Here is a 287,615-nt window from a genome sequence, read left to right as displayed (position 1 = left end):
CCGGGTCTGTGCCCTGATGACTGAATTGGGGGACCGGTGGTCCGCAAAGAGGGCGTGGTGGATCAGTGAGGGGAGTGCAAAGAGCTCGTGGAACAGGGAATCCCACTAACATGCCTTGGAATGCCTGTTGGAGATGTGGAGCAGAGGGACACTGGAGTAGAGAGTGTCCAGAATTTATTCAACGCTATCCAAGGCGAGGCTACCGACCCCAGGCACGTGGAGCTCCGAGAGGGAGAAATGGGTACAGGGGAGCACACCAAGCCCCAAACCCAAGTGCAGCGCCAGTCGCTCAGTACCCAGTGGCCGACTGGGGCTGGGAGCAGGAGCAGTACTGAGGGAGCCCGGAGAGACCAAACAGCATGGGGATGGCAGACCCTATGCTGTCAATGACCGTGGAAGGGACAGAATTGCCCTTTCTAGTGGACACTGGAGCAACATATTCCACATTGAGAGCAACACCAGACTGTGCTACACTTTCCTATCACACAGTTAATGTGGTGGGTTTTTCCGGGGTCCCAATGACTCTGCCATTGACCGATCCAGCCGTGACAAAGCTGGGAAAGCAGCCTGTGAAACACCAATATGTGGTGTCACCTCAAGTGCCAGTGAATCTCATGGGCAGGGACCTGCTCGTGAAGCTGGGAGCTACTATTATGTGCTCTGCAGATGGACTGTCTGTTACTCTGCCAGGAGGACAGCATTTCCCGTGCCTGGGAACACATTCAAAGACTCAGTATCTGCTTCAGAACTGTGAACAACCCAAAGCCGACATTTACTGGGGAAGGCTGCTGGAGGAAGGCATTCTAAGTCAATTCCAACTGTGGAGACCCTGGATAATGAGCTTGGCAGTCTACTCCCCACCACGAGATCCATACCACGTCACTCTTTTTTATGACAGGGAAAATGATGACACCTACCGTGAATTATTCCAGTCTGATCTTGAGGGTCAGATCTGGAATGTGCAAACAAATAACATTTACATTGGGCCAGAAGGTGTAGCCGCGGCTGTAAAATTAACTGATGAACAACTGCCTTGGTATAATGTGGGAGAAAATTCGGCCCCTCACATTACATTGGCGGTCCACGAAGGTCATGGAGCATGTGATCTGGGACCAATGGTCAGGCGGGCGCTGGACGACGCATGGTGGTAGCACCCAAATTCCAAATCTATGTTATGCACCAAAGTGCAAGACCTATCGGATAACTTGTATGTCTAATGATGCAGTGAGCCTTGAACATCAAGAAATCTCAGAAACACACGGAAGAGAGAGAGCAGACCATCCTGATGCAGTTGCTGAACTGTCAAAACTGCCTGACAGTTTGTGGTCCAAAGGGCCCACAGACGTTGGCCTGGCCACCTGTTCGCCTGTCCTGTTCCAGCTGAAATCACATACACCAGTTAACAGACCGCAGTATAAACATAAACGTGATGCAGAAGAGGGAATCGCAGAAACAATTGAAGGTCTGTTAAATGTCGGAGTGTTAGAGCCATCTCACTCACATTGGAACACACCAATTCTACCGGTGGAGAAACCTGGGACAGGAAAGTATCGTATGGCACATGATTTGCGCGCCATTAATGCCATACTGCACACTAGCACTGTACCTGTTCCAAACCCCTACACCACACTATCAGTTATCACGTGTGACCAAAAGTGGTTCACTTGTATTGATCTTGCAAATGCATTCTTTTGTCTTCCACTGCATGAGTCACTCAGAGACATTTTCTCATTCACATATAGAGGCAAAAAATTCAGATACACACGTTTACCACAAGGTTTTGCACTTTCTCCTGGCATTTTCAATCAGGTGCTCAAAGAGGCCCTGTCAACATGTAATTTGCCTGATGGATGTACATTGATTCAATATGTCGATGATCTTCTCATTGCAGCCCCATCAGCAGCGGATTTTGCGGCGGCCTCGCTCGTCATGTTGAATAGATTGGCAGAGTGTGGCTTCAAAGTGAGTAAAGAAAAGTTGCAATTGGTTCGACCTGAGGTAACATTTTTGGGCCGGGTAATCGCACACAAATCAGTGGGTTTAATGAACACACACAGAGACCAAATTCTGACACACCCAAAACCGCTAACAGTGAGAGAAATGCTTTCTTTCCTTGGTTTGACAGGTTACAGCAGAAAGTTCATTCCGGACTATGTAGGTAAAACTGCCTCTTTAAGGGGTCTAATGAAGCAAGTTGGCGTTCGAAATCTTAAGGCTGAATTGCCTTGTACATCTGACACTGAAACTGCATTTATTGCATTAAAACAGGATTTGTCAAGAGCCTCTGATTTGGTTACACCTAATTATGATGAGCCATTCTATTTGGATATTTCTGAAACAAACTCCGTCGTAAACGGGGTGTTGTTTCAGAAAAAAGGGGGGAGTAGGGATGTTCTCATGTATGTCAGTATAAAACTACATCCAACAGAAGCAAGACATCCCACATGCACACAACACGCACCAGGGGTTGCCAAAGTCATTCAGAAAACAGCACATGTAGTGAGAGGACATCCACTAAAAATACTCACTACATACAGCATAGTGGCGTACGTGAACTCACAAGCATTTAGTATGACACCACGGGCGCAACAGAAATTGAGTAAAGTTTTGGAGGCTCCAAATTTGACATTCACACATTAAGGAACTAACATGGCAGATTTAATGGGAGCAGGGGAACCACACGACTGCGTCAAAAGAGCACAGGTTGAAGAAAAAATTAGAGAGGACCTGAAGGCGGAACCTATACCTGGAGCTGAGGATTGGTTTACAGATGGATGTTGCCACAGAGATGAAGAAGAAATAAAAACAGGGTATGCGGTGGTCTGTAGAGTAGGAAATGAGTATCAGGTCAAAGAAGCAGGAAGGATTGAGGGACAGCAGTCGGCCCAGAGAGCTGAAGTGATAGCCCTAGCTCGAGCTTTGAGGTTAGCTAAGGATATGAGAGTGAACATCTACACTGACTCAGCGTATGCATTTGGAGCAGCTCGTGTGGAGCTGCCTCAGTGGAAAAGAGCAGGATTCAGAACAGCAACCAACGCACCTATTTGCCACAAAAAGGAAATGGAGGAACTGGAGGAGGCCTTGGGCGATCCAAGAGAGGTGAGTATCATAAAATGCAAAGGGCACTCACAAGGAACCAGCATGATGGCAAAAGGAAACCAGAAAGCGGATGAAGCCGCAAAGGAGGCAGCAGGCTACAAAGGACGGAGACAAATGATACAGGTAATTGCAGAAGAGGAAGGGCCAATTAACCTAGTGGAGGAGGTCAAACAGACCCAGGAGGAGGCATCCCCAGAGGAAAAGGGGGTGTGGAAAAACAAGGGAGCCTGGCAGGACGGAAGTTTGTGGAGGGGGCCAGACGGGCGTCCCGTGCTAACAGCCAAAATGGCGAAACAGAAGGTGAGCGAGGCCCACGGGCTTGGACACCTGGGGATAGCACAGATGGAGAGAAATCTGTGTCATTGGTGGCACCCTAACCTCAGAGAAATGATAAGGGAGAAGGCCAGAATGTGTTTAATCTGCGGAGCACACAATCCCAAGCCAGTGATCAAACCAGAATTGGGTAAGTTCCGGATGCCTGAGAGGCCGGGAGAGGAGATTGTCATTGATTTCACTGATATGATTGATTCAGGCCCTGGTGGTCTTCGCTATTTGTTGGTGTGTGTAGATGTACTGACCGGCTGGCCAGAGGCATGGGCGACTAAAAAGGAAGATGCGAGGACCGTGATCAAATGTTTAATCAATCATTACATTCCTCGACATGGGTTCCCCAAAAGAATTAGATCAGATAATGGAACCCATTTTAAAAATCAAGATTTGGCAAAGGTGGAAAAAATGTTGGGAGTTCAGCACAAATTTGGAACAGTGTATCATCCTCAATCCCAAGGGAAAGTAGAAAGGATGAATTTAAATTTGAAAAATAAATTAGCTAAAATCTGCGCGCAAACAGGGCTCAATTGGGTTGCGGCCCTGCCGATTGCTTTGATGACCATAAGATGTTCTGTTAATCAGTCCACAGGTTTTACGCCCTACGAGCTGCTAACTGGGAGACAGTTTCCGGCACCTTGGACGGTGGGCCCGGTGGAACAGGACACGAGAGGGAACAGGTCTCATGCGGACTATTGGAACGAGTTAAAGGTGCTTGTGTCCAGCTTCACAAAACAGGTGGCTTGTGAAAGACCCCCAGAAGAAGGAGAGGTCCCAGACGCGAGAGTGGTGTGGCTGAAGGTCATCAAACGCAAGTGGAAGGAACCTCGTTGGACTGGCCCGTATGAGGTGTCTGCCCGGACGGCTAAAGCGGTTCAACTGAAAGGGAAAGGAGACAACTGGTATCACTGGTCGCAGTGTGCACCGGCTCACAACAGGTGGAAAAAATTGCATCTCCACCCATCACAGGTGAAAAACAGAGGCAGAATAAACCCTCACACCTGTGCAACGGGCCGACCGGTAGTCTACCTGGGAGGCCGAAGAAGAAAGAAGAGCAGCTTAGGAGGAAGTTGCCGCGTCAGCAGAAAGGAGCGGTATCAAATTGAATATTTGCCACAAAGTTTTTTTGGAAAAAAGAGAGAGAGCTTTGAACTTGTAAAAAAAAAAAAAAAAAAAAAAGAAAGAAAAAAACACAATTCACACATAACACAATGCCATCACAACAATCAGAAACCCGCATTGAGAGAGAAGTTTCAAAAACTATCAAAATGTTACTTCGTTTGATGTTGACAATGTTATTAATCACTGCTATATGTTTTTTGGTTTATTTGTTGTAGACCGGCCCGCGCAGACTGTCTGAGCACGGAGGCCATCCCAGCCCAGCGCCACTCGATATACCACTCAGTGAAATCAAGCCGCGGGTGAGAATGAAGCGCGAAATCTCTGGTAAAACGGATGAGTGTCTCAGCACTTATGGTGGATTAGAATTAGATTATGTTAATGGCTCCACAACCTCTTTTACGTTTGATCTGTGTGATGTTTTTAACTGTAAGGGCGCAAGCAGTACTTGGAGGGGATATAATGTGTGGATCTGCTGGGACTACTCAGTGAGTACACACTGCGAGAGGGGAAGTCGGCCTTATGACGGTGGTGTAGGAATTGGAATCAGGTAAAGGGTTACACTGGGGAAAATTGGGAACCATCAGAACTAGGACCAGGAAATGAGCTTAAACTTCAAAGGGATTAAAGTCCATCTAAAAATCTGTTGACTTTGTCATTGGGGAATTGGCAGCGGGAAAAACCTGTATATTTAGTCGTGGGTGTGGAAACTGCAGGAGTTGATCCAAAAAGGTTAATTAAAGTTAATTTCTTAGAAAAACATAACCCCGTACAGTCAGTTAGAAAAGAAACGGCAACACACGTGACTTCCAATCCAATGAACTCTGTTACTTCTTTTACAGGCCAGAAGGGAAGCGGGTCGTCGGAGGCGGTACCAGAGGAACAGGAACCAAACGATAGACGGGTCCTGTCAGTGGACTACAGCACATTAAAACCTCGAGACTTGATTGAACGCGCCACCGGGTTCAGTGACAGCAACATCTGGCTGGACTGGATGGCTCAAAATGCTAGAGAACAAAAATTGTCTAATTGTGTAGCTTGTGCTTCCGCTAGGCCGTGTTTGTTTACAGAGCCTGCGCCACTGCATCCAGAGGATCAGTGGGGCTATAATTGCATGTTGCGAATGACGAGAGACGTAGTGAATAGCGGGAACTGCACTGTTTTGTCCAGTTTATTTCCCCCTATTGACAAATACACCCAAGTAGGACCGTTTATGCCCAGAAAAGATAATTATACGTGTTTTAATTTTTCCACGGATAAAGTAAAGTATAATTTGGGAGAAATCGATTCAAGTTGGTGTTCTGTTACACACGTGGGGAGGACCACAAACAATGTTAGTGATGCATCTACTTTAATTGGAACCTGGGCCAGGAGCGGGCTGTATTATTATTGTGGCCACAAGACTCTTTTGGTTCGTGTTCCTCTGGGAAGCGTGGGGACGTGTGCGATGGTGAGACTAGGAGCGCCACTTATGCTAATTGGAAATCAGGTAAAAGCAATCCCACAGCACAACACACGCACATTGGCAGCCAGACGCAAGAGACACATTTTGCTAAAAAGACAGATTGATGGAACACATGTTTATGACCCTAGAATGAATTCACCAACCTGGATCGACTCCATTGGAGTGCCCAGGGGGGGTTCCGAATGAATATAAACTTGCTGATCAAATAGCAGCCGGCTTTGAAAATCTTCCAATAATCTCTGCTTTCTTTCCAGTGACCCCAAACAAGAACATAGATAGGATTAATTACGTTCATTATAATGTGCTGAGACTCTCTAACCTGACCAGAGACGGGATGGAGGGGTTAGCGGAGCAGGTGGGTCCGACCTCATTAATGGGTGTGCAAAATAGGATGGCCCTTGATATGTTATTAGCAGAAAAAGGAGGCGTCTGTGCCATGTTTGGAGATCAGTGCTGCACCTTCATTCCAAATAACACCGCTCCGGATGGCTCAGTGACTCGGGCTCTCGAGGGCCTAAAGAGCCTGTCTGAAACTATGCATGATCACTCAGGAGTTGACAATCCGCTGGAGGGCTGGATGACCTCGGTGTTCGGACGGTGGAAAGGGCTTGTGCTTTCGGTCATGCTTACTTTATCTGCTTTGGTGGGTATTTTTGTCACCTGTGGGTGTTGTCTCATTCCTTGTGCCAGAGCATTGTTAGAAAAGGTGATTACAAGGGCAGTGGACCCTAGAGTTGTGACTCCGATGTCCTTGATGCCACTGATGCACGTAGAACTGGCTGTCTAGGTCAAGGAGTGACATAACATTTGGTGTGGTGACCTCTGGATTCTCCTAGAGGTCAACAGAGGGAATTGTCGGGGGGAAATTACTTTTATTTTAACATCAGCATCATTATTATATCAGAATCATTTAACAAGCATTGCATTAAACATTGATTGAAGCTATTGACATTATCTTAACCTTTGTATTACAGTGATTGCTATAACCTGGTGTTAATCTTCTACTTACAGGTGTCAGAATAATCATATGATCTCTCATTGCAGGTGTAAACATGATCATCTTTTATACATTGCAGTTTGTTGCTCATTATATAGTTGTGCCCGAGTTAATAAAGGTCAAAAACTTCAGTCAGCGTTATGACTGGCTGATCCATGGTGGGAGATGACTTTGGGCCCAGGAGGTAGCACGCGCTTACATAACACTGATATTATGTGATTCTTTGTGATTTTCATTTAGTAATATCCTTTTAGTTTTTAAGTAGTGGTAGTTAATTAAACCAATATTCATTTAATATAGCATGCCTGATTCAGAGTTTTATATACAGGTCAACTTGATAATTTGCAAAACCTTGCAGCTGTACTGTTGTGTCTCCATAAGGGACCTTTGGCTCTGAGGAGATAAGTGGGAGCCAGTGTCTGTCCTCGAGAAGAAGAGAATGTTCCTTTGCTGTGTCAAAAGTTGTCAATATTGGCTGTATTGTACCACCTGTACGCATGAGGGGGTGTTCTAAGACCCTGATTTTCATAAAACAATAGTTGTGTGGTGTCTGAGGCGAGATTTGATGCTGTCTGCTATATGGTGTCCATCTCCCACGCGTGTGTTCATTAAATCATCATTTGACTTGACCCGGCTGGACCAGTGTGGTTATTTTTGGTTTTCCTCTTGTATCCATCCCCAATATTTGAATCCGTAACACCATCCACATTTCACAAGGGCCTGTGTTGCTGGCTGAGGCCTTATTCACCACACCAGGGCCAGTGCTTCCTGTGAGGATATCTTTGCCACATCAGGGCCTGTGCTGCTGACTAAGATCATCCACATTTCACCAGGGCCTGTGTTGCTGGCTGAGGCCTTATTCACCACACCAGGGCAAGTGCTTCCTGTAAGGCAATCTTTGCCACATCAGGACCTGTGCTGCTGACTAAGACCATGCACATTTCACCAGAGCCAGTGTTGTTAGATGAGGCCATCCACATTATAACAAGGCCAGTGCCACTGGCTGAGACCAATTATATTTCACCAGAGGCTGTGGTGCTGCTGGCTGAGGCCTTATTCACCACACCAGGGCCAGTGCTTCCTGTGATGCAATCTTTGCCACAATCTTTGCCTGTGCTTCTGACTAAGATAATCCACATTTCACCAGGGCCAGTGTTGCTGGTTTAGGCCTTATTCACAACACCAGGGCCAGTGCTTCCTGTGAGGTTATCTTTGCCACAATCTTTGCCTGTGCTGCTGACTAAGACCATGCACATTTCACCATGGCCAGTGTTTCTGGCTGAGTCCTTATTCACCACATATGGGCCAGTGCTTCCTGTTAGGCAATCTTTGCCACAATCTTTGCCTGTGCTGCTGACTAAGACCATGCACATTTCACCAGGGCCAGTGCTGCTGGCTGAGGCCTTATTCTCCACACCAGGGCCAGTGCTTCCTGTGAGGCAATCTTCATCACACCAGAGGCTCTTGTGCTGCTGGCTGAGGCATTATTCACCACACCAGGGCCAGTTCTTCATGTGAGGCAATCTTTGCCACATCAGGGCCTGTGCTTCTGACTAAGACAATCCACATTTCACCAGGGCCTGTGTTTTAGAAAGATTGCCACAATCTTTGCCTGTGCTGCTGACTAAGACCATCCACATTTCACCAGGGCCATTGTAGCTGGCTGAGGCCTTATTCACCACACCAGGGCCAGTGATTGCTGTGAGGCAATCTTTGCCACAATCTTTGCCTGTTCGGCTGACCAAAACCATCCACATTTCACAAGGACCTTTCGTGCTTGCTGAGGCCTTATTCACCGCACCAGGGCCAGTGCTTCCTGTGAGTCAATCTTTGCCACATCAGTGCCTGTGCTTCTGACTAAGACCATCCACATTTCACCAGAGGCTCTGGTGCTTCTGGCTGAGGCCTTATTCACCAAACCAGGGCCAGTGCTTCCTTTGAGGCAATCTTTGCCACAATCATTTTCTGTGCTGCTGACCAAGACCATCCACATTTCACCAGGGCCTGTGTTTGTGGCTGAGGCCTTATTTACCACACCAGGGCCAGTGCTTCCTGTGAGGCAATCTTTGCCACAATCTTTCCCTGCGCTGCTGACTAAAACCATGCATGTGTCACAAGGGCCAGTGTTGCTACCTGAGGCCTTATTCACCAGACCAGGGCCAGTGCTTCCTGTCAGGCAATCTTTGCCTGTTCTTCTGACTAAGACCATCCACATTTCACCATGCCAGTTGTGTTGCTGGCTGAGGCCTTATTCACCAAACCAGGGAGAGTGCTTCCTTTGAGGCAATCTTTGCCTGTGCTGCTGACTTAGACCATCCACATTTCACCAGGTTCAGTGTTGCTGGCTAAGGCCTTATTCACCACACCAGGGCCAGTGCTTCCTGTGAGGCAATCTTTTCCACAATCTTTACCTACGCTGCTGACTAAGACCATGCACATGTCACCAGGGCCAGTGTTGCTGGCTGAGGCCTTATTCACCACACCAGGGCCAGTGCTTCCTGTGAGGCAATCTAATGCCACACCAGACCCTGTTGTGCTGATGGTTGAGGCCTTATTCACCACACCAGGGTAAGTGCTTCCTTTGAGGCACTCTTTGCCTGTGCTTGTGACTAAGACCATCCACATTTCACCAGAGCCTGTGTTGCTGGCTGAGGCCTTATTCACCACACCAGGGCGAGTTCTTCCTGTGAGGCAATCTAATGCCACACCAGACCCTGTTGTGCTGATGGTTGAGGCCTTATTCACCACACCAGGGTAAGTGCTTCCTTTGAGGCACTCTTTGCCTGTGCTTGTGACTAAGACCATCCACATTTCACCAGTGCCTGTGGTGCTGCTGTCTGAGGCCTTATTCACCACACCAGGGCCAGTGCTTCCTGTGAGGCAATCTTTGCCACAATCTTTTCCTGTGCTGCTGACTAAAACCATCCACATTTCACCAGGTCCTGTGTTTCTGGCTCAGACCTTATTCACCACACCAGGGCCAGTGCTTCCTGTGAAGCAATCTTTTGCACATCAGTGCCTGTGCTGCTGACTAAGACCCTGCACATTTCACCAGGGCCAGTGTTGCTGTCTGAGGCCTTATTCACCACATCAGGGCCAGTGCTTCCTGTGAGGCAATCTTTGCCTGTGCTTCTGACTAAGACCATCCACATATCACCAGAGCCTGTGGTGCTGCTGTCTGAGGTCTTATTCACCACACCAGGGCCAGTGCTTCCTGTGAGGCAATCTTTGCCACAATCTTTTCCTGTGCTGCTCACTAAGACCATCCACATTTCACCATGCCAGTTTTGCTTCTGGCTGAAGCCTTATTCACCACACCAGGGCCAGTGCTTCCTGTGAGGCAATCTTTGCCACATCAGTGCCTGTTCTGCTGACTAAAACCATCCACATTTCACCAGGTCCTGTGTTTCTGGCTCAGACCTTATTCACCACACCAGGGCCAGTGCTTCCTGTGAGGCAATCTTTGCCACAATCTTTGCCTGTGCTGCTGACTAAGACAATGCACATTTCTCAATGCCAGTTGTGCTGCTGGCTGAAGCCTTATTAACCACACCAGGGCCAGTGCTTCCTGTGAGGCAATCTTTTCCACATCAGTGCCTGTGCTTCTGACAAAGACCATCCAAATTTCACCATAGCCTCTGGTGCTTCTGGCTGACGCTTTATTTACCACACCAGGGCCAGTGCTTCCTGTGAGGCAATCTTTTCCACAATCTTTACCTGTGCTGCTGACTAAAACCATCCACATTTCACCAGGTCCTGTGTTTCTGGCTCAGACCTTATTCACCACACCAGGGCCAGTGCTTCCTGTTAGGCAATCTTTGCCACAATCTTTGCCTGTGCTGCTGACTAAGACAATGCACATTTCACCATGCCAGTTGTGCTGCTGGCTGAAGCCTTATTAACCACACCAGGGCCAGTGCTTCCTGTGAGGCAATCTTTGCCACATCAGTGCCTATGCTGTTGACCAAAACCATCCACATTTCACAAGGGCCTGTTTTGATGGCTGAGGCCTTATTCACCACACCATGGCCAGTGCTTCCTGTGAGGCAATCTTTTCCACAATCTTAGCCTGTGCTTCTGACTTAGACCATCCACATTTCACCAGGGCCTGTGTTGCTGTCTTAGGCCTTATTCACCACACCAGGGCCAGTGCTTCCTGTGAGGCAATCTTTGCCACATCAGGGCTTGTGCTGTTGGCGAAGACCATGCACATTTCACCAGGGCCTGTGTTGCTGTCTTAGGCCTTATTCACCACACCAGGGCCAGTGCTTCCTGTGAGGCAATCTAATGCCACACCAGATCCTTTTGTGCTTCTGGCTTAGGCCTTATTCACCACACCAGGGCCAGTGCTTCCTGTGAGGCTATCTTTGCCTGTGCTGCTGATTAAGACCATCCACATTTCACCAGGGCCAGTGTTACTGGCTGAGGTCTTAATCACCACACCAGGGCCAGTGCTTCCTGTGAGGCAATCTTTTCCACATCAGTGCCTGTGCTGCTGACTAAGACCATGCACATTTCACCATGGCCAGTGTTGCTGGCTGAGGCCTTATTCACCACACCAGGGCCAGTGCTTCCTGTGAAGCAATCTTTGCCACAATCTTTGCCTTTGCTGCTGACTAAGACCATGCACATTTAACCATCCCAGTTGTGCTGCTGGCTGAGGCCTGTCGGGTGAAAAGGGGTGTTTTACTTCATATTTAGCTGTAGCGTCATCATTATATCAGAATCATTTAATAAGCATTGCATTAAACATTGATTGAAGCTATTGACATTACATTTAACCTTTGTATTACAGTGATTGTTATAACCTGGTGTTAATCTTTTATTTACAGGTGTCAGAATAATTATATGATCTCTCTTTGCAGGTGTAAACATGATCACCTTATACATATGGCAGTTTGTTGCTCATTATAGAGTTGTGCCCGAGTTAATAAAGGTCAAAAACTTCAGTCAGCGTTATGACTGGCTGATCCATGGTGTGGGATGACTTTGGGCCCAGGAGGTTGCACGCGCTTACATAACACTGATATCATGTGATTCTTTGTGATTCTTTATTCAGTTATATTTTTTCATTAAGTTTTTAAGTAGTGGTAGTTCATTAAACCAACCTTCATTTAATATTGTATCCCTGACTCAGCGTATTATATACAGGTCAACTTGATAATTTGGAAAACCTTGCAGCTGTACTGTTGTGTCTCCGTAGGGGACAGCTCGCTCCAAGGAGAGGCGCTGGAGCCAGTGTCTGTCCTCGAGACGAAGAGAATGTTTTTCTTGATGTGTCTAAAGTTGTCAATATTGACTGTATTGTACTATCTGTACGCATGAGGGGGCGTTCTAATACCCTGATTTTCATAAAACAATGAGTGTGTGGAGTTTGTATTGAGATCTGATGCTGTCTGTTGTATGGTGTCCATCTCCCACGCATGTGTTCATTAAATCATCGTTTGACTTGACCCGGCCGGACCAGTGTGGTTATTGTGGGTTTTCCTCCTGTATCCCTCCTCAATATTTGAATCCGCAACAGTTTTGGGGCCTCGTCCTGTGGTATTGAGGAGGAAGGTTTGGAGGTTTGGACGGTCCGAGGTGGTCGAACGGGCAGGCACGAGCCAGTGGTCTGACGTGAGTGGGCAGGCCAGCACATCTAAAGGTAAGGCACAACCTGTTGAATGTAAATCCAAACTGTGCCAAATTGGATTGTATAAATTAAAAGTCTACTCACTGAAATTACTGGTGAAGGCCTGTTTTGATTTTGATGAAATCAAGTGTTGAAATTTGAAGTAAGGTTACAAGAAATAATTCTGAGTTAGAGGCTCAAGGTAAAGGAAAATAATACTGAGTTAGAGGCTCAAGGTAAAAGAAAATAATACTGAGTTAGAGGCTCAGGTAGTTTGATAGGGAATTGGTCAGTTTGTGAGTTAGAGGCTCCATTGGTTTAAAGGATTGCATCTGTGTTGGCCATGTTGAGAGTTAGAGGCTCCATTGTCCATAACGTTGCATCTGCGTCAGTCATACTCTTGTTTTAGAGGGTTGACGGAGGTTTAAAAGTATTATAAATTTTTGAGAACGGTGGTTAGAGGCCACTAAGAGGCGCATAGCCCGGAGGTTACGCTCCCTCCTGGCCGCGGACGCGCGACCTTGACCTGTCGGCGAACAGGGTTAGTTCAGTTGGCTTGACTGTGGGGTACAGGGCATCCTGGAACAAGCTAGGAGTTAGAGGCTCCTTATCTGCACTTTTTTGGACACTTTAAATTGAGTTAGGGACTTTAGAGATGAGGCCAGATACAGTTAGAGGCTGATACTGGTTAATTGATTATAAAAAAGTTTGACTTTCTTTGGTGTGACCCGTTATCTTAAATTTGTCAAAATTGTGTAGGCGCTAAAACTTTCAGGCCTGAGAGTGAGTGTAAATATAAGACATCTTTGTAAAATAAGATAGAGAGTTGAGTGTGAAACGAGGCTGTGTGTGCGCTGCAGCGCTGCGAGCTATGTTTGGATTGTGTGTGAACATGCAAATGAGGTGGCTGCTGTGAGGTACACAGAGGACGTTCATTTTTGTTTAGAGTTTGATTGACTGTTATAATTATGCTTTGCAAGTATTGTTAAAGCCCTGTAAATAACATGCTGGTTTTGTGTATTATGATAATATAAATGAGTTTTGAATTATTGCTGTGAATATATGATTAATGACTGTGGTTGGCATATTTCTCTTGTGTTGCATGGCTGAAAATTGGAAAGTTTAAAATGCTTTTGATTCAAGCAAGATATATATGAAGTTATAAGACTGTGAGCGTCTTTTTCTTTCAGTGTGAGACTATAGACAAGTATGCTTGATTAACCCAGTTGCTTTTTTGTGATAATATAAGATATAATACATTTAACTCTGAGTTATTGTGGTGTATGCGGAGGTGAGTGTTTACAATTTGAATCAAATTGTAGTGAATTAATTTGAGACAAAATTAAGTGTAATCAGAAAACCACACATTTATTCCCCTAGAAGAATCTTAATCAATAATACCTTTAGATAAAATTGTTAAAAGGTTATGAGCTGTCTTGATACAGAGAAAGTGGAGTTTGTCACCCTAAAAAGGATGGAATGATGCTCTACCTCTGTGTTCAAGTCTAGACATAAGTTTAAGTACATATGAGCCACTAATAAGCGTGACATAATCCATAAGGAATAAATAAATAAAAATATATTTGTTGAATAACTTTAACAGAAGTAAATCTATGAGCACGCAATAAAGTGGACTTGTGAAAAGTAAGAAATTGATTTACATTCACACACATATTTGAAAAAAAAAAAAACCCACTCAATATTGATAAATTCCTGTTCATATAAAGTTATATAAAAACCTAATAATGTTGCGATCAGCGTCCTGTCACATTGAAGTTACAGGGGTACAGGGGCTTCTGGAGGTGAACTGTGACTGTTCTGCACAGACAGAAGAGGGAGATGCCCCTTATGAGGTGTCAGTAAGTTCAGAAATAGATCTGGACGACTTAGATCAATATATTAGTCGGTGTTTACTTTTATTTAAAGGGGTGATTGAACTAGCCATACAGGCGGATGACCCCGAGTATGAAGTCACAGAGGCGGCTATGTTTGTTTTCTCCATGGTAGAAGCGGTAATAACCGGTACTGATTTTAATATGCTTTCTTAAAATTTGTGGAGTTAGTGGTGGAGAAGTCCCGAAGTAAGAAATTATTTAAAAGGAGATAATTGGCTTTTTGAAATTGTGTGGCTGACATGAATGGTTAGTGACTGTGTGTTTGAAATGGTTAATGGGGTCTGGAGTAAATGAGACTAAGTGGAGTTTGATTGTTCAGTGTTGAAGTAAAATAAGTAAAATGGTGAACTCTTGAGGAGTTTGGGTTTGACTGGTTCATCACTCTCCCACCGGTTAAAATAGAATAGTGTTTATTTATCATTATGTGAGGTTGATAGCGCCTTGACGCAGGTTTTGTGGCGACTTGGTGTGGTGAGAAGGTGTTAAACTGTGTGGCTGTAGCGTGCATAAAGTACAGCACACAATGTATTTGGTTTTACTAAATTAAATGGGAGAGTGAAACATTGTAATTGAGTGTGAACATTAATAAAACCACGGTCAAATCTCTGACGCACTGGGTTAATTGTGTGTCACCGAGCAGGTCTGGAGGAGACTGTGACCGTTGGAGTGGTGTGATAGGTTTGTAGCTTGAACCTATTCGCTGGAACGTTGAAGACAATATAATTACACAGCAAAGCAAGACACGAAGTAGGCAAAGTTCTTCATGTTTCTCGTGCATGGGAGAGAACCGGACAAACGTCGTTCCTTCGCTTGACCCCAGTTGCTCTCGTCCGCTCCCCCGTAACACTGCTCTTTTATTGAGGTTACATGAATATGCATAGGTTCATTAACATACGCCGCCTATATACAAACAAAGAGTACCTTGCCTGTGTGTGTGTGTGTGTGTGTGTGTGAGACCCCATAAATGACTTCCCTAAACCTACTGGTCTGGAAAGTCTAGCACTTAGCCTAAAACAGATATAGCCACGTTTATCCTACCATAAAACAATAAAACAAGGTACGACCTCTTCCCATGCTCCCAGGATGTAGGTGTGGATTCCAGAACACTCTGGAATGCACACCAAGCCTTTGCAGACTATTAAGGATCACACATCCTATCACTACACAATTATTTAAACACCTCTACCAATCTAAGACTAATTATAAAACTCTAAGCATATATAAGTAGATATTTCTAAGCATAAATGACAATCAACATTACAAAACCTAACATTCCCCCCTTTTTGACCTTTATGCTAGAAAAGTTCCCAGTTATGATCACCTCATGTCTGACAGTGTAAATGCAAACATTTTTATACACAGCATATGTCAATCACCATAAATTACTGTAAAAGTACACAGTTTAACAAATGTATTAGCAGTTATCCCATTCCTCATTGATCTCATCCAATGGCAAACTGCATCCTACGAGCAAACAAATGAATTGTTAATAGTCAAAAGAGAAATTAACATTTTCAAAAACATCCCAGCTCTGCGGTGATCACCCATCTTCTGTGCAGAGTGGTTTTAGTTCGGCAGGGCGTCATGAATGTCTCTTCCAGTTGTTTCCATCACTGTCCATAGGACCAGAGTCCAAAAGTATGTAGAATAAACAATCAAACATACCAGTTGGGTTTGTTGTTTGTCAACATGGGTCTCAGCTATCTCCAAAGCTGCAGACCTCTTCAGCACTCTAGTTTTATGGCCTCTATCAACCCCCATCACCTCACTTCAGGCCTTCGTCCTGCGAGGGGGATACTTATGACTCCTCCATTGTCCATGCTCTGCAGAAAAACCCCTCTGTGGAAATTCAATTCAATTTTATTTATATAGCGCCAAATCACAACAAATGTCGCCTCAAGGCGCTTCATAGATACAGAGAAAAGCCCAACAATCATATGACCCCCTATGAGCAAGCACTTTGGCGACAGTGGGAAGGAAAAACTCCCTTTTAACAGGAAGAAACCTCCGGCAGAACCAGGCTCAGGGAGGGGCGGCCATCTGCTGCGACCGGTTGGGGTGAGAGAAGGAAGACAGGATAAAGACATGCTGTGGAAGAGAGACAGAGATTAATAACAGATACGATTCAATACAGAGAGGTCTGTTAATACATAGTGAGTGAGAAAGGTGACTGGAAAGGAAAAACTCAATGCATCATGGGAATCCCCCGGCAGCCTACATCTATTGCAGCATAACTAAGGGAGGATTCAGGGTCACCTGGTCCAGCCCTAACTATATGCTTTAGCAAAAAGGAAGGTTTTAAGCCTAATCTTAAAAGTAGAGATAGTGTCTGTCTCCTGAATCCAAACTGGAAGCTGGTTCCACAGAAGAGGGGCCTGAAAACTGAAGGCTCTCCCTCCCATTCTACTTTTAAATACTCTAGGAACAACAAGTAGGCCTGCAGAGCGGGAGCGAAGTGCTCTAATAGGGTGATATGGTACTACAAGGTCATTAAGATAAGATGGGGCCTGATTATTTAAGACCTTGTATGTGAGGAGCAGGATTTTGAATTCAATTCTGGATTTAACAGGAAGCCAATGAAGGGAAGCCAAAACAGGAGAAATATGCTCTCTCCTTCTAGTCCCTGTCAGTACTCTTGCTGCAGCATTTTGGATTAACTGAAGGCTTTTCAGTGAGTTTTTTGGACATCCTGATAATAATGAATTGCAGTAGTCTAGCCTGGAAGTAATAAATGCATGAACTAGTTTTTCAGCGTCACTCTGAGACAGGATATTTCTAATTTTAGAGATGTTGCGCAAATGGAAGAACGCAGTCTTACATATTTGTTTAATATGTGCGTTGAAGGACATATCCTGGTCAAAAATGACTCCAAGGTTCCTCACAGTGTTACTGGAGGCCAAGGTAATGCCATCCAGAGTAAGAATCTGGTTAGATACCATATTTCTAAGCTTTTCAGCGCCGAGTACAATGACCTCAGTTTTATCTGAGTTAAGAAGCAGAAAGTTAGTGGCCATCCAAGTCTTTATGTCTTTAAGACATTCCTGCAGTTTAACTAATTGGTGTGTGTTATCTGGCTTCATGGACAGATAGAGCTGGGTGTCATCTGCATAGCAGTGAAAATGTATGCTATGTCTTCTAATGATGCTGCCTAGGGGAAGCATGTATAATGTAAACAGAATTGGTCCTAGCACCGAACCCTGTGGAACTCCATAATTAACCTCAGTGTGTGAAGAGGACTCTCCATTTACATGCACAAATTGGAGTCTATTAGATAGATATGATACAAACCACTGCAGTGCAATACCTGTAATACCTACAGCATGTTCTAATCGCTCTAATAGAATATTATGGTCAACAGTATCGAATGCTGCACTAAGGTCAAGAAGGACAAGCACAGAGATGAGTCCACTGTCAGAGGCCATAAGAAGATCATTTGTAACCTTCAATAAAGCTGTTTCTGTGCTGTGATGAACTCTGAAACCTGACTGGACCCAGCACCTGGAAAGGGTGCTGGGTCCAGTTATCTTACTGCTGTTATGATCCCAGCAGTCTTCAGAGTGTCATCATATGCACAATACAGTGACACAGCATTAGGTGATGTTCATAGGAAACTGCTGTCATCACCACCATAGCTTCTGGTTCATGTGCTTTTCACAGAATCATGATGCCATCCTTAGACTCCCTCTGCGCTGTCGATGGAGCTTGGCACGCTCCCCTCATCCTTCAGGTGCCCGTCTGTTGTCCACAATCTCCTCTGTTGGCCTCTGGAAAGCCCCCTTGGCACAGCTCTCATTCCAACGCAGTTTCAGTTCCTTGCTGTGGATCTGATCTCATGATGGGCCCAAACAGCTCGACCTTTGACCTCAACCACTGCCTGGGCTGTCAGCTATGCCTGGAATGGTTCTTGCTTCTCACTGGGCCTCTGAAGATTTCTCAGGAGATTCCTTCCAGCAATAATTTGACTGCTGCACCTGTATTTCCTTGCTAGGAGGAAAAACTTCTATTTGGAGAGCATGTCAACAATCATCAAACCACATTCTTTAGTTCAGTGAACTTCACTTATAGGCCATCAAAGCCTCATCTGAACATGGATGCACCACTTGCATAGGTTTAATACCCATAAATGAACGGTTAATCACACAAATCACTGCAACAATAATAGAAAACATTGTTTCATGGACCCCTCCTCTTGACGCATGGACACTCCCATGAGTCAACTCATCAAACCTAGATTCCTGTCTTAAAGAAAAAGGTTAGCTAGATCACGTCCCAGGCAACATCAGGGCATCTCCTCCAGAGTAGCTCCGTAACCCTGCAATAAAAGATGTTAGTGGGTTTTGCATATTAGGTTTGCTTAACACCTGGCTCTGCCAGGAGCCTGCATACACACCATCATGGCCTGGAAAACAAATCTGGAAGTGAAATCAAACTTCACACCTATAAATAATTGTGTCATAAGAGTAATAAAGCATTCAACATCAGCAAGACAAGTGTCATGTGCAGGTTTTCTCAAATCAGTAAACTACAATTATTTCCATAATTTGCCTCAGACATGGATCATCCCATGTGCTCAGTTAACGTTAATGTAATCGGTGACTTCCCTTAAGCAAAGTCACTCCACTCATGTATAACTAGGAGCTCAAAAAGCTTATTTGTTTTTCTCATGTCACTTGTCCGCTTCTGCTGAATTCTCTACATGTACTCTTAGAAAAACAAACATTAGCAACACACATTGACCATCCCGGTGGTCAGACGCAGGTCGACAGGTTCCAGAGGTGCTATAAAAGGACCATAAAGTTAACCATCCATAGCTGTGGAAAGAAGTGACACTAGTTTTCAACACAGGAAATTTCTCACATGTTATTCACATTGTCAAAGTAACCTTCACATTTTCCCAAAAACACAGTGTAACAGCATCACCACTCACAACCTATAAACACAGTTTTCTTCACACATAAACCCAGAAATCCTGTAGTAGGAAAAAACATCAACCAGCTGTCCTGGTATAAATCACATGATCAATTCACATGAAGAACTGTAATGCTGTAGAAAAGAAAATGCAATGTTAGCGCTGCGCAGATGTATACACTCTTTCTCACAGTTTCCTCCGTGAGCAACACAAGGTAGTGAATAACACCCCTGGTAGATGCACAGACACAGAAAGTGGCATTTAAAAGGTTAAATCGTCACGCAACCTCGAATGTTGATGTCATCTTTCTGCTCCTGTAAAAGGAAACACACACATAGATTCATCCACCCTTTTGTCCTGTCTAGGTGGAGGTTAACCTTGAGTAGTGGTCAAGCCTTGTCAGCTTTTGTCAGCTTTTACCAATCAGTTTTTTTTCTCTTTCACTCATTCATTCATACATTCATTCTTTCTTTCTTTGCTAATAGTGGAATCGATCGTCGCATTACGTTTCCACTCTCAGCAAAATGACGTCATTTCAAAAAGAAAAAGGAGAACTTTAGATCGGATTACCTCGCTGAATCCTTTTTGGACAGGAACTTACTCTCTAATTGTCCCCAGATAGGTGGCTTTCTCCGGAGCCCATTTTAATGTGGAGAAACTCACTTGTAACAATTTTCTTGACGACGTGTCGTATAGAGCTTTCTGTTCTAATCGTGCAGATCTGCTCAAACAGAGATTATCGAACAAAACTTTCAGTGCACAGTGAAAGTAACAAAATAAAAAGGCCTTGTTAAGTCATGCCACATGCTCCTCATCTCAGGAGGGTAAATCATACCATTAGCATGGTTTATCATACCATCATACTGATTGGCAGGCTCAACTTCACAACAAAAGAAATATCATCAGATAGATTCACTCCAAACCAACCATCAGCTGCACAACACACAACATAAGCCTAATATGTTATTAGCTAGGAGTTTAATCCCCAGGTCTGTGCTTTTCACTCATTTAGGCCACACACACCCATTTTATTCAGTTTTCCTTTTTCCCTTCATCATAAAACATGTGACATGTTGTCATGCACTTCACAAAAGAAGTTTGTTCTGACGTATTCAGAGTTGTGTATCTAGGTACAGGATTCACTCGCACATCAAAACAGGAAACTCAGTGTTTTAGAGTCTCCACTCAACACACAACAAACTCCAACACATCTCATTCACTCGTGCTAGAATTCAGTCACCCTTCATTAATCTAAGAACGATCAACTAATTTGCATATCAGCTATTAACCCACTAAGATGACAGGACAACAGAAATTCATGTTCAAAATGCTATCACAAAAATAGAATTCCCCTCATACAGTAAATTACTTGTGCTGCATCAATCAAGCAGAATGCATCTCCCAATTTACTATATTAACAATTAAATTTATTGTCTGATCAGTGGGTGGTCAAACCAGAATCTTTTTTTCCCCCACAAAAGTTAAACTGTTGTCCTGCAACCTAGAGAGTCAATTGTCAGCATTGGATAAATTCAGCATTTGATAACAAGTGTCTGTTATATTGACACTATTTTAACACTGATGAGAGACAACACGCTGATCTTCATTGCATGTGTGTTTGTGTTATTAGGCAGGTTTAATCAATGTCTGTGGAGCTGCATATCCAGCAGGGCATGTTCTTAAAGCTGCCTTTCCTACACATTTCTCTTCTATTATTTAATCATTTTGTAACTGATGTGCTATGAGTCCACTGATCTTTGCATCACTTCTCATCACACTAAGTGACTGGGACAAGATGGTAAACAGACTCACATGCTTAAGATGTTGTCTAATCTTCATGAGCTCTCTTGTGTTTGTGTTAGTAGGGTTAATGCATGTTCTGCTTGTGTGTGTGATTTTGTATGTTTCTTTTTGCAGTGTTTCAGACTCCTTCACACTTCACTTAAGCAGTCAGTTTTCTTTTCCCCAGGTTTGCTAACCCAAATTTTGATTTCCCATATTAAAAACAAAATTCCTATGTGTTCTCACCACTCCTCTCATTCTGTTGTCCTCTCCCACTTCAACAGTCCAATAGCCGGCAGTTGTCCTTCAGCTTTGTCCTGTGTTTCACTGTCTCTTCTTGCCATTTTACTCCAAAAGTGGCAAATGTCAAACTCCAACAGTCTCCTCAGTTCTCCTCAAATGTTCTTGTCACATGCACAGTGAATTTGAAGCTTGTTGGAAACACAGTGCCATTCATCCAATCAGGCAGGATGATGGATTTGCTCTTCTTCTCTGATGCTGTTTGTCCACACTGCTGCTGCTTGCTGGGACTCTTTGCTCAGGACTTTGCTGCTGTCTCTTTATCTGCCATGTTATTGCTCTTTGGAGCTGCATTCCTTGTCTTCAGGGAGGAGTGAGAGCTCGCTTGTGAGGTTGAGGGACACATGGAGCTTTAAATAAGTTAGCCAGAAACTTGGCCTGAATGTTTCTAATGATGTTAAACTATAACTTTCTTCCGACCGCTGCATGTGGAAAATTGATTCAGGTCTGCTTGTCACCTGAAAGTGACAAACTAAAACATTTTCATTATTATTATCACTGCTTAATCAACACACACAACTCTCTCTCTCTCTCTGTTTTTGTGAACAGTCCTTTAAACAGAAAATGAGATTGTAGTTGTTCTTGGCTGATCAACACAAAACCTTTTTCCTAAGATTATTTTTCATCTACAATATAAATTTTGCCTCTTTTTTACTCCTTTCCCCCCCCCCCCCCTTTACAATAGCTGGTGACCTGCAGAATCACCACTCTCACAATCAGAGGCAATTACTTTTACACAGCGCACAAAAACACTGTGACGTCAGACACATTCACACTCACTTTTTTCATCTGCATAAATAAATCATTTGGCCAATGGCATGTGTCATGGTGATCCATAAATATGATCACAAGTTTATTTAATTATTTTTTAACCCAACCAAAAAAAATAAACAAAAACATGATGCTGATGCTATGAACACTCTACACACATGAGTCAAGATGTAGGAAAACTGCTCACGGAAACTCTGCACACTCCAGTTATCACAGTTATCATAGTTCTGTTTCCCTCTCTTTGTGGAGTTCTCAGCCAGCTCTCGATCTGATAATGTGTAGCTTGCTCATCAGCTCAGAAGAGACCACAACGCAACCTCACACAGTGGTTGCGTGCTTTGCCCCACAGTGGCAAAGACTTGCACTTTCATATTCAATTTAGCTTCTCCATCATGTACTTTTAGATGTTTCATACAGGGTTCAGCATATTAGTTGTTTTCATAGGTGTGCTCTATATCTCAACAATGGCTCATAATAAGACGACAGTCTTTCACACAGGTCAAGTGCCTCTATACACGTAATTAGTTTAAATATTTGCCTATTTTACTTTATCAAATATATCATTGTACTGAATTTGAGCAATCCTAAGCTTAATGCAGATTCTTTTAACACTTATCCACCTCAATTAAATCTATGGTCTGGAGCACAGGCTGTTGTCGATCAGGGCAAGCTAAAGAATAAACATTTTGTGTCAGCAAAGGGTGGGGGAAAGCCATTCACCAGAGCATATCTTAAGTGCTGCTGATGTGGGCTGGCCTTCTCCACACGCTCTTCAAGGCTGGTGTGTTTTCTGAAAACTTCTAACATTTGAATCTCTTCCATTTATAAGCCTGCGATTAACCGCACGGCTCAGGTCCGCGTGAAACCCGCGCGACTGTCGCTCTCTTTTAAAAAAGAATACTACTAATACTAAATACTTTGCGCTGCCAGGAGCAAAGTCCAACATAAACGTCTGTCACCCTCTGACACACTCTTGGTTGCTTAGGAACCCATGATAACAACAACAGCTGGCGTCTCAGACCACGTGTTCTACTCCACACTCACTCACACAAACACAACGAACAATAGGTTGCCCTATTATTGTAGTAGTTGTGGGAGTCTCCTAGTGGGTGTGTGTTGTTAGCGGCAGCCATTCCATGCTGCTCGTGTTCATTCAGAGGGACGTGTTGTTTTGTGTGAAGCATCGAAGCATCAGAGTGTGCACGGACGCTCTCTGTCTGACGGATATTAACGCTTAGGTACTGTGTGTGAACGCTCTTTCACTTTGCCATAACTTTTGTGGGAGAGAGTGGTTTCGGCCATACTTTTGAAATGGCGTCCCACCCAGACACAGGGAGCGAGGGAGACGGCTGCGACTCGGATGCTGAAGCTCCCAGCCTGACAAAGTACATCATCCCTCCCGCTACTCCTCATGACCTCAATCTTAAGGTGGAAAGCTTGCAGGAAGAGGTGGAGAAACTGCGAGTCTGCTTGCACGATTCGCTGGAGCTACAAAAGAGCCTTCTGAAACACTTGGATGGTGGCGCGAGAGGGGAAGCAGGGGAGCAAACATCTCCTCAGAGAACCCCCAACCCAGTGGCTTTCTCCACACCATTCACACAGAAAGGGATTAATGCAGAGCCCCCTCCGCTTCTCCAGCGTCAGTCGGCAGAACTCTGCAATACATCGAGGATGATCGCCGCAGCGCTGCACCAGGCCAAGCTGGAGCCCCCAGTGTTCGCTGGTGACGGTGGAGTGTCACCGGAGGAATGGCTCCAATCAGTGGACAGCTACAGATCGTCGCTGCGCCTAACCGACACGCAGGTTCTGAGTGAGCTCCCTCACTTCCTCAAGGGAGAACCCAGTAAATGGTTTAGGGCCCTCAGCTCTCACATTACTACATGGGCACATTTTTACCAACTTTTTGAATCAGTGTTTGTGTCAGCTGATAACCAAGAGCACGTTTGGCGGGGCATCCTTGATCGCGTCCAATCATCGGAGGAGCCCCTCCCAACGTTTGTAGCTCACATGCTCGGTGAGTTTAATAAGCTAAGATGCCCGCCGCCGGAGCATGAACAGATCGAGCTCATATGTAAACATTCATTGGAGAAGTATCGGGTTGCGTTGTACGGTACGCCGGTCCCATCGGTTATGGACCTACTGCTTCGCGCGCACGATCTCCACACAGCCTTAGGGCCAGTTGGCCGCTCAACCCCTACTTCATCCCCTAGTGTTGCAAGCGCGAGAGAACCACATTGTTTTAAATGCTCCCGCCCAGGGTTTACCACACGCACGTGCCCAAGTTGCACCTGGGTTGCCCCAAAAGAACGAGGTGCTACCAGACCCAGGGCAACCTCCCACCGACCTCTCCCAGGCCCACCGCCGGGCCTGGAACTGGTCGATGCTGAGGGGCTGGATTCACTGCCGGCAGCTCGTTTGTCGGACCTGCGGGAGGTCCTTGAGAGACTTAGGTCTGCGGGCCTCTCGTTGAAGCTCAAGAAATGCCAGTTCTGCCTGAAGGAGCTCACATTCCTAGGCTACCGGGTTACCCCGGATGGCATTAAACCGGACAGTGACAAAATCAAGGCTGTGATGCAGTTCAGAACTCCGTCCTCAATGAAACAGGTGCGGCAGTTTCTCGGTCTGGCGGGGTACTACCGCAGATTCGTAAAGGAATATGCTCGCCATGCAGAACCTCTGCACGCCCTGACAAGGAAGGATGTTACCTTCCAGTGGGATGACAGGTGTCAGGAGTCCATGGACTTCCTGAAACAGAGCATTGCAACAGCGCCTGTCCTGTCACTCCCCGACTTTTCCCGGCCTTTCTTCATCCATACGGATGCATGTGACCTGGGCTTGGGGGCGGCTTTAATGCAGAAGGATGCAGAGGGTAGGGAAGTAGCGGTCGCTTACGCGAGTCGAGCTCTTCACAAGGCAGAGAAACCATACTCTACGCCAGAAAAGGAGTGTCTGGCTGTGATTTGGGCTTTAGAACACTTTCGTCCCTATGTGGAAGGGCTTCACGTGACGGTCTTGACTGACCACAACAGCCTTAAGTGGCTGATGTCACGCCCAAACCCCACCGGCCGGTTGGCGCGGTGGTCCCTGCGCTTGCAGGACTTTGACTTTACCATCGTACATAAGGCTGGGGTGCACAACAGGGTGCCAGACGCTCTGTCTCGCAACCCACTACCTGCACCAGAGGGTCCTCCTATTGAAATCTTGCCAGAGCATGCTGTCATCTGGGGCATGGATCTTCGTGCCCAGCCTCCCCTTTTGTTAGAGGACCGAACACAACTAAGGCAGCTGCAGTTGGATGACCCAGGTGCAGGTCCAAAGCTCCGAGACCTGGAGTGTTCCCCCGATCTGGGTTCGGACGCCAGTCCTTCACCGTCCTTGGTGGTCAATGACAGCCTACTCTATTACCGAGGCCCAAAACATAAGCGCAATCTTCGGCCCCAGGAGGAGCTGAAGCTGTATGCTCCTACGGCTCTCCGGGGTACCCTGTGCGGCTATTATCATGACCACCCTACAGCAGGTCACCTGGGGATTGCTAAGACACTAGCGAGAATGCAGTCTAGGTTTTATTGGCCCAAGATGGCATCTGAAGTTAAACGCTACGTCTTGTCGTGCCCAGTGTGTCAACTCACAAAACCCAGTCAAAGAAAGCCAGCGGGCTTCATGGTCCCCATTACGCCCCAGCGACCCTGGGAATACGCAGGGGTCGATTTTGTCGGACCACTACCTCGCACCGCTTCGGGTGAACTCGTACATACTGGTCTTCGTGGACTACTTCTCCAAGTGGATCGAAGTGTGTGCGGTTCGGGATGCGACGGCTCGAGTGGCGGCCAGTAAGTTCATTAACGAGGTGTTTGCTAGGCATGGGGCCCCTAGATACCTTATTTCGGACAGGGGCTCACCTTTTGTCAGTGAGCTGTTTGATTCTGTTCTCTCCACTCTTGGGTCCACCTACCGCCTCACGACGGCGTATCATCCGCAAACTAATGCGACCGATAGAGTGAACAGAACTCTCAAAACAGCCATCCGTGCCTACGTGGGCGATAAGCACGCGTTGTGGGATAAGTTCATGTCCCAAATCTGTTTCGCACTGCGCTCAGCCCCCCATGAGAGTACAGGACTCAGCCCTGCTATGATGTTGTATGGTAGGGAGCTGGAGACACCCCTTGACTTGCTTACTAAGCCGTCTGGAGAGAGCGAGGAGTCATCCATGCCCTATCCGGAGACCCTTAAAGCGTCGCTTCAGGAGGCCCACGATCGTGCCAGGGAGACACTGGCTCGCAGCCACGCTAGGCAGAAACGCTACTACGACCTGAGACGCCGGCCGATGACCTATGCAGTCGGAGACTTGGTGAAAGTCAAAGCTCATCATCGATCGGACGCTCAATCTTCCTTCACAGCCAAGCTGGCACCCTTGTTTACAGGCCCCCTCCAGGTTACTCAGAAGCTTGGGGAGGTCAACTACAGATTAGCCAAGATTGACACTGGTGAAGACGCAGGAGTCTTCCATGTCGTGAACGTTCAGCCATTTTACTCCTGGGACTCCACATCTCCTTCAGGGCACCGGACTTCGGCTCAGGAGAGCCTGGATGAGACTGAAACGTGGGAACAGCCCTCATTCCCGAGTTCAGGGGATATCGAAGCAGGCGGGCACCCCGCTGAGGGCGCCTCTGAGTCGCCACCGGCTGAGGGGGAACACTATCGTTTGAGACCCCGCCGGTGCCCCAGAATCACTGAGGGTTGGACTGCTACCAGGTGGACTAACCGTCATCATACGGACAGACTCAATGTTGGCTGAGGGTTGGTTTCATACATGTACATGCTGTAATTGTTCTGTTCATAAGGGGTGATTACTTGTTCTGTTCCACTGAGCCCTCGTCATCGTGGCCCGTGAGAGCCTTTGTTTGGTTTTCTGTTGTACCAATTTGAGTGACCAGTTGTGTTGTATGTCTGACTGTTTCCCTTGTCTATGACCATCTCTGGAAGATGGATTGGCAGTAATACTGCATGTTCTGTATTGTTTGCTTCAAGCACTAAGTTTGTTTATTGACTGTACCAATGCTGTAAGGTAAGGGTGTCTAACAATTCCTCCACAACCTGCTTACTGCCTAATGTAACTATGTATAGTAAAAAAGGGTAGCGGGAGGGGGGTCACCTGGGTCCGGCTTAGGACAGCCTGCTAATTGCCAGGGGGGTGATGTAACAACCCTTTTGGGTTATAGCACCACTAGGGGGGGTTGCCCTATTATTGTAGTAGTTGTGGGAGTCTCCTAGTGGGTGTGTGTTGTTAGCGGCAGCCATTCCATGCTGCTCGTGTTCCATTCTCCAAGAAACACTTTTCTGTTGTAGCAAGCTGGCGCTGGCGATACCAATCCCCGCGCAAGTATGCGCGGACGAGTACAGCCGAGGAGACCTGGTATTATAAAGTGTAATGTTGCTGACGGCGAATAAAGGTCTGTTATTGGATTTAACCGACTGGCTTCGGGTTATTCAGCTAACCCCCACACCACACGCTCGCTGGACCTGCTAGCCGCTCCTTCCTCGCCAGACCGCTGTTACAACAGCAAAGCAAGACACGAAGTAGGCAAAGTTCTTCATGTTTCTCGTGCACGGGAGAGAACCGGACAAACGCCGTTCCTTCGCTTGACCCCAGTTGCTCTCGTCCGCTCCCCCGTAACACTGCTCTTTTATTGAGGTTACATGAATATGCATAGGTTCATTAACATACGCCGCCTATATACAAACAAAGAGTACCTTGCCTGTGTGTGTGTGTGTGTGTGTGTGTGACCCCATAAATGACTTCCCTAAACCTACTGGTCTGGAAAGTCTAGCACTTAGCCTAAAACAGATATAGCCACGTTTATCCTACCATAAAACAATAAAACAAGGTACGACCTCTTCCCATGCTCCCAGGATGTAGGTGTGGATTCCAGAACACTCTGGAACGCACACCAAGCCTTTGCAGACTATTAAGGATCACACATCCTATCACTACACAATTATTTAAACACCTCTACCAATCTAAGACTAATTATAAAACTCTAAGCATATATAAGTAGATATTTCTAAGCATAAATGACAATCAACATTACAAAACCTAACATGGTGAGATTAATTCTGAGAACTCTCAAGGAGACGTAGTGGGGTGACCCAGGAGGAGGAGTCGAGTAACGTCATTGAGAGGGAGGTAAGCCTGTGTTTCAGGAAAATGGCAAACAGCTCCAGCGCGACATCTAGTGGGTCTAGGGCATTTAGGCCTCTGGAGGAGCAACTGCAACAGCTAAAAAAAAAGCCATTCGCTTGGCTTTCCCTGGATCATTAAAAATAGCGGAGAAAGAATGCGAAATGATGGATGTGGAGGTAAGGAAAATTATTGCCTCCCAACAGAGAGGGCTGGAGGAGAAGATAGCCCTAAACATTGTGTTTAAAACGGAAGGAGAGAGATGCGAGCAGAAACTGGAACAACTGGAAAAGGAAACAGAGGGACGTTCAGTTAACCGGAAAGCCAAAAAAGAAATCAAGAATTTAAAGGAGACTCATGCAAAGTGCTGTAAATGGCTGTTCCTGTGGAATGGAGCATCATCTTGGATGATGGAGGATGTCATGGAGGAAACAGGAGACATGGAAAATGTCATGGAATCATTGAAACAGCTGAAGGAGGAAAATAAAAAGATAAAGAGCCAAATGAAGGATTTAATGTCAAACCCAGAAGATGCTAACAGACATCACACACCAAAATTATATCCTTGGGCCGCAGTAACACCTAGTGCCCCACCACAATCATACATCATGCCTGTGATGACTCTTGGTGGGGGACAAGTTCATGGTCCACATGGACAAACTGGAGTGGTTCTTGGAGGAATAGCGGACGTTGAATATACCAGCCCACCTACAGTTCGTCCCAAAGAAAGGTCAATGACAGTTAAATGTCAGCCCCAAAGTGGGGGAGGGAGAATGATAGCCTCAGCTGCAGATGAAGGCTTAACCTCGCCTCCCCGCCCACTAAGTAAAGAAAAAATGTAAGACTCAGAAGTAATAATGGAGGAACAGCCAAGTTACAGTGGACTGACTGAACAGACCCTTAAAATGGAGGATACAATGTCAACGGAGGATGGAAGTGAACGGTCAACCTTTCAGGAGTTGCCAACACCAGCAAGAGAAGGGCAGACCCAAACCAGTAGGTCGGAGAAACCTGACACAACGGCTAAGGACGGAAACTGGAGAAGAGAAGTCTATGGCCGGATGCATGAAAACCCAAATGCACTAAGGGAAGTAATAAAAACACTAAAAGACGTCAAGAAAAAACTGAGCGAAGCTAAGCCAGAGAAGGAGAGTGAAGATGGTGCGACTTCATCAGAAGAGGAGAGTGGTGAGGAAAAAGACAGAGTAGTTGAGTCAGAGTCAGATGCAGGCAGAAATTTGAGACCGAGACGTGGAGGAATAGAAGTGAGAAGGCCCATGTTTCAAAGTTCAAGAGGAAAGGAACAGGTGGTTCACTATAAAAAAGTGTCCTTAGAGCCAGGAGCTGCTGGCCCTAGTTATAATCTCCCTTTAATAGCAGGTTCAAAAAATGAACCACTGTATCGCCCATATAAAATAAGAGATTTGGAAGCATTGGTTAAACAACTTCCACCTATAACAGAGGGAGGAGCGAGTTGGTTAAGAACATTAAGTAGATTGACCGAAGGCCAGGAACTTGCCATTGGCGATTTCCGTGCTATTGCTGGCCACTGTATGCTCGGTGGTGGGCTAGCTGATGTAGAGGCTATAGCCCATACAACTCGGTATGCAAATGATCTGCCATACCATGAAGTGCAATGTGCCTTATCTGACGCAGTCCGTGAGAAGTACCCAACCCCTAATATTGGAGCTATACCTAAAATAAATTGGGACCCCCAACATACACCTAGGGAGTTTTTAGCAAAAGCCAAAGAGCAGTGGTTGTCAGAAACAGGTATCCATCCAGGTAATGAAGGTGAGCATCGGGCGTGGTTCCGTTCTGCGGGGCTGGCAGGACTGCCCAATCAAGTAAAAGCTGACTTAGAGAAAAATCCAGATTTTGCTGTAGCAGGCTCTGTGCAGTGGGAAAGACATGTAACTCATCGCTTGCAGCAGGAACAGGATACCGTGAACAGACAAAAAAAAGAGTTGGAGGAGGCACAGGCGTCCTTGGTTAAGTTACAGCTGACAGAGGCCAGAAATAAAGTTGGAGAGAAAAAGGAGGAAAAGGAGAACGCAAAGAAAATAATGATAGCTGGGCCCCAGCCTGGTCTCGTGCCTGAATGGCCAGAGGGAGACCCGGGTCCGTGCCCTGATGGCAGGTGGCCCGTCAATGCACCAAGGCAGCGTCAACCCATAGGGAATTGGGGGACCGGTGGTCCGCAAAGAGGGCGTGGTGGATCAGTGAGGGGAGTGCAAAGAGCTCGTGGAACAGGGAATCCCAGCAACGTGCCTTGGAATGTCTGTTGGAGATGTGGAGCAGAAGGACACTGGACTAGAGATTGTCCAGGAAATATCCAAAGCTATCAAAGGCGAGGCTATCGACCCCAGGCACGTGGACCTCAAAGAGGAGGAAATGGGTATAGGGGAGCACATCAAGCCCCAAACCCAAGTGCAGCACCAGTCGCTCAGTACCCAGTGGCTGACTGGGGCTGGGAACAGGAGCAGTACTGAAGGAGCCCGGAGAGACCAAACAGCATGGGGATGGCAGACCCCATGCTGTCAATGACCGTGGAAGGGACAGAATTGCCCTTTCTAGTGGACACTGGAGCAACATATTCCACATTGAGAGCAACACCAGACTGTGCCACACTTTCCTATCACACAGTTAATGTGGTGGTTTTTTCCGGGGTCCCAATGACTCTGCCATTGACCGATCCAGCCGTGACAAAGCTGGGAAAGCAGACTGTGAAACACCAATATGTGGTGTCACCTCAAGTGCCAGTGAATCTCATGGGCAGGGACCTGCTCGTGAAGCTGGGAGCTACTATCATGTGCTCTGCAGATGGACTGTCTGTTACTCTGCCAGGAGGACAGCATTTCCCGTGCCTGGGAACAAACTCAAAGACTCAGTATCTGCTTCAGAACTGTGAACAACCCAAAGCCGATATTTACTGGGGAAGGCTGCTGGAGGAAGGCATTCTAGGTCAATTCCAACTGTGGAGACCCTGGATAATGAGCTTGGCAGTTTACTCCCCACCACGAGATCCATACCACGTCACTCTTTTTTATGACAGGGAGAATGATGACACCTATCGTGAACTATTCCAGTCTGATCTTGAGGGTCAGATCTGGAATGTGCAAACAAATAACATTTACATTGGGCCAGAAGGTGTAGCCGCGGCTGTAAAATTAACTGATGAACAACTGCCTTGGTATAATGTGGGAGAAAATTCAGCCCCTCACATTACATTGGCGGTCCACGAAGGTCATGGAGCATGTGATCTGGGACCAATGGTCAGGCGGGCGCTGGACGACGCAGGGTGGCAAAGCACCCAAATTCCAAATTTATGTTTTGCACCAAATTCTAAAATCTATCGTATAACTTGTATGTCTAATGATGTAGTGACCCTCGAACATCAAGAAATTTCAGAAACACATGGAAGAGAGAGAGCAGATCATCCTGATGCAGTTGCTGAACTGTCAAAACTGCCTGACAGTTTGTGGTCCAAAGGGCCCGCAGATGTTGGCCTGGCCACCTGTTCGCCTATCCTGTTCCACCTGAAATCAAACACACCAATCAACAGACCGCAGTATAAACATAAACCTGAAGCAGAAGAGGGAATTGCAGAAACAATTGAAGGGCTGTTAAATGTCGGAGTGTTAGAGCCATCTTACTCACATTGGAACACACCAATTCTACTGGTGGAGAAATCTGGAACAGGAAAGTATTGTATGGCACATGATTTGCGTGCCATTAATGCCATATTGCACACTAACACTGTACCTGTTCCAAACCCCTATCTGCATCAGATATTAAGTGTGACCAAAAGTGGTTCACTTGTATTGACCTAGCAAATGCATTCTTTTGTCTTCCACTGCATGAGTCACTCAGAGACATTTTCTCATTCACATACAGAGGCAAAAAATTCAGATACACACGTCTACCACAAGGTTTTGCACTTTCTCCTGGCATTTTCAATCAGGTGCTCAAAGAGGCCCTGTCAACATGTAATTTGCCAGATGGATGTACATTGATTCAATATGTCGATGATCTTCTCATTGCAGCCCCGTCAGCAGCGGATTGTGCTTCAAAGTGAGTAAAGAAAAGTTGCAATTGGTTCGACCTGAGGTAACATTTTTGGGTCGGGTAATCGCACACAAATCAGTGGGTTTAATGAACACACACAGAGACCAAATTCTGACACACCCAAAACCGCGAACAGTGAGAGAAATGCTTTCTTTCCTTGGTTTGACAGGTTACAGCAGAAAGTTCATTCCTGACTATGTAGGTAAAACTGCCCCTTTAAGGGGCCTAATGAAGCAAGTTGGCGTTCGAAATCTTAAGGCTGAATTGCCTTGGACGTCTGACACTGAAATCGCGTTTATTGCATTAAAACAGGATCTGTCAAGAGCATCTGATTTGGTTACACCTAATTATGATGAGCCATTCTATTTGGATATTTCCGAAACAAACTCCGTCGTAAACGGGGTGTTGTTTCAGAAAAAAGGGGGGAGTAGGGATGTTCTCATGTATGTTAGTATAAAACTACATCCAACAGAAGCAAGACATCCCACATGCACACAACATGCAGCAGGGGTTGCCAAAGTCATTCAGAAAACAGCACATGTAGTGAGAGGACATCCACTAAAAATACTCACTACACATAGTATAGTGGCGTACGTGAACTCACAAGCATTTAGTATGACACCACGGGCGCAACAGAAATTGAGTAAAGTTTTGGAGGCTCCAAATTTGACATTCACACATGAAGGAACTAACATGGCAGATTTAATGGGAGCAGGGGAACCACATGACTGCGTCAAAAGAGCACAGGTTGAAGAAAAAATTAGAGAGGACCTGAAGGCGGAACCTATACCTGGAGCTGAGGATTGGTTCACAGATGGATGTTGCCACAGAGATGAAGAAGGAATAAAAACCGGGTATGCGGTGGTCTGTAGAGTAGGAAATGAGTATCAGGTCAAAGAAGCAGGAAGGATTGAGGGACAGCAGTCGGCCCAGAGAGCTGAAGTGATAGCCCTAGCTCGAGCTTTGAGGTTAGGTAAGGATATGAGAGTGAACATCTACACTGACTCAGCGTATGCATTCGGAGCAGCGCATGTGGAGCTGCCTCAATGGAAAAGAGCAGGATTCAGAACAGCAACCAACGCACCTATTTGCCACAAGAAGGAGATGGAGGAACTGGAGGAGGCCTTGGGCGATCCAAGAGAGGTGAGTATCATAAAATGCAAAGGGGAACTCACAAGGAACCAGCATGGTGGCAAAAGGAAACCAGAAAGCGGACGAAGCCGCAAAGGAGGCAGCAGGTTACAAAGGACGGAGACAAATGATACAGGTAATTGCAGAAGAGGAAGGGCCAATTAACCAAACGGAGGAGGTCAAACAGGCCCAGGAGGAGGCATCCCCAGAGGAAAAGGGGGTGTGGAAAAACAAGAGAGCCTGGCAGGATGGAGGCTTGTGGAGGGGGCCAGACGGGCATCCCGTGCTAACAGCCAAAATGGCGAAACAGAAGGTGAGTGAGGCCCACGGGCTTGGACACGTCGGAATAGCACAGATGGAGAGAAATCTGTGTCACTGGTGGCACCCTAACCTCAGAGAAATGATAAGGGAGAAGGTCAGAATGTGTCTAATCTGTGGAGCACACAATCCCAAGCCAGTGATCAAACCAGAATTGGGTAAGTTCCGGATGCCTGAGAGGCCGGGAGAGGAGATTGTCATTGATTTCACTGATATGATTGATTCAGGCCCTGGTGGTCTTCGTTATTTGTTGGTGTGTGTAGATGTACTGACCGGCTGGCCAGAGGCATGGGCGACTAAAAAGGAAGATGCGAGGACCGTGATCAAATGTTTAATCAATCATATTCCTCGACATGGGTTCCCTAAAAGAATTAGATCAGATAATGGAACCCACTTTAAAAATCAAGATTTGGCAAAGGTGGAAAAAATGTTGGGAGTTCAGCACAAATTTGGAACAGTGTATCATCCTCAATCCCAAGGGAAAGTAGAAAGGATGAATTTAAATTTGAAAAATAAATTAGCTAAAATCTGCGCGCAAACAGGGCTCAATTGGGTCGCAGCCCTGCCGATTGCGTTGATGACCATAAGATGTTCTGTTAATCAGTCCACAGGTTTCACGCCATACGAGCTGCTAACTGGGAGACAGTTTCCGGCACCTTGGACGGTGGGCCCGGTGGAACAGGGCACGAGAGGGAACAGGTCTCATGCACACTATTGGAACGAGTTAAAGGCGCTTGTGTCCAGCTTCACAAAGCAGGTGGCTTGTGAAAGACCCCCAGGAGAAGGAGAGGTCCCAGACGCGAGAGTGGTGTGGCTGAAGGTCATCAAACGCAAGTGGAAGGAACCTCGTTGGACTGGCCCATACGAGGTGTTTGCCCAGACGGCGAAAGCGGTTCAACTGAAAGGGAAAGGCGACAACTGGTACCACTGGTCGCAGTGTGCACCGGCACACGACAGCTGGGTGGAAAAAATTGCAACTCCACCCAACACAGGTGAAAAACAGAGGCAGAATAAACCCTCACACCTGTGCAACGGGCCGACCGGTAGTCTACCTGGGAGGCCGAAGAACGAAGACCAGCTTAGGAGGAAGTCACCGCGACAGCAAAAAGGAGCGGTATCAAATTGAAGATTTCACATAAAGGCTTTGATAAGAAGAGTTTTGAACTTGTAAGTAAAAAAAAAAAAAAAAAAAGAGAAAAAAAAACAAAAAAACAATTCACACATAATACAATGCCATCACAACAATCAGAAACCTGTGATGAGAGAGAAGTTACAAAAATTAACAAAATGTTACTTCGTTTGATGTTGACTATGTTATTAATCACCGCTATATATTTTTTGGTTTATTTGTTGCAGACCGGCCCACGCAGACTGTCTGAGCACGGAGGTCATTCCAGCCCAGCGCCACTCGATATACCACTCAGTGAACTCAAGCCGCGGGTGAGAATGAAGCGCGAAATCACTGGTAAAACGGATGAGTGTCTCAGCACTTATGGTGGTTTAGAATTAGATTATGTTAACGGCTCCACAACCTCTTTTACGTTTGATTTGTGTGATGTTTTTAACTGTAAGGGCGCGAGCAGTAATTGGAGGGGATACAATGTGTGGATCTGCTGGGACTACTCAGTGAGTACACATTGCGAAAGGGGAAATCGGCCTTATGACGGGTGGTGTAGGAATTGGAACCAGGTAAAGGGTTATACTGGGGAAAATTGGGAACCGTCAGAATTAGGACCAGGAAATGAGCTTAAACTTCAAAGGGATTACAGTCCATCTAAAAATCTGTTGACTTTGTCATTGGGGAATTGGCAGCGGGAAAAACCTGTATATTTAGTTGTGGGCGTGGAAACTGCAGGAGTTGATCCAAAAAGATTAATTAAAGTTAATTTCTTAGAAAAACATAACCTAGTACAGTCAGTTAGAAAAGAAACGGCAACACACGTGACTTCCAATCCAATGAACTCTGTTACTTCTTTTACAGGCCAGAAGGGAAGCGGGTCGTCGGAGGCGGTACCAGAGGAACAGGAACCAAACGATAGACGGGTCCTGTCAGTGGACTATAGCACACTAAAACCTCGAGATTTGATTGAACGCGCCACCGGGTTCAGTGACAGCAACATCTGGCTGGACTGGATGGCTCAAAATGCTAGAGAACAAAAATTGTCTAATTGTGTAGCTTGTGCTTCCGCTAGACCGCGTTTGTTCACAGAGCCTGCGCCACTGCATCCAGAGGATCAGTGGGGCTATAATTGCATGTTGCGAATGACGAGAGAAGTAGTGAATAGTGGGAATTGCACTGTTTTGTCCAGTTTATTTCCCCCTATTGACAAATACACCCAAGTAGGACCGTTTATGCCTAGAAAGGATAATTATACGTGTTTTAAGTTCTCCATGGATAAAGTAAAGTATAATTTGGGAGAAATTGATCCCAGTTGGTGTTCTGTTACACACCTGGGGAGGACCACAAATAATGTAAGTGATGCATCTACATTAATTGGAACCTGGGCCAGGAGCGGGCTGTATTATTATTGCGGCCACAAGACTCTTTTGGTTCGTGTTCCTCTGGGAAGCGTGGGGACGTGCGCGATGGTGAGACTAGGAGCGCCACTTATGCTAATTGGAAATCAGGTAAAAGCGACCCCACAGCGCAACACACGCACATTGGCAGCCAGACGCAAGAGACACATTTTGCTAAAAAGACAAATTGATGGAACACATGTTTATGACCCTCGAATGAATTCACCAACCTGGATCGACTCCATTGGAGTGCCCAGGGGGGTTCCAAATGAATATAAACTTGCTGACCAAATAGCAGCCGGTCTTGAAAATCTTCCAATAATCTCTGCTTTCTTTCCAGTGACCCCAAACAAGAACGTAGACAGGATTAATTATGTTCATTATAATGTGCTGAGACTCTCTAACCTGACCAGAGACGGGATGGAGGGGTTAGCGGAGCAGGTGGGTCCCACCTCATTAATGGGTGTGCAAAATAGGATGGCCCTTGATATGTTATTAGCAGAAAAAGGGGGCGTTTGTGCCATGTTTGGAGATCAGTGCTGCACCTTCATTCCAAACAACACCGCTCCGGACGGCTCAGTGACTCGGGCTCTTGAGGGCTTAAAGAGCCTGTCTGAAACGATGCATGATCACTCAGGAGTTGACAATCCGCTGGAGGGCTGGATGAACTCGGTGTTCGGACGGTGGAAAGGGCTTGTGCTTTCGGTCATGCTTACTTTGTCTGTTTTGGTGGGTATTTTTGTTATTTGTGGGTGTTGTCTCATTCCCTGTGCCAGAGCATTGTTAGAGAAAGTGATCACAAGGGCAGTGGACCCTGGAGTTGTGACTCCGATGTCCTTGATGCCACTGATGCACGTAGAACGGGCTGTATAGGTCAAGGAGTGACATAACATTTGGTGTTGTGACCTCTGGATTCTCCTAGAGGTCAACAGAGGGAATTGTCGGGTGAAAAGGGGTGTTTTACTTCATTTTTAGCAGTAGCATCATCATTATATCAGAATCATTAAATAAGCATTGCATTAAACATTGATTGACGCTATTGACATTACATTTAACCTTTGTATTACAGTGATTGTTATAACCTGGTGTTAATCTTTTATTTACAGGTGTCAGAATAATTATATGATCTCTCTTTGCAGGTGTAAACATGATCACCTTATACATATGGCAGTTTGTTGCTCATTATAGAGTTGTGCCCGAGTTAATAAAGGTCAAAAACTTCAGTCAGCGTTATGACTGGCTGATCCATGGTGTGGGATGACTTTGGGCCCAGGAGGTTGCACGCGCTTACATAACACTGATATCATGTGATTCTTTGTGATTCTTTAGTCAGTTATATCTTTTCATTAAGTTTTTAAGTAGTGGTAGTTCATTAAACCAACCTTCATTTAATATTGTATCCCTGACTCAGCGTATTATATACAGGTCAACTTGATAATTTGGAAAACCTTGCAGCTGTAATGTTGTGTCTCCGTAGGGGACAGCTCGCTCCAAGGAGAGGCGCTGGAGCCAGTGTCTGTCCTCGAGACGAAGAGAATGTTTTTCTTGATGTGTCTAAAATTGTCAATATTGACTGTATTGTACTATCTGTACGCATGAGGGGGCGTTCTAATACCCTGATTTTCATAAAACAATGAGTGTGTGGAGTTTGTATTGAGATCTGATGCTGTCTGTTATATGGTGTCCATCTCCCACGCGTGTGTTCATTAAATCATCGTTTGACTTGACGCGGCCGGACCAGTGTGGTTATTGTGGGTTTTCCTCCTGTATCCCTCCTCGATATTTGAATCCGCAACAGGCCTTATTCACCACACCAGGGCCAGTGCTTCCTGTGAGGCAATCTTTGCCACATCAGGGCCTGTGCTTCTGACTAAGACCATCCACATTTCACCATGCCAGTTGTACTGCTTGCTGAAAACTTGTTCACCACACCAGGGCCAGTGCTTCCTGTGAGGCAATCTTTGCCACAATCTTTGCCTGTGCTGTTGATTAAGACCATGCACATTTCACCAGGGCCAATGTTGCTTGCTGAGGCCTTATTCACCACACCAGGGCCAGTGCTTCCTGTGAGGCAATCTTTGCCACAATCTTTGCCTGTGCTGCTGACTAAGGCCATGCACATTTCACGAGACCCTGTTTTCCTGGCTGAGGCCTTATTCACCACACCAGGGCCAGTGCTTCCTGTGAGGCAATCTTTGCAACATCAGTGTCTTTGCTGCTGAATAGGGCCATGCACATTTCACCAGGGCCTGTTTTCCTGGCTGAGGCCTTATTCACCACACCAGGGCCAGTGCTTCCTGTGAGTCAATCTGTGCCACATCAGGGCCTGTGTTGCTGACTAAGACCATGTACATTTCACCATAGCCTTTGGTGCTGCTGGCTGAGGCCTTATTCACCACACCAGGGCCAGTGCTTCCTGTGAGGATATCTTTGCCACATCAGTGCCTTTGCTGCTGAATAAGAACATCCACATTTCACCAGGGCCTGTGTTGCTTGCTGAGGCCTTATTAACCACACAAGGGGCAGGTGCTTCATGTGAGGCAATCTAATGCCACACCAGTGCCTCTGGTGCTGCTGGCTGAGGCCTTATTCACCACACCAGGGCCAGTGCTTCCTATGAGGCAATCTTTGCCACAATCTTTGCCTGTGCTGCTGACTGAGACCATGCACATTTCACTAGGGCCAGTGTTGCTGGCTGAGGCCTTATTCACCACACCAGGGCCATTGCTTCCTGTGAGGCAATCTTTGCAACATCAGTGTCTTTGCTGCTGAATAAGACCATACACATTTCACCAGGTTCAGTGTTGCTGGCTGAGGCCTTATTCACCACACCAGGGCCTGTGCTTCCTGTGAGGCAATCTTTGCCACAATCTTTGCCTGTGCTGCTGGCTAAGGCCATGCACATTTCACAAGAGCCTGTGGTGCTGCTGGCTGAGGCCTTATTCACCACACCAGGGCCAGTGGTTCCTGTGAGGCAATCTCTGCCACATCAGGAAATGTGCTGCTGACTAAGACCATCCACATTTCACCATGCCAGTTGTGCTGCTGGCTGAAGCCCTATTCACCACACCAGGGCCAGTGCTTCCTGTGAGGCAATCTTTGCAACATCAGTGTCTTTGCTGCTGAATAAGACCATGCACATTTCACCAGGTTCAGTTTTCCTGGCTGAGGCCTTATTCACCACACCTGGGCCAGTGCTTCCTGTAAGGAAATCATTGCCACATCAGGGCCTGTGCTTCTGACTAAGACCACGCACATTTCACCAGGGCCTGTTTTTCTGGCTGAGGCCTTATTCACCACACCAGGGCCTGTGCTTCCTGTGAGGCAATCTTTGCAACAATCTTTGCCTGTGCTGCTGGCTAAGGCCATGCACATTTCACAAGAGCCTGTGGTGCTGCTGGCTGAGGCCTTATTCACCACACCAGGGCCAGTGGTTCCTGTGAGGCAATCTCTGCCACATCAGGAAATGTGCTGCTGACTAAGACCATCCACATTTCACCATGCCAGTTATGCTGCTGGCTGAAGCCCTATTCACCACACCAGGGCCAGTGCTTCCTGTGAGGCAATCTTTGCAACATCAGTGTCTTTGCTGCTGAATAAGACCATGCACATTTCACCAGGTTCAGTTTTCCTGGCTGAGGCCTTATTCACCACACCTGGGCCAGTGCTTCCTGTGAGGCAATCTTTGCCACATCAGGAAATGTGCTGCTGACTAAGACCATCCACATTTCACCATGCCAGTTGTGCTGCTGGCTGAAGCCCTATTCACCACACCAGGGCCAGTGCTTCCTGTGAGGCAATCTTTGCAACATCAGTGTCTTTGCTGCTGAATAAGACCATGCACATTTCACCAGGTTCAGTTTTCCTGGCTGAGGCCTTATTCACCACACCTGGGCCAGTGCTTCCTGTAAGGAAATCATTGCCACATCAGGGCCTGTGCTTCTGACTAAGACCACGCACATTTCACCAGGGCCTGTTTTTCTGGCTGAGGCCTTATTCACCACACCAGGGCCTGTGCTTCCTGTGAGGCAATCTTTGCAACAATCTTTGCCTGTGCTGCTGGCTAAGGCCATGCACATTTCACAAGAGCCTGTGGTGCTGCTGGCTGAGGCCTTATTCACCACACCAGGGCCAGTGGTTCCTGTGAGGCAATCTCTGCCACATCAGGAAATGTGCTGCTGACTAAGACCATCCACATTTCACCATGCCAGTTATGCTGCTGGCTGAAGCCCTATTCACCACACCAGGGCCAGTGCTTCCTGTGAGGCAATCTTTGCAACATCAGTGTCTTTGCTGCTGAATAAGACCATGCACATTTCACCAGGTTCAGTTTTCCTGGCTGAGGCCTTATTCACCACACCTGGGCCAGTGCTTCCTGTGAGGCAATCTTTGCCACATCAGGAAATGTGCTGCTGACTAAGACCATCCACATTTCACCATGCCAGTTGTGCTGCTGGCTGAAGCCCTATTTCACCATAGCCTTTGGTGCTGCTGGCTGAGGCCTTATTCACCACACCAGGGCCAGTGCCTCCTGTGAGGAAATCTTTGACACAATCTTTGCCTGTGCTGCTGACTAAGATCATCCACATTTCACCATGCCTTTTGTCCTACTGTCTGAGGCCTTATTCACCACACCAGGGCCAGTGCTTCCTGTGAGGAAATCTTTGACACAATCTTTGCCTGTGCTGCTGACTAAGATCATCCACATTTCACCATGCCTTTTGTCCTACTGTCTGAGGCCTTATTCACCACACCAGGGCCAGTGCTTCCTGTGAGGCAATCTTTGCCACAATCTTTGCCTGTGCTGCTGACTAAGAACATCCACATTTCACCAGGTCCAGTCTTGCTGGCTGAGGCCTTATTCACCACACCAGGGCCAGTGCTTCCTGTGAGGCAATCTTTGCCACATCAGTGCCTGTACTGTTGACTAAGACCATGCACATTTCACCAGGGCCAGTGTTGCTGGCTTAGGCCGTATTCACCACACCAGGGCCAGTGCTTCCTGTGAGGATATCTTTGCCACATCAGGGCCTGTGCTGCTGACTAAGACCATCCACATTTCACCATGCCAGTTGTGCTGCTGGCTGAGGCCTTATTCACCACACCAGGGCCAGTGCTTCCTGTGAGGCAATCTTTACCACAATCTTTGCCTGTGCTGCTGACTAAGGCCATGCACATTTCACCAGAGCCTGTTTTCCTGGCTGAGGCCTTATTCACCACACCAAGGCCAGTGCTTCCTGTGAGGCAATCTTTGCAACATCAGTGTCTTTGCTGCTGAATAAGACCATGTACATTTCACCATAGCCTTTGGTGCTGCTGGCTGAGGACTTATTCACCACACCAGGGCCAGTGCTTCCTGTGAGGAAATCTTTGCAATATTAGTGTCTTTGCTGCTGAATAAGACCATGTACATTTCACCATAGCCTTTGGTGCTGCTTGCTGAGGCCTTATAAACCACACCAGGTCCAGTGATTCCTGTGAGGCAATCTAATTCCACATCAGTGCCTCTGGTGCTGCTGGCTGAGGCCTTATTCACCACACCAGGGCCAGTGGTTCGTGTGAGGCAATCTTTGCCACAATCTTTGACTGTGCTGCTGACTGAGACCATGCACATTTCACCAGGTCCAGTGTTGCTGGCTGAGGCCTTATTCACCACACCAGGGCCAGTGCTTCCTGTGAGGCAATCTTTGCCACATCAGGGCCTGTGCTGCTGACTAAGACCATGTAAATTTCACCACTGCCAGTGCTTCCTGTGAGGCAATCTAATGCCACACCAGAGCCTCTGGTGCTGCTGGCTGAGGCCTTATTCACCACACCAGGGCCAGTGCTTCCTCTGAGGCAATCTAATGCCACACCAGAGCCTCTGTTGCTGCTGGCTGAGGCCTTATTCACCACACCAGGGCCAGTGCTTCCTGTGAGGCAATCTTTGCCAAAATCTTGTCCTGTGCTGCTGACTTAGACCATGCACATTTCACCATGCCATTTGTGCTGCTGGCTGAGGCCTTATTCACCACACCAGGGCCAGTGCTTCCTGTGAGGATATCTTTGCCACATCATTGCCTGTGCTGCTGACTAAGAACATCCACATTTCACCATGGCCAGTGCTTCCCGTGAGGCAATCTAATGCCACACCAGAGCCTTTTGTCCTACTGTCTGAGGCCTTATTCACCACACCAGGGCCAGTGCTTCCTGTGAGGCAATCTTTGCCACTTCAGGGCCTGTGCTGCTGACTAAGACCATCCACATTTCACCATGCCAGTTGTGCTGCTGGCTGAGGCCTTATTCACCACACCAGGGCCAGTGCTTCCTGTGAGGATATCTTTGCCACATCAGTGCCTGTGCTGCTTACTAAGAACATCCACATTTCACCAGAGCCTCTGTTGCTGCTGGCCGAGACCTTATTCACCACACCAGGGCCAGTGCTTCCTGTGAGGAAATCTTTGCCACATCCTGGCCTGTGCTGCTGACTAAGACCATGTACATTTCACCAGAGCCTTTGGTGCTGCTGGCTGAGGCCTTATTCACCACACCAGGGCCAGTGCTTCCTGTGAGGCAATCTTTGCCACATCAGTGCCTGTACTGTTGACTAAGACCATGCACATTTCACCAGGGCCAGTGTTGCTGGCTTAGGCCGTATTCACCACACCAGGGCCAGTGCTTCCTGTGAGGATATCTTTGCCACATAAGGGCCTGTGCTGCTGACTAAGACCATCCACATTTCACCATGCCAGTTGTGCTGCTGGCTGAGGCCTTATTCACCACACCAGGGCCAGTGCTTCCTGTGAGGCAATCTTTACCACAATCTTTGCCTGTGCTGCTGACTAAGGCCATGCACATTTCACCAGAGCCTGTTTTCCTGGCTGAGGCCTTATTCACCACACCAAGGCCAGTGCTTCCTGTGAGGCAATCTTTGCAACATCAGTGTCTTTGCTGCTGAATAAGACCATGTACATTTCACCATAGCCTTTGGTGCTGCTGGCTGAGGACTTATTCACCACACCAGGGCCAGTGCTTCCTGTGAGGAAATCTTTGCAATATTAGTGTCTTTGCTGCTGAATAAGACCATGTACATTTCACCATAGCCTTTGGTGCTGCTTGCTGAGGCCTTATAAACCACACCAGGTCCAGTGATTCCTGTGAGGCAATCTAATTCCACATCAGTGCCTCTGGTGCTGCTGGCTGAGGCCTTATTCACCACACCAGGGCCAGTGGTTCGTGTGAGGCAATCTTTGCCACAATCTTTGACTGTGCTGCTGACTGAGACCATGCACATTTCACCAGGTCCAGTGTTGCTGGCTGAGGCCTTATTCACCACACCAGGGCCAGTGCTTCCTGTGAGGCAATCTTTGCCACATCAGGGCCTGTGCTGCTGACTAAGACCATGTAAATTTCACCACTGCCAGTGCTTCCTGTGAGGCAATCTAATGCCACACCAGAGCCTCTGGTGCTGCTGGCTGAGGCCTTATTCACCACACCAGGGCCAGTGCTTCCTCTGAGGCAATCTAATGCCACACCAGAGCCTCTGTTGCTGCTGGCTGAGGCCTTATTCACCACACCAGGGCCAGTGCTTCCTGTGAGGCAATCTTTGCCAAAATCTTGTCCTGTGCTGCTGACTTAGACCATGCACATTTCACCATGCCATTTGTGCTGCTGGCTGAGGCCTTATTCACCACACCAGGGCCAGTGCTTCCTGTGAGGATATCTTTGCCACATCATTGCCTGTGCTGCTGACTAAGAAAATCCACATTTCACCATGGCCAGTGCTTCCCGTGAGGCAATCTAATGCCACACCAGAGCCTTTTGTCCTACTGTCTGAGGCCTTATTCACCACACCAGGGCCAGTGCTTCCTGTGAGGCAATCTTTGCCACTTCAGGGCCTGTGCTGCTGACTAAGACCATCCACATTTCACCATGCCAGTTGTGCTGCTGGCTGAGGCCTTATTCACCACACCAGGGCCAGTGCTTCCTGTGAGGATATCTTTGCCACATCAGTGCCTGTGCTGCTTACTAAGAACATCCACATTTCACCAGAGCCTCTGTTGCTGCTGGCCGAGACCTTATTCACCACACCAGGGCCAGTGCTTCCTGTGAGGAAATCTTTGCCACATCCTGGCCTGTGCTGCTGACTAAGACCATGTACATTTCACCAGAGCCTTTGGTGCTGCTGGCTGAGGCCTTATTCACCACACCAGGGCCAGTGCTTCCCGTGAGGCAATCTAATGCCACACCAGAGCCTCTGGTGCTGATGGCTGAGGCCTTATTCACCACACTAGGGCCAGTGCTTCCTGTGAGGCAATCTTTGTCACATCAGTGACTGTGATGCTCACTGAGACCATCCACATTTCACCAGGTCCAGTGTTGCTGGCTGAGGCCTTATTCACCACACCAGGGCCAGTGCTTCCTGTGAAGATATCTTTGTCACATCAGTGCCTGTGCTGCTTACTAAGAACATCCACATTTCACCAGGGCCTGTGTTGCTCTCTGAGGCCTTATTCACGACACCAGGGCCAGTGCTTCCTGTGAGGCAATCTAATGCCACACCAGAGCCTCTGGTGCTGCTCGCTGAGGCCTTATTCACCACACTAGGGCCAGTGCTTCCTGTGAGGCAATCTTTGCGACATCAGGGCCTGTGCTGCTGACTAAGACCATGCACATTTCACCATGCCATTTGTGCTACTGTCTGAGGCCTTATTCACCACAACAGGGCCAGTGCTTCCTGTGAGGATATCTTTGCCACATCAGGGCCTGTGCTGCTGACTAAGACCATCCACATTTCACAAGGGCCAGTGTTGCTGGCTGAGGCCTTATACACCACACCAGGGCCAGTGATTCCTGTGAGGCAATCTTTGCCACAATCTTTGCCTGTGCTGCTGACTAAGACCATGCAAATTTCACCAGGGCCAGTGTTGGTGGCTGAGGCCTTATTAACCACACCAGGGCCAGTGCTTCCTGTTAGGAAATCTTTGCCACAATCTTTGCCTGTGCTGCTGACTAAGAACATCCACATTTCACCAGGGCGAGTGCTTCCTGTGAGGCAATCTAATGCCACACCAGAGCCTCTGGTGCTGCTGGCTGATGCCTTATTCACCACACTAGGGCCAGTGCTTCCTGTGAGGCAATCTTTGCCACATCAGGGCCTGTGCTGCTGACTAAGACCATACACATTTCACCATGCCAGTTGTGCTGCTGGCTGAGGCCTTATACACCACACCAGGGCCAGTGCTTCCTGTGAGGCAATCTTTGCCACAATCTTTGCCTGTTCTGCTGACTACGACCTTGCACATTTCACCAGGGCCTGTTTTCCTGGCTGAGGCCTTATTCACCACACCAGGGCCAGTGCTTCCTGTGAGGCAATCTTTGCCAAAATCTTGTCCTGTGCTGCTGACTAAGAACATCCACATTGCACCATGGCCAGTGCTTCCCGTGAGGCAATCTAATGCCACACCAGAGCCTTTTGTCCTACTGTCTGAGGCCTTATTCACCACACCAGGGCCAGTGCTTCCTGTGAGGCAATCTTTGCCACTTCAGGGCCAGTGCTGCTGACTAAGACCATCCACATTTCACCATGCCAGTTGTGCTGCTGGCTGAGGCCTTATTCACCACACCAGGGCCAGTGCTTCCTGTGAGGATATCTTTGCCACATCAGTGCCTGTGCTGCTTACTAAGAACTTCCACATATCACCAGTGCCAGTGTTTCCTGTGATTCAATCTAATGCCACACCAGAGCCTCTGTTGCTGCTGGCTGAGGCCTTATTCACCACACCAGGGGCAGTGCTTCCTGTGAGGCAATCTTTGCCACATCCTGGCCTTTGCTGCTGACTAAGACCATGTACATTTCACCAGAGCCTTTGGTGCTGCTGGCTGAGGCCTTATTCACCACACCAGGGCCAGTGCTTCCCGTGAGGCAATCTAATGCCACACCAGAGCCTCTGGTGCTGATGGCTGAGGCCTTATTCACCACACTAGGGCCAGTGCCTCCTGTGAGGCAATCTTTGCCACAATCTTTGCCTGTGCTGCTGACTAAGACCATGCACATTTCACCAGGGCCTGTTTTCCTGGCTGAGGCCTTATTCACCACACCAGGGCCAGTGCTTCCTGTGAGGCAATCTTTGCAAAAATCTTGTCCTGTGCTGCTGACTAAGACCATGCACATTTCACCATGCCATTTGTGCTGCTGGCTGAGGCCTTATTCACCACACTAGGGCCAGTGCTTCCTGTTAGGAAATCTTTGCCACAATCTTTGCCTGTGCTGCTGACTAAGAACATCCACATTTAACCAGGGCCTGTTTTCCTGGCTGAGGCCTTATTAACCACACCAGGGCCAGTGCTTCCTGTGAGGCAATCTAATGCCACACCAGTGCCTCTGGTGCTGCTGGCTGAGGCCTTATTCACCACACCAGAGCCAGTGCTTCCTGTAAGGCAATCTTTGCAAAAATCTTGTCCTGTGCTGCTGACTAAGACCATGCACATTTCACCATGCCATTTGTGCTGCTGGCTGAGGCCTTATTCACCACACCAGGGCCAGTGCTTCCTTTGAGGCAATCTTTGCCACAATCTTTGCCTGTGCTGCTGACTAAGACCATCCACATTTCACCATGCCAGTTGTGCTGCTGGCTGAGTCCTTATTCACCACACCAGGGCAAGTGCTTCCTGTGAGGCAATCTTTGCCACATCAGTGTCTTTGCTGCTGACTAAGACCATGCACATTTCACCAGGTCCAGTGTTGCTGGCTGAGGCCTTATTCACCACACCAGGGCCAGTGCTTCCTGTGAGGCAATCTTTGCCACATCAGTGTCTTTGCTGCTGACTAAGACCATGCACGTTTCACCAGGGCCAGTGTTGCTGGCTGAGGCCTTATTCACCACACCAGGTCCAGTGCTTCCTTTGATGCAATCTTTGCCACAATCTTTGCCTGTGCTGCTGGCTAAGACCATGCAAATTTCACCAGGGCCTGTGTTGCTTGCTGAGGCCGTATTCACCACACCAGGGCCAGTGCTTCCTGTGAGGATATCTTTGCCACATCAGTGCCTGTGCTACTTACTAAGAACATCCACATTTCACCAGGGCCTGTGTTGCTTGCTGAGGCCTTATTCACCACACCAGGGCCAGTGCTTCCTGTGAGGCAATCTTTCCCACATCAGTGCCTGTGCTGCTGACTAAGACCATGCACATTTCACCATGGCCAGTGTTGCTGACTTAGGCCTTATTCACCACACCAGGGCCAGTGCTTCCTGTGAGGCAATCTTTGCCACATCAGTGACTGTGCTGCTGACTAAGACCATGTACATTTCACTAGGTCCAGTGTTACTGGCTGAGGCCTTATTCACCACACCAGGGCCAGTGCTTCATGTAACGCAATCTTTGCCACATCAGGGCCTGTGCTGCTGACTAAGACCATGCACATTTCACCAGGGCCAGTGCTTCCTGTGCGGCAATCTAATGCCACACCAGTGCTTCTGGTGCTGCTGGCTGAGGCCTTATTCACCACACCAGAGCCAGTGCTTCCTGTGAGGCAATCTTTGCCAAAATCTTGTCCTGTGCTGCTGACTAAGGCCATGCACATTTCACCATGCCATTTGTGCTGCTGGCTGAGGCCTTATTCACCACACCAGGGCCAGTGCTTCCTGTGAGGCAATCTTTGCCACATCAGGGCCTGTGCTGCTGACTAAGACCATCCACATTTCACCATGCCAGTTGTGCTGCTGGCTGAGGCCTTATTCACCACACCAGGGCCAGTGCTTCCTGTGAGGCAATCTTTGCCACATCAGGGCCTGTGCTGCTGACTAAGGCCATGCACATTTCACCAGAGCCTGTGGTGCTGCTGGCTGAGGCCTTATTCACCACACCAGGGCCAGTGCTTCCTGTAAGGCAATCTTTGCCACATCAGGGCCTGTGCTGCTGACTAAGGCCATGCACATTTCACCATGCCATTTGTACTGCTGGCTGAGGCCTTATTCACCACACCAGGGCCAGTGCTTCCTGTGAGGCAATCTTTGCCACAATCTTTGCCTGTTCTGCTGACTAAGACCATGCACATTTCACCAGAGCCTGTGGTGCTGCTGGCTGAGGCCTTATTCACCACACCAGGGCCAGTGTTTCCTGTGAGGCAATCTTTGCCACATCAGGCCCTGTGCTGCTGGCTAAGACCATGCACATTTCACCAGGGCCTGTGTTGATGGCTGAGGCCTTATTCACCACACCAGGGCCAGTGCTTCCTGTGAGGATATCTTTGCCAAAACATGGCCTGTACTGCTGACTAAGACCATCCACAATTCACCAGGCCAGTTGTGCTGCTGGCTGAGGCCTTATTCACCACACCAGGGCCACTGCTTCCTGCGAGGCAATCTTTGCCACATCAGGGCCTGTGCTGCTGACTAAGACCATCGAAATTTCACCAGGGCCTGTGTTGCTGTCTGAGGCCTTATTCACCACACCAGGGCCAGTGCTTCCTTTGAGGCAATCTTTGCCACATCAGGGCCTGTGCTGCTGACTAAGACCATGCACATTTCACCATGCCAGTTGTGCTGCTGGCCTAGAACTTATTCACCACACCAGATCCAGTGCTTCTTGTGAGGCAATCTTTGCCACATCAGGGCCTGTGCTGCTGACTAAGACCATGCAAATTTCAACATGCCAGTTGTGCTGCTGGCCTAGAACTTATTCACCACACCAGGGCCAGTGCTTCTTGTGAGACAATCTTTGCCACAAACTTTGCCTGTGCTGCTGACTAAGACCATGCACATTTCACCATGCCAGTTGTGCTGCTTGCTGAAGCCTTATTCACCACACCAGGGCCAGTGCTTCCTGTGAGGCAATCTTTGCCACATCAATTACTGTGCTTCTGACTAAGACCATGCACATTTCACCAAGGGCCAGTGTTGCTGGCTGAGGCCTTATTCACCACACCAGGGCCAGTGCTTCCTGTGAGGCAATCTTTGCCACATCAGGCCCTGTGCTGCTGGCTAAGACCATGCACATTTCACCAGGGCCTGTGTTGATGGCTGAGGCCTTATTCACCACACTAGGGCCAGTGCTTCCTGTGAGGCAATCTTTGCGACATCAGGGCCTGTGCTGCTGACTAAGACCATGCACATTTCACCATGCCATTTGTGCTACTGTCTGAGGCCTTATTCACCACAACAGGGCCAGTGCTTCCTGTGAGGATATCTTTGCCACATCAGGGCCTGTGCTGCTGACTAAGACCATCCACATTTCACAAGGGCCAGTGTTGCTGGCTGAGGCCTTATACACCACACCAGGGCCAGTGATTCCTGTGAGGCAATCTTTGCCACAATCTTTGCCTGTGCTGCTGACTAAGACCATGCAAATTTCACCAGGGCCAGTGTTGGTGGCTGAGGCCTTATTAACCACACCAGGGCCAGTGCTTCCTGTTAGGAAATCTTTGCCACAATCTTTGCCTGTGCTGCTGACTAAGAACATCCACATTTCACCAGGGCGAGTGCTTCCTGTGAGGCAATCTAATGCCACACCAGAGCCTCTGGTGCTGCTGGCTGATGCCTTATTCACCACACTAGGGCCAGTGCTTCCTGTGAGGCAATCTTTGCCACATCAGGGCCTGTGCTGCTGACTAAGACCATACACATTTCACCATGCCAGTTGTGCTGCTGGCTGAGGCCTTATACACCACACCAGGGCCAGTGCTTCCTGTGAGGCAATCTTTGCCACAATCTTTGCCTGTGCTGCTGACTACGACCATGCACATTTCACCAGGGCCTGTTTTCCTGGCTGAGGCCTTATTCACCACACCAGGGCCAGTGCTTCCTGTGAGGCAATCTTTGCCAAAATCTTGTCCTGTGCTGCTGACTAAGAACATCCACATTGCACCATGGCCAGTGCTTCCCGTGAGGCAATCTAATGCCACACCAGAGCCTTTTGTCCTACTGTCTGAGGCCTTATTCACCACACCAGGGCCAGTGCTTCCTGTGAGGCAATCTTTGCCACTTCAGGGCCAGTGCTGCTGACTAAGACCATCCACATTTCACCATGCCAGTTGTGCTGCTGGCTGAGGCCTTATTCACCACACCAGGGCCAGTGCTTCCTGTGAGGATATCTTTGCCACATCAGTGCCTGTGCTGCTTACTAAGAACTTCCACATATCACCAGTGCCAGTGTTTCCTGTGATTCAATCTAATGCCACACCAGAGCCTCTGTTGCTGCTGGCTGAGGCCTTATTCACCACACCAGGGGCAGTGCTTCCTGTGAGGCAATCTTTGCCACATCCTGGCCTTTGCTGCTGACTAAGACCATGTACATTTCACCAGAGCCTTTGGTGCTGCTGGCTGAGGCCTTATTCACCACACCAGGGCCAGTGCTTCCCGTGAGGCAATCTAATGCCACACCAGAGCCTCTGGTGCTGATGGCTGAGGCCTTATTCACCACACTAGGGCCAGTGCCTCCTGTGAGGCAATCTTTGCCACAATCTTTGCCTGTGCTGCTGACTAAGACCATGCACATTTCACCAGGGCCTGTTTTCCTGGCTGAGGCCTTATTCACCACACCAGGGCCAGTGCTTCCTGTGAGGCAATCTTTGCAAAAATCTTGTCCTGTGCTGCTGACTAAGACCATGCACATTTCACCATGCCATTTGTGCTGCTGGCTGAGGCCTTATTCACCACACTAGGGCCAGTGCTTCCTGTTAGGAAATCTTTGCCACAATCTTTGCCTGTGCTGCTGACTAAGAACATCCACATTTAACCAGGGCCTGTTTTCCTGGCTGAGGCCTTATTAACCACACCAGGGCCAGTGCTTCCTGTGAGGCAATCTAATGCAACACCAGTGCCTCTGGTGCTGCTGGCTGAGGCCTTATTCACCACACCAGAGCCAGTGCTTCCTGTAAGGCAATCTTTGCAAAAATCTTGTCCTGTGCTGCTGACTAAGACCATGCACATTTCACCATGCCATTTGTGCTGCTGGCTGAGGCCTTATTCACCACACCAGGGCCAGTGCTTCCTTTGAGGCAATCTTTGCCACAATCTTTGCCTGTGCTGCTGACTAAGACCATCCACATTTCACCATGCCAGTTGTGCTGCTGGCTGAGTCCTTATTCACCACACCAGGGCAAGTGCTTCCTGTGAGGCAATCTTTGCCACATCAGTGTCTTTGCTGCTGACTAAGACCATGCACATTTCACCAGGTCCAGTGTTGCTGGCTGAGGCCTTATTCACCACACCAGGGCCAGTGCTTCCTGTGAGGCAATCTTTGCCACATCAGTGTCTTTGCTGCTGACTAAGACCATGCACGTTTCACCAGGGCCAGTGTTGCTGGCTGAGGCCTTATTCACCACACCAGGTCCAGTGCTTCCTTTGATGCAATCTTTGCCACAATCTTTGCCTGTGCTGCTGGCTAAGACCATGCAAATTTCACCAGGGCCTGTGTTGCTTGCTGAGGCCGTATTCACCACACCAGGGCCAGTGCTTCCTGTGAGGATATCTTTGCCACATCAGTGCCTGTGCTACTTACTAAGAACATCCACATTTCACCAGGGCCTGTGTTGCTTGCTGAGGCCTTATTCACCACACCAGGGCCAGTGCTTCCTGTGAGGCAATCTTTCCCACATCAGTGCCTGTGCTGCTGACTAAGACCATGCACATTTCACCATGGCCAGTGTTGCTGACTTAGGCCTTATTCACCACACCAGGGCCAGTGCTTCCTGTGAGGCAATCTTTGCCACATCAGTGACTGTGCTGCTGACTAAGACCATGTACATTTCACTAGGTCCAGTGTTACTGGCTGAGGCCTTATTCACCACACCAGGGCCAGTGCTTCATGTAACGCAATCTTTGCCACATCAGGGCCTGTGCTGCTGACTAAGACCATGCACATTTCACCAGGGCCAGTGCTTCCTGTGCGGCAATCTAATGCCACACCAGTGCTTCTGGTGCTGCTGGCTGAGGCCTTATTCACCACACCAGAGCCAGTGCTTCCTGTGAGGCAATCTTTGCCAAAATCTTGTCCTGTGCTGCTGACTAAGGCCATGCACATTTCACCATGCCATTTGTGCTGCTGGCTGAGGCCTTATTCACCACACCAGGGCCAGTGCTTCCTGTGAGGCAATCTTTGCCACATCAGGGCCTGTGCTGCTGACTAAGACCATCCACATTTCACCATGCCAGTTGTGCTGCTGGCTGAGGCCTTATTCACCACACCAGGGCCAGTGCTTCCTGTGAGGCAATCTTTGCCACATCAGGGCCTGTGCTGCTGACTAAGGCCATGCACATTTCACCAGAGCCTGTGGTGCTGCTGGCTGAGGCCTTATTCACCACACCAGGGCCAGTGCTTCCTGTAAGGCAATCTTTGCCACATCAGGGCCTGTGCTGCTGACTAAGGCCATGCACATTTCACCATGCCATTTGTACTGCTGGCTGAGGCCTTATTCACCACACCAGGGCCAGTGCTTCCTGTGAGGCAATCTTTGCCACAATCTTTGCCTGTTCTGCTGACTAAGACCATGCACATTTCACCAGAGCCTGTGGTGCTGCTGGCTGAGGCCTTATTCACCACACCAGGGCCAGTGTTTCCTGTGAGGCAATCTTTGCCACATCAGGCCCTGTGCTGCTGGCTAAGACCATGCACATTTCACCAGGGCCTGTGTTGATGGCTGAGGCCTTATTCACCATGCCAGGACCAGTGCTTCCTGTGAGGCAATCTTTGCCACAATCTTTGACTGTGCTTCTGACTAAGACCATCCACATTTCACCAGAGCCTGTGGTGCTGCTGGCTGAGGCCTTATTGACCACACCAGGGCCAGTGCTTCCTGTGAGGCAATCTTTGCCACAATCTTTGCCTGTGGTGCTGACTAAGACCATCCACATTTCACCAGGGCCTGTGGTGCTGCTGGCTGAGGCCTTATTCACCACACCAGGGCCAGTGCTTCCTGTGAGGATATCTTTGCCAAAACATGGCCTGTACTGCTGACTAAGACCATCCACAATTCACCAGGCCAGTTGTGCTGCTGGCTGAGGCCTTATTCACCACACCAGGGCCACTGCTTCCTGCGAGGCAATCTTTGCCACATCAGGGCCTGTGCTGCTGACTAAGACCATCGAAATTTCACCAGGGCCTGTGTTGCTGTCTGAGGCCTTATTCACCACACCAGGGCCAGTGCTTCCTTTGAGGCAATCTTTGCCACATCAGGGCCTGTGCTGCTGACTAAGACCATGCACATTTCACCATGCCAGTTGTGCTGCTGGCCTAGAACTTATTCACCACACCAGATCCAGTGCTTCTTGTGAGGCAATCTTTGCCACATCAGGGCCTGTGCTGCTGACTAAGACCATGCAAATTTCAACATGCCAGTTGTGCTGCTGGCCTAGAACTTATTCACCACACCAGGGCCAGTGCTTCTTGTGAGACAATCTTTGCCACAAACTTTGCCTGTGCTGCTGACTAAGACCATGCACATTTCACCATGCCAGTTGTGCTGCTTGCTGAAGCCTTATTCACCACACCAGGGCCAGTGCTTCCTGTGAGGCAATCTTTGCCACATCAATTACTGTGCTTCTGACTAAGACCATGCACATTTCACCAAGGGCCAGTGTTGCTGGCTGAGGCCTTATTCACCACACCAGGGCCAGTGCTTCCTGTGAGGCAATCTTTGCCACATCAGGCCCTGTGCTGCTGGCTAAGACCATGCACATTTCACCAGGGCCTGTGTTGATGGCTGAGGCCTTATTCACCATGCCAGGACCAGTGATTCCTGTGAGGCAATCTTTGCCACATCAGGGCTTGTGCTGCTGGCTAAGACCATCAACATTTCACCAGAGCCTTTGGTGCTGCTGGGTGAGGCCTTATTCGCCACACCAGGTCCAGTGCTTCCTGTGAGGCAATCTTTACGACATCAGGGCCTGTGCTGCTGACTAAGACCATGCACATTTCACCAGGTCCAGTGCTTCCTGTGAGGCAATCTTTACCACATCAGGGCCTGTGCTGCTGACTAAGACCATATACATTTCACCAGAGCCTTTGGTGTTTCTGGGTGAGGCCTTATTCACCACACCAGGGCCAGTGCTTCCTGTGAGGCAATCTTTACCACATCAGGGCCTGTGCTGCTGACTAAGACCATGCACATTTCACCAGGGCCAGTGTTGCTGGCTGAGGCCTTATTCACCACACCAGGGTGGTGCTTCCTTTGAGGAAATCTTTTCCACATCAGGGCTTGTGCTGCTGACTGAGACCATGCACATTTCACCAGAGACAGTGGTGCTACTGCCTGAGGTCTTATTCACCACACCAGGGCGAGTGCTTCCTGTGAGGCAATCTTTGCCACAATCTTTGCCTGTGTTGCTGACTAAGAACATTCACATTTCACCAGAGACTGTGGTGCTACTGGCTGAGGCCTTATTCACCACACCAGGGCCAGTGCTTCATGTGAGGCAATCTTTGCCACAATCTTTGCCTGTGCTGCTGACTAAAAACATCCACATTTCACCAGACACTGTGGTGCTACTGGCTGAGGCCTTATTCGCCACAACAGGTCCAGTGCTTCCTGTGAGGCAATCTTTACCACATCAGGGCCTGTTCTGCTGACTAAGACCATGTACATTTCACCAGAGCCTTTGGTGCTGCTGGGTGAGGCCTTATTCACGACACCATGGCCAGTGGTTCCTGTGAGGCAATCTTTGCCACAATCTTTGCCTGTGCTGCTGACTAAGACCATGCACATTTCACCAGGGCCAGTGTTGCTGGCTGAGGCCTTATTCACCACACCAGCGCAAGTGCTTCCTTTGAGGCAATCTTTGCCACAGTCTTTTCCTGTGCTGCTGACTAAGACCATCCAAATTTCACCAGGGCCTGTGTTGCTGACTGAGGCCTTATTCACCACACCAGGGCCAGTGCTTCCTGTGAGGATATCTTTGCCACATCAGTGACTGTGCTGCTGAATAAGACCATCCACATTTTACCAGGGCCAGTGTTTCTGGCTGAGGCCTTATTGACCACATCAGGGCCAGTGCTTCCTGTGAGGCAATCTTTGCCACAATCTTTGCCTGTGCTGCTGACTAAGACCATGTACATTTCACCAGAGTCTTTGGTGTTGCTTGCTGAGGCCTTATTCACCACACCAGGGCCAGTGCTTCCTGTGAGGCAATCTTTGCCACATCAGGGCCTGTGCTGCTGATTAAGACCATGCACATTTCACCAGGGCCAATGTTGCTGGCTGAGGCCTTATTCAACACACCATGGCCAGTGCTTCCTGTGAGGATATCTTTGCCACAATCTTGTCCACTGCTGCTGACTAAAACCATGCACATTTCACCACAGCCTTTGGTGCTGCTGGCTGAGGCCTTATTCACCACACCAGGGCCAGTGCTTCCTGTGAGGCAATCGTTGCCACAATCTTTGCCTGTGCTGCTGACTAAGACCATCCACACTTCACCAGGGCCAGTGTTGCTGTCTTAGGCCTTATTCATCACACCAGGGCCAGTGCTTCCTGTGATGCAATCTTTGCCACATCAGGGTGTGTGCTGCTGACTAAGACCATGCACATTTCACCAGAGACTGTCATGGTCCTGGGTCGGTGACCCAGCGCTTTGAGTTTTGTTATTAGTATTTTCTAGTTTATTTCTGATCTTGTATTGGTTTTTGGTGTTTGGTTGTGTTTATCTTCCCTACCTGCGTCTCCCTCGGTGCTCTGTTCATGTCCTCGTGTTATGTAAAACAGTCTGTGTGTTTCCTGTTTTACTTTGTAGGGTTGTGTCTCGTTATGTCCATTAGTTCCAGCTGTGTCCCCTCCTGTGTGCCATTTCCTGATTACCTGGTGTGTGTATTTATAGTGGGTGTCGGTCTGTGTTCGTTGTCGGCTCGTCTGTGTTTCATGGTGTCTGTTCCTCGTCTGTGTCTCTCTGCCTCCCACCCCATTTGTATGATCCGGTTTGTTATTTAGCTCACCCAGTTTAGGTTATGTTCTGTCCTGCTTTCAGTTCTGTTATTTGTATACTGTAAATAAACCCTCACTCTCATCATCTTATCGGCTGTCTGCATTTTGGGTCCTCCGTTTCCTCCACACCACACGGCTCACCCCGCCAGCCGTGACAGTACGAGCCGACCAAACATGGACCCAGCAGCATCCGCACCCTCCCAGGAGTTTCGGGAGGGGGTGATTGACTCCGTTTCGAGGTTAGTTAACCTATGGCTTGAGCATGAGGGGGAGGAATTTCACCGCGCTGTGGAAGCCAGGCTACAGCAGCTTATTTCTGCTCACCCCTGGCTACTGGACTCACTTCACCCGCTCGCACAGGACTTCATTCTGCACGAACTTCACCTTCACCCTCCAGCTGCTATCGCTTCCCGACCCAGCCCGGCGGTGAATGTCTTGCACTGCCCGCCGGGGAATCTGCGGCCCGGCCCGCCGGATGTGGAATTACCCGGCCGATCGGAGCCATCTCCAAGAAGGAAGCGACGTTTACGCCGCCGACGCCCATCACCACAGCCGGGCCCCGAGAGTTCTGAGTTGCCGGCTGTGGTGAGTGGAAAAGACACTCGGTCTGTTTCGCCAGACCGTGTGACTGTTTATACCGGGGCTGTGTTTTTTGAGCCTGCTGCACAGCCGCAAGCTCGTTTAGCCGCACAGCCGCAAGCTCGTTTAGCCGCACAGCCGCAAGCTCGTTTAGCCGCACAGCAGCATTCAGCTCGGCCCCCGGTATCCCCACTAGCCCAGTCATCTATGCCATCTTCACCGACTCCCTCTGTACAGCAGGCTGCGTCTCTGCCTCCCGTTTTGGACTCTTTTTCTATTACGCATTTTTTGCAGAGAGACACACCAAACAATCCTGAAAACACTCCTCAAGAGCTGGCCAGTTCTGAGATGCACTCCAGGGCCTCCCCAGAGGCTGGGTTTCAGCCCCCAGCAGACTCTGGACCCCTGGAGGTAAAGAAGCCAGCTGAGGACTGCACCCGGCTGTCGCTGCCTGAGCTGAGTCAATGCTCGGTGCAGCTGCAGTCAGCCTTGTGTTTGCCAGAGGCCCGTGCGCCTGCTGGTTCTGATCTGTTCCTGCCAGAGGCCCGTGCGCCTGCTGGTTCTGGTTTGTCCCTGCCAGAGGCCCGTGCGCCTGCTGGTTCTGATCTGTTCCTGCCAGAGGCCCGTGCGCCTGCTGGTTCTGATTTGTTCCTGCCAGAGGCCCGTGCGCCTGCTGGTTCTGATCCGTTCCTGCCAGAGGCCCGTGTGCCTGCTGGTTCTGATTTGTTCCTGCCAGAGGCCCGTGTGCCTGCTGGTTCTGATCCGTTCCTGCCAGAGGCCCGTGCGCCTGCTGGTTCTGATCCGTTCCTGCCAGAGGCCCGTGCGCCTGCTGGTTCTGTTCTGCGCCCGCCAGGGGCCCCTGTGCCCGCTGGTCCTGTGACTATTCTCGCTGGAGGGCCCGAGGAGCCCGTCCAGCCCCCTGTCCCGTCAGCTGGAGGGCCCGAGGAGCCCGTCCAGCCTCCTGTCCCGTCAGCTGGAGGGCCCGAGGAGCCCGTCCAGCCTCCTGTCCCGTCAGCTGGAGGGCCCGAGGAGCCCGTCCAGCCTCCTGTCTCGTCCGCTGGAGGGCCCGAGGAGCCCGTCCAGCCGCCTGTCCCGTCCGCTGGAGGGCCCGAGGAGCCCGTCCAGCCGCCTGTCCCGTCCGCTGGAGGGCCCGAGGAGCCCGTCCAGCCTCAAGTCTCGTCAGCTGGAGGGCCCGAGGAGCCCGTCCAGCCTCAAGTCTCGTCCGCTGGAGGGCCCGAGGAGCCCGTCCAGCCCCAAGACTCGTCCGCTGGAGGGCCCGAGGAGCCCGTCCAGCCCCAAGACTCGTCCGCTGGAGGGCCCGAGGAGCCCGTCCAGCCCCAAGACTCGTCAGCTGGAGGTTCAGGAGAACCCAGCCAGCTTCCTGCCTCGTCAGCTGGAGGGCCCGAGGAGCCCGTCCAGTCTTCTGCCTCGTCAGCTGGAGGGCCCGAGGAGCCCGTCCAGCCGCCAGCTGCAGCCTCATCATCCTCGCCGGCTGCCGCTTCATCCACACCGCCGGCAGCATCAGCGGCTTCATCCTCGCCAGCTGCAGCCTCCGTGTCTTCGTCCTCGCCAGCTGCAGCCTCCTCCGTGTCTTCGTCCTCGCCAGCTGCAGCCTCCTCCGTGTCTTCGTCCTCGCCAGCTGCATCTTCGTCCTCGCCAGCTGCAGCCTCCTCCGTGTCTTCGTCCTCGCCAGCTGCAGCCTCCTCCGTGTCTTCGTCCTCGCCGTCGCCTGGTCCAGCTCCGGCTTCATCGTCGCCTGGTCCAGCTCCGGCGTCATCGTCGCCTGGTCCTGGTCCGGCTTCACCCACGCCGTCGCCTGGTCCAGCTTCACCCACGCCGTCGCCTGGTCCGGCTCCGGCTTCGCCTGGTCCAGCCTCTGCATCCGCCTCGTCTGGTCCAGCTCCGGCTTCATCCGCCTCGTCTGGTCCAGCCTCTGCATCAGCCTCGTCTGGTCCAGCCTCAGCATCCGCCTCGCCTGGTCCAGCGCCTGCATCCGCCTCGCCTGGTCCAGCGCCTGCATCCGCCTCGCCTGGTCCAGCGCCTGCATCCGCCTCGCCTGGTCCAGCCTCTGCTTCCGCCTCGTCTGGTCCAGCCTCTGCTTCCGCCTCGTCTGGTTCTGGTTCAGCTTCCGTCTCGTCTGGTTCTGGTTCAGCTTCCGTCTCGTCTGGTGCTGCGAAGGCCACGCAGCCTTCAGGTCCCAAACTGCCGCCTCGACATCGGCGGTCGTCTGCCAGGCCGCTTGTTGGGTGTCGTCGTCGATATGGACGACCTCCCAAAGGCCGCCGCTACCTTCCATGCGGCCGGCCTCCGGACTTGTGTCGCCGCCGCCGTTGCTGTCCGCACGGTCGGCCGCCTGATCTGTTTCCCCGTCGCCGCCGTTGCTGTCCGCACGGTCGGCCGCCTGACCTGTTTCCCCGTCGCCGCCGCTGCCGCGTGCACGGTCGGCCTCCTGAACTGTTTTCTCGCCGCCGCCGCCGTCCGCACGGTCGGCCGCCTGAACTGTTTCCCCGTCATCGCCGCTGCCGTGTGCATGGCCGGCCTCCTGAACTGTTTCCCCGTCGTCGCCGCTGCCGTGTGCATGGCCGGCCTCCTGAACTGTTTCCCCGTTGTCGCCGCTGCCGTGTGCATGGCCGGCCTCCTGAACTATGTTTTGGGACCCTGTTCAGGAACTCCAGTATGTGTTGTGTTTTGGACAATTCGTTTGGCCCACTGGAGCTTGTTTTTTGTTTGGTTGTGGTCCCTCCGTCCTGGTCCCCCGCCACCCGCCCTGGTCGGGTCGTTTTTGGGTTTTGGGGGGGGGTTTTGTGTTTCTGTTGGGCTGTCTGGAGCCAGCCCTTGAGGGGGGGGTACTGTCATGGTCCTGGGTCGGTGACCCAGCGCTTTGAGTTTTGTTATTAGTATTTTCTAGTTTATTTCTGATCTTGTATTGGTTGTTGGTGTTTGGTTGTGTTTATCTTCCCTACCTGCGTCTCCCTCGGTGCTCTGTTCATGTCCTCGTGTTATGTAAAACAGTCTGTGTGTTTCCTGTTTTACTTTGTAGGGTTGTGTCTCGTTATGTCCATTAGTTCCAGCTGTGTCCCCTCCTGTGTGCCATTTCCTGATTACCTGGTGTGTGTATTTATAGTGGGTGTCGGTCTGTGTTCGTTGTCGGCTCGTCTGTGTTTCATGGTGTCTGTTCCTCGTCTGTGTCTCTCTGCCTCCCACCCCATTTGTATGATCCGGTTTGTTATTTAGCTCACCCAGTTTAGGTTATGTTCTGTCCTGCTTTCAGTTCTGTTATTTGTATACTGTAAATAAACCCTCACTCTCATCATCTTATCGGCTGTCTGCATTTTGGGTCCTCCGTTTCCTCCACACCACACGGCTCACCCCGCCAGCCGTGACAGAGACGGTGGTGCTACTGGCTGAGGCCTTCTTCACCACACCAGGGTCAGTGCTTCCTGTGAGGCAATCTTTGCCACAATCTTTCCCTGTGCTGCTGACTAAGACCATGTACATTTCACAAGGGCCAGTGTTTCTGGCTGAGGCCTTATTCACCACACCAGGGCCAGTGCTTCCTCTGACGCAATCTTTGCCACATCTGTGCCTGTGCTGCTGACTAAGACCATGCACATTTCACCAGGGCCAGTGTTGCCTGCTGAGGTTTTATTCACCACACCAGGGCCAGTGCTTCCTGTGAGGCAATCTTTGCCAAAATTTTTGCCTGTGCTGTTGACTAAGACAATGCACATTTCACCAGGGCCAGTGTTGCTGAGTGAGGCCTTATTCACCACACCAGGGCCAGTGCTTCCTGTGAGACAATCTTTGCCACAATCTTTGCCTGTGTTGCTGACTAAGACAATGTACATTTCACGAGAGCCTTTGGTGCTGCTGGCTGAGGCCTTATTCACCACACCAGGGCCAGTGCTTCCTGTGAGGAAATCTTTACCACATCAGGGCGTGTGCTGCTGGCAAAGACCATCCACATTTCACCAGGGCCTGTTTTGCTGTCTTAGGCCTTCTTCATCACACCAGGGCCAGTGCTTCCTGTGAGGAAATCTTTGCCACAATCTTTGCCTTTGCTGCTTACTAACACCATGCACATTTCACCAGAGACTTTGGTGCTACTGGCTGAGGCCTTATTCACCACACCAGGGCCAGTGCTTCCTGTGAGGCAATCTTTGCCACAATCTTTGCCTGTGCTGCTGACTAAGACCATGCACATTTCACCAGGGCCAGTGTTGCTTGCTGAGGTTTTATTCACCACACCAGGGCCAGTGCTTCCTGTGAGGATATCTTTGCCACATCAGTGCCTGTGCTGCTGACTAAGAACATCCACATTTCACCAGGGCAGTGCTTCCTGGGAGGCAATCTAATGCCACATCAGGGCCTGTGCTGTTTACTAAGAACATCCACATTTCACCAGGGCTTGTGTTGCTTGCTGAGGCCGTATTCACAACACCCGGGCCAGTGCTTCCTGTGAGGCAAACTTTACCACACCAGATCCTTTTGTGCTGATGGCTGAGGACTTATTCACCACACCAGGGCCAGTGCTTCCTGTGAGGCAATCTTTGCCACATCAGGACCTGTGCTGCTGGCTGAGACCATGCACATTTCACCAGGTCCTGTGTTGATGGCTGAGGCCTTATTCACCACACCAGGGCCAGTGCTTCCTGTGAGGAAATCTTTGCCACATCAGGGCCTGTGCTGCTGACTAAGACCATGCACATTTCCCCAGGAACTGTGTTGATGGCTGAGACCTTATTCACCACACCAGGGCCAGTTATTATTGGGAGGATATCTTTGGAAAATCAGTGCCTGTGCTGCTTACTAAGAAAATCCACATTTAACCAGGGCTTGTATTGCTTGCTGAGGCCTTATTCACCACACCAGGGCCAGTACTTTCTTTGAGGCATCTTTGCCACATCAGTGACTGAGCTGCTGACTAAGACCATCCAACTTTCACCAGGGCCTGTGTTACTGGCTGAGGCCTTATTCACCACACCAGGGCCAGTGCTTCCTTTGAGACAATCTTTGCCACAATCTTTGCCTTTGCTGCTGGCTAAGACCATCCACATTTCACCATGCCAGTTGTGCTGCTGGCTGAAGCCTTATTCACCACACCAGGGCCAGTGCTTCCTCTGAGGCAATCTTTGCCACATCAGTGACTGTGCTGCTGACTAAGACCATACACATTTCACCAGAGACTGTGGTGCTACTGGCTTAGGATTATTCACCACACCAGAGCTAGTGCTTCCTGTGAGGCAATCTTTACCACAATCTTTGCCTGTGGTGCTGACTAAGGCCATACACATTTCACCAAGCCAGTTGTGCTGCTGCCTGAGGCCTTATTCACCACAAAAGGGCCAGTGCTTCCTGTGAGGCAATCTGTGCGACAATCTTTGCCTGTGCTGCTGACTAAGACCATTCAGATTTCACAAGGGGCTGTGTTGCTGGCTGAGGCCTTATTCACCACACCACGGCCAGTGCTTCCTGTGAGGATATCTTTTCCACATCAGTGCCTGTGTTGCTTACTAAGAACATCCACATTTCACCAGGGACTGTGTTGCTTGCTGAGGCCTTATTCACCACACCAGGGCCAGTGCTTCCTCTGAGGCAATCTTTGTCACATCAGTGACTGTGCTGCTGACTAAGACCATACACATTTCACCAGAGACTGTGGTGCTACTGGCTGAGGCCTTATTGACCACACCAGAGCTAGTGCTTCCTGTGAGGCAATCTTTACCACAATCTTTGCCTGTGCTGCTGACTAAGACCATGCAAATTGGACCATGCCAATTTGTGCTGCTGCCTGAGGCCTTGTTCACCACACCAGGGCCAGTGCTTCCTGTGAGGCAATCTTTGCCACAATCGTTGCCTTTGCTGCTGGCTATGACCATCCACATTTCACCATGCCAGTTTTGCTGCTGGCTAAAGCCTTATTCACCACACCAGGGCCAGTGCTTCCTTGAGGCAATCTTTGCCACAATCTTTGCCTGTGCTGCTGACTAAGACCATGTACATTTCACCAGGTCCTGTGTTGATGGCTGAGGCCTTATTCACCACACCAGGGCCAGTGCTTCCTGTGAGGCAATCTTTGTCACATCAGTGACTGTGCTGCTGACTAAGACCATACACATTTCACCAGAGACTGTGGTGCTACTGGCTGAGGCCTTATTCACCACACCAGAGCTAGTGCTTTCTGTGAGGCAATCTTTTCCTAACCAGAGCCTTTTGTGCTTCTATCTGAGGCCTTATTCACCACACCAGGGCCAGTGCTTCCTGTGAGGCAATCTTTGCCACAATCTTTGCCTTTGCTGCTGGCTATGACCATTCACATTTCAACATGCCAGTTGTGCTGCTTGCTGAAGCCTTATTCACCACACCAGGGCCAGTGCTTCCTGTGCGGCAATCTTTGCCACATCAGTTACTGTGCTTCTGACTAAGACCATGCACATTTCACCAGGAACTGTGTTGATGGCTGAGGCCTTATTCACCACACCAGGGCCAGTGCTTCCTGTGAGGCAATCTTTGCCACAATCTTTGCCTTTGCTGCTGGCTTAGACCATCCACATTTCACCATTTCAGTTGTGCTGCTGCCTGAGGCCTTATTCACCACACAAGGGCAAGTGGTTCCTGTGAGGCAATCTGTGCGACAATCTTTGCCTTTGCTGCTGACTAAGACCATACACATTTCACCATGCCAGTTGTGCTGCTGGCTGAGGCCTTATTCACCACACCAGGGCCAGTGCTTCCTCTGAGGCAATCTTTGCCACAATCTTTGCCTGTGCTTCTGACTGAGACCATCCACATTTCACCAGAGCCTGTGGTGCTGCTGGCTGAGGCATTATTCACTACACCAGGGCCAGTGCTTCTTGTGAGGCAATCTTTGCCACATCAGGGCCTGTGCTGCTGACTAAGACCATGCACATTTCACCAGAGCCTGTGGTGCTACTGGCTGAGGACTTATTCACCACACCAGGGCCAGTGCTTCTTGTGAGGCAATCTTTGCCACATCAGGGCCTGTGCTGCTGACTAAGACCATGCACATTTCACCAGGAACTGTGTTGATGGCTGAGGCCTTATTCAAGACACCAGGGCCAGTGCTTATTGGGAGGATATCTTTGGAAAATCAGTGCCTGTGCTGCTTACTAAGAAAATCCACATTTAACCAGGGCTTGTGTTGCTTGCTGAGGCCTTATTCACCACACCAGAGCCAGTGATTCCTGTGAGGCAATCTTTGCCACATCAGTGCCTGTGCTTCTGACTAAGATCATCCACATTTCACCAGAGCCTGTGGTGCTGCTGGCTAAGGCCTTATTCACGACACCAGGGCCAGTGCTTCCTATGAGGCAAACTTTGCCACACCAGATCCTGTTGTGCTAAAGGCTGAGGACTTATTCACCACACAAGGGCCAGTGCTTCCTGTTAGGCAATCTTTGCCACATCAGTGCCTCTGCTGCTGGCTAAGACCATGCACATTTCACCAGGAACTGTGTTGATGGCTAAGGCCTTATTCACCACAACAGGGCCAGTGCTTCCTGTGAGGGAATCTTTGCCACATCAGGGCCTGTGCTGCTGGCTAAGACCATGCACATTTGACCATGCCAATTTGTGCTGCTGGCTGAGGCCTTATTCACCACACCAGGGCCAGTTCTTCCTGTGAGGCAATCTTTGCCACATCAGGGCCTGTGCTTCTGACTAAGACCATCCACATTTCACCAGAGCCTGTGGTGCTGCTGGCTGAGGCCTTATTCACCACACCAGGGCCAGTGCTTCCTGTGAGGCAATCTTTGCCACATCAGGGCCTGTGCTTCTGACTGAGACCATCCACATTTCACCAGAGCCTGTGGTGCTGCTGGCTGAGGCATTATTCACTACACCAGGGCCAGTGCTTCTTGTGAGGCAATCTTTGCCACATCAGGGCCTGTGCTGCTGACTAAGACCATGCACATTTCACCAGAGCCTGTGGTGCTACTGGCTGAGGACTTATTCACCACACCAGGGCCAGTGCTTCTTGTGAGGCAATCTTTGCCACATCAGGGCCTGTGCTGCTGACTAAGACCATGCACATTTCACCAGGAACTGTGTTGATGGCTGAGGCCTTATTCAAGACACCAGGGCCAGTGCTTATTGGGAGGATATCTTTGGAAAATCAGTGCCTGTGCTGCTTACTAAGAAAATCCACATTTAACCAGGGCTTGTGTTGCTTGCTGAGGCCTTATTCACCACACCAGAGCCAGTGCTTCCTGTGAGGAAATCTTTGCCACATCAGTGCCTGTGCTTCTGACTAAGATCATCCACATTTCACCAGAGCCGGTGGTGCTGCTGGCTAAGGCCTTATTCACGACACCAGGGCCAGTGCTTCCTGTGAGGCAATCTTTGCCACACCAGATCCTGTTGTGCTGCTGGCGGAGGACTTATTCACCACACCAGGGCCAGTTCTTCCTGTGAGGCAATCTTTGCAACAATCTTTGCCTGTGCTTCTGACTAAGACCATCCACATTTCACCAGAGCCAGTGTTGCTGGCTGAGGCCTTATTCACCACACCAGGGCCAGTGCTTCCTGTGAGGCAATCTTTACCACAATCTTTGCCTGTGCTGCTGACTAAGACCATACACATTTCACCATACCAGTTGTGCTGCTGCCTGAGGCCTTATTCACCACACAAGGGCCAGTGCTTCCTGTGAGGCAATCTGTGCGACAATCTTTGCCTGTGCTGCTGACTAAGACCATCCAAATTTCACAAGGGGCTGTGTTGCTTGCTGAGGCCTTATTCACCACACCAGGGCCAGTGCTTCCTATGAGGCAAACTTTTCCACACCAGATCCTGTTGTGCTGCAGGCTGAGGACTTATTCACCACACAAGGGCCAGTGCTTCCTGTTAGGCAATCTTTGCCACATCAGTGCCTCTGCTGCTGGCTAAGACCATGCACATTTCACCAGGAACTGTGTTGATGGCTATGGCCTTATTCACCACACCAGGGCCAGTGCTTCTTGTGAGGCAATCTTTGCCACATCAGGGCCTGTTCTGCTGACTAAGACCATGCACATTTCACCAGGAACTGTGTTGATGGCTGAGGCCTTATTCACCACACCAGGGCCAGTGCTTCCTGTGAGGCAATCTTTGCCACATCAGGGCCTGTGCTGCTGGCTAAGACCATGCACATTTGACCATGCCAATTTGTGCTTGTGGCTGAGGCCTTATTCACCACACCAGGGCCAGTTCTTCCTGTGAGGCAATCTTTGCCACATCAGGGCCTGTGCTTCTGACTAAGACCATCCACATTTCACCAGAGCCTGTGGTGCTGCTGGCTGAGGCCTTATTCACCACACCAGGGCCAGTGCTTCTTGTGAGGCAATCCTTGCCACATCAAGGCCTGTGCTGCTGACTAAGACCATGCACATTTCACCAGAGCCTGTGGTGCTGGCTAAGGCCTTATTCACCACACCAGGACCAGTGCTTCCTGGGAGGATATCTTTGGAAAATCAGTGCCTATGCTGCTTACTAAGAACATCCACATTTCACCAGGGCTTGTGTTGCTTGCTGAGGCCTTATTCACCACACCAGGGCCAGTGCTTCTTATGAGGCAAACTTTGCCACACCAGATCCTGTTGTGCTGTTGGCTGAGGACTTATTCACCACACAAGGGCCAGTGCTTCCTGTGAGGCAATCTTTGCCACATCAGTGCCTCTGCTGCTGGCTAAGACCATGCACATTTCACCAGGAACTGTGTTGATGGCTGAGGCCTTATTCACCACACCACGGCCAGTGCTTCCTGTGAGGATATCTTTGCCACATCAGTGCCTGTGTTGCTTACTAAGAACATCCACATTTCACCAGATCCTGTTGTGCTGCTGGCTGAGGACTTATTCACCACACCAGGGCCAGTGCTTCCTGTGAGGCATTTTTAACCCCTATAGACATGGTTACTAGTATTTTCTTGTTTTTTTCCTGGTATTATTATTTCCGACACCCCTTGAACACATTTTGATTTTCTGAGAATGCAACAAAAGCACGTTGCTGCATTAAGCTAGTCAAAACGGAGCAAGACACCCGAGAGCAATTAACAAGCTACACAGTGAGTCTTTCAGTATAAAATAAGTGTTATAAAGTATTTTTAACTGTCTCTAACTTAATGTTATGTACTTTTCAGAGGCCTTTATGTGTTTTACTCTCGACCAAAACCAGGCAGAGCGTGTGTTTGTTTCTTGGGAACTCCGGTGAGTTACTAGAGACTATAAGTTAGCAGGAAAACCTGTGCTAATTTTACATGTGGTAAACACTGCAACAGTGCGAAGTCTGTATTGTCTAAAAAAAAGCTAAAACCAGTCGGAGTACTCTAATTGTTTGTGAAATGGAGTGTCGTATTTTATTTTATTGTCTATTTGATTGGGCATCTTCACAAATGCGCAAAACTAATGCAGGATGCACTTTTCTTTTAGCCATAAATGGTGTCCAGTGCTTTTTCTGCACTTTGTCATTTCAGTTATAGGTTAATTCATGTAAATAAGTTATTTAAAACTAGTTACGTTACAAACATTTCATGATGTGATTACATATGCCTTAAAAAGGGGTATATAAATACAATTTATTGTAATGCTGTAAAGCAATACAAATGGAATTCATGGAAACAGAACAATGTTAAAACAACAGTGTACTTGATTTTGAAAACTTTATGAGATCTCATTTTATTTAGAAAAACTGTTAAGAACTATTTTGTTTATTGCTCTGTACTGTATGTGCAGACTGTTTTTTTGTGATCCTGGATCTGAAGTGGTTCTGGATATGGATGGTGAGCCAGACCCTGTGAAAACCCTTGGCGAATCCAAAAAGTGTGGCCAGCTGTTCTGGATGCAGGAGTAGAGATACAGTCTGAATTACTTCGAATCGCAGGATTTCAGATAAGCAAGAACAAAAACTGCTTACTTCATACGGATTGTTTCTCTGGGAAATTATTGAACTCCCAATATCCTGCTCATCAGGAGTCAGGTCTAAAGAGACTACTCATTTTATTTTATTTTGTTGTTATTTTCTTTCTTTTTTTTTTTCTTTTTTTCTTTTTTTTTTTTTTTGCCTGTCCCGTTTGGCTCTTTTGCCATCAGAATTATTGTCTAAAGGCGAAGAAAGATGCCCAACGGATTTTCTTTACCAAATTGACCATCCCAGCTTTGCCGTAATGGTCCATTTGATTCACCTTTTATTCTTTATTTTATTTTCACTTGCTGAATACGGGACAGACTTGACTGGGGGAAAGAAAAGGGAGAAAGAAAGAGGGAAAGAAAAACAGTTGAGAAGAGGGACAGGGGAGAAGGGCAAAAAACAAAAAACAGAATAAGCAAAAAAAAAAAAAAAAATACATGTATCGATCACCTGGATCACCTGTTGAGAAAGAAAAAAGAAAACAAGCAGAAGAAAACGAGAGTAATACAATAAACAACATCACAATGATATATGGGAATATGACAGTAAATACTAAATATTAAACATTATTGTGCAGCACGTAAGATCGACAGCACAGTGTGCATTGAGGTAGGAGCCAAAAAGGGTGTAGTTTGTGTGTGTGATCACCCGTGTGTACACCTGTGAGCATGGACGCACTTGTTTTCTTAAAAGGTTCCCTCATGTAATGATCTGCTAGAGGGTGTGGGGGGCCACTGCCCCGTCCTCCAGGGCATGAAGCAGGCATGGAGGAGATCAAAACTCCAGACATCCAGAGGCCCCCCAGAACACAAGAGACCAAGGAAGACCAACAGAGGGGCAGCCGTGCCACTGTCCCAGAAAGAGCTGAGGAGAGTCCCAGATGAGGGGTCACCCAGCAGCCACGGAGCAGAAGCCAGGGGGGGTTGCAGCGACGTGCCCGTGAGCTCCGCCGGCAGCCAGCTGTGCCTGAGTGACCGAGCCCCAGGCCGAGAGGCCGGGGGCACCCCACCTCCGAAGTGGCCCAAGCGAGCCCCAGGCTCCAGGCCCCGATAAGCAGCCGCCAAGGAGTGAGCCGGTGTGTACCCGGACGCCCACCCCCGGACACAAAGAACCACCAACGCACCGATATCTGAGGGAGTCCGCCCCCGGCAGGGGAAGTGGTGGGGGGAGATAGGCCTCCAAACCTTGGAGGGCCTGAGCTGTCCTCAGAGAGGTGGCGTCTGATACTCAACCTGACATATGGACACAGACATACAGGCACACACAGATACAAACATCCATTCCCACCCTCATGCTCTCATATGCACTTACTCCACTTACTTAACCAACGTGGAGACAGACATAAAGAGACGCTGTACACACAATCACACTCCCCAAGCGTACTCTACAAACCGGGTCTAGGTACCCTTGCCCCTGGAGGGGGGAACTGCACCCAGACCCAGGTTGTGTTACCCTTTTTCCCTGCGGTGGGGAGAAGCAGACCGCCCCGACTCCGCAGCAGCAGGGAGGCCCCACATTCCGGACCCCAGTCGGACGGCCAACTCCTCCTCCTAGCCCCCCTGCTCCAGCAGACTGCAGAGAACGAGGGTGAGAGAAGACTCCTAACCTCCCTCCACCCGCTCATTGTAGTGTTGATGTATGTGTGTTCTAAGGTGCATTTAAAACCCAGGAGGGCATGGAGCCACCTGCCAGAGAGCAGCAGGTAAGTGCATAGTCCCTCCTGCTAGCCCTCAATGTCTACGTGTATTTAAAATTGAGAGGTGGGCAACGACGCCAGGGGTGAGGTGTACACCCTGATGGTAATTGAGATTCCGTGTAGCGTGCCCACTCCCAAGATCCTATATGTATGTGTAATGAGAGTGTGAGTAATGTGAATGTCTAAGTTGCGGGATAAAATTGAGGCAGAGGCAGCCAGAAGGGGACAGAGGGGGGGGGGGGGGGGGTTACCTCCTCTGCACCCTGGTGACACACCCCTAATCCAAGGCCCTGCATGTGTGGGTGGTTGTGGTGGAGCGGGAAGAGGGAGGCAGCTGGAGATGGGGAGGGAAGGAAGGGAGGGGCAAGTGACCCCTCCCTGGGGCCAGCTCCCCCGCTGACCCCAGTAGGCACCCCCATACTCCGCGACCCGCCAGGGAAGGGGGGCCCAGGCCCATCCGAACCGGGGCCCAGTGCAGCGCCCGGCCCCACAGAGCCCGGGGCAGTCCACCCAACCCCACCACAGAGAAAACTGCACCCACCCCATCATCCACTCATCTTCCAGACTACATAAGACAATAGACGCCCAGGCTGAGATCTTCCTCCACCTCTCCTGTATCTCCCCCTCTTGCAGAGAGAGTTCCTGAGAGAGGAAAGCTCCTGCAAGATGTTACAACCCCCCCCCCCCCCCACCACCACCAGTTGAAGAGCCCCCCAGGTGGCTCGGCGCACCGGCGGCACCCCGCGCCAGTGGTGGGTCCCCATACACCCACCGGCCCACAACCCCGGCAACACACCAACCAGGACCCAGGCCCCCGAGGCCCGGCCAGGGCCCCAGGCCAGAGCCGGAGCGCCCCCAGAACCTCACGCCCGTCACGGGCAGCCAGGCTACCAGGTCAGTAACCCCCGTCCGTCAGCACAGACCCTCCCCTAGCCCCGCTGCACGTAGCCACGAGGAAACCGTCACCTAAGAGCCAACAGAGCCCCTAATTGGCCATGACCGCTACCCCGGGTTGAGCCCCCCAAGGAAGATGCTCCCGGGGAACCCCCCGACGCCCTAAGCCTGACCCTACCCCCACACCAATCACAACAGTGAAGGCGAGACCAAAATATGACCCCCCACCCCCACTAGGTGATGGAGCTGATCAGAGGAGCCCAGAGCGATTGATCTGATGTGGTGGCAGAGGCTGTATGAAGACTAATGTAATCTAATAGATAATTTCTATATTGGTTAGAATTAAGATTGTTTTTATTTTTCCAGTTCATGAGGACTGTTTTCTTGGCTATGCATAGGGCAGTGAAAACCATATGGGCTATATTCTTTTCTGAAGTGACATTATCTAAGCTGCCCAACAAACACACTAAGGGGGAAGTTGGAATGTTACATTTCAGACACTTTGATAAGTCTTCACATATCTCGCGCCAAAACTTCTGAACTGGTGGACAGAACCAAAGAGCATGGATATAATTGTCCGGTGAATTGGTTTGGCAGTGTGAGCAGTTGTTGGTAGATGCAAAGCCCATCTTGAACATCCGATGACCTGTATAGTGCACTCTATGTAGTATTTTGTATTGAATTAATTGAAGACTGGGATTTTTGATTAGATGAAAGGTTTTTAAGCAAATCTGAGACCAGAAGTTTTGGTCTAAGTTAACTGATAAATCCGCTTCCCATTTTGCAATAGGTAGTGATATTGATTCATCTATTTTAGAAAGCATTCTGTATATTTTGGATAGTAATTTGGGGGTTTTAAGAGTAAAAAATTGAACCACACTTGGTGGTGTTTGTAGTTCAACTTGACCCGGTTTAAATTTCTTTTTTATTATGGATTTAATTTGTTGATATTCTAAAAATCTTTTCTTGTTGATCCCATATTGTGTAACTAGTCTGTCAAATGAAATAAATTCTGTTCCTTCTAGTATATGTTCTACATATTTGATTCCTTTACCATTCCAATCTGAAAAGTTTATCATATTATTGTTTTGTAATATGTCAGGGTTGTTCCAGATAGGTGTACGTTTGCATGGGATTAATGAAGACTCTGTCAACTTCAGAAACTCCCACCATGCTGTCAGAGAAGAGCTGATGTTGATGCTTTTGAAGCATTCATGTCGTTGGATGTTTGAGCTGATAAATGGTAGATCTGAAATCTCTAGATTATTGCAAAGTGCTTGTTCTACATCTAGCCAAGGTTCATCTAAAAGGGTATGTTTTAGCCATCCTGAGATAAACTGAAGCCTGTTGGCTAAGAAGTAGTGCTCAAAGTTAGGTAGTTCTAATCCTCCTTTATCCTTGGTCTTTTGTAGTGTTTTTAAGCTTATACGTGGGGGCTTATTTTTCCAAAGGAATTTGGACATATATGAATCTAGAGATCTGAACCAATCTTGTGGCGGTTTAGTTGGGATCATTGAGAATAAATAATTTATTTTTGGTAATACCATCATTTTTATAGCAGCAACCCTTCCCATGAGTGATATGGGTAGACATTTCCATCTAGCCAGATCACCTTCTACTTTCTTTAAAAGTGGGGTATGGTTTAATTTAGTTAGATCTGCAAGCTTGGGAGAAATATTAATACCTAAATATTTTATATTTCCCGATTGCAGTGGAGTAGAAGAGGAATTATGGAAGCAGCAATTAATAGGAAGGACTGTAGATTTTGACCAGTTAATTGAGTAATCTGATATTCTTGCAAAAGAGTTTATCAATTCAATCACCCCAGAGATATTGGTTTGTGAATTTTGGAGAAAGAGTAACACATCATCCGCATAAAGGCTGATTTTATGTTCCACGTTCTTGCATTTTATGCCCTTAATTGCTGAATTCTGTCTAATTGCTGCTGCTAGTGGTTCGATAAAAATTGCAAACAGTGAAGGGGAGAGTGGGCATCCCTGCCTGGTGCCCCTCAGGAGACATAAGCTGGAGGATGTCTGGTCATTTGTTCTGACACAAGCTGTTGGGGAATTATATAATATTTTTAACCAGTTGATGAAAGAAGATCCAAAACCAAATTTGTGTAAAGTTGCAAATAGAAATTTCCAGTTAACTCTGTCAAACGCTTTTTCTGCATCTAAGGAAAATATTGTAGTTTCAAGGTTTTTACTGTATGAGTAGTCTATCAAATTAAGTAATCTACGTGTATTTGTTGATGAGTGCCTACCTTTTATGAAACCAGTTTGGTCAGGATGAATTAAGAGGGGGGTTATTTTCTCTAGTCTCTTCGAGAGAGCTTTGCAGATTATTTTGAGGTCTACATTAATAAGGGATATTGGACGATAGCTTGAGGGATATACAGGGTCTTTGCCTGGTTTTAGCAGGAGATTAATGTTTGCAGAATTCATATTTGATGGAAGTCTGCCCTTTTCTTTGATTTCTAACAACGTTCTGTAAAAAACTGGTGCTAGAATCGTCCAGAATTCTTTGTAGAATTCTGCAGGAAAGCCGTCTGGACCTGGAGCCTTATTATTGGACATACTTATCAGGGCTTCCTGGAGATCACCTGATGTCAGTGGCGAATCCAGTGCCATTGCTTGAGCTTCTAATAATTTTGGGAGAGTTATGTTGTCTAAAAATTGATCAATTTCCTTTTTAGATGGGTTTATTTGTGGTGAATACAACGTTTTATAGAAATCCCTGAAAATGTTGTTTATTTGTTTCGGTTCATATATTGTGTTCCCAGATGAATCTTGAACAGCACATATAGTTGTTTTTTCTTTATTTATTTTTAGCTGGTTTGCTAGAAATTGACCGGATTTATTACTATGTTCATAATTTTGTAAGCGTAGTCTTTGTACTAAGAATTTTGTTTTTCTATCAATTATCTCATTTAATTCTAGTTTTGTTTTGCGTATTTTGTTCAATGTTTCCTGATTTTGGTGGGACGCGTAGGCTTCTTCTAGTGATTTGATGTTTTTTTCCAATTCCTGAATATTTTTGTTTTCTTTTTTCTTTTTATGTGATGAGAAAGAAATTATTTTACCTCTCATCACAGCTTTCCCTGCTTCCCATAAAACAGAAGCTGATGTTCCGGGAGTGTCATTAAAGTCTAAATATGAAGTCCACTCTTTTTTAAAATATTTAATAAAGTCTTCATCTTTAAGCAGTGATGTATTAAATCTCCAGTTTTTGCTTGGCATAGTATTATTCTTGTGCATTAGTGTTAAAGATACAGGAGCATGATCGCTGACAGCTATAGGGTGAATCTCAGTGTCTGAAATGTCACTCAGCAGTGAGCTGCTGACCAAAAAATAATCTAGACGAGAGTAGGAGTGATGAACATGTGAAAAAAAAGTATATTCCTTACTGGTGGGGTGAAGGGAGCGCCATGCATCGCAAAGACCAAAGTCGCTCATATACTGTTTGATTATATTTGTGGACTGCCAATTACGCTGAGTTCCTGCTGTATTGAGCCTATCCATTTCTTCATTCAGTCCAAGGCTGAGGTCGCCTCCAAGCACAAGTGTGCCATCTAAGTGTTCAGAGAGTGCACTGAAAAAACCGTGAAAGAATGAGGGATCATCAACATTTGGACCATATACACTTACAATACATAGCTTTTTATCAAGTATAGATAGTTTAATGATTAAGAATCTGCCCTCTGGATCTATAACTGTATCGAGTACTGTGAAATTAATTTTTTTATGGATTAAAATTGCTACTCCCCTTTGTCTAGAATTATAACAAGCTGAGAACACATTAGGAAACTCAGGTGTTTTAAGTTCATTCGAACCTCTAAGAGGTCTGTGAGTCTCTTGTAAAAGGACAACATCTGCCTGTAGTTTTTTGAGTTGGTTAAATATTTTTAACCTCTTTTCTCTGGAGCCAGCTCCGTTTACATTCCATGTAACGAATCTTAGTGCACCCATAGATGTCTGTACATAACTAGGGGTGTACTCTGTGTGTGTCGCTTAGACAGGTGGAGAGAATACATCACTTGTTCATAAATAAGGAGAGGGAGAGAGAGAAAAAATGTGTGGCGAGATGCTCCCTGAGTCTGACTATGTGTTTGCATATTTACTAATATGAGTATGCTTGGCTTAAGTGTGTGTATCCTGTAGGTCTGTGTGCGCTGTCTGACTGATGTAAATGTGCTGCCGTTGAGCGCATGACTGTGCGTGATCGTGCAGTGAGTAAGTGTCGAAATAAATGATGTTGTTTGTGGATGAGTGTGGAAGTAGGTGATCGAAGCAGTGAAAGAAATAAAGAAAGAAACCAAGGACGAGGGTGAGCAGCATAAAAACAAGAGGGGGAAAAGAGAGAAGAGAAAAAAAAAACAACAAAAAAAAAAAAAACGAGAAGAGTGAAAAGAAAACGTAAACATTCCAATTAAATCACTGACGGAGAGTGACGGTGTTAATACTGCTATGAAATCACACTTAAGATGCGATTTGATACCGGTAAGTTAAACAGATGTTAATGCAAGTTAGTGTGAGTGGATAGGGAAAGGGTGTAGCGGATTCTTATCTGGTCTGAAGTTAATACAGCCACGGAGTGATGTTGGGGTCGCGGTGGAGCTGTCCGTCCACGTACAGCCGGTCCACAGCGATGACAGCGCGGGAGCCTTTCTGGATGAAGCCGCATCGAATTGGGAAGAGGACCCTGCGTCGTTCCAGGATCTCTTTGGGGAACTGATCGTTCACGCTGAAGTCCGTTCCTTTTAATTCCCTGCCGCGGCTTTTCACATGTTGCTTTTGTTTGAAGTGGCCAAATTTGGCCACGATAGGACGTGGTCTCCCGGCCGTAGCCCGAATGGGGCCGAGGCGATGCACCCTATCGAAAACGATGTTCTTCACCGTGTCCTCCGGCAGCTTCAGATGGGTTTGGATGAAGCTTTTTACCGTGGTCTCCGCGTCCTCTCCAGCGGCTTCTGGAATACCAGAAAATACTAGATTATCACGCATGCTACAGGCTTGTAGATCAATAACCGTTTCTTTTATTTTTTTATTTTCTCTATTGAGCTGAGTAACATTTTCTGTGAGAGATTTCACCGACTCCCTTAGCGTGGCATTTTCAGCAGCGAGCGTTTCCACTTGCTGCTGGCTGAACTCCAGGGATTCTCGCAAGCATTTAAATTCCCGGTGAAGAATCTCCACCAGGGACAGCCTTGCGTCGAAACTGGACAATCGCTTGTCGATTGACTCCAGTATGTCGGCAATATCTTTGCCAGCTGGCGATGTTGTGCCGGGGGAATCTGCCGGGCGTTGTCTTTTCGACGATGGCGTCTCAGATTTGGCCGGGGAAGCTGCACTCTGGGCCTTCTTCATCACGAGATCCTGAAAGCACTGATCAATATAATCTTGGAGAGCCTCTAAACTCTCCCTGTTGTTCTCCAGGGTGTTGGAGATTATTTAGACAAATATTGTTAGTTATGAGACAATTGATAAGTGTATTTGGTAATACTGAAGCTTAAAGAAATTTGTTCAAATCTAAACTACCATTTGCTTTAATTTTCCGCCAAAATCTCCGGCGTCTGACGTCAGTTGCAACATGAATCGCTTACCTTGACCGTCACTTCCGCTTACCTTCGCTCCTTCCCCCCTCTAACAGCCTATTTTGTTGTTATTTTCAAAAGAGCGCTCTTCTCTGTTGACCTTCTGTTAATTTTCTATGCTGTTTACATTGGGTTATTGCACCACTGTAAAATTGTAATGAATCTGCCGGCTGTTCAACACTCAATTCTCTAAAATTTATTTTACTCCTCTCGAATCTAGTCTATAAGCTTCACCCTACTATACTAAGCAGGTGTTACACATTCTTTGCCACAATCTTTGCCTGTGCTGCTGACCAAGACCATCCACATTTCACCAGGGCCTGTGTTGCTTGGCTGACGCCTTATTCACCACACCAGGGCCAGTGCTTCCTGTGAGGCAATCTTTGCCACACCAGAGCCTTTTGTGCTTCTATCTGAGGCCTTATTCACCACACCAGGGCCAGTGCTTCCTGTGAGGCAATCTTTGCAACAATCTTTGCCTGTGCTTCTGACTACTACCATCCACATTTAACCAGGGCCTGTGTTGCTGGCTGAGGCCTTATTCACCACACCAAGGCCAGTGTTTCCTGTGAGGCAATCTTTGCCACAATCTTTGCCTGTGCTGCTGACTAAGACCATCCACATTTCACCAGGGCCTGTATTGCTTGGCTGAGGCCTTATTCACCACACCAGGGCCATTGCTTCCTGTGAGGCAATCTAATGCCACACCAGATCCTTTTGTGCTGCTGGCTGAGGCCTTATTAACCACACCAGGGCCAGTGCTTCCTGTGAGGCAATCTTAGCCACAATCTTTGCCTGTCCTTCTGACTAAAACCATCCACATTTCACCAGGGCCAGTGTTGCTGGCTGAGGCCTTATACACCACACCAGGGCCAGTGCTTCCTGTGAGGCAATCTTTGCCACAATCTTTGCCTGTCCTTCTGACTAAGACCATCCACATTTCACCAGAGCCTGTGGTGCTGCTGGCTGAGGACTTATTCACCACAACAGGGCCAGTGCTTCCTGTGAGGCAATCTTTGCCACATCAGGGCCTGTGCTGCTGGCAAACACCATGCACATTTCACCAGGTCCTATGTTGATGGCTGAGGCCTTATTCACCACACCAGGGCCAGTGCTTCTTGTGAGGCAATCTTTGCCACATCAGGGCCTGTGCTGCTGACTAAGACCATGCACATTTCAACAGGAACTGTGTTGATGGCTGAGGCCTTATTCACTACACAGGGGCCAGTGCTTCCTGGGAGGATATCTTTGGAAAATCAGTGCCTGTGCTGCTTACTAAGAACATCCACATTTCACCAGGGCTTGTGTTGCTTGCTGAGGCCTTATTCACCACACCAGGGCCAGTGCTTCCTATGAGGCAAACTTTGCCACATCAGTGCCTCTGCTGCTGGCTAAGACCATGCACATTTCACCAGGAACTGTGTTGATGGCTGAGGCCTTATTCACCACACCAGGGCCAGTGCTTCCTGTGAGGCAATCTTTGCCACAATCTTTGCCTGTGCTTCTGACTAAGACCATCCACATTTCACAAGGGCATGTGGTGCTGCTGGTTGAGGCCTTATTCACCACACCAGGGCCAGTGCTTCCTGTGAGGCAATCTTTGCCACACCAGAGCCTTTTGTGCTTCTATCTGAGGCCTTGTTCACCACACCGGGGCCAGTGCTTCCTGTGAGGCAATCTTTGCAACAATCTTTGCCTGTGCTGCTGACTAAGACCATCCACATTTCACCAGACCCTCTGGTGCTGCTGGTTGAGGCCTTATTCACCACAGCAGGGCCAGTGCTTCCTGTGAGGCAATCTTTGCCACACCAGAGCCTGTGCTGCTGACCAAGACCATCCACATTGCACCAGGGCCAGTGTTTCTGGCTGAGGCCTTATTCACCACACCAGGGCCAGTGCTTCCTGTGAGGCAATCTTTACCACAATCTTTGCCTGTGCTGCTGACAAAGACCATACACATTACACCAGGGCCTGTATTGCTTGGCTGAGGCCTTATTCACCACACCAGGGCCATTGCGTCCTGTGAGGCAATCTAATGCCACACCAGATCCTTTAGTGCTGCTGGCTGAGGCCTTATTAACCACACCAGGGCCAGTGCTTCCTGTGAGGCAATCTTTGCCACAATCTTTGCCTGTGCTTCTGACTAAAACCATCCACATTTCACCAGGGCCAGTGTTGCTGGCTGAAGCCTTATTCACCACACCAGGGCCAGTGCTTCCTGTGAGGCAATCTTTGCCACAATCTTTGCCTTTGCTTCTGACTAAGACCATCCACATTTCACCAGAACCTGTGTTGCTGCTGGCTGAGGACTTATTCACCACACCAGGGCCAGTGCTTCTTGTGAGGAAATCTTTGCCACATCAGGGCCTGTGCTGCTGACTAAGACCATGCACATTTCACCAGGAACTGTGTTGATGGCTGAGGCCTTCTTCACCACACCAGGGCCAGTGCTTCTTGTGAGGAAATCTTTGCCACATCAGGGCCTGTGCTGCTGACTAAGACCATGCACATTTCACCAGGAACTGTGTTTATGGCTGAGGCCTTATTCACCACACCAGGGCCAGTGCTTCCTGGGAGGATATCTTTGGAAAATCAGTGCCTGTGCTGCTTACTAAGAACATCCACATTTCACCAGGGCTTGTGTTGCTTGCTGAGGCCTTATTCACCACACCAGGGCCAGTGCTTCCTGTGAGGCAATCTTTGCCACATCAGTGCCTCTGCTGCTGGCTAAGACCATGCACATTTCACCAGGAACTGTGTTGATGGCTGAGGCCTTATTCACCACACCAGGTCCAGTGCTTCCTGTGAAGCAATCTTTGCCACAATCTTTGCCTGTGCTGCTGACTAAGACCATCCACATTTCACCAGGGCCTGTTGAGCTGTTGGCTGAGACCAATTACATTTCACCAGAGCCGATTGTGCTGCTGGCTGAGGCCTTATTCACCACACCAGGGCCAATGCTTTCTGTGAGGCAATCTTCTCCACACCAGAGCTTGTGGTGCTGCTGGCTGAGGCCATCTTCACCACACCAGGGCTTGTTGTGCTGGCAGATGCCATCCACATTTCACCAGGACCTTTCCCTCAGGCTTAGACCATCCGATATTAAGCCAGGGACAGTGCATCCTTTAAGGCCATATTCACCATACCAGGGCCTGTGTTCTCCCAGAGACCATCCACATTGTGACATCCACATCCACTGTGATTCTCGCTGATGCCATGCACATTACACCACTGCGTGCCGAGGCCATCTTCACCACACCAGGGCCATTTCTTTGTTTTGAGGCCATCTGCACCACACCAGGGCCTCAGCTTCTAGCTCAGGCCATCTTCACCACGCCAGGGCCAGTTTTTCCAGTTAGACCATCTTCACCAAAATCAGGGCCTCTGCTTCTGGCTGAGGCCATCTTCACTAGGCCAGGGCTGTGCTGCTGGCTGATCTATTCACATTTCACACTGACATGTGTTGCTTGCTGAGGCCAACTACAGCACACCACAACCTATGATTTGGCCATTCTGCCAGAGGCCATCTGCATTTCACCAAGGCCTGTGCTCCTGGCTTAGGCCATTTTCTGTTTGTGATTAATATTTTATTGTACTTTTAGAACACTACAGTCCACTGCAGAGACAGAGTACATCACATAAAAAGAGCATCAGCTTAGCAGCAGAACAGTAGAGAATACAAAACCAAAATGAGGGGGACAAACAAAGCAAGAGATAAAAAAGCAGAAAGAAAAAGAAACAACAAGAAACAGCCAGCGGGGTGGGTCTTACGGCATGCCACACTCTGACATCCCTAAGAGTGCTTCGTCAGAATTCCAATGTCTGTCCCACTCTAAGTTCTAGTCTGTTCGTTTTATTCTGGACAGATATGGATCCCACTTCAGATGGAAACTCTCCACTTTATTCAGAAGCCTGTATGAGAGTTGTTCTAGTGCAGCGAGTCTCCCTAGTTGAATATGCCATACAGAGACAGGTGGGGTGGAAGGGGCCTTCCACTGGGAGATAATGAGTTTACGCCCCAGAATCAATGTAGTCTGTACCCACTCAGCAACCTTGGGCGGAGCATATTTAAGGAGTGATGGGTCCCCCAAAACAAATAGTTTTGGTGAAAAAGGAATATCCCATCGTATGGTTGATTTTTAGGACAGCTCCAAATCATATGGGTCAATGTTCCCACCCCAGTCTGACATCTCCAGCATTCAGGCGACAGGTTCGCCCTAAACAGTCTGTGTGGCGACCAGAATATTCAGTGTAGTAATTTGAATTGGATTAGTCTCGTTTTAAGTTCCCTGGACACCTTTTTAATATTCTGCAAAATTGTAGTCTATTCCTGATCTGTAAAAACCACATCAAGGTCAGATTCCCAAGCTAACCAGAGGGCGGGTAGCCCTTTACTTGTGTCTTAACAAGCATTGAGTAATATTTAGAGACTTCACAACCTCCCCCAAATATTTTTTTGATGTAGCTGAGATAGTTGGAGGTGGTGTGGAGGAGGAACCAAAAGTTTTGAGCAATAAGTGCCGGAGCTGCAAGTGCCTCCAAAACTGACTCTGTGGCAACTGAATCTGTGCTTTAAGGTCGTTGAAGGACTTGAGAATTCTCCCCTGATACAGGTCCCCGAGAACAACTATCCCTCTCTGGACCCACAGTCTCCAGAAAAATGGAAATTTATTAATGCAGAGTTTGGGATTGAGCCATATGGAGGCCTCAGTATGAAGGTGGGAGTTAAAATTTAATAGCAAGGCCACCTTCTTCCAGACCGTCTGCAGAAACGGAAGAATGGGGTGGGTTTGTATATCTGGTGGGAGCTTGGTGGTTAAAATGTGCATCGGAGGGAGTGGACAAAGTACTCTCCAGACTAAACCATGGGGGGGGGGGGGGGGGGGGGGGTTCGTTCTGGAGGGAGAGCCCAGTGAACCATATGTCTCAGACTGAAAGCATAATGGTAAAACAGTAAATTTGGGACCCCCAAGCCACCCGACTCCACTGGCTGCTGTAGCTTTTTAAGCTTTATTCTAGGGCGTCTGTTATTCCATATGAATGGTTGCATAATCTGTCAAATTGATGAAAATATTTTGATGGGATTTCTAGCGGGAGTGTTTTTAGTAGGTAATTAAATTTTGGAGCACAATTCATTTTGATGATGTTAACTTATCCAATTATTTGAATTAATTATTATTATATTCAATCACCATTCTTATACTGCATGCATGCTGAATGTGATTTATGTTACATGTTAAAGATGGCACCAATAACAGCAGCAGAAAGGCAAAGGAAGTATCGGGAACGCCTTAAAGCTGATCCTGAAAGAAGGGAGAGAAACCTGCAGAGTGAGCGTGAGAGATGGAGGCAACTGTCAAGGTGACAGTCAAGAAATCTTTGGAGGGCACACAAGAGAACCTCATTGAGCTCTTCAGCAGCTTTGTAAAGAAATTTAAAATGCATCACCTTTAATATCAAGCAGCAGTATGCCTTCTGCCGTGAGTAGAGAAAGAACAACATGGAGGATACTTTGATACATGTTGACTTCTCAGAAAACTACAGCTGTAAATACAGTTCTCAAGTTCAGGTGGTCCACTTTGGGGCTTGACATCAGCAGGCCACCCTTCATACTGGTGTGTTGTATATTGGTGGACTCTCAGAGCCTGTGTGCTCTGGTGTGTGCACCATCTCCCCCAGTAGACATAAAGGCCCTCCAGCAATATGGCAGCACCTAAATCCTGGGCTAGGACTTCAAGGCCAACATCCACAAGTATCTGTGCTGCACTTTTTAAGCCTGTACGCGACACAAACAACGAAGAAACTTCTACCTTTTCACTACAGAACTGGACAGAAGAGGATTCAAGGCTGGTTCTTGGAATTTTTTCGAGGCCAGTCATGGAAAAGGAGCACCAGATGGTGTCGGGGGAGCCTTAAAAAGAGCAGCTGACATGATGGTAGCAATGTCATGACATCCCAGATGCAGAAGAGTTATTCAGGGCCTTGTCTGAAACAAACACAAGTGTGAAACTGTTCTTTGTGAAAAGTGAAGATGTTGAGGAAGCTATGAAGAAAATGCCAAAGCAGATACCAGCTGTTCCTGGAACCATGAGAATTCACCAGGTCGTTACTGTAGCTCCAGAGAACTGATGGTTTGTGATGTAAGCTGCATGTGCACAACACGGAAGCAGTTTAACTGCAAGTGCTTCAACACCAAGTGTTTCACTTTTGGCCAGAAGATAGAAACAGCTGTATCACAGACAGGCAGTGGGGGGGGGGGGGGGGGGGGGATCCAGGAAAAGAAATCCAGTGGGAAAGTCCAGAGCTGATTGGTAAATGGTGTATTCTCAGATATGACGATGATTTGTATCCAGGCATCATTCTAAAAATACAAACAACACAAAGTCCAGGTCAAATGCATGCATCGTGTTGGGTCAAACCGATTGTTCTGGCCGCATCAGGATGATATCCTCTGGTACTTGTTTGATGATGTCCTTGAACTCATTCCACCCCCACGGGCTGTGACAAAGTGTGGAAGTCTTGAAAGAGGTCTGGAACCGACTCAAAAGATGAATTCATGAAACAAAAGGCACATTCATGCATATATACAGACACACACACTATGCAGGCACACACATGCAAAAACACTCTGACACAGACACAGACTCATTGAAATCGTTAACTGAACCAGTTCATCAAGTTTAATTGTATGTTATTGGAGCAAGGATGAGGTGACTTTTAGCACAACTCATGAGGCTCTCTTATGCCTAGACACACACACACACACACGCCCACCCACCCGCCCTCACACACACACACACACACACACACACGCACACACGCATTATGTTACATTTGAGCAATTCACTGTACAATGTTTGTTAGTTGTTAATATGCTGTTGTGGTTGTTTTAACTTTAGATTAATAAAACTTAATTCTACTGCAATTTGTATCTGGTGTCCTTCCTATGGTTACAAAGTGAGATATAATGCTAATGGAAAGCCCTGTACATTGAACTTAAGAGTAAACAACTATTTATATGTAAAGCTGTATTTGTCTCTTCAACCCTGTTATGCTAGTCTCAACCCCGTCACACCTACATTTTCATATATTATTTTCTTAAAATGCTGAAATTTTTTTTTATTGTTTGGGGATTTTTGTCTAAAATATTGAGAGTTATCATCTGATCATTGATTTTGATTACAATTCTTAGTTAAACTAAATGTTTGATGAAAAATGACAAGATTGCTTTCACTCATTAGTTACATTTCAGGATTTAAGAGAGTAAAAATGTGTGATTTTATGTCATTTTTCTATGTAAAATTATTGAATTAGTATGGGGGACATCTAATTAATGTAAACATATTGATTTCTTTAGAAATACATTTTAAGATAATATTCAGAGAGCCTCCAAAGTGTCCATAACGGGTTGAAGAATTACAGTCACTACATCTTGAAAATAAGATCAATAATAAAAGAAAACTAATGCCTGAGATGGGAAAATGCATTTTTCTGATAGTTAAATATATCCTTAATGATGTGGGATATACATATAAATAATACATTTTGGTAAAAAATGTGAAACATCCAAGTCCAATTTTAACCATTCTCGTGGAATGACTCAGTTACTGTTGATATCAAAAATGTAATGCTGTCCTTTGAGATTTTAACATAAGACCGTGAGTGTAATGGATCTAAAACTGTTTAAATCTTCAGGGCCTTCTACAGCCTGGTAACATGGAGACTTTAAAAACATCAGCAGAACGTTTAAGTAGTGTAGTCTAATTTGTTCTTTTAATTTAATAATAGAGTCCATATTATATCAACAGCTACATTCACTCTGGAGAGAAACTAGTGAGGGAGACCATCAGGACCAAGCTGGGTTTCCTGGGTCCAGAGGTTTGGAGAAACTTCTTTCATCACAGCTGTCCTGTGCCATAAGTTCTGTTGACCTGCTGTAAGAGGCATCCTTCACCGGCAGCTCCCTCACAGGGAAATCTTCAGCACTCCTCCGTAGGCCCGCCCCAGGAGATGAATAAACCCAGCATTTCATCAACACTGTGATGAGACCTTTGGTTTGTGTAATAAACCTTTGGTTTGTTAGACCTTTGGTTTGTTATAAATACTCAGATACTCCCCAGAGGCTCCGGACTTTTACATAAAGATATTATATTCAGTAATATCATATTTAAAAATATATGATCCTCTCTGGTTACTCTGGTATGAATAACTCTGAATCACTTTATGGTAAATAACACACTATGTGTAAAAAAAAAACTGTGAAAAAATTCCAGATGACAACTTTATAGTTCAACATACAAGTGACGACCTTTGACCTTCATCAGGTTTTATTTAATTGTGTTAGAGAAAATCTCATATGCTCTTCATGCAGCTGAGTACATCAAGTGTTTAAAACGGAAGCTGTGCAAGTCTGAGATCAGCAGCTTTGTGAAACACCAAACTGAGGTCCTGTTAATGCTGATATATAGTGACACAGTTACATGAGTGATTAATCCTTTTGTTTTTTTGTCTTTAACTTTATCAATAAAACAGCTGCAGCTTTCACTACAGCACGTGTGATACTTTAACCTTTGTACTGTTTCCATCAGTTCATTTTGCAGTTATGTGAACATGTTGGATGATCTGTCTGCTGTCACTCGATGGGGCTGAGGTCTGAATCTGAGGGCAGCTCCTGTAATCACAAAGACAACAGAACCATCAAACTCAGATATAAATTTTATCCCTCAATATTGAAATAAAGCTGATTCTTCTGTCCTCACACACTCAGGATCTGAAGTTCTTCTCTTACATTTTTTTCAGTATTACAGTACACTACAGTACTTTAATCCATAGTTCCTGATTAATGAGGAGTTACTGAAGTACAAGCTTTTAAAAAAATTGTTACTGTCTTTACAGATGTGGCAAGAGACTGAAAACATGCTGTTGTTTGCACATATTTAATATTCAGCTCTGCGCAGGAGCTGCAGCAGGGTGCAGCCTGTTGCTTTTACAGTATAATACTTGTAATAAAAGTACAGTAACAGTAATTAGTGTCAGTAAATTCATTCACCTGCACAGCTAAACGAACCCTGACAGCCGAGTGCTCATCTTAGCTAGCTAGGTCTCAGGAGCTAGCTAAGGACGGTAGTTACGGAGTAACTTACAAACACGTTTAACTTACCGAAAAAGTGCAGCGGGGCCTCGGGTCCTTCTGTCGGGTAGTCCAGTTTACTGAAGAACACCTCAGACTGTCAGGTTAAAACACTCGGTCGTGTTTTCGTAGCGTAAACGCAGGCCCTCCTCTCAGAGCCTACGCTCTATCTGCTATTCGCGAACAGAGATACGCAAGTTTCTCCGTGACTGCAGCTGTCAGTCAAAGCTCTTATGATGACGTTTAACCCCAATTTAACATCACCGCGGTAGGAATTAGGGGACTTATGGGAGAGGAGACCCCTTGAACATCAATCAGCGTGATGAGAACTATTGAAAACAAAAGGAAGAATCTTTGGAAAAAAATTATCTAAGGAGAATTAATTAATTTTAGTCTGGCTTCATTTTTGGGGAGCTGTCGCGTCCTCCATGTTTTCTACTGTCAATGGTAGTGACAGCTACAATAGGTTTTTTTTTTTTTTTTGTATACGTTTTATTGACAAAACACAAAATACAGATATACAAATACAAAATAGCAAACACAATGTCAGGGGGTTCATATAAAAAAACAAAATAGACACAGTCTATTAAAGAATCACATGATATTGAACAGGGAACATAAGTTTATGGTTTTGACAGCTTTTTGATTTTGAGAATGTTGTATGGTTTTAACATATTGTTTGGTTTCATTTAAAAAGCACCGAAAAGATGGTTTTGCATTAGAAAATTTCGACTTATGTATATGAAATTTAGCCAATAACATTAATAAATTAATCAAATAAAATTCGTTTGCCCTGTGCATGGGGTACTTAAAGAAACCAAACAATATTTTCTCGTAACAAAGAGAGAACTCAGAAAAGATAAAGGAAACAACAAAAACACAAAATTCTTGCCAGAAAAGATTTGTGTATAAGCGTGACCAAAATAAATGAGAAATATCTTCCTTCACACAATTACAAAATGTACAGTTAATATCAATGTCCTTTTTATAATGTACAAGAAAAGATCTGGTTGGGTAAAAACAATGAATAACTTTAAAAGATATTTCCTTTACTTTGCTATTTAATAGAAATTTTGACGGTAAGGTCCAAATCTTCTCCCATTCCAGGTCCTGGTATAAGTTATTCCAGTAGGCGACAGCCGTTGGGACACAAGTTCTGTCTTTTTGAAATAGAGTTTGTATTTCACGGTTGTTTATCCTCTTTACAGAGGGGAAACACACCTGACCGACATAAGTAACAGCATGATCCAGTGGTAAAGGGGTCAAATCACTAACAACAAGATTTCTAAACAACTTTAAGACCCCAGCAGGGATAGCATCAAACACTATGGTATATTCATTTGGTGGAACAGGAAGACCATATGTATTCAAAAATTCTGAGTAAGAGAATAAACCTCCAACTGGATTTATAAGTTGTGCAACACGATGAATCCCATTATCAAACCAACTACTTAAAAACACAGACTTATGTTTGTATAAAATGTCTCTATTGTTCCAAATATAGTATCTATGTGGAGAAAAGTTGTGTTTATAAATCAATGACCAGGAAAGAAGCATTTGTTTATGAAAGTTGGATAGTTTAAAGGGATTTTATCGATATTGTAATTACAAAGCAAAAGAAAGTTAAGACCACCAATTTTTGAGAAAATATAATTGGGAATAAAGTTCCAAATTGAGGTTGGGTTCCTGAAAAATTGTTTAATCCAGTTTATTTTAAACACATTGTTTAATGAGGAGAAGTCAAGAAAGTTTACTCCACCATGTTGGAATGAGTTGGATAAAACTGATCTTTTAATATAATGAATTCTATTTTTCCATATGAAATTATAAATAAGTCTGTCAATATCTGCCAGGGTTTCTTTATTTACATCAAGAGACAAAGCAGCATAAGTTAGACGAGATAAACCCTCTGCTTTCGTGAGTAAAACTCTCCCTTTAATGGATAAATCCCGCTGCAGCCAAGCATTTAGCTTTTTTTGTGTTTTGTCCAAAATTGGAGTGAAATTAAGGGAGCACCTGGTGGATTGATTTTTATTAATGACTATACCAAGGTAAGTGACAGACTCTTTCACTGGGATACCAGCAATAGATAGACTGGTACAATTTCTAAGGGCAAGCAGTTCACATTTGCCAATGTTTAGGTAGAGTCCTGAAGCTAAAGAAAAGGCATTAATTGTGTTAATAGCCATCTGCACCTGTGAAGCATTTTTTAAAAAGAGAGTGGTATCATCAGCAAGTTGACTAATGAATATTTCTTCATCTGCAATTGTTATACCTTTCAGAGGACTGCGTTTAATATAATCAGAGAGGAGTTGAGCACAAATGAGAAATAAGTATGGGGAGATGGGGCAGCCTTGCCTGATACCGCAGTTCAAGTTAAACCTAGGTGATGTACCTGCTTGTAGTTTGATGGAGCAATTCACATTTTTGTACATTGTTTTAATTGCATTCTGAAAATAAGGACCAAAGCCAAATTTGTCCAAAGCCTGAAAAATAAAACCATGTTCAATCGTGGCAAACGCTTTGCAGAAATCTACAAATAAGATAAAGCTATCATCCCTACACAAATCTGCATAATCAATTAGGTCAAAAACAAGTCTGATGTTGTTGGATATGTGTCTGTTAGCCATAAAGCCAGACTGAGTTTCATCAATAATATCATTCAAAACAGCTTTCAGTCTTTTGGCAAAGATCTGAGCTAGGATCTTATAATCATTATTAAGGAGGCAAATTGGCCTCCAATTGTCAATATAAGTGGGATCTTTCTTTGGCTTTGGGATTAGGGTTAACAGACCTTGTGATAAAGTGGGGGAGAAGAGACTGATTTGTAAGACTTTCAATGTATACATTAAGAAGAAATGGAGCCAGTTGATCTGCAAAAGTAATGTAAAATTCAGAGGTTAAGCCATCGGTTCCTGGGGATTTATTAAGTTTAAGACGTCGAATGGCAGGTAGCACTTCACTAATAGATATCGGCCTATCACAGAAACTCATCTGATCTTCTTTAACTGTTCGCACATCAGGGATTTGTTCCATAAAGTTCAGAGCAGCACTCTCATCAAACTCTGACTTGTATAAATTTTTATAAAAATTGGAGCAATAGGTGGAGACGGGGATCATCAGTTATAATACCGTCAATATTAAGTCTCCGAACAGAACTAAGTTTAGAACAAGATTTCTCTAATTTAAAAAAATAGGATGAGTGTTGTTCACCTTCTTCTAACCATCTTCTCCTTGATCTCACAAAGGCTCCCTCTGCTTTCAGTTTATAGATATCATTTAACTTACTCTGTTGCAAAGCTAAGTCAGTTTTATCTTCTTCAGATAGGTTCTCTGGTGGGATCTGAGTGAGAGCAGATATCCTAGTAATTACATTAATTTCTTCATTTTTCCTCTGTTTTGCTGCAGATGAGCCATACTCTCTTAAATATTTAGCGGCTTCAAATTTAAAGAGTTCCCAATTTTGACAGTAGAGATGACTGGTTAGGGCTTTATCCCAGAAACGTTTGATTAATGACAAAATATCTTCATTCACTTTTTCATGTTTTAGAAGGGAGTTATTAAGTTTCCAGTAGCAGCTCCTACAAGTTTGGGCAGCATTAGTATTGAAAAAGACCTGAAGTGATACCACTTTGTGGTCCATGAGTGGAGTTGGCATTATATTGGCTATAACATTATCCCTATTTAAGCAATCAGAGATTAACCAGAAGTCAATACGGGATTTAAAAGAGTTGGATTTGTTACTCCATGTAAATAGTCTGGCTTTAGGGTTTTTAAATCTCCAAATGTCTATTAAATGAAACTTTTGCATAAATGTATTTAAACAACAGGACAGAGAGTTATTTGAGCTAGGTGGCCATCTGTCTAGTGAAGGATCTGGAGCAATGTTAAAATCGCCTCCAACTAATAACAGGAGATTCGGGTATTTGGATAACCAGAACAAAAGGCGTGTTTCAAGGGGATCCAATAAGAAGTCATTATCAGACTTAGAATTAAAACCATACACGTTGGCAAGAAGAAGAAGTGTACCATCAATGTTGACAATCATTAACACATAGTATCCTTCTGAGTGCATTTCAGAGTGCATAACGTTCCCATTAAATTTGTTCTTCAGAGTAATAACTTCTGCCGATCTTTCTGATCCATGTGAGAACCATAGGTCCTTGCCCCACTGTGTTTTCCAAAAAGCAGGATCCTTAATAACAGAGTGTGATTCTTGAAAAAAAACAAAGTCAGTATTCTGTTGATTTGCAAACAAAAACAAAGCTTTTCGCTTAACAGTGTCTCTTAAACCCCTGACATTGAGAGAACAAAGTGATATAGAGAGTGCGGCTTTAACACAAAATAATGAACAGTTTACTTCCCTTAGTTAACATGGAACTGGTATTAACTTTTATCCTGAACCTCAAAATTGTAAATAACTCCTTTGACATCGGTAACTTTATACCTCAAGGAGGGCATGAAACCTCCATCAACGCAGGTGCAGCATGATCCTCAGGCGAAGTGTGCGTTGGGTGCACCTCTTTCCCTTCAATGATCACACGGACCCCGGCAAAGTGAGCTCTTTTTCCTTCTTTCCTTGCAGCATCAATAAGAGGCCAAAGCTTCTCTCAAATTGCTCTGTCGGCAGAGGACAGATCTTCAGTGAACCTCATGTAGTTTTCTTTCAGAAAGGAGCAGTTTTTAGCTTTTCTCCAGATCAAGTCACGAGCTGATCTTGTCACAAATCGAATGATAACCAGCCTTGGTTTCTTCTGAGTTTCGCTGTAGCGGCCCAGGCGATGAACTACATCAATGCTGTTTTTGAATCCTGCACTTGTTTCCCCGGCAACAGTGCAGCAGATGTCAAGTACTTTTCTGGTGATGTCTTCTTGCTTTTGCTCAGGGACACCTGAGAGCCTGAGATTCCATCTCCGATGGTATCTTTCAACTTCTTTGACCTTCAGTTCTACTTGAGACATTCTGCTGCTGTTTTTTTCACAAGTAGCTTTAACAGTTTTGGTGACATTCTTCAAAGATTCTACTTCCAAGAACATGAAGTCAATAGACTTCTTCATGGCCTCGATGTTAACAGTATTCTTGCTGATCATAGCCTCCAGATTATCTGAGCGCTCATTAATTAAAGTAGCAATGTTGTTTTGCACATCAGCAAGAGTTATATCACCTTTGTGTTTTTTACCATCTGGTCTGGCTGGAGTATCGGGGTCCGAGTCCGGCAGTGGCATCAGTTCAGGACTTTTGCTGCGGTTGTTCGGCAGTCACGGCATTCTTGGGGCTGGTTTTTGAGCCAGCTACACCTGTGTTTCTCTCCATTTCCTTGGTTGCTCCTTTGGTTAGACTTTTAAACTTCATGGGTGTTTCTTTTTCCTTCCTTTTGCTACCCTGAGCTGTTGGAAACATCGCTGAGGTAACAGAGCTTTCCTGCTGTTAGCTGAGCTATCGCTTTGCAAAGAGGCTAGGGTCGCGAAAAAGTCCTTTGAAGTATGGTTCAGGAAATGCCTTAGAAATGCCGCATACGTGTACTGAATAAACAGTCAGTAGAATAACTCATTTGTGATTCAGAGAAAAAACGACGGCTGAAAAGGAAGTAAAACTGCAAAATCCTGCTTAGCCACGGAGAAGAGCGTCTACCTCGGTCGCCATCTTGGCTGCTCTCGACAGCTACAATAGGTGACACGGGGGAGCCCATGGCGCAGCCACGTTTTTGTCTGTAGAAACCCTCGACCCGAGCTTAGCAAATGTAACCCTATAATACGGTAGCAACACTGTGTCAACTCAGACCTTAGAAGCTTTTTCGGTATTTAAGCCAGAAAAGGACTGATTTTGATCAATTAAGAGACAAAATGTCACAGCTTGACAATAAAAGACCCTCGTCTAGCTCCAAGACGAAGCTACTGCTAAAGGCTAATGCTAGCCAAACCAACGGGTCGGTAAACCCACTGCCATGACTATACGGCTCTTTCACTACCTCTCCCAATAACTGAGGACGTAATGGACGAGTTTCCACCTCTACCCGTCTCACCCAGCCAGTCTCCGGCGCCAAAGAAAGCGATGCATTCAAAGGTAGATAGCGTGGATATTGTTGAAACTCTATCAAAGCTAATAAACGAAAGAATGGATAACCTTGCACTACAGATTGCCGGTGTTGTGCCAAAGTAGTTACCCCCGTCAAAAATTGTTTCCCCATTCACGGGAGCGCGCAAAGTAGGAGAAGCCACTTGCCCAGCTCCGTTCTGTACGCTACTTGTCACTGATCTGCAGTCGACGCGATAAAGAGTAAAAGCTGGAAAACAGCAGACTCGATTAATTTAATATTAGTTTCGTGACATTGTAATGTGCCGTGTGGAAGACAATTTACCTTAAACTGTACACTGAAATAACCTGCTGGGAATACTTTGTCTAGAAAAAGACTTTGATACTATAATACTGTAAAACCAGACGCGATCATGGAAACACGTCGCTCTCCAGGGAATTTACACTCGCTTTACACTTTGTAGCGAAGCTATCACGAATGAGTTTATTTGCAAAATCAATCACAGTATAACCAATAAGTACAGTAACTTTGGAGACGATTTCTTCGTCACAGCAAAAGTTATGGAGGGATACAGATTTTATCAGGCTGTGTGGCATCGGCTGCCAAAATGTGTGCCCCCCCATCTGTAATCCATATTGGCTTTGCTATCACAAAGGGTATATTTGCCAAATAAGTCACAGTATAACCAATAAGTACAGTAACTTTGGAGAGGATTTCTTCTTCACAGCAAAAGTTATGGAGGGATACAGATTTTATAAGGCTGTGTGGCATCGGCTGCCAAAATGTGTGTCCCCCCCAATCAATAATGTACCTTGGCGTTGCTATCACGAAAGAGTTTATTTGCAAAATAAATCACAGTATAACTAATAACTACAGTAACTTTGGAGACCATTTGCTTTTTTTAGACTTCTTAATTTAACATCTACATCTATATATGTAGATATGTGTTGTCAACAATGTGTGCCATAAAAACACTAGCTGTGGACCTTTAGTGTCAACTATGTACAAGCGAAACAAATAAACACATCTTCTGGTGGTGGGCTTTTCACGCAGAGCTGGTGGAACCACCGCAAACACATCTCACACTGAATCTGTAAAAAAATAAATAATTACAAATCCCAATGTTAAAATTTCATTTATGGGAATTGATCATAACATTTAGCAGTCTTTCTTAATGTCATTACCCATTTGTTGTCAGTTTCATGCTCTTCTTCCCCGCAGAAATTACAGATCAAGTCAAGTCAAGTCATCTGTTTTAAAAAGTGAAAAAATAGCACATATACTACCTACTGCACTTATTACTTCATTCAAACAACTATATGGTTTGTTTCTACAGCCATCATGATGAAAATATTAATGATGTGAGAACATTGAATGGTGGAAAATGAGTTACCTGTCTCTAGGAGGAGAGTGGTGGCAATTTGCAGCCTGTGTGTGTTTATGGCCTTTTTTGTAGACGGAAAGTCTATTGACTCTTTTCGCAAGATCTTTTCAGCAAACTGAAACAGAGATTCTAAGATGACTAAATAGGCTAATATCATAAATGTTATTTTATAGTAATTTGTTTTCTGTGAATCAATTTCTTTCTTTTATTGTGTAATTATCTTATATTCCTTTTCCTGTCATTAACATTTATTACAACACAACATTTCCAATATTCTCATATATATGTATGCAGTAGCGGTTTTAGATACGGGCGACACGGGCGGTTGCCCGGGGCGGCATCGTGGTAGGGGGCGGCATCACAGGCATCGGTTAAAAAAAATTGCTTGTACTCATGCTGCCCCGACATCATGCGAGCCTATATTGGGAATGGCATAGGCACCGATCGATTTTCTATCGCCCATGGGAGTAAGGGCGCCCTCCGTTTGTGAGGTGCGCCTGCTACTTGCTGCACAGGGAGGAGAGGGCGGGGCGACGGGGGATTCTCTGGCTGGCTGGAGCAGAAAAATTACCAACTCTCAAAATAAAACAAAAATAAAAACAAACAACAAACATGAAAACACCAGACATCATGATACAGACTTATAATTTGCACCGATGTTTTTTCAAAATTCTATACACGAAAAGTGAGCGTAAGAGCCCTCGGTGTGCATGCTCGCTGCTGAAGTCAAAGTAAACTTTATTGTCATCTCCGCTACATACAGTCCAGTATATAGAGAGACGAGACGACGAGGCTCCAGTTACAGCAGTGCAAGAAAACAAACAATAAATATTTAAGAGTAAAAAAAATAAATATACACTTTAGGACTCGGGGTAAAGGGATCAATAACAATTTAAAATGTATATTTTATATTTTGTTTATTTAAAGTCTCACACACAACCCGTTTTTAAAGTTTAAAAAAAGAGAAAAGAAGAGGAGTGTAGCGACTTCCACAGTTGCTAGAGGTCGGGGACTGAGCCTGCCTATTTGCCTGACGCGCTGTCAACTTTACGCAGTAATGCGAGAGGTGGAATTGCTTGCTTGTTTATTAAAGTGCTTGAAAAGTTTACAGAGCAATGTGATCGGCTCGCGATTCAAACTCTTAAAACATCACAGGCTCTAATTCAACAAGGGGAAACTCGTTGTGCTGCGGTCAACAAAAACTACGGCTACCCAGCCCTCCTCTCTGTCAAAATCAAACCAGTGATAGACAGACTGACAACGCCCTCTTAATGTCAGCGCTAGCACCCACGTGACTCCCGTTACACATCACCATAGCAACCAAACAAATAAAAACCCAGTGATCCTTAAAATTCAATACATTTAATTATGGCTCCTACAAGGAGGAACGAGCAAAAGACACAGGTAAGCAGATGTGTCATTGGATAATGGCAGGTCATGTATCCTAAAACATTAAGAATCAGAATACTTTATTAATCCCTAAGGAAATGATGTGCGTTACAGTTCCTCCAAGAAGAAATGGTAAAAATAGTAACAGTAACAGACTAAACTCCAAACAATATATACAATAATATAATATTAATTAGTCAGTGTCAGTTGTTGATTTGTCCTGTTCTCATTGTATGACAAAGTATGATGTCTGTTTAGTAGCCGTTTGCATACTATGCATACTCTCTCCCTCTTCATATGTATGTATGTATGTGTGTGTGTGGGGGGGGGGGGGGGGCCGCCAGAGGGGGTGTTCGCCCAGGGCGCCTAACAGGCTAGGACCGCCACTGTATGTATGTATTACGGTTAAGACTCCACTCCAATGCAAAGACTCCTCATGACGTAGCGTCCACTTGTTTTGGGTGTTTGACTGTGTCACAAGTCCATCTTGAGACGTTGCATCCTTTTTTTCGCATGAATGCCCTGAAAGACAAGTACAATAAAAACAACATGTTTTAAAATTTTGGTGACACAAAAAGGTGAACAGTATGGAGAGCTTAAGTGTCTGTTGAACATCAAGTTAAGAACACTGACCACACTGTTTTGTTAAAATCATTACTTTTTAAAAGTCTACAACGCATTTCCGTGGACAATTACTTGTGCTTTTTTTCCCGTTTCCGCCCATGATATAGAAATCAATCACTTACACAGTACACTTTGAAGAGATGTGGAGGAGGAGCAAAGATGAAATTCACACATGTATAACCTATGTGAAATTATTTTAGACATTTGTCTGATGTTTTAGTGCTAAACCTCAGCAACACTTTATGCAACTACTAAACATTATTCTCCCCGTGCTATATTTTCTAATGTAAAACATCATCTCATACAGACATCAGGTCCTCAAATAAACATTGAAACATGGGGAGACTTCTCTTTAAAGGCAAAATTAACCCATAACACCACAATATCAGAAGGCCAACACAAAAATTTAAACCTGTTGCTGCTACTTTTTTAATTGTGAGTACCAATTTTTTCTAAAAAAATTTTTGATTGACATCATACTTATAATTGTCATAATAAACACAAAAATAACAACAGCAACAAAGAGTTTAATAAAGGGTCAAAATAAATTTCAACATTTATCCTTACCTTGTTGATTCCAAACAATTTTGGATACCTTGTTTAGTTTCTCCGAGTGGATCAAGATACAGTGACTTCTTTTCTTGTGGGTAAATGACTGTGACAAAGTGGCTAGGACAGAAGTCATTTGCCATTTGTCACTTGTGTATATTGTTATTCTGTGTTCTGTTATCCTATAGTCTATCATAATGCTTTAATGTAAACACAGCACATGTAACCTTGGCTCTACATACTATCCCGGGTCTGTTTGTGGTAGCATTGGTTATATTCATTTCATCTGTGCAAATGTACTTAAAGCTAAATGTCACTTCATCATTAATTGATTTGAATCTTTCATTTGTTTATGTAGTTTGGTTATACTTATCATTGTGTGTTCCTCTGAACAGGTCCTATGTGTAAAACAGGTATGTGGGAATGGCCGGCCCAGTACTTCCTGATTTTATAGGATATGATGTCAATGATCATGTCAATTGGGTGTAACCAAATGAAGGGGTGTTTCTTTTGTGTAAAATTGTTTATTTCATTTAAAATAACCCCATGAGTCAGAGTAAGTGAAGAGATTGACTTTTCAAACTGTTTAGTTGGGTGAATGAGTTTGTTAAGTGGAAAAATGATTTTATTCCTGTTTCTTTGTCTAGACTGTGTTATTTAGTCTACTAGTGATGGGTCGTTAGCGAACGAAATGGCTCTTAGAGCCGGATCTTTGACGTGAACGACGCGAGCCGGCTCCTTATCGCGAGCCGTCTCCTTATCGCGAGCCGTCACGTGGGGGTTTTTTTTTCTTTCTCTCAGCCTCTCGCACTTTTTTTTTTTGAATGTGTTTCGGAGTTTGTACGTGTTTTGTCTCTAGGGGCCACCGCATATATTTATATATAAACATATATAAATAAAACCACTTTTTTTTTACGTTAGTAATTCCTTTTGTGCATAATTTTATATTATTGTTAATAATAAATTAATTAAAGCAACAAAACAACCTGAAGAGCTGGTTCGGAGCCGAAAGAGCCGGCTCTTTTTAGTGAGCCGAACCGAAAGAGCCGGATCTCTAAAAAGAGCTGGAAATCCCATCACTATAGTCTACCCTGTTTTCCCAATGGTAGAGGTTAATGAGATCCAGGTGTGAGTAGAATTCTATATAAAGCAGGTGAGATTTTGACTGAGAGGTTCTTATGTTTTTGTGAAATAATTGTTGAAAGGCGACGCCAGAAAATAAAGAACACTTAAAAGAAACTTGAACAGTCTGCAGATGCTGTCTTCCTATCACCTTCCATGCTGCTTATGTCACGCTACCTCACAATGACCTACAGTAAAATTATGTGGAGAATTACATGTAATAATTCAAGACTTAGATTATCTGCATGCCATGCATTTGTCTTATAAAACTGATTTGATGAATATTGTAAATGCAATTATTTTTTTACCACTAATGTCCAGTGATGATGTTCATTTACAATTCCCAGAATGACTTCATGCTCCATGGGTTTGATCTTAAATTGAAACAAAAGAATAAAAATATTAACTTCAGACATAAAAAAAAAGAAATGCAATAACATGTTGTTTAGAGTCCTTTTTTATTAAAGCAATTTATGATATATTATATATCATCCACTTATAAAGTACTCTGCGACAGCCATGATTCACCCCTCATTTCTTTAACCTGTGCAAGAAGCTGAACTATCTTATATTTTTTATAAGTGGTTTTGCACATTACTTCCTCCAAGACTAATAAAGGTCTTTCTAAGGATTTTTTTTGGACATGGAGTTCATTTTCAATCATTTTCAATGTGATCCTTGTACCATCTGCAGAATAATGTTTAATGCTTTCTTAAGCCTCTTTAACAGTGACGTATGAATCACTTGAGAATAAAAAGGTACCTATTAAAGAGATGAAGCAGTGTTGATGATTTCAAAAGAGATATTAGCCCAAATGTTTGCAAATCTCAAATCAAGCATTGATTGGAGTGTGTACAAAAAAAGGAGGAAACCAGACAAGCAGAGAACAAAAGAGAACTGTCAAGTCTAATAAACTATCCACATCTACTAACCCCAGTCTCAATTCATTCTTTCTGCATAAGCTGTTATCCAATCTAAATCTGGATGTGGATATGATCCAAGGTACTTAAACAATACACACAAGACTCTTTCTAGAGATACCTACCTTGAGTCTTGGAGCTTTTCTCTTCCAAATGGAAGTCATTGAAAATGCTGCTTTTGCTGAATTATGACGATTGCATTGTCTCACCATGATCGCAAGATATGCATTAATAGACTGCAAATACAAAATGTAAACATTTTTTAACTGTTGTCAAGGAATAAAACACTGATAGTTGCATTGTTGTCAGTAAAGATCACTGTACCTCACTTTCCAACTCCATGTCCGGACTAATTTGTTGGATATCCCAGTAGAATAATTTGTAAGCACCAATTTTGGAGAGTAGAACGTGAGGACTCTTTCCAGCCCAGGCATCCATTATATCTACAAAAAGTAATGAGAAAAAGAGATAAGTCAGCAGGACTAAATGTAAATCAAAATTTAAAATGCAGAATTTCTTATGTAGTTGTCTGACAAAAGACGTGTTTCAGGGTAAATACTTTTAAGACGCTGATAAAATGGGCACATGGTTTAACATTGTATTTTGTAGAAAAAAAAGAGCACTTAAATTTGCTTTTATTTGGGGGTAAAGTTACACTTACAATGTTCTATAAAGAAATTTAAATAAATTCATATTAATAAAAGAAAATAAATTTAAATACATAGCAATAGAAATGCTCTTGCCCCCTATCAAATCTTTTTTCCAGCAGAAACACCTATTACAACAATTTTTTTAAATTATGTTTAGTTGAAGCTACATGAATATATTTTTAAAATACTCAGGCTCAAGGCTTGCACCTGTGGCCTTTACTATTACATAACCGTTTCTGGAAAAATGTTATTTTTCTCCTCCAAAACTAGTTTTATTATCTTGAAAATAGAGTGTCAATTTCTGGGCTGTTAAAAGCAGCGTCTTAAAGAGTATTTGATCTTTCGAACTGTTGCTGGCAGGCAGTCATCATCACAACATTAATATACTTCTTGTAGTGGGCATTCTATGTCACTAGCAGCATATATAACAGCAATTTTAGAAAAGAAGAAAATGAAGACTACTAGTCAAAATTAGGGACACACCTTCCCATTCAGTGTTTTTCTGTGTGTTCATGCTTTTCATGCAGTGACAATCATCTTAGGTGACTACCCCATGAAGCTCACTGACAGAAGGCCTAGAGTGTGCAAAGCAGTGATCAAAGCAAAGGGTGGCTAATTTGAAGAATCTAAGATATAAAAATATTTTTGGTTCTTTCATACTTTTTGGTTTACTACATCATTTGTGTTAGGGTTAGTGCTCCATATGTGTCCATTCATAGTTTTGATGCCTCGAGTTCTACTCAACAATAAATCTACAAAAGAGAGTACTGAAACAAACACTGTCATATGAACAAAAGTCCTTTTTTAAAAAATAAAAAAATATTATATTTATTTACATTTCTCTGCAACTGTTAGTTCTGTGGTTTGTGCTGTAGATTGCTGGGCTGTAATCTGTGGAGCTGAGGCTTGTGTGGTTGTAGCATTTGGAGCTGTGGTCTTTGAGGCTGGGTCTGCTGTTGTGGTTGGGTCTGCTGTTGTGGTCTTTGAGGCTGGGTCTGCTGTTATGGTCTTTGAGGCTGGGTCTGCTGTTGTGGTTGGGTCTGCTGTTGTGGTCTTTGAGGCTGGGTCTGCTGTTGTGGTCGGGTCTGCTGTTGTGGTCTTTGAGGCTGGGTCTGCTGTTATGGTCTTTGAGGCTGGGTCTGCTGTTGTGGTCGGGTATGCTGTTATGGTCTTTGAGGCTGGGTCTGCTGTTGTGGTCGGGTCTGCTGTTGTGGTTTGTGAGGCTGGGTCCGCTGCCGTTGTGGTCTGTGAGGCTGGGTCTGCTGTTGTGGTCTGTGAGGCTGGGTCTGCTGCCGTTTTGGTCTGTGATGCTGGGTCTGCTGGCGTTGTGGTTTGTGAGGCCTGGTCTGCTGTTATGGTCTTTGAGGCTGGGTCTGCTGCTCTTTTGGATTCGGTTTGTAGAGCTGTAGCGTGTTCTGGTGCTGTAGCACTTGTGGCTGGTTCTGGTGGTTTGTTCTCTTTCTGTGCTGTTGCTCCTGACTCTGGTTCTGATACCGTTATTGCTATACCTTGTGGAACTGGAGATGGATGTTGTGTTTGAACTGGTAGTGATGTAAGTGATGCCATTGGTGCTGTAGCCTGTGTAGCTCTAGGAGGAGGTGGTGGTGCTACCGCCACTGGTGCTGCTGTAGCCTGTGAAGCTAGAGCAGATGCTGGTGCTGCTGCAGCTTGTGGTGCTGCTGGACCTGGTTGTGCTGTTAGTAATGTGGCTGCTGTTTTCTTTAAACCCCGGTGTGGCACTCTTGGCATACTGTCTTTGCTCAACTTTAGTTGGTCAATATTTACTTTTGGAATGATTGTCCCATTGGAATCCTGAAGATCTGCACTTTTACCTTGGATTGCTGTAATAATGTAAGGGCCTAAAAAGTTTGCTTCAAGTTTCCCCCCTTTCCTCTGCTGGCTTCTTATGTTAGCTCTTAAAACTTTGTCACCAACTTTGAAGACAACATCTCTTCTTCATCATTTTTATTTTGCCCTTTGTTTTTTCCTGAGCTTTGACCACATTGTCCTTCACCAGTTCCAACAGCTTTTGATGCTTTTGAATGTCTTCCGACAGCTCCTCCTGCCCCACAATGTCTTCCACACTCTCATCAACCTTTGAATCAAAAGACATGTCTATCATTACTATAATTTGTGTAAGATACACAGATAATACATAAAGGAACTGAGAAATACAGTGAAAATTTACATTTAGTGTCTTTGGTAAGTTTTTAAGACACAATGTATTTCTGGCAAAGCTTAGGTGTATCTTGGGATTGATTGGACATGAAGAAAACTATTATTGAGGGGTGGAACAATCCATAAAAATATTCAGTGGTGTAGTGCTTTTATAGCGGTGACATAGCATCCATTGAAACTGATCTGCCTGCGCCTCAAAAACTAAAAAAGTTTTGTTGTGTGGGATTTCCGTGTAGTTTGTCACAGACAAAAAGACATACCATGAACTCTTCTGGGATTTCGGAAGGATAGCGAGCCTCTCTGCCAAACATTAGGTAATAAGGTGGATGGTCACTTGTTTTTTAGTTCTGAGTCCAAACATTACAGCATCCAGATACTCATCCCACATTTCTGGTTGGTCGCCAACAACTTTACACAGGGCTCTGACAATGAAAGCACATAGAAGACATTCATATGAAAGATCATTTACATTTTTTAATAGTTTAATGTCATGCATTAATATTTTGTTTGAAGGGAACCCCCATAAATGTATAACATGTACTCCAAGAATTTACCTCTGGATGGTGCCATTCATTTTCTCCACCAGCCCATTTGTTTGTGGGTGATAGGGGGAGCAGAAGCTTCTTTTAATTTTTAACAATCCGCAAACCCTTTTGTTGAGCTGCAAAAGAAAGTTATATACACTGGACCAATGTCCATTGTTGGTTTCAGTAAGTTTTCCAATAAGGTCCATCCCAACCAGTTCAAATGGCTGAGAGACCTTAAAAAGAAAATCATAGTTAAGTTAATAATACTGAAATTACACAGAATGCTAGTCTACTGTTATAATTTTTTCAAGTATATACTCAGTAGGTTTCTAAGCAATGAAAACATTGTGTGATTAAATGTGATTATTTGCTATGGTCGATGACTAACCTTTATCGGAATGTATTCTGCTGGTTTTTTAATTGTTGCAGCACTTGCCTGGCAAAGTGCACACTGGGAAACCTAATCAAAAATAAAAGCAATTCAATAAGAAACACAAGAGTTGAGGATCAAGGTTTACATAACTTATTTTGAGAGATACAGAAACATTGCTGTGTTCCTCTTAAAATAAGTTAGCTGTAGTCGAATTACATAGAGTTTGTTTTGGAGTACCCACCCAATTATTGATGTCCACTGACATCCCTGGCCAGTAGAACTGCTTTGAAATGGCTTCTCTTGTTTTTGTTTGCCCGCAATGGGCCCCAGTAGGACTGGCATGAAAATCTGAAAAAATTGTGTTTGCACTCATCAGCCCCACAGACTACCGTTGTCTTTATGGTTTTGTCTGTGCCTTTGTAAAACAGCTGCTCCCCTAAACATAAACAAGAAAATAGAAAAGTTTATTATAGCTGTTTAAACCACAACAGGTCTATATGTGGTAAAAGTCATGACAATACATCTTGAATGTAATGAATCAATTATGTATGTGATATAATTTGGGGGTGACTATTGGACTGGTTCTCTATATTTATGACAGTATGACTACTTCAGAAACCAAAAAGATTATGCCACACACAAGACTGATTTACTGATACTAAAAAAAGTGATGGATGTGTAAAGTCATTATGACTAATGGCCTTCAGATATCATGGATTTATTTTTAATACAAATATCAATTCAAAGTAGTTTAATTTAATTTTCCACATATGTAATTTAAAGACATAAAGACATAACAGTGGGTACACCTGCGTAAAAGGGTGTGGCACATACCACTAAAGAAAAGTAATTACGACGTAATATATTGTAGTTAAGCTATAAAAGGACAAAAACAGTTCTTAGTTAACGCTGTCTACTTAATAGCAAACCTTAAAACTTTTACTTTAATAAACGCCCATGTGCCTATTAACCGGGGTTAACTAGGTCAAAGAAAGGTCAAGCTAATTAAATCGGTTAGTGCAAATTAAGACTACACATTATGCCATTGCACATTATGCACAGTTGCTTGGACTTGGTTGACTGGTTTTCATTGATCCTTCTGGTGTTTTGGATCATTAAGTCTATGCTTCATTTATAGTGTGAGGACACTTTACGTTTCAGCACCTGAGTTGTATCCTAAAAAATATTTCGTGTATTTCTGCCGAGTTATTTTCATCCTTGCAATGCTCGGTCCCTTAGTGAGGTTTATTTTTTGTTAAGCACACAATATTGGTTCCTTAAATTTCTAACTGTTTATTTTTTGTTTTCTTAATTGTCATTTTCTATTGTTTCCCTTAATGCCAGGGGGTTGAGACAGATCTGTAAACGTAAAGCCTTATTTTTGTTTGCTAAGAAATATAAAAGTCATTTTTGTTTTTTCCAAGAAAGCCATTCTGTATCTGCTGATGTGAACTTCTGGAAGTCTCAGTGGGGTAACAATGTTTGGTATTCGCACGGCACAGAGAGGTCAGCTGGGGTCACAACTCTCAAAGGTAGCTATATTCAGATTGTGACTCTTTGGGTCATTATATTTGTCTGGTAGTAGAATACAGTCACTCCATTTTCATAATTGTCAATTTATATGGCTATAATACCAACCCTGAAAATGATAATTTAATTGACTCTTTAGATACAAGGATTAGTTTTTGGCTTTCTAAATATCCCAGTTCAAACTTAATAATTGGAGGAGATTTTAATGTTTCACTGAATGACACTATAGATAGATGGCCCCCAGCACAACATTTTAGGAAAAATTTGAGATTGGAAACATTTATGGATAAATTTAATGTAACTGATATTTGGAGAGACAAATTTCCTGATGATATATCATTTACCTGGAGTAACCATTCTGGTTCAAGGAAATCGCGTATTGATTTCTGGTTAATATCAAGTAGTCTATCAAAGGACAGTGTCACGGTCAATATCCTTACAACTCCACTTACGGACCATAGAGCAATATATATTAACCTGCAACTCTTTCCTACTATTGCAATTAATAGATCCTCATATTGGAAATTAAATAGCTCGCTTTTGGGCCATACAATTGTAAACTGTTAAAACACTTTATACACAAGGCTAATATTGAGAATTCCTATAGCACAAACTGGGAAATTTTTAAATTTGAGACGAGTAAAATGTTGAGACAGTATGGGGCAAAAATAGCTAAGTCAAGGGCAGCAGAAGAAGAAAATCTAATTGTTCAAATTTCCGCAATATATCAACTCCCTCCAGACGAGGTCTCGAAGGAGGATAGATTACATCTTAGGTCCTTTCAATCTAAACTGGATGAGATTTACCGCCAGAAAGCTGAAGGAGCTTTCGTTCGTTCAAGAAAAAGATGGATAGAGGAGGGAGAGCAGAATTCTGCTTATTTTTTCCGCTTAGAAAAACATAGATCTAAAACCAATACTATTCATAAAATGAATATAAATGGTACAGTCAGTGATGATGCAAAAATTATTTCTCAATTTTGTTGTAATTTCTACTCAAAGTTGTATGAATCCAATTATAACGCAAAGGTCGCTACCCAATTTATTGACTCTGTAAACAATGTTGAAATGATTAAAAGTGCTGATAGGCTTTTTTGTGACAGTCCAATTACTGAAAAAGAGATATTGACATCTATTGAATTTCTTAAAAACAACAAATCTCCAGGCACAGATGGGCTGGTGGCTGAATTCTATAAATCATTTTCTTCTCAGCTTGCACCCTTTTTGTTGCAGGTTTATAATGAAAGTATTGAATGGGGCACTCTTCCTCCCAGCCTTACTCAAGGACTTATTACTTTAATTCCCAAACCTAAGAAGGACCTACTTTTTATAGACAACTGGAGACCAATAAGCCTCCTAAATAATGATTATAAAATATTAGCTCTATTGCTAGCTAGAAGAATTAAATATATTTTGGATGATATTGTAGACGAGACACAGTCTGGTTTTATGACAAACAGGCACATCTCCAATAATATTAGACTCGTCTTGGATATTCTGGACTACTCAGCATTAATATCTGATGACTCATTTATCCTTCTCCTGGACTTCTATAAAGCCTTTGACTCAATTGAGCATGAATTTATATTTCTTACACTTCAGAAATTTGGTTTTGGTGATATCTTCTGCAGAGCTATCAAAACTCTGTATTCCAGTGCTAATAGTTCTATTAGAATGAAAAATGGCACCACTTCTCGTTTTAGTCTTAATCGAGGGGTACGCCAGGGTTGCCTGATTAGCCCTTATCTTTTTTTACTTTGCACCCAAATTCTTGCCTCTCATATTTCGAATTGCCCTGTGAAGGGTATAAACATAGCAGACAGAGAGATTGTCATCAGTCAATTGGCAGATGATACCACAATTTTTCTTAAAAATGCCAGCCAAGTGCCAATTGCTTTACGTGTAATAGAGGATTTCTCAAAAGGGTCTGGATTGGTCCTAAACTTAAATAAATGTCAATTATTACCTGTCAAAGAGTGTAATGTTCAGAGTATTTGTAATATAACAGTTAAAAATGAAGCAACATATTTAGGTCTGATTATCTGCAAAGATCCAAAAGACAGAATTTTACTAAATTTTCCCCCAATTATTAAAAAATCTCAAACCAAATTAAATCAGTGGTTGCAGAGAGATTTAAGTTTAAGAGGAAGGATATTGCTCTCAAAAGCAGAAGGTCTGTCTCGACTGACTTATGCAGCAATTTCTCTGCATGTGGACGGCAAAACTTGTAAGGATATTGACCGAATGCTCTTCAACTTCCTCTGGAAAAACGGGACACATTACATCAGAAAAAGTGTATTGATGAATGACTATGAACACGGTGGTCTCAATGTTTTGGATTTTACTACTCTAAACAATACATTTAAGATTAATTGGGCTAAACATTTTCTTAAAAATCCGGTATCCATTTGGAATTTTATTCCTCACTACATTTTCTCTAAGTTTGGTGGTCTTAGTTTTATCTTAGGTTGTGATTATAATATAGATAAGCTTCCAGAAAACCTTTCGATGTTTCACAAACAAGTTCTATTAGCTTGGTCCCTTATATATAAACACAACTTTACACCCCATACGTATTCAATTTGGAATAATAGGAACATAGTGTATAAAAATAAATCATTATTTTTTTCTAGGTGGGTTGAGAAACAGATTGTTTTAGTGAATCAGCTGTTTAATCCTAATGGGCAGCTTATGTCCTATTCAGAATTCTTAAACACCTATAAATTTCCTGCCACACCCAAAGAATATGCCATATTATTTGATATAATATCAAATAATATGGCACGGGTATTATAATGCTTTTTAAAGGTATTCAACCTTGCATATCATCGGTTTCTCTCACCAACCCTTTAGATTCACACATAGGAAGAATCTGTCTAACAAACCATAGTAAAAGTAATAAGAATATTCGTGCTTTGTTCCAGACAGAATCTCTAACTTTTCCACATGTGGTCTCTTATTGGAATTCCTTTGTCAGTGACATTAACTGGAAAAGAGTATGGACAATTTCTAACAAGTATCTGGTAACGAATAAAGTGAAGGAAGTCTCATTTAAAATACTGCATAAATTTTATCCTGCTAATCATTACATGACAAAGTTCAAAAGGGACATAAATGTGAACTGTGGATTTTGTGGAAGCCATCCTGAGACTGTGCAACACCTCTTCTGGATCTGTTCATACGCTAGAACATTTTGGAAAGACTTCAGTAGATTCATTGCTGGACATCTCTATAAAGACTTTACTGTGTAATGGGAAAATGTTGTATTTTTTTTCTTTCGAAGGCAAAAAAAGATGTTTACTTTATAATAAACTTGTTAGTTATCTTAGCTAAATTTTATTTTCATAAATGCAAATACAGTAACAAAAAAACCTAATTTTAAACATTACTATAATGATGTTTTATGTTACATAAAATTGATTATTGGATCACTTAACAAAAAGGCTATGAAAACTTACTATTTGTAGTAATTACAAATTATTTGAATGTTTGTAATTCTTTGTATTACACCCCCTGGCATATGTTAATTTTGTTCTGATTGTATACATGTTCTGTATACTGTTTCTTAATAAAGTTTTATATTTAAAAAAAAAAAAAAATGTAGTGATTTACGTCCATTTACGTCCACTGTGAGCAACCATCTTTGAACAGAGGCGGTGGTTTACGACAGCGGTCTCCAACCTTTTTTGCGCCACGGACCGGTTTATGGCTGACAATATTTTCACGGCCGGCCTTTAAGGTGTCGCGGATAAATACAACAAAATAAAACTAGTACCGGTACCGAAAAAAAGAAAATTTATTCATAACACACGTGAAAAGACCAAGGAAAACCGAGTAAACGATAAAAACGATAACAAAATAACGCTGAAAACCGATAAAAACCCTGAAAACCATACATTTCACACCTGAGCCTCAACTCTCACGGCCCGGTACCAAACGACTCACGGACCGGTACCGGTCCGAGGCCCGGGGGTTGGGGACCGCTGGTTTACGACACAAACTGTCATACTGCAACTCAAAGAAGTCCAGATGCTTTTATTTCCAAGCTCCTTAGACTACGATGACCTGTATGACTGAGAACCTTCACAGAGATATTGCTGATAAGGCTCGTGTAGAAGAGCAAGAAAATTTATGTGGCAGATTACAGGGTGCTGGCTTGACCGTGACTTACAAATGACGGCTTACTTGACTGCAGTCCAATATTAGTCTAATCAAACTGTTTTATTGTCTTACACATAACATAGTTTAATAACACATAGTTTTAATATGTTGCCACACTTTTGTTACTGACAAATCGGGACACCTGGTGGTTAGTAGTTTTGTGAGTCTCTGTTGAGCAGTAGCGTTGCAGTTACTTCTAGTTGCTCTTGTTGCTTCGTTTAACTCATATATACACAGTGGCCTTAGATTTCATGTCTTGGAATTTGCAGCATCCATGAGTAGTTGTCTTACACTATCTGTGCTGAATATCTCGGGTCAGGGCTGTGATGCTCAATCAAGTTATAGACCTGCTGCTGTTCTTTGGGAAGCTGATCAATGCATTGATCAAATCTGTTTCTGCGGGTTTTTCTGTAAAAATTCTCTGTAGCAGCTTTTATGTTATTGTAGAATATTTTCTATTAAATTTGTAGATTGGCCTTTAATATGTTACATTCATATCTATAATGGAGCTAGATTAGTCTGCCCTGTTCCAAACATGTCTATTAAGCTCTTAAATTCTCAACTAGTTAATAAATGGTCTTGATGCTGTGTGGTGGTGAGTGTAGTGGAGGCACCAGAAAAAGCTGCTGAAAACAGTTGCAAGGTACATCTGCAAACATGATGGACAGGCAAATTTATGAGATGGAAAAAAACTAATCAGTCCTGCTGTGCATAGAGCAGTTGAGTAGGGCACGAAGCAGAAACACTGCTGTTTGGAACACTGGAATACTGTTTGGAAGCTCTGCCAGGGATGAAACATTACAGATGTGCACCATGTATAGATGGGAACGCCCTGTGGGTAGATCACTGTGACTGACTCCTATACGCACTCATTTAAACCAATGGTAATCTGTCATTGGAATAAGATAACTGAACTTTGAAGTTAAATAATTTGAAACTGGAAAGCTGTCTGCTAAAACAATTAGTGCATTAAAGGGGAGAGTTGAAATACAAAACCAAGTTCAAACAATCAGTTTAAATGGGGAAAAAAAGCACAAATTTAAACTATAGATGTGCCATCATCTATTCAACCATTAAAAAAGGTAAAAAAAAAACAAAAAAGAAACCAAACAAAAAACTTGTAAACCTGCCTGACTTTCACGTCATTGAACTCAATAGACAGTGGGTCAACTCTAACACACTTTCCAGCCGTGGTGTGAATTTACTGCAAGTCAAACGCTAGGTATATTTTCTCTAGTGGTAGTATGAATGCACTTTACCACATGTTTCAGTTCACTCCTTTTATTGATAGTCAAACACTGAAAAGATAAAGATTCAGAATTCATCACTACAAATCACGTGATTTATTTTACAAGACAGTCTGTCTTTACATAATAAACTCATATCAAACAAAACAAAACAAAAATCATTCCTGTCCACAGAAATTCTTCATTCATATTTGGAATCTCAGTTTTATGTTTAGGACAAAATAAGACCAACTATTTTGGGTCTTTCACATTTGAACACTGGGGCTCTCCCATATTTCATCATCATACATATTTGAGATACATGTGATCCCATCCTTCGAGGACACATCCGGATGGTTTACATCACTGGCTGTTGTCTCTTCAGTATTTGGGATGAAATCACCTGTATAATCACCAACACTTCCTAAAGACTCCACAGTAGGTTCATTAGGTCCTCGTGTAGACCCTTGGTGATTCAGTATACAAGGAGCTTGCTTAACTGCAGAAACTTTACTAGTAACTAAACCCTCCGTACTGCCAACATCCAGGACTGCTGAATGTCCCTCACTACTAATCAAGAAGGAAAACGGGGACGCAACTTGGATTTTCTCTGATGATTCTTCCCATCTTCCTTCATGCTCTCCGTTTGTAACAGCTGCTGTGCCCTTGTTTCCAGTTTTCTCCTGGTTGTGACATCTGCTCTCCAGCCCAAAGAAGTGGTTTCTGACAATGTAGCGTACACACTGCAGGAGGACATTCCTCTCGTGTCGGATATCTGGAGCCAGTAACTAAACAAAGAGACAAACAAGAGTTGGACTAAATAATACATCTAAATAGTATAGCTTTAAACAGCGGGTCCTTTTTTACTAAATCAAAATCATATAAATACGCATGCATAGTGTCAAATGACTTCCATACCATCTCAAGCAAAGTGGGGTGATGTGACTGTGGTAGTCTTCCTCGTCCCGCTCTTTCTCCTTTGCTGTTGGGCATGTGAAGTCTGGAATCTGTCTGAACTATTTTCTGTCTCTCTGCATTCTGTAAAAAAGCCCCTCTACCCCTGGCAGGTGCCCTCTCCTCAGGGTTGGGTGGTATTAAGTTTAGAAGGTCCTGGTTCTCTTGCACCAGCTCCTTACCTCTCTGAATGGGTGTGGCTAAAACGCAAAAGCACAAGCGTTAGTAGAAACACTGGACATAAGTTAGGCTTTGTTATATATATATATATATATATCCATCCATCCATCCATCCATCCATCCAGTCGCGTCCGCTTATCCTTTTCAGGGTCGCGGGGGGCGCTGAGCCTATCCCAGCTGTCATAGGGCGAGAGGCCGGGTACAACCTAGACAGGTCGCCAGTCTGTTGCAGGGCCAACACACAGAGACAGACAACCATTCGCATTTACATTCACACCTATGGGCAATTTGGATTAACCAATTAACCTATCCCCACTAAGCTTTGTTATATACTACATAATAAAACCAAACTACAACATAGCTACTCCGAGATGAAAAGTACATGTTTAATGTTGAATCTGATGAAAAACTAGGGCAAGTTATTGTGACTCAGCACACACACACACACACACACACACACACACGGGTGCAACAATACATGTATCTGTATTGAACCATTCGATACAGTGCTTTCAGTTTGGTACGCATATGTATTGAACGTATGGAACGATACAAAATTTTTAATTTATTTGATCAACTTTTCTTCTGACAATGCCGTCTGTGTTGAGGGCTCAGTGGATCTGCATTTGATTACTCCGTCTAGGCTGCATTGTTGGGCGCAGATCCACTGAGTGCCGCCCATATGCACTCAGACAAGTTTGCATGGCAACTCCTCAACGCTACCCAAAACTGAACCTCATCCACCGTCATTCAGATCTGGCGTTTGGAACTATTTTGGTTTTCATGTGAAGTATGACCCTACTTAAGCCTGTTGTGGAAAAAAGTACAACAGTATGTCGGATGTACCAAGCAATGCTCAATTACATTGGTCGGAACTAGGGCTGCTCGATTATGGCAAAAATGATAATCACGATTATTTTCACTGAAATCGAGATCTCGATTATTTGATGATATTTATTTAACCCTTTAAGACCTACCATAGAACCAAGTCCGCCAGAGCTTATATTATTTATTTTTTTTACATGTTGTAGTGCCATTTTTGGGAGCATTTCAAGTTGCTATACATCAATACAACTGTTATAGCCCATATTTTAATAATATGTATGCATTAAGTCCATAGTAACTACATTAATTGCAAAAAAAGTGCAATAAACTACAAAAAAAAATTGTCGTTTACAACAACAGGAAATTTATTTTGAGTGTCTTCATAGTTTTTTGGAGATACAGCAATTGTTATATACTGCAGGAAAAACAAAAAACAATCCTATGATACTAATTTGCAAAGAAAACAGCATGTGCATCAAAATAAACTATTTCCAGCAGTGCAATTCGAGTTCTAAGCATCCCAGAAACTATTCAGAAAAGTATAGAGTCAAACATGACTTATAAAAACACCAGTATAGGCTTTTAAGGCCTACAAGTAAAAAAACTACATTTTCCGCAAAAATGGCGTCACTTCTGATTTTGGCCAGGAAATGGTGGACATGCGATAGTTAGCATTGACGTCTTTTTCAATGTGGGAATTGTTTCGAACAGCTGATCGGATCGGCAAAGCCTGTTTCTGGAATATTATGTTTTTGTTGCTGCAAGCGCTTTTTATGCAATTTTTGCAAAGCTTTATGTGGAAGGAAACCGTGACTTAGGACAAGCTGATGGCATAAGATGTAAGTACAACTCCTCCGGTTTCATATGCAAAAAATATTATTGCGCTAGCTTACGCGGTTCCGGTTCTACAGGGATTTGAAAATAGTTACGCAAAACGGAGCGTGCTGCTCTGACCGGCTTTAAAGGGTTAACAATAACAATGTATTGAATAATGACTTTAAAAAATAATATAAAATAGTGTGCAAATACTGATAACAGTGCAAATGTTTGCAATATAAGAAATAAATGAAAAATGTAAACATCTTTGTTATGTGAACTTTGCTATGGTGTAGTAGCTGCACCACAGAGCAACACTGCAAAGTTTACACACTATGTCTACTTGATCCACGTCTGACTCCGCGAACCCATAATGTTTCCACACATTATGGGGGTTTTTTACCTCTCTTTTCAACCAACAGCAGTCACTCTCCTCTCCAAATAACTTCTGCTTAGCTTTCCGAGCTTCCCTCGGGTCCTCTTATTGTTGTGACGCGTGTTCGAAATGCAGAGGTGCGCTCGATTTGCCACACGGAGCAGTGCGAGAGTAAAGCACGAGGGAGGTGCTAATATTCGACTCAGTAATTTTTAATGATCGTTGAAAGCCCAGATCATAATCCAGATTAAAATTCGATTAATTGAGCAGCCCTAGTTGGAACACAACAAATATGATTACACATTTACGCCGACATCACACTAGTGCAAAGACAAGTGGAAGCAGACAAAAACAACACCAACAACACAACACCAAGCAGGCATGCTACAAACGGCGAGTCATTTAGACAGCCGTTAGAACATGATTCTAAGAGGGCAAAGGGGATAGACAGGGCAATTGCTACTTTTAATGCTGTCTACAAAATTGCTTTTCTTTTGGAAAGAGACATTTCTCTGTAATAAACTATTTTCCACAGATGAGGGATTTCGCCATCAGATACATTTATTTTGTTATTATATTATTTTTTGTATCAAAAAAAATATCTAACCGTGACACCCAATGTTCCATCTAATCTGCGCGTGCGCAATTGTGCACTGCTGGCACCGCCTCTGTGCACAAAAACTCTGCGTTGCGCACAAAAAAATCTAACCTGATTGAAAATTAAAATTGAAACTTTAACAATTCTGTTTTGCAGTGTTAGTCAGTAAGTGACTGGCTGCGCCTGTATCAATGCCACCTTATCCCATAGTCCAGCAAATCATGCGATTACATTTGTATTTACGCAGCATTGAACAGCAAACATACATAGTAATGTAGGTTATAGAAAGGGTATGAAAAATTTCACAGCTTGCAGTATCTTTTACAAGTCATGAATACAAATACAAGTACGTAAACAAAAAAGTATACCTTAGAAGAAAACAAACAAACAAACAAACAAAATAACTGATTAGAAAAAACATAAATAAAAAAAAATAAGGTGCTCAAGGTATAAATAAACAACATATAAGTCAAGCTAAACTATGCATTCAACACAGTTCTTGTGTTTTACATGCTTTGGAGTTAGTGCTGTTCTTTAGATTCTCTAGATAATTGGAAAACAGGGCTTTAAAAGCAAATATGTTGAGAAAATTTTGTACAATGTATGTGAAATTTGGCAAAAATAATCAGAAGATTGATAATATATTTTTTTCCTGGAATTATTTTATCAGTATGTGAGAGGCCAAATAGAATATGTTGAAACTTCAGTTTACATGAGGGATCAATTTTGGTGTTTATAAAATTAATTGATAATTGACCATTATCATTCAGTAATTGACTCACAAGTAAAATTTTCCTATCCACCCATTTCTGAATATACAGTGGGGCAAAAAAGTATTTAGTCAGCCACCGATTGTGCAAGTTCCCCCACTTAAAATGATGACAGAGGTCAGTAATTTGCACCAGAGGTACACTTCAACTGTGAGAGACAGAATGTGAAAAAAAAAATCCATGAATTCACATGGTAGGATTTGTAAAGAATTTATTCGTAAATCAGGGTGGAAAATAAGTATTTGGTCACCTCAAACAAGGAAAATCCCTGGCTCTCACAGACCTGTAACGTCTTCTGTAAGAAGCTTTTCTGTCCCCCACTCGTTACCTATATGAATGGCACCTGTTTGACCTCATCATCTGTATAAAAGACACCTGTCCACAGCCTCAACCAGTCAGACTCCAAACTCCGCCATGGCCAAGACCAAAGAGCTTTCGAAGGACACCAGGAAAAGAATTGTAGACCTGCACCAGACTGGGAAGAGTGAATCTACAATAGGCAAGCAGCTTGGCATGAAAAAATCAACTGTGGGAGCAATCATCAGAAAATGGAAGACATACAAGACCACTGATAATCTCCCTCGATCTGGGGCTCCACGCAAGATCTCATCCCGTGGGGTCAAAATGATCATGAGAACGGTGAGCAAAGATCCCAGAACCACACGGGGGGACCTGGTGAATGACCTGCAGAGAGCTGGGACCAAAGTAACAAAGGTCACCATCAGTAACACACTACAACGGCAGGGAATCAAATCCCGCAGTGCCAGACGTGTTCCGCTGCTGAAGCCAGTGCATGTCCAGGCCCGTCTGAAGTTTGCCAGAGAGCACATGGATGATACAGCAGAGGATTGGGAGAATGTCATGTGGTCAGATGAAACCAAAGTAGAACTTTTTGGTATAAACTCAACTCGTCGTGTTTGGAGGAAGAAGAATACTGAGTTGCATCCCAAGAACACCATACCTACTGTGAAGCATGGGGGTGGAAACATCATGCTATGGGGCTGTTTTTCTGCCAAGGGGACAGGACGACTGATCCGTGTTAAGGACAGAATGAATGGGGCCAAGTATCGTGAGATTTTGAGCCAAAACCTCCTTCCATCAGTGAGAACTTTGAAGATGAAACGAGGCTGGGTCTTCCAACATGACAATGATCCAAAACGCACCGCCCGGGCAACAAAGGAGTGGCTCCGTAAGAAGCATTTGAAAGTCCTGGAGTGGCCTAGCCAGTCTCCAGACCTCAACCCCATAGAAAATCTGTGGCGGGAGTTGAAAGTCCGTGTTGCTCGGCGACAGCCCCAAAACATCACTGCTCTTGAGAAGATCTGCATGGAGGAATGGGCCAAAATACCAGCTACTGTGTGTGCAAACCTGGTAAAGACCTATAGTAAACGTTTGACCTCTGTTATTGCCAACAAAGGTTATGTTACAAAATATTGAGTTGTATTTTTGTTATTGACCAAATACTTATTTTCCACCCTGATTTGCGAATAAATTCTTTACAAATCCTACCATGTGAATTCATGGATTTTTTTTTTCACATTCTGTCTCTCACAGTTGAAGTGTACCTCTGGTGCAAATTACTGACCTCTGTCATCATTTTAAGTGGGGGAACTTGCACAATCGGTGGCTGACTAAATACTTTTTTGCCCCACTATATAATGATTTGTTCTTAAATTTAATATCCTGATTATTCCAAATGAGATCTTTATGGGGAGAAAGTTTGTGAGAGTATATCATTAACCAAGATGATAGGAGTTGACTGAAAGTTGGAGAGTTTAATCGGTAGTTTAGAGATATTGTAATTGCATCTTAGCAGAAAGTGCATTCCTCCAAGTGAGCTAAAGATATGGTTGGTAATAAAATTCCAAACTGAATTGGGATTTTTAAAGAGTTTGATCCATTTGGTTTTAAAAGACACATTTAAGGAAGTGAAATCTAAAGAATTTAGGCCACCATAACACAACTTGTTTATCATTACATTTTTTTTTTAATATAATGTATTCTCTTTTTCCAAATGAAGTTAAATAATATTTTATCAATTTTTGTGCATAATTCTTTTGAAACATCAAGTACCATATATGCATATATAAGTCTGGAGAGGCCTTCAACTTTGGCTACCAAGGATCTTCCAGTAATGGATAAATCTCTTTGAAGCCAAAGATTAAATCTTTGTTGTATTGCAGTTATAAGAGGGTCGAAATTTTCAGATAATCTAGCATCTTGGTCTTTTTGAATGGTAATACCAAGATATTTAACCTTATTTTTAACAGGAACACCTGATACAATAGTATCTGTGCAGAATTTAACAGGGAGAAGTTCACATTTTGTAATGTTGAGTTTAAGACCAGAGGCTATTGAGCCTATTGAGCTATTGAAATTATTGAGAACTTTGAGACCTTCATCAACTTAATATTTATCCTTAAAAAAAAAAAAAAGTGTTGTGTCATCTGCTAGTTGAGTAATAGATAATGTTCTGCCAGCAACAGAGAGACCCATTACACTGCTGTTTTTAAAATGAATACAGAGTAACTGCATAGGAAGAAGGAAAAGATATGCAGAAATTGGACAACCTTGACGGATCCCACAGTTGATATCAAATCTTTTCGTTGTACCATATGGGAGTTTGATTGAGCTATTTGCATCTGCATAAAAAGTTTGAATTGATTTTTTAAACATATTTCCAAATCCAAAAATACCAAGTGCTCTGAACATGAATCCATGTTCAATGGAGTCAAAAGCTTTATAAAAATTCAAAAAAAAAAAAAGAAAAGAAAAAAAAAAGAAGAAAAGAATGAAACTATTATCTGTGATTAAATCTGAAGGATCCAAAATATCAATTACCAGTCTTATATTGTTAGTTATGTGTCTGCCAGTCATAAAACCAGACTGTTTCATCAATTAAGTGCACATTTTAATTTTTTAGCCAAACACATAGCAATTATTTTATAATCATTATTCAGCAGTGAAATAGGTCTCCAATTTTCTATCAAAAGGGCGTCTTTTTGAGGTTTAGGAATCAAAGTAATCAGTCCCTGAGTCAAGGAAGGAGGGAGCTTTCCATTATCAATGCTTTCAATATGTACTTTATGTAAAAAAAAAAAAAACGTGATAAGTCCTTTGAAAATAATTTGTAAAATTCAGAAGTCAAACCGTCCTTCCCTGGACTCTTGTTAAGTTTCATTTTATTAATAGCACCTTCAATATCAGTTTTATTATTGTCACTAATTGTTTTAATATTACCTAAGGAATTATAGAATTTTTCCATGGCTTCTGTAGAAAAATTAGATTTATATAAATTTTTATAAAAAAGTTCACATGTCTTGGAAATCACTTGAGGATCTTGTGTGATGACCCCATCTGAACAAAGTTTAGTCATGCTGCCAAGAGTATTGTGATGTTTTTCTAATTTGAAAAAATAGCTAGAGTTTTGTTCTCCCTCTTCAAGCCATTTCCTTCTTGACCGCACAAAGGCACCTTTTGCCTTGTAAATGAAATTATTTCCGACTCTTCATTTTTTTTTCCTATTTTTAACTATTTCAGCTCCTCTTTTCATTAAAAAGGACCTCAATTCAAATTCCATGAGCTCCCAATTTTTACAAAAAGCATTTTCAACACATGCCTTGTTCCAATACTGATCTATTTTTGTTTTAATTTCCTTTACTAAAGAATCATTCAGTAGAAGAGAATTATTTAATTTCCAATATGAATTCACTCTTTTAGACGGATTACTGGCATACAAACATATCTCCAAAAAAAAAAATGTTCTATGAGCTGTCAAGGGTGTTGGCAACATTTTTGATGTAGAAACATATTCAGATAAAGGATCAGAAATTAGCCAATAATCAATATGAGACTGTAATGAACCTGATCTATTTTTCCATGAAAATTCCTTAATTGTTTGATTTTTGAATCTCCAGATATCAATTAGGTCTCTTTCATTCATAAAATCCAACATATAATTACTACTTTCCTGACTTTTACTTGGCCATCTATCTATCATGTTACTGAGTGAATGGTTCCAGTCTCCTCCTAATATAATCTTTAGATTAGCAAATTTACTTATTAAAGATTAAATTTTTTCATTTACTACAAGTATTAGGTCAATATTCTCCTGTTTGTTATTATAGCCGTAAATGTTACCTAGTAAGAGGGTCTGATCATTAAAAAAAACAAAACAACAACCAGCAAAATAAAATATCCTTTTGGATCAGTTTCTGAAGATATAATTTTTCCATTAAATTTATACTTCAAAATCACGAGTTCCCGCTGAATGGTTTGTGCCATGAGACATCCATAAATCTTCGCCCCATTGGGATTTCCAGAAGTTAGCGTCCTTAGGTTCAGAATGGGATTCTTGTAAGAGACAAAAGTCAGTATTCAAACTTTTAGCATATAAAAACAGAGCTTTCCTTTTGGTATTGTCCCTTAGTCCTCGAGCATTAAAAGAAATAAAGGATAAAGATGAAATTTTGAAAAGTAAATTAACTTTTTACCCTGAGAAGAGTGTGCAAGCTTCAGAGAGAGCAGAACTACTTTGTCTAAGTGCTTCACAAAAGTTTTAACAGCAACAGCATACTATAAGTCTTTAGAACAATAAGGAAAAGAGACCTTGAGGTATATCCACAAACAGGACTGGAAGAGATTTCAGTGAATTTCTTTTCTGTTCACAAAAGCACGGGCTCCGACGAAGTAGGCAATTTTCCCTTCCTTACGTGCCTTCTCCACCTGTGGCCATAGCTGGTTGCGTCTCTCTCGGTCCTCGGGAGAGAGATCTTCTTTGAAATGGAGCTTCCTTGTCTTCAGGTAGTCAGATTGCTTCGCCGCCTCCCAGATGATGTCTCGAAAGTGTCTCATGGTTAATTGCAGGATTATGGCGCGGGGCAGTGGCGCAGAAGAGGACTCACGTCGTTGACCGATCCTGTGGACTGATTCAAGTACCTCCGGGAACTTTTCATGGTGGTCAGGATCCATGTTTTGGCAAATTTCAATAACCTTACTGCGTACGTTTTCTCCTTCTTCTTCGGGTAGCCCGTGAAGTCGCAGGTTCCATCTTCGTTTATAGCGAGACAACTCCAACACCTTGTTTTCCAGTGTTTGAATTTTCTCTTCTGCTTTATCCACCTTTATTTCAGTACGAGAGACTTTTCCTTTTAGCTCCCTGAGATCTTCTGAGATAAAGTTAATAGTAACCTTCAGGTCGCCAATACTCTTCTTGATGTTAGCATTATTACGGAAAGCATTATTACGACGCTCAAGATGGCTATCGAAGAGCAAGGGCTCTTTGATAGCCATCTTGAGCGTCGTAATAATGCTTTCCGCCGTATCAGTTTCCATCACTCTTTTCTTACCAGAAGGTTTTGACAGGGAGGAAGTAGGAGTGATAAGAGCTCTCTTATTTGAGCCCAGGTTTTTTGCCATCACATACAGCTAGAAGTGTGCACCTTAAAGTTCGCTTTGCTGCTTATAAAGGAGTTTTAAGACAGAGCAAGTTCTGTAGCAGACCGTTCACATCTTGGCCCGTATTTACGCAGCTTATCAACGTAGTTGACAGGCTATGACAGCGTCCTTATGTGCTGACACCAGGGGTTTTAGCTGGCTAAGCGGCGTTGCTGATGTGGAGTGAAGCCACGTTAATGACAACGTGTACAACCATTGGAGATGTGAGCAGGACAGATGGACCAATTGACGGAAAAAGTGTGGACTTTATACCAGTTTTTAAATTATGCTGATAGGCCACGTAAAACCAGAGTTATGATAAAAATATATGCAATGTTTGTTTTGTTTTTTTCCCTGAATACTATCGTTGTTTATATTCAATGCGGGAAGAAACGGTAAAGACAACGTTTTATAAAGAAAACCATCGAAACACTCTCGGCGTTTGAGCAAAAACAAAACCAACCCCCCCACCCCCCCCCCAGCCTTTCCCATTGGTCGAAAAATGTACCATGTCGATCAATCAAAAAAATTATATGGCAACATGGCATTTAGTTATTAAGACACAGGAGAAAGTTTTAGGAGTGACGGCCATGTTTTGAGATGTTTAGCGCAAATCCTGTGTAGTTAGTGTGTAGTGTAGTCAACAGTTTTGTTGTGTGTGTCAGAACAATGAGGCGACTGCTAAATGTTACAGGTGTTACAGGAGTGATACATCTCCTGTTGTCAGGCCTGCAGGTATCAGGCTGTTGTTCTCCTTTAACTCATAGTGGACAGAAATTATTTTTTGGAGTGGCACAAATAATTTGTGTGGCATCAAATTTGATGCAGAACAGCTGATTGTTCTGTAAATATTTTGAAATGTTTGTTTTAAAAAAAATGCCTTGGCAGCATTTATAGGTAAACAGCTGCAAAAAACTTTGTTGTTTGCAGAACTCAGTTACTTTTTTGTAGAAGTAACTATATAATTATTTGCCCAACATTGGTCATTATATACTGTATTTTGCAGACAGAGTTACAGAACTCTCTTCCAGACCACAGACTCATAATACAAGTCAGAGCTTTATAATAAATAAATAAATTAAAAAAAGTTGTGCTTTCAAAATTGGAGTTCAAGTTATTTTTACTTCCAATAGTGTTAACATACTGCACAGGTCATGAACAAGATTTTTTAAATTTTGATAGTAAGTGGGCTAAAGCAGTTAATTAAAAGTAGTCTAACATAAATGTAAATGCTGTAATTTGATTATTTTAATAAACCATGTAACTTGGATGGATTCGATGCTGGCGTGACCACAGTGGACACGTCTGCTGTTGCTCACAGTTGTCCAAGGGACCGCTCAGGGAGTTTGTGTGTTTTCTCAGACACATGAAAAATTAGAACATTGGTGACACCAAAGTATCGAAACGAACCGAACTGTGAATTTTGTGTATTGTTGAACCCCTAATACACACACACACACACACGCATACATACATAAAAAACTCTATAAGTATATTACTCTTGCACGTGCCCACTGACAAATTTACATGTATTGGATCCAAAAAAATACAGTCTGCATTCGTGCAAGCAAGGCTCCATTCTAAGTCAGCTTGGCTTTTAGGATTTTCCGGTAGGCAGTGGTACCATATCAGGTACTTTTTTAGCACTTATTGGGCCGGGGTTTGAAGTGAGCAGAGTTGAGAAATGTCATCAGACTGCACTCAAGAGAGGGTAGAAAAGTCCATTTACGCTTGTGCTTCATGTCAAGGAACTTTTGGGTTGCGCTGCTATAACGACCCCGCCCAAATTGAGGTGGTAATGTAAAAAGACTGAAACAGAGTAGAGATGAGTAAAGTAGGTGGTAGTGGAAAAGCGACATAGGTGAGGTAATAAAAAGTGTAAATTAACAACAAAATAAAAACAATTCAACAAGACAGAATCATTAGCATTTTTCTTGCATGGTGAAGATTTTGAACTATCATCCAGCAAACACTATGTGCTCACCTGGTTCATCATCACTTTCGGTCATGGAGCCGTAGTTTGCTACTAGGGATCCCAGAGCTGAGCTCATCTTCTTAGGGGCCACAACCAAGCCACTGGTCCTGGACTCCTCTCTGTCAGAATCTTGGAGCCAATGAAAAACAGAGCACTATATATCACTATCACCATATAGGGGTGTCTGTGTATTTCAATCAAAGAATAACCCGAGGATAACCAGTGAAAGATTTTTGATCTTGTCCTCTATGTAGGTGATTGTGCACAGGCTTGATTGAACTTTGATCAGTTAACTCACCATGGTCACTAGTGGCTAGTGCTCCGAGTGGATCCCCGTCCCTGCATGGGTGGGTGAGTGGTTTAGGCTTCTCTGTAACACTGCAGTCCGATGAGTGTGGCCGTCTCAGATGTCGCCCTTGGAATCCTCTGTTTTTCCAACCACAACCTCTGCCTCTTCCTCTCATTCGTCTGAAAATAAATACATCATTGCTTATGCAAGTTAACTTTTTCGTAAGACAGACTTCATTTCAAATTAAAATATGAAATTTGAAATACATTAAATGTATATCAAAATAGAAAATAAAAGAGATGCACACCAAAATCCATAATTTATACATTCAAATGTAAACATTTACCCAAACTGAGCTGTTTCCAGGACAGCTCCCGTTTCCTCCCGCACCTCCAGGACTTTTTTCTTCTTCTCAATATTCACAAGTGTTGGATAGTTTCTAGTAAACCAGTAAAGACAAATTAATGACTGGACATGGGCAGTATGCATATGTGGCTTAACTAATGGCAAAATTGCATCAAAAGTTCATGACTGCCACAGTTTCTAACTAACTTGCGCCTCTCCTCTCTCCATTTAGTAATCTCCTCCGGTGTGTCCAGTTTGATTCTTTTAGTTCCTGGTGCATGGTTCTGTCAACACAGAGTACTCACATTAGAAAGGGGAACTACTACAAGCTAATCTCTTTACATCATCTTCTTCCACTTACATTTTTCCAGTGTATGCTGACAAGTTTTTCATGGGCCATGAAGCTGCAGTCAGCCACAGAACACTAAAAGTGGATTCAATTGGAGCTCTCAGTAAAAAGTAAAGAATATCAATGTGAACAGCACTAATATATATCTAGTAAGTAGCCTAGAGTGAAATACCTTGACATGCTGAGAGACATGCTCATTGTACTTTTCCTGGTTTTTGAAGCCCCGGTCGCAGGTGTCACAAAAATGGGAATACTCTGGTTCTTTCCTGTTTTTCTGCAAGGGGTGAAAAGCTCAAAGTTCCCAACAACGGTCCATTCACTTTAAATATAAATACAAAGTTCTCAGAAATGTCACCTTTTTTCCATGATGGCTGGGAGCTCGGTAGCTTTGATGTCCACCTCGATGCCATTCATGATGCCAGTTTTGACCTGAAAACACACGCAAGAAATTCAAACACACCTTTCTTTTAAAAACCGACACACGGACATGTCCTTTATGGTGACTAAAGGCTGACTGCATGTATCTTAAACTACACAGCTGCTATCAAAGTTATTGTGGGGATGTGGTTTTGTTTTTAGTTTTCCACGGATGTATCCGTTCTGTCACTAGTTGGCTTTTATGAAACTAATTCAAGTGTTTTAACACCAAACAACCCACTGACATCACTTGCTGCATTCACACATTCTATAAAGCTTTAAACACTTATTCCTTAACTGCAACATAACAGTGTTAAATCTATTACTTTTTTTGTTAGAGCAGAACCCCATGGTGTAAGTCAGTCTTTACATTATCTGGTCCTTCATGTGCACTTTAGGGCGACAGTAACATGAAGGAACCCATCTTCAATAGGGAAACTACTGTATATTCCACTCACTGTATGTATGTGTAGGTCCGTGGTTTCCACGGTTTGATGAGAACCCATAACTTGCCGCTGACCCGTGGTGCCTGCCAACACTACTGTCGCAGCCCCAGCTGTGTTCGGTAGGCGTTTCGCTCCAGCTCCACATGGTGGGATGGAAGCTACTCGAGTGCGACGGCTGCTGCTGGAACGACTGGAAGGAATTCGAAGGAGGAGAGCCAAAGTCGGGCGGGGGATAGTTTGCCGACTCGTTCATACCGCCAGGCCAAAATCTTTCTTCACGCTGACAATGAAGGTAGTTCTAGAGAAACGTCTCCTCAACGCGTTGCCCTCATAGGCGCATGTATTTACTTTGAGCGAACTATGGTTTCGTCACTTCCGCCAAAGAAGGAAGACCATAAATCAACACAGACGAAAACGAATAAATATATGTCTATACATACTTACGTTAAGTATATGTATAAAAAGGTTTGTAGTGGAAAAAAATATATACTTGAGACTTAGACTGCAATTTTGATTTTACCAGTAGTTGGCTACAACTTCTCGCGAGGTTTAATGTAACAAATTCTCTTGGGTTGCCATTTTTGGTGAAAAGCCGCCTGGTAGATATTAGAAATGCACTGCATTGTCTAAATACCAACACATAAAGTTTGTAAGCGTCATAAGCTAAGTGGCCGCTCGCTCGGTTTTATTAACCCGCATGCCGTGTGCGTAATTAAACGTATTTCAAAGTGTATTTTTTCCACAATAGAAGCAGAAACATATTCTAAGGTAAAGAAAACGTACAAATACATTGACAATACGGTGGATTAGATACACCGAGATACACCCATCCGTAGAAACATTTTCTTCCGCTTATCTATAAATAAACCCTAAATTGTCTTTTTAATGTTAAGCTCGGGGGATAGCGACCGATGTGAACGAACCTGGCAACCCAATAGTTTCCTGGTGCCCTGTCCACGCCGCGTGTGTTTCAGAGTGAGAGCAGCAGCGTGGTGATCGAGGTGGAAACGTGAAGGCTCCAGAGGTGTGCACAATAACTGCACTAAGGCGCTGCCAAAATGCTCGTGTTGTTTGAAACTGCAGCTGGATATGCAATATTCAAAGTAAGTATTCGACTATTGTTCGCAATCTTTTTAAAATGCGCGACTTTAGCACAGGGGCTATTTGCGTTAGTCCGGATTAGCCATCCAGCTAGTTCACTGAAAGTCGATAGGTGGCATAAACGTGTTATTTACGGTATGAAAAAAGCAATCTCTTCGTTGTACTTGTGGATATGGATTACATTTTTATTTAAAGGTGTTTTGTTTGCGCACGAGCTTGGCTAAGTCATAAGTGAACATCAAGCTTGTACTGTGAAGGGCCTGCAACCACGTGCGCACACTGAGGTGGCGCTGACTCCACTTTTCAACTAAGTCACATGAATTTTAGAATTGTAGGTTGTTCAAATGCGTCCATCAGCCATTACTTTTTTAAGTTACATTCTTAACGATGTAAGCCATCTCACTGCTTTACATATTTCTTTTAACTAATGTCTGTGTATTGTGTTTTAAGGTCCTCAATGAATCCAAACTGCAGCAGGTCGACAGCCTGTATAAGGAGTTTGAAACTCCCGAAAAAGCCAATAAAATGTAAGTGCCGATGTTACATTTTACCACCTGGCGGCACTCTTTATGCCTTAAATATAACCATGGACTTATTACTATAAATTGTAGATGGAATGTAACTTCCATATTTTTCCTTTTGTCCTACCAGCGTTAAGCTGAAGCATTTTGAGAAGTTCCAGGACACAACAGAGGCCTTAGCAGGTAATGAGAAATTTGAGCCCTAATGTTCACCTGAGATTAGTCTGTGATGCAAAGCTGTGTCTTAATTAAACATGAGGTATTGCTCAGTCCTCGTCACTACTGCTGAGACCAATTCCTCCTCATACATATGAGAGTTGACACTTTTTGTGTTTTGTGCAAGCGCTTAGCACAGCTAAGCTTTATTTTATTCTCTATTTCCACTTTTCAGCTGCGACTGCCCTTGTTGAGGGAAAACTTGGCAAGAGTCTGAAGAAGGTGTTGAAGAAAGTTGTTGCCAAGGAAGCTCATGAGCAGCTGGCTATTAGTGATGCAAAACTCGGTGGCGTTATCAAAGTAAGTCACTGATATTTCTGTCAGCCTAAAAGACAGCATTGTTATCGAACGTTGTGTTTCTAATGACTTCTGGTCTTCAGGAAAAACTGGACCTGAGCTGTGTCCACAGCCCTGCTGTGGCTGAACTGATGAGATGCATCAGGGGTCAAATGGAGAGCCTCATCACTGGACTTCCTCCCAGGGAGATGAGTGCTATGTCTTTAGGGTTGGCTCACAGGTTAGTGGTGCACATATTATGTTATATGAATCCAACTGCTGCCTATGATTACATTTGCTGTCTGAAATATTTGTGTAGATTTTTCTCAGCATTCGTCACTACCACTGAGGCAGCAATCCTCTGGCTTATTGAAAATCCCTTCATTAATCTAGAAATTTGAATTAACTCGTGTTCTCATCTGGTTGCAGTTTATCCCGCTACAAGCTGAAGTTCAGTCCTGACAAGGTGGACACAATGATTGTGCAGGCTATTTGTAAGTGTTGTATTACACAGTTATGTCTGTTGTGCCTGTAACATGTCAGACAGTAGTGCAAGAGAACAATCAGCAGTTTAAATTATTTTCAGAATGTCCAAAAACCTTCAGTTTGTTATCATTGCAAACAAAGAAAACATCTAAATTTTTCTTTTTAGGATAATAAAAATGTCAATTATTAATATTTTTGCTCTAAAAATGATCATTTGAGCAGTTAACATCAGCTGTACTATGTTTTCGTCCTTGCTTCTAGCTCTTCTGGATGACCTCGACAAAGAACTTAATAATTACATAATGCGTTGCAGAGAGTGGTATGGCTGGCATTTCCCTGAGCTGGGAAAAGTGATCACAGACAACTTGGCCTACTGCAAGAGTGTCCGCAAGATAGGTAAGGACCATCCTGCTTTTGCACAACACAGTCAGAGAAGCATATCTAGATATCCTAAATATTGTGAGTAAAGCCAGCAAAAACACAGCATCCTACAATTTCCACATTCAAATTTATTAGCACCTTTTAATTTTATTCAGAGCTTCTTTCAGTCTTGGTTTCCTGTCAGGCTGAGTAAACCAGAGTGCTCTGAGCTTGTTTAAAGTCAGCGTATTGTTGCTCTAAGACTTGCGTGCATTGGTTTAACTTCCATGTGGTGACATTCCCGAGTAACTGCCATATGGTTGTGTCTGCAGGTGATCGCACAAACGTCGCCGGCTCTGATCTATCAGATATCCTCCCAGAGGAGATCGAGGCAGAGGTTAAACTGGCTGCTGAAATCTCCATGGGAACAGAAGTGTCAGAGGAGGACATTGGCAACATCAGGCACCTGTGTGATCAGGTGTGTGTGCTCACTGTTTGCTACAGTGACTGTGATGGCAATGACTGTTGTCTGTTGCAAACACAGGCTTTTCTGTGCGTCTTTGCCTTTTGTGACTGGTACCCTGCATTCATGAATTTGTTTTTGAACGTTTTCTTTCTTTATTTTTTCTCCCATAGGTGGTAGAGATTTCAGAATACCGGGCTCAGCTCTACGACTACCTGAAGAACAGAATGATGGCAATCGCTCCCAACCTCACTGTAATGGTGGGGGAGCTGGTTGGCGCCCGTCTCATCTCACATGCAGGTGAGTTGGGGGGGGGGGGGGGGGGGGGTCATGTCATTTGTGAAAACTGGCCTAGCAGTGATGATGATGACACTAAGTCACTTTCCTGAACATGACTGATGGTTTTAAGTCACTACCTCATCTGAGCTGGCAGTGAAAGCACTGGTAGTCAGGTCCTTGAAGAGCACCATAGCTACAGTTCTTTGTTTCATTCATTGTGCGATCCAGGTTCCCTTCTGAATCTGGCAAAGCATCCAGCCTCCACAGTCCAGATCCTTGGAGCAGAGAAGGCTCTTTTTAGAGCCCTGAAGACGCGCAAAGACACACCCAAATATGGTCTCATATACCATGCTTCTCTAGTGGGCCAGACAACTGCTAAGAACAAGGGCAAGGTATGTTCTTAGTGTGATATGTGACTGAATAATGGTTGGTGGCCACAATGTGAAGCTGTCAACTCAGGCTTTGGTTTTCTGTAATGCCAATGCAGATTTCCAGGATGCTGGCAGCTAAAGCAGCCCTGGCTATTCGCTATGATGCTCTCGGAGAAGACACAAATGCAGAAATGGGTGCAGAGAACCGTGCGAAGCTGGAGGCCAGACTACGTCAGTTGGAAGATAAGGGGGTAAGTACAGCTACAACCCCTGTTCCAGAAAAGTTGGGATGCTATTTAACATCCTTGGCCCTGGCGTCCACATATGTGGACATCACATTTTGGGTTGTCTAGACCAAAATACTAATTCTCGCCCTACAAGGGCCTGATATCCACTTACGAGGACAGTATACTGCCACTGTTCTATCGAAATTTAAAACAAATGTCCTCATAGGGCTGGGCGATATGGCCTAAAATCCATATCACGGTATAATTTGAAGCATGTGCGGTAAGGACATATATATCGCGATATATACTTTTCTTCTGTATAACGTATTTTACACACTATAAGGCACACTTAACATCCTTTAATTTTCTCAAAAATTGACAGTGTGCCTTATGTATGAATTCTGGTTGTGCTTACTGACCTCGAACCGATTTTATGTGGTACACGGTGCGCAGAAATCTGTCAAAAAAAAAAATTAATACGACTTTGGTAAGCTATGAAGGTGCACAGCTTGATGGATTGCCGGAGCCTTACGGCTGCCATAGTCAGGAGCCTCGCGGAGTAATCTGGGTCCAAAACTCCTTCTTCAGGTCCCAAAGTCAGTCAAACACTGTGGCACCACTGAGAGTTAAAAACTGTCTGAATTCTTTAATTTTTAATAAAATAATCAGCGTTGCGGCTTTACCAGGTTTAACAATTAAGTTTAACATCCAGGCATCCATGAAAACAGAATTAATTCAATTCAACGGCGTTAGAAGTTAGCAGGAAGTTTGCTCACTAGTTTCCACCTAAACATGATATGCCATGTTCTGACTGAGAGATTAATCATTAATATATTGCAACAACATGGGAATAGAGCAGCTGCGAGAAAATTCAGCATTAATGAATCAATGGTACGGAAGTGGAGGAAGCACAGTTTTTGGCTTTTCCCATATCCCAAAAGTGCTTTGTCTCTTTGCTGTTACTGTTGCCCGGCATAATTTGCAGATGATATTGTTCGCAGCCACTGCAATGTTTTTGACCAAAACAGGCACCGCTTGATGAGACCGTTACCATGCGCTATCGCGGTATAGTCAAAATCTCTACCGTTGGTCAAATTTATATCGTTTCTACTGTATACTGTTTATACCGCCCACCCCTATGTCCTCATATGTGGAACAAAAAATGGGTAAAAATAAAAATCTGATAATTCTTTGTTTTTACATTCATTAGGTCCCAATTTTTCCAAATATCAAAGAGAAATTAAAAATGCATGTCATGGAAGAGTTTGGGTCTTAGGAGGTTAAAATCTAAAACTTACCATTTTTAAGCAGCAAAAAAGGTAGTGTTGAATGATGGGACAAAGCTGTTTAATAATTAACACAGCATAGCACCCCATTTTGTTATAGCAGTCCTTAAATGTCTGGGAACTGGGAAGATGAATGTCATCCTTTTCTTGTCTTCGTTGTAATGTGTCAATGGATTCCAGTGGTCAAGGTCTGGGCCAGACCAGTACCCAACCTGTTCTACTGTGAAACCATGTAATAGATGCCTTATGCCGTTTAGTTTTGTCTGGTTTAAATATGCAAGGGTTCTACTCTGGATGGTAATCCTGTGTTGCTCTAAATCCAGTGTATACCTTTCAGTATTGATGGTGCCTCTCCAGATGTGACAGTTGCATAACCATCAATGCATTCCTGTACTATCAGAGACGCAGGCTTTTGTACTAAGTGCTGATAAGAAGCCACATGGCCTCTCGCCCCTATAGTTCACAGGACTGGGTATCCCTATTTTCTAGAAAGAATTGCAAATTTGATTTGTCTGATCACTGGAGAGTTTCTCGTTTATGTATGAGTCTGAACATTAGCACTAAGAACACAACAGCAGTTCTGGCTCATGTTCACAAATGTGGCTGTACCTCAGGAGGTGGAGCAGGTCATCTACTAATCAGACAGTTTGCCATTCCATGTCTGGCTACTCCAGTATCCCCAGTCCTTGAGCAAGATGCTAAATGCAGGTAGTATCTTGCTCCAATATAGCACTTTGAGTGTCCAGGTAGAAAAGTACTATATGTAATGGATTTTTATATTTCTTCTGAATCTGTTATCCTGGTAAAATCCCTGTTTTTGTTATTTTTTCTCCCTCCTTTAGTCATTGAATTCACATTTTCTTTTCAGATCCGAAGAATCAGTGGAACAGGCAAAGCAATGGCAAAGGTAGATAAATACCAGCACAAGAGGTGAGTAGTCACTTGCAGCATATTTTGCATATTTCCACATCTACACATGTAAGGTGGTTAATGCCTGCTACTACTTTTCCTTCACAGTGAAGTGAGAATTTATGATCCGTCAGGTGATTCTACGATTCCGTCCACATCGAAGAAGAGGAAGTTTGAGGAGGTAGAAGAAGAGGATGCCACAGAGCCCATGACACCAGCAGTCAAACCCAAAAAGGCAAAACGGGAGTCGGTAATAGAAGGTGAGTGAGTTTGGAATCAATCATCTGCCTCCTGTGCATTTGGATCTGTGATGCTGATAGTGTTCTGGCTCTGTGTTTAGAAGAAGAACAAGCAGAAACATCAGCGGCAGCAGAGGAGACTCTGAAGAAAAAGAAGAAGAAAAAGAAGGATAAGAAAGCAGAGGAGCAAATGGAAGAACCAAAGGAAGAAGAGGTGGTAGCAGTTACTGAGGTAAGATGGAAGCTAAAGTTTTAAAATTATCCCTTTTTTTTCTTCCTCCCCTTTAATGTCCTCTCTCTCTCTCTTTCTCCAGACAACAGAGAAGAAGAAAAAAAAGAAAAAGAAGGTAAAGGAGGAGCAGGAAGAAGCTTGAAAAGAGAGGAGAGTGTAAATAGATTTTTGTCTTTTATTTTTATTATTCAATTATATTTTCTGAGGACAATACAGTATTGAGTGCCTGTCTGTGGACATCTGAAAAGAAGTTCAAAGTAAACATCAGAGTAATCATTAGATCTCATTCTTTTCTCTGGTCATAAAGAGACTGTACAATAAAAGTCTTTTTTTTTCTCAAAAATGTTTAAGCTTAATCTACCAGAAGCCTGTGTAGACGAGCATTTGTTTTATTCATGAAGAGATCTAGTTTTGTCATGAGTTCAGTACAGATTTCCAAGTTCTCTTGTGATAAACAAAGCCTGGTGAAATAAAACCTTTTGCTCAAATGCTGTGTGTGTGTGTGTGTGTGTGTGTGTGTGTGTGTGTGTGTGTGTGTGTGTGTGTGTGTGTGTGTGTGTGTTTTTTTTAATGTACAAATAAGTGCATCCAGCAGGGGTGGGAAGTAATTGAGTACAAACACTTCACTTATTATACTAGCTAGTTTTAGCTGTCTGTAATAGTATGAGTATTTATTTTTCTGACTACTTTCAATCCCTATATTTTTCCACAACACTTTCTACTTATATTTCCAAAACAGATTTGTTACTTTAGGTTCAGTGGTATCATCTATAGTGTTCTAAGTGAGGTTTTTCTAAGTAGCATGTAATTTCAAATTCAACAATTTTATCAGCTAAACAAATGTCAGCAAACTGTGAACACTGTGTCTGCTAGCTAAAGGTACAGCTGCTGGGTTTCCCAGGGAGAGAAAAGAGTAACTTCACTCAAAGATGGAAAAAGATATAGGATATGTTTAGGGTTTTTTTTTTTAAGTCTCATGCCCAGTACATTTGAACTTGAATCAAAGTGTTCGGAAAAGTGTCAAATTTTGGTCCTATAACGTGAGGGTAGGATGCCCCATCTCATATTCTGACATAGTCATAGGACTGCATGATGGGAGGAGTTTGCTCTAGTGATTATATTTAAAATGACTTGCACTCTAAATAAAAAAAAAAAAATAACATGAGTGTAAAGATGCAACATTGTGTGGATGACCAAATGGTGCCATTTAAGGACAAGCAAATTCAAGCAGTACCTAATGAGTAAATTAAGAAAACAGAATTTGAAAATATTCCTTGCTGTATGAATTCAAAAAATGAAGCAATAAGAGAGGGCAAGCCAACCGGTCGCTGCAGATGGTCGCCCCTCCCTGAGTCTGGATCTCTCGGAGCTTTCATCCTGTTAAAAGGGAGTTTTTCATTCCTACTGTAGCCAAGTGCTTGATTTTAGGGGGCCATTTAATTGTCAGAGTTTTCTCTGTATTGTTGTAGGTTCATACATTAGAATATAAACCACCTTCAGGCAATTTCTGTTGTGATTTGGCGGAATACAAGTAAAACTGTATTGACTCAAATAAGGCAAGATGCATGTATATAAAGTGTAATGTGCACCTTTGTTTTACAGCACAGAAGAACTGTTAAGAAAACTTTCACACACTGTCACGGAATGACAGCAAAATCTCACAACATGAGAATTAATATTCGAATGTAATTGTAATCACATGTCAACTTTTTTTTTCTCAAAATAGATGTTCGACTTAATCTCGAAATTTTTACTCTACTCTCAAAATGATGAACAATATATTCTTTTCTTAATGTGGCCCCAATACTCCCCCCACCTGTTGAATCCCACCGTAACCCCTGACTTTTCTTATTTTACTGTTTAGGTGTGGAGACAAAGTCACCCTCTACAATGTAGGCAATAGAAAATAGGTATAAAATGTACTCAAACTGAGTACATTAATTTGAATCAAATTTAAATAACAATAATATTTATATTTTCATGTTCTCATATTATTTTATTATTACATTAATATAGTATAAGGTTCAGTTACCTTTGTACAAAAATGGTTATAAGAATTTTCCTCCTTGGAGCTCATTTTAACTTTCTTTCTTTGAGTACATTTCGGAGGTTGTACTTTTGCTTTAGTAAAGAATTTACATTTTTAATTAGGCAACAAACATTTAAACCCTTTGAAGCTCTCATTACATATAAAGGCGATATACTCAGACCTGATGCTTTGGACTCGTGTTTGTACTCATATGTTAATACAGTGTATTGTCAGGTGAAGCTAACCTTCGTTTGTAATGATTAAAAGTGCTGATAAGCTATCAGAAGTTATGAGGAAACTTTGGTACTGGTTATTTTGTTCACCCAATGTAAATAAAAATATTATTTCTATTAAATTCCACCGTGTATACTGACAAATGCTATCTCACATCGATGAATGTAAAAAGCAGTCTCTAGATCTTTTAGGTCATTATTAATACAAACATTTTACATTGAGGTTCATCTAATATCGTAATAACTGGTTCGTAGAGGATTTATCATTAAATATATTACCGTTGAGTCTTGCCATTCTAAGGAAGTCAGTCCGGACTCCCGACTGACCAAACTTGGGTGCTTGGGAGAAGCGGAAGTTCGCATACTGACCAGGCGTCACTAGACGATCGCAGAGCTTCTGCTTTTCGTTTTGCAGTGGTTTGTTTCGTACCACATGGCAAAACTGCACGAGAAGCGTGTTATGAGGATTCCTTGTATTTTGATATTCTAGAGCTCGTGGTTGGCAAAATAAACACTTAGCTAAAAATGTCTCAGATACAGGCAAGATTCTTCACAGAAGACAAAAGGTGAGGTTTAAAAGAAAGAAAAAAAAAACTCAGCAGAAAATGACAAACAAGCAAGCGAGCTAGCTAACTTGCTAGCTGTAATTTAGAGTAAACAGTATCATCTCATTGTGGGATGTTCTGTCTTTTCCTATGTAGTTCTGATCGTGGCTAATTCGTAGCGATGTTTTTTTTTAAATGCTAATGCTAACAATGTGAAGTTATGTAGACTCTGGTAGCAGCTAAAATATGTCTATCTCTGTAGGTACATTGTAGATGATGTCCCGTTCTCCATCCCAGCTGCATCCGAAGTGCAGGAACTCAGCAATGTAATCAACAAGCTGCTGGAAGCTAAAAATGGTAAGCTCACTTTATCATAGGCACACAAACTATTCCCCACCTTCTTTACAATTCAGCCTCCAGCTGCAGAGCTGTAAACACAGAATAAATAGCATTATAATCCTAATCCTCAATCACAGGGGCGGATCTACATGGAGTGGCACGTGGTGGCACCGCATGGCAGATCTACGGGGTGGCATGCCCTAAAATATTCTTGTAAGCGACCGATGCTTACGATTGTGCCAGAGTACATTTTGAATCAATGCCTTGGGCATTTTTAGATTTCACACAGGCGTTGATTGTTACACTCTGGGGTCTATGGACACGCCTCATCTCCAAATCACCTGACCGATTTAAGATGCCATAGCAACAAGCTGCAGCCACGTTTAATCTCCATTCAACTTGTGTTGAAAGTTCAGACTTCAAACTATACACCAGTTTTTAAATTTTATTGATAGGCCACTAAATCCGGAGCTACGATCATAAAAATACATGTGATGCTTTTTTCTACTATCGTCACATTTAATGTGGGATGAAATGGTAAAAAGTTTGTTTTCTAAGGACAGCACAAAAAAAGATCAGGAAAAAATGCCACCCCTTTTGTATTAGTGTAAAGGTGTACCATATTGACCAATAAAAAATTATTTGGCAACACATGGGATTTGGTTATTTAGGAAGAGGTGAACATTTTCGGAATGACGGCTGCGGGAGAGAGAAAGAGAGAGCGAGTGTCTCCAGGTGAAGAACAGACAGAGTGATGCACCTCCTGCTGTTAGGCCTGCAGGGTTTAGGCCTGTGGTGTTCTCCTCTTTCTTGTAGCAGACAAACTATTTTTTGCACTGTGTGGCATCTTATTGTGGCACCTGTTTGTTCTGTAAATTTAGTTTTAGTATTTTTAAATGGTTGTACTATATGTTTGTGTATGTGTATGTCAAATGTAGTCCTTATCACAGACTGTACTTCTAAAAATCTCAGATAATTTATTTGGTTCTCTTAACAGCTTCTCACAGTAAAGTGGACTTTGACTTCCTGGTCAGGGGTCAGTTCCTGCGAACCTCACTGTCAACTCACATGGCGACAGAGGGTATATCGACGGTATGGCCTGCTATAGTGCTTAAACTCGTATGGATATATTGTACAAAGCGAGTCACAAGCATCCACATGAGTAAAACAACATTAACCAGATATTTTACTCTGTTTGCCCATGTTTCAGGAAGAAGTTGTGGAGATAGAATATGTGGAGCGGATCACGGCCCCAGAACCCGAGGAGTGTATGATGCATGATGACTGGATTAGCTCTGTAGATGCTGATGCTGAATGGTAAGATGGTTAAGAGCAGACCATTAGTGTGCTTTTTATTAATTGGGAAATTAGATCAGCAAAAATTTTGTTGTGATGTGTTCATATTTTCTTTTGTCTTCTTGGTTGTTCATTAGCTAAACAAAAGTCTTAAACCACCTCTTATTCTTTATCTTTTACTTCCAAGGAGCCAGACTTTCTATTCCTTTTAAAATGGTCCAGAGCAATAGTGCTGCAGGCTTTCTGAAAGTCTTGTCTAATTTGTCTTTGGACATTGGCTTCTTTTTCAGTTCAGTTCTTGTACATGGCAAAGAACCAGAAGCCTGAAGCTTCTATATGAACATAACATTTCACAGCAAAAAATTTTTTTATATATAATATCCATAAAATCTTTAGTGAAACGGAAGATGTTTGAGCAGAAGGCTCATAATGATTTGAAATGGAATGACCCTTATTTTTTCCCCTGCAGGATCCTAACAGGGTCATACGACAAGACTGCCAGAATTTGGTCTACTGAGGGCAAGCCTGTGATGACTGTGGCTGGACATACAGATGTGGTCAAAGACATAGCCTGGGTCAAAAGAGGTAAGTGGGACAAAATGAAACAGACATGTACTGCTATGTTAATAGTCAAAGGCTTTATTAAGTCCTCTTTGTGGATGTTTTCTGTGTAGAGGGTCTGACCTCTCTGCTTCTGACGGCCTCTCTGGACCAAACCGTGTTACTGTGGGAGTGGAACTCGGAGAGAAACAAGGTGAAAGCCAGACATTGCTGTCGTGGACATGCGGGGAGTGTTGACACCATTTCTGTAGACCCCACAGGAACGAAGGTAAGGTTGGAGAGGGCAAGACAAAAACTCAAAAGACAACAAAGAGTGCTGCGATTAATGACTTTGGATGTTTGTGGTAAACACTTTCAGTTCTGCAGTGGCTCCTGGGACAAAATGTTGAAGATCTGGTCAGCAGGTATGATCCCAGAATGATTCAAGGCCTCTTTATTGTTAAAAAAAGGTATTGTTGTGATGCTGCTACAAACTATATTTCCTGTGCTGTCAGTGCCTACAGATGAGCAGGATGAGATTGAGGAGCCGGCTGACAGACCAAGGAAAAAACAGAAGACTCAGCAGCTCGGCCTTACCAGGGTGAGTGCACAACCAGAGTATGATTGACTGGAGAATAAGTCATTGCAAAATGAGTTTTTGTTTTCTTGGGCACAGACTCCCTTGATGACATTATCGGGACACAGCGAGGCAGTGTCATCTGTCCTGTGGTGTGACAGTGAGGAGGTTTGTAGTGCGTCTTGGGACCACACCATCCGCATATGGGACGTCGATACTGGAGGGATGAAAACTACGTTGGTGAGAAAAATAGAAAGTGACTGAATTAGCGATAATAAACACTTTTGGTTGTTTCATGTGACAGATTAATGAGCATCATCCTACAGTTGGCAGTTCGTCTTGTAATCGGAAGGTTGCCGGTTCGAGCCCCGGCTCCGACAGTCTCGGTCGTTGTGTCCTTGGGCAAGACACTTCACCCGTTGCCTACTGGTAGTGGTCAGAGGGTCCGGTGGCGCCAGTGTCCGACAGCCTCGCCTCTGTCAGTGCGCCAGGGCAGCTGTGGCTACAATGTAGCTGCCATCACATGTGTGTGAATGCGTGGATGACTGAATGTAGTGTAAAGTGCTTTGGGGTCTATAGGGACTAAGTAAAGTGCTATACAAATACAGGCCATTTACCATTTACAGGCTTTTATTCTATTAGCTATGTCACAGAGGGTGATGCACAGGTATAAATGATAAAAAAGACTCAGAGCCACAATTTGACTTGTTTCTTCAGTGTATGAGTGATTTAAAATGCCTATAATAGAGGAAATCAAACCAGTGAAATACACTACATATTACTGCTATATGCCTGTGTGTAGTGGATGTATGCAATGCATGTCCCAATCCTAAGAAAAATTAGGGTTGCAGACTAATTCAAAACTCAGTTAACGTCTCAAATAGTTTGAAATAGCATATTTATCAACCACCAAGTTTACCTTTTGTTGTCATATACTCAGTTTTCCAGTATTTACCAGTTTCACTGTTTTTCTTTTCACAGACAGGCAGCAAAGTGTTTAACTGTATTTCCTACTCACCTTTGTGTCGACGGCTGGCCTCAGGTAGCACCGATAGACACATCCGACTGTGGGACCCTCGCACCAAAGGTACGACTGTTCTAAATGTCACAGACATCTGTGTTTCGACTTGTATTGTTGTTTGTCACTCTTGTCATCTTTACAACTCTTCTTTCAGATGGGTCTCTTGTTCTGCTGTCGCTGACCTCTCACACTGGCTGGGTTACTGCTGTCAAGTGGGCACCATCACATGAGCACCAGTTGGTCTCGGGTTCCCTTGACAACCTAGTCAAACTTTGGGATACCAGAAGGTAAATGAAGCTCATAATTGGTATTACTGTTAAGGGCTCCGCTCTAGTCACAAGGAACATATTTCTAATGGGACATGACCAGAGGTGGAAGTATTGAAGTACAAATAGTTACTGTACTTAAGTAGAATTTTCAGGCATCTATACTTGACCTAAGTATTTATTGTTCTGACTACTTCTTTAACAGAAATATTTTCTACTCTTTACATATTTAAAACATTTCTCTGTTGTCTCCCAGCTGTAAGGCTCCTCTGTATGACCTGGCGGCCCATGAAGACAAAGTATTTTGTGTGGACTGGACAGAAAGCGGGGTACGATGTGTACGATATTTGCACACCAACAGTTGATAGATGGAAACAGTGATGTTCTCACAGTGTCCTCTCTCTGTTTCTGTTTGCAGCTGATGCTGAGTGGAGGCGCAGATAATAAGTTGTATACCTACAGATACTCAGCCCAACAGGCAGAGGCATAGAGATTCAGCACACATTGGACAGACAGACACAAAGACAATATTCAGGACTTAAATCAAGGACTTCAAAGTGTTGGACAAATATCTTTGCTTTGTTCTTTGCTCTCCTGATTTGTTTTACACAAATTTTCTTACAGCTCGTCCTCGTTTCAGTGTTATCCAAACAGATTATAAATTAACTCTTTCTCCTAAAATGTTGTCTCCTCACCTTCATTTAACTATACAGTATTTATATATAACAGTTTATAAAGTGTGTGTGTGTGTGCTCTGGAGCAGGATATCAAGGATGTCACTGTACTGATTCATCTTCCCCTCAACCCTGACTAGTCTTTCAGTTACTCAAGTTAAAGAAACATTTGACAGATCAGAACTGTCAGTGGAAGCAGCTGCTGGTCATCTTCTACCCCACCATCATCCAGTCTGTCCTGCACACCAGTCACTGTCTGGTTTTGCTCAGCCGCGAATAAGGACAATGGGCAATCAGGTCTGCAGAGAGGATCGTTCAGTTCATTTCAATTAGCAAAATGCCTACACAACATCAGTTGGGCAACCTCAAGGTTTATATTAATAAACTATCTTTTAAAAAGTTTAACACATTATGCATTCACATTATAAACTTCTTCATATTTCTCAAGAGCCAAAGTCAACCTATTGACTATTTCTTCCAACTGGTTTGTCAGTGGAGGTGTGATGAAAGAAGGAGCTCCAACTCCTCCTTAATTAATATGCCTAACATAACTTTCTTAACAACTTGACGACTGAAACCAACTGATATGACCAGATAAGCTTTCCAACATATTGGTGCTGAAGTTCCTAAGGGACTCATTCATTTATAATAAATAATTATATCTACATTCATTTTGAATTTTAGCTACATTCACTATTTATAGACTGACTCATATAGCCAGTATCACGACCATCAGAATCGCTAGTTTCTTTTGACATTATCACGTAGAACACATATAGATTTAACATGCTATATATCTATTTATCACGCCAATCACGTCCATTTTTACGTATCGGAGGAAAGAGTTGATTATCATCTGGTAGGTTATCCTGTCAACAGACGATCTTTGAATTCAGCTGTCTAACAGCGGCCTCTAGTGTTCATACATCGCTGCAGCTGCTTAACCATATCCTGTTTCTGTGACTCAGATGGTGATGGCTATCGTCAGAGGAGGCTAGCTGAGCTGAATACATGCACAGAGTGCTGGAGAGAAAGTAAATAAAGGTAACACTGTTTTCACCTTACAGAGGATGGAGCGATACAATGAAAGACTTTCAGTAAAACGCACGGTCGCTCAGTTAGATGGTCTCAAGACGTTTCGCAGCTTTAACCATCAAACCTGCTACTAGCTAAACTGCTGCTAGCACACAAGCTCCTTTGCGGTTCCTTAGTTCGTTTACTTCGTTTACGTGTTTACCCTTTCATAATTGTACTCTGTGTAGATAAATGTCCGAACGACACCTGGTTTTGGGAGGTTTTACGTGTCAGAGAGCTCTATTTTGCTGAAATGTAACACCTGCTCGATATCCAGCTGTCTCAGTTCTCCCTGACTCCTTGAAGTCGCAGGTGTCTGATCCCTGCTCCATATTCGAGGCATTTTAGATTAGCTTCTTTAGCCCTCAGCACCGAGGCGTTTGGGCCAAAATAAACCCACATAAGCGTTTGTAACTTGATTATATCTCAGCTCAGTCTTCAGGCATGTTTACTGCTTTTTTGTGTTTGTGTGTACATCGAAGTCATACAGGAAGCCCAACTGCAGGAATATCTTTTATTACTCAATGATGTGTTAAACGTTGAATAGATGGATTTTATTCACTTTTGTACAAAACCCTTTCCCCCCTATCATATCTGCTGTCTGCTTATGTATTTTTGCATTGAGGAACCTTCACCTAGACAGAAACCTAAATTGATTAATTTATGCTTTATGCTACTATTCTCTCCATCTGTCTAAACTGTTGTTTTGTATACTTTTAGAACAGTGGTTATCTACTATGGACGGGTAGGTGAAGATTTGTTATTATTGTGAGCATTATATGCAATTCATATATACACACACACACACAGCCTGGTAAAAAATGTTGCTGACAACGTCATGTCCTTGGCTCCAGGTTTGCCGGAGACATGCTGAGTGGTGGCCGGGCTCTGCTTGGCGAGGACAGCTCAGTGATGGCCCGTATGCAGAAGAAATTTTGGAAGACCAAACAGGTCCTCATCAAAGCCACGGGCAAGAAGGAGGATGAGTATGTGGTGGCCTCCGATGCTGACCTGGATGCTAAGCTCGAGGTGGGGAAGGACAGGCCTAAGAGTGTTTTAATATTTGGTGGCACACAAGATGATATTCATTGCTCAAAATCTGAAGGAAAATGAGGAATTTATTCAAAAGAGCCTGGGGCTGTTCAAGAAAAACAAATTCTATTGAGAAAATACAGTTTTAAAAATTAAATAACAGCTTCCAGAGTAGGAAAAAAGCAGCAAGTTTTGTGGAATGGCTTTAAGCACAGGAACTACAGGATGTTTGTTTTTCCTTTATTTTCAGTCATATTGGTTTGATATTGTTCGACTCTTCTGTCTTCCACAGATAGCCATAACTTATCCTAACTTTTAATCTAAATTATAAATATGAATAGCTTTTCAGTGTTAGCAGCTTTAGGGAAGTGCTCTACCTGTTTTGCAGTGTGACATGGTATGCTTTACAGAATCCTTACTTGGAACACAGTAAGAGTCCAAATTTTCCCCATCTGAGTATAGATTAAATTTGCTCTCATTAATAAAGGTTATATTAACAACTGCAGATTTTAGTGTAGCCCAGGCGTCGGCAACCTTCAAGATAAAAAAAAAAAAAGAGCTGTTTTAGGTCAGGAGACATTGGGATTGGGGAGGGCAGATGGGTGGATGACAGATGTAATTGGGAGAGGATAAATTAACACATATAGTATATGTATTAATGGGGTTACAGTTAACCCTAATTCTAACTTGTGGCTTGTGAGGTGCAGGTCTCGACCTCCATTCTTTTCTCTGGGAGGCCGGGAATCTATGCCAGGAAACAACCTTGCCCCATTCAGCAGTGAGCAAGACAGCTGTTTAAGCTACAGCGATGAACTTGCGATTTTCATCCTGTTCTTTTCAAAACCTTTCAAAATAAAACCCCCTACCAAGTCCTGCTAACTCAAAAAGAAAGCACAAAACATTCATTCTGTTTTCAAATAATACATTTACATTTTAGAATAAGTTTGAAGACAAGAAAATATTCTTGTCTTGTCTAAATAAAAAAAGTTCTCTGCTGTATAGTACTCAGGCTAACTTCCTAAGGATTTTGTCCTTTTCCCAAGGGAAGGATTTGGTTTCAGTTGAGTAACTACAGGAGTGCTAAACTCCCTGCTTGAGTTAAAAGCACGGCACTGAACCAGCATTTGTCCCGGTGGCTTCACGTCCATTTGCTCCTGGAGAAAACTGGATCTGCAAGTTTAGTACAGATCACAAACTCTTCCACCTACCTGTTTTTTTTTTTTTAAACCGCTCACCTTTTTCACAAGACAACAGCTAGAATAAGTGAAATGCGGTTCATTAGAAGGCAGACAGTATTGGATATCTCTTCTTAGAGATAAAATAACTGTTTAGTGTTCACAGTCTTGTAGGTGAGTGGAGAAAATTTCAAAGGTCTCTAAAGCAACTCCGGGCTTGATCACTCAGTAGTCAGCAGTAATCTGAATATCAAAATAATGAATGCATCTTTAATCTGTCGTAAACTCTGTTGCCTGCTGTTTTGCTACTGAGAGGAAAATAAAAGGAATCACCCATATCAAAATGACAACCGAAAAGCTCTTACCTACAGTACATTGTTTCCTGGTGTCCATTGCTTACAGAGATCTTTTCCCTGTCCACTTACATGAGTGCTAATTATTCATGAGACTTTTGCAACAACAGCTGGATGGGGTATAGTGTGCTCTTTTACTTCTCATCAAAGGAGAGCACTTCTCTGGGTTTGCTGAAACACGGCTGTTATTTAGTAGTGCAGGTTCTGCCCTAGAGGCCTTTGTTTTGCTCTGGTACGAGATTATCTTTCTTCTGTTCTTCTGCTCTCAGGAGAACAGAAGAAATTCATCCCCCTGTGAGACAGACAAAAGGTACCTCTGTGCGTCTTCAGATTGCTCTTTCTACTAGTATTGATTTGTGACACGTAATCTATTAAAATAAAACCTCCCGTCAAATTTACGGAGCAGCACATTGTTATATTGCATATAGATGAATGGAATTCATCATTAATGAATTTTGTATATATTGTTCTGTGTCATTGTGTTTATGTTCTAGAAAATCACAGTAAGTGCAAAGCTTGGTTAGTAATGCTTGTTTTACTTAGAGGAGTTGTGCAGGAGAAGTGACCTGTATGCTGATATGTTTGGCCACCGCTGAGGTCCAGATTAAAGTTAATGACTGTTTACTCTACAGTTAAAGAGTAACTACACATGTTCAGCCCACCCACAACTTCTGCTGTCTCACAATCTTCAGTGAGCCCGTCTCTCTGCTAAGAATAAGACAAAGAATTGGAATAATTTATTAAACCCAGAGGAAATTATGTGGACACAGTTGCTCCAAGACAGTAACTAACAAGTTAAAGAACCGATGTTCAATGTTGCAGTATATTATAAAATAGCTCTAGTAATACAAATAGAGTGTACATGTACTTTCTATACTGTAGTACTTCTATTTTATTTATTTATTTTTTAAACTACAACTTCAGCAGATTCTAGAGATCAAGGTGACCCTTTCCTTTCTGTCAGACAGCAGCACTAAAATGGCCTCAGAATATGTGTTGCTATGACACATGTAGTCACTGCTGTTGTCTACCAGGCGGGAGAAGAGGCAGCTCACTGACAACAGATGGAAAGGGCCATAAAAATCTGTTCTGTTTTGTGATTGTCAGCAGTGAAGAGGAGCAAACGTCGCACTGTTAAAGAACAAAACTTGACTTTCCGAAAAAAAAGCAAAAAAGTTAATCAAAAGGAGATGTTTTAAGAAAAGATCTCAAGATTGTTCCCGTTTGTCTCTGCAGTTCTTCCGCTCCGTTCAGTTTACGTGCACAGAGCTGCTGAAGGTGATCGAGAAGTATCAGCACAGGATCACACGTGAGTCAGATTCTGAGTCAGCTTCTCAATGAGGTAGGAATTCCAGGCGTTGCTATATCAGAGCACTCCGGAGACATACAACTATGGGTGAACATTTTGTTGATGCTTGCAGCTTTCCAGAATTTAATAGTGTAAGTAAATGAAGGGCATTTTCCATCATTCAATGTGAGCTACTGTCACATTTCGTAATTTGAAGTGTGAAGCACATGATGTAGCACATATAGCACTCGAGTAATTCCTGCTAAAAACTAGGGAGAGCTGATTGAAGAAATTATCCAAAGTTTTTTTGAGTGTGCAGCTTTATTCTTTAGCAGTGTTAGTGCTGCAGGTTTATGAGAATCTATCAAACTGCATTAGTCACTCATTTATGAAAGTCCTGCGATTTCATTGTGCAGCTGTCTTCGTTTCTCTTTCTTCAGGCTTGTCTCAAGAGGAGAATGAGCTCGGCCTTTTCCTGCGATTCCAAGCCGAGCACGATCGCACAAAGGCTGGAAACATGATGGATGCCACTAGCAAGGCTCTGTGTGCCTCTGCCAAACAGAGGTTAGCAGCAGGAGAGAACACTGGCACTAGTGATTATGCGCTATAAAAATGCGAGTACACAAACACGAACTGTTTCCTGTCTTTTTTTGTCAGGATGGCACTTTGTCCGTCACTGCACCGTTTGCACCAGGAAGTGGAGACGTTCCGGCGGCGTGCCATTTCGGACACACTTTTGACAGTAACCTGCATGGAGAAGGCCCGCACAGAGTACAGAGGAGCTCTGCTCTGGATGAAAGATATCTCCCAAGAGCTCGACCCAGACACCTACAAACAGCTGGAAAAGTTTCGCAAGGCATGATGTGGCCCATTCGTTCGGGTTGGTTTTCTTTTGCACTACTCTGTGTATGTATGTGTATCTAATGCAGATGTCTTTTTGTCCACAGGTCCAGGCCCAGGTAAGAGGGACAAAGAGCCAGTTTGAAAAGCTGAAGAACGATGTGTGTCAGAAGGTGGACATGCTTGGAGCAAGCCGCTGCAATATGCTCTCCCACTCCCTCTGTACCTACCAGGTACAAGTTTTTATCATTTCTAGGAATGGCTTCCCCACTTTGTTACTGCGGTGGACAAAATGTGAGGAACACTTCTTTTTTTTTCTTTTTTTTGATCAAGGTCTTTTTATTGAACAAAGAATTGCTTCCAACAACAATTACGGCAATATTACCAAACAGTCGATTAGATTAAAGATTAGATTAGATTAGATTATTAAAAAATGACTTAGTTAAAAAAATTGGAAGACACTGAAAAAGATATAGAAATTTAGGAAATATAGTCATCTTAATGATATTTAATCTACCACCCAGCGAAAGAGGCAAGGACTCCCACTTTCCAAAATCCTCTTTTAGCTTGGACAATAAAGGAAGATAATTAGTTTTATACACGTCTCTATGGTTCTGCATAATCCAAATGCCCAAGTATTCGAACTTGTTATAGCTGAGTTTGAAAGGTGCTAAAATAGACGAAAGTTCACCGGTTATTGTACCTAAAGGCATTGCCTCACTTTTCCCGAAATTCACCTTATATCTGGAAATTGTCCCGAATTCCTTAAGTACATCTAAAAGTTTAGGGAGGCTATTTGAAGGGTTGGAAATAAACAAGAGCATGTCGTCGGCATAAAGAGAGACTTTATGCTCAATACCCCCACGACATATTCCCTCAACCTCAACACAGTGTGTAGGAGCAATAGCTAGGGGTTCAATTGCGATGGCAAAAAGGAGAGGTGACAAAGGGCACCCCTGTCGTGTGCCACGCTGAAGCTGAAAAAAGGGGGATAGACTATTGTTGGTCTGAATGGCCGCTACAGGGTCACAGTACAATACTTTTATCCAGGATACAAAATTACTCCCGAGGCCAAATTTTTCAAGCGTATGGAAAAGAAAGTCCCATCTCACCCGATCAAACGCTTTCTCAGCATCAAGCGAAATAACAGTTTCCAATACATTACCTTTGACATGGCTATAGATTATATTTAATAAACGTCTAATATTAAAAAAACGAGTACCTGTTTTTGATAAAGCCTGTCTGATCGGGTGAGATAATGGAGGGCAAATGTTTCTCTAAATGGCGGGCCAACACTTTAGCAAGGATTTTGGTGTCCGTGTTCAGCAAAGATATTGGACGGTATGAGCCACAATCTAAATGATCCTTATCCTTTTTTAGAATTAGGGAGATCACTGCTTGACGATTGTGAGAGGAAAGATTCTTCAAAAGTCGATTTTAACAATGGATTCAATTGGTTAGAAAACTTCTTAAAAAAATCTGAAGGATACCCGTCGGGGCCAGGTGATTTTCCAGACTGCATACTCCGTATGGCCATTTCAATTTCAGCATTAGAAATGGGCTCCTCCAAACTGGTGGCCGCATCGTCTCCTAAGGAAGGGATATCAAGTTTCTCAAAGAAATTTTCTAGTGCCAGGTCATCCTTAGCTGGGGGGGAGCTGTATAAAGTCTGATAGTATTTAAAAAAAACTATTATTTACACCTTGGTTATCCGTGTACCTTATTCCCTGGTCATTCCGGATCTCAGGGATAGCTTGATTAGCTGTTCTTTGTTGTAGCTGATGAGCTAGCAGCTTGCCTGTTTTTTCTCCATGTTCATACGAGTAGCTACGCAACTTCGAAATTAGATACTCAGCCTGTTTTGTAGATATAAGATTATATTCAGTTTGTAATTTCAGCCTACGTTTATATAATACTATATGGCTATATACAGCGTCTAGTTTAGTAATTTCGTCAGCTAATTGAGAGAGTCGCTGAGTATCCCTCTTCTTTTTGTTCGCACAAAATGAGATTATCTGGCCTCTCAGATATGCTTTTAGGGATTCCCAAACAGTTGATGGTGACATCTCTGGAGTTTGATTGATAGCAAGAAAGAAATCTATTTGAGACCTAATATAATTAACAAACTCTTCGTCTGCTAACAATACTGGATTGAACCTCCATGGCCGATAATTAGAGTAGGCATTGGGAATACGCATTGAAAGAACAACAGGTGAATGATCTGAAATCACCATGGCCTTGTAATCACAGTCTGTTACTAAAGGGAGGAGTTTTTTGTCCAGAAAGAAATAATCTATACGAGTATATGTTTTATGGACATTAGAAAAAAAAGAATATTGACTTGAATTTGGGTTACGAAATCTCCATGCATCAGCTAACCCATAGTTATGAAGAAAACGCTGTATAACACGTGCTGATTTTGAAACAGGCGTGCTTTTGTGCGAGCTGCGGTCCATAGCAGATAATGAGCAATTTAGGTCCCCCCCAAGAATAACATTGTGTGTTGCCATGTTGGGAAGCCGTGCAAAGACGTTAGTGAAAAAACTATGATCGTCCCAGTTAGGGGCATTCGCTAAAATCAAGGGGAAACCATATAAATGTCCTACAACTACAACAAAACGGCCTGCAGGGTCTTCATCTACAGTTGTGGCTATAAATGGTAAAGTTTTGCTTATCAATATTGCTGTCCCCCGAGCTTTAGAATTAAATTTAGAGTGATATATCTGGCCTACCCATCCAGACTTGATTTGAAGATGATCAGAGGTATGCAGATGCGTTTCCTGGAGAAATGCTATATCCGTTCTAAGTCGGTGTAAATGAATAATAACCTTTTTCCGCTTGACCGGATGGTTAAGTGATTTTACATTCCAGCTTACAAAATTTACCACCCGATCACTAAATGATCGCGCTGCACTCATCCCTGGTCAAATAGTAAAATATGAAAGCTCCAGATGCGCGACACACATGAAAAGAGGAAAGAGAGGGGAAGAAAAAAAGAAAAGGAAAAAAACCCAAAAAACACAGTGATAAGTAAAATAAACATATCTGGCTGAAGCCCAAACCAAGAACACAATGAGTAATTACACCAGATAGAACATGGTGACTGCCAAACCCCCTGCAAACAGATCCACACATATAGCCTAGTGCTTGTTTGGGTTACTACAAGCCAGACCCTTAGGCTCCCGCTGGCCGCTTGACATAACATATCCTACAAAAAAAAGACAACAAAATAAAAAAAGAAAAAAAAATACATATATATACATGTATATATCGACGTCCAAACAAAGTATAGAACTTTTCTAAACCCAATGATATTGTCATGAAATAAAATGAACCAAAATGTGTTTATGAAATAAGTTTAAATGTCTGAACAAGAAGTGTCTCTTTAAACTTTTCATCACAGTGCGAACGCTACAATAAGCAGAGTCATGTACACTCAGCCATAAGTGAGACAACCAACCGTAGCACTGCGCTTAGGCCCGGCGCTCCCACATAGAGCATCAGGTGCAGCCTCCTCAAACGTTGATAATATGTTCTTTAACATATTCCATTGCCTTCGCCGCATCCAGAAATTCTTTCTCCTCCCCATTGTGCGTGATACAAAGTCGCGCTGGGAACCTGATCCCAAAACGGATACCTTCCTGCTCACGGAGAAGTTTCCGGACTTCTGTAAAAGCAGCCCGAGCTCGGGCCACCGAGGTCGTAAAATCCGGGAATATTGCAATTGGTTGTCCATTGAACCTCAGCGGAGCTTGGGTCCTGGCACGGCGTAGAATTTCCACACAATCCTGGTAGTAATGAAGCTTGGCTATGATGGCCCGCGGATTACCACCCGGCCTTCTCGGGGCCAGACTCCTGTGTGAGTGGTCGACAATAACATCTTTATCCATACCCAGCACTTCATGTAGTAGCGCGGATACGGCCGTGGTGGAGCTTGAATCCGGGCCCTCCGGGACCCCTATGATACGGATATTAGACCTCCGCATCCTGCCTTCCATGTCATCACATTTATCTTTCAGGTCAGATAGCTCCTTCCTCAAAGTCTTCACTGTAGATTGCAAGGTGACCACCTCATCGCTCCACATTGACAGCCCGTCCTCTACTTCTTTCACCGTGGCCTTAACTCCATCCATTTCAGCGCACGCTGCCGCCGTATTGTTAGCAATCTCATTTCTCACTTCTTGCACGTCAGCCCTAATGTTATCAAAATCTTCTTTCTGTGCATTCCTGAGTTCTTCTTTTAACACCACGTTTGATATTGTCTTTGATGGATTGAAGAAGCTCCAATTTCAGGGCATCAGTGTCCACAAAGCGCCCATCGCTCTGCTGAGCCTGTTCCTCAGTGGTCGCTGAGCCGGGCGCTGCCCTTGGGCCACTATTGGTATTCTCGCCCGAGGATGCGCCGGGCCTAGCCGCTGTTCCTCCGGTGTACTTGTATTTCTTTAGGTTAGATGCCATTTTGTCTCAAATGAAGCTTTAATATGGTATATAAAACTGTTAGCTTCCCCTGTGACATAAAATGAGACTTTGTAGGTTGAAAAAAAAACTATTTCTGAAACTCGGTTAGCGGGAGCCTTCAGAAACACGTCCTACTCCATTACTGGCTTGCTAGCACCCCCAGGAACACTTCTAAATGTAATGAAGTCTAGTACGAGTACTGACGATTAGCTCTGTCCCAAATGTTTCTTGAGCTTTTTTTTTTTTTTTTTTTTTTTTTAGTGGCAGATGGCCGGCCATACCTGAGCCTGGTTCTGCCAAAGGTTTCATCCTGTTAAAAGGGAGTTTTTCCTTCCCATTGTCGCAATAGTGCTTGCTCATAGGAAGCTGTCTGATTGTTGGGGTTTCTTTGTATTATTGTAGGGTCTTTACCTCTTGTAGGAGCAAGCTGGCAAAAGCTAAAACAGACTTTTTCCATTGTAAGTGAGCAAACTTACAAATCTAGTAAGTGGTGAATAATTATTTCACCCACTGTAATCTAATCTTTTTTTTTTTGCTGTGTAAAAACACTCAGGCCCTAAAAGTTGATTCTGTTCATCTGGACGTAGCGTTTTCAGTGGGAGAAACATTTCGTCACTCATCCAAGTGACTTCTTCAGTCTTAGCTGACTGTAGGTTTCCCCAATCTTATAAACAGTACATTTGCTTTATGGCTGAAACTAGGACCACTGAAAGAACAATGGGCTTGGAGGTCAGTTCCTTGATCATTAATATACAAATTCTCATGACCATTAATCAACAACCACTGATCAAAGCTCATTGATCAAAGACCACTAATCAGTGACCATGAGTACCATTCACAGAGCCTAAAAGTCATAAGTTAAGTTTAGGCTCTTGTTTGTTGAAGAGAGGTCAAGCTAACCTGTAATAAGACTGATGTGTTTAGGGACTCCTAAAATTAATCTTTTCAGTGATTGGGCTTTCTCTGTGCTGTTAGACCACCCTGCTGCAGTTCTGGGAGAAAACTGCTCAGGCCATGTCAGAAATCCACAAGGCCTTCCAGGGACATGTACCATACCAGTTTACCACACTCAAGGTATTTCAGATTGTTGCCCTTTGCTTCTACTTAAACACCAAACTATAGTGGTTCAAAGTACTTGAATCTAAAGTTTTCCATAGATTGAAATGTACCACTGTTTGTACTTCCCTCAGGATCTGCGGGATCCCCTGGAGCAAATCTCAGACTCTAAAAAACAAGAGGAGAAAGAGAAGGCAGCACTGCAGAGCAACACAGAAAGGTATGAGAACATGATGGGACAAATCTGAATTGAAAAGTGTCTCATGAAATCTTTTTGTACGATCAGGACTTGGAGCAGTGTTTACCCAAGTGGTTTCTAAAAGTGTCTCCAAGGCCACTGCATTGCTATAAATAGCAAAACCATCCTGATAAGACACTTTTTATCGTTATTTACCCTTTTCTCTCTTTTGTTTCTTAGTCTGCTTTCCTTGGATGATGACAACCTGTTAGGAAGTGCCACCGATGCAGGTATGTACTGCCACCTGTCGGCTAAAAGGCAGTCTGCACCAGCTAAACTCGAAGCATCCAAGCATACCTATAAAATCGAGGAAGAAAAATATCGTCAATAGCAAATTATACATTACTAATGAATTGTTTTATTTTCCAGACCTCCCACTCAGTAGTGATGGGCAGAGGCAGACCGATGACTGCGGTAAGTGACTGTCTGCTTGTTTAACTGTGTTCTGTAGCTGGCACTCGTGCAAATACAACATGCATGCATGAATTGCTGCTGCTGATTGTGGAAAGGATGTCTATTGGCTTTATGATCGTTTGATCTCAGCTCACCAAAATGCTATCACATCCACACCAGCCCTGCAAGACCTCAGTGGACTGTCAAGAAGCTCTGATGATGACCTGATGCTTATGGCCTGTGACATGCCACAGCCTACAGTCCCAGCAAATGCCCTACACCAGCCTCAGGGCTTTGGAAACCTCGAGTTTGGCCTCTCACAGCTGCCTGCCACCGGTAAACTGGTTGGCTGTCTTTTTCCTCTCATTCTAACTTCAACCTGCTTCACTAAGTGTCGGCTTCCTACTTGACTTTGCTTGGTGTCATCAGAAATTCACTCATACTGAGGTTTCAACTTGTGGGTTCAGTCTTTTTGCTTCCACTATCAGTCTTTTCTAAATGTGTGATTAACATTAAGCAATTGGGACCAATTCATCCCTTTATTTTCGGACTCATTTTATAGAGGATGGATACATAGCTGCGTTTCCCTCATTGCATGTTGTTACTCAACAAGTAACTGAACTGAAGTCTTAACCTTCTGTTCTAATTTTAGTCCTCTTTTTCATGGTGTTGCGAAATCAGTTTTACCCCGGTTCTTTTATTCGTCGAAACTTCCAGAGACGGCACCGGAACTCAGTAGTCATTTTCACAAAACTTTTATTCATCTTTATTCATCTTCATTTAAGCATGCACTTCTAGAAGGGAAGACGAGGCCGGTGTGTCCCTCTGCAAAATCTTCACCCCTTTGTTAGTTACAGCCAGCTTTATAGAGGCGTCCCCATCATAAAAACCCCCTACAGTGTGGTGCAAACTCTGTGTCTGTGTCTATGTGAGTGCTCGTGTGTGACTGTGTAGCATACCTGTGTGTATGTGTGTGCACGTAAGTGAGTGTGCGTGACAGTTAAAACACTGTGGGTGTAGGTGACTCCGTAGAGGTCATAAAAACCCATTTCCCTTCCAGACCACAATTTTCCAGGTCAAATGTTGAGACCCCCACCCAAACATTCTCTGGGGAATTTCCTCTCAGGATTAACTCCTCTCTGTTTTACTTTCACAGTTCAACTGGGGAGGGTCTCCTATACTCTGCTCCTAAATTCAGGACACCATCAGGCCTTTATTACATTGAGGGCAGTGTCAATGTCTCTACAATAATTCTACATTCTATGTTAACACATTTCTAAACTCTAAATCAGCTAAACATTTCTACAAGTGTCAGACCTCATCTGACTTGATTAGTTTCGGATGTGTTTTGTCTCTGGTTTAATAACTTTCCTGTTCTTCCCCCTTCCCTCTAGATGGGAGTCTGCACACTGGCCGTCAGCCACAGGAGGACGGTGAACCAGGGGACATGGCCTTCCTTAAAGACCTTCTAAGCCCTGGTTCAGGAGCTAGTGATGAGTTCAGCAAAGAATGGCAGGATGCTTTTGGGATGTTTACCTCTCCCAGTGTCCCCACAACCAGCCAAGGAGCACAGAGTGGTGCAACAGCAGCACGTCCACCCTCTAACCCCCCTAGCCCCACAGGCTTTCTGCCCTCCCAGCTGCTGGATCACAGTTTGAGTTCCACAGGTGAGCCACATGTTGCTTACTGCAGCATACTATCTGATTGCCATTGTGAAGGATCCAGTAGCACAATCAGTTGTTTGCCTTTTAGGTTGGGCAACCCCTCCTATGTTCCAAGCTCCACCCCTGCAGGTTCCTCAAAGTCCAAACCAATCAGCTCAGCCAGCTCCCAAATTTGCAGGTAATGGTAAGCTCTTCCTCATTCCTCAGAAAGTACACTACTTAAAAATACTCCCTGGAGGAAGTAATTTGTGTTCCTTGTTATGCATCTTATGTGAGAATGCATCCAAGGCCACGGATGCATAACTGCCAGTTAAGAGACTGTACTGTAACTTTAATTAGTTGATATTTGCTAAATATATTGCTGATCCAGGTGTGGCTGCTGTGCAGTAAACTTATAAAATGTATAAATATGTGTGTGTGTATATGCAGCTGCCCCTGGGGGATCCAAAGACATGTCTGCCTGGTTCAACCTGTTTGCAGACCTCGACCCTCTTTCCAACCCTGATGCCATCGGACGATCCGCAGACGAGCTGCTCAATGCCTGAATATGTGCTTGTGTGTGTATGTGCGTGCATCTTCTCTCCCCAAGGATTCTTTGCAATGTTCCATGTCATCATTCAAGTAAACAAACACGAACAGTGAGAAAGACGCAAATGAGTAAAAGATGGTGTTTTAAACAGGAAACATTGTCAGTAAAGACTGTTAACACTACCTGTGAAGCCACTGAGTCATGTACACAGCAAACCTCATGTTTTGGGTTTCAGGTTTACTTTGAAGGGTTTATTTCTGTGGGTCACTGTCAGGGACTCAAAATGTCTCATCATAGGATATATTACACGTTTTACACTATTTTATATAGTGTATCTCCAGCTGCACCAGGAACACAGTGTATCACCATCACTGGAGAAACTCTGAATCTTCGCGTCAGCATTACTTTGATTTACTTTATTGATAGAGCTCTGTAATAACTGGCCTGCATTGCATGCTTAATCAGCTGGAGTTAGAGTGCAGGCACAGAGTCCTCTATCTGTCCATCTTCATCTCTGATTTCACTCAAACTGGGTCAAAATGTATGTTTGAAATAGTGTCAGCTGTTGTTTAACAATCACAAATCCAGGGCCAAGAAAAATCTGTGAAGGATTTATTCTGTACTTTTGAAGGAATTTTTGGCCATGGGATTATTATTGTTATTGGTACATAAAAATGTACTGATTTACAAGTGACAGCACTATTACTGGTTGGAGAAACAGATGTTTTTGTTGTGCAGCGTACTGTAAAGATGGAAGAAAAGCAACACTATCAAGTAACACTGTAACTGACTATTTTAACTTTGTGTGGTGTGTATTTTGAAGATACACAGATATATATGGTTTATATGGAGGAATCAACACTGCAGACCATGTCACATATTTAAAAACATGGATCCCTCACTTGATGTAGATTTAGTGATTGTGCTTCTTTGAGTGCAAAAAACTTCAGAAACCTGCATTTCTGAGTATTTATAAGTTTAGTGAAAAAATGTGCAGAGCTGTGTTTCTAAAACAGATTTGATGAAAACGAGTTATCATGTAAACATTCTCTCCACATGCACAGACTGAAACCAAATCCTTAGTTACGATATTTGTGTGCCTGTACAACCACACTCAGTTGAGCTAAAGTGATAAGACTGTGTGTCTCGAAGTTGAGCAACTCACAAAATGACTTAAACCAGCTGCATATTATTATCTCAGCTTTTGGGAATACAAACAAACCTCATTACTACTCCGCAAGGGGACAAGAAAGCAAGAAGGAAGCCTGACACTATAACCGTGTGTGTGTGTGTGTGTGTGTATATATATATATATATATATATATATATATAATGTAGACACACACATATACATATATATTAGGGGTGCAACGATACACAAAATTCACGGTTCGGTTCGATATTTTTTCGATACAAAAAAAATGTTCATGCCTTTTTAATTTGTCATTTATTTAATTATAAATATATATTTTAACTCAAAAGTACAGTTTTTAAATTTAATGTTGCTGAAACAACAAAGTAACAAAAAAAAATCTATCTGATCTAGAAATTGCTATTCTTTGGAAAAGAGAGTTTATTACAGAGAAATGTCTCTTTCCAAAATAAAAGCTATACTATATGCTTCTTCTGGGCTATATTCTCAGCAGCATATTAAACATATCAGGTCCCCATAAGGAGAATCATGTGCTAACGGCTGTCTAAATGACTCGGGTAAAGTTTGTAGCATGCGTGCTTGTTGTTTTTGTCTGCTTCCACTCGTCTTTGCACTTGGATGATGTCGGAGTAAATGTGCAGTCATATTCGTTGTGTTCCCACTAGTGCTGTCAGCGTTAATCTCATTGAAATGACGTTAACGCCACAACACGGCAAATCTCCGTTAATGAGCTACCATGGATCGCCCCGTGCGTGGGGCTGGACGGCATCAACAAGCTAACTGCACTAACACACTAGTTCCCACCAATGTAATTGAGCATTGCGTGGCACATCCAACATACTGTTTTACTTTAGTCCATGACGCGCTTACCTTCAGGGTCATACGTCACATGAAAACCAAAATAGTTCCAAACGCCAGATCTGAATGAGGGTGGGGGGAGGTTCAATTTGCCATGTTGCAAGGAGAGCTTAACTTCTGTCTGCTAGCTTGCCCTGTGCTCAGTGAATCTGCCTTCGACTACTCCGCCTAGGCTGCACTGTCGAGCGCAGATCCACTGAGGCGCTCAACACAGACAGGCATGTCAGAAGGAAAGTTGATAAAATAAATTTAAAAAATTGTATTGTTCGATACATATGCGTACCGAACCGAAAGCACTGTATCGAACGGTTCAATATCGAGTATTGTTGCACCCCTAGTATGTATGTATATATATGTATGTGTGTGTGTGTGTATATGTACACACACACTACTGACTCTTGATTTCCTCACTTTAAGTAAAAGAATGTATTTCTCAAGTCAATCACAGATGCTTTATTTAACTATTCCTTTTTATTTCACTCAAAAGAATTTAACTTGGCAGTTGTTTCCAATAAACGGGACAAGCAAACAAAAAACGGACGTGTCGACTTTTTGTTGTGTCGTGCCTCACTCCAATACGACTAAAAGTGGGGAATAAATCTGTATTTTCACATATACAAATCTTTTTGTTCCTGTAAACACATCTGAAAAAGACAAAAGGGAATATGTAGGTGTGATTGTTTGTCAGCATTTTCTTCATAGTTTAAACATGTTTTTTTGTTACATAATCATTTTTTGGGACTACCTATTATTCTGGACCAGGTCACTGAACAATGCTTCTCTCTACTTCAGCTCTGCTACATATTTAAGTAATTCAGGATCTGCACTGTGTGAGGCTACATAAACAGCAGCTGTTGGTTTGCTCTCGGTTCAGTAAACTTGTTAGTGCACACTGAGAAGTCTGAGTATCTTGTGTTCTGTGCACTACAACCTGAGATGGATGATGATGAAATCTCTTCAGGATTAAAACTCTTAAGACCCAATTACACTCCTGTCTAATAAATAAATACATTATTATTATTCACAATAATGAGACATGTAGGAATTCACAGTACTTGGTGAGGGAATAGGAGGGGGGAGAAGGGGAGTCGTACACTTGTGACTCATTCTGATACATATCTTTTTCAGCCAATAAATACAAACACATCGTGCCTCTATATTTACAAACCCGGTACATTCCTATCCTACCATAGCAGGCACAGTCGAGTAGTAGACATATACAAGAATACAAGAGGATGGGCCGAGGCAGAGAGAGGCTGGTGACCCATAAACTGCACAAGAATACAGTTGTCTTCATACAATGATCTTTCATGTTGCTCGCTGTAGTTAAGTCACAGACTATACTTTTGTGCACCAATCAGATGTGCAGCTGCAGACAGTATAAAAACAGATGCAGTGAAGCTGACATGGAAGTGCCTTAAAACAGCAATCTTAAGACAGAAATCTCAGGGAAAATCACCCTCAACTATCTCGCTCCATGAGCTCAGTAAACACTTGATTACTTTAAAACAGGTGTGGGGAACTCCAGGCCTCAGGGGCTGGTGTCCTACAGGTTTTGAGTGTGTCCTTGATCCAACACAGCTGATTTAAATGGCTAAATTACCTCCTCGCCTGGTAATGAACTAATCATTTGATTCAGGGGTGTTGACCCAAGGTGATATCTAAAACCTGCAGGACACCAGCCCTCAAAGCCTGGAGTTCCCCACCCCTGCTTTAAAGGCTCAGTCCCCATTTTCAGGTGTTGCTGAACAGAACAGCAAGTCTGTTTTTTAAAACTATGCTCACTCTAAAGTCAGAAAGTACAACATTCAGGATGCGCTCCTGCTACATCCAGGTTTTACTGTCTATAGTTACATCAGATCCAACCACGGTTGTTTATTTTTATACTACATTCAACTCTGATATTATTTTTTAATATTACAATCTATCGTTTACCTTTATCTCTAGTCTCTACAAATTTCTGAGGGAACTATCTGTCTTTATAGCTCATTAATGCTCTACTACCTTCACCACTAGTCTCTAATCTTTCACTTCAAATTGCTGCCCGTCACTTTGTAGACCGAATCCACACAGTAAAGTGGGTTCTAATTTGTACGCCCCCCCCATCGACCAGTCTGCTGTGTAACACTCAGGTTCACCAACATCTCCGTACTCTCAGCCCTGCACGTCAGAAGGGAGCCTGTCCTGCAGGGAAGAGGGGCCCTACTAGACACATTTGAACACAAGCTGAGCAAGTCAGAAGGAAATTAGCATTACAGTGAAAGTGAGAGAAAAAAGGGGATAAAGAGCTGGAAAAAGAAGGAACAAATACGGCGGAGTAAAAAGAGGGAGACTTGGGAAGGAGGCTGAACATGCTGCACGCTTAGCCTGGCCTGTGTTCCTCAAAGATACAAGCTGCCCAGCAGGGGACCAGTTCACTGCTACCAGTTAGCGTAACAAAGGCACCGCTTTGTCCCAGTTTTAGCTAACTTTTGTGGCAAACAGCTAATAAAAGTACAAAACAGATGTCTGGATTTGGTTTACAAGGTGGTCCAAATAAAGTATTTACTTGTTTCAAGGTGTGAATTATGCACCGTCTCATTGTTTGCTTGTTTTGAAGCTGGTTCAGCCTTTCTCTATGAATATATGGCCACGATAGTGCAAAGATGTCTCATCTAAACATCAACATCATCAGAGCACTATGATGACTCAGGGAAATCAGTGAAAAATATCAGGCACATTTTGAACTTGTCTTTTTCCCGACTCTTGAAGTTTTGCTACTATATTTTCTGGCAGCACCAAAATTAGCCTCTGTGGTCAAACTCTAGGTCACTAAGGAAACCAGCAGCCTTTTTTTGTTATCATGGAAGGCATATTTCATATCAAGAGAAATAACTACAGATAGAAAAAAAGATATGTCCGTGGAAAGGCGCCATGGTATAATACGATGAAATAAAAGAGTCTGTCCTTCCTCCTTTTTCCTCCCAAAAAACAGGAACAATAACCAGCACTAAGGTAGAAGAAAGCGATGAAATGTTAGCTGCAGAGGTCTGCTCAGGCCTGCAGGACTCTCACATTGTAGTTGTCTGATGAGGAGAGGCAGTGGGAAGCGCTTTTTGAACAAGATAAGGACATCAGAGAGAGCTTAGCTGGCATGCTGAAGGCAGTTTTTTAGAGCAGAAGGGCCATTTCCTCAAATGTTTTTGGATTATGTTGGTGGGGGGAGGCTGTTTTAGAGGAAAGGAAGGGGTTTGTGCGGACTGGAAGGCTGCAGGGGGGGCATCAGAAACTCTCCGGCTCCTCCAGGAGGCAGGGCTGGGTGGACAGAGGCACAAGGGATGGGGACAGGCTTTGCAGGCCCACGCCAGAGCGAAAGTTGAGGTCCGGGGCGGGGAGTAAGGGCTTGAGGATGCTGACGAGGCAGAAGGCAGAGCCGCTGTTAGGAATGAAGTTGACCTTGTTGCGGTCAGGACACAGAAAGGGAGGGATCTCTTGCAGAGGCTTGGGCCTGGAAACACATGCAGAGTCATATTTAGCCTACATGTTAACCTCTCGTTTTTATACATGATTTTGCAAAACTCTTGACACACTTAGAAAAACACTTAGACACCTTTAATGGCGTTTAGACAACAATGTGACTGTGGAGAGATAAATTAAGGTTCGCTCACACACACACAAACAGTACTTGGCATATTTGATGTCAATTTTGGTTGTTCTATGTGATTTTATGGGTTAGGGTTAGCAGCTGGTCTCCAACTGGAAGGATGCTGAACACCTCCTTTTCCACTCACATTGACTCCTCAGACACTTTGACCTTCTCACAGCCCTCTGGAGGTTCTCTCTTGAACATGTAGCTGTTGTTGGGTCTAGGAGAGGCGGCGTATTTGGGCAGCGGGGAGCAAGGTCCCAGCTCTGAGAATAAGCAAGAAGGTGGGTTAGCAACACGTCGAGCTCACAAAAGCACCGCTATGTGTCTGGTTTTGACTCTTGTATGTATGCGTTCGTTGGTCACCTTTGTCCTCGTATGGGCTGCCTCCACACGTGTCGTTGAGGACGGTGAGGTAGGAGGGTGAGATGGAGTCGGGACGGCTACTGCAGTTGCTATGGTTACTGCTCAGGCCCCCGCCAGAGGGAGTCTGCGTGTCGATGCTGCGGGTACTGCTACTTCGCTGTAGGGGGACAGGAGGGGGTGCACGGTGCCCATCGGGGACATCTTGTGGCTGTTGCACGAACACACACACACAAAATCACAATTATATCCCCAATCTTTAAAAAAGAAACCAATCTGAGATTTATTTTTTTTTAGGGAAGGACACGACATTTAACACACTGGGAGCACGTTAACTCAGTGAAACTCACAACAATGGTCTCGTCCTTCTCGGGGGTGTCACGGATGATGATGCGTTCGATCTCCTGGTTAAGGCCCTCCACGCTGTTGCGGAAACGAGGGGCCGACGACTTGGATATAGGGATGGGTATCAGAATGGTCTTAGGCATAGGCGACTGCAAAAACACAGACAAACCGAATTTATTACAAACGTCATCTGGGGGTTTAGTGACTTTAAACCAGCGGTCCCCAACCCCCGGGCCACAGACCGGTACCGGTGCGTGAGTCGTTTGGTCCCGGGCCGCGAGAGTGAGACTTGGGTGTGAAATGTGTGGTTTTCAGGGTTTTTATCGGTTTTCAGCGTTATTTTGTTATCGTTTTTATTGTTAACTCGGTTTTCCTGGGTCTTTTCACGTGTGTTATGAATAAATCTTTTTTTTTTCGGTACCGGTACTAGTTTTACTTTGTTGAATTTATCCGCGACACCTTAAAGGCCATTCCGTGAAAATATTGTCGGGCACAAACCGTGGCGCAAAAAAGGTTGGGGACCGCTGCTTTAAACGGTCAATGCCATAGAAAGAAACAAATGTGGAGATAATTTATCTGAGCTAACGTTTGCTATAGCATAAATGCACTATATTTGAGCCAGTCATTCATTTTCTTCCAGGACATCCAGAATACAGGACAGCTGCATTGCAACAGACTCCACAGGGAACGTGTGAGTGGCCCTACTGCCATCTCTGTCGCATACAGTACACAATGACATTAGTGGCCACTAAGTGTGTATGTACGTCTACATCACACACACACTGGAGCTAAATAAGGACATCGAGAAAGTGGGACGTCCTCAAAAACCCAGATCGGGTACCCAACACAGTCTTCCTCCAACCTGCATGCTGTCTCTATTAGTCACCTGCGATTGGATAATGGTGTGGCTGCCATTGAAAGGGGCCTTGCGCTCTTTGTCCCTCCGATGGCGGCTGCTGCGTTTGCTGCGCTGTAGCTGCTGACGCAATTTGGCGATCTGAAGAGAGCACATACAGACATCAGTGTTAACGGTAGCATGCTGAGAAACAAGGGATTCAGTATGTTCCAACACCCGTATTGTAATTTGTTGTTTATTTGGGCCTGTAATCAGGTAAGAAAGTGACCTCCTTGAGCTGGTCGGTGCTCCCACAGGAGGCCGAGCGTTTGTGTGAGCCCCTCCTCCTCTCATCTGCCCAGGCCCTGGGAGTCTGACACACACAGATCCACACATACACTGTTCAGAACTAAAGCTCACACAAGCTTAAAACTGCTAAACAGGAAAAAAATACAGCTGAAACCAAAAAACATTTGACAGTTCTTAATCAAATATATAGGATTATTTAAACAGACAACACCAACTCCCCATTTGTAGAACTGACTTATAGGTGCAGCACATGTTTTTTATGTTATAACTGAGAAGCCAGTTAAGAGCATGGGGAAGGTCTTCCAACAGCAAACACAACCATAACTCATGAAACACCAGAGAGCTGAAAACCTGGCTTATATTGTTGGACAAATCAGTAAAGTGTTGGCAGTAAAGTTCAAGGGCTGGATTTACTGGCATGGCATCCTGCCACACTGCTGGTTTACAATGTCACACTGGCCATTATGGGTTTGGGAGCACAATTGCTAGTAGGTGGTTGGCCCTTCCTTGTAGCCTAAAGTGGATTTGTGGTTCAGCAAGGGTAGCATGCTGACAGTCTGTTAGCAGTCTGGGATGGCCTGTCTACCTGTGGAGAGCTCTGTTATCAAGTCAGTGTACAAAGTGTCTGGTAAAACCGGTTTGTGCGCCACTCTTGCTTATGCTGCTGCTGGTTTGTCAGCCAGCTGCAGAAAAGAGTGCAGTCATAACATACAAAGTGCTGAAGTGAAAAATACTGCAAACACTGTTTGTGCTTTTCATTCTCTATTTTTAAAAAAAAATCCTTTTCATGGTTCTTCTGTTCCCTTCTGTTCAGCTGTCTTCCCTGTTCCACCCACCGGTGAACCAATCAGCATTTGCCAGACACACAGGTCATACAGTTATGTTCAGCTGGGATTTTAGAGGACTGCACGGAAGCATATATCTGTCCGCTTACTGTCCGAACTGAAGTGTGTACGCAGATAGACACTTTTGCAGGACCATGAATTACACAGAGGCAGCTTTATATGGGAGGAAGAATAAGATGTGACTCCTCTTGAGCAGACTGTCAGAAGAATTCATGGTTTTCAGACAAACCCAAACAACAGAGATGATGCAGTATAGAGACTCCAGTAACACCAGAGTCTCCTTGGTTGGCATAAGAGGTAAGGACAGGCAGGAAGTGGAGAGCTCTGGAACCTCAATAGGAAGGGAAAGAAGCCAGTAGGTCCAGGAACTGACCCAAGCAGGGGTAGAGGATGGTTGGGACGCGGCAGCAAAGGGTGTGGAATTTATGGGAGCAGTTAATGAACTGGGATATCTTGTGGTTAAAACTATGGAAGGCTGAGCCAACCTAGATCAAGTTTATCCAGTCAGTCTATAATGTCCTCCCAAAGCTAACCAACCTCTCTTCCTGCAGTCTTGCAGAAACCACCCACATATACCTGCTGTGCCTGGGAAGAGGATGACTGAAACGCATCTTAAGCTGTTGCCCAATAAGCCTGAAAAAGGGCAACATAAAATTCCTACAATTTATTTTTAAGACTGTTAATTTTTCTTCCTTATGTCAGTCAGCACTTTGGGTTCTTTCCTCTTCCAGTAACAGTAATAATACTTTTACTATGTATTGTGGCCTGCGCATATAAACAAAATGCAAACTTTGTGTATCTCACAATTATTACTACACAAAGAGACGCTATACTCACCTGCGTCGCTTTGTCCCTCATGTAGGGAATGTGTTGTTGCTGGCTGTCGTCCTGAGGCCAGGGACCTGTCAGGTGAGAGCCAGCGAGCGTGCCCTGTGAGGGCCACAGCTGGACGCGATGGCGGGAAACCGAGAGGAGAATGAGGGAGCAGACTGCTCAGAGGGAGAGAAGGGGGGAATGCCGGAGGCGTTGAGGACAATCAGAGGAGAAATCTAGAAGGTTAAGGCCACAGATGCAGTCTGAAGGGAAAACAGAAAATGAGTTTGAGTAGATCTAGAGATGTAAAGACGTTTGATGTAAACACATCAACAAATCACCAGACATACAGCTGGCCAATGGGATAAGCTCGCTCTGTCTGTCTAGGTCTGTGTGTATTTACGTTTGTGTCAGGGAGTCTGTGTGTGTGTGTGTCTGTGTGTGGCCAGATTGATGTTAATCCATCCCATGCTGGGCAGAGCAGCTATGCCAGGCTCACACAACCCCCTGGTTAATGGCATTAAGACACCTGAAATGAGAGCAGGGGAGCGTACCCAACTGACCCTGGCTGCAGGTTGAGGTTTTGCAGTGATTCACTGACACCATCAGTGAATTGCACAAAACCTCTAGGATTGTATATAGCAGCGGTCCCCAACCCCCGGGCCACGGACCGGTACCGGTCCGTGAGTCGTTTGGTACCGAGCCGCGAGAGTTGAGGCTCAGGTGTGAAATGTATGGTTTTCAGGATTTTTATCGGTTTTCAGCGTTATTTTGTTATCGTTTTTATCGTTAACTCGGTTTTCCTGGATCTTTTCACGTGTGTTATGAATAAGTCTTCTTTTTTTTGGTACCAGTACTAGTTTTATTTTGTTGTATTTATCTGCGACACCTTAAAGTGAAAATATTGTCGGGCATAAACCGGTCCGTGGCGCAAAAAAGGTTGGGGACCGCTGGTGTACAGGCAAAAATTTGGTATACACAGTATATTACAACCTTGTATATGACGCCACTTATAGTGATTCTGTCCATCTCACTGTAGGGTTGTTGATATAGCATTAACAACAGCTTCTTTTATGTAATTCTGAGTCTATGCATTCTCTGAGAACAGAGAATTATTTGCATTCTAATGAATTACATTTTCAATATTGAGATTATGATTATTTACAAAGTTTAAATACCAAAAAGTACAGTTCAACATCAGAATTCTCCCTCATCTGCTATGACAGCAGAACGGCAGTGCAACAGTGCAAACACACACTGCAGACAGTTTTAATGGATAACAAAGAATCAACTCATTCATCTTCTCTTATAATGTTGAAATGAATAGAACATGAATCCATAAATGCAAACACACAGCTCTGACTGGTAGTGTGTGTGTGTCCTTGAGCTAAATTTGGCAGGGGCCTTGACCAGTGCATATAGCTGTTGCTAGGAAACGTCGGTGGTGTGTGTGTGTGTGTGTGTGGGGGGGGGGGGGGGGGGGGGGGGGGGGGGGGGGGGTTCTGATCATTATTAACACACAAGAGAACTTGGTTGTGTGTGTGTGACTAAGCGGGGTTTTCAGCATCAGCAGTCTGCCAGTGAAATGCTCCCACCACTTTATTTTGATGGCAGCTTTTTCCTGCCTCAGCGGCTGCCCACAAATCACCTGCAGAGTGTACGCTACCAGCAATAGTAACACTGGTAGCAGCAGTAGTAGTAGTAGCAGAAATAACAGAAGAGTGGCTCAACCTTCTGTTATGCTGTTGTCAGAACAACATGAACAACAGAACATTTTTTGGCCTAAGAACATGGCCCGAACCACTACGAGAATAGATGTGGTTTTAATTGTAAATGTTGAACATTGCCTGTTTTATTACTATCTACCCTCCATGCTAACTTGACATATTAGGGGATGAAATATCCCTTAGATGAGAGGACCTTAACACGAAAAATAAATGCTCCCTGCACGTTCATCTCCATACAAAAGCCTGCACGGTGAAATGTAGGCCGATTGTGTTTTGTGGGAAGCACGCCACCCCTCCTCACACATACAAAAACATATTCCACGCTGGTGCTATAACCCATGCTCAGGAACATCATCCAAATTTCTGACCTTGTGTATGCAAAAACAGACTCACCTGCAAAATGCAGTCTCGGTGCGCTGCATGCAAAGGGCCATGGAGCTCTTCGGCAGCCCCGGACCCTGCTGCCACTACTCGAAGATGCTACAGATGCGATGAGAAAAGGCAGGGCAGAATGACCAGGGTGAAGATTACAAGTAAGGAAGGTAGACTCAGATATCAAAGGTAGACACCGAAAAAGAGGGAAAAAATAGAAACACGGCCTTCGTGAGGACAGCAGCGATACCGCTTGTGTCAAAATGGGCGTTGCTGTGTTCGCACCCTGCCTCCTCGAGACGTCGGGGATGGATATTTTTCTCTCCCGGCTGAAGCAACGCGACAGCTTTAAGCGTCTAGCCAAACGCTTTGTGTTCGAAGAAAATAACTGTTAAAAACAGAGCGAGGGTGCCTCGTCTGTGGAGTTTGTGATGAGCTGGAAAATGAACTAAACAAACAAACAACAACAACAAAAAACAAGACAGGAATAACACATTCAGAAAGGATAGAAAGAAGAAGGCGGTGATGCTGGGCTAGCCTCCGCTCACTCAACGGGAGAGGGACCAGTGCAGTGTGAAGTCAGCCGGTGTAACCGATACTTCCGGTTGTTATCTTCTAAATCAAATGTCTGCACGCTGTCAGGTCCACGTAATCATGATCATTTGGTACTTTCACTTTAATATATATGATCATGACAACAGTCATCTTTGGTATTTACATCAACACCGGCAAATAAGGAGAAAGCGGGGCCGATGGCGCGATATGGCAGCCTCGCTTCTGTCAGTCTGCCCCAGGGCAGCTGTGGCTACAACTGTAGCTGCCTCCACCAGTGTGTGAATGTGAGAGTGAATGAATAGTGGAATTGTAAAGCGCTTTGAGGGCCTCGAAAAGCGCTATATAAATGCAATCCACTATTATTATTATTATTATTATTATTATTATTATTATTATTATAAGTGCAATACGGAAATAATTGTGTTTTTCGTTTTTCTATAGACACACACACACATATATATAACTTTATTGTAGTTTTGTATTATTCTTTTGCACTGAGAGGATTGCATCTTAATTTCGTTGCTCAACTAATGAAATCATTAGAAAGTAGTATAAAGCAGATAACCATAATTTTTATAGGATCATTTTTACAAATAAACGATTATATTAGCTGTTTTCCACTTTGAATTTCTTAGTTATGATGATACAAAATAATTAAAAAAAAAAAAAAACAAACGAAAAAGCGTAGGTTTGTGGCACTTTATTTTGAATGTAATGTGATCGACTTCCGGTACGTCCTGGCTGCTCCCGGCTGACTTGACGCAGAAGAAGTAGTGCTCTGACGTAGCTTACCAACGCTGAGCTGCTCGTGCTGATGCTGCAGTTGCTAGGGCGCGTGGAGCAGACAGCGGAGAACAGAGGTGAAGTAAACAAGCGCGAGAGGATATGACTACCTAGAGTTGATTAATCACTGAGAATTAAGAGGGTTGGTCGACAGGGGTGCAAAAAAGACAAAAGCAAAACAAAACAAAAAAAACCCCAACCGATATTATTTCTGTTTGAATGATTCCATTGATTTACGTCCAAGACAGCCAAGTGTTTCATCATGCGGCTGTAGAAGTGTAGCTTACGACTCTGTAGTCCTTTGGTGCTGCCACTGTTGTTCTGTTAAGCGTCTTAAAACACTTTAGACTCTTTTCTTATTCACAAGAGGCCACCACAGCGATGTTTGAGTTGGAAGATTATAACGCCGATGTCCTTCCTGACGAAAAACAAAAAAACAAACAAAAGCAAAAGAAAACAATAAGTAATCACCTTTTTTTGTCAATATTGGCCTCAGTGACAGCTATCAGCAGATTTACCAGTGGCAGTGACCAACATTGTGCCACATTAATTTTGCACAAACAAAATGTTCAAAAAATGTGTGACCAAGACCAGAAAAGACTATACAATATAGTCATTTTGAAAATTTTTCTTGTTTTCATAGCATAAAAGTGGTAAATATGGTGTTAAATAAATAAAATAGCTATTTCACAGCAGGTTCTAACCTTGCACATCGTCCACAAATGTTTTTCTTCTGAATAACGCTGACAACACCTCAGGGGGACCAAAGGCATGAACCCAAACACAGATTAAACGTATATACCCAACAATTATTTCATACATTTATTGAGGGGTTTTTCTTCTTCCATATTGACTTGAAAATGTTTACAGAAACTGTACCAAGCAGATGCATAGCAATGGAATCAAAGGCAATGTCCATTGAATGCAAAACACAATACCATAAAAATGATGCAAATATTAATGCGATACATGTAAGGGTTGTTTTTTTGATACAAACTACAGATTACAAAAACATAAATGAGATCTTTTCATATGCCCTGAAGCGGCGCTGAAAATACAGAATGAGTATGTCGACATTTCAGCACGCCTGTACAGCGCGAGTAAATAACACGTGCACATTCACGCAACACACACACACATCACTCACTCCACCGTCAGGGGATGAGACGACAAGAAGCAAAAAAGTAATATCCAGCGTGCTTCAGTGTTTTTTTTTTCCTTCAGTTTTTGATTTGGGTTTGAACAGCAGAATCTGGGGTTTGTAATATTTCATGTCTTGCAGATAGACAGCTAAATGCAGAGTCCATACTGAGGTCAAATGATAGTGGTACAGTGACTCCAGTCAGCCACTGTAACAGATGCCTCTGTAAGTTCAGCTCCAGTGATTGTAAGACCCCAGAATGAGATTTGTTACTGGTGTAATTGTGCAAGCAGACAAGTTCCACGTCAGCCCACTTTTAAGTCAGCTGGGACTGACTCTTTTGTGTTAGCGTTCCCATAAAGATAGTCCAAAGAGGAGGATTGTCAGCTATTTTCTGCTCGTGAGTCAGGTTGGGGGGAGCGAGGGTTACGATAGTGTGCGATCGATTGTTTACAAAACGACTGTGACTATTCATAAGTGCAACAAAGATTAACATATCAAAATAACAACAGGATAAAAAAATTGAAGCAATAAAAACACTGAAAGCATCTAAAAGCTACATCCTATTGCACAATTAAAAGGTATGATACAAAAAGAGGATACAAAGTCATGAGACAACAATTGGTATTGCATACAAGGAAAATGTTTAAAAAGTTGCTTTGTCTTTTAAGACCATTAATTTGTTTACAGAGCCCACTCTCACTTTACTCGATAGAGCAAAGGGGGAGTAACCGAGCGCTCGAGTGTTGATTGTTTTTTCATCGCCTGTTTAAGTTTAGAGACCAATCTTTGTCTTGGTCGCAACAGACACGTTTAGCAAACACTGATTTCAAATTATTCAAAGTGCACAAATAAAAAAAAAAGAATTAATGTACCACTATGAAACTTCAAACCAAGATTTAAAAGAAAAACACAAAACAAACAATGCAGAAACAGAAGCCAATGAAAATGCTGCATAGCTGGATTCCATTTAAAGCAATGCCATCAGAAGGACACACAGGAGCGGGACAGACCTAATTACTGTACATGATCAGACTCTATTGTTGGTTTGTGACATATTCCATAGCTTCCTCGTGCTGATTCAGAGCACAGAGCTCCACACAAAATAAAATAATAAGTGCTCTCTAGTTAGTGTTGCCGGGCTTGTTAGAGGGTCCAAGTTTACACATGCGTGTCACTGGGTTCGCTGGCCAAGCTGTCCCCCCGCAGGTAGATGGCTGAACTGGACTTGGGCCGGTTCTGACTGTGACTTTGACCTCGGGTAGAGCCATTGTTGTTAACTTCTGGCCCCCGGGTATCTGTAGAGATGACCCATGTGGTGGGTCGCCACTTTTTCAGAGAATAAGGGGTTTTGACGCGCTTCTTGATCTTATCTCCGGTCCCCAACGCTCCATCTAGCTGGACTAAACCGTCTCCTGGAAAACAGGGTGGAACAATGATTAATGAGCAATGTAGCAATACCTTTGTGCATGAAAATCATTAAAGACCAGCGAGTCTTGAGGCCATGAAAAACTACACATTTTGATAAGGACCTTCATTTCTATTAAACAATGATTATTAACTGAATTGCTGGATTAGACATTTAATTTCTAAAATATTCTAAATGAAAAAAAAAATATATATATATCTAATAATGTTTCTTATTTTGACCAACAGTTCAGTTTAAACTATTGATTTCTACATTTCACAAGCCTCTTTTTTCCAACATTATTATTATTATTATTATTATTATTATTATAATAAATAAAAAAACTACTGACAATAAATCCAATAACTGGAGCATAAAAAAGAAGAAGAAGAAAAAAGAAGAATGACCAAAATCAAAGCAGCAGAAGCAGCAATTTTGACTGTGTAACCTACGAAAGGCTTTGGACCCTACATTTCCCATAATGCAACAACACTCTTTGTGCCTAGTAAACATTATGTCTTTCAAACTTCATGCTTTCTTTATATATTGCGGACATCTGTTATGAGCAAATTGACTTTCATGTGCATAGTTAATAATGGATGGATTACAATTAGTTATAATACAATTTAGAAACAGAGGGCTGTTTGAAGTACTTTATTAAATGAAATATGCCAAACATTTGTAGGTTCCAGTTTGTCAAATGTGATTATTAGATTTAGTCTAGTGATACTCTGGGGCTTCTTGCCAATACGTTTTATCTGCAGTCAAATTAACACTGAATGTATCTACAATATGTGTGGTTCAAAGCTCGAAATATATATACACACACACACACACACACACACATCTTTGTGCTTCCAAAAATAGTCAGTTTAGCAACAAATTGGATTAGCTGCCACTGAAAACAGCCCCTCACGGAGATGTACCATTTCTCTCTGTTCAGTAATATTTAAAATAAACAACAGAGACCTGCTCTGTTTGGAAATTACTGAACCCTCTGAGAAATTTAAGAGTTGTTTTTAGACAATTACACTGCAGTATGATCCAATGGGCCAATACAACTACAGAATACTTGCAAATGATTCTCACCTAGTGAGGCCAGGTCCTGTGTTGTGAAGGACAGATCCAGAGAGTTAGGTCTCTCTGGCCTACGGGCTCTGGGCTGCCTGAGCAGGGCCTCTCCTCTCATGGTGACTGGAGCTTCCCCCTGGGGGTCTGTTGCAACAGTGCCCGACAGTGAGCTTTCTCCTGGGGGCACCGTAGTTTCCCTGCTTGTCCCCTCACTGCTTCCCTCTGGCTCGCCTTCATCACTTTCTCCGCCACTGTCGCCATCCCCCTGGCCATGCCCCGTGTTGCTGTTGTTGTTGTTGGTGTTGGGTCGGGCCGAGCGGAGAGCGGTCACATTCGTGGACGCGTCTCTTTGATCGGGCTGCTCTCGTTCTTGGCTCAAAAGAGGCTCGTGTTCATCGGGGCTGGCTGTGATGACGCCGAGGGACAGCCGGCTGTCATCTGACCTCAGAGCTCCAGATCCATTGTGAGTTATGTTGGAGCCTCCAAAACCTGTCGCTCCACCTGTTACTATGGATGAGATCCCAGCACTGACGTGACCATTGACGGTGCCGTTAATGGCTGCATTGGCATGTGTATCCCGTCGAACAGGTAAGTTGTTTGTGCCTGTGCCTCGGTGAACCTCTCCAGCCGAATTTGTGCCCGTAACTGTACTAATGTTCATCTTTGTTCCCTCCACCTGCCGCAGGTTGGACTTTCCTGAGCGCCCAAACTTAAACCTTAGTGAAGAGGAGGAGGATTCCTTCTTGACAGGCTTGTTGCGCAGGGGCAGACTGGATGGTCTCTTGGGCAAGTTTTGCTGCTTGGGCAAGGGAAAGATGGTAGTGGGCATTGTGGCAGCAGTGTCTGATGTGCCGGAGACCTCACTCGCCATCTTTATAAGAGGATAAAGCAGGCTGGAACTGCCAGGACTCAGTGGGTCTGGTGAGCAGAACTGCTTCTGGGAGTGCTCCATTAAGTTCTCATCCGAGCTCTCCTTCAGGTTTTTGTCTACTTCTTTAGGGTCCAGCTTTGTGGTTTCCAGGTCTTCTTGGGTAAGATGTAGACACACGGGCACTGTGGTGGCCCCTGCGAGTCCCTCTGACTCAGAGATGATAGTGGTAGTCGTAGTAGAGGCTGAAGGGCTACCTCTCATGCCCATGCTGGTGGTGCTGCTTTCTGGGCTGGGCAGACGGGCGTTTGCTTGCTGCTGACGCTCCTGGTTGATGGAATTCCTGTTCCTCTCTCCGGTCCCAACCCCAACTCTACCAGTCAAAGAACTAGTTGCATCCACCTGCGTGTTCTTGGCTACACCTTCATGCTCTTCAATGTACGTAGACGAATGGTCTGTGTACGGGCCAGATTTTGGCGTCATGCGATTTCTGGATCAAAGAAACAGTGTTGAAAACCTCAGCAAGATCATTTGAAACAATGAATACAATGACAGGATGTGGCTTTGTTGAAACATACCTCTCGTTGTGCAGTGTAGTGGACATGGGGTTGAGTGTAGGGCTGACAGACTTGGAGCGGTCCCATATGAGGAGCAGCTCCGCCAGACGCTCCTCAGCGCACTGAGCTGTAAGGCGAGCCTCTGCGTCCTGGTCCCAGCAGTCCTCCATTGTCTCTTTCAAAGATCGAACCGCCTGGAAAACACAGTATATTATGGCTATTAACTACATGACTAGTATCAACAATATCAACACTGCAGTGCTTGTAATAGAAACACTTTCTGGATTTTGTCATTTATCCCCTAAGCTGGAGTAACTTTAGAAAATGAACTCTCCACCTGCAACACACACAGAGAAATTATAAACAATCGGGAGGTTTGGTGGTTTGTTTTGGACTATGTAATCAAGTGTATGTCCAATTGAACCAAACCCAGAGCTAGGTTTCTGGAAACAGTGGTCATTTCGACTGCAAATTTTGATTTTGTTTTATTCATTCTTTTCACTAAAACTTCTAAGTTCTTAAGGTTTTAGTGAACTAAGTATCATAAGACTAAGAGATATCATAAGACTAAATCTAAAGTTATCAGTTGATTTTTAGTGTTTTTACCGGTGAGAGTAGCTTCACAAATTGTCCTTGATATCAATACGTCTACTCTTCTCTTCCTTCTGAGCACTGGCATTTTGTTGCATTTTCATGGGCTGAGGCCATCCTCCCAGCCTGTTTGTTGGGAGCAGATCAAATTGTGCGTGTCTGACCTTACTGAGATTACTTCTGATTGGATCGCTTCCAAACTCGTCCTGCCTTTCCACACAACTTCATCATCCACATGTACGCAAGTATTTTTGTAAACATTACTAGTTTTTCCCTCACACATAAACAGGATTTTGGAGCTACAGAAAAATTAGCTTCTGAACAAATAAAGCCAGGGTAAACATCTTTGGAAAAGATTGATGGGGAAAAAAATATTTTGCTATATAGCCAAGCTCTAAAACAGACTATTTCTAAGCTTTTTTTGTTTGTGGAATTGTTTTGCTATCCTGTGCTACAATGTGGCAGTATTCTCAAAGCATTCTCATTTTAGCCCTATTCCCTACATACATACGCACCAGACTGTTCTCTTTCCAGGCCTCAGGGAATTTAGGCCTTTGCTTCTCCCTGGATACCAGAACTTGCATGTCCTCAAATGTTGGGTGGTTCCCTGCTTCCGCCTGGAAGGCCATCTGGTACTCTGGCACAGACTCTCCTAGGGGTAAGCAGGGACAGGAAGAGAAAAGCCTCGTTTTAGATGTCTATGACATATCAGAAATACCCATTAAGTTTGTTAAAAATGCACCTTTCAGCTGGTGCTTCCTTTCCTGAGCATAAAACAAGTAGCTTTACAGTCTTTTCTATATTTAATGTGTGCCTTTTTCTTGTTTTGTATACATTTTGTCTGTTTGCTATTTATTCCTGCCGTCTTACTATTTATATTTTACTCGTGCACAGTTGGTGTGCAGCACACATAATTTTGTTGTACATGCACAATGACAATAAAGGGCTGTTCTGTTCTATTCTTAAGTTGCAGTCCCACAGTAGGAATGACTCAACACAAAGCAGATTTAACTCACCAGGGAAAAGGTCAGTACATCTCATGAAGGTCTCCCAGTAGACTAGGCCTAAGGCATACATGTCCACCTGCTTTAGTGCTGCCTCACAGTCCCTCAGGTTCACCGCACCCTCAAGCACCTCAGGGGCCATGTAACGGATAGTCCCCACCTGGTAGACAAAGAAGGTGTAAGTGGGGGTGTGGTGGAACTGTTAAACTGTCCAGAAATACTGTAACACCGACACAGGTGGGTTTTGTTTGCTGTGGATGTAGTTGGATCACATTATTAGATCTCATAATCTCAGCTTTGACAAAATATTAGCAGGCTATATGTTTGCTGACAAAGTGCTAAACTAAATGAATGCATATATGCCAAAAACCACATTGACTGTTTTCTATAGAAACATAATCTCCTGTAGCCTGTAGCCTCTCCGTGTTTAGCTCAGTAGCCATGCCATTTTATTTCATCTGAACTTGATGCTTGTAAGATGCAGTCTATTCTTTGCAGTTTGCTCTCTATTCCCGTTTTAGTAAGCAAATACAGAGACGTGTTTAACCCTGACTGCCTGCCTCTGCTGCTGTCTTTCTAGTAGACTACACTCATCAATACAGGCGCATCCTCTGCTTCCTCCTGAACACTCACCTCACTTATAGCGGCGTTTTCCTCTTCCCCGTGCCGTGCTGCTCTGTTCCCTGTCAGCTTCATGGAAAGGCCAAAGTCGATAATGACACACGTGCCGTCGGCTTTGACGAGGATGTTTCGGCTGTTCAGGTCCCTGTGTGAAACCGCTGGCTTATACAAGTCTTGAAGGGAGAATGGGAGAATTGCAAAATTTCTTTTTCATTAAGGATGTTAGCATGTACAGTACTCCCAAAACCTCTCAGAGAGCACACTCAAGCAGGTTTTGTGGGATTTGCTAATGAATGATAATTGATTAAAAAAGGCTTCATATATGCATAGATTCAGATTTCCCTCATTACTCACTGTTCAAAACAAGCTGCACTATTAACAGACAACTAAATCCTCTAATCTAATCTACAACAATGGGATTAAGATCATATCAATGGCCTCCACTTGCAGTATCCTTCTGTCCAGCAGAGGGTGCACTGAAGACTGCTGCAAGCTGTGGAAGTCACCACAGCTATGTGCTGCCTGCTATTGATGTGCAGGACCAATGGGTGGTGGGGGTGGGGGGCAAGAGATTCTGCTGTTAGCTGCTGCACAGAGCTAACAAACACCAGCTCCCTCTGTCCCTGTTGCCTGTGACTTTAGCCCCCTCTGTCTTTTTTCCTTTGCAAAATAATACAAGTTTATCTTGTTTGTGCTGCAAGTTAGGGTGTCTGGGCTTACAGTCTCTCTTACTCACAAAAAGTATTAGTGTACCTTCTTTCCCATGCCATTTCTTAAAAAAGAAAAAAAGGAGGGCCAAGTGTAGCCAATCAGGCTGAGGTTTGGTGACTTGAGACTCTGCCTCCAGCGAGCTCTACGCTACAGGGATATTCACATATTACCTCAATTCCTATCTCTCCTCTCTTGTTTTTCTCCCTTTTTCCCTCTCTCTGAGGCTAGCTTGAGGCCAGTCTATAAATATCCATGGCTGGGCGTGTGCTAAGTGTGTACGTGTGTTTTTCAAAATGCAGGGATATACAGCACTTTAAGACAAATTGACCCACGTGCAGCTGCAGTGTGCAGCAAGTAAGACAGCTGAAAGTACTAGGAACAGAGCGGAGAAAGAGAAACACAGGCTATCCAAAGCATTTCTTAAAAAAAACAAAACAAAACACAGCTACAAACTAACTGGGCTAAAAACAAAGATACTTTCCCATTTCCCACGACAATTCTTTAAATGTGTTTGTGCTTCAGTAACAGGAGAAAGCGGCAGTCTTGGTAGTAATTAACTCTGAATCTCTCTGTGTAGCTCACCTCCTTTAAAGAGCTCGGTGTGCAGGTAGGCCAGGCCGCGGGTGACAGAGTGAGCCAGTCGGCAGCTGCCCACCCAATTGTTGGTCTGGATGTTCAGGTAGCGACTGAGAGAGCCCTGAGAACCACATGGAGGACAAGAATATAGAGGACAAAGAAATTAAGATGGTTTAGGATGCAGAGTTTCACAGTGTAACTGAACCAAACATCTTATCACTGCACTTCCGTCGAGTTTTGAGGCAACTGCAGTGATTTTATTGTTCTGCAGTAGAAAAGTCATTTATGATTTAGATGAAAAAAATCTGGCATAAAGTTATGACATCTTATGATAGGTATCAGCAACAACTCCATGAAAACTGGTTAGTGGAAATTATATTGGATATTATTAATTTCCTGCTTCAATTATCTCCATCAGTCTTGGCTGGGCCTAGTGCACCAAACAACCCCCCCTCCCAACACACACACACACATTTAATTTTTTTCTCTCGGAATCAATCAAGGCAATTTGTGCATCCGTTACTACAGAAAATTACATGACATCTGTTCATTTTAAATTGATTATATTATCATTTACTTGAATGCATTATGTGTCCCAGTCTCCTGTCCTGGACTGCACTGTGTTTCCATGACAATGTGTATTAGGACTAATGGTTATCATAAATTAGAGGTTCCTTTTATAGGCTGGACTGCAAGTCAGCTGACTAGTAATTAGCTCAGGGTTTGGACAACAAGCATATTGAGCTTTTTGCTAAGTACACATTAAAATTGAAGTTGAGTTCCTAAGAGTAGCTTTCAGCAGTCAGTGTTAAGGTTCTTTTTATGTGCCTCTTTTTAACCTACTCAACATTTTTTCTCTTCTCTGCTACATTTTGAGAATGGCTGGAAGCACACTTCCAATAATGACACTGAAAAAAACAGGATAAGTTAGCCATTTTTGTTTGCAATAAAGACATGTTAGATGTTGGTTGTGGGAGATTTTACATAGACTGAAGAGGTTTTAATCATCTTCTCATGCTGCTACTGCTACTTCAAATTACTATATTCCTATTGGCAAAACAAAGGTGGCCTTAACTGTGAAACACTCACAGGAAACACATTCAAATTATCAAGTGTGTGTCCACAAAGTGTCCATGTTGGGCATGTTCTCTCAGTGAACCTGCTTTAATATGTCCAGATGTTATGGAGGCACTATAAACAGCCAGTGTTTATGTTACCTTTCTAGCTGGAGAATGCCCTTTAACTGGTCCAGCTAGTGTGAGGAGAATTATTGATGCTGGATGCAGCATGAAATCGTATTACAGTTGCTGTAATTATTGACTGACTTCCTTATTAAAACGCCATGCGTTTGATTTGCTGCACCAGCTGTGTTTGCTTCTCCCAGAATTCTGTAGTATTAAATTAAACAGGTGTTGTCAATCCTCCATTACTCAAAGCTTAACAAACAGTTCAAGGAACAGCAGGTAAAAAGAAAAAGAAAACACTCTGTATGCTGAACACACATGCTTCATGTATAAAACTTACATGGGTACTGCTTCCCCTGTACTCACATGTGGGTAGTAGTCCATGACCAGCAGGTACTCTGTGCGTCCCTCTGGGCCCGTCCGCTCATCGGCTGCCACGAACCGAGCAATGTTATCATGCTCTAGCAGCGGCAGCCGGTAGATAGAGCATTCGTTGAGGAAGTTCTGTCTGTTGGCTGCAGTAAACACCTTTACGGCGACAGGCCGCTCATCCAGAGAGCCGCAGTACACAGCTCCATATCTGCCACGCCCAATCAGCTGAAAGAGGTGGTGACAGCAAGAAATGCAGACTATTAATAGACTTCTTTGACATTGGAGACCTTTGGTACTTGTTTGTCTAGTAAGAGAATATCTGAATGAAGCTGTAATTATGTCTGAGTTGGTTTGAGTCCTATTACAGAAACACTAGCACACAGAAAAGACTGTTTGCAAACACGAAAGAGCCAAAATCAGAAACGCTAACAGAGGTAGGTACGACGACAAACCCAGACAGGCAGGGAAGAAGACAGATAGGAAAGAAAGTAAATTACAGGCAAACAGCAGAGTTAAACAGCCAAATCATTCAATTAGAGAGCTGAAAAAACAGCAAGCCATTAAGCCCCAAACAGTCTGGCTAAAAAGTCATCAGCAAGAGGTTAAGAACTGAATTTACCAGGGCATTTATTTCTGGGCAATTTTCATCTCCAAACATTCGTGCCTGGTTATAAAATGTACTGCGGGAAACAATGGACCCTGTTTTGTCTGAGTAAGGTTTGCTGGCTTTCCAGCCCTCAGTTTAACGTGAAGGAACATGTGCCTGCGTTTGATAAACTGCAAGGACAGTGTTCTGAATTCAAGTCCTGCCTGAACAAAATGTCACTCTCTCTCTCACTGACTCTGAATTTAAACCCACTGAACAGATGTCAGAAAAAGGAGAAAAACATGCCTGCACCAGTGTCGTTGGGTCATTATGTTCATATCTGATTTCTCTCATGAAAGTACACAACGGAAATTGTATTTTCTAGGTGTTGTTCATTTTAACTGGCCTAACATACACTAACACACACTCGCTTCTTTTTATGGGATAATCAACTGCTGTGACTCTTGGATCTATTTACTATCATTTTGTGATAAGGTGACTAAAAGCAAAGAGCTTGCTTATGTCTTTTAAAGAACATACTTTATGTACTAAAATGTAAGATTGAATGTTTTATTTCTTCTCCTAAAAGGTCAGTTTGAACCTTCAGGATCCCCGACAGCCGAAAACTGAATGCTTTAGGTCAATTAGTAGCATCAGAAAATAAATAGTTACTGACACAACTACACATATTTTTTCAGAATATTTAAGTGTTTACCTCTTTGAAATAAATGGTGAATACTACTAAGGACAAACTGTCAGGTTGCTAACCAACCTAGCTTTAAAAGGAAAGCTCATGCTTGCCATACACCACAGTAGGATAGCGCACTCAGCATGAGTCACAGACAGAGAGTCAGGCTGAAAAATGCCAGAATTTCATTTGAGGAATCAGGTTGTAAACAACCAAAAAATAGCCCGTGTTGCTTTGGAAATTTCAGCATATTGCAGAAATTGAGTTTGTAGGAAACTGAACTATGATGATGACATTAAATGGAAACATTTTAATAAGTGAAACTGTGATTTTGAAATTTTGCTGCCGTCCTGCTGTCTCCCTGGACTTACTTTAATCAGATCCTGCATTAATTTGTATTCCAGTCCTTTGTTTATATCGCTAACGTGGCTGCATCCAAACTCTGCCGACTTCCTATCACATTATGAGCTCTCCCTCTTTAGTATCAGGATTTCAGGATCCTGTGACAGTGTAAGCACATTTCTATTTTTGTATGCCTGCCCCTGTCACTGAATGCCTCCTGTTGTGATCAGATGATAAAAGTCACATTGAGATGACAAACATAACCAGAATCCTTGATGTATTTTGAGTGCATTTTTGTTTTCTCCTTTCTCTTTCTAGCTCAGAGTCTCTGTACTCTCAAAAACACACTACCTTGTGCAGAGATGCTGGAGATGCAACATCATCTCTAAAAAAACACCAGTATAAAGCCTCAGGATTTGGAGGGGGGAAAAAAAAAAAAGAAGAAGAAGAGGGATTTACTTTACTATTATCACATACATCCCTATCGTACCAATTAAGAACTAAGAATAATGTGCTGCGTGAAACCATGGCAGTAATCTTACTAAATCTAGAGTATTTAAATAGCTGGACAACAATTCAGTCATGGCTGTATTTTCTTCCTATTGGCTCATTTGATCATGTTGAGCTGGCACATCCCACCGCTACACTAAATACTCTGGCTCTTTCCTGGGCCAGAAAACAAACTGATTCAACTTATGAAAGATGACTGCGCAGCTCCAAACTAAATATATTCCAAGTCACAGCTCCTGCAGACACAAAAGAGGACAAGGAGTCTGATGTGCGCACTGACCTCCAGCAGTTTGAGATTGTCCAGGTCCAGAGAACTTTCCGAGCCCGCAGCTTCCATCATATTCAGATTGTGAAGGCCTTGTTTGCCATCTCCTATAATACACAGGATACAAAAAACACAAATATATAGACACATTTGAGCAAAACAACAGCTCTGATTTAATTCATCAAATTCTACCAAAAAACATTTAAAAAGCCTTGAATAATGAATTCTCTTCCTCACACCTTGGCGTCATGGCAACTCACCATGCATCATGCGGTAACCAAAGAAGGCTGCTGCAGCTACCACAGCCAGCACGGAGACTGTTGCCAGGGCGATAATTACCGTCTCTTTGTAGCCCAGTGTGCGAGGATCTACAAGCAGATGAAAACATTGTAAATAAAAGTAAAAATCAAACTGTGACCTTTCTGTTATATTTGGGCCTGAGGCTGGAGGTTAATGGTCAAAGCCACTCTCTGGCCTTTGATTTCTAAATAAGAGTCAGAGGAAAGAAATGTACTACAGCTACACCAGCTACCAGTTCTAAAAGGTACAGTCTGATGCAATGGAGCACAAGAGATATGCAATACAACAGTATTGATTCATTTATGCCTATAAAAAGGGTGTAAATCTTCATGAGCATCATCAGATAAAAATACAAACCATTACCATTAAGAAGATTTTATTTAAATCAGGTGATTAAAACAACATAACTGGACATTTTCACAGGTTTTTTTCCTTTTTACCACGGCATAGCTTAGGGTTTTATCTCTACTGTAATTCTAAACTGTAATTACATTCAGTTAAATTTTATTTATACCACACCAAATCACAACAACAGGCACCTCAAGGCGCTTTGTATTGTCAGGTAGATCCTACAATAATACATACAGAGAAAAACACAACAATCATATGACCCCCCTATGAGCAAGCATCTCTAAAAACATTAGAGCACTTTTGCAAATATGTGATGTCTTGATAAATCGAGCAGATGTTTGAAGTTTACACAGCACCATTCTCGAATGAAAATATCTTAAAAGTTTATTTTGTGACCCAGAAAGAGTAATATTTCAAACTCCGCCACTCTGTGTTCCTCCGCCACTGCCTCGTTTGAGTTTTGGACGAAATGGATTCTGGGATATTGCATTTTGTCATTTCGAGCTGATTGGAGACCAAAACAGCCAATCAGATTTTTTTGCACCAAGTCTGTGATTGGCTGGTTTTGTAGCACAAATATAACGTGTAGAGAAAGAGTTGAACTTGCACGTGCAGAAATGTTGAGAGCGCAAGCAACACATTGCGAGCAAGCGCAAATGCAAAAACTGAGCGACAGGGGCTGCTATTGTGTGTGTGTGTGGATAATAGCAAACACTGAAATACATTTTTTGATCGCAGCAATGAATTTTGTTCACTCAAATTTAGCTTTTCTTCGCTCAAAATAAATTTCTCCTCAAAATGCAACACTTGCACCTGCACATTTTTTTTTTTTTACATGTGCTCAATTTTTTTTTTTACGTGCGCTCAGAATAGTGGCACAAAAATAACGCCATACACGACCAGTAGTAGTAAGATATACTGGAAAGTATGTTTTACTATCAATTATTTTTTAATCCCGTTTCCATCGATGATTGTTATCTGTACTTGTACAGATAATTGCTTCAAGTGTTTCTATCACATATGGGCACAAGGACACACATTTACGCACCAAGCTGAACAGTGGTGCAACACATATTCCAGCAGGGTTTTTTTCTTCTTTTCTGCTCTTGTGCTGAAGCAGCGTGACAAAATACAGGTAAGAAAACACAGCTTGTACTAAAAATGGATGTAGAATTTAAGGAAATGCATTCACTATTTCATGTACAACAGGATTGTTTTTCCAAATATCCCTATACTAGTGGAGTCCCACAGATGCTGTTTTATTAATTGCTGTCTGGACCATTGTGAAAAACATTGTTTTTCCTCTTCCGAGGCTACGTCCACACTAGCCTGGATAGATTTGAAAACGCTGCACGTCCACACTACCGTTTTCGGTCGTTTTCACAGAGTTGCGCGTCCACATTGAAATGGCCAAAAACGCTTACGTTCCAGTAAGTGTTTTCGGCCAGTAAGAAGATTCGACCTGCCTCATTTCTGTCTGCCGCTTATTTACTTTCCAGCTCTTTGAAATGTCATGGCAAAACGTCGAGGAAAAGCACAGAGTTTTTTAAATAGACTAACAATGAGGTGGAGTTGTTGCTGCGAGTAACACAAAAGTACAAAGTTGCAAAAGCAAGTGAGAATTAAAGAATTTGAAGAAAAGCTATCTGGAGCATGTACAGACTGATATTAATCTTTAATAGGGCTGTCAAAATTGAGAGCAAACAAAACAACTGCTGTATAATGCCCTCCACTATCTTAGTTTAATTGGTCACATGACTGCATCACATGACTAACATGCGTCAATGTTTTAGAAAGTCTCAGTTTTTGCTGTCCACACTGCGACGCGAAAGCACCGTTTTCAAATGTATGTTTTCGAGAGCATTTTCAAAACGCTGCGTTTTCCATGAGCGAAAACGCCGTCTCAGTGTGGACGGGAGGCCAAAAGGGAGAGAAAACGGATGGACGGAAGGACGTAGCCTTACTCACAGATGTAATCATAATATAAAAGATAAACCATTTGCAACTCTATAACACACATTTACAAAATGACAATGCTGCACGACATGCTGGGTTACGTTAGCAAGACAGGTAGCTGAATATTGTTTTAAAAGCTGGGACAGAAGACAGATTAAAGATGATGAGAGGAAAGCAGAAATACATCAAAATAACGAGACCAGTGACGAGCTGTGCTCTTAACTACATTTCACATCTCGGATAATGCTAATGAGGGAGATGTTGATGGCAAAAGGGAAAAAAGTACACTACATAAAGGCAGAACAAGCAGCCTGTTAAGGACTTACTGGATTGCTGCATTACAAAACTTTTCATAGTATAATATTTATTGTGTTTGCTCTGTGGTGTAATGTTTGGCTGTTTGTTTAATTTCTTCTTTCTTTGTATTCTATGAACAGAAGAATATGAAGGGGCCCATTAATGCTTAAATTATATTGGTGATGACTGATGATGCAATTGGAAACCAAAAGGGAGGTAGGGGTGCACAACAAATGGAGATTAGCAGGTTAATGGTGTTAAACTCAGAATCTCCTGTGTCACAAAGGTGGCTTTTTTTCACCATGGTAAATTATAGAATTTCAAGAGTTTCTGTAAAGAGGAGTGGGCCAAGTAGCCTCTGCCACATACTAAAATCATGTTTTGCTTCAGGATCAAATACTTACTTACTTTTCACTCAATGACTGCAAATTCAGCAGGAGATCAAATATTTTTCATTGATCCTTTGATTTGCAGCCGACTTTCTGCTGGGGATACATGTACAAGGTGATGGCTGCTCTAGCATGCAGCCATCACCTTCAAAATAAAAAGCAGCATAAAATAAATAACTTCAAGTAAAATGTTTATTTTTCACTTGTGCGATAAATATACAGATTAACGATTTTCTGCAGCATTAACATCTCATCCTACTTGTAAAAATGCTGCAAACTGGTATATATAGATTTTTAATACCATTTTATCCTCATCATCTGATACTAACCCTGATTGGAGTAGCTGGCACTTATAGGAAAGATTTTTATTTTTTATGTTCTAAGATGATGTTCTATGATCTATTTTTATGCTAGTGCACCTGGAGCCTGAAGTAGACTGACCGGCTTAACAGAGAAAACTGATAACCACTGTCATGACGCACATCACCTCTAACTGAGGGTTTAGGTTTTGTTGAGCCAGCTAACACAGTGTTTAGCTGTGTTTAACAATGTTCCTAGAATAACATTTTACACAACTTTGCATTAAAAGGTACAGTCAGTCGTTTTTTGAGTTTATTAATGGGAAAGAAAATAACACTATAAAAAATGGCAAGAATTTCAAAGCAATGTTTGTTGATCTTAGTATAATACTTTGGCTAAATAAAAACCATTACTGCTGCAGTAACTCTCGCTCTAAAGTGGTCTACAAAACAAGCAGATTTTAAACATACCAAAAAAGTATGTTGCAATTTTTCTTCCTTCCCAAATAGCAAGTCAACCACCGCACACAACTATCTGAATGCAATTTTAAGTATTTGTGTCTGAAAATGTTTGGGTGTGCCGTAAAGAAAAGAAGAGCTCAAATAAAACAAACATGAATGGCCCAGGGAGCAGTTTATGAAGACAGAAACAGAGGATGTGTGGGAAGTGAATGTTAAACAGAAAAAGAAAATATATAAAAAAGAGAGAATAGTAGGCAGATGGTCGGCTGTTTTTGCTTACCATAAGAGATAAAAGCAGTTAGCTGAGGTGGAGACAAGCAGATATTAAATATTTTAACACTCGCACCCTCACATATACTACTACTGTGCACGAACAGTGGAGAGTCCACAAACACACTTTCTTGCATCTGTTACAAAAGTCAACACAATGGATATGTCATGAAACACACGTATTTTATAAATAATTGATGGCTTCCAGACCCTAAGGGCAACTCTGACTGACATACTACAATGAGCATGGATGTACACACTCTAGTGCGCACACGTGGGGGGTTGACTAGGCTCGGCTGAAATGCCAAGGTCACAGAGTTCATAATTAACAAGAGTGTTTTACAGGAAGTCATGTGACAGAACATACCAAGAGACTGTTAGAACCATCCCAGACAGTGCCAGCTCTGCTGCCCTAAGAACATCAAAGAGGCAAAACTGAAATACGTGAGCATTTGCATTAAGCTTTAAAAAAAAAAAAATGGAAATTTATATTTCACCATTGAAACTTATGTGACAGCTGTAGTTGCTAATTAAAGTGCATCTTAAGATTTTGATGTGATTTTGATGTTGACGAATTAAAGTAGTTTTAAAGTAGTTCACTATTTGGTCAGAAAAGGGGTAAATTCTCACACTGGAGAAATGAGCAAGTACCCCTAACCAGGGCTTGCAAAATTGCTAGCCCGACACCTCGGGGCTAGCGATTCTTCCAGTTGGGCTACCAAAATCTATCTCTGCCCTGCCCATTGGGCTATCATAGGAAGGAAAAATATATGTCAATGCTTTTGCATTCTTTTGGAAATGTAGCTGGGTAATTATGTCATTGGCATCGGTGAGCCACTGTCAATATGTGACATATTGAAATCGCGTTTGAATTTGTGCTTGTTTTTTGCTTTCACTTTGCAATCGCGTGAACTGTGTATAGAGAGCGACAGCACTGATTGGTGAGTGATGATAATTTGCGCACCAATTCCTCTGACATCGTCTTATCAATCGTTAGCTTACTACGCAAACATGACAAGTGAAATCTCCTGCAGCTTAAACATGTGAGAGGTTGATCGTGCAGAGAATCGCTGAGCGTTATGTTAGTGCGTGTGTAAAAGCAGCAGGATATATATTTTAGTTCTGCTGAGCCAAATAAGACAGGTCAGGGTGAAGAAGTGACAGCCAAAGAAAAGCTTACCACAAAACGGAAAAGTTATGACAAATCAGACTATAAGGCAAAAAGAAAGTGCAGCTTTATGGTTTCATGGACAAAAGAATTTCTGTGGCTGCAATATGACGAGCTAAATAACCAGGGCTGCACATAAGTGGTCCACAGGTGCGCATTCGCTGTCAAAATAAAAAACGCGCACAAGATAAGAAGTTGCAACGCGTGTTTGCGTACATAAGATTTTCTGGAGGAGGACAGACATTTGTTTAGAACTCTTAAAGATGTCGAAGAAGCTCCTTTAAGCAATTACTTGGTGTTCCTCCACCTCCAAAGAAATCCAGAAGTCCGAACCACAAAAGAAGCGCGTATTCTCGGAAAAGTGGTTGCAGGAGGTGAGCTGGCTTCAAACAAATGATGAACGCACAGAGATGTGGTGCAGAATGTGCTGTGAAAATCCCACTCTAGCGGACAAAAACAGCCTTTTATATGGACACAAACGCGCGCTGCAACTTCTTATCTGCTGTGCGTCTTTTATTTTGACAGCGAATGCGCACATGCGGACCACTTATGTGCACCCGTGTAAATAACATAATGTTCTGCCGGGTGTGTTGTTGGTTTTCCCTCGATTTCTGAGTCGACAAGCGCCTCTGTTACTGGGACCAGTCATTTTAAGAAAGGTCCCCATTAGAACCCATGAGAAATGCAAGAAATGCATTATTGCTCAGTCTGCAATATCTTTCCCAGAACAAACACCAATTGCAAATAACAAACTAAAAATAAACCTGAGAAATCTGTTTAAAACAGCGTACTAGCAAAGAGTGAACTACCACTGGCACAATTTAGCAGTCTTTGCAAACTTCAAAAAGCAAATGGCCTCGATCTTGGTTCCACTTGCCTCTTACCCGTGACTTCAGTGGAAATTTCAAATTCAGGATCTGACACAGACTGATTCATGTCCTACACAGTTCTTACAAGTTCATAGAAATTTCTGTTCAATTAGAACCAAGTATTTGAGTTGATGATTGTAATTTTTACACAATGTTGTAATTTTGTGTTTCAACAATTTTTTGATTAATGTTTTGTTTCCGTTACAATATTATACATAAAGTATAATATTGTAACGGAAAAAAAACATCAATCAAAAAATTGCTCTCTTTTATATTCAGGCTACTTAAATTTATTTTGGGCCACCAAAAACTGAAGAGTCCCTGCCCGAAGGGCTACCAGGGACTTTGAAATTTTGCAAGCCCTGCCCCTAACCCACAAAGTGGAAAGTCAGAAATCATGTTATTAGAATTATAACTTTTATTTACTTAGTGGTCAGAAGTTCAACAAGACATAAGAACTAAATTCTAAATCATCTCACCATTGAGTGAATATTTGGACGAAGTTTGAAGGAGGTTTCTCCAGGAGTTGTTGAAATACCTTGTCCCGGAGAATGTGACATACATAGGAGTGTATAGATAAGTTAAAAATGTATCTCCAGCCGCAGGTGAATGAATAATTTTTGCAAGTCTTTCCAATTTTTCTCTTCATTTTAGTAGCTAAATTAAAAAGTGCCGATATACAAAGGTGATGCACTGTCCCTGCTCCTGTATTGCAGCCACAGCCAAAATACATTCAGAAGGTAAGACGAGTGCTGAGAACCCAGCTCAGTGGTAGGAATAAGATCTGAGCTATCGATACATATGATACCAGATCAGATACCCAGCTAGAATAATATGCTGGCCACAGGAAGAGAGCCAATACTACTGATGTCAAAACATAAAATCTCCTCACAATATAGAGGCTTCTACCCAAAGTCCAGCGGCAGAAACAAGAAGGGTGAGAATTATTGCCAGAGCTACAATCCAGGAAGAAACACACAAATACATCAAGAACATGGGTCCACAATATGAGCTCCTCCAAGAATGGCTCAGGCAGAGAAGACAGATGGTGATGAAGAAAAGGAGGAGGAGCTATCATGTACCATTGACAAAGGAAGTAGCTGACATCAAGAAAACCTACAACTAGCTAATAAAGGGCCATCTAGAGGACACCACGGAGGTTCTGATTATGGCAGCACATGAATATGCCCTAAGCACCAGATCCATAGAGACAGGTCTTTTACAGCCAACATGACAAGTTACAGCCAGTGAAAAGTACTGAACTGGAGACAGTTGAGTACTTTGTAACAGGATGTAAGATGCAAGCTGGGACATTGTACAGGCACAGCATACAGGCACAACCAAGAGGCTGGGATAGTGTAGAGGAACTTCTGTGCTGCCAAATGGATTAGACATCCCTAGTCCTGATGGGAGACGCTGCCGAAGGTGGTTGAAAACAACAGGGCTAAGGTCCTGTGTGGACTTCAAGTTCCAGACAAGCAGTTGCTGGCCACCCAACCAGACAGAGTAGTGGTTATCAAGGAGCACAAGACTGCAGTTATCATAGATGTGACAATCCCAGCAGACAGCAAAACAGAGAAGTACCAGGAACTTGAGAAAAAACTGGAGCAGAAGTGGAAGCCAAAGGGCAAAGTGGTGCTTGTGATAATAGCAGCATTAGCAGCTGTAACCCCTAAACTGAAAGAGTACTCCAGCAGATTCCATCACATCATCCAAAAAAAACAGTGCAGTCCAGGAAACAGCAAATTTGTGAACCCTCAAACTCCCAGGCCTGATAGAAGACCTGAGCTTGAGAAACACACACGGCATACAACTAAACCCTGAATTGGGACCTCCTGTATCAACAAATGCGTACATTCTCTGTAAACTTCTAACTTCAGTAATTTTAAATAAAATGATGAATTCCGAAACTTTACTTAAATTTCTGTACCTACAAGTTTCTTCACTACACGAATAGGCGTTAAACCAATCGCCTGTTTTCTAACTCGTCTCAGTGCCTCTTACGTAGACCTGAATGTCACTCTTGAATCTTGGCCTAAGATCATTCAGCCAACTGATTCAAACCATTTCCTACTTCTAACAACACAAGAGTACGTCTGCCCAGACATGCCGAGAAATAACACCGTACTGAAAACGGAAACAGGATTTAGAGTTACAATACAACACAAACTTGAGTTTCCAGCAGCATAAATTTTTTCCCCCTACAATTTATTTTCTTTGTCATCTGTCTACACAGTTGAACAGTCACCGGCACACCCACAGACAGACGGATAAAGCAGACGCCATGTAATCCGTGGAATGCAGAGAGACGACATGGATGGTAGGAAGCGTGTTTGTGTGTAGGCAAGGGAGATGACGAGCTGCTGTTGCCACCGCCCCCACCTCATGCTCTTTCATTCACAGGTCAACCTTGAGAAGAACTAACAATTAACAATTTATCTGTTTGCTTTATTTGACACCTTTCACAGTATTCAGTCACGAGTTAAACCGAATCCACTATCAACCACTGTCATGGTCCTTTAGGGGTTATAATCTACACGGCTCCTGAGAGTGGATGTGGACAATACTATAATGTCATTTGTTGTATCCAGTTCTTCATCTTTCTGATCCAACGTTGTCAAGGTTGTCTAACTGGTGACAATTGGAAAGGTCATTTCAAAGTCCCTGTTGCTAAATGATATAGCAGACTAGCAACTAGCAAAGGGGGCTAGAGAGAGCAATAAGTAGGTGTAGCTATGGCAGCCCTTTTTTGTCTATCTAGGACTAAAAAAAGTCAATGTAACAATTAATAAAACCATAAATTTGGATCAGATAGGCTAGAGGAAGACGAGATCTTTGGCTTGAAATTCACAACACTGACAGCATGTTTAGTATTCAATTTTATCTTCTGTAATCTCTCACAGGTGGCTGGGCGTGAGGCTAAAAGGTAATGGGGGTAAGAGAGTGTTCTTACGTATGGGCTGCGCAGTGGTGGGGCTTGGCAGCGGGAAGTCCTCTGTGAAGTTCACATTGCACATGTCACTGCCACAGCAGCAGAAGTGGTAAGTCCCATTCTGTATCTGTGGAGGCAAGTTGGTAACCACACAGCGGTCATCTCGGCATGCCTGGTTGTCGCCTAGGTGAGTCCAGCAACCTGCGACAGCACAATTGGGTCAGATATAGTGAAAGTAAAAACTAATTTTCCTGTTAAGTTTGACCATTTTATGGACAAACTATGCTTTTACTGTTTCACTAAATAAAAAGCATCTTAAAAACATGATTATAGATAAAAGAAAAACTGTGATTTTATGAAACAGATAACAAAGTTCTGTGTCTATTACATACTATATACTTTTGACTATGCCCTTGGATGAAGGCATTTGACAATGTGTATGTTCAAAGGAGTGCTGAAGTGGACATTCAAAATAGCTCTTTTTGAGTCTATTCTAGGAAACCATTTCAATGTAAAAATTGAGCTTACAGCTCTTTTCAACTCTTTCAGATAACTTGAAACATTCATATGAATTTTCAAGTAGTGTTGTAGAGGTCAGCTTCTGTCACAAAGAATTTTTCCAGCCAAGATTGAGACACAAATGAAATATGCGTAAGGAGCCTTTTATTTCACTTTTTCTTAAATAATATTTCAGTCTAATATGTCACAAAACAGATAAAGATTCAAACATTTGTCTCTCCAACAGACCGACACCTCCAATTATTTAATTTACTATAATGTAAAGGAAAGCAGCAGATTATGACTTTTAAAGGGCCTGCAACAAGAAGATTTCTGCGTATGAACCACTAACATTTTTATTTACATCTTGAGCAAATGATTTGAACGGTTGATGATGACTGAAAAAACAAAAATGGAGGATTTGTAATTTTTCTTACAGCATTCTGATTAAAATTGTGTCCCAATTTATGGGTTTTTGAACCAATTTATGGAGGAAATGTCTTTAAAATGCAAATGAAAACATTGGGCACCGCATGACATTGAATACTAAAAATACTGTGACAAATAATACAATATAAATACAAGTCTCTCAGGCTTATTTTCGACCCACCCTTCTGTCTTCCTTTATGTGTTGTTTGAGGATGTAACCTTTCTGAACATCCAAGCGACAGCTTTATATGTCAACGATGAATTGATTCTTTGCATTTAAAACATATCGAACACAGATGTTTTGTCTTCTGGTTTTTGTGGCCCTAAATATAGTCAATGGCCCCATATTGTAGTGACTTATACATTTGCCCACCAAGTGAAGAGTTGCTGGTTTGATTCCAACGACTCGTTGTGACTGTGTCAGGAAGGGAATTAGGCATAAAACCTAAATTAAACATATAAAGGTTCCTGCTGTACCAAACCCTTGTAGCAAGTCAGCATTTAAAACTCACAAACAACACATGCTCTCCTCACCTGCATGAGTAAAGCAGGACAGCATGTGTTTTTTTATGCATCCACTACATTAGTGAATCTCCTCTGTGGTTTTCCTGCTTTCCTCTAGCCTGGCAGATCCATATGTACTTTTCTAGTATATGATGCTAAAAATCAAGTTGTAGGTGTATTATGAGCTGAACTGTTGCTAAGCCACAACGTACGGAGTACTTTCCACACAGGCCTATACACAACAATTTTACTGAGTAATTAAAAACTGATGATATTAATTTTCTGTCAGCCCACTACTTTAATAATTACACAGTTTCATGCCGAGAACCTGGAATGATTAAACATTCAACTGACATATACTAAGATTGATCAAGGATTGTGAAAATAACTAGCACCTGGTTTTCCCACTAGTGACAGCATATTTGTTGCAGTCACAAAGATTGTTTGAGCCAGAAAGGTTCTAAGCTTTTTGGTGACTTTTCACAATCTAACAAATAAAAATTGTCACAGTGAAAATACCTTGCTTGACCAGGCGCACTTCTCCTGGAGGAGTTTTCTCCCACAGCCCAAAACAGTGGCTGCCTTTGGCACATCGGATAGTGGTATTCTCTGGGGAGACCCGGCCTTCACCCCCCGCCACTCGTTCCACCTCCCATTGCTGCTGCTGGTCTGTGAAGGCACATTCCCTCACCTCACCCTGCGCCGCTGTGAAGAGACAGAGAGCAAAGATGTATGTTATGTAAAAGAAAAGAAAGAAGAAAATTATTATTTTATATACATTTAGAGAGAGAGATATTTTTGTGTGTGTGTGTTTACGTGTGTGTTATAGGAGCTATAGAGGTAGGCACTGGAAGGATCCAAAGATTATGATTATATATATATATATATATATATATATATATATATATATATATATATATATATATATATATATATATATAGACTTTATATATATAGACTTTATATATATAGACTTTATATATATAGACTTTATATATATAGACTTTATATATAAAGTCTTCCCACAAAGACAACTGCTTCTCTCAAGCAGAAGATTAATACAAATACCAATTTCAACTCTAGCCTGAAGAACATAACACATTCACATACAGAGGAGTATGTGAGGAGTGGAGCCAAAGGGTTCCAAATGGCACCAATTAAAAAACATCAATAAAAAGATGAGTAATAAAAGCAGTGTCTAGAAGACCAGACTTTAAGCAGCTCAGTGTGCATGGTTAAGTTCCAACCTTGTTCCTAAATAATGAAACAATTTTATAGGTCGTATTACATAAAATCAGAATAAACCTTGACTCTAGTGTAATATTGTTGATTTTTGTGTAAGAAGTCAGAATGTGTCCGTTCTCCTTTTTTAATGTGCAGTGAATGTCTGGAAAACTGTGTGCCATGCCAGCAAGAAATGTGTGCACAGGATGCTTCCGTGGGTAATTTCAGATAAGGGAGACATAATATGCTACTTAGTTTCCTTTACTCCCAGCTCCTCCCTTTCCTGCATCTGAGGGTGTGGGGGGCTGAAAACTGTTTAAAGGGGCGGACAAAGGAAAGTGGCTGTGCTCAGCCCAAGGTCAAGCTAGCTTGTGTGGGCAGAGGGTGACATGATGGAGTGGTAGCTTTGCTGGGCATGAAGCCAACTCTCCTCCGCTGCTCCCATCATCTGATAAAGCTATCAACCCTGGTCTACGGTGGGCCTCGGCGACCCTCAACCTGTGGGCTCCTCACTGCCTTCTGTTCTGTGGGTTGCATGCTTTGTAGAGCGGGAAAGGAGTTCAAACTCATGGTTATAACTATGTTGAAGAATTTTTATTTTCATGAGAAAATGGCTGACGGCTCTGCCAGGGTTAGCCGGTAAAATTCTAGCAGGGTGTTGCATTCTGATTACTAAATAGTACACGCACTAACATCTTATCATACATACGGCTTCATATTGTTTATATTCCACCAAGCTTAAATATGACAAATAAATGCTGCATGGTTGACAATGGGCACAGAAAGTCTTCTGATGCAGCTGTGTTTTCATTTTTCTTTACTTTGAAGATTTGAAAAATAACTGATCTCTCAAGTCACATTTTTTCCTCATTGAATAACGTCAGTGACATCTCAGTGTCTGAATAGAGCTTTTGTGCGTTTTTTACATTTTCTCCCTGTTGAAAATATTTTGCAATTCCAAGGTGTTTTGATATTATTATTATAAAGCATATAGTTAGGGCTGGACCAGGTGACCCTGAATCCTCCCTTAGTTATGCTGCAATAGATGTAGGCTGCCGGGGATTCCTATGATGCATTGAGTTTTTCCTTTCCAGTCACCTTTCTCACTCACTATGTGTTAACAGACCTCTCTGTATTGAATCATATCTGTTATTAATCTCTGTCTCTCTTCCACAGCATGTCTTTATCCTGTTATCCTTCTCTCACCCCAACCGGTCGCAGCAGATGGCCCCACCCCTCCCTGAGCCTGGTTCTGCCGGAGGTTTCTTCCTGTTAAAAGGGAGTTTTTCCTTCCCACTGTCGCCAAAGTGCTTGCTCATAGGGGGTCATATGATTGTTGGGTTTTTCTCTGTATCTATGAAGTGCCTTGAGGCGACTTTTGTTGTGATTTGGCGCTATATAAATAAAATTGAATAAAAAAAAAAAAAAGAATATTGAAAGAGACAGACAAACACTTTTTCTGACCAAGAACTTGGAAATCAGGTATACTATTTAAAATACTGTTTTAGAAAGGATCATCAATACAAAACACTTCAAAATAACTTCTATAAAAGACTGTTCTACTGTTCATGGCAAAAGAAATGATCCTGCCCAACATTTGTTCCAATGGTGAGTCAGCAAACTTTTTGCCAAAACCTCCACTTCAAGCATGATTGTTCAATTGCAGCACAGCCCCCACGACTGACTTTGGTAGCTATTTGAAGCGTTGAATTTATCCACATGTTGCAGCAGAAAGTACAGAGAGCAGCATGTTAGGAGGAAGGCAGCAGCTCCAGTGCTTCATCATCACATCCTGCGAAGGATGTGCTCAGAAACAGTATTAAACCGTAGGTCACCCACATTTAAGCAGTGTATTTTTATGCTACAGGCTTTCTTTTTGAGAGTACGGCATGACTGAAACATAACCATTGTGAAATCTTTTGACAAAACTGATTACTATGGGCTGTGTATTAGTCATGCCATACCCAGTATTGTGAACACATGGATAGCAGAGAACCTCCCAGCTTCTCACTCGGACTCCTCTGACCATAATTTAATTTGAAAACGACCGCTATTATTGCACCTCTTCACTGTCTTTTACTTATATCTCACACCGCTTTTGTTTATAAATACAAGATTGCTGTCCACCATATGCATATGATGATGTATTTTCAACCTCTTCTTTATCATTTATAATTTTTGTTGGCCTTTTCCCTTTTTTCATTTAATAGCCACTTCTAAAAAGGCAGAAGGCTAAACATGTACAGATTTAATCAGCAATCATCTTTTCTTTTGTCATTTTCTATCATTTGTCAGCACTCAAATTCAGCAATAAGACTGGTATAGATGGTGGAAGTCAGAACAACTCTAGAAGCTGGGAGGTTCTCTGCTATCCATGTGTTCACAGTCCCCCAATCCCTTCAACTCTAGTACAAAGAGGAGAAACATAAAGGGACAACAGAAGGAAGTGCAGAGCCTGTGACAACACCCACAAACAGTTAAACACTCTTGTATGCCTGGCTTGGTAGAAATAAAATAAAAATAGTAGTGTATACTAAAATTATTTATTAATACTTCTATCATTATTTAAAGTCATGACATGAACCCTTTTCATAAAGCTTAATCTACAAGAGCGTTGAGGTATAAAAACAAATAAAAGCCCTCATCCTGTCAAACAACGTGCCCACAGTCCCCCAATCCCTTCACTCCCACCCAATCTAAACCCATGATTGCCTGTTTGGCTAAAATATCATTATACCACACTGACTGACCTGCAACACATTCAATAGTTCCATTCTGTTTGTGTGGCTGCACACAACAAGCGTGCACAAGATTAACAGAACACGGGTCACACGGCAACTTCTTTAGCATCTATTCACATCTAAATCTTTACAGGAACAGACATTCATCGTCTGAAATGTATTTATTGAATTTAGTAGCTCAATATACAAAAGTAGACTGAGAAGGAAGACAGTGGAGCATGGAATGAAGCCAAGTGACCCAGGCTTTGCTCATTTGCAGTCTGAGCCATGGGAACAGTCCAGTAATCACTTTTCATTGGATTGCCTGCAACTCTACTTGACTTGAGTTCTGTGTTTTTTGTTTTTTTCTTTCTCCATTTATGATTGGTCATGGAAGGCTCTGTACCTGGGTGCTGTGGGTCAGAGTATGCAGGCAAGGCCAGTGGACCGAGGAGGAGAGAGGGGAGGAGAGAGGGGGTAGTCATATCAGAAGGCTTCAGAGTAGTTTACTGCACTGTGCCTCTTCATTGGATGGTGGCGGGCACTGCTGAGTGTTTACCCATGGCCCAGTTATTTGCTAATCTCTCTCCACCTCCCCCAGCTGGCCTTCAATGCACCCTCCCACTCCTGTGGACTACCCCCTTCCCCTACTAAAAAAACAACAGCGATCTAATCTGGCTCTCTCTCCCTCTCTCAGCGCTGCCAAGGCCCATAGCACCAATGCAAGAGACGGCAGTCTGAGACTTGATTAAAAGTCACCCAGTGCATGGATGTGTTGGCTGTTTTTTCTCCACACATTCAAGATTAGAGACGCAGGGTTGAAAAGGAAAGGAGGGAAAAAAACAGAGCAGGGCTTTTTGACTAAAGGCTGAAATGTGCTTGGTGCATCATGCACACACCATCATCTCTGCTGGCACGCGATCACGGTCTACTCCAGGATGCGAGATGTGCTTTCTTGCTTTGCTTTTTATGTGGAGCTGAAAGTATACTTCACATAGAAATTGTAAACAGAGCTGATTCTGACTCAAACAAATATATTCCAACACCTGTACTACTAAAACACACCCATTTCCTTCTAGTGTTTATGTTTTCATTTCACATCTCAACACAACACAAATATGCTGAAAATGCAGAGGGGCATTATCTTTGCCCAGGAGCACGGTGTTTTCAGTGTCACAAGAGCTCAAGCTGCTGCATGCCAACAGCCATTAAAACACTAGTGTCTCTAAATTATATTGTTATTTGGGTGCATGCTTGCTGCTGAGGTACGATGGACAGGAATTTAAGGTATTTGCTGACACTCCCAATTTTTCAAGTCCCCTGGCTGAGTTTTAAGATGCTGGAGATGTGGGGTGAGGAGAGTGGGCTTTAATCTGTCCCATCTGTTGCCTCAGGGACTGCCCCCCCCAAAAAAAAAACAAAAAAAAAACAAAAAAAAACACCACTCAGTCTGTATCTGTCTGGGTCTGGTACAGTTATGCTAATCCTGTGGCTTGCACTGCCCCTCAAAGCTTAAAGGCCTTCGTTACAGACCACCATGTATTTATACTAAAACCCAACCCCCACCCTCTTTCTATATTTAAAACTTTCTCAAATATTTTATGAAAACACAGATGAGAACTAGACCGAAGAGGTGTTTATTATCATTGTATAGGATAATCTCAGATTTATGGATAAGCTCTCATTTTAGGCTGTGTCTGAATTTAGTCTGTGTTTATAACACCATTATTTTCTCGTTGAATAAATGAACAAGTACAGGCTTGACGGGCTACATAATAGCTTGACTGGTTGATTTCCCCTACACATCCACCCACTCTACCAGAGAACTGTGGCTGTCTGATATGGTGGATTTTTCACCTGTTCTCTAAGATCTAACACATGCTGTAATGTTCTGCACAACTAAAATCTCAGCTCAATAAAAAGATCTGAAACAATTAGGTCACAGAAAGAATGGAAGCCAATGACTCTGGTAGTTAATTTATTATGCTGCTACCATGCAAAGAGCGTACAGTCATCGCTAGTTTAAGCTACCATCAGTCATATTTTCTGCCATTTCAAAATATATTTGGCACTGTATTTTAAAGTGGTTTGAACTCAGGGCTGATAAAGAATGTTATATGCATATGTTCTTGGTTTCCTGAGTTGCCCTTTACTGTGATTTGCATCAGTGCTGTACCAGCTAAATGGTATTGTGATAACTAGTTTAGAAACTACAAAACGTTTTTTGTTTTTGTTTTTTCCACCGGCATCAATTATTCCTATCAACACTGTTTTGCAGAGAGGTGGTCTCTGGTTAGCGCTGGGTAGCTAGCAGAGATGTTCCAAATGTAAGTAGCAAAAAGTATCACAGTAAAGTAAAACACCAGATTCCTCTCTACTCAAGTTGGAACAGCATAACTGATCCTCCTCTATGATGACAAGCATTCCCAGTGTCCTACTTACAACTAAAATGTTTGAATAACACACTTCTAGAGAATCTTTAGGCAAAGCTAAGGTTGTCATCAAGAGGCCTGCTACCACAGCCATGCTACAATCTATCTCTACAAATCAAATAATTGGCTATAAATCAAGTGACTAATAGCTTAGGACTAGCTAATGTCCTTTGTTATCCTAGGGGCTAAAGGTAGCAAGATAATACCCAAAAGCAGTAGTTGGAAAACAATTCAACTAATATATTTAAGACATACGCTTTAGTTTAAAAAAATAAAATAAAATAAATAAAGGAAGATGAAAAAAATAATAAAGAAGTGGAAACAACACTCAATCTCACAGTAAATAAAGGTAAGTTATGATACCATCGCTGTCATTTGTATTATCTGGTGGGGGGGGGGGGGTGTTCATGTAAGAAAAGGCAGTGCACATGAATGACTACGACCACTTAAGCCATCATGTGACAGGCTTCGTCTGTAGTCCCAGGTAACTTCATTAACTTTTTACCCCACAAAAATGCTGAATGCATGTTGGAAATGTAAAGAAGGTTTCATACTTTTGAATTTTCAATAATACAGCAACCATGCTTTGGAAAGTGTGATATTTCAGATTTTAAAAAAAGTCAAGGTGAACAAAATCAAGATTTTATACAGGTTTTAAAACATTACTACCAGCTGAATTCCAATATTAATCCAATATCAGGTGCTTTATCTGATCACCTGGCCTGCTTTATTTCTGCTGCCTTTTCCCCTTACTTTTGTTAAATGCACATCTGGTCTAACTTCCTACCGAATGTTAATTTTATGGAACATAATAACTGCACTTCATTCTGTTGCAGCTATCACTGTAAGTCAAAGTGGACATGAGGAATACTGACGTCTGAGGATTTAAAACCTACAAAGAGGAGGATACGCATTTGCAGCAAATTCCACATAAGTGGCAGTTAACAGATTGCCTTCTTTTTAAACCTTCTGTTCATGTAAGTACGCACAAACCCAAGCAGAACTGTTAATCCACACACTGAACAACACTTTTTGCACACTCTAGATGTATTGTCTGTACTGGTCAAGGAAAATGCCTCGTACTAATCATAGGCTGTCACTCTGAGTTACCATCTCAAGGTTGCACCTTTTGTTTTCTAAAGCATTCGCTAATTTTTCCTTTTTGCCAAATCAGAAGCATGTTAAACACTGCTCTATTGTATCTCTTGCTGCTTTTACCTCCGCCCAGAACTTAAACCAGTGGTACTGGAAGAGAGACACATTGATTTTTTTCAGCTAATAGAGTACAACGCTGGCTGTATTAGAGATCAAATGGCCTCCCACCTCCTGCCCATTCCAGCATCCATTGGTCTGTTTCTATCTGCAGTCAGTATCACATCTTAAAAAATAATGACGAGGACCAACCAAAATATCATGGAATCAAAGTGAGGCCAGTGCTTTTCTCCAGCCTAAGCTTCTAATTTGCACTGGTCCAGTTATGTAAATATTATTTCTGCTTCTACGTGGCTGATATTTTAGCATTTTATGAGTGACTGTCCTCCTGTTTACTATCCTTCTGCTTCTCAGGATGTACGACATCACATCCTGAGAGCTTAATGCACATTCAGCAGTGTAGGGTGAGTACCAAAGTGGACACAGCTTGGTAATTTGAGCTTGTGGGCTTTGGGTAATTTTTTCACATTGCTGACACTGAGTAAAGACAGTTAAATCATTCCTAAAGCTTGATTTGATTATATTAGTGTGCATCATAATAAGCCACTATTTGGATTACTAATTCTCCCAAATAGCTTTCAACGAACAAAAGATAAGCAGAAACTATTTTTGACAACATTTAACTGTCCTAAAAATATTTGATATGTGCAGCCTGTAACTCAGGGAAAGTTCTCTCTGTGCCATCTTCGCCACCTCTCTGCCACCAAGACAAATTCCTCAAATTTTATTGAGAGTGATATTTAAATAATTCTGATCCATCCTCTTCTACATGTTTTCCAACCAAACTTGCATTTTAAAAGAATGAGCAAATCAAAGGATCCACAGCAGTTTACAGCTGGCTAAAAGAATTCCATGTCCTACAATGTGGGCCAGGACGCACATCTAATAACCACACCACAGTCCAACAGGAGTCTGTAATCTTGAGCCACTAACTTCACTTTCTGTTGAGCCACTGATGTGACCAAGCTGACAGCTTCAAGAGACCTGCCGTGGCCTTGCAAGGCTAGAGAGGGGCGACCAGGCTAGGGAACAGTAGGTCTGTCAACGCCACAGTATGGGGCCCTCGAGACAATGTCTTTAGGTTTGGGCAAGCGGAGCAAATGAGCAGGCCTTTTATTCTATAGTATATTGGTGCTACTATAATCCTCTTTGGACCCCCAAATCTCCAGCTTACCTGGTAGAAGACTAAGTTTTTGGCTGTGGTGAAAAAAATTTATATTTTTTAAATTGTCGCACAGGTTTTCAGCATGAATATGCTACAACTTAGGCCTTACTTGGAAAGAATTCTCTGTAAATAAAAGCCCTGTTACAAAGAAAGCCTGTGGTCGCTCTGCAGGTATGGTGTGCAAGTTTCTGCCATGTTTGAAACGGTTTCTACATGACATATTGGAGCAGCAGGCATACACCTACACCCACATCCACATACTGACGAGTCACCAGGGACAGTCAGTGAAAGGACGACCCAGGCCCAGCTGCAAACAGGTTAAACACATGGCAGCAGAGGGAATTCAGAAATGAACAGAGGTAACAGAAAAGTCATGAAAAGGGGACAACGGGAGGAGGAAAAAAAAAAAAAAAGCAAGACGTTTAGTCAGAGAAATGACTAACACTTCTGCCAGATATACAGCCCTGTGCTGCTTCTCATCTTTATCGTTCCAAGGATGACCTCAAGATCGGTGCACCGGGATGTGTCTGCTTTGCATTCATAAAGCAACAGCATAGAGAGCAAGCAGTTTGTCTTCTTTCTCTCTTTCTCTCTGATTGCTGTCCTAATTAATTTTGCACAGTCCAACGATTTGGATTTATTGGTCGTTTACACCACACATACACACATAAGTGTCAATTAATTGCCCTTGTGTTGATTACTGAAGTAATATGTCAATCTTCTGACAGTCGGCGCAAGTAAGCCACACTCATGAAGGTAAGGTATATTATAATTAAATATCAAATGACATCACCACAATTTACATTTTGCTTTTTCTTAAAAGCACCTCTGTAAATGATTTTAGCCACAACCTGAAAGGCTCTCTCTTCAAGAAATGTTTGTCTATTGAATCATGTTTTTTCTCCACTAAACCCCAGTCAATAGGTCTCACAATAGGTTAAAAAAGCAGACTTCAATGTCATGTTATAAAACCACCTAGCCTGTTAAATACACATCTAAATGCAAATAGGGCACCATCCGCAGGCAGCTTTAAAATATGAACACAGTCACACAGTGTATTCCAATTTTGCTAAATGCATTCTTATACTTTCCTATGCAACAGCAGCTTTAAATGTGGGTTTCTGATAATAACCTGTCTATGAATGGATGGAGGAGCCTAGGCAATAACACACACTCACAGAAATAATAATACATTATTAAGAAGCACACACATTCACACCCACGCACTGGGATGGGCAAACCAGGCAACACAAGCCCCCCTATTTTCAAACATGGTGCCAGAGTCTGAGCACAATCTTGAACTTCACCTAAAGCACCCATCTTTTAAAATACCTTCCCACACATTCCACCTGCTCCCTCTTCTCTCCTCCTTTCCCTGCATACACTGCTCCACTATCTCTGTGCAGCTCTGCTACTATCTTATCACACTCAAGGTCTCACAGAAGCCTGGCTTCAGCCCAAAGTCTTGAACAGGGGGCACAACTTGGCAGACAATGGCTGCAGTATGTTTGGCAGTGTTTTTCCAAGCACTTTTGTACACCCAATGATTAAAATAAGCAAGGGGTGAATTTGCTGCTGTGTTTAAGAGAAGATATCTATGATGTTTTATTACATTCAATGATATGAGTGCCATAGAAGACTCCAGAAAAGACCTAACTAGACGAGATGCGGGAAAAGAAAAAACAAACAGATGAGGCAGACGCACACAAACACAGGGAGCAACAAATGTCTTTCGGATTTTTTTAACCACAGCCAAAACACACACACACACACACACACACAAATAAATAAATACAATTAACAAAAAACGAAAATCGTTTTATATTCAAACATCTGCACCATGGCGAAGGTATAGAAAGAAGCAGAAACCAACAGGAAAGCATTAAATATTAATGAGGAGCACATTTTCTCTCAAACCAAAAATCAATTTACCAGTAACACACTCACCAGCCACTGAAGTCAGGAAAATCGCCAAGCAAATTCCAAATTCAGCAAGCGACTTTATCGTGATTCGGCCCACAGCCATGACAGTGTTGACTGACTTTGGTCTCGTAGTTAGAGGTCCACCGAGTTTTCTTTTTACTTCTTCTGTAGTTCCCACTTTGTTTTCAGACCCTCTCCCTCACGTCATAACTTGAACTACTCTCACGGACATGGAATAATACATCGAGCAATTGTGCAAAAAAGTAACGCTGTTAGGTTGGGTCGGTGATTTGTTCACGATCGTTAAGTGCAAATGAAAGTTAAGTTAGTCCCGTTTCCGACCCCAGCACAGCCTGGACAGACGAGCCGAGCGGCTAACTTGTTTGGCGGATCTGCCATCCACAACTAGCCAGCGAGGAACGTCCATATCTGCTAGCTAACATGCTAGCTGCCAGGGGTTACTGTCTGGTACTACAAAACTTAGGTAAAGAGGGTAAATACCACGAAAAATCAGGCACTCAGTTCTTTCGTCTAGATTTCAAACCATTCTCAGCTTTAACCCGTTATAAAAATGTCCAGTCGTCGACACTTACAGCTATAAATTCGGCATTTAAAGATTAGCCACTTAGCCCGGATAGGTCGCAAGCTGACTGCTCCCGAAGCTAACCGACGCTAGCTTAATTCCAAGCCAGTTACTTCTCTGTCCCGTCTCATTTCTCGCGCTTCCTTACAGAAGAAAACAAAATTCATAAATCAGTGGCGCCTATACTGAGCTTTTCTGGTGTGCGGTACACCGCGACTACTCCTCCGGCGCTGACAGATGGCGGAGGGAGGAGATGGATATCTCTCGTTCTGAACAGGGCGGCTGGGAACGCCTCGTTTGCAGGCTTGTCTGGACCGCTCGTCTCCGGTATCAGGTTGCTGTGGGTTGGTGTTGGGGGTGGAGGACAGAATTCCACCGCGGGAGGGGTGAGCCAGCGCCACTGTGCTGCAGACTATGGATACAACACCCTGAATCATGTGCTGCATTCAGGCTGTCGATGGAACTGTCGAAACGTTAATTACTGTAAACACCGGCCTGACGTTAACATCCTATACCTCGAAAAATAGTCGCCAATGTTATACGCCAACGTTATTACACGGTTATAGTACAAAGCGATAGGTATTGATAAAAACAAATAACTGCTGTTTGTTAAAAGATGATAACAGTCAAACATGCTCAAATGTAAAGTAAAAGTAAAGTAAATTTTTATTTATATAGCACCTCTCAAGATAAATATCACAAAGTGCTTCACAGAAGCTAAAACCTAAAAATAAAAATCAACCAAAAGCAAGTTTAAAAAGATGAGCGACCACAGAGTCCACAGATCTCAGGCTCAAAGGGAGAGTTCCACAATCCGGGGGCCACAGTTACAAAAGCTTTGTCGCCTTTTGTTTTCAGCCTCGTGTGTTGGACAACCAGCAAGCCCTGGTCACATGACCTCAGGGACCTGCTGGGAATGTATGCATGTAAAAGTTCACTTATATATGTTGGTGCTTGTCTATGCAGAGACTTTCAGAGACCTGAAAGTCAAGGTCAAAATCTTAAAGTGGATTCTGAATTTAACAGGGAGCCAGTGCAGCTGAATCAGCAGGGGTGTGACATGTGAGGACTTGGAGGACGTGGTCAGAAGCTTTGCATCAGCATTCTGAACAACTTGCAGATGCTCCAAAGAGGCTTTACATAAACAAGTAAACAAAGAATTACAATAATCCAGACGAGATGAAACAAATGCATGAATGACAACTTCCAATTCGGAGCGAGATACAATGGGACTCAGCTTAGCAATGTTTCTCAAGTGATAAAAACAGGAGCGAACCAGAGATTTTACATGGGCATCCAAAGTCAGAGCTGAGTCAATAGTAACACCAAGGTTCCTGATAGACGGTTTGGCAAATGTAGCAAGTGGACCCAAGTTTTCCATAACACTAGGTACAATATTTTTAGGAGCACAAACAAGGACTTCAGTCTTCTCCTCATTTAGTTGAAGACAGTTTCCAGCCATCCAACCTCTAATGGAGTCTATGCACTTATGCAAAATCTGTAGCTTGGAAACATCATGGGGCTTAAAGGAGATATATAACTGAATATCATCTGCATAGCAGTGATACAAAATCTCAATAAGTGTTGAAGAGGAAGTAAATACAGCAAGAACAATAAAGGCCCCAAAACTGAACTTTGTGGCACACCATAGGCAAGAAAAGTAGAAGAGGAACTGTACTTACAGGTAGCCACAGAAAAGGATTGTTCATGCAAATAGGATTCAAACCAGTCCAAAGCAGCCCCTGATATACCCACCCAGTGTCTCAGCCTATCTAGCAGAATATGATGGTCCACAGTATCAAAGGCGGAGGTCAGGTCCAACATCAACAAAACGGAGCATTCTCCTGCATCACATCTCATCAAAATGTTGTTGGAGACTCTAAGAAGTGTAGTTTCAGTAGAGTGAGCTCTATGAAAGCCAGATTGGAATTTATCCAGAATGCTGTATTCATCTAGAACAGCTATAAGCTGCTTAGCCACAACCTTTTCTAAAATCTTAGCAATGAAAGGTAATTTTGAAATTGGTTTGTAGCTACTAAGAAGAGAAGCATCAAGCTTAGTTTTTTTTTTAACAGTGGGTGAATAACAGCATTCTTGCAATAAACAGGGACCTGACCAGAAACCAGTGAGGTATTGATAATTGTGAGCACACAGGGATCAATAGACTGAAATACATTTTTAAACAAAGATCCAGGTAAAATATCAAGAGAGCAGGAGGATGCTTCCATCGAATTAACTAACTTGACCAGCTCTGGTAAGGACACAGGTAAATTTGTTTCTAAAGTTACAGGCCTAACTTGAGTTGGAGCAGACCAGAGAGACACAGAAGGAGAGATATTGTTCCTCACGTTACTGACTTTTTCAACGAAGAAAGAAAGAACTTTTTCACAATCTTCATTTGATATAATTGGGACAGCAGGTGGAGCAGGAGCAACAATATCACTAATGGTGTTGAATAGTACCTTGGGGTTACCTCTGCTCTTAGACACTAAGTCTGAGAAATAGGCAGCCCTCACATCTCGAACTGAAGTGTTAAAAGAGACTAAAAGGTCCTTTAAATGAAGGAGCTGGACATGCAAACGCGTTTTCCTCCATAAACGCTCAACCTTACGGCAGCAACGCTTTAAGGAGAGAATGCTGTCATTTATCCAGGGAGACGAATTTGAAACCGGAGCTAGTCTAGTTTTGACAGGACAAACATTGTCTAAAATAGAAAGACAATGATTATTAGAAAGATTTGTTACAAAATGAACATCCTTATAAGGAGATCAAACTAAATTAAAGGCATCGGAAAATTTAACAGCAGTAGAGGAATTTAAGATGCGAGAGCTAACCCCATGTCGAATAGGAGCGAGAGACAGATGAAAAGACAGATTAAAAAGAATACAACGATGGTCCGAAATAAAAACTGTCCTCAGTACAAATAAAATCAATGTTTAAACCTAAAGTAAAAACAAGGTCCAGTGTGTGTCATTTGGTGTGTGTGGGACCAGACACATGCTGAGTAAAATGAAAAGAATCCATGACGCTAAGGAAACCTCTGGCAAAGAGGTCAGAGTGTATATTAAAATCCCCGACTAACCAGTCTGGACAGCTTCAAAGTCGAGGATAAAAAGTCACTGAACTCCTTTAAAAACATACTGTTTAGGCCAGGTGGACGATACACTACAGCGCAGTAAAACGGATCTTTATTTCCAATTCTAACCAGCTGTAGTTCAAAGGATGACAAATGTCCGACAAACACCGCAGCGACACCTCCTCCTCGACCCGACGTCCGAGGCTAGCTGATAAAGGAGTACCCACTCGAGCAAAGTTCGATGAAGGATGAAAAGTCACCATCGCGCTGCCAGATTTCAGTTAGAAATAAGAAGTCCAGTTTCTTGGAAAGAATAAAATCGTTCAGCAAGAACGTTTTATTAGTCATTGATCGAGCGTTAATATATAATGTATTATTCCTGCATTTACCTACTTATACATAGAATTTTCAATTGTCATTTAAGGCATCATTTGTTATTCAATCATTAGTGTTACTTTACTGCCTCTGTGTGGTGAATAAAACATTATAAGTGTTAAAGTACACTGTAATTATTCCAGCAGGTGGCAACGTTAGCCTATGATAAACCGGTGTGTGGTTTCCCTCATATAATCTCAAAAATCAAGTTTTCCTATAAATATTTTCCTATATAGTGCTTTTATGAATATATAAAACAAATAACCCTAATTGCAATGGAAAACACGGAAGCTTTTAATATTGGAAAGAGACAGAAAACACTTAAACCTCACATCATCTATACTAAAACTAAACTTTTCCCGTTTCAAGGGTAGTTAATATGAGCCAGAGCTGAACTCAAGGGCCCTGATTTCCGAGGCTCCCTTTTCACAGCGGGTAGCTCGTCGTGTTTAATTTTGTAGAGTTTTACAAATTTTTTTCCTGACTCAAGTCCACAGGCCATATGTATTTCCCACTGGAATCGGACCACCTGACAGCAGCTTTCACTATCGTATGAGGAAACAATTACACTTTGGAGTCACAGAACTTGGCCAGAAAGGCACATGATGGCTGAAAAAGCTCTGTCCTAATGATTAAAGGAGGCGTGTCTGTTTGCGAAAGGGACCTCAGCTGCCGGGACGAGACGCCGCGGTCAGGATTTTGGATGTTGCTCTCTGGTCGCTGTTAACTGGGGACGCAGTCGCCAGGTATCATGGGCTACACTGTCCGCTAGCGTTAAGTTTACGAAAAGCATGACGACAGAATAAAACTGCACAATTCTGCGCTTAGGCAAGTCGGACATCCCGGAGCGCAGAGTATCTGCGTTTTGCAGCGACATCTTGTAAACAACCTCGCACACAGTGTGCTCGTCGCGGGACCTGTCTGTCTGATGAAAGGTGGGCTATACTATGGCTGCTGCGCCACTGGAGGCGAGGAAGTTTACCCGGGGTCTCAACAAACCGGGAACCGCCGCAGAGCTGAGGCAGAGCGTCTCCGAGGCTGTCAGGACGTCAGTGTTGATGGTAAGAGAAAGGCTCACCAAGGCAAGTGAATGAACATATTTGACCCACTGAGTATCATGCAGTGTACTTTTGGAGTAGTTTGCTTCGTTCTTGCTACAGAGGAGAATTTGTTTGGTGGAAAGTTCAGTGCCTTGCTCAAAGGCAGTACTTCTAAAGCATGGCGTGTTTTACTGTATCAAAAACATCCACAACTTTTTGTTGTTGTTGTTATGTTCAAACTGCCAATTTCTGGTGCATATACTTTACACTCGCCACGATCTACTGTTTTTCCGAAGAGGTTGCCAGGTAACTGAAACATACACCAGCTCTAACGTAATGAAGGCTAAATACACCCATTCATACGCATTCTGTCATATGACCCGCACAGTTTCATCTTTTAACTAGAAAATGACCAAACGGCCACACAATGACAAAGGTAACAAAATATGCCTGTCTTATTTACAGTATGAAGGAAGATTATTCTGCACTTGTGTGCTCTGTGGCACATGTAATAGTAAAACAAACAAATAAAAAATGTATCATTCTTGACCAGCTCATCAGGATAGTTAAAAACACTGCAGTGGGGTTTTCACATGCAACTATGTCTATGTAAAGAGTGGAAACAAGGAGAAATAAAATAGCTCTGTTTAAGAGTAACGTGATCCACCAGTGCCTGTAAAGCTCACAAATTGTTGCATAACTGTCATGTCATAAATTCTTGTTATCATCAGACTCAGAAAACAGTGCACCCAACCAAGGACTGTCCAACACATAACCCCTTAAGCCATAGAATCTTTTGTTTTTAAAGCATGGATTAGATTAATATTTATGTCATATTTATTTTTGTCATATTTTAAATGTTTAGCTTCAAAGATATTGGTAGGCTGAGTTTACTACCTTTACCTCCCCCTTGCTTTAATTTATTATATTAAGCTAACTGACTTATCATTTAGACTTCTGTCAAGCCTTTATATCTTGTTTTCTGTTTCTCTCTTTGCAAATTTAAATATTAAATAAAAGTTAAGATGAATAACTACATACATGTATATAACTAAATTTAGTAATATCCTTCTACGATTTTTCACAGGTAAAAATAGGATTAGTGAAAATAGTTAGCAGAAGCCAGGAAAGATATCTTTTCAGTTGTTAATTTAAGTTAAAAACTCTGGTCCAGCAAAAATGAGGTTGGCTGGTGTTGGACTGTGGTTGCTTGGTGGTTTAATCAACAAGGATACAGGATTGAGAAAAACACAGGAAGTGTTTGGTAGATGGGCATGGGCTGCTGTACATACAGCTCTTCAACTTACATAAAAACAATCCATTATGTAGTGTTAGTCTTCATTTCTGTTATGTCACAGTAGACTATTAATTCTGTCTTAGGCCAGTGTGTGGCGTGGCATAATGGATACTGAATCAAATCTCTGGGTTGTGTTTAATAATGGATGAGATGATGGCTATTTTTAAACTTGCCCTCTTTCTCTTCCGTAATGTGGTGTCACATTAAGCACCCGCGGGGCCATCAATTATGAATACCCGCAGATGCAATAAATCGTCTAAATTCAAGAGTGAGGCCAGTTCTTGGAACAAGTGCTCGTACACACGCTGTAGTTATTGCAGGCGTGGTTGGCTCTCAGCTATACCTTAGTAAACAAAGTGGAGGCCAAGCAGTAGAGCACTAAGGACAGCCTATGGCATTTTAATAATGACTTCCAACTGTGGGAAATGTTTACTTAGACATTTTATACATCATTCTGCCATTTCCCTGCCTTGCCTTTACCCACTTCTTCATACTCATGCCCAGTTAAATTCTGTCTTTGTCTTTTAATATTTTAGGTTCTTTGTTAATGAGCCTGAATAACCTTGTGGCCCCTGTAAATGTGTGAAAGTGAGAGACACTAACCATATAATGTGCATCCTGATACCTTAATATCACCTCCCATTTTCAGTGGAACCGTGGAACCACTTAAGAGTCAATTCCACTCCAGAGGATTTGGTCTGATTGGAGCATTAAAAAACTGGCAGAGATAAGCTGCAGATTTGCAGATGCTTTAGCACTGCTGACCTATATCTGTGACATGATACAGGGGCTGTGATGGTGCCGGGCGTTTGGTTGTCTGCTGGTTTTTGTGGTCCTGAGTTGCTATGACTGATCGCTGAGCCTAGGCCTTTTCAAACCATGTGGTTTCCATGCTTTCTTTATTTAGGCTACCTCATGCTCTGTGTCATTACCACCCTTACAGTGGAGTAAACACCGTGGTCAGTCTGGTGTAGAGGAGACTGCAGGAGAAACATTATTTCTTTTTTATTCGTTATAAGAAAACAACAAAAGTCAACATCACTGTAATCTGAAATTCCAACATCATTACATGATTTTGACATTTTTCCAACCAAACCAAACCAGACAGGCCACTGATCCTTTTAATGCCTGCAGGCTCACAAATGAAGAAGCTGCTTCTTGTTTGAACGCCACGTCATGTTTTTTGGATTGTCTCTGCATGTTTTTGCCGTGTTTTTATTTCTGCTGCATGGCCTGCAGCTGTAATTTAAGTGAGTGTATAGGAGAGGCTTCAACTTGTTGCAAAATGTTTTGTGTGTTTTGAGGTTGCTGTTTTGTTCACTGGAGGTTTTTTGCCTCAGATTTTGCAGGAAGCATTTATTGCATTTCAACTGAAGAGTCTTTTGCAGAACTCAACAAATCTTAATTATTCTGTGAACAAATGAAACAAGACTAAGATAATCCCAAATTAAGATTTCTTCTTTGTTTAGCCAGATTTTCCTGCCATCGTGATCGGCAAAGCCATAAAACACATTGTAGAGCTAAACATGATAATTACTCATGAAAAGTTTTATCTTTTATATGTAAAATTGTAAATAGTTACACTTTGTAAGTATGATATTTCATGTAATTTTATGTATTTGTTGTCTGAACTGGATCATTATAAATTGTTTGATGTTGTTGTTAAATTTCTTATTTATTGTTTTTGTCTGACCTGCCAGGTCAAGTGTGACACGTAGACTTTTGGCTAACTCTGGCATACTGACACTGATGTTCATTAACATGCACTGTCTCTTTTAAATAAATACTTTCAAATAACCATCATGAAAAAACCCAGTGGCTATTTCAATCAGCTGTGTAGTCACTTGTGTCTGCAAAAAATGGACCCATAGCTGGACTGGTCATTGGGCATACTGGGAATTTGTCCGGTGGGCCGATGGTAATTTTTCGTTTTTATGCGCTGATTTTTTGTTGTTGTGTTTTTTCCCCGTAACGGAGTAAACAATGAAAGGTGGCGGATTGGCCAGATGCTGGCAGATGTGTAAAAATAACTCAATTGTTTGATGGTGGCTATGGCGGAGCTTCCACAGATTCAGTAAAATTAGAAAGTGGTGAAGGCCAGCAGGTGGATGAGGGAAAGGCGAGGCAGCTGCTGCTACTTCAATCACGAAACTGATCAATGATCAGCTGATTGGCTTTTCTGTCACAAGTCCCGTCTGTCTTGTTTGTTTATCGCCCACTTTGCACCAGAAAGAGGAAACCAGTGGCAGCAGCACGTTTAAGCTTGATCAGCTGTTGTTAGAATTTATTTAATATTACTTTCTAGTATCAGCTGATGTTTGCTGGAGCCACAGCTGTAAAGCTGCTGGTCATTATGTCGGTTTGGATATCTGGTGAGAGGGAAACATGAAGATGAAACCAGGAGACGTCCTTACTGAATCATCAGAGCTGAACAGGTGATGGACAAACAGGTTTACCTTTTAGGTGACATGAATGAGTTGAAGGGAAGTTATGAACTGTTTCTGAGAGACAAATAACATCAGGATCCTTTTTTACTTAGCTGACAGCTGGTAACTGTGCAGGGGCGGGTCTAGCAAAGTTTTGCCAGGAGGGCAGATAGGGCATTAACAGGGAAAGGGGGGCACAAAGAAATACTTTTCTTTCTTATTCTCATTTAAAACGTCTAGCAAAAAATTATCTGAACCTTACAACCAAAGTTTTCATCTGATGTAAAATGTATAGAAATCCATTATTGTCCATAGTCATTTTTTTTCAGGGTCCCAACATAATTTCTTCAGAAGTAAGTATGTATATGATGCCAGTATTTTCCCACATTTTCTGCCATCAAAAAGTCAATTACGTTTTATTCTTTCTCACCTGTCTTTCTGTCTCCTTTCACTTTTTAAAGGTTGCCATGTTAGAAAAAATATTTTGCCCTGCCATGATGTTAATTGATGTGGTAAATAAATAGTTCATGAAAACATCACTAAATCTGTCATTTATTATTTTTAATATTCAGTAATGGTCATGTGTCACCTCTAGTCTTCTCTGTCTTTATGTCAGGTTTCCACCATGTGTTGTAGATTGTTCAGGAGGTTAACTCGACCAAGCAGTCTTTGGGTTTTGGCTAAGTAGAATACCATTTAGAATACCAGAATAAGGAGTGTAGGTTTAAGTTTTAGAGTGATAGATATATACCAACAAGACAGTGTACATCACTGTCACAACGACGTTTGTTTTCATTCAAAGGCTTTATGGTTTTTCCTATAATACCTGGTGGGCTGGTCTGTAGTCAAAATGCCTAGGCTGATTTTTTGTCCCGGTCCAGCCCTGCTTGGACCCCTATAGGGTCCCTCTGCGGGGTACCCATAACCTCAACTAACTTAAAAGTACCTGTGTTTTATTGTTTGTATTCATTTAACGAGAGCCATATCATGGATGGATAATCATATAATATCCTTAATATTTTGTACCGTATTTACCATATTATCTTCCTGATTTTGCCTGTCAGCCTATAGTCTTATCCCATTAAAATGGAAAAATTCCATTCCTCTTTTCATCCTAGGTGGTTAAGAGATGCTGTGTGTAATTGAAGTGATTAAATCAAATCAAACCACATTAGTGAAACCATTCGTTTACTTGCTCACACTGGGCAGTGTTACAGTGTTTGGGCAAAGCTTTTAGTGACCATATATCTGGAGCTTTTTTGTTGTTTTGTTTTGTTTCATAGAAAGCTTTTTCAGAATGTATTCAGGTTAGATATGTCTCCTGGCCTTTTTCAGCAAGTTATTGGGGTTGTTGCACTGTTAGTATCAGCCTCTGGGAGGCAGCATTGGTCCATGTCTCCTGGCATTACAGGCTTCAAGTTACTTTAGAATAAAGACTTATTCAAGGATGTGCACATGAGAAAAGCATAATGTTTGCTTTGCTGACTGAGGGCAATTTTTCTATTTTTGTTTTGCAGTCTGCTTTACAACACATGGAAAAAGATTTAAAAAAATATATGTATTTGTTGACAGGGAAACTCAAATGAATATATACATGCAGGTTATTGTCCTTACTTCTAAAGGGAGCTTTCAAAAGTGAAAACAGAATGCCTGTTGCGAGTGATTTGAGAATTTAGTAGCAAAAATATCCTGCAGAATAGAGAAATAATGTCAACTGTGGAGCTCTGCTGTGCAGGCCTAAAGACCATTTTATCGTTTTTCAGTTCATTATTTTGTTTAGTTTTTGCTCTATAGCTTTATAGAATTTAATGCTCATAGATGTTATTTTTCACCACAACTGACTGTTTTCAATTCAGTCTGAATCTATTCATATAGCAGGATTATAAAGCAGTGGAACAACGATCCCCTCACTGTGCTTGAAGTAGAAATGAAACAGTAAATTTATAGAGGCTGATTACACCATTGAGGCCGGCTCTCAAAAACTGACATAACTAACATAAACTAATGGAAATCTTACTAATAAGACAACCAATAACTACAGTAACTGCTGTTACAGCAGTTATTTATTTTGGGAAAAAAGGGACACTAAAACTAAAAATCAGTTTAAGGGGGTCACATTTGTGCTGCCTCTGACTGTAACAGTGGGTTGAACCAGCTTTCACCTGACTCAAACAGACTCTTCTCCACATAGCCCTTATTTTTTAAGTGCTTTACAAACACAAACATTATGGCTAACAGGTGGATGTTCCTGTGTCAGTGCAGTTAGCTAAACAACGTACAACCACTTACTGCTTCAGAAAGTAGGCAGTATAGCCTTGATTTTAACATAAAACTTATTGTTGCAGCACAAAAGTGGTCCCCTTAAACAGATTTTTTTTTAGTTTGCTCTCTTTATATTCCCCTGAGTTATTGCTTCTGTTGCTAGTTTAAGTCTATTGACAGCGACCAACCAATCGGTGACGTAAGGTTCCATACTGACAGAAGATGGTGCTAAACATGTTTTTAAAAGTTTAAGTACTTATTTCTTAAATCCAGCTTCACAGACAGAGTTACCTCTATGTCAGTTTTTGAGATCAGGCCTCAATGGTATACATTAGCCTTTACCTTTTCTTGAAGGTAGATCATTACCAGGACAACGCTGGCTTGTGAGACCCTAAGATTTCCGAGGTGTACAGTAGACCTAGAAACTCCTTTTGTAGGAATAAAGTTGAGGTTCCAGTAACCGACACTACTATATGAGATTCTCTCAAAAGTCTTAACTGTATGTGTGTATTTTTACAATTATTCTCATACACACACTAGTTTAATAGAAAAAAAATGATTGCAGTACATGTGAATTTATTTAAATAACTTCATTCAGTATCTTACTGGATACTGGGCAGAATTCGAACTTGTGACTCCCGCTTCAAAGGTATGTACTCTTACTACTACACTATCCAGTTGCCATAAATAATTTGTGTCAGAAGTGGGATTCGAACCCATGTCTCCAAGGGAGACTGTGACTTCCTGACAATTATGTATATCTCCTATCAGAATCAGATGCGTTACCCATGTGTTACCCATTGTGCTACATCATCCACTTAAAAGTAGGTGAGTATGTCAACCACTGATCAAATATTTACACCAGCAACCACAGACAAGATGAAGAATATACATTTAAATTGTTGTAAATAAACACACCTGTATATTTTATAGCTTGTTCTATGACGCAGTAGGACAGCGACCAGTAAATAACAGTAAAAGTAATACCAGGCTTGTGTTAGTGACCATGTGACTGCCACACAAGATCAAGGGAAGTTAAGTCATTCCTTTTAAGACTAAATGACATCAAAGATTACTGCATCTGCTGTAATTCCAGTGTCAGTGGGAAAAAGAATATCAAGCGAGAGGAGGAAAGAGAAAGAGTAAAATGTTGTTTGCAGGAGGTGATTTATGTGTGGGTGAGTCTGTGTTTGCATTTTTGTTAGTATTAGTCTGCTTGTACTGTTGACAAAGCATGCAGAGTCAGATAAATGACTAAGCTGCATAACTGTAGGTTGGGGGTGGGGGGCTGCTGAGAGAGCAAGAAGGAGTGGGTGGGGCGGGGGAGTGACAAGAATGAGTGAGATTCGAGGTTGACAAAAGGGGGAAAGAGAAAGGGGAGAGAGAGGGAGAAGGAAAGAGCAACTGAGCATCCTCATCCCCCAGCAGAAGGAAGAGGAGGCTGTTAGTCAACGCCCTGCTCTGACTGAAAGAGCAGCTCAGCAGCCTCATGCCGTTCATCCCCACTGAGCAGCAAACAGAAGGATGCCACTCAGCAGCCTGACCCTTAGGCTGAGATTTGCTGGATTTGCTTTTCAAAATGGTGAATGTGTTTCAAATGGAATGATTGGGAATCCTTGTAAGCTACGGGGGGATCATCTGATACCTGTCAGTTCATCTGCAACAGGACTTTGTGGGAAAGAGGTCAAGTTTGAGAGACAAAGTTGGGGCTGCTGTATCTGTGTGTCGCAAAAATTCAGCTTTTCCTGCATGGTGCCTGTGAGCATCTGGGAGCACCATGGGATGCACCACCAGCGTGGTTCTCTTGGAGGTGCTGCGTTCCATCCTTGAGAGAAACTGTGGCTACATCAAGGGGGAGGTGGAGCTGGTGGTTCTGGAGGAGCAAGTGGAAACATCAAGTCTAAGGGAATCTCAACTGTGGATTCCCACCAGCACACTGGTAACTACCACTAAATATTAGTCTTGTGTTTAGGTATATTTTCCAAGAAGTCAGTAACACGGTCAGCATATTAACCATCATCAAATAAAAAGCAAATTGATAGTTAAACTGCACTTAATACTTATTTATCAGTAACTAATAACAACACAAAAATGAATGTTTACTAATTGGTTAATAACTGGCCAGTAAATAATCTGTCCAGTGTAGTTGGGTAAAAAATGTTTGATCTGCTGAATTTTAAGTTTGCTCACTTATCACAGAAATAAACAGTCTATTTTTATGATAGTTTCATTTTAATGGACAGGAACAGAATATCAACCAAAACCCTGAAAAAAAAAACCCCCACATTACCAAAGAGCTCTCAAAGGATGTCAGGGACAAGATCATAGACAAGCACAAGGCTGGAATTCTGGAATTTGGCTACAAGACCATCAGAAAAAAAGTGTGATGAAAAGATCACAGCTGTTGGTGTTCAATTATTTGAAAATGGGAACGGAATCAAAATAGCCATCATTTGATGATCATGAGAAAGGTGGTGCATTAGCCCAAAACTATAACATTACTAAGTACTAAGGATTAAGGACGACATCACTGCATTGAGAGGCCAGTGGATGCGGCCATTTACTGTGAAGTCTTGGGCGAGAACTTCCGTTCCTCAACTAGGACACTGAAGATGGGTCATTGATGTGTCGTCCAGCATGATAATGACCCAAAACATACCACCAATGCAGTCTTTCTATAACAGAAGTCAAATATTCTCCAGAAAGTTCTTCCCGTATCTGTTGCAGAGGTTCCCATAAATGTGTGGCACTTGTAGGTTGCTTTGCTTTCACTCTTCATTCCAGTTCATTCCAAACCATCTCGATGGGGTTTAAGTCTGGAGACTGTTTTTAAGCTTACCATTTTGTTCTTTTTTCCTGAGGTAGTTCTGGCATAGCTTAGACTTATGCTTTGGGTTATTATTTTGCTGTAGGATGAAAACCTGACCAACTAAGAGCATACCAGAGGGACCACCATTGCGTGGTGCTGCAGAATGCTGTGGTAGCCAGGCTCTTCAGTGTATCCTTTGAAAACCATGGATCTTCATGTGATCACCCCAGCTAGTTGCAGGAGCATTGGCTGAATACTTCTGTCCTTGGGACTTGGATAAAGCTGGGATAGCCTACACACTAACTGAGCATAGCTTAACCGCCCCGAAGTTGGTGTTAGCCTAACTTCAAGTCAGCAGACAACAGAACTAGCTAGTTCAACTTGGCAGAGGTGTTTTAAGAGGGCAAGAACTGACAGATGACTGTGATGACAGGGGTGTATATGTGCAGGCAGGTCCCAGGTGTCATTGCAGATCCATCCATCCATCCATCTTCTTCCGCTTTATCTGGGGCCGGGTTGCGGCGGCAGCAGCCTAAGCAGAGAAGCCCAGACCTCCCTCTCCCTAGCCACCTCCTCTAGCTTATCCAGGGGAACACCAAGGCGTTCCCAGGCCAGCCGAGAGATATAATCTCTCCAGCGTGTCCTGGGTCTGCCCCGGGGCCTCCTCCCGGTGGGACATGCCCGGAACACCTCACCCAGAAGGTGCCCAGGAGGCATCCTTGTCAGATGCCCGAACCACCTCAGCTGGCTCCTTTTGATGTGGAGGAGCAGCGGCTCTACTCTGAGCCCCTCCCGGATGGCCGAACTTCTCACCCTATCTCTAAGGGAGAGGCCAGCCACCCTTCGGAGGAAGCTCATTTCTGCCGCTTGTATCCGCAATCTCGTTCTTTCGGTCACTACCCACAGCTCGTGGCCATAGGTGAGGGTAGGGACGTAGATCGACCGGTAAATTGAGAGCTTCGCTTTTACACTCAGCTCTCTCTTCACCATGACGGACCGGTGCAGCGTCTGCATCACTGCGGCCGCAGAACCAATCCATCTGTTGATCTCCGGCTCCCTTCTCCCATCACTTGTGAACAAGACCCCAAGATACTTGAACTCCTCCACTTGTGGCAGGAACTCATCCCCGACCCGGGGTGGACACTCCACCCTTTTCCGACTGAGAACCATGGCCTCAGATTTGGAGGTGCTGATCCTCATTCCCGCTACTTCATACTCGGCTGTGAACCTTTCCAGTGTGAGCTGGAGGCCATCACCCGATGAAGCGAACAGAACCACATCATCCGCGAAAAGCAGAGATCAGTTTCTGAGGCCACTGAAGTCATAGCCCTCCGCCACTTAGTTGCGCATAGAAATCCTGTCCATAAAAATTATGAACAGAAGCGGTGACAGAGGGCAGCCCTGGTGGATCCAATCACCCACCGGGAATGAGTCCAATTTATTGCCGGCAATGCAAACCAAGCTCTTGCAATGGTTGTATAGGGATCGAATGGCCCGTAGCAATGGGCCAGACACCCCATACTCCCGTAGCACCTCCCACAGGACACCCCAAGGGACACGGTCGAATGCCTTCTCCAAGTCCACAAAACACATGTAGACTGGTTGGGCAAACTCCCATGCGCCCTCAAGTATCCTTGAGAGGATAAAGAGCTGGTCCAGTGTTCCATGGCCAGGACGAAAACCGCATTGTTCCTCCTGTATCTGAGGTTTGACTAGCGGACGAACTCTGGTTAGTCATTGCAGATCATCTGCATTAAAAGCTTGAACAGAGTTGTCTTCAGCCACAACATGCGGAGGCATTATATGCCATACTATATGTGTTGTAACAAGTGAATTGACTGAAAGGACATCTAAGAGCTACATCTCAGACTCATTTATCATGCTAACTCAATTAGTATAGTCAATATTAATGTTCAATTAGAAGACAACACAATAAAAAAATCAATAAATACAAACAGAAGCTGGAACTAAGAACTGAAGACTCAAAATACAAAGGAAATCTAATATATATAAATAATAGAATCAAAATATAAAAAATAACTAAAAACCAAACAGAGAATACCTTATAGTAAAAGAGAATTCAAATTCCAAAAAACTCAGAACACTGGGTCCCAGACTTAGGACCTGAAATAGCTTTGCAAGATTGCACAATGTCCTCTGGACAGACAAGACCAATAATGCACAGTGCCACTTAAAGAAAATCAAACAAAACATAACTGCACAAACATTGAGTCACATTAAGCCCAGCTTTAGTTTTCGTGTGATGCAGAATACCCAGCATCTTATTATTACCCCCTTATCTTATTAGGTTACAGATTGAAGACTGAATGAAACTCAGCTACTAGTTTAATTTAACCTCATTCTGAATTGTTGTTGACTGTTATAGACAGTGGCAAAATGTGTTTTAAATCTGTGTATGACATATAAGATCAGTCTGAAGGGGAAGTTTCACTTCTTTTCAGTCAACACCCTCACACTTTGACTCCCCAGGCTAACTGTAGCTCTCAAACATTATGTCAATCTGGCCTTATACAATACTCCACAGACTCTTGTGATGTGCTGTGTCTTTATATGTATATGTTTGTGTGTGCGCACATGTGCATGTGTGTGTGTGTATATATACTCCCCTTGGGAACTTTGTGAAAGGCTCACATGCCGTAATTGGTTCAAGCTGAATAAAAGCAAGTGGACACTATCCCACTCCACCTCCTCCTCCTCTGCTTTTTCTATGATTTTTTTTTACAGGCTCTTACGCAGATGGGCCTATAAACTGATTTGCAATCCCTTCAAACACACATTCAGAGCCAAAGTCACTTGTGGTGTGACTGTTATGGTATCCGTGATACCCTGTGGAAGTGTATGAGAGTGCTCCAGAGATGTGGGTGAATGAAGCAGAATGACCTCAGTGCAGCCAGTCTATTGACAAGGGGCTGATTATTATACTGAGCTGGTGTCACCGTCACTGCAGCCTCCGTAGGATGACAGGGACACAGCAGTCAGCAGTGCATAAGACCAAAGGACAGCCAAGTCTCTAACATGCATTAGATTCAGTGTACAGTAAATGTTTTACCTCAAACTCTCCTGTTGAAGACAGTTGTTTTGCCCATTTTGCTTCACCTAAGCTTTGAGGTTTAAAGGGAGACATCAGAATCCAGTGTTTTCAATATGGGTCAAAACTAAGTAAATGCCAACTAGATGAGTTCTTACTTCTGTTTAAAACTTTGAGCATTATATTATACATTATATAATTTGTTTTGGTCAACATTAGTTTTAAGTCTTCATCCTATTTGTATTATACTTGCTCTTGTTTATTTTAAAGGCTTTCACATGCATTGCCTGTTTTGCTACCTCTATTTGTCTTTTTGTTATCAGTACAGCTGCTTTTTAAAAAGTCACCTGCTAGGTGGGCTTTCAGGTCACTCTATATTACAGTTTCTGCAGCTTTTGTGGTAGGAACCTACCTACTTTCCACTGGGACTGTCTTTCTGTTTGTCTGTCTTCATAGATATTTCATTGTGTCTTCATACGTGAATGAAAATAACTTGCAAAGCATTGTAAGCCAAAAGTTTTGTTCCCACTCAGTTCATAAAGTTTCTGTTTTCATAGTCAAGCTTGCCAAGTCCTTGTTTAGAGTGTTGACATGCTAGCATTTGGTAATAGAAATATCAGTAGTTTATAAATAAACTCAAATATTCAAGTATAGTATTATAAATGTGTCCAATTTATGGTGGTAAGTTTTTAGGATTTGAGGCAGCTCAATGCTTGCTTACAACAAACCAGCCGTTAACCAGTCCCTTGTTCACATCTTTTTGAGTTAAAGTAGATGTTAAATATTCTTAGCATTTCTTCAGTGGGAGTGCAAGTGACTTCAAACATACTGTTCCCATAAACTTACAGGAGCAGCCTCACAAGAAACAATGCAGCTAGCTTAGTAGCGTCATACCAGAATGTCACCAGTCTTCCCTGTGGCTGTATCCCAATTCAGGGTCTGCAGCCTTAAAGGCCGCATTTTAAGGCCGATTACGCCACCGCAACACGACGAAGGCTGTCCCAATTTGAAGGCTGCTCAAAATGCGGCCCTCAAATGCATCCTTAATTTCCCTGAATTTTAAGGACGTGGCGGTGTAGACTTCGTGGCCCAACATATCCCAGAATGCATAGCGCGCCGGTGGGTGTGGATAATTTTGCCGAAAAAAAACAGCAGATGAGGGACGCCCGAAGAGTAAACTTTAAGTAAGTACTGAATATTATGTCACTTATTTATGTGCAAATGTTTAATAACGAAGAACATGAAAACATTACTGTTGGACACATGTCGGCAAAGTTATGTGACATTAGTGACGTTTGTACTAACTTGGTTTTAAAGCCTTTACTTTAAAATATACGCCGTTCAATAGCTGAGCTTAATCAGAGAATGATCAAAGCTCATGTAGAAACAAACAAATGAACAAAAGATTTTCTCCTTCATTTCTGTCAAACAAAGCTGTATGAAACGTTTCCAGCTGTTAGTATCATGGTTGCTAGGCAACCTGGGCAGCGCAACGGAGGCTAGACCGTCCCATTTCACAAGCCTCGCACTTCCGGCCTTAGCGGTCTTTAAGTATGCGGCCCTCGAGGATCGTTGAGGCTGTGTACTTTAAGGCTGCAGACCCTGAATTGGGATACAGCCAATATGCGTACTTGTGCGATTTTTTTTTAGTTTTTTTTTTTATACGTTTTATTGACAAAGCACAAAATACAGATATACAAATACAAAATAGCAAACACAATGTCAGGGGGTTCATATAAAAAAACAAAATAGACACAGTCTATTAAAGAATCACATGATATTGAACAGGAAACATAAGTTTATGGTTTTGACAGCTTTTTGATTTTGAGAATGTTGTATGGTTTTAACATATTGTTTGGTTTCATTTAAAAAGCACCGAAAAGATGGTTTTGCGTTAGAAAATTTCAACTTATGTATATGCAATTTAGCTAATAATATCAATAAATTAATCAAATAAAATTAATTTGCCCTGTGCATGGGGTACTTAAAGAAACCAAACAATATTTTCTCAAAACAAAGAGAGAACTCAGAAAAGATAAAGGAAACAACAAAAACACAAAATTCTTGCCAGAAAAGATTCGTGTATAAGCGTGACCAAAATAAATGAGAAATATCTTCCTTCACACAATTACAAAATGTACAGTTAATATCAAAGTCCTTTTTATAACGTACAAGAAAAGATCTGGTTGGGTAAAAACGATGAATAACTTTAAAAGATATTTCCTTTACTTTGTTATTTAATAGAAATTTGCATTTGAGGGCCGCATTTTGAGCAGCCTTCAAATTGGGACAGCCTTCGTCGCGTCGCGGTGACGTAATCGGCCTTAAAATGCGGCCTTTAAGGCTGCAGACCCTGAATTGGGATACAACCATTGAGAAAGGCCCAGGGAAAATTACTACGTGTGCAAAAATTGGTGTATCCGACCAGGGATATCACTATATTTGGCAGAGTCATCCTTTCCCAAGCTGAAGGTATTTCTAAATTAATTTACCCATGTCATTCTCTTTATATTTCTCCCCAAAATATTAGGAAAGCCAACTCAATTATTTTTCAATTCCTGTGGAAAAACAAAACCCACTATATTAAGAGATCACAGTTGGTTAAAGACTATGAGAAGGGTGGTGTCAGAGCCTTAGACTTTGAATCAATGATCGGAACTTTTAAAATCAACTGGCTCAGAGCTTGTTTATCTCAGTCTGATTCCATGTGGTTTCATATACCCAGATCTTTATTTAAGGAACTAGGAGGAATTGATTTTCTATTAAGATGTGACTTTGAAACTAGTAAAATACCTGTTACACTCTCTAATTTTCACAAACAGATTTTTCATTTTTGGAAAATGGTGTTTACACACAACTTTTCTCCTCACATGTCGACCTTATGGAACAATAGAGTGATAACTGCTAACAAAAAGACATTATTTAACAGGAACTGGTTTGAGAGTGGTATCTTGTTTGTAACTGACTTGCTGGATTCGAGTGGTGCTTTATTGGATTACATGTCTTTCTCGAAGAGACACGACTTTAATTGTCCATTAAAAGAATACAGAAAAGTTTGCTGTGCTATCCCTTTGGCCCTAAGGCAGCTGATACGCAACACAATGCTTCATTCTGAGGTCAATCCAGCGCTGCCAAACTTAAAAATTGGTAACTGCAACCTAAATGATAGTAAATGTAACAATAAATTTATCAGTGTGAATTTCAAATCTATTCTTTTACAGGGGTTTAACTCAGGTAAATATTTGCAGGCCCTTCATGGGGATCAGTCACTCATGGAAAAGGCGTTCTCAAAATTCATCAAGTGGCCTGTCTCCCCAAAAGTAAAAGAAACTCATTTCAAGATAATTAATAATATATATCCTGTGTCTGAATTTCTAAAGAGGAGGTTCAAATTTGAGGTTAATCAGTGTGCATTTTCTGATTCAGCCTGTGAAACATTACACCATTTGTTTTTCTCATGTCCTGCATCAGCTGCCTTTTGGTTAGAACTACACAGCTGGTTATCCCTCAAGATCAACGATATCCCCCAGTTTAATATTTCTGATATTATTTTCTATATGGCTAAACAACATCCATCTGTCTCTACTGTGATTAACATTGTCATCCTGTTAGGTAAATACCATATACATTGTTGTAAATGGAGGAAAAAAACCCATCCTTTACATGGTTCATCAATGACTTCAAACATTATTTCATGTCACTTAAAAAACTGAAGTCAAGCAGATTTGCCACAATCTATGATGACATTTCCCATTTGCTACTGTTTTGATCATTACCTCTATTGTGTGTCAACCTGTGCTCTCTTTTTTTAAAATTCTTCCCCGTTCATACTGTGAATTTTTGTCTAGCCCCCTCTGCCCATATCCTTGCTGTTAGTTTTGTTGTATTGACTGTTCTTTTTTTATTTATCCTCCACAGGAGTTCATTTGCACTATATTGTGTTATGTTGTTTGTGACTGTATTGTTCCATTTGTTAATAAAAAAAAATAAAAAATAAAAAAATTGGTGTATCCAGTCGTTAAGTGATGACATGACGAATCCTATTTCCGGGCCTAAAGTAGTCTGTGTTTAATATGCTTTTGTGTTGTTAACATGTTTAATGTTTTGTATTTTCTTCTATTTAATCTCAAAAAGCTCCTAAAACAGTCAGTGATCACTGTTGACTTCCCTCGGCTTTTATTTTACCGCTAATCATTTATTTAAGCCCAGTTTTTAGAACCTTAGGATGTAACTGCAGCCCAGCAGCAGTATATGAATGACTAACCTCGTATTGTGGATGGATTATCTCAGTTGTTCTCCTGGCTGAAGTTTGGTCCTTTTACAGCATCCTGCCATGCGATTACATTTGTTCCTGACCACCGAGAACACTCACGTTTACTTTTATCCAGTGGAAAAAAAAGTTAGCTTGTTATGCTGACATAGCTGTGTCGCTAGCGGTCACGTAGCACATCATTATATACCAGCTAGCCAAACTTCAGTAATCCTATAAACATCACTGCCGTTTTCTGTATTCATTTATGTTGGAAGTGATAACAGAGCTGTACGTTTTAATTTGTTTCCAAAACCCCGCAGTCAGGACATGCTATATTGTGTTTAGATAGAAGCTAGCGAGCTAACTTCCTGCTAACTTCTAACTCCGTTAAATATCATAAATTCTGTTTTCATGGATGCCTGGATGTTAAACTCAATTGTTACACCTGGTAGAGCAGAACGCTGATCATTTTATTAAAGATGAAAGACTTTAGACAGTTTTTCAACTCTCAGTGATGCCATAGTGATCGTTTGATATATGGACCTGCAGCGGAGTTTAGGCCCAGACACGGCTAGTGACGTCAGACTTAACGACTGGATTCATTGAAAGCTGTCTGGCATGTGTGATTAGAAAAAAAAAAGCTTTTCTTAAGCCAGTGAAAAAATAGCACCTTTATTGTTACAGAGTTTACTGTTGCTGACTTCCAACTGGATGAACAGCCCTCTTCAAAGTCACCCCGATTACCCCCCTCTTTACAGCCCAAGTTGTTCCTAGAGTATTTAAAAGTAGAATGGGAGGCAGAGCCTTCAGTTTTCAGGCCCCTCTTCTGTGGAACCAGCTTCCAGTTTGGATTCGGGAGACAGACACTATCTCTGCTTTTAAGATTAGGTTTCACACTTTCCTTTTCGCTAAAGCTTATAGTTAGGGCTGGACCAGGTGACCCTGAATCCTCCCTTAGTTATGCTGCAGTAGGTGTAGGCTGCTGGGGGATTCCCATGATGCATTGAGTATTTCTTGTTCAGTCACCTTTCTCACTCACTATGTGTTAACAGACCTCTCTGCATTGAATCATATCTGTTATTAACCTCTGTCTCTCTTCCACAGCATGTCTTTATCCTGTCTTCCTTCTCTCACCCCAACCGGTTGCAGCAGATGGCCCCGCCCCTCCCTGAGCCTGTTTCTGCCAGAGGTTTCTTCCTGTTAAAAGGAAGTTTTTCCTTCCCACTGTCGCCAAAGTGCTCATAGGGGTTATATGATTGTTGTTTTTTTTCTCTGTATGTATTATTGTAGGGTATGCCTTACAATAGAAAGCGCCTTGAGGCAACTGTTTTTGTGATGTGGCGCTGTATACATAAAATTGAATTGAATGTTACCCTCCCTATATTTCTGCACAACCACCCTAATTGATATAAACCAGTGTATGAACCACATTTAACTAAAATCCTTCCAGCAGTTACTTGCTCTTTCTTTTACTGTTTTTGCTGGACCATAATGAAGCTCTTCTGCACCTTATTGGATAATAAATGGTGCACTTTTCCGTTGTTTTTAGAGGAAATAATTTCTCTGCATGCTACATTTCAGCAAGTCTCTTTGAAGCTTGTACAGTTAAAAGAAGTTATGCAAATGATCAAAGGAAACTGCAGCACAAAAAAGTCTCACACGCTCACACAACTCACACACGCTTGCCTGCCTGTGTGCTACATTTTGTTAGGAGCGATGGATCTGAAACTGCAGTGGAGAAATGATGGCCTTTGAAGTCATTCTGACCCATGGCATGTCATCTCCACGCTGTGATGTCCCACCTCCCCCTCTTACAGTCTGTGTGCACTAGGGAGCCATAAATTCACACCTCATGGAGATAATTGGATGAGTTATTAACTGTGTGTGTGTGACTCAGTAAGACTCCATGGCTCATAAACAGCAGTGTGTTTTGGAGTTGTGTGAATTATAGCTTAATAGAGAAAAGAAAGCCTCCAAAATAAAGGATTTGCATAAATTTAGCAAAAGTAATTCCTCACTGAAAACTTTAAATGTCATCTTTCTGAAACACAGCCTTCGATGGAAAACTGAGCTGAGCTGAGGCGCCTCTGTTGCTTAAAGATTAAAGGCAAGTGGTTGTCCTCAGAGAGAGTGATGACTGTATGGATAAGCAAGAGGCAACTCAAAGTGTTCCTGAAGCAGCAGGAGAGCGTGTGCTGTATCTGAGACCCGGATAAGGGGGGAGTGTGTTTTTAGTAGACCCTGCTGTGGGTGCCTGCTGCAGTGGATACAGCACAAGAACAGTTCAAAGCAGAGCAAAACAGCGACGGGGAGTAGAACTTTCTCAATGCAGACTGTTGAAATACTGTAACTGTGACCATTGACCGTGTTTTCATATCAACAGTAGCTTTAGTGTTTTGGAACCAATGTAGGATCCATCTGTAAAACTAAAGCTTGTAGCTTTTATGTGTTCACATCATGAACAAAGTAATTCAGATGCCTCCTTTGAGGTGTTGATCAACCAAACAAATGACAAGCCAACTTTATTTTCTGGCATTTCAAATATGAACCTCAATGACCTCAGTATTATTGAAGTGCACTACAGTATAAGAAGGACAAACAATTTAGAATAAATGGTAAGGTCTATAAAGTAATGGTTTGCTGTACAATGCATTTTGATAGCATTGTCTTTTGAGACGAGTGTTTAGGAATTTACTGCACCTTATTTTAAAGAGTTAAGATAGCCTTTTAAGTGTGTTCGAAATGAAAGTAAGTATAGTATATCTGAGTTATTGCTTCTTTTTTCCTACCTTTTTAGCTGGGTTCAGTTTTCAGCTTAGTAGTAGGTGGGACCGGCGAGTATTTGTGCCTCTTCCGAATGTTTAATGGGGATGTGATTATATTCCCCTCCTACTCACACAAATCACATACTGTATATACAAATGCACACACACACACACACACACACACAGACAGCTGTGAGCCCCTCCCACCCTCACAGACTGGAATAGAGAACGGGAGAGAGAAGCTTGACGGTTGCGACTGAGTATAGAGGGAATGTCACTGGACCCCGGCAGCACTCACAGACTAAAGGCAGTAGCCCAGTGTCAGAATCGTACATCTGGCTATAGGCACAGACAAGACTGATCGCCATGCAGGGACGGGCAGGAAAAACACCCAGAAAGGAGATGGTGATAGAGTCTCCACAGCAGTACAAGAGCCTGGCTGAGATTGAGGCAGAGGTGGAGGCAGGGTCACAGGTAGCAACGGTGAGTTGCACTTATGCCATATTTCAGAAATAAATCACAAGTTGTTTTTTTTTAATCTGGAAATTTCTTGCTAAATGGAAGAGATGTGATTGTTACTTTTTAGTGCATAGATTCTTTTTAACAGCTACTTTGAAGATTTTTTTAAGGGCATTTGAAGGAAATTGGAAATAGTAGGTCACACCTCTCCAGGGGGTTGAATGTCAATCTTTTTTTAGGATATGAGTCCCTTGTGAGTCTCTTTTTTCATGAACTGTTCCTGTGCCTTAGCGAGTTTGAGAAGTTAAATGCAGAGTTGATAGAGAGCTCATTTGTTGAAGAAAATAGTAAAAAGCACCATAGCCTGGGAACGAATTACTTGAAAGTCACACAGTTTACAGCCGCTTGCTGTTATCTTCGATCTCACTGGCAAACATTCAGTTGGAAATTTGAACTGAAGTTTTTTTGCTTGTCATGCTGTTATAGATCCAAGGGACTAAGAGCTATTTGCACTGTATCATCAAAAGTATTGGTTGGATTAATGTAAATGTAATTCTGTGAGCAGACATTTGTTTATTTTTCTAATGTATTCACTGGATTCAGACAAAGAGGCTTATCCAAATAGTTTGAATCATGTGTACTTCTAGTGGTCACTCTGAAACCAGAAATCTCAGTTTACAGTTTTACAGCTATTAGTGACAGCTAAACGCTTTTTAGACATGTAACTGAGCAGTTTAGGAACTGAAATGATGTTGAATCAGTTCCTAACTGCTCTCAATACTAATTTAATCCATACTAAAGCAGGTACATAGCTATGCTGGGCAGTCAGTGTTTTTGTCAAATACGGATGGATAAAAAAATTCTGAATGAATCCGTCGAAAAATGTCAAATGCAGATCCTTCCACACTGGTAAACTGCATTTTACAATTTAGCACTTAACATCCAGTCGTGCTCTGAGCAGACAGTTGTGTCTTATTTTGTGTCAAGAGGGTAAGAGGAAAACTCTTGATAGAGGTCTTATTGTTGGGGCGCAGATGGCAAGAGGCCAATGGCTTCGGTCACAAAGGCTGCGTGTGACCTGCGTTGGTCTCTTGATGGTCAGGTTGATAACTTTATCAGTGATTTAGGAGCTAACACAGTTGGGTGGATCTACTTAACATCTTTTTTTAAGTAAATCAAAAAAAACTAGGTGCTGTTACTTGGTGCTATTTAAATAACATTGTGCTGAACTGAATTATGAACATTAAGAACAGAAATGAAGGAGAGAGTGCGGCAAGGGTGGAGTGGGTGGAGATGAGTGTTGGTGTGTGATCTGTGACATTAAGGATAGCAACAAGAGTGAAAGAGCAGGTTTAAAAGACTGAAGTGTGGTTTGATGGAGGTGGCAAAGTAGTAAATACTCTGCATATGCGAAACATCAGCACTTTAGCTTTATTACAGTGAGTATGTTCATACATTGATGTTAGAATTTGTGTTATATCTGACTTCCGGTTGAGCTTTGATGGAGTAGGACGCGAGTCTGGGAGCTCCCGCCGATTTCGATTAAATTGTTATTTATTCGCGCTTTTGGCCATATTTCCAGTCCTGTTTTGGTTTGTGGATTGTCTTGTTGAGAAGTTTTACTCGGGCCGGCGTAAAATGGCAGCAAAAAACGTTAAAACCCGCAGTACTATTCAAACACAACTGAGGCCTAGTTTGCAAACCGCGACCACACCCTCGAGTGAGCCGTCGTCTCCTGCAATGCCCCCCACATGTCAAGCTAATCCTGATATTGAGGCTCTCAAGGTCGAGTTGCTGGCTTCGCTGAGGAAAGATATCGCCGACATCTTTAAAAAGGAACTTCAGGATACTCTGGGTGATGCTTTGTCTACCATTAAGTTCGACCTGCAGGCGGTGAAGACGCAGCTAGCGATCGATAAAGCTGCCAATGATGCTACCATGTCTGAGCTAAAAGGTACGGTCAAGGAGATGGAGCACGCACTTACTGTCTGCTCTGATGATGTAGCTGAGATGAAAAACACTATCAAGGGCCTCACAGCTCATGTAGCCAAGCTGGAAAGTAAGTGTGAAGATTTGGAGTCCAGGTCTCGGCGCAACAATGTTAGGATAGTGGGAGTACCAGAGGGCCCTGACACGTGCACCACTGCTGCCGTAGCTTCCTTGCTAAAAGAAGCATTTGATCTGGGGAAGGAGCCGCTTTTGGATCGTTCGCACAGGACCCTCCAGCCCGCACCTAAGCCTGGCGACCGTCCACGAGCCATTGTATGCAGGTTTCATTACCACACTGACTGTGTTGACATTTTACGACGCGCTAGAGAACGCCGACAGATGAAAGTTGGAGACCGGACCATCTCAGTCTTTCCCGACTACACCGCCAGGGTGGCACGGGCTCGTGCTGCATTCAACACGGTCAGGCTAGTGATGGGATTTCCAGCTCTTTTTAGAGATCCGGCTCTTTCGGTTCGGCTCACTAAAAAGGCTCTTTCGGCTCCGAACCGGCTCTTCAGGTTGTTTTGTTGCTTTAATTAATTTATTATTAACAATAATTTAAAATTATGCACAAAAGGAATTACTAACGTAAAAAAAAAGTGGTTTTATTTATATATGTTTATATATAAATATATACGGTGGCCCCTAGAGACAAAACACGTACAAACTCCAAAACACATTTCTAGCATGAACTGAACTTCCAAAGCAGAGCTACTAGATTACTTAAATTACACAATTGAAAGCATGTGTGTATTGTTTGTGTATTTATACACAGGCACTCATATATATTCAAATAATTTAAAAAAAAGTTCATTTACCTGTTACTACCACACACCAAATCCGGTCATTGGTACTTGCTGGCTTGTGTAGCCACTAGGGTTGCCAACCGTCCCTTAAAAAACGGAATCGTCCGTATTTAGAAAACAAAAGTACACGTCCCGTATTGAGCTAATAAGGGACGCACTTTGTCCCGTAATACAGTGAGAATCAAAAGTAGTCTATAAGTTTTAATGTAATTAACGCTTTGTTTGAAAACATAATTCCCAGCCCCGCTCCTGCTTTGTGACCAATGAGCTGACAGCACACTTATGACGAGTATGACAATTCAGATTACCGCTCATCTCATTGGTTGAGGAAAGGTCGCTTGCGGAGAAAATACCGGAAGACAACAGATGACCACAACAAAAAGCATGGCCAACAGGGAAACAAACGCCGACACTGCGGTGCAAGTCTCAGACGACAGTACACCTGAAGCTGGGCAAACACTGTGCGATTTTCAAACTGCACGATTGGCTCGCATGGGTTATAAGTTCGTAGGTCACGATGCAGGTCTCACACTATACCGCCCGATGCTCTGATGCGACCTGAGTCACACTGTGCCTTCATAAAATTAAGGTTATAACAGAAAATCTGTCGCTCGCTCTCCCTCTCTGTCTTTCACTCACACAGACACACACCGCCATCAACTTTGCTAAATTACTAATGACAAACACTGATCAGGCAGCTGTGATTGAGCAGCGATGTAAATCCAACTATTTTCACGGTTGTTGTGATCGTGATAATTTGGTGATGCCACATCGAAAAGGCTCGGATGAGCTTTCCAAAGTTCTACAAGTTGTGCCTCCATCGCTTGTGTCCAGATCACACGCTGCACAGCCGTGCTGCTCCGTCTTTTTCACCGACGTTTACGTGTTTGCGCGTGAGCAGTGTGAGCGGCTGCGGTGACACCCTCACGAGCGATTGATGATCGGGAGCTGGTCGTGAGGTGTTAATCGCTTCTCGTTACCCCACGTATACTACACGATGCACGATGAAGGCCAAAATCGGGCCGATCACCAAATTGGTCGCACGACTCAAAAATCGGCTCAAAATGGGCCAAAAAATCGCACAGTGTGAGCCCAGCATTAGACCAGCAATGTTTGTTCCTCTCAGAGAAAGAAAAAAGGCTGCAAAAGAACAGGGAGGAATGGGAATGTGGCCAGAAGTGTGATAATATAATTTATTTTGTGTAATAAACAACTGCAAGGATAGATGATTACAACAAATAGATGAGTAATACATAAAAATAATACATAGATGAATAATGATGATGAGTTATGATGCGTAATCATGGGAACAAGTGGGTTTACAAACGGGAGCAAAAGCTGAAATAATGCCTCTACTGAAGCCAATTGCACTAAATGCACTAAATGTGCAGTTACAAGAATATTTTTCTTTCTATTGTTTTCTATTAATTTATATAATTTTAAGTTAAGCAGGACAACTCATGGGAACTCTGTCTTTAAAAGAACTCTCTTTTAAAGAAAGATTTACTTTTATTATCAAAAGTTAAGCATGACAGGCTTCTGTTTAAGAAAGAGACCTGTTTTATTGTGTTAATGTTGTCATTTTGAGCTAAAAATAAATGGCTAAATGATTTTTGTTTCCCATGTGTTGATATCACAAAGAATACGCATCTACTTAAATCAAATTCAAGTCAAATGGTTAAAAAAAATAATTTCACACACAAAAAAAGAGCTAAAAAATTCACCACACTGGGAATGGTGAAGACAACTGGGTCGCCCGGCCCTGGCCACGAGGTGTCCCTTATTTATTTCTCAGGGAGTTGGCAACCCTAGTAGCCACTAGGTAACAAAAGCTCAACACTGCGCCCAGCATCCTGGAGCACTTCTGTTGTCTTTTGTACGTGTTTTGAGTTTTTACGTGCTTCGGAGTTTTTACGTGCTTCGGAGTTTGTACGTGTTTTTACGTGTTTTGGAGTTTGTACGTGATTTGAAGTTTGTACGTGCTTTGTCTCTAGGGGCCACCGTAAATATACTTTTATTTATTCACTCCACAGAAAATGTAATAAATAAATCATATAATACAAAAATCAACTATTCACATTTCAAATTTTAACTATTTAAATGTTCAGCTTTTTCCTTTTACAAATTTAAAGTGAAACAACACAAAACACTGCAAACCACAACACAATTAAATATAAATTAAAATATGAAAACAAAAAGAACATGCATATTCTCTGTCATATGGGCCTGCATGAATAAACTTTCTGAATCCTTTATCATCTGCAACCGAAAATAGTTGTGGATGATTACTATACCCAGTGTTGGGGAGTAACGGAATACATGTACCGCCGTTACGTATTTAAAATACAAAATATGAGTAACTGTATTCCGTTACAGTTACCGTTTAAAAAGGTGGTATTTAGAATACAGTTACTTTGTTGAAATAAATGGATTACACAGCGGTACTTCCCTGTTTCATATTGTGGCGGGTCAGGACTGTTTGGGTTTTGTTTGACAGCTACGTTCTGTTGTTCCAGGCGGCAGCGGCTCTGCGTGTTTCCTGGGTGAGAGAGCGCCTGTTGTTGTTGTGCTAAGCTAATAGGCAGAATGCTACAGGTATAGCTCTAAAGAATGTAGCATCATAGGCAGTGTAGTCCGTGCTACAGGGAGAATGGACTGCCATACCCGTTATGTGTCTGTGAGCGAGGGAGGGAGAAAAAGGAAAAGTACGAGCTGTCATCGAGCAAAAACGGGAGCTGGAAGCATGTAAATATAATAATAACCACTGCAGCCAAGAAGAGAGCCTGACGAGCCCAGTTGTAAGTACGCTATTAAGACTCGACTGTACACCGTGTTCGTGTTTTCCTCCAAAAACAATAAGTTCTGTTGGAGCAGCCTTTCAACGCCTCTCTCTTTCTCTGCTAGCAAAGTTGACCCAGACAACAAAGTAAAGCTAGTTTTCAGCTACGAGCCCGACACAGAACCCACCGTATTAGCCAGAGGTCCCTTTACTACGGTTCGGAGCCGCGGACCTTCAGTAACAGTAATAAATCACAGCAATAGTACATTCATGTAGTTGTAAACAGCATGATAATATGTTAAGTAATCCAAAGTATTCAGAATACGTTACTCTCATTGAGTAACGTAACGGAATACGTTACAGAATACATTTTGGGGCATGTATTCTGTAATCTGTAATGGAATACATTTTAAAAGTAACCTTCCCAACACTGACTATACCTTTCTAATGTGATGTTGTTGTCCCTGGCTCTCTTTCTCTCTCTCTCCCTCGGACTCTGTTCCTGTGCTACTGAGTGTAACTACCGCCCCTCCCCCCTCTGCCCAGCGTAAAGCACAAGGCTCGCGTGTGGAGTGAAGCGAAAAAAAAGTGCAAGAGGCTGAGAGAAAGAAAAACAAAACCCCACGTGACGGCTCGCGATAAGGAGCCGGCTCGCGTGGTTCATGTCAAAGACCGGGCTCTAAGAGCCATTTCGTTCGCGAACGACCCATCACTAGGTCAGGCAGCAACTCCGTGGCATTGAAGGTGTTCGGTATGGCCTGCTTCATCCAGCGCGACTCCGCATCACATATAAGGGTGTCGAGAAGGACTTTGTTTCAGCAGAGGAGGCCAGTGATTATGTCAAAACTTTGATCTCTGGGTGAGCCTCAATAGCCCCTTAGTTTGATGCTGTAATGCTGCTAAGGGTTCACGCTCTCGTTAGGTTTAACGCCACCTGTGCATTGTTTTCTTAGGCCGTTGTGCTAGTTATTGTATTGTTGGTGTGCTGGTTCCTTTTATTTTCATTGTTATTTATTGAAACTGAATCATATAATATACTCTTGAACTTCGGACCAGTCCGGCACAATCTTCTCCAAGCTTGCTGCATTGATTTGCATAGGACTGGGTTGTTTTTAGTTTCTGTTAAATTTTTATTTATTTATTTTTTGTTTGGTTGTTTTTATGTATGTATTTATTTTTTTTACTTTTATGCACTTTCGGTGATTTGTTGGAAAGTTCTCCTTCTGAGGAAGTCATATTTGGTACTGAGAGATCTTTTTTGGTTGGTTGGTTTTCTTTTTCTTTTTCCCCTTTTTTAAAAAAAACAAACATGTTTACTGTTACGCGCACACTGTTATACTGTAGAGAAGTTGGCAAGAGGTTGTTTTTCCCTCTCTCGCTTTTATTTTTATTTAGACTCCAATTAGTCCAGTCACTTTGGTGAATCATTTTTGCTACTTTGGGGGTACACTGCTGTCTCCTTTGTTCTGTGGAGACTTGGGGTGTATTTGTGTTCAGGGTTGGGTTTGGGGGGGGGTGTCTGTCCCATTTCGACTCTTCATGGCCACTGGCATTTTGGTTTGGTCTTTTTCTTCTTCCTTTTTATGAATAGTTAATGGCAATGGCATTGCTGGGTCAGGCATGCCTCTTAGATTCACTAGTTGGAATATCAGATGCTGAATTCGCTAATTAATTGCTGAGTAACATCCCCTTTCTGAATACACATTTGCTTATCCTTGGTGGTGATCTGAATTGTGTCTTTGATCCAATTTTGGATCGATCTAGTCCTCGTAATTTGACTCCATCATCTATGTCTAAAACATTCTCAGATTTTATGAAACAGAATGATCTTGTTGATCCATGGAGATTTCGCAACCCTTCAATCAAAAATTTTTCGTTTTTCTCTCAGGTCCACCAGTCTTATTCCAGGATTGATTATTTTTTCATAGACAGAACTCTTAATTCGTGTGTTAATTCTTCCGACTATTCTGGTATTGTAATATCTGATCACTCTCCTCTGCTATTGGATGTTCAGCTTTCTACCCATAAACGTAGTCCTCCACTTTGGAGATTTAACTCTCTCCTTCTGGCGGATAAAGACTTTTGTGAATTTATTTCAAGCTCTATTGAGGAGTTCTTGTCCTTCAATCAGGATGATTCTGTTTCATATTCTCTGCTATGGGAGACTCTTAAATGCTACCTGAGAGGTCAAATTATTTCTTACTCTGTCCGTGCTAATAAAAAGATTAATGCCAGGCTTAAAGAACTTGTAGCTGCAATTAGTAACCTTGATCAAAGTTATACACTGAACCCTTCTTCAGAATTACTGAAGCAGCGCCTTGATTTGCAAGCAGAATTTGATCTTATGTCAACTAAAGAGGCTGAGCACTTATTACTACGCAGTTGTGGCTCATATTACGAATATGGTGACAAGGCTAGTTGCTTGTTGGCACATCAGTTACGACGTCAGGCCTCCTTGCATGTGATACCCAGTATTAAAAACTCTTATGACAATATTACTACAGATCCCTTGGAAATTAATTCTACCTTTAAAATATTTTACTCTTTGTTGTACAAGTCCGAATTTCCCACAGATAAAGCTAAAATGAATGCATTTCTTCATAATCTTTCAAACCCTGTTATTGGTGCTAATGATGCGGGGCAATTGGACTCCCCATTATCTGTTGAAGAAGTATTAAAAGCTATTACAGTTATGCAGTCTAATAAAGCCCCGGGCCCGGATGGGTTTCCAATTGAATTTTATAAAACATTTATTGGTAAATTGGCTCCATTGCTTTTGTCTGTGTTTAACGAATCCTTGGAAACGGGTTCATTATCACCTACTTTCACACAAGCAACCATAGCGCTCCTTCTCAAAAATGACAAGGACCCAACCTCCTGTGGTTCCTACAGGCCATTATCTCTGCTTAATGCCGATGCAAAGGTATTGGCTAAAGTAATTGCATCTCGCCTTGAGGATGTCCTTCCTCAAATTATATCTGAAGAGCAGAATGGCTTTATAAAGGGACGGCAATTGTTTTTTAATACCCGTACACTCTTTAATGTTATTTACTCAAAGCGTCTATCTGAACTTCCTGAACTTGTGATTTCTTTAGATGCTGAAAAGGCTTTCGATAGGGTGGAGTGGGAGTACTTGTTTGCAGTTTTAGAGAAATTTGGTTTTGGCGATAAATTTATTTCCTGGATTCGGCTTCTTTATTCGTCCCCTAAAGCCAGTGTTCATACTAATGATGTTTACTCTGATTATTTTGCGCTGGGTCATGGTTGTCGTCAAGGTTGCCCTTTGTCTCCCTTACTCTTTGCCATTGCCATCGAGCCTCTGTCTATTACATTGAGATCTTCTTCTGTATTCAGGGGAATCATCCGTAATGGAATTACACATAAAGTATCATTGTATGCGGATGACTTGTTATTATATGTGACTGACCCTGCATGCTCCATCCCTGCTGTTTTAAGTATTCTGGAGAACTTCAGTTCGTTTTCAGGTTATAAATTAAATTTGGGGAAAAGTGAGTGTTTTCCTGTTAATACGGCAGCACGTCGACTTCAACAGTCCTATCTACCCTTTCGTCTCAGTCCATCTGGGTTTAAGTACTTAGGGATTAATGTGACTCGCTCTCTAGCTGGCCTTAAATCAGCAAATTTGTCTCCTCTTATATCAAGGATCACATCTGATATTCAAAGATGGGGTAATCTCCCCCTTTCTTTAATCGGTAAGATTAATGTTGTTAAAATGAACATCTTACCAAAATTTTTATTTTTATTTCAGTCAATTCCCTTATTTTTGCCGAAACTTTTTTTTGTTTCACTGGACAAGATTATTGGTTCTTTCATTTGGGGAGGGAAGCCACCTAGGGTTTCTAAAACTTTGCTGCAGTGATGCAGATTTAGTGGAGGACTTGCATTACCTAATTTTTTAGCCTACTACTGGGCCGCTCACATCCATAAACTTTGCTACTGGCTAAAATCTTCTGGTTCCTCGTGGTGTAAATTGGAGCTATCATAATGTAAGGGCTCTTCTTTACCGGCTTTGCTCTATTCCTCTTTACCCGTAAAACCCTCTCCGTACACTGATAATCAGGTGGTTCTTAACACACTCAAAATCTGGTTTCAGTTTAGACGTCACTTTAATTTTGTAATGCCGTCTTCCTCGGGTCCTCTAAGCGACAACCATTTGTTTCCCCCTTCACTTTTGGACTCGACATTCTCAGTGTGGTGTGACAAGGGTATAAAACAGTTCAAACATTTATATGTGAATGCTGTTTTCGATAGTATTCCCAACTTGTCTTCTCGTTATAATCTCCCTATTACCCATTTGTTTCGCTATTTTCAAATTCGAAATTTTGTTGCCAAGTGTTTCCCAAATTTCCCCTCTTTACCTCCAGAACAGCAGTGGGAAACTACGTTATCATTTATTCCTCATCACAGAGGAACCATTTCGAAACTCTATGATGCTATTCTGTCTTTTAGTAACCACTCTAATGTTAAGCTTAAGTGTACGTGGGAAGGAGAACTAGGAATTCAAATACATGATGAGTCTTGGGAACAGGCTATAGCGAGGGTACGATCTTCCACCTCCTGTGCTCGTCTTGGACTTACTCAATTTAAGGTCATACACAGGGTGCATTTCTCTAAGTCTAGACTTTCTGAATTGTATCCAGAAGTGGAAAATAAATGTGATAAATGCCATGGTTCTCCTTGTCACCTTAGCCACATGTTTTTTCTGTGTCCTGAGCTACAAAGTTTCTGGACAGGGTATTTTGCTATTATGTCAACTGTTCTTGGGGTAACTCTTCGTCCTTGTCCTCTGCAAACTGCAAACTTAGCCTTTTCTTCTTTTTTGCACACAAGGCATAACTTTTTTTTCACTGAGGTGCCTGTTAGTGATTTTGCTTGGAAAACCCCTTCTTTTCTTCATTCTCATGTTTTACTTCACAATACTTGGCAGGTATCCTAGTAAAATGGAGTTTAAAAACAAAGGCAAACCTACAGTTTTAAGCTTCAGTTCCCACACAGAAAACATAGTATAGCTACTTAATCTAGCTACAAGGGCTGAAACTGCAAAAGAACACTCAAATACATTTGTTGGCCTTAATGTGTAGAGAAATGTAGCTGTTCAGAACAGCTATTTCCTTCTAATTAACTGGTTCTGTAAACACAGAACTGTCTTGGTTTAGTCTAATATCCATGTCCACAGAGATGGCGTGTATCACTGGTGAACATCAGACTTTGTGAGGGAGGACATGTGGGGGGGGAACCCCTTGGGTCTTTTCTGTGGTATGTTACAGCTGATGTCTGCAGTGACAAGAGAATTTAACCTCACTAACTGGGCTCTGCTATCTTATTTACTGTCTGGCATCAAGGCTTTAAAGTAATCTTTGTTATAATACAGCATGGTCTACTTCTAAGTTAAAACTCCTGGTCAGGGTGTATCTTCCTCCTGTTGAGGTTTTAAATCTGAGCTCAGCCCACTGTGACTGGTACAGTGAGACACACACACCCACACCCACCAGTGTCTTCTACCGTAACCCACATTCATTGCCATCTCTGTTTCTGTTTCTACATCTGTAGCTTTCAATCAGTAATGCTGTGAAAGGACAATGGCAACTTGTTGTCCATGCACTGTGACAGATTTCCTTTTGTAACTTATCTCACATCCCGTGCAATAATAATACCCTTGACAACTCTACAGTAAAAGACTGCCATTAAGGTTGTGCGCTTATGCTGTAAATGACTACAACAAAATGTGAAGAGCTGGATTAATTCAGTCATCTGTTCCTTCAGGTAAAGCCAAAGATCATTGAGCCTCTGGATTATGAGAATGTGCTCCTACAGAGGAAAACTGAGATCATCAGTGATGTTCTCAGAGACATGCTGCAGTTCCCCACAGACGACTTCCAGGTAAGAAAAGTGAGAGTTCTGAAAGCCATGCTGCACTACCTTTTAGGGAAATGTAGAGAATCCATAAATGTGAGCTGGTAAACCAAGTACAAAAAGGAAAAGTAAGTATGTATAAACAAGTATGTGTCATACATTGGACTTTTACTGTATTGTGTACACTGTCTGTACAGCATCTACATCTGCTGCTTCCAATCAAAGGAGCTTAAAGAATGCATCAACATGACATCACAGTAGTGCTGAGATTGATGTTAGTTTGGCCTGTTCCCACTTTTGGAACAAGTCATGCTCAAATAATTGCCACTTGTCAATCAGTCTCCTTGGCAATAAACCAAACTTTATTCTTTTCTTACTGCACAATAAATTTGACAAAAACACCAAACCAACAAAGAAGAGATGAAAACAAACACAACCATGGGGCACACTGCTGTGCTGGACTCAAACCCACATATACTCTCCTGCTGGATTAATGTGGATTAATCCATGGCTAAAATGAATCTCTAACAGAGACACCATTTCTTCCTATTTGAATAAATTTGGGTAAAATGTATAGTAATTAATTACACGAAAATACATTTTATGAGCAGTTTTGTGCAGGCTCATTGTCTCATGTCAATGCCACATACAGTAAAAAATATAAATTAATTAAAAATTTATAGCAACAATAGTATGTGGTGGGACTCTTTCGTAATTAGTAGATGATGGGTGGGTTTCATTACAAGGCCGTTTGCAGCGCATAGTGATTAGTGAATGTGTGTGTGTGTTTTCATGGTCTCGCCCAGTATGTCCATCTAACCTGCCATATGTTTTACATCACTGGGCCCAGAGAGAAGGGAGGGAGCTAGCCAGACATGTGGGTGTAGCATGTGCACGTGCTGCACAGATGAACACATATGAGCACACGCCCACGTTCACATTTATCAGCCAGCTAAGAATGCTGGTCTGTATCTCTGCATGCACAAACAAGCAGAATACGGTAATGCCTGTATTTTAAAAACAACAAAATTAAATGGGATTACGTGAAAATGGTACTTTCATGGGCAGCTTTGCAGATCTCCAGCTGTCACCTTACTGGTACCTTCAGTTTCCAAAGAAGAAGGTTGACCTCAGGAGACTCTCTTCTTACCCTTTACCACTCTGGCCTCTGTGATCTCTATGCCCTATAAGTTTTTAAATCATGTCTGTCCTCCTACATTAGTGCTGTGGAAACACTCCTTTGGTCTGGTGGAAGTCATCAAAGCCCTGTTTTAATGACTGTGAAAGGAATGATGTTAACTGGCTGCCAGTAGTTCCTGCAGTCAAAAATTTAAATTTAGCCACCTTTAAAGAGCAACTTATCCTTTATGCTTGTCTATACATTATGGATGTTACAGCAGCAGATGGATATTTTGGGAACTATATTTATAATATTTCTCTGTATTAATATATTCTCTTTCCAAATCATATATCATCCATTAATAAATTCATACAGAGAGAGTAGAGTCATAGAGGAAATGAAGCTGAACAGTTGAAATATCAGTCTGAATAATCTGAATTTTCCACATTATAAATATAAGAACTATATTGGACCTCTATGCAGGATTACACACAGGAAGATTCAAGTGAGCCCAGTTTATCTATTGACATACCTTTGATGGCTGATGTGAACGTGAGCTGGTCAGACATGCTTGCTAATGGAGGAATGAAGAAACTAGGTCATTGTGCCACAGCTGCCTACTCATCTTTGTGGGTTGAGCAGAAAAACAGAAGACTAAGTGGTAGCAGAACCTCCAGTAGCTTGAAAGTCTTGCCAGTCTTTTTCTGGCCTGAGGTGCTTTTTGCTCCTTTGCTCTGGATTATCACTCGTCATCTGTGTCTGGATGTCTCACTCTAATAAGGCTGGCAAAGATGAATTAGGTTAGAGTAACGTTTGGCTGCCATAAATCCTCTGTAGCAGAGGATTTCTCTGAGTAATCATTATGATTCCTTTCACTTCATTATTAAAATGCATTTTTAATATTGTCCAAGTTTACCAAGCTACTTTCAGCTGCTCCCTTATTCACAAGGAGTCAGCATAATGGCTAGCTCAGCACATTTCATTTGGCACTCTTTTACACCGGATGCCCTTCCTGACACAGCCCCCCTGAGGGATTTGTGTCTCCTCTCTGGATCAAACCGGGGATGCTCACTTGTTAGGGAAATGTGTAAACCAATACACAGTGGAGCCACAATGAAGTATAATACGATCATCCATATGAAATAAAAAAAATCACAGAGGCATAGGAAGTAGCAGCCACTATGCTGTAGGGTAACTGAGCACAGCAGTGAACCTTCTTGGCTCTAAGGAGGCCAGAATGTTGCCTACCTTCTTTTGAAAAAGAGTACAAAGAGAAGCCTCCAATAGGGATCAATATTTCAAACAAGACTAAAGTGAATTTTCGGTCTTATTAAAACCTAAACCTAGATATGCTGTGCCAACCTCATTTTCAGGCCTGCCTTCTGTGTCTCCCCTCAGATCTCCACCCTGCAGCGCCAGGGCCGGACTCTGTTTTCCACTGTGCCAGAGACTGCAGAGAAAGAAGCTCACTCACTGTTTGTCCAAGAGGTAAAACTAATACATATCTGGATGCAAGCCTGCTTTGTCCGTTCTTTAGCACCACCATGATTTCACCTTTCAGCCAAAAGCAGGCATCCAGATTGTGTATCTGGATCTCACTCTTTGAAGACTCATCAAATGGGGCTTGTATTTTCAGATACAAATCCATGCAGGGACATACTCTGATTTGTTTGTGGCAGGTTGGCAACGAGAGAGCTAATTATATTTCAGTCAAATCTAAGTGAAAAAGACAAATGTTATCTGACCACTAGAAACAAGTCATACCATGTGTGCTGGAATTTATTTCTGCTCCCCTTCAGATGAACTTCCATTCATGTTCCCCGCCCTTACACGCTTGCTAACAGTCCAGTAGATTGGCCACAGATGGAGTCTACAGTTCATTGGTGGTTCATGTAGTTTCAGAAGAGCTGTGTGTTGAGATTGGTTTGGGTGCAGCCTGATAGAGCCTGATAGGTGATATTCCCCCACAGCTGCAGCCAAGAGTGAAATCATAAGTACATCTGGAGCAGCTGTGCTCCTTACACATGGGATGTTTTGTTTCATAATTTGTTATTCTACATTTTAATGACCCCCTTTTCCCTCACATTTGTGAACACAGAACTGATGAGCACACATTAAAATAATAAAGCTATGTTTAAATTGCTCTTTACCTCAAAAACATGTTCTTTTATGCTTTGCTATCTTGAATAGCTGTTTTTTTTTTTATTGAATCATGTTCTTTTTCTGCATATTAACTATAAACATTCAAGTGCTCTGAAAGGATTCATTCTTTAAGTTTACTTTGAATGATTTGATTCTCTGCTAAAATTCTAGGTTTGCTCATTTGAAAAGAAACAAAATATTGTTGAGTGAAATAAGTATTTAATTCCCTACAACCCAGCCACAGATTAGCTGTGGCTGTGATTGATTGGTTGTAATCTGTGTTAAAGTATAAAGGAGGGATCTTCTTCCACCAAGGCAGATACCTCGCTGGGTTACTTTTAGGGGAATAGCTGTACTTTAAAAAGTTTGTAATGCAGTAAACAGAGGTCAGATGTTATTTGGATGCAAACTATAATATGACATTTAGAAATACCATATCTCAGTATTGTTTCCTAAATGTTGCCAGAGGTAAAGGTGAATTAGTTTTGAGGACCCAAATGTAGGACTCATAGGCAGTCATAAATAAACTTTTAATGCTGATTAGCAATGGGTGTACAAAGTCCAGGAATAAAACGAGGACAAACCAGTCCAAGATCGGAAATCATTGGAATACCAATATAAGTAATACTTTGCTACAAGAACACGTAGCAATACAGACGACCCAAGACAGGACAAAGGAAGATACACAAGAAGTGATGAGGGGAGAGGAACCAGGTGATTACTATACTGACTCCTTTTAATCATTGAATGGCCCAAAATGAAAGATATTCCATTTATAAATAGTAAAGTAAGACATTTAGTAAACTAGAGATATTTAGTTAGTAAATAACAGAAGAAGAATTTTTGTAATGTTGTTAAACATCTCCATACTTTTCCTAGATTATTTTTTAAATAAATCTAAGCCTGTCCATGTCTGTTCTTTGTATGCAATTAATTACATATCTGTATATGCTTTGTTAAAGAGACCCCTCACCACCTCTTTACTTCATGTACCTGCAGTCTATCACGACCTACAAGTCTGACTGGCACGTGGTCAACTACAAGTATGAGGAGTATTCTGGAGACTTCCGCCAGCTTCCGAAGTGAGTATGCTGCAAGGCTTCTGCTAACAGGTCCATCAGACTGCACGCTCTCAACAGTCTATCAATGCTGCATTCATGTCGCCAATGATAGTGTTACTGACTCTGTTTCAAACACTACAGTGAAATTAATAAAGACAGTATGTAAGTGTTGCTGGTAGAAGGGCACTCCACCACATCAGTTTTTATCATTCTCAGGGAGTCTTGTAAAAGCATGTTGTCTTTATAAGTCTGATTTGTCTTAAGCACACAGCTGTTAGAACAAATAGAGAATAGAATAGAATAGAATAGAATAGAATAGAATAATCCTTTAATTGTCCCACAAGGGGAAATTTGGTTGTAACAGCAGCCAAAAAGACAAATATACTACAAACATCTATATACAAATAGCAGATTAGCAAAATTTGTTTAGCTCATCACACTTTGTGTGTGTGTGTGTGTGTGTGTATTCTTACTGTACTGCTTGCCCTATGGTTCTGAAAGCCTCCTTACATATTGTAAATCTCACTGTGTTCAGTGGCACTGCCCTTTGTGTACAAGTCCCAAAGTGTGAACTGGTGCCTCCTGGTGGTTTGCCAAGGTACTGAAGGTACCTTGGCAAACCATTATTCTGTAATAACAGAATTTCAGTTTGAAATTGAAGTTACATATTTATAAAAAAATCATTTATTTATATTTATATAAAATGGGAAATACCTGCAACCTGCAATTGGTCAAGTTTGAATAAAATATTTAGGATATACATTTCTTTCTCTTATATTTTGGTTAGAGTGAAGATTTAAGATTGGGTGGCCCCATGAGATTTGGGAATGGCTATTTCAATCAAACGCTGGAATCTCTTTTGGTGGTTCTAAGCTCCACAGTAAAAATAGAACACTTTCGATGTTTTCCTACCAAGGAAAAGTAGAACTATTTTTGGATAGTTGTTGCCCAATAGCATCATAACAAAAAGAAAATACCACAATGCATATGTGCCCTTGGATGAGCCTTCACTTCACAAAAGAAATGAGTATTACAGATGTATGTCATGGTTAAGACATTGCAGAGTAACAGCAAGCCCCGGAACTGGTTTTGACACTGTTTATAGTTATAGTTCCCCAGAGCCACTGGTGTTTGAGCTAGAGTAGAGAAACAGCTGCAGATTTTATCAACATCTTGCTAGAAGAATTACCTTACAAGATGTGGCTGAAGTGGTGGTGAGGTTATCAATGTGCTGTGGGGATAAAGGTTAGTATAGTTCATTTAAACTAAACTAAAGAGTTAAACATTCATTGAGTGTTTAACTTCAAACTTAATAGTCTCAGAGTTCTTACATATGTTTGTGAGATGGTTTAACGTGAAATTGAATTAAGTGAGCCAAGGCTGAATTAACTTTTCCGAAACTTTTCAGTAAGGTATTGAGACCTGAAAAACTGGTGGCTCATGTGTTTGAGGTGGATGAAGATGTGGAAAAAGATGAGGTAAGATTACTAATTCCAGACTTGTCTTCAGCTGCTTGTTCCCATAGTTTCTTTGTGATCCGCTTCTGCTCCTGTAGGATACAGAGCTTATAAGTGTGACTTTGCATCCTTCCTTTAGGACTGACCAAACGCTCTTCAAAGAAACTCAAATACAAGGAAGTGTAACAGAGCGCACTTAGCTTTTAATTTATTACTAAACATTGTATTTGTTTAGTTTCAGTACTTTTACAAGCTAAATGTCTTTACTGCTCTAGATCCACACTGTTTGTAGCATTTAAAGGCACATCTCTTCCCAATAATTATGACACTTTAACAACGATTTCAACTTTGGACCCCAACAGGCGCACAACAGCACTGTTTATCTTAATGTGTGTACAGGTTCTTACTATACTGGTGGGGACCAACAGCCCTTGTGGGGACTAAAATTCAGGTCCCCACGGGGTTGAAGGCATCAGTCCGAAAACAAAACATCCACAAAAACACTGGAGCACAGGGAGAAGTTCATAAACAGTTCAGGAGGCCGACCTGGAGGACGGCAACACAGGAGTCCATAACAGAGCAGTTCAGGGGGCTGACCGGGAGGCCAGTAGCACAGAGGTACAAAGCAGTTCAGGAGGCCAACCGTGCGAAAAGCAGTGGCGGCAACACAGGCAAAGGAAATCCGGAGGCTGACTGTGCGGAAGGCGGACACTGGAGACTGAGCTAGCGGCTGCTGCTGAGCCGGGCAGAACATCCTCCGGTGGGCCGGGCAGCGAAGCAGTTGTGGCTGGGTGAAGGTGTAGCGTATTGATGAGGAAATTCCGTACGAGCGGGTGAAGCGCATCCAGTAGTCAGGGGAGCCTGGAAATTAATCGCTGTAGCCTTGTTTCCACAGCGTGATGAAACTCCTTTCCCTCATGATCGAGCCACAGTTGAAAGAGTTTCTCCACGGAGTAAATGTCACGGCAAAGGTCTTCTGACGGGTTGAATGCCGCTGGGTCCATGTTGGCTGGTTCGTGCTGTCACGGCTAGCAGGGCAAGCCGTGTGAGTTTTAATAGAGGACCCAAGATGCAGGCAGCTTCAGATGCGAGTGAGCTTTATTAATAAGGATGGACACACAAACCAGAATGTAGCAGGCACAAACAAAACCTAAGAGAATTTAAACTGGGAAAACTAACCTGAAACCAGAACAGAGACACATGGAGACTTGGGGAAGCAACACAGAAGAACCAGCAACAGGCAGCAGAACACACAGGGCTTAAATACTCTCAGGAGTTATCATGGGATGGGAGACAGGAGGGGAACACACCTGGGAGAAATCAGGGCTGACGAGACACAGACATAAAGCTGAGAACACTCACATGAGACAGAGACCTTCAGAATAAAACAGGAAACTCACAGACACAGAACCAGACAAGACACTGAACATAACAGACAGGATTCACGAGCAGACACTGTGACACCATGGACAGACAGAGGGAACACAGAGAAGTGGGAGCAGGTAGGCACAGAACAGAAACCTAGCAAATGGCAAACCTTAACAAAAGACATAACCAGAATAAACAAGAACATAGAATAATATAAGGAAACACAAAACACTGAGTCGTCAGACTCAGGACCATGACAAAATGTGGTTTTAGTGTCACTGTTACAATTGGGTTATGGTTAGGATTAGGGTAAGGGTTAGAGTTAGGCATACATTTTTGATGGTTATGTCAATGAGATATCCCCACAAGGATAGCAACACCAGACAAATTTTTTATTTTCCCCTTAATCTCCTCCTCCAGGACACAGCCTCTCTGAGATCTCAGAAAGGAGGAGTGTCTAAGCATGGCTGGCTTTTTAAAGGCAACGTCAACGGTGCAATCACTGTTACAATGCGGGTGAGTACAGCAGACTGAAAATGACAGAAATTTACATTTTCTTTCTTTATATATACAGTCCGGATTAGAAGTTTAAGACCACTTGAAAAATGACAAAAATTTATATTTTGAATGGTTGGATATAGTAGAGCTTCAACATGCAACAAGAAGAAATGGAAGTGAGACAAAACATTTTTTGAGCATGCAATTTATTGAAAACCAGGTTGAGGTGGGACGCAGTAAAACGGTCATTTGGAATTTCTTAAATGATCCTGAGGGTTAAGGAACAAAAACGTCAAGTGGAAGATCAAAAAAAAAATTGTCTTAATACCCAGCCATGATGTTTTTGTATATAAAAAAAATCATATTTTATATATATCAAAGCACTTTAAATTGTAAGGAAGACCCTACAAAATACAAATATAACAGAGAAAACCCCAACAATCATATGAGCCCCTCTGAGCAAGCGCTTTGGTGACAGTGGAAAGGAAAAACTCCCTTTTAACAGGAAGAAACGTCCAGCAGGCTCAGCAAGGGACAGCTATCTGCAGCGACCAGTTGGGGTCCGGGGGGGGCAAGACAGGACAAAGACATGTTGTGGAAGAGAGCCAGAGATGAATAATAAGTGATGATCCAATACAGAGAGGTGTATAGTCACACAGTGCGTGAGAAAAGCGACTGAAGAAAAAAATACTCAGTGCATAATGACGTTTCAGTAACCCTACCGAACTACTTTTCCCTGCAGCATTTTCCCTGTGAACATATGGAACTCAGATTAGTCTTTGTGTAGGATAGCTCAAAACTTTGCTTACTTTTTCAGTTTACCCACAAGCTTTCCCATGCTCTCTCTCCGTTCTGTAGTATTTTTAGAGAAAATTAGTCCATTAGGAATGTTAACATTCTTTATTGTCATCATAGTCCTTCAAGAGGAGGTACTTCCATCTGGCTCAGCTGGGGGATGGGTCTTACAACCTCAACTTCTACAAGGATGAGAACACCTCCAAAGATCCCAAAGGAACCATCTTCCTTGACTCATGCATGGGAGTTGTTCAGGTAATGGTGAGCTGTGGTGGTGGTAGTGATGGTGGTTAAACTGAATGCAGCAAAAGGAAAGTTAGCATTCTGTTAGCTGTCCACTGGAAACAAAAAGATTAAAACCACTTTTACAGAAGCTGTGTTTGTGTTTCTTCTCTTTTAGAACATTAAAGTGCGTCGATTTGCCTTTGAGTTGAAGATGCAGGATAAGAGCACATTTCTGCTGGCTGCAGACAGTGAAGCAGAGATGGAGGAGTGGATCACTACCCTCAACAAGATTCTCCACAGCAGCTTTGAACAGGCCATGCAGGAGAAAAAAAATGGCAATCTGAATGAATGTATGTATTTTTTAACACTTTGTCTGAATTATTTATATGTTTTATTGTCTGCTTGCCTTGTGTTTGTAATTGCATTTGTTTTCATCTGATTATATTTTTTGAAGCTTGCTGCACCTGTGGGATTCTTCGATTTGCCCACACTCCCGGGAGTAGCTCAAATGTACTTCATAAACTTTATAACCCATGTTTTTACTTCCTTTCAGTTATCCTTCTGAATACAAGAGACCAATGCATTACTATGTTTTATGCAGCAGCCACAGCTAACAGACCTTATGTTGATCTCTCCAGCAGATGAGGAACATGGAAAAACAGAACTTTCCACTGGAGATTTTCAAGAAACCTTTCAGGTATCTTGTTAGTCCATCAGAAATAATATTAATGGTTGGCATCTCAAATTGGTCATTTAACAAGCATGTACAGTACCATTCCTCATACTGTGGATGTATACTGAATTTTTGATGTTTGAGAGGTCACTTGGAGCCTGTCTGTATTGTAACTATGGCCTGACCATTAGGCCAGCTGTTTCAAGGATCCAGACCCCCACATTTTCCTCTTTGTGCTTACCAAGGAAACATCCAATATAATGTGCTAGATCTCTAAAAATGGGATTTAGTAGTCTGGGATCACACGTGGGACTCTTGCACTTGTGACACTATAGCATATGCTATGAGCTCCTCTTTATGGGTGCCGGTGCTGCCTGCCCTTTTGTTGAGTCACGGTGGGGGCCCTGGGCATTGATGGAGATCTTCCTGAATGTTTGGGGATCGGTACGCAGGTGTTTACTGCTTTTTGATCTTCGCTGTTGGTTGTAGCCACTTGGTGTTTCTGGGCTGACTTTAATCTCAGAATTCTGAGATCTGTGGGGATTTCTTTGCTTTGCCTTTTATGTGAACAACAACATAGTGGGAGCTACCCAGACTGCATTGTGATTCCTGATTCAGATGGAGATAGAGCTCTTCTCCGATACACTGAAACACAACTTCAAATAAATCCTAATGGTTTGCTAACACAGAAGGTAAAGCAGTTTTACATTAAGTAATGTCTTAACATTGCCTTTACAGGTTTTTGCATTGCCCCTAATTTAAAAGCACTGTGTTGTTAGGTACTGTATATGCTGTATAAAATGTATTTAGCCAATCTCAGTTAAATTAAAAATCTTTTGGAAGGATAAATGATCAGAATCGGAATACTTTAATAATCACTAAGGAATTAGGTATGATATTCGTTACGATGATAGTTCCCTTTCAAAAGACATATAATGGGGAAGTAGATGCAGAACATTGCTACACTGTGCATTTAGTGATATTTCACTAACAGTCTGCAATATTGGTGAGAAAACCACAACAACCCTCTATGAAAAAGCACTTGGTAATAGTAAGAAGGAAGATCCAAACTGGACCCAAGGCAAGCTTGGGAGTGAAGCAAAAGAGAAAAAACATACAGTATCAAGAGAATACTCAACTGATGCCACATCTTCAAGATCTCCAGATGTCTAAAATGGACAACATAATTTGTTTGTTACTACTTTATAATTGGGAATGCATTCATATTTTGCTTTGTTTTTCACAGACTGCCAGAGATATTGAATCTAAGATGAGAAGTGAAGCTCGCCTCAAGCTGTTCACTCTGGACCCTGACACTCAGGTATTGTCTGATTTCTCAGTAGCATCGCTGTGACTGATATTTTTGTTGTGGCAGCAGATAATTTAAGCCTTCTGACAGCAACTCTTATTTCCACAGAAACTAGACTTTTCTGCCATTGAGCCTAATGTGCAACAGTTTGAAGAGAAGTTTGGGAAAAGAGTCCTGGTCAGCTGTCATGACCTGCTGTTTAACCTGCAGGGCTGTGTTGCTGAGAATGATGAAAGGCCAACAACTAATGTATGTATCAGTGAAAACCCAGCAGTCAAATGCAGCTGCTGGATGTGTCTGTATTTGCACACAAACTTTCAGCTTAACAGACAAATATCCTTTGGCAAATGAGGGTGAGGTTTAAATCACTTAAGAAGATCACAGACAATTCACATGACCCACTTGGCTGGCCCCCATCAAAACCCGCAGTGTTCTCTACCATGGAAACCAGCTTTGGCCTTCTACCATGCATTAGCACCAGTCTGAGGCTGGTTTCCTGTCGTCACTCCAAGGTCTCTGTCTCTGACTCTAATACTCAACGCTCAGCTGGGACAATACAGCCATTAGCTCTTGAGCTGCTCCGAATGCATGCACACACACACAAATGGTGTTGTGTAATGGAAAAGCTTGGTGGAAAGAGTGAAAGGGAAGATAAATTACCTCAATGGTACATTTAGTCTTAATGGAAAATCAGAAGTGCATTAGGAGAATGACTATCCCTTAAATTGCAGCTTTCTTTCTTTACTTTTTTCTTACACTGCATCTCTATCTCAAAACATTTTCCCTCCTGTCCTCTATCGTCAAAGGTGGAGCCGTTCTATGTGATCCTGTCCCTCTTTGACGTCCAGAACAACAGAAAGATCTCGGCCAACTTCCACGTGGATCTCAACCACCCTTTGGTTCGACAGATGACATCCAGTCATGGTAGTGGACCCAACCAGCAAATCAGTGGCAGCAGTAATGATAGTGTTTTGGAACACAGGTTAGCTAGTGGGCTCCCAGAGGGGGCTGTCCGGTATCCCAAACAGGGTATATTCTCAGTCACCTGCCCCCATCCAGAAATCTTCCTAGTGGCCAGGATTGAGAAGGTCCTACAGGGTGGGATCACCCATTGCACTGAACCCTACATGAAGAGCTCCGACTCTGCTAAGGTACATTTATATGAAGATGAGGATATGAAGTGTATTTTTCTTGTCTTATGCTGGTAATTGCCAAAATAAATCCCCTGTTTTCTTGTGTAGATGGCTCAAAAGGTGCTAAAGAATGCCAGGACAGCTTGCGGCCGACTGGGGCAGTACAGGATGCCATTTGGCTGGGCTGCAAGGTATAAAGCCACCTTATACTTAAACCATCTATTTATCTATTCAATTCAGTGTTAGATGATAGTCTTGATCTCAGGTTGCAGAAACCGTCGCTCAGTGAGATGCTGGTGTATATAATACCATCAAAGACAGTCCCTGGTGCTGATCTAAATGTGTGATGAGAGAGGGCTTATAACAAACAGCTGCTCACCCTCGTGCTATGCCTTCATGGGTTGGAAATAGGAGACGATAAGTAGTCTGGTTTCTTTAAAAAATGTAATCCAGCTATGAGTTTATACATATTTTATGTACAACATTAATGGTAGGTGGAGTTTTTTTTTTGTTTTTGCTTTGAGGATTTGTGGATTTTGTTAACTTTGGCTTGACTTGCTAGTATAACGGTGTTCCTGTTTCTAATGTTGCTGATGAGTTGTTGTAGTTGAGGAAAATAGGGAGTTATAGTTGAAATACAGCATCCAAACCAGGTGAAAAGTGTGACTAAAGGAAAGACTTTCTATAGGAACACATGTTATTAAACCAGTATTGTGGAACTTAGATGTGCTCATCAGTAATTTCACTTATTTTTATTTTTTGGGTGTGTCTATCTCCCCAGGCCTGTGTTTAAAGATGCATCAGGCACTTTAGACAAAAGTGCACGATTCTCAGCTCTTTACAGACAGGACAGCAGCAAGCTGTCAGATGAGGACATGTTCAAACTGCTTACCGACTTCAGAAAGTACGTTCTTTCTCTTATCTAGTCACTTGTTTCTCTGTAACATGTTTTGATACAGTTTTACAAAAAATTTTTTGTTTCTTTGTTCCCAACAGACCAGAGAAAATGGCTAAGCTCCCTGTGCTCTTAGGGAACTTGGATGTAACAATTGACAGTGTGCACCCAGATCTAACCAGTAAAATCTTCAAATTTATAACATAACTTCTGAGTATCTATTTACAGTTATCAAATTGTATCCACAAGGATTCTGACTATCATTCCTTCCTGTAGATTGTGTCACTGCCTCCTACATCCCTGTGGGGAACTTTGAAGGAAACGGGCAAAGCAGTGCTCTTCTGGAAGTGGAGGAGTTTGTTCCCTGTATTGCTAAGTGTTCCCAACCATTCACCATCTATAAAAACCACCTTTATGTCTATCCAAAACACCTCAAGTACGATGGGCAGAAATGCTTTGCTAAGGTACTCACAACAAGGCTGCATCAAAATAACTAATAATACAAGATACCTTTGATTTTGAGCTGTTGGTCGATGCATGACCCTCACAAACACTGCTTCATCTTTTAAAGTGAAACTTCTAAGACAAATCATTTTAGGAAATAAATGGTTTTGTTTGGCAGATATTCTGTTTAGCCTATGAAACTAACTAGGATCTCTTTCAAGCTCTTCCAGTCAAGCTGCAGAGCTGGATAGTTATCATAATGCACAGCAGCTGCTTCTGATTAGTGCATCAATACAAGATTGTTACATTTACTTTTACTAAGTCAGCTCCAAACAGGCAACCGACCGATCTTCTTTCCCTTGCGCTTTCTTACTCTCTTTCAATTTATTGCGAGCTCTCAGATCTTTACAGATTTCTCCCTCCTTTTATTGTAACAAGCGGGTAAGTCTATTTCACAGTCTGAAATAGACTCAGAGAGGCAAAGTAGGAAAAGTATTTGCTGGTAAATTGCTTCTATGTGACCTGCACATCGTGGAAATGTGTCTTACTTTTCTCTTATGTTCTATCTGTTTCTTCCCTCTTCAGGCAAGAAATATTGCTGTTTGCATTGAATTTAAGGATTCTGATGAGGATGAAGCCCAGCCGCTGAAGGTGCATTTACATGCTATATAGCATACTTCCAAGGCAGAACATAAAACTACGAGATGTAATAGAGGCATATACTTAGGTCACTTTATTTAGACACCCGGCAAGCTCTAAACAAGAAGACAAAAGACATCAATACTCAAGGGTTCACGGGTGCACTTTAGACTAATTGATGTCCTCTCCAAGAGAGGGTACTTTAATTTCCTAAAATAGATATTAGCTAATTACATTGCACAAGCCTTGCACAGATATTATCACATTTGGCTATTTAAACAATTACTAAGCAGAACTCAAAATGTTCTCTTGCAACACTTATGTAATAATCATCATTATCATCATCTTAATCATAATAATTAATAATAGTATGGCTTTGAAGCCTTTATTCTTTGACTTGGTGTTGAATGTTAGGTCTTAACTTAAATCTGCTTTGTATTGACTACAGACTAGTTTGTTTTGACTTGGGTTTCTTTGCCTTGACTTAGAATTAATCTTAGGGCTTTGTAATCTTGACTTTGGATTGTTCATTTTGACAGCTCAAACTAACTGATAAACCAACAACCACAACATATTAAACCACGCGATGAGCATGACAAGATATCCGCCTGTCCTCACATGATTTCTTGCTCCTACTTTTTGAATCTACTGCAGTGCATCTATGGCTGTCCTGGAGGGCCTCTGTTTACTAAGCAGGCATATGCAGCAGTGCTCCACCATCAGCAGAACCCTGAGTTTTATGACGAGGTATTTCTCTGCTCATGTTATTCACAATCAGAGTTTAGTAGATACAATGGCTAATAGGGCAGCATGTCATATTAAGAGGGTCCTGAGTTTGCCTCCACCATCAGAGTGGAATTTGATTCCTGGGTACTCCGGCTTCCTTCTACAGTCCAAACACATGCAATTAGTAGGGTTTGGTAAATTGGTGATACTGATGCCCATAGGTGTGGATGTGAGTGTGAATGATTGTCTGTCTGTATCTGTTGTCCTGTGACAAACTGGTGACCTACCCTGTGGCACCTGGGATAGAGTTCAGTCCCTCCCACAGCCCTGATATGGATAAGTGGAAGAGAGTAAATGGATGGATTAAAAATAGCTACAAACTACCAGCAGAGAGTCAGATATGTTGCATGATTAAACGGGCAGCACGGTGGCACAGTGGTTAGCACTGTTGCCGCACAGCAAGAAGGTCCTGAGTTCAATTCCACCATCAGGCCTTTCTGTGTGGAGTTTGCGTGTTCTCCCCGTGTTTGCGTGGGTTCTCTCCGGGTACTCCGGCTTCCTCCCACCGTCCAAAGACATGCAGCTTGTGGGGATAGGTTAATTGGATAATCCAAATTGTCACTAGGTTTGAATGTGCAAATGAATGTGAGTGCGAATGGTTGTCTGTCCATGTGTGTTGGCCCTGCGACAGACTGGCGACCTGTCCAGGGTGTACCCCGCCTCTCGCCCTATGACAGCTGGGATAGGCTCCAGCGCCCCCCGCGACCCTGAAAAGGATAAGCGGAAGCAACTGGATGGATGAAACGATTTTTTTCTCAAACCTTTTTGTTTTTGAAATAACAAAATACTTCTCATTGCCTCTCATGTTGCTTGAGCAAATTTGAACTCTACAACTGCGAAGCGTCTTCGGTATTAGCAAACTATGTTTTGGTGCTCTCTCTAGATAAAGATAGAGCTGCCTACTCAACTGCATGAGAAGCATCACCTTCTCTTCACCTTCTATCATGTGAGCTGTGACAGCAACAGCAAGAAGAAAGATGTGGTGGAAACTCCAGGTGGGCCATCAGTTTAAGTCACATCAACCCTCAGTGAATACGAAGCTGTTTGTGTGTGTAGCAGTTTGATTCAGATACACAGTGATTTAATATTCAAATCTTAATCCTTATGCTGCCTCTATTCCAGTAGTGGTGCTATGTTAATGGTGCTGTTTTTTTTAACCCTCAGTTGGCCAAGTATGGCTGCCTCTACTAAAGGATGGCAGAGTTATCACAAATGAACAACAACTTCCTGTGGCTGCCAATCTACCTGCTGGGTACCTCAGCTCCCAGGATGGTGTGAACAAGGTAAAAGACAACAACAACAAAACAACAAAAATGAACTTTTATTTTTTTGTAGGTAGTATGGTGTAGACTATAGATAGGTAGTGGACTAGCCTGCCACATAATTCTTTCATAATTCTTTGATTCAGCACTCTGTAGGTAGTCTCATTTCCATCAAACAGTGTGGCATCCTTTCATCCTTTCATTTCTGGTGTCTTGTTTAATTTTATATATTTTGTTTGTATTTTCCTAAAGCTAATTTTAGTATCAACCAAGACAACCAAGACAGATCTGTTAAACATATCCTTATCCTGCAGTTTATACTTAATATCTAGTGCAGTAAATAGTTGTGTACTTGTTGCAGCACTCTGGGTTGGAGATCAAATGGGTGGATGGAGGAAAACCCCTTTTCAAAGTCTCAACTCATCTAGTATCCACAGTTAACACTCAGGTGTGTACACAAATAGCACATATATCCATGATATGCAGTTAATGTTAGCTGCCTACTCACAACAGTTTTATAGAATAAAAAAACTCTAAACATCTATATGACATGTTTCTATTAGGATCAGCACTTGCATAACTTCTTTCACCACTGCGAAAGCATGGAGATGTCAGAACAAGCTTCGGAGGGAGAGCTTGTTAAATACCTGAAGGTATTCAGAGCTCCATTTACTTCTAATACCCTGAGGAAAATGGAACACACACTGTTGAACAATCTTTTCATCTAGCATTTAAGGGATCATGACAGGAAGAGTCCAGTTATTGACTTTTTTCTTCTTACTTCCCTCTTAAAGAGTCTCCATGCAATGGAAGGTCACGTGATGGTAAACTTTCTGCCCACCATTCTCAACCAGCTATTCTGTGTCCTGACCAGAACCACACATGAGGATGTGGCTGTAAATGTGACCAGGCAAGACACACACACACACATCCAAATACATGGAACGTCTGCCTTTCAGCGCCACTTTTGAACTGTGTTTTGTTTTTATTTCATTATCTTTGTAGGGTGATGGTTCATGTGGTAGCACAGTGCCACGAAGAGGGACTTGAGCATTACCTGAGATCGTATGTCAAGGTGCTTATTGTCTTATGAATTTTATCACAATGATGACATTCACTGTTTCAGAGTCTGACACTCCCCGCCCCCTTCTCTGCACCCAGTTTGTGTTGAAGCCAGAACCCTATTCTTTCACCAATGTAAAAACTGTTCATGAGGAGCTGGCAAAAGCCATGACAGCCATTCTCAAACCATCAACAGACTTCCTGACTAGCAACAAGCTTCTAAAGGTAATTCATCTGTCAAAAGGCAATCAGCAGAAGCTAATTGAAGGAGACTTATAAAGAAAAAGAAAATAATATTTTTAAACTAATCCACAAATCTTTGTAAAATAATTATTTTTTTCAATTTACCTGTAAAAAAATAAATTAAAATTAAATGAAACAACATAAATAGGTAATACATGATAGTAGATCTACAAACATTATATTCTGTTGCTATGAGTTACTGAAATTTGAGAAAATAAATGAATAAATTCTTGTTGACATATTTATGATGTCATTTTCTAGTTCCATGCAACATTCACTTTCAAAATAATTCACATTTTGTACATTCATCGTATTTCTTTCTTTCACTGACACTGTGTTCTGGGTTGCAGCACTCCTGGTACTTCTTTGAAGGTCTGGTGAAATCCATGGCTCATTATCTGATAGAGCACGGGAAGGTTAAGGTAGATCTGTTGTTAAAACTTTTTGTCCTTAAGCCATTTTCTTACAAACGTGACTCCTCCAAATCTTTTCTTTTTCATGTTTTCCCATCCTATGTCCAGGTCTCCAGGAACCAGCGCTTTTCTGCATCCTACTACCATGCAGTAGAGACTCTGGTCAATATGCTCATGCCACACATCACCCAGAAATATAAGGACAATCTCGATGCAGCTCGCAATGCCAACCACAGCCTGGCAGTTTTCATTAAGGTTGCCACCAGCTAATTATTTTAGTTTATATATTATATTTATGTAGAAATATAGAAATATATCTCAAATGTTCTTTGTTTTGAGGTTAAACATTAAAACATTTTACTACTTATTGTTTATAAAAAGACTGAAATGATAAGTTAATTCAACTTCAGAAAACTAAGTGGACTTTTTTTTTTATGCATCTTCACTCATTATATTTGTTCCCTTTTCCACACAGCGCTGCTTCACCTTCATGAACAGAGGCTTTGTATTTAAGCAGATCAACAACTACATGAACTGCTTTGTTCCTGGAGACCCCAAGGTTAGCAGGCATATTGTCTCTAAAGATTTGATACAGGTTGTTGAAGTTAATATAAAACCCTAAAATGTACATTCTCTTATGGTTCTTATAGACCTTATATGAATTCAAGTTTGAGTTCCTGCGGGAGGTCTGCAACCACGAGCACTATGTACCTTTAAATCTGCCCATGCCTTTTTGGAAAGGGAGAATACAGAGGTTCCAGGGTAAGAAAAAACACACAATTTGCACTGACTTCATCTGTACATTGCATCTTTTTTTGGTCTTGCCTTGTCCTGATAATAAATGCCTGCTACAGATCTCCAGCTGGACTACTTGCTGACTGATGACTTCTGTCGAAACCACTTCCTGGTGGGACTGCTGCTCAGGGAGGTGAGTGGTGCACTTCAGGAGTCCAGAGAGATTCGTCAGATTGCCATCCAGGTGCTCAAGGGACTGATGATCAAACACACGTTTGATGACCGTTATGCTTCCAAAGTAAGTTCTGCAGCTCTTGGCCATGATCCTTCTCTTTGGCCATCTGCTGCATTTCCATAAAAGTACGTGTTAGATGTAGCTTAACCAGTGTGGTACACAATAATTTTTCAATTTGACAGCTTTAAATGATTTAACTCAAAGTTTGTTGTTGCAGAGCCAGCAGGCCAGACTTGCCACTCTCTACCTCCCTCTGTTTGGCCTGCTTCAGGAAAATGTTGATAGGCTTGACATCAAAGAGTCGTTGCCTCTCGACAATCGTAATGTAAATGTAAGCCTGACACCTAGTGGTTGTAAACTGAATGGTAGCTTGCATCTGTAATGCACGCCTCAGTTCTGCAGTTTCTCTCTTTATTGTTTTTAAGTGAGAACTAGAGCACTTCACAATAGTAATTTTAGTTTCTGTCCCAGAACCCACGAGAGGACTCTCTGGTACAGACCTCTATGGTGACTCCTCAGAAACCTGGCAGCTGCATAGAGAATGCTCTCCACAAAGATGTGTTTGGGGTCATCTCTGGAACAGGTGTTTCCTTTCTTCTCTGTCTTATAAGGACATTACTGAGTAATAAAAATGTGTCGAATTTAAATAATTTCAAATAAATAAAATAAAATAAAAATTGTAAATAATTTTATAATATCATTTAAAATGAATAAACTGTATCTTTAATCATAGTTTACTGATCTTGCACCATGATCACAAATGAAAAATGTGTTTTTGTGGTTTTACTTTTGGTGAAAAACTTTTTTTTTTACGGTCCCTTTGCAGCCTCTCCTCAAAGTTCCACTACCAATGCCAGCTCAGTTCACCATGCAGACTCCAGAGGCTCTCTGGTCTCTACCGACTCTGGGAACAGCCTGCTGGACAAGAGCAGTGACAGGACCAACTCTCTGGAAAAGGTAGGTCACCACTTGTGACATGGCAGTTCCTTAGGCACATTTGTTGTTGTTCTTGATGAAATAAAGATGAGTCAGTGGCATAGAGGAATGTTAACATCACTCTTAAAAAGTCAGACTAACATGATTAGGATCGGGATTGATAATAAGGGTTGATTGATAAGGAGAATAAAATATTTACTGGTAGTGGAAATTCTGGCCTTATTTGAACTTTGAAAAAGATATAGTCTGCAACATAGAAAACATTTCTCAAGGTTAACAAAAACATAACTATTTGAGAACTACTCAGGTAGACTAGATTAAACCTGGACATATAATATTAAAATTGCCCCACCTCCCAGAAATATCCAGAGACGGGGAAATAAAAGCCTTGTTTCATGACACAGACTACATTACTCTGTTGGAGTCATAATAGTAACAAAGCAAAAGCAGCATCTGTAAGATTCAAGGTCTCTTGAGATGTGTCTTTATTTTCTATTATTTTCATACCTACACCCTCCTCCCACCAGTGCTCCATCACATCCCAACTCCACCAAAAGGAGAGATCTACCAGGAGGCATTCTATCAATGTGCTCCCTTTCTCTTTTGAACCCGAACACCAAGTCGCACCTCATCTTAATCATGCAACCAAGCGGGTCACCATGGACTTCTCTCTCCTCACTGTTCCCCTGCCTGACCTACTGCAGGACAATGACAGTGATTATAACAAGGCAGCTCCAGCCCAGAGGGTGGATGCAAATCATGAGGAAAACTTAACTTTACAAGTATTCTGTTTGACATGTGTGACCCCTTCAGAGTGTTTTTCATATTACAGAGTCTTGCAAATTTAGGATTTGTAAGATTGGCAGACCTTGTTGGTTTTTCACTTTTTTTTCTTCTATGCTTTTAAAACCTGGAGTTGTTGTTACTGTCTGCAGCAGTAGAAAGGTTTTTAAAGAAAGTATTTGACATTTTTCATCTTTAAAGTTTGGTTTGTTTGAGTGATGGGTTATATCTCTTAAAAGGTTGATTTTTTTCAGTACTCCAAAGGTTGATAAGTAAAAGTTTTCTCTACTTTGTTCCTGTGCATCAGAATCCGTGTGCATCAGCCCTGGGCAGCACTGTGCTGTGCTCTGACAAACTGGACCAGGATGAGATCAAAAACCTACTTATGTGTTTTCTGCATATCCTCAAGAACATGTCAGAGGGTAGGAGACATGCGATTCATATGTGATTTTGACACGTGCTGTGGTCTAATAATCTAATTTCATGTAATTTCATCATACTCAGAGGCTCTATTTACTTACTGGAGCAAAGCTGCTTCCTCAGAGCTAATGGACTTCTTCACACTGATAGAGTAAGTAGAGAAAGAACCTTTTTATTATTACATACATGTAAGAGTGACTGAACATTTTCTAAATAATTTTTTTTATAGATAACATAAACAAGATAGATTGTATTAGCAAGCCTTAGATGTCATAGTAAGCAAATTAATGAACATTGACTTTGCTAGCTTCACTAAAAGATATTGACAAAGGGACGCCTGCGCCAGTTTGTGGACTACTGTTCTGCCTTCAGTTTAAAATTTCATTTGTTGCCATTTGGGATTTTTTTGTTTAGAGCCATAATTGACCATGTTTGTTTGCACCAGTCTGCTGGAACTTGCCATCTGCTAGTTAGCTTGACCGCAAAGAACTTTCCTGGATTGAAGAGGGAATGAGACCCTACCCAAACTCTGTCTGCCTTTATCATATTCTTAAGACATTTGGTGTAACATCTCGAGTTTGCAGCAACAAATCCAAGGGTCGTTTGGAGATTCGGATACAGATCCAGCTCTGCAGGGGTCAAATGGGTACTAGAAGTAATAACTTGTGAATAATAATACCTGTGTTTTTCCTGCAGAGTCTGCCTTTATCAGTTCAGATACATGGGGAAGAGATTCATCGCCAGGTAGAGTCAATATTGTTCTGTCTGCTGATTTCTGAATTCTTGAACTTAAACTAATTTTGCCGGCATTCCATGCAATTAGTGATTCATATCTAAACAGAGACTCTTAGCGAATCTTCTGTAAATGTTTTAACTGTTGGATTTTGATTTGTTCTTTGATCCTTAACATTGCTGGCAAGTTGTTTTATGGCCCCTCCCTGGGTAAGATTGCGATCTTACATTCGCTGGTTGCTTAACAAAATGCATGACATTCTTTTTGCCTCTGTCAGTTTAAAACCACATTACATATTAGACATTTATTTATTTCATGTGTCCATGGTTTATTTCGTACAACCATTAACACCCTCCGTAAGTGGTGCTTTAAAATAACAGTATTATACCCTTTTGTGTGTCTTTATTTTGACTTAGCTGTAAGTAAGTCATTCAAGCTTGAAGTTAATAGTACTCTCCGTTTTCCAACAGGATCCATGAGGGGGCGGGGCCTGTAGGTCCTGACAGGAAATCACTGACTCTCCCTGTGTCTCGTAACAGAGCTGGGATCCTCCACGCCCGTCTGCAGCAGCTGGGATCTCTGGAGAATGCTCACACCTTTAACAACAGTAGGCCTGTCCACCTGAAATGGATGATTAAATGGATGCTTTCCACATGTCAACAAAAAACAAATAAATATATAAATAAAAATACCCAATAATTTAGTCTAAATCTGGTAATGTAGTAATATTTATTAGTTTATCCGACTTAGCCATCTAGTTGCCCGGCCACAATTTACTTTGTACAGCACTGGTTTAGCAAAACTTGCACATGGTGATCACCTAATGGCTCTTCACCTAAATTGTCAAGGTCAAGCTCAACGTCTCTCTTTTTTTGTTTTATAGACAATAATCTATGAATTGCAATCGGTGATATGCTGGATGAGATATGTCACTAATGATCTGGTTTTTTCCATCTGTCTTGGAATTCTGTCCCACCATTTGGCAAAACCAAAAGGAAGAATTTGTGATCGACGTTTTTTGAGTTTAGAGGTCTTGTTTGCTAATTTGATAACTAATCTTAAGGCAATGTTTTGTGTTCTTTTTGTGTTTTCAGTCAGAATTTTTTCCAAGTGCAGATGTACATGATTCCTAAAAATCATCCCACATCTGTTTTGAATGTTTTGAACATGAGCAGAAACTACACATACATCTAAAGTATTACAGGTAACAAATGAAATGATCACTGATGTGATAATTATTCACCAAAACAAACGGCACAGAACTGTAAGAACTTTCCATCTTCAAAAAAGATGAGGAAGTCATTTTATTTTGTTGAATCATTAGGTAACGCTTTTATTCTCTAAAAACATTTGAAGAATGGCATAATACCGGAATGCCGGAAACAAAGTGTTTGATGTTCGGTGAAACCTACATGTAGGGTTACCAGAGCCTGGTTCTGCCGGAGGTTTCTTCCTGTTAAAAGGGAGTTTTTCCTTCCCACTGTCGCCAAAGTGCTTGCTCATAGGGGGTCATATGATTGTTGGGCTTTTCTCTGTATCTATGAAGCGCCTTGAGGCGACATTTGTTGTGATTTGGCGCTATATAAATAAAAATTGAATTGAATTGAATTGAACCAGCATATAAAAGTAAATCATTAACGAGACAGAATCAGTATGAAGGCAAAGCACACATAACAGATTTTGAGATAGCATGATGATGCTTATGAGGTTATACTTTTTAAGTACACGAACTACAACTGTTCTTGTAGAAAAACACCCCTAACCTTCAAAAAATGGATTTATTAAGAGTTAACTGGGTTACAACCAAGACCATCCATCCATCCATCTTCATCCGCTTTATCCGGGGCCGGGTCGCGGGGGCAGCAGCCTAAGCAAAGAGGCCCAGACCTCCCTCTCCCCAGCCACCTCCTCCAGCTCATCCGGGGGAACACCAAAGCGTTCCCAGGCCAGCCGAGAGATATAATCTCTCCAGCGTGTCCTGGGTCTGCCCCGGGGCCTCCTCCCAGTGGGACATGCCTGGAACACCTCACCCAGGAGGCGCCCAGGAGGCATCCTTGTCAGATGCCCGAACCACCTCAGCTGGCTCCTTTCGATGTGGAGCAGCAGCGGCTCTACTCTGAGCCCCTCCCGGATGGCCGAACTTCTCACCCTATCTCTAAGGGAGATGCCAGCCACCCTTCGGAGGAAGCTCATTTCTGCCGCTTGTATCCGCGATCTCGTCCTTTCGGTCACTACCCATAGCTCGTGGCCATAGGTGAGGGTAGGGACGTAGATCGACCGGTAAATTGAGAGCTTCGCTTTTACACTCAGCTCCCTCTTCACCACGACGGACCGGTGCAGCGTCTGCATTACTGCAGCTGCAGCCCCAATCCGTCTGTCGATCTCCGGCTCCCTTCTCCCATCACTCGCGAACAAGACCCCGAGATACTTGAACTCCTCCACTTGGGGCAGGACCTCATCCCCGACCCGGAGTGGGCACTCCACCCTTTTCCGGCTGAGAACCATGGCCTCAGATTTGGAGGTGCTGATCCTCATTCCCGCTGCTTCACACTCGGCTGCGAACCGCTCCAGTGCGAGCTGGAGGCCCTCACCCGATGAAGCCAACAGAACCACATCATCCGCAAAGATCAGAGATGAGATCCTGAGGCCACCAAAGCGAAAGCCCTCCGCCACTTGGCTGCGCCTAGAAATCCTGTCCATAAAAATTATGAACAGAACCGGTGACAAAGGGCAGCCCTGGCGGAGCCCATCACCCACCGGGAATGAGTCCAATTTATTGCCGGCAATGCGAACCAAGCTCTTGCAATGGTTGTATAGGGATCGAATGGCCCGTAGCAATGGGCATACTCCCGCAACACCTCCCACAGGACACCCCGAGGGACACGGTCGAATGCCTTCTCCAAGTCCACAAAACTCATGTAGCCTCAGCCTCCCCGGGAAAGTCTATGCCAGGGTGCTGGAAAGGAGAGTTCGTCCGCTAGTCGAACCTCTGATGCAGGAGGAACAATGCGGTTTTCGTCCTGGTCACGCCACTGGACCAGCTCTTCATCCTCTCGAGGATACTTGAGGGTGCATGGGAGTTTGCCCAACCAGTCTACATGTGTTTGTTACAACCAAGACCATTAAACTAAAACTTCTTACGTCATTTAATTTCAGTAATAATGACACGTCTCCTAATAAGGACGAACTGAAAATATACACATTTGTATTATTTTTATCTAGTCATTTTTAATAGCACACTTTGATGTTTTATTTGTAATCATTTGGGCAAGAATGTACTGTATACAGTGGGGCAAAAAAGTATTTAGTCAGCCACCGATTGTGCAAGTTCCCCCACTTAAAATGATGACAGAGGTCAGTAATTTGCACCAGAGGTACACTTCAACTGTGAGAGACAGAATGTGAAAAAAAAATCCATGAATTCACATGGTAGGATTTGTAAAGAATTTATTCGTAAATCAGGGTGGAAAATAAGTATTTGGTCACCTCAAACAAGGAAAATCCCTGGCTCTCACAGACCTGTAACGTCTTCTGTAAGAAGCTTTTCTGTCCCCCACTCGTTACCTGTATGAATGGCACCTGTTTGACCTCATCATCTGTATAAAAGACACCTGTCCACAGCCTCAACCAGTCAGACTCCAAACTCTGCCATGGCCAAGACCAAAGAGCTTTCGAAGGACACCAGGAAAAGAATTGTAGACCTGCACCAGACTGGGAAGAGTGAATCTACAATAGGCAAGCAGCTTGGTGTGAAAAAATCAACTGTGGGAGCAATCATCAGAAAATGGAAGACATACAAGACCACTGATAATCTCCCTCGATCTGGGGCTCCACACAAGATCTCATCCCGTGGGGTCAAAATGATCATGAGAACGGTGAGCAAAGATCCCAGAACCACACGGGGGGACCTGGTGAATGACCTGCAGAGAGCTGGGACCAAAGTAACAAAGGTCACCATCAGTAACACACTACAACGGCAGGGAATCAAATCCCGCAGTGCCAGACGTGTTCCGCTGCTGAAGCCAGTGCATGTCCAGGCCCGTCTGAAGTTTGCCAGAGAGCACATGGATGATACAGCAGAGGATTGGGAGAATGTCATGTGGTCAGATGAAACCAAAGTAGAACTTTTTGGTATAAACTCAACTCGTCGTGTTTGGAGGAAGAAGAATACTGAGTTGCATCCCAAGAACACCATACCTACTGTGAAGCATGGGGGTGGAAACATCATGCTATGGGGCTGTTTTTCTGCCAAGGGGACAGGACGACTGATCCGTGTTAAGGACAGAATGAATGGGGCCAAGTATCGTGAGATTTTGAGCCAAAACCTCCTTCCATCAGTGAGAACTTTGAAGATGAAACGAGGCTGGGTCTTCCAACATGACAATGATCCAAAACACACCGCCCGGGCAACAAAGGAGTGGCTCCGTAAGAAGCATTTGAAAGTCCTGGAGTGGCCTAGCCAGTCTCCAGACCTCAACCCCATAGAAAATCTGTGGCGGGAGTTGAAAGTCTGTGTTGCTCGGCGACAGCCCCAAAACATCACTGCTCTTGAGAAGATCTGCATGGAGGAATGGGCCAAAATACCAGCTACTGTGTGTGCAAACCTGGTAAAGACCTATAGTAAACGTTTGACCTCTGTTATTGCCAACAAAGTTTATGTTACAAAGTATTGAGTTGTATTTTTGTTATTGACCAAATACTTATTTTCCACCCTGATTTACGAATAAATTCTTTACAAATCCTACCATGTGAATTCATGGATTTTTTTTTTTCACATTCTGTCTCTCACAGTTGAAGTGTACCTCTGGTGCAAATTACTGACCTCTGTCATCATTTTAAGTGGGGGAACTTGCACAATCGGTGGCTGACTAAATACTTTTTTGCCCCACTGTATACTTAGAGTATGTATGAAATGTTATTTCCTTCTTTCAGGTTGAATTTCAACATACTTAAGAGCATTGTTGGTCAAGTTACTTGAAAAAAGTAATCAGTAACTAATTACTGATTACCTCCCACAAAAAGTAATCCCGTTACTTTACTGATTACTTGTTTTCAAAAGTAATTAATTACTTAGTTACTTTTTAAAAACACGATTTACAACCTGAATAGGTGATAAAGCGATAGATCTTTCAGCCCAATTCTACTTTTTCTAAATAATCCATCATACAAAATGTAATCAAATGGAAAAGTCTCTTTTTTTAAAACTTGTTTTATTATTTTTAATCTTTTAACTTTATGCATCAAGCAAAAATTTAATTATATGCAACATTCACTGACTGGAAGAAATTAGTTTAATATTTAAACCTATTTTCTGCACATTCCAGCACATGAAATATATATTTTTTTGTGTTTACACTCACTCTTTCAAATAGATGCAAGTAAAACACAGCAGAAAATAAATAAAGTCAAAGACTAGCGGTCCTGTTGCTCTATTTTCACCTGTAAAGCAGGAGTGAGGCAGGCGGAGGTTTACCCTGGTGCAGGTGTGCAGTGGTCAGTGGAAGAATCCGCGAGTTTCTCTGTGAGTTTCCCATTACGTTGTAGCGCCCTCGGTGCTTGCTTGGAAGTTTAGGGGTTTTTCGCTGTAAAAAGAAGTTTTCTTCCCACGCACAACGGACACTAATGTTTTTGTCACTTTTTATGGAATCAAACTCAAAGTAAGGTCAGTACTTCCACGCTTTAAACGCTGCACGCTCATACTCTCTCTGCACTTGATATATGATCCATTGTTGATCTGCACACAGCTGTTGTCACGAACGTCGCACTCGCTTACGTCACTGTCATGAGACATTCTCGCAAAAAAATCACGGTTTTAGTAACGCAGCGTTCCTACGGGAAAGTAACGGTAATCTAATTACCGTTTTTGCAATAGTAATCCCTTACTTTACTCGTTACTTGAAAAAGTAATCGGATTACAGTAACGCGTTACTGCCCATCTCTGCTTAAGAGTATACTTAAAGTACTTTGTGTGTAGCTGGGGTGGCTGTAGCTCAGGTGGCAGAGCAGATCAGCCACTAATCAGGTGGAGGTGGTGGTTCGATCCCAGGCTGCCTCCTGGCTGCATGCCAAATATCCTTGGGCAAGATACTAACCCCATGTTTTGCCTACTGGTGGTGGTCAGAGGGCCCAGTGGCGCCTGTGTTTGGCAGCCTCGCCTCTGTCAGTGCGCCCCAGGGCAGCTGTGGCTACATTGTAGCTTGCCATTGCCAGTGTGTGAATGGGTGAATGACTGAATGTAGTGTAAAGCGCTTTGGGGTCTTTAAGGACTAGAAAAGCGCTATACAAATGCAGGCCATTTACCATTTTACCATTTACTGTGCTAAAATGTGGTCATGAAGCAGATGTTGCTGTAGTTAAAGTAGGATATTATTGTTTTTATTTATTTTTTGTACCTAAATAATATTGTGTTTATCTGAATTAATGTAGCCATGCTTTCCCGAGCTCTTGGCGGCAACGGATTTGTCTTTTACTGACTCCTTCGAGGAGTTGGTAATGGTGACAAAATCAACAACAGGTCTGCCATACAAGCACATGGCAAATCGTTATTGGTCTTAGATGTAAATCAATAAAGCAATTAACGGTATGCACTTTTTTTTATGGCTCTAATAAAACATTATCCCTATCGGAGACGTTGCGTATGTGCTTTCTGTGCAGCGTACTCCTGTACGGAAGCAGATGTGAGCAGCCAGTGCCTTCTAGAGGCCAGTGTGTCTACAGAGGTCTGTCTCACTGTGCTGGACACACTCAGCACTTTCATCATGGGGTTCAAGGTATTAACAGAGACAGCCAACATGACACCCTTTATTTTCTTGCTCAGCCAATAAGCTCACCTTCCCTGTTTTCAGACCCAGCTGAATTCAGATCTCGGTCACAATCCCCTGATGAAGAAGGTTTTCCAGGTGCACTTGTGTTTTCTGCAGATACCTCAGTCTGAGGCCGCTCTCAAACAGGTCTTCACCTCACTCAGGACTTTCATTTACAAGGTGAAATATCTGGCCCCATGTTTATTGACTTGGGTTGGGCTGAATTGGGTTGTAACCCATGTGGTTGTGATTTTTTGATATCCACAAATCGACTTGAAATGACCCCACAGCTGCATTTCCATGTCCTCTAGTTCCCTTGCACCTTCTTTGATGGCCGGGCCGACATGTGTGCCTCTCTCTGCTACGAAATTCTCAAGTGCTGTAACTCCAAGCTGAGCTCCATCCGTAGCGATGCTGCCCACCTTCTCTACTTTCTTATGAAAAGCAATTTCGACTACACAGGTCGCAGATCCTTTGTACGAACACATCTGCAGGTAAGCGTTTCATTTGTGTCCGTCTAAACTTGACATCTTATATGTTTAGTTATCTTTTCTAGTCTCCATCTACATACAATATCTATGATGTATCTGCTAACCATGTTAATGATGTATCTCTGTATTATACAGCAAGTCTTAAATGTAAGGTTCTCTTTACTTGTTGATATTCACCCAGGTGGTAATTGCTGTCAGTAAGCTGATTGCTGACGTCATCGGCATAGGGGGTATGCGCTTCCAGCAGTCTCTCTCCATCATCAACAACTATGCCAACAGTGACAAGACCATCAAGGTGAGGAATGAGAGTTTGGTAGGCAAAATAAATTACCAGGAGAACTGTTGAATAATTTTAGTTATTTCCTGTCCCAAACTGGTTGATTAACACTTGGTCAGATCATACATGTAGCAATACTATCTATTACTAGGTGGCTAAATAGATACATTTCAGCCTTTCTCCTGTTTTGGGGCAAACACATTTCAGTACCCACTTCTTGCTTTATGTAATCCTGAACATTCACTTTGTTGTTGTGCTTGGGCAGCACACGGCGTTTCCTTCAGATGTGAAGGACCTAACAAAACGCATCAGGACAGTGTTGATGGCCACAGAGCAAATGAAGGAGCACGAAAATGACCCGGAAATGCTGGTAGATCTCCAATACAGCTTAGCCAAGTCCTACACCAGCACCCCTGAGCTCCGTAAAACCTGGTTGGACAGTATGGCTCGCATCCACAACAAAAATGGGGATCTTTCAGAGGTATTTTACGTCACATTGAATACCTTGACTTTTTTTCTGCAGTAAGGCATTGTTGTGTTAGCCTCTGACTCGTGACTGTGTCTGTGCTTTTCACCTGCAGGCAGCTATGTGTTACGTGCATGTTGCCGCTCTGGTGGCTGAGTATCTCTGGAGGAAAGGTAAGTTGAGGATATAATGTAAGGTCTCCTGGCAGTTAACTATTTGAACTCCAACATGTTTTTATGATCCTCATTTACAGAAGCCATAAAATGAATCTCTGATAAACATTACAGCAGGAGAGGAACATTATCCTGGAGAGATTGATTGATAAACTCAATAAAGCCTGTCAACTCTCTTGTTGTTTTCAGATGAAAGATTTATGGAGCATGATAAAAAGCTATACGTCTTACACATATCAGAGCTGGGGATGTCTGCAATTGAAATTGTAAATTGTATACACTGCAAATTCCTCCAACTCTAAAACCATCAATAATTGTAAAAAATAAACAGTGTGAGTCATATTCCTTCGTCGTTATCCTTCAAGTTTATGGTCCTGTGCCGTGTTTTTGCTGCCCTCTTCTTGACAGAGAACTCAGATGTTGTTCCTGGGAAGTGCTTTAGTTACTAGGGGTGCAACGATACACAAAATTCACGGTTCGGTTCGGTTCGATACTTTGGTGTCACGGTTCGATATTTTTTTGATACAAAAAAAAAATGTTCATGCCTTTTTAATTTGTCATTTATTAAAATTATAAATATATATTTTAACTCAAAAGTACAGTTTTTACATTTAATGTTGCTGAAACAACAAAGTAATAAAAAAAATAAATCTATCTGATCGAGAAATCTCTCATCTTTGGAAAAGAGAGTTTATTACACTATACGCTTCTTCTGGGCTATATTCTCAGCAGCATATTAAACATATCAGGTCCCCATAAGGAGAATCATGTGCTAACGGCTGTCTAAATGACTCAGGTAAAGTTTGTAGCATGCGTGCTTGTTGTTTTTGTCTGCTTCCACTTGTCTTTGCACTTGGATGATGTCGGAGTAAATGTGCAGTCATATTCGTTGTGTTCCCACTAGTGCTGTCAGCGTTAATCTGAAATGACGTTAAGGTCACAACACGGCAAATCTCCGTTAACGAGCTACCGCGGATCGCCCCGTGCGTGGGGCTGGACGGCATCAACATGTTAACAAGCTAACTGCGCTAACGCACTAGTTCCCACCAATGTAATTGAGCATTGCTGGCACATCCAACATACTGTTTTACTTTAGTCCATGACGCGCTTACCTTCAGGGTCATACGTCACATGAAAACCAAAATAGTTCCAAACGCCACATCTGAATGAGGGTGGGGGAGGTTCAATTTGCCATGTTGCAAGGAGAGCTTAACTTCTGTCTCGCTAGCTTGCCCTGCGCTCAGTGAATCTGCCTTCGACTACTCCGCCTCAGATCCACTGAGCGCTCAACACAGACAGCACAGTCAGAAGGAAAGTTGATAAAATAAATTAAAAATTTTGTATTGTTCATACATATGCGTACCGAACCGAAAGCACTGTATCGAACGGTTCAATATCGATACGAATATTGTTGCACCCCTATTAGTTACCACTGGGACTACTGTTGCCTTCACCCTTCACGTCTCTCTCTCTTACTACACACACAAAGCGGAAGAAACGTGGCTGATAATTAGTGAGTGTCACAACCAGGATGAAAGAACAAACAAAGGTCCACGAGTACATCAGGAATTTATCTGCAACTGATAGTGTGCTTAGTGAATACCTCGGGCAGCAGAAGCCCAACAAAGAAGAGCAGGAAGGAGAGAGGAACCATCACGGAAGGGCAGGCCCCTGCATGGCATGTACCACTGGCTGATACTAACAAATCCTACCAAATCCTAAAAGCTGGACTGACAGACAACACAGAGTGTTGACAACAAATCATGGCAGCACGGGAACAAGCTCTGAGCACAAGATTCATAGAGGCTCGGCCTATTACACCAGGCAAGACCCCAGGCGCAGGCTGTGCAAAGATGCCCCTGAGACAGTCTAGCACATAACAGCATGTTAAATCTCTAAAATCCTGTAAGTTGTGGGGTCTCCATGGATCAGACTTGTTTGTCCAGCACATCCCACAAGATCCGCTTGGACTGAGATCTTGCCAACCTCAAACCATTCCTGAACTATTTTTTGCATCATGGCAGGGCACATTATCCTACATAAAGAGGCCATAGCCAACCGGGAATATCATTTCTATGACAGGGTTGACATGTCAGTGGTGATAGTTTTATGCTTGATCAGTGTATGGTCTCTCTGTGTACCTTTTTTATGCCAGGCATGTTCAGGCAGGGCTGCTCAGCTTTCCGTGTCATCACTCCGAACATTGACGAGGAAGCAGCCATGATGGAGGATGTTGGGATGCAGGATGTTCACTTCAGTGAGGTCAGACTTTGTTTCGATCTTTTCTGAATGTCAGCCTATAGAATGTCTTTTTAAAATTAGTCATTGGCTTCAGGAATATTTTTTGGCAGTAACATTACTCCCACTTCTTAGTGTCTTTTCTAAAGATAAGATAATTGTTTGTGTTCAGGAGGTGCTGATGGAGCTTTTGGAGGAGTGTGCTGATGGCCTCTGGAAGGCAGAGCGTTATGAGCTCATTGCTGATGTCTATAGGCTCATCATTCCCATTTATGAACAGCGCAGAGACTTTGAGGTGAGCTGCACACTGAGCACAAGTTATAGACAAAGTGTGAATTGTTCTGTTCTGTTTATATAATGCCAATTCACAACAACAGTTTGTAAATAAAAACATCTGCGTGACTGTTATTGCAATTTGTTTTTGAATTTGTCAAACAGAAACTGGCACACCTGTATGATACACTCCACCGTGCGTATACTAAAGTGATGGAAGTAATGCATTCTGGCAAGAGACTGCTTGGCACATACTTCAGAGTGGCCTTTTTTGGACAGGTAAGTTTATAAAATAAAAAGTAAATAAATATGATAATAATTAAAATTTTCGGTTTAGCTTAAATTTGACTCAGTCCACAGTTTTCATAAAAGCATGGTGTTTATCTTATTGTTTTTTGCAGTACAGTACCACATACACACATACACTCTCTGATACAGCTGAACCTTTGAATCTAAATGGAACACTACTATTTTTTTTAATTGAGATTTCTCTTCTTTTCCCTTTCCTTTTAAGGCTGCGGTAAGTGAGTAGAGGAGTCCTCCTCTATGTCAGTGCCTTTTTACGTTGTTTAAGGGCTAATGAGTATTTGCAAAATTACTATCAAGTATCTGTAGATTTTTAAGCTTTTGTTGCTTCATGATTTTTTTGACCAGTAGTGGATAAAACATGGTTACATGGTCACAAAACAATAGCTATTGTGTGACTTTTATATCATTTTTATCTCTTTTCCGTATCATTTGCAAATCCAGAAACTCCATTGTGATTTTTTCCCCTGAAAGTTTCTTTTGATTAATTGATGAAGCCTTTCCAACTATTACTTTTATACAAATAAACCACAGTGTAACTGTTACGCATGTATGAATATATTAAATTAAATAGATTGTATCTGTTTGACTCTGTAGTGATCAGCTAATGTTTGCTGTGTTTGATAACTTTCTGTATATAATGACAATCACTTAAAGTGGACCTATTGCTCATATATATATATATATATATATATATATATATATATATATATATATATATATATATATATATATATATATATATATATATACACACATACACACACAGTGTTGGGAAGGTTACTTTTAAAATGTATTCCATTACAGATTACATGCCCCAAAATGTATTCTGTAACGTATTCCATTACTCAATGACAGTAACGTATTCTGAATACTTTGGATTACTTAATATATTATCATGCTGTTTACAACTACATGAATGTACTATTGCTGTGATTTATTACTGTTACTGAAGGTCCGCGGCTCCGAACCGTAGTAAAGGGACCTCTGGCTGATACGGGTTCTGTGTCGGGTTCGTAGCCGAAAACTGGCTTTACTTTGTTGTCTGGGTCAACTTTGCTAGCAGAGACAGAGAGAGGCGTTGAAAGGCTGCTCCAACGGAACTTATTGTTTCAGAGGAAAACACGAACACGGTGTACAGTCGAGTCTTAATAGCTTACTTACAGCTGGGCTCGTCAGGCTCTCTTCTTGGCTGCAGTGGTTATTATTATATTTACATGCTTCCAGCTCCCGTTTCTGCTCGATGACAGCTCGTACTTTTCCTTTTTCTCCCTCCCTCGCTCACAGACACATAACGGGTATGGCAGTCCATTCTCCCTGTAGCACGGACTACACTGCCCATGATGCTACATTCTTTAGAGCTATACCGGTAGCATTCTGCCTATTAGCTTAGCACAACAACAACAAAGGCCTCTCTCACCCAGAAAACACAGAGAGAGCGGCACCCTGTAACCATGGCAACCGTAACGCTGCCGCCTGGAACAGAACGTAGCTGTCAAACAAAACCCAAACAGTCCTGACCCGCCACAATATGAAACAGGGAAGTACCGCCGTGTAATCCATTTATTTCAACAAAGTAACTGTATTCTAAATACCACCTTTTTAAACGGTAACTGTAACGGAATACAGTTACTCATATTTTGTATTTTAAATACGTAACGGCGGTACATGTACTCCCCAACACTGTATATATATATATATATATATATATATATATATATATATATATATATATATATGAATATAAATTCCCCACTTGGCCCTGTGGGCGGTTTATCCTTCAAGCTCCGGTCCTCTACCAGAGGTCTGGGAGCTTGAGGGTCCTGCAGTATCTTAGCCATTCCTAGGACTGCGCTCTTCTGGACAGAGATCTCCGATGTTGTTCCCAGGATCTGCTGGAGCCACTCGCCTAGCTTGGGAGTCACTGCACCTAGTGCTCCGATTACCACTGGGACCACCGTCACCTTCACCTTCACCCTCCACATCCTCTCGAGCTCTTCTCTGAGCCCTTGGTATTTCTCCAGCTTCTCGTGTTCCTTTTTCCTGATGTTGCTGTCATTCGGAACCGCTACATCGATCACTACGGTCGTCTTCTTCTGTTTGTCTACTACCACTATGTCTGGTTGGTTAGCCACCACCATTTTGTCCGTCTGTATCTGGAAGTCCCACAGGATCTTAGCTCGGTCATTCTCCACCACCCTTGGGGGTGTCTCCCATTTTGACCTCGGCCATATTCGGCACAGATGTTTCTGTATACTATGCTGGCCACTTGGTTATGGCGTTCCATGTATGCCCTGCCTGCTAGCATCTTGCACCCTGCTGTTATGTGCTGGATTGTCTCTGGGGCATCTTTACACAGCCTGCACCTGGGGTCCTGCCTGGTGTGATAGACCCCAGCCTTTATGGATATTGTGCTCAGAGCTTGTTCCTGTGCTCCATGATTAGTGCCTCTGTGCTGTCTTTCAGTCCAGCTTTGTCCAGCCACTGGTAGGATTTCTGGATATCAGCCACCTCCTCTATCTGCCGGTGGTACATACCGTGCAGGGGCCTGTCCTTCAATGATGGTTCCTCGCCTTCCTCCTCTTTCTTGGGTTTCTGCTGCCTCTCCCAGAGCCTGGTTCTGCTCTAGATTTCTTCCTGTTAAAAGGGTGTTTTTCCTTTCCACTGTTGCCAAAGTGCTTGCTCATAGGGGGTCATATGATTGTTGGGTTTTTCTCTGTATGTATTATTGTAGGGTCTACCTTACAATACAAAGCGCCTTGAGGTGAATGTTGTGATTTGGCGCTGTATAAATAAAACTGAATTGAATTGGTGTGGCTCAGGTGGTTGACAGGTCGTCTACCAACTGGAAGCTTGGTGGATCAATCTCTGGCCTTGGGTTACAATCCTGAGTTTCTCCGAATGTGTCCATTGGCACGTCATTTAGCATGACAATGCTAAACAGTGTTTATGCATACATAAAGGGCTGTATGAATGTTTGTGTCACTGGCTTTGAGAGCTCAATTTGCGTATGTCATTGTTAACACCTTTAAACAAATACAGACTGCTTCATACATCTTGTTATTGAAAGAATAAATCCACCATCAAGTCATACAATAAGGAGACAGTGCAATACTAACAATGTGGAGCTTGAAATGAGCACAATAGGTCCACTTTAGTCCACAGATATTTTCTTTAACCATCTTATTTCAGTTTTGATCTTTCCGTTTTGCAGGGGTTCTTTGAGGATGAGGATGGAAAAGAATACATCTACAAGGAGCCAAAGTTCACTCCACTGTCTGAAATTTCCCAGAGGCTCCTGAAGCTATACTCTGACAAATTTGGCCAAGAAAATGTCAAGATTATTCAGGACTCTGGCAAGGTGTGATCACATTCTTGTATGTTTGGATGACAGTATGATAGTAAATGGTAGACCTTAGTAACTGTGCAATAATCTTGAGAAAACGTTATTGTAGGTTTGACGTACACATTGCATTCAGAGAATTCACAATGAATATATGAAGTTTTTTAAATTTTTGGCTTCACATAGGAGACAAACCTCGTTCTCCTGCATGAATACATTTTCCCCTATTCATCCACTACAATGTACTTTGTTGCTGTTTATGCTATATCTCCTGGTAACCTAAGCCCCAAAGGCAACCCCCCCTCCCCTCTCCACCACTGTGAATGTTTGTATTCAAAGCCCATAACTATGACAACTGTTGATGAGCCTCAATCTGATTTTGGGTCACATACCACATGCTTAGGGTTACTTTTGAAGTGCTGAAATGACTAGACCCATCTTGCTTAAGAATTATATGAATTCTAAAAAGAAATCTCAATTTTTTAAAGTTAACCTTTTGATTTATTTTCAGCTTGCACTAACTTGACTTGTGAATGTTATTTTTTTTTGCCAGTATAACCTGTAACCTCAAAAAAAATGAAGTTGTGTAGCTGCAAATACCTTTGTTAAAATGTTAACATGAGAGCATACAAAGCCAGTTGGGAAGAAATCAAATGTAATATATACCTTTTATATGTCAACTGCTATTGGGAAATACCGTTACTGGTTGGTTAACACACTAATTTATTTTCATGTAAGCTTATATAAATATTATGGATTGAACACAAAAAAATATGTTGAAAAACTTCTTCTGCATCCACAGGTGAATCCGAAAGATCTGGACTCAAAGTACGCCTATATCCAGGTAACTCACGTCACGCCCTACCTCGACGAAAAGGAGCTGGAGGACAGGAGGACAGACTTTGAGAAGAGTCACAAGATCTGGCGCTTTGTGTTTGAAACACCGTTCACAATGTCAGGCAAAAAGCAGGGCGGGGTGGAAGAGCAATGTAAACGGCGGACTGTTCTCACCAGTATGTCATACAATCATGGAAACTATTTGTAAATGTAGAGTAGATTAACCAAAGTTTAATTATATCTTCCTGATTGTCAACTGTTATTGTTGATTACAATCGCCTGTGTCTCACTTTAGTGCAAATCACTTAAAAAATTATGTAGATGAATTTAGTTCTGTTTCATTAGTGTACCAGTAAGTTCAGCTCTTACTGTGCCTTATTAATAATTATGCTAACCGACTTGGCTATAGCGGAGACTCCGCTGTGGCCATTTACAGTGTTTAATATCCTGGTTACCAGCATTACTGCAGAATCTACTGTTCCTGTGTTCAAATCACATTTGTATGTTGCTGCTAAAAACAGATATTTTTTCTCTTCCAATCCTATGTTCACTCAGCCACCCACTGTTTCCCATACGTAAAGAAGCGTATAGCAGTCATGTACCAACACCAAACTGACCTGAGCCCCATAGAAGTGGCCATAGATGAGATGAGTGCCAAGGTGAATGAGTTGCGACAGCTGTGCTCGGCCTCTGAAGTGGACATGATACGCCTGCAGCTCAAGCTCCAAGGCAGCATCAGTGTTCAGGTAGAGTCAAAATCACAAGGTTATAATCATTTTTACTTTATCATTAATTATTTTATTCCTTTAATCTAGAATTAACAGTCTTTGATTTTGATTTTTCAGGTAAATGCTGGTCCTCTTGCTTATGCCAAAGCCTTCCTAGACAGCAGCAGTGCCAAGAAATATCCAGACAACAAAGTCAAACAGCTCAAAGAGGTCTTTAGGTACTCACAGAAAACCTTCTTCCCACACACTATAACATGCCCAATATTACTATGATTACATTGTGCCTTAGTGAGCTTGGCTACAGAGGTTGGATGCTCGTCTTTCTGTATTGCATATTACTATTTTGCGCTTGTTGCTTTGCTTTGAGTTTTTTCATGCCTCTCTTTTCAGGCAGTTTGTGGACGCCTGCGGTCAAGCGCTTAGCGTTAATGAGCGGCTGATTAAAGAAGACCAGCAAGAGTATCATGATGAGATGAAAGCCAACTACAGGAATCTGACGAGGGAGCTGTCGAACATCATGCACGAACAGGTGGAAACACTGAAGAATGATGAATAATCACAGCATGTGATGGCTCTGAGATACCTCATAACTGCTAAATATTTTATTTATAAAGTTTTGTTCCGTGTGAAGAATCAAGTTGCACCTGGTCTGTCAGATTTTACTTGTATTCACATCTGCACGCTTCATCTACACTTATCTACACATATATTTTGTTATGAGGGTGTTTGTCAATGTGTAATTTTATATTTAATTGCATGACAAAAAGTGCTGTCCTGTGCTGCAGTTCTTTTACTCTAACCTTTACTAACCATGTTTCCTATCTCCTTTATTTATGCTGTCCTGAGCAGCTTGGATGGTAATAATGATTGTGTCATTGAATAAAGTAACTATTTACACTGTAAAAGATTTATAGACAGCAACTGACTAACAGCTTCATGGACATAGTATTTGCACCCAATTCTGCCTTCCCAAAGATGAAATGTAATGCCCTCTTGAATCAGCTTCATGTGTAGCCTGATATTTATGATTTTCCATGGATTAAGGAAAATTTTAAAAGACCATTCCTCACTAATTCCATCCCCCACCTCCTTTTAAACATAAAACAAACCAAACAGTATATTTTAAGCTTCCTAACAGTCCATTTCTTCCAGATAAACCCAGTGGATGATGGTCCAAGGAGCAATCTGTCTGCTTCTATGGGCATCTTCAACACCATCACTGGCACACCAACCAGTGCCAACCTACAGTACATGGCTCGACCACCATATTCTGACAGAGATATTTGACATCAAAATTGCTGCTCCATCACTACTAATGACTGTTCAAACTACCTGAAGGATCAGCTGAAAACCTTCAAAGAATGTAACACTACCTAAAAACATAATTTGTTACCGTTTTTCCTCCTATTTTATCTGATTTCAAAATTTTCCAGGTCATAACCTGAAAAATCAATTCAATGTTATTCTGTTTTATTTATATAGCGCCAAATCACTACAAGGTGCTTTATATTGTAAAGCAGAGACCATAAAATAATACAGAGGAAAAACCCAACCCCACTGAGCAAACACTTGGTGACAGTGGGAAGGAAAAACCTCTGACAAAACCAAGCTCAGGGAGGGGCACCCACCTGCTGCGACCATAAAGTGAAGTCACGTGTGCCCCCCATTATTCTTGTTTCCTATGGAGACTCCATTAAATACAGATGGTTTTCAAACCTTTACAACAATTGTAATATCATCATCTGTCTACATTTTCATGTGTTGTTTATTCTTTTCTGTGTTCTAAGAGGGTTAAACCACATGTAACTTAACAAGCATGTATTAGTACTTCAGTTTACAACATGGTCTTATCTTGTTCTTCTGTCCAGAGCCCAACCCAAAGGATACTATCATGGGGTTAAAACTACAGACAAGGAAGTTAAGTGTTTTTGTATTTGACTACTTGATCTGTTTTTAACTGTGGGGATCTCATTCACATAGTGTGTTTGTAAAAGAGTGTTTAAGACAGTGAGACATCAGTGCCGCTGTAACCATTCATACATTCCTATGGTGCACAGTATTCTTTCTTCATTTTCCCCCCATGTCTAGCTATAGCAGGAGCTTTTTTTGTAAAGTGCAGAAGCATCAGAGTTTATCTTTGATCTTTTCAAAGAATTATTCACTCTATTTTAGGCCATTGGGCATTTATAGAAACTATTTATAAAGCCAGATGAACCAAAATGTTTTAACCTATTTTCTGTAACAACATTATGTGCAATATTTTTTTTTACAGTTACCAAGTCTATCCCCTCTTGCCAAAGACATGAGAGAAAAAGACAATGCAATGCAAGCCAAGAGTGTAACAATTTGTAAGCTACCCCTTTGTTTCTTTGTCATGACGCCTTTTATTATCTGTGAATTCAAATTTAAAAAGAAACACAAGACTTTTACTAGATGATGATTCATCCATTCATTCATATGTTTAAGACAAATAAATAAAACATGTAAGAATAATAATGCCTACTTCCTTGCTTTGCCTTTAATTGTTTTTTTATTGTATGAAAAACAGATCAGTGCTGAAATACCACACTCCTGTATCTGCAGTATATAAAATTTCATCAAAGTTTACAGCTGTTAAGAAAATAATTACCTAAATAATTCCATCTGTATCTGATGTGATGACTTAGCACCAGTGTTGCTGGAACTCTTTTGCTGTCTGATTGCAAAGGTCACATCTGAGATATTTGCCAACAAGATGTTAAGGCTGTCACAACCTGTGTTTTGTCCTATCATGACTATTACTGAATAAAGAAGCAAAAAATGCAACAATGGTTCAACTTTATTCTAGACACACACATATATATATATATATATATATATATATATATATATATATATATATATATATATACCCACCCCTATACTTCTATCTTGGGGATGTAACATCGCTCTACAGTTACAGTAGTTTTTCTACTCCGTTGTATTTTGGCTAGATAAGAAAACACCATATTTGTGAAATTCTTTTGTTACAGCAGTGGAAGTAAGTGTTGTAGTCGGGTACTAATAAAATATAATTGAATTTCATAGGGTCATTACTTAAGCAATGAAACTGACACTTCTTATTTTCATGCCTTCACCCTTTAAATTTTCTTCCAGGTTTTTCAGTGTGAAAGTGAATGGATGCCTGTGCTGCAGTTGGTGGCACGCTCATTGAAGAGTTCATAGTGAATTTAGGATGCGACTCTGGTAAAATCCACACTGCCCTGTAAAAGGCCAACTAATCCTACCTGTAATCACTACTATCCCCCATCCCCTCAACAACACTACCACCACACCAAAAAAACCCCAAAAAAAACCCCCGCCCCCCACAAAAACAACCTCTCATTTGTTTGCTGAACAAACTCCTCATGGTGTCATTCAGAGATTTGGGCAGCTGAGCATCATGTGTCTGCTGTGAGTCCTGCTAATGTTTCATGCTGTGTGTGATTGTCTTTAATGAAGTGCAGGGATTCATACTTCTTTGTCCTTTCTATATGCTTTTTGTTGTTTTTACTTTTATACAGAAATGGTAACTTTGTGCTTCTAATTCACACCTGATGACCTGTGATGACATATGTACAGCCTTGTCTGCACCCATACACCTCTGTCATCACAGTATTCCATCAGTTCTTACGTTCGTCACTTCTCTAAGAAGTCCTCTGCCAAGTCAGGCTAGATCACTGCTGCTAGTTAGCTCTTTTGTCTGCTGAATTAAAGCTAAGCTTAATTGTCCACGTTGTTCTTAGCCACCACTAGCTGGCATGTGGATTTCCCACTGAGTTCTAATTCGGCTTTTTCTCCAGCATTTTTTGCTTTGTGTTTTGGTTTGACTACCAAACCAAAGTGAGCAAAGCAACAAATTCTCATTTGCCTAAGGATTGTCCAACGCTCCGTTCTCATTTACCCAATTTCGTTCCAAATGCAGGTACTACATATAATCATTAATGTGGTTAAAGTGGAAATGTTGAATAAACTGTTTTGTTTTCATATATTTTGCAGTCCCAAAAGTCCCCAAAGATGCTACAGATTTAAGGAAAATGCGCATGTACATTAGACCCAGTAGCATAAATGCAGTGTGTTCCAGTGTGCAACTGAGTGTTTTCGTACCCTCCTGCAACGTGCGCGTGTTAGCAGCCGAGTCTCCTCCGATGATGTAGAGGATCCGCAGTAGCTGCAGGACATCCTCCACTCCACAGGCATTCTGGCTGCATCCTGCCTTCGCCTGCGCAACCTCTCTGGCACCACCCAGAATCTCACTGCTCTGATTGGCTGAAACTGAACTGGGGCTCAGGCCACCAGAACGGCCCCCGACCCCAATGCTGTGTTCACAAAACTCCTGTCAAGGAGAACAGAATCGAGGTCAATGAAGAGACATCAGACATCCAGACATCCGTCAGACATAAAGAGAAAACTTGGATAGACTCACCATCTTTCCACTCTCCTTCTCTTTATCAGAGTCTTTCAGCTCTCTGTACATTATCCTGCATTAAAAACAGAAGTCAAAAATTGTCCAAGACCTGTCAAATGCAGTAAAGTTTGCATCAGATGTCTCCTCTCTTACGTGTACGTGGGCTCCCAGATGCGCCTCAGTTTATCCGTCTTGACAGCTCCGTTGCAGGAGAGCTGCAGCAGCCGCTGGACATAGAAGAAGATGGTGGACTTGTAGTTGGTAAGAGGAAGCTCCACCTCCCGGGTTGTACCCAGCCCAGCCACCTGAACACACAGACAGGACAGATACAGCAACTGTTTTCCAAAAATATACACGCAATGAAGGAAAAGGATAAATGATATAAAACTGAATATGTTCCTAAAATTATTTTGGTACCAATTATCTTTCATTTTAAATGCAACATGAGGGTATTTTTTGTTTGTTGTTTGTTTGTTTGTTAAATCAGCTACCATGGCAATTTTTGCACAGCACTGCAAAAATCTGAGGATACAAACGTGCTTAAACATTGTGACCATCCTGTGATCGCACAGACAGACTGATAGACTGGGCAAAAGGAAGAGTATTCTGTGGATGAATCACCAATGACAGCTGGGAAAGGAACTGACTGTATCCTACAAAATATACTCAAAGTCTTCTGCTGATTAATCTGAAATAATTATTTTAAGGGGAAAAAAACATTTCATTTGAGCACCAAGTAATTTATCTTACCTTAAGGGTGAGAGCGAGGTGAGGAGAGGGAGCACACTCCACCTCCTCCTGAACCTCGGATTGAGGAGTCCCTGGACCAAGGGAGACAGAGAAACCCCTTTTTAAAAACATGGATGGAACATTACACTGCAGACCTTTCTTAAAAGAGTTTATTTTTCTTTGAAAGAATGATGATTTCAGCATAACTAAGATCTCAAATAAACAACTGAACTCTGAAAAAGATTTCTACACCAGTAGTCAAAATTTCTGTGCAAGTTCTATAGCCTCAAGGATTCTTTCAGTCCTCATTTCCTGACTTGTATTTTTGGTTAAATATCTTCTATTTATACTACTCCATTAATATCCATAAATACTTTCTCTTCCCGTTTCAGCCTTTAACATCAACAAGGTGTTAAACAGAATATGCTACATTGAGAAAACAAGAGGAAACGTATCAGTTGGGTCCATCATAACATAGAACTTTTATTCAACAAAATGAAAAATGAACTTAAAACTAATTTCCTGTAATGCAATTATTAGTTCAGTGGTTGGTCAGATAAACAACGGGAGGCACCTGCCATTTAACTGATCACCAGTCTGTGTCATTAAAACACCACAGAAGAATAGGATATGTGACATTAGAAGTAATATTTTTCTAATATTAATTGTTGTTTAAATAAAATCATATATTCCAATTGAATTTAGGATTCATTTTAAAGTTATTTTATTGGTTTTTAAATCTTTAAATGGTCTGGCACCTGTGTATCTGTCTGATTTGCTGAAGCCCTATGTCCCCACTCGTTCGCTCCGGTCAGCTGAGCAGCTGTTGCTCACAGTCCCCAAATCACGGCTGAAACTGAGAGGAGACCGAGCGTTCTCTATCGCGGCTCCTAAGCTTTGGAATAATCTTCCTCTTCACATTAGGCAATCGACATCAGTGCTGGTTTTTAAAATCCAGATTGAAAACGCATTTTTATTCACTGGCTTTTGACTCAGTGGTTGACTGACTTGTATTTTATTGTTTTCGCTATGTTTATTATTTTATCGTATTTATTATTCTTATGGTATCTATTATGTTTCTATTGTTCAGCATTTTGGTCAGCCTTGTGTGTTTTTAAAGTGCTATATAAATAAACGATGATGATGATATTAGCATTGCTGCAGAACTATCACCAATCAGTTATGTTGCCGTGATGTCAAAGCTTTGACAACTAACAAAATAACAAATAAATGCCAACAACAGCATTTACAGAAACTAGCTGAAAGTCCTGTGATGAGCGAACACTTCCTCCTTTTCATTTTTTTTTTTTTTTTACCTGGAGGAGGGATCTCCAGGTCTGTGGTCTGCTGGACATTGGTTCTTCCTGGTCGGGGGTCAAAGGCAGGAACCAGAGCAGAGAATTGCCTCTTTAGGACAAAGTCGTCATCCCATGTCCTCCTGCGTCCTCCTTTGGTCTCATACTCCTCCTCTTCCTGCAGAACAGCAGTGACACAGTCACCCCTCTGAAGGGCTTTTGTACAAAACATCCACAGCTACAGCGAGAGATCATCTTTGAATCATCAGGGGAAAAAACCCCAAATCTTTAAAATAAGCCCAGATCGATTTACGTACCAGGACCTCCTCATACTCTTGATCCTCCTGATTGTCATCTTCGTTCTCGTCATCATCGTCATCAGGCTCTGGGAGGTCCTCCTCATCGTCCAGCTCAGCCAACAGTGTGTTGGCACGGCAGCTGTCCAGAAAGTCTAAAGGGAGAGAAAATGAGCGGATGGACATGAAGTCGGTTAAACAACTGAGAATAAGGGAAAGAGGGGAAGATGGCGCTTGGCACACATGTTGATAAACTCTAGAAACATGAGCTTAGGTTTGGTTAATTCTGGTCCGGTTTATCCAAATCCAACCAGTTACTATACATATTATACAAAGACATGCAAAGACAGTCTTAAATGATCAATGTTTATGTGTTTTAATGATCTCTGCACGTTTTCTATAATAAAGATGTAACTGGTGTTATGACTTGCTCTAAAGAGCATGTACACACACAAGCAGGGAGGTAGCAACGCAGCGGTCCCCAACCTTTTTTGCGCCACGGACGGGTTTATGCCCGACAATATTTTCATGGATCGGCCTTTAAGGTGTCGCGGATAAATACAACAAAGTAAAACTAGTACCGGTACCGAAAAAAAGAAGATTTATTCATAACACACATGAAAAGACCCAGGAAAACCGAGTTAACGATAAAAACGATAACAAAACTAATGCTGAAAACCGATAAAAACCCTGAAAACCATACATTTCACACCTGAGCCTCAACTCTCACGGCCCGGTACCAAACGACTCACGGACCGGTACCAGTCCGAGGCCCGGGGGTTGGGGACCGCTGTAGTAACGTGATCGTGAACCTGGGATCGTGTTAGTGTCACCGTTTGCCTTTAATAACTTTGCTTAAATATAGGATTATGTTTAAAAGCAAAACTACTTGGTTTAAAGATTTGCGTCAAGATATGCATTGTAAGGGCATCACAGGACGAGAGCGAAACAACCCGTCTCCAAGATGCCAGTTGTTAAGATTTTCAAGGGGATTTTCACCATCAAGCTGAAAATGATTTCTATGTTTTTATTTTCTGTTATATTTACAAATAAAATTAAGGCTAAGCTCTAAGTTCCTATCTGCTAACTTTTACACAGTTCAGGTAACCAGTGTGCTGACTTATATGAGAGACAATAGGCAGCACAAGTTAGCTGAAGCAGGCTCAGTGAGTGAGTGAGAGTGTGGTCACCAACCATAAAGAGAGAACTCGGCCTCCTGGCCCGTGTCGCTCTCGCTGGATGTAGACGTCAGGCTGGTTGTAAGGGTGTTGCTTAGTAACTGGCCCACCGACAAACCCGTGGTGGCTGTGGCTACATTATTGCTGCTGGTTACTATGGAGGTGGACATGGTAACGGTGGAGGTGGTGCCAGTGGTGGTGAGGTTAGGAAAGCTCTGAGCACCCATGAGAGGAGAAGCTGCAAACAAACACACACACAAAAACAAACAAATGGTGGTTAGTTTGTCAGAAACCAAAGAAACAAAGCAGCAGGTGAAGCTCGTTATGCTCCAGTCATCTAACTGGAAACAGCTGATTGGCTGGAGGCAGCTCATGCGGTTTACCCAGTGATCCAGAGGAATGATCCTCCACATGTGGTCTGAGTAACTTTGGACTTAAAAATACTACGAGATAATATTTGAAGCTGAGAACAAGCATCTTCACACAGCCATATGTGTGTATGCTTCTTCTATCAAGACTTACAGCTATTTATATGAAGATGTACAAAAACGCTTTTTTTCGTCAAGACAGTGCGTTTCCTACGATTACATGCATTTGAATGGGGACCTCGCCCGAAACAAAGTATAGGTTTTCATTATGTGAATAACTTGAAAATCTTAGCTCAAACAGCTTCAAAACCTGTTTATCCAGCACGGGGATCTTGAACTGTATAAGATAACGCCGTAAATATGTGTGTCTGAGTCGTCTATCAAAACTTACAGCTATTTATATGAAGTTGTACAAAAACGCTTTATTTCGTCAAGACAGTGCGTTTCCTACGATTACATGCATTTGAATGGGGAACTCGCCCGAAATAAAGTATAGGTTTTCATTATGTGAATAACTTGAAAATCTTAGCTCAAACAGCTTCAAAACCTGTTTATCCAGCACGGGGATCTTGAACTGTATAAGATAACGCCGTAAATATGTGTGTATGCTTCTTCTATCAAGACTTACAGCTATTTATATGAAGTTGTACAAAAACGCTTTATTTCGTCAAGACAGTGCGTTTCCTACGATTACATGCATTTGAATGGGGAACTCGCCCGAAACAAAGTATAGGTTTTCATTATGTGAATAACTTGAAAATCTTAGCTCAAACAGCTTCAAAACCTGTTTGCCCAGCACGGGGATCTTGAACTGTATAAGATAACGCCTTAAATATGTGTGTCTGAGTCGTCTATCAAAACTTACAGCTATTTATATGAAGTTGTACAAAAACGCTTTATTTCGTCAAGACAGTGCGTTTCCTACGATTACATGCATTTGAATGGGGAACTCGCCCGAAACAAAGTATAGGTTTTCATTATGTGAATAACTTGAAAATCTTAGCTCAAACAGCTTCAAAACCTGTTTGCTCAGCACGGGGATCTTGAACTGTATAAGATAACGCCTTAAATATGTGTGTATGCTTCTTCTATCAAGACGTACAGCTATTTATATGAAGTTGTACAAAAACGCTTTATTTCGTCAAGACAGTGCGTTTCCTACGATTACATGCATTTGAATGGGGAACTCGCCCGAAACAAAGTATAGGTTTTCATTATGTGAATAACTTGAAAATCTTAGCTCAAACAGCTTCAAAACCTGTTTGCCCAGCACGGGGATCTTGAACTGTATAAGATAACGCCTTAAATATGTGTGTATGCTTCTTCTATCAAGACTTACAGCTATTTATATGAAGTTGTACAAAAACGCTTTATTTCGTCAAGACAGTGCGTTTCCTACGATTACATGTATTTGAATGGGGAACTCGCCCGAAACAAAGTATAGGTTTTCATTATGTGAATAACTTGAAAATCTTAGCTCAAACAGCTTCAAAACCTGTTTGCCCAGCACGGGGATCTTGAACTGTATAAGATAACGCCTTAAATATGTGTGTATGCTTCTTCTATCAAAACTTACAGCTATTTATATGAAGTTGTACAAAAACGCTTTATTTCGTCAAGACTGCGTTTCCTACGATTACATGCATTTGAATGGGGAACTCGCCCGAAACAAAGTATAGGTTTTCATTATGTGAATAACTTGAAAATCTTAGCTCAAACAGCTTCAAAACCTGTTATCCCAGCACGGGGATCTTGAACTGTATAAGATAACGCCTTAAATATGTGTGTATGCTTCTTCTATCAAGACTTACAGCTATTTATATGAAGTTGTACAAAAACGCTTTATTTCGTCAAGACAGTGCGTTTCCTACGATTACATGCATTTGAATGGGGAACTCGCCCGAAACAAAGTATAGGTTTTCATTATGTGAATAACTTGAAAATCTTAGCTCAAACAGCTTCAAAACCTGTTTGCCCAGCACGGGGATCTTGAACTGTATAAGATAACGCCTTAAATATGTGTGTCTGAGTCGTCTATCAAAACTTACAGCTATTTATATGAAGTTGTACAAAAACGCTTTATTTCGTCAAGACTGCGTTTCCTACGATTACATGCATTTGAATGGGGAACTCGCCCGAAACAAAGTATAGGTTTTCATTATGTGAATAACTTGAAAATCTTAGCTCAAACAGCTTCAAAACCTGTTTGCTCAGCACGGGGATCTTGAACTGTATAAGATAACGCCTTAAATATGTGTGTATGCTTCTTCTATCAAGACGTACAGCTATTTATATGAAGTTGTACAAAAACGCTTTATTTCGTCAAGACAGTGCGTTTCCTACGATTACATGCATTTGAATGGGGAACTCGCCCGAAACAAAGTATAGGTTTTCATTATGTGAATAACTTGAAAATCTTAGCTCAAACAGCTTCAAAACCTGTTTGCCCAGCACGGGGATCTTGAACTGTATAAGATAACGCCTTAAATATGTGTGTATGCTTCTTCTATCAAGACTTACAGCTATTTATATGAAGTTGTACAAAAACGCTTTATTTTGTCAAGACAGTGCGTTTCCTACGATTACATGTATTTGAATGGGGAACTCGCCCGAAACAAAGTATAGGTTTTCATTATGTGAATAACTTGAAAATCTTAGCTCAAACAGCTTCAAAACCTGTTTGCCCAGCACGGGGATCTTGAACTGTATAAGATAACGCCTTAAATATGTGTGTATGCTTCTTCTATCAAAACTTACAGCTATTTATATGAAGTTGTACAAAAACGCTTTATTTCGTCAAGACTGCGTTTCCTACGATTACATGCATTTGAATGGGGAACTCGCCCGAAACAAAGTATAGGTTTTCATTATGTGAATAACTTGAAAATCTTAGCTCAAACAGCTTCAAAACCTGTTTGCCCAGCACGGGGATCTTGAACTGTATAAGATAACGCCTTAAATATGTGTGTATGCTTCTTCTATCAAGACTTACAGCTATTTATATGAAGTTGTACAAAAACGCTTTATTTCGTCAAGACAGTGCGTTTCCTACGATTACATGCATTTGAATGGGGAACTCGCCCGAAACAAAGTATAGGTTTTCATTATGTGAATAACTTGAAAATCTTAGCTCAAACAGCTTCAAAACCTGTTATCCCAGCACGGGGATCTTGAACTGTAGAAGATAACGCCTTAAATATGTGTGTATGCTTCTTCTATCAAGACTTACAGCTATTTATATGAAGTTGTACAAAAACGCTTTATTTCGTCAAGACAGTGCGTTTCCTACGATTACATGCATTTGAATGGGGAACTCGCCCGAAACAAAGTATAGGTTTTCATTATGTGAATAACTTGAAAATCTTAGCTCAAACAGCTTCAAAACCTGTTATCCCAGCACGGGGATCTTGAACTGTATAAGATAACGCCTTAAATATGTGTGTCTGAGTCGTCTATCAAGACTTACAGCTATTTATATGAAGTTGTACAAAAACGCTTTATTTCGTCAAGACAGTGCGTTTCCTACGATTACATGCATTTGAATGGGGAACTCGCCCGAAACAAAGTATAGGTTTTCATTATGTGAATAACTTGAAAATCTTAGCTCAAACAGCTTCAAAACCTGTTTGCCCAGCACGGGGATCTTGAACTGTATAAGATAACGCCTTAAATATGTGTGTCTGAGTCGTCTATCAAAACTTACAGCTATTTATATGAAGTTGTACAAAAACGCTTTATTTCGTCAAGACTGCGTTTCCTACGATTACATGCATTTGAATGGGGAACTCGCCCGAAACAAAGTATAGGTTTTCATTATGTGAATAACTTGAAAATCTTAGCTCAAACAGCTTCAAAACCTGTTTGCTCAGCACGGGGATCTTGAACTGTATAAGATAACGCCTTAAATATGTGTGTATGCTTCTTCTATCAAGACGTACAGCTATTTATATGAAGTTGTACAAAAACGCTTTATTTCGTCAAGACAGTGCGTTTCCTACGATTACATGCATTTGAATGGGGAACTCGCCCGAAACAAAGTATAGGTTTTCATTATGTGAATAACTTGAAAATCTTAGCTCAAACAGCTTCAAAACCTGTTTGCCCAGCACGGGGATCTTGAACTGTATAAGATAACGCCTTAAATATGTGTGTATGCTTCTTCTATCAAGACTTACAGCTATTTATATGAAGTTGTACAAAAACGCTTTATTTTGTCAAGACAGTGCGTTTCCTACGATTACATGTATTTGAATGGGGAACTCGCCCGAAACAAAGTATAGGTTTTCATTATGTGAATAACTTGAAAATCTTAGCTCAAACAGCTTCAAAACCTGTTTGCCCAGCACGGGGATCTTGAACTGTATAAGATAACGCCTTAAATATGTGTGTATGCTTCTTCTATCAAAACTTACAGCTATTTATATGAAGTTGTACAAAAACGCTTTATTTCGTCAAGACTGCGTTTCCTACGATTACATGCATTTGAATGGGGAACTCGCCCGAAACAAAGTATAGGTTTTCATTATGTGAATAACTTGAAAATCTTAGCTCAAACAGCTTCAAAACCTGTTTGCCCAGCACGGGGATCTTGAACTGTATAAGATAACGCCTTAAATATGTGTGTATGCTTCTTCTATCAAGACTTACAGCTATTTATATGAAGTTGTACAAAAACGCTTTATTTCGTCAAGACAGTGCGTTTCCTACGATTACATGCATTTGAATGGGGAACTCGCCCGAAACAAAGTATAGGTTTTCATTATGTGAATAACTTGAAAATCTTAGCTCAAACAGCTTCAAAACCTGTTATCCCAGCACGGGGATCTTGAACTGTAGAAGATAACGCCTTAAATATGTGTGTATGCTTCTTCTATCAAGACTTACAGCTATTTATATGAAGTTGTACAAAAACGCTTTATTTCGTCAAGACAGTGCGTTTCCTACGATTACATGCATTTGAATGGGGAACTCGCCCGAAACAAAGTATAGGTTTTCATTATGTGAATAACTTGAAAATCTTAGCTCAAACAGCTTCAAAACCTGTTTGCCCAGCACGGGGATCTTGAACTGTAGAAGATAACGCCTTAAATATGTGTGTATGCTTCTTCTATCAAGACTTACAGCTATTTATATGAAGTTGTACAAAACGCTTTATTTCGTCAAGACAGTGCGTTTCCTACGATTACATGCATTTGAATGGGGAACTCGCCCGAAACAAAGTATAGGTTTTCATTTTGTGAATAACTTGAAAATCTTAGCTCAAACAGCTTCAAAACCTGTTTGTCCAGCACGGGGATCTTGAACTGTATAAGATAACGCTGTAAATATGTGTGTATGCTTCTTCTATCTAGACTTACAGCTATTTATATGAAGTTGTACAAAAACGCTTTATTTCGTCAAGACAGTGCGTTTCCTACGATTACATGCATTTAAATGGGGAACTCGCCCGAAACAAAGTATAGGTTTTCATAATGTGAATAACTTGAAAATCTTAGCTCAAACAGCTTCAAAACCTGTTTATCCAGCACGGGGATCTTGAACTGTATAAGATAACGCCGTAAATATGTGTGTCTGAGTCGTCTATCAAAACTTACAGCTATTTATATGAAGTTGTACAAAAACGCTTTATTTCGTCAAGACAGTGCGTTTCCTACGATTACATGCATTTGAATGGGGAACTCGCCCGAAATAAAGTATAGGTTTTCATTATGTGAATAACTTGAAAATCTTAGCTCAAACAGCTTCAAAAGCTGTTTGTCCAGCACGGGGATCTTGAACTGTATAAGATAACGCCGTAAATATGTGTGTATGCTTCTTCTATCAAGACTTACAGCTATTTATATGAAGTTGTACAAAAACGCTTTATTTCGTCAAGACAGTGCGTTTCCTACGATTACATGCAAATGAATGGGGAGCTCGCCCGAAACAAAGTATAGGTTTTCATTATGTGAATAACTTGAAAATCTTAGCTCAAACAGCTTCAAAACCTGTTATCCCAGCACGGGGATCTTGAACTGTATAAGATAACGCCGTAAATATGTGTGTCTGAGTCGTCTATCAAAACTTACAGCTATTTATATGAAGTTGTACAAAAACGCTTTATTTCGTCAAGACAGTGCGTTTCCTACGATTACATGCATTTGAATGGGGAACTCGCCCGAAACAAAGTATAGGTTTTCATAATGTGAATAACTTGAAAATCTTAGCTCAAACAGCTTCAAAACCTGTTTATCCAGCACGGGGATCTTGAACTGTATAAGATAACGCCGTAAATATGTGTGTCTGAGTCGTCTATCAAAACTTACAGCTATTTATATGAAGTTGTACAAAAACGCTTTATTTCGTCAAGACAGTGCGTTTCCTACGATTACATGCATTTGAATGGGGAACTCGCCCGAAATAAAGTATAGGTTTTCATTATGTGAATAACTTGAAAATCTTAGCTCAAACAGCTTCAAAACCTGTTTGTCCAGCACGGGGATCTTGAACTGTATAAGATAACGCCGTAAATATGTGTGTATGCTTCTTCTATCAAGACTTACAGCTATTTATATGAAGTTGTACAAAAACACTTTATTTCGTCAAGACAGTGCGTTTCCTACGATTACATGCATTTGAATGGGGAACTCGCCCGAAACAAAGTATAGGTTTTCATTATGTGAATAACTTGAAAATCTTAGCTCAAACAGCTTCAAAACCTGTTTGCCCAGCACGGGGATCTTGAACTGTATAAGATAACGCCTTAAATATGTGTGTATGCTTCTTCTATCAAGACTTACAGCTATTTATATGAAGTTGTACAAAAACGCTTTATTTCGTCAAGACAGTGCGTTTCCTACGATTACATGCATTTGAATGGGGAACTCGCCCGAAACAAAGTATAGGTTTTCATTATGTGAATAACTTGAAAATCTTAGCTCAAACAGCTTCAAAACCTGTTTGCCCAGCACGGGGATCTTGAACTGTAGAAGATAACGCCTTAAATATGTGTGTATGCTTCTTCTATCAAGACTTACAGCTATTTATATGAAGTTGTACAAAAACGCTTTATTTCGTCAAGACAGTGCGTTTCCTACGATTACATGCATTTGAATGGGGAACTCGCCCGAAACAAAGTATAGGTTTTCATTTTGTGAATAACTTGAAAATCTTAGCTCAAACAGCTTCAAAACCTGTTTGTCCAGCACGGGGATCTTGAACTGTATAAGATAACGCTGTAAATATGTGTGTATGCTTCTTCTATCTAGACTTACAGCTATTTATATGAAGTTGTACAAAAACGCTTTATTTCGTCAAGACAGTGCGTTTCCTACGATTACATGCATTTGAATGGGGAACTCGCCCGAAACAAAGTATAGGTTTTCATAATGTGAATAACTTGAAAATCTTAGCTCAAACAGCTTCAAAACCTGTTTATCCAGCACGGGGATCTTGAACTGTATAAGATAACGCCGTAAATATGTGTGTCTGAGTCGTCTATCAAAACTTACAGCTATTTATATGAAGTTGTACAAAAACGCTTTATTTCGTCAAGACAGTGCGTTTCCTACGATTACATGCATTTGAATGGGGAACTCGCCCGAAATAAAGTATAGGTTTTCATTATGTGAATAACTTGAAAATCTTAGCTCAAACAGCTTCAAAAGCTGTTTGTCCAGCACGGGGATCTTGAACTGTATAAGATAACGCCGTAAATATGTGTGTATGCTTCTTCTATCAAGACTTACAGCTATTTATATGAAGTTGTACAAAAACGCTTTATTTCGTCAAGACAGTGCGTTTCCTACGATTACATGCAATTGAATGGGGAGCTCGCCCGAAACAAAGTATAGGTTTTCATTATGTGAATAACTTGAAAATCTTAGCTCAAACAGCTTCAAAACCTGTTATCCCAGCACGGGGATCTTGAACTGTATAAGATAACGCCTTAAATATGTGTGTCTGAGTCGTCTATCAAAACTTACAGCTATTTATATGAAGTTGTACAAAAACGCTTTATTTCGTCAAGACAGTGCGTTTCCTACGATTACATGCATTTGAATGGGGAACTCGCCCGAAACAAAGTATAGGTTTTCATAATGTGAATAACTTGAAAATCTTAGCTCAAACAGCTTCAAAACCTGTTTATCCAGCACGGGGATCTTGAACTGTATAAGATAACGCCGTAAATATGTGTGTCTGAGTCGTCTATCAAAACTTACAGCTATTTATATGAAGTTGTACAAAAACGCTTTATTTCGTCAAGACAGTGCGTTTCCTACGATTACATGCATTTGAATGGGGAACTCGCCCGAAATAAAGTATAGGTTTTCATTATGTGAATAACTTGAAAATCTTAGCTCAAACAGCTTCAAAACCTGTTTGTCCAGCACGGGGATCTTGAACTGTATAAGATAACGCCGTAAATATGTGTGTATGCTTCTTCTATCAAGACTTACAGCTATTTATATGAAGTTGTACAAAAACACTTTATTTCGTCAAGACAGTGCGTTTCCTACGATTACATGCAATTGAATGGGGAGCTCGCCCGAAACAAAGTATAGGTTTTCATTATGTGAATAACTTGAAAATCTTAGCTCAAACAGCTTCAAAACCTGTTATCCCAGCACGGGGATCTTGAACTGTATAAGATAACGCCTTAAATATGTGTGTCTGAGTCGTCTATCAAAACTTACAGCTATTTATATGAAGTTGTACAAAAACGCTTTATTTCGTCAAGACAGTGCGTTTCCTACGATTACATGCATTTGAATGGGGAACTCGCCCGAAACAAAGTATAGGTTTTCATAATGTGAATAACTTGAAAATATTAGCTCAAACAGCTTCAAAACCTGTTTATCCAGCACGGGGATCTTGAACTGTATAAGATAACGCCGTAAATATGTGTGTCTGAGTCGTCTATCAAAACTTACAGCTATTTATATGAAGTTGTACAAAAACGCTTTATTTCGTCAAGACAGTGCGTTTCCTACGATTACATGCATTTGAATGGGGAACTCGCCCGAAATAAAGTATAGGTTTTCATTATGTGAATAACTTGAAAATCTTAGCTCAAACAGCTTCAAAACCTGTTTGTCCAGCACGGGGATCTTGAACTGTATAAGATAACGCCGTAAATATGTGTGTATGCTTCTTCTATCAAGACTTACAGCTATTTATATGAAGTTGTACAAAAACACTTTATTTCGTCAAGACAGTGCGTTTCCTACGATTACATGCATTTGAATGGGGAACTCGCCCGAAACAAAGTATAGGTTTTCATTATGTGAATAACTTGAAAATCTTAGCTCAAACAGCTTCAAAACCTGTTTGCTCAGCACGGGGATCTTGAACTGTATAAGATAACGCCTTAAATATGTGTGTATGCTTCTTCTATCAAGACGTACAGCTATTTATATGAAGTTGTACAAAAAACGCTTTATTTCGTCAAGACAGTGCGTTTCCTACGATTACATGTATTTGAATGGGGAACTCGCCCGAAACAAAGTATAG

General features: G+C 42.5%; 11 protein-coding genes, 2 long non-coding RNA genes, 1 other non-coding gene and 1 pseudogene across 30 annotated transcripts; 9 read left to right on the top strand and 6 right to left on the bottom strand.

Moving 5' to 3' along the window:
• Positions 1 to 33,953: 33,953 nt before the first annotated feature.
• LOC146491923 (uncharacterized) lies at positions 33,954 to 38,372 on the top strand. Its single transcript, XM_085150128.1, has 2 exons — positions 33,954 to 34,131; positions 34,585 to 38,372. Exons 1-2 carry the CDS (start codon positions 33,954 to 33,956, stop codon positions 35,097 to 35,099), a joined length of 693 nt encoding a protein of 230 aa, XP_085006254.1. The 3' UTR covers positions 35,100 to 38,372.
• Positions 38,373 to 56,049: 17,677 nt separating this feature from the next.
• On the top strand, positions 56,050 to 64,328 carry LOC146491922 (uncharacterized). The gene is made up of 2 exons (XM_085150482.1): positions 56,050 to 58,585; positions 64,157 to 64,328. The coding sequence occupies exons 1-2, from the start codon at positions 56,559 to 56,561 to the stop codon at positions 64,326 to 64,328; spliced, it is 2,199 nt and encodes a 732-aa protein (XP_085006608.1). The 5' UTR covers positions 56,050 to 56,558.
• Positions 64,329 to 66,771: 2,443 nt separating this feature from the next.
• Positions 66,772 to 67,973, top strand: LOC146491921 (uncharacterized). The gene is made up of 3 exons (XR_014872247.1): positions 66,772 to 67,024; positions 67,100 to 67,166; positions 67,692 to 67,973. It is a non-coding gene; the product is annotated as an uncharacterized LOC146491921 (long non-coding RNA).
• A 13,307-nt stretch (positions 67,974 to 81,280) lies between these two features.
• LOC146491920 (uncharacterized) lies at positions 81,281 to 82,824 on the top strand (annotated as a pseudogene).
• Positions 82,825 to 85,649: 2,825 nt separating this feature from the next.
• Positions 85,650 to 92,870, bottom strand: LOC146491919 (uncharacterized). Its single transcript, XR_014872536.1, has 2 exons — positions 92,401 to 92,870; positions 85,650 to 92,307 (listed from the first exon to the last, which is right to left on the bottom strand). It is a non-coding gene; the product is annotated as an uncharacterized LOC146491919 (long non-coding RNA).
• A 5,812-nt stretch (positions 92,871 to 98,682) lies between these two features.
• Positions 98,683 to 105,834, bottom strand: LOC146491918 (uncharacterized). The gene is made up of 2 exons (XM_085150467.1): positions 100,587 to 105,834; positions 98,683 to 100,454 (listed from the first exon to the last, which is right to left on the bottom strand). Exon 2 carries the CDS (start codon positions 99,601 to 99,603, stop codon positions 98,683 to 98,685), a length of 921 nt encoding a protein of 306 aa, XP_085006593.1. The 5' UTR covers positions 99,604 to 100,454; positions 100,587 to 105,834.
• A 1,656-nt stretch (positions 105,835 to 107,490) lies between these two features.
• Positions 107,491 to 122,383, bottom strand: nufip1 (nuclear FMR1 interacting protein 1). Its single transcript, XM_085152501.1, has 10 exons — positions 121,637 to 122,383; positions 121,117 to 121,190; positions 120,934 to 121,035; positions 120,774 to 120,836; positions 120,620 to 120,696; positions 120,414 to 120,506; positions 120,077 to 120,246; positions 119,788 to 119,907; positions 108,767 to 109,002; positions 107,491 to 108,636 (listed from the first exon to the last, which is right to left on the bottom strand). The coding sequence occupies exons 1-10, from the start codon at positions 121,875 to 121,877 to the stop codon at positions 108,115 to 108,117; spliced, it is 1,698 nt and encodes a 565-aa protein (XP_085008627.1). The 5' UTR covers positions 121,878 to 122,383; the 3' UTR covers positions 107,491 to 108,114.
• Positions 122,384 to 122,524: 141 nt separating this feature from the next.
• On the top strand, positions 122,525 to 129,078 carry nop58 (NOP58 ribonucleoprotein homolog (yeast)). 2 transcript variants are annotated; one of them, XM_085152508.1, is made up of 15 exons: positions 122,525 to 122,727; positions 123,176 to 123,252; positions 123,377 to 123,429; positions 123,638 to 123,762; positions 123,843 to 123,979; positions 124,168 to 124,232; positions 124,486 to 124,620; positions 124,917 to 125,062; positions 125,221 to 125,347; positions 125,555 to 125,718; positions 125,814 to 125,948; positions 128,079 to 128,140; positions 128,228 to 128,379; positions 128,463 to 128,590; positions 128,673 to 129,078. In XM_085152508.1, exons 1-15 carry the CDS (start codon positions 122,683 to 122,685, stop codon positions 128,730 to 128,732), a joined length of 1,611 nt encoding a protein of 536 aa, XP_085008634.1. In that variant the 5' UTR covers positions 122,525 to 122,682; the 3' UTR covers positions 128,733 to 129,078. The 2 variants fall into 2 exon arrangements, with proteins under 2 accessions (XP_085008634.1, XP_085008633.1); XM_085152507.1 differs by having other exon boundaries at positions 122,530 to 122,727; positions 128,460 to 128,590.
• LOC146491916 (small nucleolar RNA SNORD11B) lies at positions 125,396 to 125,479 on the top strand. The gene has a single exon (XR_014872646.1). It is a non-coding gene; the product is annotated as a small nucleolar RNA SNORD11B (small nucleolar RNA).
• Positions 129,079 to 131,198: 2,120 nt separating the features above from the next.
• Positions 131,199 to 136,117, top strand: wdr12 (WD repeat domain 12). Its single transcript, XM_085152512.1, has 13 exons — positions 131,199 to 131,418; positions 131,660 to 131,754; positions 132,734 to 132,828; positions 132,947 to 133,053; positions 133,502 to 133,617; positions 133,707 to 133,861; positions 133,952 to 133,997; positions 134,088 to 134,173; positions 134,249 to 134,389; positions 135,131 to 135,236; positions 135,325 to 135,457; positions 135,693 to 135,765; positions 135,855 to 136,117. Exons 1-13 carry the CDS (start codon positions 131,378 to 131,380, stop codon positions 135,924 to 135,926), a joined length of 1,266 nt encoding a protein of 421 aa, XP_085008638.1. The 5' UTR covers positions 131,199 to 131,377; the 3' UTR covers positions 135,927 to 136,117.
• Positions 136,118 to 136,269: 152 nt separating this feature from the next.
• On the top strand, positions 136,270 to 151,000 carry ical1 (islet cell autoantigen 1-like). 5 transcript variants are annotated; one of them, XM_085152503.1, is made up of 16 exons: positions 136,270 to 136,407; positions 137,079 to 137,154; positions 137,910 to 137,929; positions 138,039 to 138,213; positions 140,981 to 141,053; positions 141,473 to 141,596; positions 141,690 to 141,888; positions 141,980 to 142,105; positions 147,306 to 147,404; positions 147,521 to 147,606; positions 147,805 to 147,854; positions 147,994 to 148,038; positions 148,168 to 148,353; positions 149,412 to 149,684; positions 149,770 to 149,865; positions 150,111 to 151,000. In XM_085152503.1, the coding sequence occupies exons 3-16, from the start codon at positions 137,922 to 137,924 to the stop codon at positions 150,224 to 150,226; spliced, it is 1,656 nt and encodes a 551-aa protein (XP_085008629.1). In that variant the 5' UTR covers positions 136,270 to 136,407; positions 137,079 to 137,154; positions 137,910 to 137,921; the 3' UTR covers positions 150,227 to 151,000. The 5 variants fall into 5 exon arrangements, with proteins under 5 accessions (XP_085008629.1, XP_085008628.1, XP_085008631.1 ...); XM_085152502.1 differs by having other exon boundaries at positions 137,905 to 137,929; XM_085152505.1 differs by lacking the exon at positions 136,270 to 136,407 and having other exon boundaries at positions 136,435 to 137,154; positions 137,905 to 137,929; positions 148,198 to 148,353.
• Positions 151,001 to 152,673: 1,673 nt separating this feature from the next.
• Positions 152,674 to 163,452, bottom strand: fam117ba (family with sequence similarity 117 member Ba). 3 transcript variants are annotated; one of them, XM_085152516.1, is made up of 8 exons: positions 161,477 to 163,452; positions 159,381 to 159,619; positions 157,679 to 157,762; positions 157,441 to 157,551; positions 156,560 to 156,703; positions 156,213 to 156,420; positions 155,992 to 156,112; positions 152,674 to 155,708 (listed from the first exon to the last, which is right to left on the bottom strand). In XM_085152516.1, exons 2-8 carry the CDS (start codon positions 159,399 to 159,401, stop codon positions 155,483 to 155,485), a joined length of 915 nt encoding a protein of 304 aa, XP_085008642.1. In that variant the 5' UTR covers positions 159,402 to 159,619; positions 161,477 to 163,452; the 3' UTR covers positions 152,674 to 155,482. The 3 variants fall into 3 exon arrangements, with proteins under 3 accessions (XP_085008642.1, XP_085008641.1, XP_085008640.1); XM_085152515.1 differs by having other exon boundaries at positions 157,441 to 157,762; XM_085152514.1 differs by lacking the exons at positions 159,381 to 159,619; positions 161,477 to 163,452 and having other exon boundaries at positions 157,441 to 159,374.
• Positions 163,453 to 163,601: 149 nt separating this feature from the next.
• LOC146491911 (bone morphogenetic protein receptor type-2-like) lies at positions 163,602 to 197,676 on the bottom strand. Its single transcript, XM_085152496.1, has 13 exons — positions 196,713 to 197,676; positions 186,532 to 186,717; positions 184,603 to 184,782; positions 175,549 to 175,656; positions 175,304 to 175,395; positions 172,892 to 173,122; positions 171,348 to 171,462; positions 170,067 to 170,227; positions 169,446 to 169,593; positions 168,945 to 169,081; positions 167,860 to 168,032; positions 166,432 to 167,771; positions 163,602 to 165,349 (listed from the first exon to the last, which is right to left on the bottom strand). The coding sequence occupies exons 1-13, from the start codon at positions 196,789 to 196,791 to the stop codon at positions 165,096 to 165,098; spliced, it is 3,204 nt and encodes a 1,067-aa protein (XP_085008622.1). The 5' UTR covers positions 196,792 to 197,676; the 3' UTR covers positions 163,602 to 165,095.
• Positions 197,677 to 201,241: 3,565 nt separating this feature from the next.
• LOC146491910 (dedicator of cytokinesis protein 9-like) lies at positions 201,242 to 272,639 on the top strand. Of its 8 annotated transcripts, none has more exons than XM_085152490.1 (53): positions 201,242 to 201,783; positions 232,440 to 232,556; positions 235,048 to 235,137; positions 236,791 to 236,873; positions 238,261 to 238,330; positions 240,098 to 240,193; positions 241,091 to 241,225; positions 241,371 to 241,545; positions 241,834 to 241,892; positions 243,115 to 243,189; positions 243,286 to 243,426; positions 243,984 to 244,328; positions 244,419 to 244,501; positions 245,092 to 245,214; positions 245,307 to 245,386; positions 245,482 to 245,669; positions 246,235 to 246,300; positions 246,943 to 247,035; positions 247,958 to 248,069; positions 248,239 to 248,357; positions 248,698 to 248,784; positions 248,900 to 248,989; positions 249,131 to 249,246; positions 249,342 to 249,411; positions 249,498 to 249,623; positions 249,992 to 250,063; positions 250,163 to 250,309; positions 250,530 to 250,613; positions 250,705 to 250,816; positions 250,909 to 251,087; positions 251,242 to 251,355; positions 251,496 to 251,607; positions 251,851 to 251,981; positions 252,488 to 252,742; positions 253,051 to 253,165; positions 253,248 to 253,314; positions 253,860 to 253,907; positions 254,367 to 254,503; positions 260,551 to 260,666; positions 260,742 to 260,879; positions 261,011 to 261,193; positions 261,372 to 261,485; positions 261,733 to 261,948; positions 262,049 to 262,106; positions 264,262 to 264,368; positions 264,517 to 264,639; positions 264,783 to 264,896; positions 268,138 to 268,284; positions 269,069 to 269,279; positions 269,659 to 269,849; positions 269,949 to 270,049; positions 270,222 to 270,360; positions 270,984 to 272,639. In XM_085152490.1, exons 1-53 carry the CDS (start codon positions 201,670 to 201,672, stop codon positions 271,116 to 271,118), a joined length of 6,519 nt encoding a protein of 2,172 aa, XP_085008616.1. In that variant the 5' UTR covers positions 201,242 to 201,669; the 3' UTR covers positions 271,119 to 272,639. The 8 variants fall into 8 exon arrangements, with proteins under 8 accessions (XP_085008616.1, XP_085008620.1, XP_085008621.1 ...); XM_085152489.1 differs by lacking the exon at positions 201,242 to 201,783 and adding an exon at positions 209,069 to 209,686 and having other exon boundaries at positions 241,837 to 241,892; XM_085152488.1 differs by lacking the exon at positions 201,242 to 201,783 and adding an exon at positions 209,069 to 209,686.
• On the bottom strand, positions 251,933 to 278,216 carry LOC146491909 (E3 ubiquitin-protein ligase HECTD1-like). Of its 3 annotated transcripts, none has more exons than XM_085152511.1 (8): positions 277,772 to 278,213; positions 276,599 to 276,732; positions 276,303 to 276,459; positions 275,008 to 275,078; positions 274,411 to 274,562; positions 274,276 to 274,330; positions 273,957 to 274,185; positions 251,933 to 254,517 (listed from the first exon to the last, which is right to left on the bottom strand). In XM_085152511.1, the coding sequence occupies exons 1-8, from the start codon at positions 278,166 to 278,168 to the stop codon at positions 254,495 to 254,497; spliced, it is 1,218 nt and encodes a 405-aa protein (XP_085008637.1). In that variant the 5' UTR covers positions 278,169 to 278,213; the 3' UTR covers positions 251,933 to 254,494. The 3 variants fall into 3 exon arrangements, with proteins under 3 accessions (XP_085008637.1, XP_085008636.1, XP_085008635.1); XM_085152510.1 differs by lacking the exon at positions 251,933 to 254,517 and adding an exon at positions 273,006 to 273,720 and having other exon boundaries at positions 273,754 to 274,185; positions 277,772 to 278,216; XM_085152509.1 differs by lacking the exon at positions 251,933 to 254,517 and having other exon boundaries at positions 273,006 to 274,185; positions 277,772 to 278,216.
• Positions 278,217 to 287,615: the final 9,399 nt, after the last annotated feature.

The sequence above is a fragment of the Neolamprologus multifasciatus genome, chromosome 23 (assembly GCF_963576455.1).
Source record: "Neolamprologus multifasciatus chromosome 23, fNeoMul1.2, whole genome shotgun sequence".
NCBI classification, from domain to species: Eukaryota; Metazoa; Chordata; class Actinopteri; order Cichliformes; family Cichlidae; genus Neolamprologus; species Neolamprologus multifasciatus.
This window is presented reverse-complemented; position numbering and strand designations above follow the sequence as displayed.

What these genes read in the sequence shown, in the direction of transcription:
- LOC146491923 (XM_085150128.1), top strand. Translation starts at nt 33,954, where the DNA reads ATGGCGAAACAGAAGGTGAGTGAGGCCCACGGGCTTGGACACGTCGGA. An exon ending in AGTGATCAAACCAGAATTGG is followed by an intron (nt 34,132 to 34,584) that starts GTAAGTTCCGGA and finishes ATCAGTCCACAG; the next exon opens with GTTTCACGCCATACGAGCTG.
- LOC146491922 (XM_085150482.1), top strand. Translation starts at nt 56,559, where the DNA reads ATGGACCCAGCAGCATCCGCACCCTCCCAGGAGTTTCGGGAGGGGGTG. An exon ending in CCAGCTGCAGCCTCCTCCGT is followed by an intron (nt 58,586 to 64,156) that starts GTCTTCGTCCTC and finishes TCACCACACCAG; the next exon opens with AGCCAGTGATTCCTGTGAGG.
- LOC146491918 (XM_085150467.1), bottom strand. Translation starts at nt 99,603, where the DNA reads ATGCCAAGAGTGCCACACCGGGGTTTAAAGAAAACAGCAGCCACATTA.
- nufip1 (XM_085152501.1), bottom strand. Translation starts at nt 121,877, where the DNA reads ATGAACGAGTCGGCAAACTATCCCCCGCCCGACTTTGGCTCTCCTCCT. An exon ending in TCAGCATACACTGGAAAAAT is followed by an intron (nt 120,697 to 120,773) that starts GTAAGTGGAAGA and finishes CTGTGTTGACAG; the next exon opens with AACCATGCACCAGGAACTAA. An exon ending in CTGGAAACAGCTCAGTTTGG is followed by an intron (nt 120,247 to 120,413) that starts GTAAATGTTTAC and finishes ATTTATTTTCAG; the next exon opens with ACGAATGAGAGGAAGAGGCA.
- nop58 (XM_085152507.1), top strand. Translation starts at nt 122,683, where the DNA reads ATGCTCGTGTTGTTTGAAACTGCAGCTGGATATGCAATATTCAAA. An exon ending in AATGATTGTGCAGGCTATTT is followed by an intron (nt 124,233 to 124,485) that starts GTAAGTGTTGTA and finishes CCTTGCTTCTAG; the next exon opens with CTCTTCTGGATGACCTCGAC. An exon ending in ACGGGAGTCGGTAATAGAAG is followed by an intron (nt 128,380 to 128,459) that starts GTGAGTGAGTTT and finishes CTCTGTGTTTAG; the next exon opens with AAGAAGAACAAGCAGAAACA.
- wdr12 (XM_085152512.1), top strand. Translation starts at nt 131,378, where the DNA reads ATGTCTCAGATACAGGCAAGATTCTTCACAGAAGACAAAAG. An exon ending in GTAGATGCTGATGCTGAATG is followed by an intron (nt 133,054 to 133,501) that starts GTAAGATGGTTA and finishes TTTCCCCTGCAG; the next exon opens with GATCCTAACAGGGTCATACG. An exon ending in GTTGAAGATCTGGTCAGCAG is followed by an intron (nt 133,998 to 134,087) that starts GTATGATCCCAG and finishes CTGTGCTGTCAG; the next exon opens with TGCCTACAGATGAGCAGGAT.
- ical1 (XM_085152503.1), top strand. An exon ending in TGTGCCTCTGCCAAACAGAG is followed by an intron (nt 141,597 to 141,689) that starts GTTAGCAGCAGG and finishes TTTTTTTGTCAG; the next exon opens with GATGGCACTTTGTCCGTCAC. An exon ending in CTGCAGAGCAACACAGAAAG is followed by an intron (nt 147,607 to 147,804) that starts GTATGAGAACAT and finishes TTTGTTTCTTAG; the next exon opens with TCTGCTTTCCTTGGATGATG.
- fam117ba (XM_085152514.1), bottom strand. Translation starts at nt 157,785, where the DNA reads ATGTGTGGATCTGTGTGTGTCAGACTCCCAGGGCCTGGGCAGATGAGA. An exon ending in ACACCATTATCCAATCGCAG is followed by an intron (nt 156,704 to 157,440) that starts GTGACTAATAGA and finishes GTGTTTTTGCAG; the next exon opens with TCGCCTATGCCTAAGACCAT. An exon ending in AGAAGGACGAGACCATTGTT is followed by an intron (nt 156,421 to 156,559) that starts GTGAGTTTCACT and finishes TTCGTGCAACAG; the next exon opens with CCACAAGATGTCCCCGATGG.
- LOC146491911 (XM_085152496.1), bottom strand. Translation starts at nt 196,791, where the DNA reads ATGGCTGTGGGCCGAATCACGATAAAGTCGCTTGCTGAATTTGGAATT. An exon ending in TGGTTACCGCATGATGCATG is followed by an intron (nt 175,396 to 175,548) that starts GTGAGTTGCCAT and finishes TGTGTATTATAG; the next exon opens with GAGATGGCAAACAAGGCCTT. An exon ending in ACTACACTGCACAACGAGAG is followed by an intron (nt 167,772 to 167,859) that starts GTATGTTTCAAC and finishes TCTTTGATCCAG; the next exon opens with AAATCGCATGACGCCAAAAT.
- LOC146491910 (XM_085152488.1), top strand. Translation starts at nt 209,525, where the DNA reads ATGGGATGCACCACCAGCGTGGTTCTCTTGGAGGTGCTGCGTTCCATC. An exon ending in GGCAGAAATGCTTTGCTAAG is followed by an intron (nt 245,670 to 246,234) that starts GTACTCACAACA and finishes TTCCCTCTTCAG; the next exon opens with GCAAGAAATATTGCTGTTTG. An exon ending in TATCCACAGTTAACACTCAG is followed by an intron (nt 248,785 to 248,899) that starts GTGTGTACACAA and finishes TGTTTCTATTAG; the next exon opens with GATCAGCACTTGCATAACTT.
- LOC146491909 (XM_085152509.1), bottom strand. Translation starts at nt 278,168, where the DNA reads ATGTGGAGGATCATTCCTCTGGATCACTGGGTAAACCGCATGAGCTGC. An exon ending in AAGAGTATGAGGAGGTCCTG is followed by an intron (nt 276,460 to 276,598) that starts GTACGTAAATCG and finishes GCTGTTCTGCAG; the next exon opens with GAAGAGGAGGAGTATGAGAC. An exon ending in ATCTGGGAGCCCACGTACAC is followed by an intron (nt 274,331 to 274,410) that starts GTAAGAGAGGAG and finishes TTTTTAATGCAG; the next exon opens with GATAATGTACAGAGAGCTGA.